Source organism: Oncorhynchus mykiss, chromosome 8 (genome assembly GCF_057628025.1).
Source record: "Oncorhynchus mykiss isolate SJ-2025 chromosome 8, ASM5762802v1, whole genome shotgun sequence".
NCBI lineage: Eukaryota > Metazoa > Chordata > Actinopteri > Salmoniformes > Salmonidae > Oncorhynchus > Oncorhynchus mykiss.
The window spans coordinates 54462103-54724402 of NC_143029.1; the positions used below are offsets into that span (position 1 = coordinate 54462103).

Below are 262300 nucleotides of genomic sequence, written 5' to 3' on the forward strand. Positions count from 1 at the left end.
CACCATCAATGTGTAGTAGAGCCCGCCTGGGTGATGCATGCCAACATGTCTACATTTAGGTTGGTGTGGTGGCTTTACCGAGACACATCGACTTGTAAGAGGGCCTCTGGTCCAATTGGGGTGGCCATGATTCAGTGTATGGAGAGCAATTCAGTTCCTCAAAGTTGAGTCATTCTGCTTTTTAGTTTGTCCTCTCCCGCGCTTTGCCCTGGCCTGCTCCTATCAGTATGCAATTGTGTGTCATGGTTCTTTGCCAGGCTCATGTTCAGTCAACACCACTATCACAGGCAAAACACATAACAGAGAATCAGATTCAAATCCCAACAGAATACATTTCAGCGTGTTATTCATATTGGAACCTTGATCCCTAGCAATTTGACTGGTCAACTCCTACATTTATGTGGCTCATATTCAGTAATATACATAGTTGACCATATTCACTGACTAAATTATGTTTCTGTTCTGAAGAAGATATCGCAGCTTGTTATTGATGTTAATCTGGTGTGATTTGTGTGGTCTTCCAGGTACATTTCAGGCAGTGAGGACACTGACGGTAGTGGGCATAGTCCTGGGTGTTATTGGGGCGATGATAGCCCTGTTCTCGCTCAAGTGCTATAAAATGGGCAGCATGTAGGATTCCTCCAAAGCCAAGATGACCCTTACTGCAGGGGTCACGTTCATCATTGCAGGTAGGGGGACAAGAAAGGTTTATTTATCAATGCATGTTGCTTGGAGAACAGCAATTCAATTAGTTATTTCTATCTCTCTCTGAATTTCTTTGGCGATTTATGTGTAACCACCCAAGTCCTCACTACATCAATTGTTAAAATAAATGTACAATTCCAATTTTAGCAGCGTGCCTTTGTTAAACACGCCTATTGCCACTGATCGGATGAATTCTCCTCTCAGGTATTTGTGCCATTGCTGGAGCGTCCATCTATGCCAACCCGATAGTGGCCAGTTTCATGATGACCGCCTACAACCCCAACTACGGAGGAGGGATTGGAAAGGGGATGGGAGGGAATATGATGCAGAGGTAAGAGTGGATGTCGTGTATCTGTATTTCCATATTTAGTCAGGGTTTTGGTATAGACAGGTGAGTCAGGGTATCGCTATAGACAGGCGAGTTAATTCCTGACTGTGCTTCTTCTCTGTGCCACATTTGGCCCCGCCCTCTTTGTTGCCTGGACAGGTGAAGCTTTCTGTTATTGGGTGGGATTCCGAAGTGTATGGCCTTCAGAGGACTGCAACCAGACAAGTCAACGTTAGCTCTAAATCTTTCCTAATTTTCTAGGTTTTCATTTTGTGAAGACTTACAAAGCCCCCCCCCACACCCCCACAACAGGCCAGTCAATAATCACCACCATGCAGAGGCTGGGAAAAGAGACAACCAAAAATGTATAAATCTTGTTATATTCTGCATTAAGGATAGGGGTAGGTCTTTAAATGTTGCTCAAATATAGTGCTAGATTCAATAGAAGAGTTTTCATACATGTTATTTAAAAATGTGTTCTGTTGTGGTTGAAAGTGGGCTCCATTTTTATACTGGCAATAACCATTCGTTTCAAGCTTGGTTTATTGATGAAGCTTTCATTTGTACAATGTAATGAACCAAATCAATCTTTAAAACCCTCTGTATCAAAAGCGTATTTTCTGCATTTCAAATGGCCTACCATAACATTGAGTTAAACTGAGTAGTAGATTGTACTCATACCGTACCTGGAAATTATCAACATGTGATACTATTTTCTTCCACTAGATGGCAGGAATGTTACACCTTTTGGCAAATCAAAGCTACCCTCCCATGTCAGACATATGCCTTTCTTTCCTTTTTGGTTTTCGTGAGTGTCAGACTACCAGAAATATGCAACACAGCACAATTAAATGCAGCGTGTGCTCGAACAGATGACACAACCCGTAAAAAAAAATAACATGGAGACATTTTATTCATTGCAGTGTTTTTCCCTCCCCAATTCTAAATCACACACTGGGGAATCCAGTCTCTCTCCACTGCAAGATGCCCAGAGTGACACACAGGGACATCGGGTCTCACATCCCAAAATGTGGTTTGCTGTGAGGCCTTCACTAATGTGTTCCTCCCCGAAACATCTGCATGAAGCGAACGACTTGGACCCCACCCAAAGATCCCACAAGTAATATTTTTTTTTAAACCACAGAGACAACTGACAGATTGGAGAACAAAAAAGGTAACAAGCAGTGTACATCTTTAGTCTTTCTTTGGCTACTTCATTCCAATAATTTTGACGTTAATGCCAGGTATTTTGCAGGTAAGTTCAGGTACTTTACAAATCTATAAAACAGCCGTTTAACATCCTGGCACATAATGTCAGTTCACAAAATCTACGGACGAAGTTCATGATTTTCAGGTACTACAAAAAAAATAAAATAATACAATAGTGCAGTACCTTTAAACAATAAAATCCAAAAACAGTGCACAAAAGAAAATGGTGATGAGTACTACAAATCGGTATTATATACTTCCAACTTCTCGCTCAGGAATTCTTCCACACTATCCGTGTTCCACTTGAGGATGCTGAGTTCTTCAGCAATGTTCCCGTTATCGTCCAGCAGCTTTAGTATAGGGTCTGCGCCTCTCACATACTGAAAAAAAAACCCCACAAAAAACACAGGACTATCAGGACTACAGCCAAACAAAGTAGCCATTGTAATGCCTATAAGATAATAAAAACTCCCAATATGGTGTAATATTGAAACATCATGGTGTGGCATAGGGTTCATTCCATTATGACAGGAGATTATGTTCAAGACAATGTGGTTATTTTCATTCCAAAGTTGTATAAAAAGCCGCCGGAGAAACAACCACTTCTTTATTGTATTTAACTCAACTAATGAATTGTACGCAACAGGCAAGAGTATCTACAATTCTTGTTGTACCTTAATTTGAAGACCCTTGAACATCTTCGGCTTGTCAGACCTGACAAAAGCTGTGGACACAAGGTCAACAATATCAAAAGGTCTAATGAATTAATCAATTGATGGACAGTTCTATTTTTTTTATTTTATTTTGCACAAAGCTTGTAAACAGAAACCGCTGGGAAAACATTATTTGGGTAATCAAGTTAAAAGGGACCACAGGTGTGAACGCGAGCGTACAGCTGTCCGAGGCACAAACGGTGCCGTAAGGCAGAGAGCTCCGAGGCTCTACCCCACACAAAGGCAGGCTACAATAACAGACCCTTCACAGCAAACGGACACCAAGATGACAACGGACACCAATAAGCGTTACAAGATGGGTGGTCCCGCGACAACATGTTGACACAACTCACCTTGGACTTGAGGGAACCTCCCCAATTTTCATCCACACACTTCCAGGATGGCCCCAGGGTAGAGCTGTGGAGGGGAAAGCACTGTGTTAAGTCCTGTAGCGTGCGGTTGGTCAGGGTGCGGCTCAGGATGTCCATGTTGTTCTACTGGAGGAGGACTAAGACCTGGGAGCTCAGCTCACATCAATAAAAAAAAGAAAGAAGAAACTTGACTAATATATCAGCTCATCACTAAAACCAGCATAATGACCCCAGACGTCAAGGGCCACAAGCTAGTTCTCCTCCTTGCCTTTTTAAACATGCTTGATTACGGCGTGGTAACTAGAAATCACTGGTCAGTCAACGATATTAATTCATTCACTAATTGCCAGGGAGAAATGAAGAACAAAGAAAAAAACAGCAGGACTACGGCCCTCGAGAATTGGAGCACCTTTGTCCTAAACCAATGTTGAGATTTATCTTCACAATCCTTTGGCCAATAAACAATCCAACTACCTTTCTGACTTTTCATTTTTATATACACTGATGCCCACCCACAGTGAAGCTCCTGGCGGTGAGTTGGGATAATGTGATTCTGGGCAGTCTGATTCATAAACGTGGTAGACAGGCTCTTCATCAGGGTCATTAAACTGTGAGCCTCTGCGTATGGAAGGGTTCTGACGGATGGCAGCTTTGTGGCCCGCTGGTAATCAAAGCTCCACACCAAAACACAATAACTTAGCGGAAATTGGAGTGTCACAGCAGTATTTCACAGGCACGCTGTTACTGGGAACACAAATTAAATTACACCAGCAAGCTTCCTTTTCCTTAAGCCAGGACAGCAAAATGTATTCTCACAACACACTGCATGGGAGGAAGTCACAGTTTTGTTGATTATGGGTGCATATCGACAAAGGCTTGGACACAGACAGGGCTCTAAATTAACATTTTCCATTGGTAGAACTGGTGCTCACAACTTTAAAAAGTTAGGAGCACAAAAATGTTTAGGAGCACCAGAAAATAGGATTTCTAAATTGATTGAGATTTGGCCTATATACATTTTTAGCTACATTTGAAATCACATGTGCCCTGTAAACTAATATTTAACCCTGTAAAGACATGTTTGTTACAAAAAGCAAAAATGATTTAAAAAAAAAGTTTGTCATTAGGGTTCGACATACTACCTATTGAGATGCATTACATTGAACATTTTACACTTTAAGAGCGTCAAGTTTATAAGTGACGACATACAAGAGATCAGTCCTTCAAGACAAGTCGGAACTCAGACAAACATTTCAGAATTGGAAACTTGTTGTAGAAAGACGAGGGCTGAGTTTCCCACTTGGAAAGTATTAGTAAATCATAAAAAATAAAAAAAGTTTGCTCAAATTTGACACTAAAGAAAGATTATTCTATTTAAAAAGCACGGCATTGAGTTACAGGCATACTATGCTTTGATTGTAAGGGGTGAAAACAAAATGATCTACATCAGATTTTTTTTGTATAGCATTTTCACCATAAAACACAAACATCCCTAACATACAGCTATTAAAAAGGTGCAATATGCAGAAATCCCTCTGCCATTTCCTGGCAGCGAAATTTCGAATAATTTCAAATAGCAATGTATAGTGTAGAGAATCATTGTACCACCTAAACTACTGTTAAATATATTTTCAGTAACCAAGAATTGTATTTTCAGCTGTTTGAAGCTTGTGTACAAAACCGTAAGTAAAAGACGCAAAAACTAAACTTAAGGACACTAAGCACAGATCTACCGCTTCTTAGACTTGCTTTCAATGAGAATGACAGATCTGTAACACATTTCTATGTGAATTGGGTCAGGTCGCCCAAAAAGTTACATATTGCAGCTTTAAAATGTCCCCCAATGTTTAAGTAGGCCTAGTCCCTATCAATGTTCTTAAAGGTGTGTGCACGCGTTGAAACGTCATCAGTACTTAAAGCTTCAGGCATTCTAAATGTGACTATAGGGAAAATAAACAAATAAAAATAAACATAACTTGCCCAACAATGTTATGAACACACTAACCTTCTGTACTGTTCAAATAACTTTACAAACATAGGCCTACACACTCTCCCTCCCACACCCTTGCTCTCTCTTACTCCCTCTCTCACACACACACACACACACACACACACACACACACACACACGCAGCCTACCTTTGAAGCAGGTAGGTAGCTCTTTGAGTAGCCTATTCCTTTTCCAGTTCCTGTACCATCCAAAATGTGTACCTAGCTAGCTACCACTGACTAGGCTGGGTAACATGACCAGCTAAAAATGTAATTTGTTATCTTTCCAAAAAAAATAGCGGCTTAGCTGCCCACGGCCCTTAAAGTTGATGTGGTTGTTCCTGACAAGAAGAGCATGGCTGAGCTCTTTAATCACCACTTCATTAAGTCAGGATTCCTATGTGACTCAGCCATGCCTCCTTGCCCGCCCAACATTTCCTCATCTCCCACACCTTCTTATGCGACTAGCCCCGATGCTCCTCCCTTTTCTTCCCATGCCCCGATACGAAGTTTCTCCCTGCAGGCGGTCACTGAGTCCAAGGTGGTGCTAAAGGAGCTCCTTAAACTTGACCTCAAAAAATAACATTTGGGTCAGATGGTTTCTGCCCAGATCGTCAACAAGCTTATCTCTGACCTTTTTAACCGGTCTTTCCTCTCTGGGGAGGTTCCCATTGCTTGGAAGGCAGCCATGGTTCGTCCTTTATTTAAAAGGGGGAGATCAAGCTGATCCTAACTGTTATAGGCCTATTTCTATTTTGTCCTGTTTATTGACAAGTTTTTCCAACACTTTTGATAATTAACTGACTGGCTTTCTTGATGTCTACAGTATTATCTCTGGTAAGTGCTAACTAATTTCATTTCCTACCTTAGTGTGACTTTTGGCATTGGGTGGAGGCAAGTCGTTTTTCATAGTCAGGGCTGTAGCAGCTTGTTGCAGGTCTCCTGCAGGCTACAAGGTGGTCATCAGTCATAGTAGATCTGGACTTGGACTTTATCTTCATATGAGAAAATGGAGACTCACAGAGGTAGGTTGAGAGCACATCTTATGTTGGGATACTTGTCCTCTAGCAGTAGCTCCCAGAACTCTTCCTTCATCTCAGTGGTTACCCTGGATTTCAGCTGAATGTCATTTTGAAGGGTGAGAATTTCAGTTTCTGCTATAGCTGTGTCCAACTGAAAAAGTGATCCCATTTGAGGCAATGACTTCCACACTTATGTCTGTGCCAAACGGCAAGCACATTTTAAGTGGCAATAGACTCACGTGACGCAAAGTCAGTGAAACAACTGTCAAACTCAGATGAGATGCTCTGGGACTTCCAGTTAACGTGCACTGTCAAGCTGCATCCTTGCCCTGACGCTCAAGTTCTGCATGCATGTGTTGAAAGTGCAGGTCCTTACGTTGCAGCTTTCTTGTGAGCAGTTGTAGTTCGCATTTAAAAGTGTTTCACAGAGCTGATCATGTTGATTAGACGTTTGCCTTTTCCTTGCAGCTCTACGTTCAATTCATTAAAGCATGCAAGTTAGGTCAGCGAGAAAAGCTAAACCCAGAAGCCACCGTGTGTCCTCTAGCTGTGCATATTCTGCATTGGAGAACTTGAGAAACTCATCGATTTCAGGCAACAACTCACTGAATCCCCCTAAAAATGTACCTCGGCTCAGCCACCGCACACATCCATGTGCAGCAGCAGGCCTGTGTGCTCCGCTTCAGTCTCTTCGGAAGTGAGCGCGGAATTAGCCTCCGCTGGAGGCCTTTTGCTCGAATAAAACAATCTTCATCGCTACATCCATCACCTCGTTCATGTTTAACATCTTCCCGCACAAAGCTTGCTGATGGATTACGCAGGGAAAACTAAGAAAGTCCGGGAAAGAATCATCTCGTTTGCACAATGCAACGAACCAACCTACCATAGTGGGTGCCCCATCGGTAGTGATGGAGACAAGCTGACAAAAGGGCAGTTGGAATTTGTTAACAAACTCCAGAAAAGCTTGAAAAAGATCTTCGCCCCTTGTATGTCCTTTCAGTGGCAAAATAGCGAGTAGTTCCTCCCTTTGTTCTCATGTTGTCAAATAACATTCTGATAAAAATGCATAACTGTGCCACATCTACCATATCCATGGACTAATCAAACTGGGGGGAATAACACTCGCAGTTGTCAATATCCTTCTTCAGTTGATCCTTGAGGTTCTTCGCTATTCCCCCATCTTCTTGTCACCGTATTTCTGGACAATTGAATGTCATTGATGGCGGCCGTAATTTCAGTCTTATTCTTAAAATCCCCAAACAGCGAGTCTGTAGCCTCAATAACTGCTTCCTTGATCATCTCCCCATCTTTGAACAATTTTTTATGCTTAGAAAGAACCCGACAAGATGCTATGGTTGCCTCCTTCCCTTTGGTCACAGGACTTGTGAAAACGGACTTCTGCGCTGCCAGTTGATTGTTTTGTTCTTGTACCTTTCTTAATCGTAATTCAGTCTTTGCTGGAAAATCACTTTCCTGGGCTTTTGTGTGTGGTTTTAAAATGTTGTTCTGTTACCTTTCTTTGGGATAGCGATGCTATTATGGCAGATGAGGCACACACATTTTGAGTTTGACATAAAAAAAATTATCCTCCACTCATTCCTTGTGGAACGATAAGTTTTCAGTTTTTTTGTATCCTTCCCTTCACTCATTATTGCTTCTTTTGACCACACAACTTAAGAACACATCTGGATACAAAGTTAGCTAGCTACCTGCCTGGCATCACCGTGACCTCAACTTGGAGTTGGGAGGGGGCACTTGACACACGCTAACTCTGCATACGTCAATAAGTGGGCAGAGAATGGTCATATTTTATGTAAATCACCTGACTTTTCAGACATTGCTGTGAATGGAGGACTGTCAAACATTAAAACAGAAAGACTATAGGCATTGATTTGTGTGGCTGAATTTGAGTAAATGTATAATCATCTCGTGATCGACTGGTTGGGCACCCCTGCGGTAGACCATTCGATTCTTGTGGCCAGGCTACGGAGTATTGGTGTCTCTCTGAGGGGTCTTTGGTCTGGTTTGCTAACTACCTCTCTCAAAGAGGGCAGCGTATAAAGACAGAACATCTGCTGTCTCAGCCACTGCCTGTCACCAAGGGAGTACCCCAAGGCTCGATCCTAGGCCCCACACCTCTCAATTTACATCAACAACATAGCTCAGGCAGGAGGAGGCTCTCATCCATTTATATGAAGATACAGTCTTCTACTCAGCTGGCCCCTCCCCAGATTTTGGGTTAAATGCTCTACAACAGAACTTTCTTAGTGTCCAATAAACTTTCTCTGCCCTTAACTTTGTTCTGAACACCTCCAAAAAAAAAGGTAATGTGGTCTGGTAAGAAGAATACCTCTCTCCCCACAGGTGTGATTACTACCTCTGAGGGCTTAGAGCTTGAGGTAGTCACCTCCTACAAGTACTTGGCAGTATGGCTAGATAGTACACTGTCCTCTCAGCACATATCAAAGCTGCAGGCTAAAGTTAAATCTAGACTTGGTTTCCTCTATCGTAATCGTCCTTTTTCACCCCAGCTGCCAAACTAACCCTGATTCAGATGACCATCCTACCCATGCTAAATTATGGAGACGTAACTTATAGATCGGCAGGTAAGGGTGCTCTCGAGCAGCTAGATGTTCTTTACCATTCAGCCATCAAATTTGCCACCAATGCTCCTTATAAGACACATCACTGCACTTTATACTCCTCTGTAAACTCGGCATCTCTGTATAACCGTCGCAAGACCCACTGGTTGAAGCTTATTTATAAAACCCTCTTAGGCCTCACTGCCCCTTATCTGAGATACGTACTGCAGCTCTCATCCTCCACACGCTCTGCCAGTCACATTCTGTTAAAGGTCCCCAAAGCACACACATCCCCGGGTGGCTCGTCTTTTCAGTTTGCTGCAGCTAGCGACTGGAATGAGCTGCAAACAATATACAAACTGGACAGTTTTATCTCAATCGTTTCATTCAAAGACTCAATCATGGACACTCTTACTGACAATTGTCGCTGCTTTGCGTGATGTGCTGTTGTCTATCTTCTTGCCCTTTGTGCTGATGCCTGTGCCCAATAATGTTTGTACCATGTCTTGTGCTGCTACCATGTTGTGTTGCTACCATGTTGTCATCATGTTGTGTTGCTACCATGTTGTCATCATGTTGTGTTGCTACCATACTGTGTTGTCATGTGTTCCTGCCATGCTATGCTTTGTCATCTTAGGTTTCTATGTAGTGTTGTGTTGGCTCTCTTATCGTGATGTGCGTTTTGTCCTATATATTTATTTGATTTTTTATCCCAGCCCCCGTCCCCGCAGGAGGCCTTTTGGTAGGCCATAATTGTAAATAAGAATTTGTTCTTAACTTCACTAGGGTAGGGGGCAGCATTCGGGAATTTTGGATGAAAAGCATGCCCAAATTAAACTGTCTGCTACTCAGTCCCAGAATATAGGATATGCATATAATTAGTAGATTTGGATAGAAAACACTAAAGTTTCCAAAACTGTTAAATTAATGTCTGTGAGTATGACAGAACTGATATGGCAGGCGATATTTTTGATGTGGGTACTTTTCTATTGAATGCCTATACAGTATAGGCATTCAATAGAAATAAACTATATAGGACCCAGTTCATGAGCTCTGTGCCTTCCTCTACATGCGGCCAGTCTCTAGGCATTGTTTCAGGCTTTTACTCTGAAAAATGAGGGCGATACAGCACTTTCAATCAGTGACCAGTGAAAATTTCCATTCATCAGCCATGCGCCCTGATCGTGAACGCGCCTTTCCTGTTTCTCCTTTCCTATTGACAAAGCTTTTGTCCGGTTGAAATATTATAAATTATTTATGACAAAAACAACTGGAGGATTGATTTTAAACATCGTTTGGCATGTTTCTAGTAACTTTTATCGTACTTTAAAAACGTTGTCCTGGAATTAGTGCACGCGCCGTCTGCATTCAGATTACGGACAAAACGTGCGCACAAAAAGGAGGTTTTTGCTCATAAAGAGGGACATTATCGAACAAAACAAACATTTATCGTCTAACATGGAGACCTGGGAGTGCCACCGGATGAAGATCAAAGGTATGTGATTAATTGTAATGCCATTTCTGACTTTTGTGACAATCCTTGGCTGGAAAGTGGCTGTATGCGTTTCTGTGGCTAGCTAACATAATCACAAAGTGTGCTTTCGCCGTAAAGCGTTTTTGAAATCTGACACAGCGGTTGCATTAAGGAGAAGTTTATCTATATTTCCATGAAAACACTTGTATAGTTTATCAATGTTTATGATGAGCATTTCTGTCATTTTATGTGGCTCTCTGCACTTTCACCGGATGTTTGAGACGATGCATTTCTGACCACAACGCGCCAATGTAAACTCAGATTTTTGGATATAAATATGAACTTTACCGAACAAAACATACATGTATTGTGTAACATGAAGTCCTATGAGTGTCATCTGATGAAGATCAAAGGTTAGTGATTAATTTTATCTACATTTCTGCTTTTTGTGAATCCTCTCTTTGGCTGGAAAAAAATGTCTGTTATTCTGTGAATAGGCACTCACCTAACAATCGTTTGGTTTGCTTTCGTAGTAAAGCCTTTTTGAAATCGGACACTGTGGCTGGATTTACAACAAGTGTATCTTTAAAATGGTGTAAAATAGATGTATGTTTGAGGAATTTTAATTATGGGATTTCTGTTTTGAATTTGGCGCTCTGCAGTTTCACTGGCTGTTGACGAGGTTGGACGCTACCGTCCCACGTACCCTAGAGAGGTTAACTGACTTGTCTAGTTCAATAAAAAAATAAAAAGTTACAAAAATGGTCCACGACATGCGCACGAATCCACGGCAGAAAGAAAAAACAGTTCCGTAATATTGGGCATAACCTTTAAATTATTTTATCTAGAGGTACACGGTCTTGAGCGATGTAAAGGCGCGAGGATTGAATGTAGCTGTGTTCCGTTCTGCGCTTACAAGGGTCCGTGAGGAAATAGGTTATCTGGTGCTTCCCTCTTCAACACAATTTTAAGTTGGCTCTCATTCAACTGACTCACTTACGAGGCAGGTTAGCGTGAGAGCGCATGATGCAACGACTAGAGGGAGCGGCTCCCTCTGCAGGCCAAAACAAGCACAACACCCCTTGACTATAAATACTGTAAATTACAAACTGCCCAAAAATTTGGTCTCTCCCTCCCCCCACAGGAAACCCAAACATGAGCAAAAACAGTACTATTAATACAGAAATTACTACCCCTTTTTCACAGCAACTATTGCCCTTTTTCTTTGATGTTACAGACAAACTAGGACCAACAACAGTAGCCTGCCTCTGACTTCATCAGAAATGTGCCCATACTATTATATAAATTAATCAATACAATACCAACCCTTTTGACCTGGGGGGGGGGGGGGGGGTGTATTTATTTAATGCATTATACTGCTATTGTGCTTTGGTAACGCACAATTAATAAAAGATGGTACCATATGATAATTATTGGTACCATTTTTCAGAATTGTGCATTACCATGGCAGAATGTATAATGCAGGTTAAAACCCATGGAATTTCCATGATCCACAACTACCATGTTATAAATTAAGCAATAACATTATTATTATTGTGCATGGCAGTACCACCATACTTCAAGGCTAAAACCATGGTACATTTTCATGAGTCAGACTATACCATGGTATAAGTGGAAGTACCATAGTAGTAGTACCATATTGAAATAACCATGCCCATCCCTAATGTCATGCCCATTTTTTGGGGCATTTTCTAAAACGCTTTGAGTAAAAACTCATTAGAATGGGCCAAAACCCAAAAGGCCATTGCTGGCTTGCTCCACTAATGGAACTGGAGCGACAGTAATATTAGCCGGCAGAGAGGCAGCAGGGCCGTAGGTGCAACTGAAGGATATTTTCTGGGCAAACAGAGAGATTTGATTGACAAAATGTCCTCTATGCTCGCCGAGGCTCATTAAAACAATACAAAGTCCGTTCGCAAATATTAATAATGCAGCAGAATGTAGTAGTGCCATCTCCCAGGTCTCCTACGGATTAAGAAGAGGGGCAGAAATGTGATGTTTTTAGCTCAACATGGAAAATGGCAACCACAGCCTTACAGTACATGTTGTCCTTTGTGGCACAGTTGACAAGAGGGTGGCGCTCTTGAAGGTTCCCATACAGGGTATAAACATATGCACTTACTGTAAGTCACTTTAGGAAAAGTGTTTGCCAAGTGGCATATAATTATACATCACAGGACTGGGGTAATAATCAAGAAGTGACGTGAGGTGTGCTGCTGCCTCACACTGCTCTCTGTAGGCTTGCTCTCCTAAGTAGTGTTGCTAGGATACCACAGCACGTGGGCATAGTTTAATCAAGCAGAAATGACAGTTGTTTTGTACTCCACCACCTGAATCAGCTTTTGGTCTATTTGAGTAGTCGAAGGCTTGTTAAGAATAGAGTGGCACCGTTGGTAGTGTGGTGATACTGCTTTAACTGCAACATTTGACCAAGTTTCAAACACTGGGGCACGTAAGCTGCAGTGGCGGTCTTTGCCGTTTAAGATGAGGGAGTAGGGCTGTTCAAAAGTGACCGTATTACTGCCACACCGGCGGTCACGAGTCATGATGGCAGTCAAATTCAACGTGTCCGTTTAGTCACGGTAATTAGGCTTCTGCAAGCTCTGATGCGGATGGTCATTAGTAGCCTACCAAACCTGCTACTCATCACTATTGTCTCTCTAATCACTCTGACATCAAAGCAAATGTCATGTAAAAGAGAGTCCACGAGGTCATGTTGCACAACAATTCTATAGGCTATGCAATTGCGTGAGAAAACCGAGTTAAATGGCCTCTATTAGAAAGAGGATCCCATCAGCTTTCTATAAGCTATGCCTACTATATTTATTTCTCAACTGTCCTAATATTAAGCACATTGCTTATCTTTACAACATGAGTATAGCCTACCTGGCTGACACGAAAATGAACCACACACACCCACAGTACACATCTACTCATTCAAGGGTTTCTTTATTTTGACTATTTTATACATTGTCGAAAAACAGTGAAGACATCAAAACTATGAAATTATACATATAAAACCATGTAGTAACAAAAAAAAAGTGTTAAACAAATCTAAATATATTTGAGAATTGAGATTCTTCACCCTTTGCCTTGATGACAGCTTTGTACACTCTTCGCATTCTTTCAACCTGCTTCACCTGGAATGCTTTTCCAACAGTCTTGAAGGAGTTCCCACATATGCTGAACACTTGTTCGCTGCTTTTCCTTCACTCTGCGGTCCAACTCATGCCAAACCATCTCAATTGGGTTGAGGTCGGGTGATTGAGGAGGCCAGGTCATCTGATTCAGCACTCCATCCTTTGGTCAAATAGCCCTTACACAGCCGAGAGGTGTGTTGGGTCATTGTCCCGTTGAAAAACAAATGATAGCCATACTAAGCTCAAACCAGATGGGAGTATCGCTGCAGAATGCTGTGGTAGCCATGCTGGTTAAGTGTGCCTTGAATTCTGAATAAATCACTGACAATGTCAATAGCAAAGCACCCCCACACCATCACACCTCCTCCGTGCTTCATGGTGGGAACCACACATGCGGAGATCATCCGTTCACCTACTCTGCATCTCACAAAGACATGGATGTTGGAACAAAAAATTTCAAATTTGGACTCATCAGACCATAAGGACCGATTTCCATCGGTCTAATGCCCATTGCTCGTGTTTCTTGGCCAAAGCAAGTCTCTTCTTATTGGTGTCTTTTAGTAGGGGTTTCTTTGAAGCAATTCGACCATGAAGGCCTGATTCACACAGTCTCCTCTGAACAGTTGATGTTGAGATGTGTCTTTTACTTGAACATTTAATTGGTCTGCAATTTCTGGAGGCTGGTAACTCTAATGAACTTACCCTCTGCAGCAGAGGTAACTCTGGGTCTTCCTTTCCTGTGGCGGTCCTCATGAGAGCCAGTTTCATCATAGCACTTGATGGTTTTTGCGACTGCACTTGAAGAAACTTTCAATGTTCTGGTCTTTCAAATCTTCATGACTTAAAGTAATGATGGACTGTCATTTCTCTTTGCTTATTTGAGCTGATCTTGCCATAATATGGACTTGGTCTTTTACCAAATAGGGCTCTCTTCTGTATACCACCCCTACCTTGTCACAACACAACCGTGTTCCCATTGATGATGATAGTCGGCGAATATGGTGATTTGAGACTCGTAGTATGATGGGATAGTTTGAAGCGTATGGGACGGTTTCTTTGTCGGGGCGTTGCTACTTACTTATGTACAGTTTATAGGAGATAGGAATGTGATTTTAGGAGGTATAATAGATTCAATCTTAACAAAAATACTTTCATCATTTTCATATCATATGCACAACGTATTGGATGGAAACTTGACAGATAAAGGGGATATACTTTCCAAGATAAAGTATTTTGTTCATACAGTTAAGGACAAAACAAAATGAAAACCAATATTACATTTGTTTTCCATAGCTCCATAGTTTTCCAATGATTGTTCCATTATTCACGGTTTACCATGTTAGAGTTTCGGCGGGAAAAGTCTTAACAAAGAACATTCCTTGGGTTAAATACTGAAGCGGGAAAGAAAGTCTTCTTCTACTTAAATTTACAACAGGGCGTGAGGTGTCAAAACTCCCAACAGCTCCCTCCTCCCCTCTTCTGTGGGTGAGAAGGTCCGGTTATTGTCAACCTTTGCCAAGCTGATCTGACCCATTGTGATCCTCACAGGACAGTCATGACACAACATCGATTGAGAGAATTTTGAGTAATCAAAGTGACAGTGACACATTTAATACACCTTGCACTCTCGCCTGCATCTAGCTGATCTAGGGTGTAATCATTCGTCCAACAGTTGCAAATGAGAGTTTCAATTCGAAAAATGTTTATCCCGGTTTCGTTTGCTTCCGTTCAAGCAAAGTTTTTGAACAAAATCGGCAGAATGAATTCACCCGATCACACGCAAAACACAGTTCACTTTCATAGCAGCCACATAAAAACACCAAGATCACTTTGCTCGTTGTATATAATGCCTTCTCACAACTATCTACGCATCCTCCTCTTCTCACCTTTTGCTGTCACTTGTGGACATCAGTGCACAGCACATCAGCTTTCTGTGACCAGACAACACCAACTTTCCAAGCCAAACCTGTATATCATAACCGCTAACTGCTACACACAGCCTACATTGTTGTCATGTCATAGTCAACATACTAGAAGACGTTAGTAAACCCGCTACAGCATTTTAAACCCGCGGGCAACGGTGGCAATATATTTATAAAACCAAAAGCTTCCCTTGACTAGCATCCCTCTGTCTGATTCTGGTGTTTGAGTAGGCAAAACTAGCTAGCTGCATTCACTAGCAAAAAGTATATATATATATATATATATATATATATTTTTTTTTTTTTCTAATCTCTAAATGAATTTGTTCAAAACTTTCCAACTATAGTCTCTCTTGCTTTCTGAGTCAACTACTCACTACATTTTATGCAGTGCTAACTAGCTGTAGCTTATGCTTTCAACACTAGATTAATTCTCTGATCCTTTGATTGGGTGGACAACATGTCAGTTCATGCTGCAAGAGCTCTGAGGTTGGAGGATGTCCTCCGGAAGTTGTCATAATTACTGTGCAAGTCTATGGAAGGGGGTGAGAACCATGATTGATCCTCCTAGGTTTTGTATTAGAGTCAATATACCCGAAGGAGAACAGAAGCTAGCTGTCCTCCGGCTACACCACGGTGATACCCTACAGAGTGCCGCGGAGGTTACTGTAGACTAGAGGTCAACCGATAATGGGTTTTCAATGACGATACCGATTATTGGAGGACCATAAAAAAGCCGATGCCGATTAATCTGACAAAAATATTTTTTTTGTAACAATGACAATTACAACGATACTGAATGAACACTTATTTTAACTTAATAAAATCAATTTAGCCTCAAATAAATAATGAAACATGTTCAATTTGGTTTAAATAATGCAAAAACAACGTGTTAGAGAAGAAAGTAAAAGTGCAAAATGTTCTATGTAAGAAAGTTAACGTTTCAGTTCCTTGCTCAGAACATGGGAACATGAAAGCTGGTGGTTCCTTTTAACATGAGTCTTCAATATTCCCAGGTAAGAAGTTTTAGGTTGTAGTTATTATAGTGATTATAGGACTATTTCCCTCTATACCATTTGTATTTCATATACCTTTAACTATTGGATGTTCTTATAGGCACTTTAGTATTGCCAGTGTAACAGTTTAGCTTCCGCCCCTCTCCTCGCTCCTACCTGGGCTCGAACGAGGAACACATCGACAACAGCCACCCTCGAAGCAGCGTTACCCATGCAGAGCAAGGGGAACAACTACTCCAAGTCTCAGAGCGAGTGACATTTGAAACGCTATTAGCACGCACCCCGTTAACTAATCTCGGGAGTTGATAGGCTTGAAGTCATAAACAGCAGAGCTGCTGGCAAAACACACAAAAGTGCTGTTTGAATGAATACTTAAGAGCCTGCTGGTGCCTACCATCGCTCAGTCAGACTGCTCTATCAAATCATAGACTTAATTATAACATAATAACACACAGAAATACGAGCCTTAGGTCATTAATATGGTCGATTCCAGAAACTATCATCTCATAAGTCTAAATAGTCCTGTTACATTGCACAACCTTCAATGTTATGTCATAATTACGTAAAATTCTGGCAAATTAGTTTGCAACGAGCCAGGCGGCCCAAACGGTTGCATATACCCTGACTCTGCGTGCAATGAACGCAAGAGAAGTGACACAATTTTACCTGGTTAATATTGCCTGTTAACCTGGATTTCTTTTAGCTAAATATGCAGGTTTAAAAATATATACTTCTGTGTATTGATTTTAAGAAAGGCATGGATGTTTATGGTAAGGTACAACGATTGTGCTTTTTTCGCAAATGCGCTTTTGTTAAATCATCCCCCGTTTGGCGAAGTTGGCTGTCTTTGTTAGGAAGAAATAGTCTTCACACAGTTCGCAAAGAGCCAGGCGGCCCAAACTGCTGCATATACCCCGACTCTGTTGCAAGAGAAGTGACAAAGAAATTCATGTTAGCAGAAAATATTAACTAAATATGCAGGTTTAAAAACATATATATATATATATATATATATATATACACTTGTGTATGATTAAGAAAGGCATTGATGTTTAGGTACCTTTTTTACGAATGCGCACCGCATCGATTATATGCAACGCAGGACACGCTAAATAAACTAGTAATATCATCAACCATGTGTAGTTAACTAGTGATTATGATTCTTTTTATAAGATAAGTTTAATGCTAGCTAGCAACTTACCTTGGCTTCTTACTGCATTCGGGTAATAGGCAGGCTCCTCGTGGAGTGCAAAGAGAGGCAGAGCGCTGGACTAGTTAACCTCTCTAGGGTAGGGGGCAGCATTCGGAATTTTGGATGAAAAGCATGCCCAAATTAAAACGGCCTGCTACTCGGGCCCAGAAGATATGATATGCATATTACTGGTAGATTTGGATAGAAAACACTAAAGTTTCCAAAACGGTTAAAATAGTGTCTGTGAGTATTACAGAACTGATTTAGCAGGCAAAAACCAGAGAAAAATCCATTCAGGAAGTGTTTTATTTTTCTATTCAATGCCATTAAAGTATCCATTGACTTAGGACTCCATTTGCAGTTCCTATGCCTTCATCTAGATATCAACAGTCTTTAGAAATCATTTCAGGCTTGTATTCTTATAAATGAGGGAGTAAGACCAGTCTGAACGAGTGGACCCTACCGTGTCGCAGAGCTTTTTCATGCGCATGTGCATTTCCTGTTTACCTTTTATGTTAACGACGTTATTGTCCGGTTGAAATATTATAGATCATTTAGGCTAAAAAACAACCTGAGGATTGAATATAAACATAATTTGACATGTTTCTATGAACTTTACAAATACAATTTGGATTTTTTTGTCTGATTGTTTTGACTGCGTTTGAGCCTGTGGATTACTGAAGAAAACGCGCTAAGGTTTTTGGATATAAAGATACTTCATCGAACAAAAGGAACATTTATTGAGTAAATTAATATCTTCTGATTGCCACCATATGAAGATCATCAAAGGTAATTGATTAATTTTATCTGTATTTCTGAGTTTTGTAACGCTTCTGCTTGGCCGGTTACTGTTTGTAATAATTTGTCAACTGGGCTATGTATGTTCTGGGCTAGGTATGCTTTCGCCGAAAAGCATTTTATAAATATGACACTGTGGTTGGTTTAACAAGAAGTTAGGTTTAAAGATTATGTAAAATATGTTTTGCTTTCTGAATTTTTATAATGAGCATTTCTGTAATTGAATTTGGCTCTGCAATCTCACTGGATGTTGGCCAGATGGGACACTAGCGCCCCACATACCCTAGAGAGGTTAACCGTAAGGTTGCAAGATTGAATCCCCGAGCTGACAAGGTAAAAATCACCGTTCCTAGGCCATCATTGAAAATAAGAATTAGATCTTAACTGACTTGCCCAGTTAAATAAACGGTGTGTAAAATATTAAATTAAATATATATATTTAAAATCGGCTATACCTGTGTCCAAAAATACCGATTTCCGATTATTGAAACTTGAAAATCGGCCCGAATTAATCAGCCATTCCGATTAAATCGGTCTACCTCTAGTAGACCATTGCAAAAAAAGTGTGTTTTAATCAATTATTTGGTGTAGTGAATATATTTGGTATAGTTTTATCTAAAAAGGATGACTTTAAATGTTTTCACAATTGTTAGGAAATTCCTCTGAGAAGCCTCCGCTGGTCAGCTGATAATGGTGAAAAGACCCAAAGATTATCTTCCCAGCAATCACAGACTACAGCGAACTAATAATAAAAAGGGTTGAGCAATATGGACAAAAATCCATATAACTGAATCTCTTGGTGGTACTATACTTTCCGAATAGACTGTAGATCACAAATTAAAAGATAAAACCCACACACAGTAGCAATGAATGAATCTAACAGTACATTTGCTATCCAACTAAGAGCTGGGAAATTAAAAGTAAACCTACAGAAAGCTGAGAGCATCCTCTTTCCAGCTGTGACAAGAGGATAGCTGCGTTTCCCCAGCAATTGGATTATAAAATGTTACTCAATCATAACACTTAAGGAGCATTTGTCTCTCTGGGAAATGAGAGAGTGTGACTCTCTCGACACAGCAGCAGGCTCCGGCGAAACAGGTACATGGGCAGGCAGACACTTTCATTACAGGAATCATGACGATAAAGTAGTTTACTGTTTCACTAAATCATGGTTTTAGCCTCAGGGAAAAAAAATAGGCCGTTTTTAGTGAGGTGAATGTACAGCAAACACAAATGCAACCAATTAATTGGTTGTCAAAAGGTCGCAAAACGGGACTAAAGGGTTGTAGTCTGGAGCCCTGCCTTGTAGGCTTTTCACTATACGCATACTCTAACTTTTGTTTCACTTCAATGAAAACGGGCTCCATCTTTGCAATCAACACTAGCCTAGGCAAAGGCTCCTCTCTCGCTTTCGCTCTCTCCTCAGCAGCAGAGCAGCCCCAGACAATTTATTTTATTGGCCAAAAGCCAACAATTACCTGCTAACGGAAACTCTATGCCCCAGTGGCTTTCCATAGCACCCCTACACACATCGTGGGGCGCTCTGTCCATTGTGCTGACGGCACAAATTCTGTATTCTCGTCGCCAACCTGTCACTCAATCATTGAAACTTTTTTTCTAAAGGGACCTGAGGGGGCACAAGTTTCAACTGAGGGAGCTACGCCCCCTTTTGCCCCATCGTGGAGCCAGGTATGTGCTGATATACAGTGAATTCAGAAAGTATTCACACCTTGACTATTTCAAAATGTTGTGTTACTGCCTGAATTTAAAATGAATTAAAATGTAGTTTTTTTGGTCACTGGCCTACACATATACACAATACCCCATAATGTCAATGTAGAATTACGTATTTCAACATTTTTACAATTAATAAAGAAAATCTTAAATGTTTTGAGTCATTAAGTATTTAACCCCTTTTGTTATGGAAAGCCTAAATAAGTTCAGGAGTAAATATTTGCTTACAAGTCACATAATAAGTTGCATGGACTCACTATGTTCAATAGTGTTTACAATGATTGAATGACCTCATCTCTATACCCCACACATACAGATAATTGTAAGGTCCCTCAATTGAGCAGTACATATCAAAGACAGATTCAATCACAGACATCAGGGAGGTTTCCAATGTCTTGCAAAGAAAAGTAGACATTTAATATCCCTTTGAGCATGGTGAAGTTCTTACACTGTATATGGTGTACCTATACACCCAGTCACTACAAAGACCTTCCTAACACAATTGCCGGAGAGGAAGGAAACCACTCAGGGATTTCACCATGACGCAAATGGGGACTTCAAAACAGTTACAGAGTTTAATGGTTGTGATATGAGAAAACTGAGAATGGAGCAACAACATTGTAGTTACTACACAATACTAACCTAATTGACAGAGTGAAAAGGAAGCCTGTACAGAAGACAAATATTCCAAAACATGCATCCTGATTACAACAAAAAGCTAACGTAACACTGCAAACATTTAAAAACAAATCCGGAATACAAAGTGTTATGTTTGGGGCAAATCTAATACATTACTGAGTACCACTCTATATATTTTCAAGCATAATGGTGGCTGCATCATGTTATTGGTATGCAATCGTTAAGGACTGGGGAGTTTTTCAGGATAGAAATAAATAAATAAAATGGAATGAAGCTAAGCACAGGCAAAACCCTGGTTCAGTCGGCTTTCCACCAGACACTGGGAGATGATTTCAATGCTATTCATTGACTACAGCTCAGCGTTCAACACCATAGTGCCCTCAAAGCTCATCAATAAGATAAGGACCCTGGGACTAAACACCTCCCTCTGCAACTGGATCCTAGACTTCCTGACGGGTCGCCCCCAGGTGGTAAGGGTAGGTAACAACACATCCGCCACGCTGATCCTCAACACAGGGGCCCCTCAGGGGTGCGTGCTCAGCCCCCTACTGTACTCCCTGTTCACTCATGACTGCACGGCCAGGCACAACTCCAAAACCATCATTACATTTGCCGATAACAACAGTGGTAGGCCTGATCACTGACAACAACAAGACAGTCTATAGGGAGGAAGTCAGAGACCTGGCCATGTGGTGCCAGGACAATAACCTCTCCCTCAACGTGATCCAAAGGAGACAAAAAAGAGAACCGAGCACACCCCCATTCTCATCGACGGGGCTGCAGTGGAGCATGTTGAGACGTTCAAGTTCTTTGGTGTCCACATCAACAACAAACTAGAATGGTCCAAGCACACCATGACAGTCGTGAAGCGGGCAGGACAACTGCGTGGCCTCCTACCAAAAGGCACAACAGAGGGTAGTGCGTACGGCCCAGTACATCACTGGGGCCAAGCTTCCTGCCATCCAAGACCTCAATAACAGGTGGTGTCAGAGGAAGGCCCTAAAAATTCTCAAAGACTCCAGCCACCCTAGTCATAGACTGTTCTCTCTGCTACCGCACGGCAAGAGGTACCGGAGCGCTAAGTCTAGGTCCAAAAGGTTTCTTAACAGCTTCTACCCCCAAACCTTAAGACTCCTGAACATCTAATCAAATGCACCCCCACATTATTTTCCACCACTGCTACTCTCTGTTATCTATGCACACTCACTTTAATAACTCTTCCTTCATGTACATATTACCTCAATTAACTAGTCTAACAGGTGCCCCCGCACATTGACTCTGTACTGGTACCCCCTGTGTAGTCTCGCTATTGTTATTTTACTGCTGCTCTTTAACTACTTGTAACTTTTATTTCTTATTCTTATTTTGTAAACTGCATTGTTGATTAGGGGCTTGTAAGTAAGCATTTCACTGTAAGGTCATCTGTTGTATTCGGTGCATGTGACTAACACAATTTGATTTTGACCTTTCAGCAGGTCAATAACCTAAAACACAAGGGCAAATCTACACTGGAGTTGCTTACCAAGAAGACAGTGAATGTTCCTGAGTGTCCGAGTTAACGTTTTGACTTAAATCTGCTTGAAAATCTATAGCAAGACTTGAAAATGGTTGTCTAGCAATGATCAACAACCAATTCGACAGAGCTTGAAAAAAAAATAGAAACGAGTAAATGGGCAAATGCTGCACAATCCAGGTGTGGAAAGCTCTTAGAGCCTTAACCAGACTTAGTCACAGCTGCCAAAGGTGATTCTAACATGTATTGACTCAGGGGGTTGAATACAAGATAGTTATTTATCTTTTTTTTTTTTAAATGCTCGAATTGTTCTTCAACTTTGACAGAGTATTTTGTGTAGATCATTGACAAAAAAAACAACTAAGTCCATCTTAATCCCACTTTGTAACAACTAAATGCCCCCTCCAAAAAAATCAAGGACTGACCGGGTGAAACTCAGGCTATTGATGAGCTTCCAGCACATTATTTTCACCTGAAAATGATTTTCCAATAAGTGCAGATGAATGGACAGAAACAACAACAATTGACATACCCATAGATAGTCTAAATGCAGCCTAATGTCTTACCTTCCTGGACTCCATATGGACCTCCTGCTGGCAGCACTGTTTGCAGACAGGCTGGATCGAGCTCAGGCTGAACTCCCCCAGCAGGTCACAGGAGCTGCACAGGAGGTTGCTGGAAAAGCCCAGCTCTCTGCATGACTCTGAGGACAAGTTGGCTCCATATGCCGACAGCTGAGCAGGAGACAATGGGAAACATTGGATTGGTTGTCACATCACTTATTCCTAAGTACATCTCCAGTTAGCCACAACATTGTCACAAGATCGAGTATGGGTTGGCATACCAATCAGTAATGTGGAGGAATCTCACATGTATTTTTTATTTATTTAACTAGGTAAGTCAGTTAAGAACAAATTCTTATTTACAATGGATAGGCCTACCAAAAGGCCTCCTGCGGTGATGGGGGCTGGGATAAAAATAAAAAAAACTAATAAATAATGGACAAAACACACATCACGACAAGCGAGACAACAACATAAAGAGAGAGGCAGCAACACAACATGGTAGCAGCACAAAACAGGGTACAAACATTGTTGGGCACAGACAACAGCACAAAGGGCAAGAAGGTAGAGACAACAATACATCACGCAAAGCAGCCACAGCTGTCAGTAAGAGTGTCCATGATTGAGTCTTTGAATGAAGAGATTGAGATAACTGTCCAGTTTGAGTGTTTGTTGCAGCTCGTTCCAGTCGCTAGCTGCAGCGAACTGAAAAGACGAGCAACCCAGGGATGTGTGTGCTTTGGGGACCTTCAACAGAATGTGACTGGCAGACTAGGTGTTATAAGTGGAGGATGAGGGCTGCAGTAGATATCTCAGATAGGGGGGAGTGAGGCCTAAGAGTGTTTAGAAATAAGCAACAACTAGTGGGTCTTGCAACAGGTATACAGAGATGACCAGTTTACCTCCGTAATCTAGCATGGTCATCTGAATCAGGGTTAGTTGGTCAGTTGAGTTGAAAGAGGAGCAATTATGACAGAGGAAACAAAGTCTAGATTTAACTTAAGCCTGCAGCTTGATATGTACTGAGAGAAGGACAGTGTACTATCTAGCCATACTCCAAGTACTTGTAGGAGTTGATTACCTTGAGCTCAGAACCCTCAGAGGTAATAATCACACCTGCAGGGAGAGAGGTATTCTTCTTACCAGACCACATTACCTTTGTTTTGGAGGTGTTCAGAACAAGGTTAAGGGCAGAAAAGGCATGTTGGACACTAAGAAAGCTTTGTTGTAGAGAGTTTATCCCAAAGTCTGGGGAGGGGCCAGCTGAGTATAAGACTGCATCATCTGCATATAAATGGATGAGAGAGCGTCCTACTGCCTGAGCTATGTTGTTGATGTAAATTGAGAAGAGTGTGGGGCCTAGGATTGAGCCTTGGGGTACTCCCTTGGTGATAGGCAGTGGCTGAGACAGCAGATGTTCTGACTTTATACACTGCACTCTTTGAAAGAGGTAGTTAGAAAACCAGACCAAAGACCCCTCAGAGAGACACCAATACTCCTTAGCCGGCCCACAAGAATGGAATGGTCTACTGTATCACAAGCTTTGGCCAAGTCAATAAAAATAGCAGCACAACATTTCTTAGAATCAAAGGACAATGGTGACATCATTGAGGACCTAGAAGATTGCACTAACACATCCATAACCTGAGTGGAAACCAGTTTGCATAACAGAGAGAATACTATAGACATCAAGAAAGCCAGTCAGTTTACTATTTTTAAGTTTTTCCAACGCTTTTGATAAACAGGGCAAAATAGAAATAGGCCGATAACAGTTAGGATCAGCTTGATCTCCCCCTTTAAATAAATGACAAACTGTGGCTGCCTTCCAAGCAATGGGAACCTCCCCAGAGAGGAGACAAGTTAAAAAGGTCTGAGATAGGCTTGGCGATGATAGAGACAGCAACATTAACCTCTCTTGGGTAGGTGGCAGTATTTTGAATTTTGGATGAATGAGGTGCACAATGTAAACTGCCTGTTACTCAGGCCCAGAAGCTAGGATATGCATATGCATGGTAGTATTGGATAGAAAACACTCTAAGGTTTCCAAAACGGTTAAAATAATGTCTGTGAGTATAACAGAACTGATATGGCAAGTGAAAACCTGAGGAAAATCCATCCAGGAAGTGGGATATTTTTGATGTGGGTACTTTACTATTAAATTCAGTATGTATTTGGATTGGACCCAAATTGCAGTTCCTATGGATAGATATCAACAGTATTTAGACATTGTTTCAGGCTTGTATTCTGAATAATGAGGAAGAATGAGACCATTCTTTCAGTGGAATCTAGATTGAACCAGAGCCGTTTTGAGCGCGTGACCCGATTGCGTGCCGTTCGTTGTTTTTCCTTTCTATTGAAGACGCTATTGTCTGGTTGAAATATTATCGATTACTTAGACAATAGACAACCCGAGGATTAATACCTTTACTTGGTTTTAAAATGTTTCTATGCTTTTGTAAGCGGAGCACTGTCCTCAGATAATCGCATGGTATGCTTTCGCCGTAAAGCCTTTTTGAAATCTGACACAGCGGCTGGATTAACAAGAAGTTCATCTTTAAATTGATGTATAACACTTGTATTTTTATGAATGTTTAATTGGATTATTTCTGTATTTTGAATACCTGCCCATAAGAGGTTTTAAAGAAGAAAGGGTCTAAACCATGTGACCCAGATGTTGTTTTGGGGTCAAGTTTCAGGAGCTCCTTCAGCACCTTGGACTCAGTGAACACCTGCAGGGAGAAACTTTGTAGAGGGGCAGGGGAAATAGAGGGAGGAGCACCGTGGCTAGTCACATTAGAAGGGGTGGGAGATGAGGAAATGTTGGACGGGCAAGAAGGCATGGCTGAGTCAAATAGGAATCCTGACTTAATGAAGTGGTGATTAAAGAGCTCAGCCATGTGCGTCGTGTCAGTAACAACCACATCAACTTTAAGGGACATGGGCAACTGAGGAGGGTTTATTCTCCAGGTCTTTAATATTTATCCAGAACTTCTTGGGGTTAGACCCAGAGAGAGAACTGCTCCTTAAAGTAACTAACTTTGGCCTTCCGGACAGCCTGAGTGCACTTATTTCTCATTTGCCTAAACGAGAGCCAGTCAGCCTGAGTATGTGTGTGCTGAGCCTTTCACCAAATGCAATTCTTGAGGTGGAGTAACTCTGCAAGATCACGGTCGAACCAGGTGCTTAACCTGTTTTTAATTCTCATTTTCTTTATGGGGGCGTGTTTGTTAACAATACCACTGAAAATTTCAAAAAAGGTCCAAGTGTCTTCGACAGAGGGGATCAAGCTGATTCTATACCATTTTACAGAGACCAGTTCATGAAGGAAGGCTTGCTCAAGTTCTTTTAGCAAGCTTCTACGACAAATCAGGACAGTTCCTTTCATTGAGCATCCATTACTAACACAAAGTAGTGTTGTGGAAATTCCGTACATAAACATTAATTTATATACACATCATTGGGTCGTGTGCATGTAACCCGTTTAAATTATCGCGTTCATCTTCACAGAAGTACAACAATGAGGTTAGCTAGGTAGAATGTTTGCATAATCTCAGCTGCTGACGGTCTCGCCGTGGTTGGCTCTTCCCTTTGTCACTTCAGTCTTTCATCGATCACAACTCGCGTTAAATCGGGTTTGCGTTAAAGTGCAGTATGTAAGGGTTAACGTTTGAGATGTCTTGTCATTTGTAGCTAACGTTAGCTGGTGAACGAATCAACTTTAGTAAACCGGTGCGATTTTGATAAGCCACGTCATTCATTTCAAGATAACTACACTGTCGCGGCAAAGCAGTGGGTATAAATCGAGTGTAACAAAAGAAAATCTGCCATCCGATAAACGCTGTGCTATGTATACGTGTGGATATTTTTATTGATAAACCTACCGTTTGTATGAGAGAAAGAAGCCACAGGAGATACACCTCCCCAGACATTTTGGAGATTGCTTTGTTAGGGAAGGAAATTGAGGACCCATTAAATGTAGGAAGTAGTACTGCCAACTGCCTGATGTCCTGTAAATTGCAATATACACGCTTTTTGGGTTCTCTTTACATTCAACACACTGTGATTTTATATTCGCAATAATAAGATCTGATTGTTTATCATTATCTGTCTAAAATTTGTAATTTGTAATTTGTCTTCCTCTTTTCATATGGCTAACAGAAAGGCACCTTTGACTTTTCTTCTTTGATCAGACACAGTTACATTCCATTCGCACGTGGACACCGCCCCCTGTAGCCAAATTCAAGAACTGTTTAAAATGTGTCCAATCCCGTTACAACAGACTTGACTGTTGACCAATGAAAAGCCTATCCAGTTTAGTGGACTGTTGGTTCCACCAATAGGGATTTTGTAACTAATATAAATCATCTGACGAAGATAGGCGTGCAGAGTGAACTGAACGGGACACAGCTCTAGAGAGGAAGAATCGCAGACACCGAGGAACACAAGGCCGTTTCTGTTGACACCCTTGTGAGAGGGGGGGCATCACAACGTCAAGACGATATTGAGGTTTCATGCAGTTCTCTTTTATGAGAGTACATTATCATATGAAACAAATAATTTGGATCTGAGTGTGTTCCCTACTGAACAACCAGGGATGTAAACACTGGACAAGAACAATTCAAATGCACAGGGCCATACACAGACACAAATTCGCGCTGTGATTGACAACGTTCCACTTCCTTGTATGTTGTATTTTCTAAACAAGGAATGACCTGTTCTCACTGGATTGTTTGATGGGGCTTCTAAGGATCATGATGCCGCCAAAGTTTCAGCTTCTGGCGCTTTTGGCATTCGCAGTGGCCATGTTCTTCTTGGAGAACCAAATCCAGAAGCTGGAGGAGTCTCGGGTGAAGCTAGGTAAGACTGCGTTCTAACTATCCACGTTAATCATGCTGCACGCAGCCGGTAATACAACAAGGAAAATTAGTCTGACTTCCAATAGGGCTTGAATCATTGCTAAGCGTTTGTCAGCATGGTTGTCAATTTAGGGTTATCTTGTGACAATTCTGCCTGTGAGGTGACAAACTGGCATTTTGAGGGCAAACCCAGGTGTGAGTGTATCTATTTACATATCCAATTTACAGTCGGATTGTGTTTTTGCCAGAAGATACCGACCATACACTTACGCTGTTTACACTAAACTGCACTGATGTCCGGAGGCAGTCATGGTTACATTTAGCCCAATATTGGACTAAAGGAGCCTAAGGTTACTCAGTCCAAGGACCTTCCTTACATATTCTGTTTAAAGTGTGAATTGGCTCTGTGAGCCAAAACACATTTCAAATGGAGTATTTGGCCGAACTGCTTCTCAATTGCTGTACGGTTCTGGAAACATATAGCCCTCTACTTTTAATATCACATCAAAATCATTAAACACATTTAAAATACACACTTACTGTACACTGTTAACAGTTGCAGCTGACAGTATTTTTCAGTGACAATGCATTTGTGATGTCTGTCTAGTTAACATACAGGTAATTAGCACAGGTAGTCCATTCGGTCTTCCATCTGTTTGTCACGTAAACAAGCGCTGTAACATGGAAATATGGTCGTTTGGCAACCCTAACCCTTTAAAGTTGTGTATCTATTAAACCTTTGATTTGAAAATGATTTCTAGCTGATATGAAAGATAAGGTCCTTATGCTTCCAAAACCGTACCACAAGTGATGCGTGTTTGTTCATACCATGCGTCGCAGCTCTTAAACTACAGAAGGCGCCTTCGTCCAATGACTCGTATATGTCATGGAAGTTAGTCACGATCAAGGGCTAGGTTACATTGACATCGTGAAGCCTTGCGATACGTAACTCAATGATGATGGTGTGTGTGTATATACAGTTGAAGCCGGAAGTTTACATACACCTTCAACAAAACATTTAAACTCAGTTTTTCACAACTCCTGATACTTAATCCTAGTAAAAATTCATTTGTTGTAGGTCAGTTAGGATCACAACTTTTATTTTAACAATGTGACATGTCAGAATAATAATTTTTATTTCAGTTTTTATTTCTTTCATCACATTCCCAGTGGGTCAGAAGATTACATGCACTCAAATAGTATTTGGTAGCATTGGCTTTAAATTGTTTAACTTGGGTCAAACGTTTCAGGTAGCCTTCCCCAAGCTTCCCACAATAAGTTGGGTGAATTTTGTCCCATTCCTCCTGACAGAGCTGGTGTAACTGAGTCAGGTTTGTATGCCTCCTTGCTCGCACATGCTTTTTTAGTTCTGCCCACAAACGTTCTATAGGATTGAGGTCAGGGCTCTGTGATTGGCCACTCCAATACCTTGACTTTGTTGTCCTTAAGCCATTTTGCCACAACTTTGGAAGTATGCTTGGGGTCATTGTCCATTTGGAAGACCCATTTGCGACCAAGCTTTGTCTTGAGATGTTGCTTCAATATATCCACATAATTTTCCTCATGATGCCATCTATTTTGTGGAGTGCACCAGCAAATCACCCCTACAACATGATGCTGCCACTACCGTGCTTCACGGTTGGGATGATGTTCTTTGGCTTGCAAGCCTCCACCTTTTTCCTCTAAACGTAACAATGGTCATTATGGCCAAACCATTCTCTGGTCTGATGAAATAAAAATAGGACATTTCTCCAAAAAGTACGGTCTTTGTCCCCATGTGCAGTTGCAAACCATAGTCTGGCTTTTTTATGGAGGTTTTGGAGCAATGGCTTCCTTGTTGAGCGGCCTTTCGGGTTATGTCGATACTTTTGTACCTGTTTCCTCCAGCATCTTCACATGGACCTTTGTTGTTGTTCTGGGATTGATTTGCACTTTTTCACCAAAGTACATTAATCTCTAGGAGACAGAATGCGTCTCCTTCCTGAGCGGTATGATGGCTGAGTGGTCCCATGGTGTTTATACTTGCGTACTATTGTTTGTACAGATGAACGTAGTACCTTCAGGCATTTGGAAATTGCTCCCAAGGATGAACCAGCCTTGTGGAAGTCTACAATTTGTTTTCTAAGATCTTGGCTGATTTCTTTTTTTTCCCATGATGTCAAGCAAAGAGGCACTGAGTTTGAAGGTAGGCCTTGAAATGCATCCACAGGTACACCTCCAATTGACTCAAATGATGTCAATTAGCTTATCGGAAGCTTCTAAAGCCATGACATTATTTTCTGGAATTTCCCAAGTTGTTTTAAAGGCACTGTCAACTTGGCTTATGCAAACGTCTGACCCACTGGAATTGTGATAGTGAAATCTGTCTGTAAACAATTGTTGGAAAAATGACTAATGCACGAAGTAGAAGTCCTTACCGACTTGCCAAAACTATAGTTGGTAACAAGAAATTTGCGGAGTGGTTGAAAAACGAGTTTAATGACTACAACACATAGTTAGGAACTTCCGACTTAAACTGTCTATATCCTAGCTTCACTTTGGCGGGCAAAGACTCAATTTCAAAAGTCAAAAGAACAGACAACGGCTCTTCTGTTTCCCCGCTCTCGCCACTCTTTCTGCGTCGCATCACATACACTGGGAATCTTTCAGTTCAACTGGTCAAGTTTTATATTTACTGCTACCCCAGTTATCACCCCTTTCATTGGCACCCTTTTCTTGATAGTGAAACAATTCACTTGTCTTGCCCCCATTTTGTTTTACTCCGAGCGCCTTCTCCCTCTGACCAGCAGAAACATTAACAATTATCACGACCCATTCTGGTTACCTTCACCGATTCCACAGTACCCAACTTATTTTTAAATCAATTTGAAAAAAGACTCCCACCGTGAAACCACAAATGGCTCAGGCAAGAGTCCACTTTTTCCATAAACTTCACTCCTACTGTCAGACTCATCTTTATCCTGACCCTCGGTGCAAGACTCGGTCTCCGATTAACTTCACCACACCTACCACCTCCGATACTTCACCCTCATTCACTTCCATTTCTCCTCCTGTCTTCAGCACCCTCTGCTTACACTTTCTTCCTTTCTTTAACAAACCATCTCCCTTTTTTCCACCATTCTTACCTGACTCAAGCTCACCCTCCTCTCTCTCTTAGACCTTCTCACCCTCTCCTTTTTCCAAGTACACGTCTCCTCATAATACTGCACTATTCCTAACCACCCTCTTGTTTCCGACATCTCCAGGAACTCCATTTCTGTTCCCCCGAGTCCGAGCCTCTCGTCTCATTGATTAACGACAGGCACTTCATTGCTCAAACCCTACTGTTGACCAATCGCTGACGAGGGGGCTTCGGCTACCGACTTCGGCTTGCCTCGAGGGAAAAATTGTGTGTCCCCCCCAAACAGCCTAAACCCAAACGGCCTATGTCCAAAACCAAACAAACGTCACAATGTAGTCATAATATACAGTGCTTTCGGAAAGAATTCAGACCCCTTGACTTTTTCCACATTTTGTTACGTTACAACCTTATTCTATAATGGATTAACTAAATAAAAATCATCAATCTACAGACAATACCCCATAATGACAAAGTGAAAACAGGTTTTTAGAAATTACATATTTACATAAGTATTCAGACCCTTTGCTATGAGACTTGAAATTAAGCTCAGGTGCATCCTGTTTCCATTGATCATCCTTGAGATGTTTCTACAACTTGATTGGAGTCCACCTGTGGTAAATTCAATTGATAGGTTAGGATTTTATATTTTATCTCAGCTCGCTGGTCACCATAGCATCTCCCACCTGTAGCACACGCTCCAGCAGGTATATCTCTCTAGTCACCCCCAAAACCAATTCTTTCTTTGGCCGTCTCTCTTTCCAGTTCTCTGCTGCCAATGACTGGAACGAACTACAAAAATCTCTGAAACTGGAAACACATCTCCCTCACTAGCTTTAAGCACCAACTGTCAGAGCAGCTCACAGATTACTGCACCTGTACATAGCCCACCTATAATTTAGCCCTATCAACTACCTCTTTCCCAACTGTATTTAATTTATTTATTTATTTTGCTCCTTTGCACCCCATTATTTTTTATTTCTACTTTGCACATTCTTCCATTGCAAAACTACCATTCCAGTGTTTTACTTGCTATATTGTATTTACCTTGCCACCAAGGCCTTTTTTGCCTTTACCTCCCTTCTCACCTCATTTGCTCACATTGTATATAGACTTGTTTATACTTTTATTATTGACTGTATGTTTGTTTTACTCCATGTGTAACTCTGTGTTGTTGTATCTGTCGAACTGCTTTGCGTTATCTTGGCCAGGTCGCAATTGTAAATGAGAACTTGTTCTCAACTTGCCTACCTGGTTAAATAAAGGTAAAATAAATAAAATAAATAAAAATTTGGCAAGGCACGCGTCTGTCTATATAAGGTCCCACAGTTGACAGTGCATGTCAGAGCTAAAACAAAGCATGACGTCAACGCAATTGTCAGTAGAGCTCCAAGACAGGATTGTGTCGAGGCACAGATCTGGGGAAGGATACCAAAGAATTTCTGCTACGTTGAAGGTCTCCATCATTCTTAAATGGGAGAAGTTTGGAACCATCAACTCTTCCTAGAGCTGGCCGCCAGACCAAACTGAGCAATCGGAGGAGAAGGGCCTTGGTCAGGGAGGTGACAAAGAACACCTACTCATTCAAGGGTTTTCGTTATTTTTACTATTTTCTACATGTAGAATAATAAGGGAGACATCAAAACTATGACATAACACATGGAATCATGTAGTTACCAAAAGTGTGAAACAAATCAAATTAAATTTGAGATTCTTCAAATGGCCACCCTTTTGTCTTGACAGCTTTGCACACATCAACAGTGACAAGGCGAGTCTGGGATGCTGTCCTTCTAGGCAGAGTTGCAAAGAAAAAGCCATATCTCAGACTGGCCAATTTAAAAAGAAGGGATTAAGATGCGCAAAAGAACACAGACACTGAACAGAGGAACTCTGCCTAGTAGGCCAGCGTTACGGCGCACTCCAATAATTTGTTGACTTGGCAATACGTCTGTTCCGTCCACAGATCAAACGTCTCTACACTGGAGCACTGCACTATGTGTTGCATAGTCAAATGGTTTGAGGCATGATGGACACCCCTGGCTGTCTAACCAGGTTCTGATGCATTTCTTCTGTCTACATTGAGAAAGCAAGTTTTGTATATTTATATGGCCCATTTTTATTGCACACTCAAATATGACCCATTCACAACTTATTTTCTGATCTGCTTTTTGCTCCCTGTGTCATTCAAATCTTGTTACTTTACTCAGAGGTTGAATCACTTTTCCTATTATTTAGATTGTCTTCCAGGCATATTGTTAGTGGCTTGGTAGCGCTGCCTTTAACGATCTGTGTATCCTGTGGCTAGCGTCATCGGTGTTATCAGGTAACATATTCTTAGCGTCCTCTTATGCCAGGTAAGGTTGGCACCGATATTTTGTAGAAACGTAAAGTGCATTAGCACGTGGGGGGGGGGGGGCTGACTGGATGCTTTCCCCAATGGCCGTAACTCTAGAGGGGAGTCATGCTATGCTTGCTGAGAGCCTCATAAATAGAAACGCTGTTTATAAACCTGTCACCTCATGTCCCATGTCACTAACTAGGCTCTGTATCGAAGTTTAACTCCTACACCCGTCTCCACTATGGTCCCCATATGTTCCCTGAGGAGCAATGAGCTAAGTTGGTCACCAAGTAATGTAATAGCCAGTGAGTGTGGTTGGTTGGCCAGAGCTTGATTGAATTGTTTTTATCACATTGTGACTGAAGTGAGGTTGCATAACACAAACTGTTACTCTAACACAACTCGTTCATTGGCGTCAACAGTCAATTACACACAGGTATCAAGAGTCCGAAAATATAGCCTTTTTGTATAGTCTAGGCCAGAGCTGTGTATGCAAATGTATGGCTCTGGTCGAGGCCTGGTTGGATCATTTAATTTAGCCTCGTTAGTAGGTTAATTGAGGAGTGGCAAACTTGACTCCTCTCTCCAAGTTCAACTCTGTGCTTGCTCGCTCTCTTTATCGCCATTATCCAGCGCACTCCGACTCCTTTTGACACCATGGAGCCGTTTTTAGCCTCCCGGGGTTATAAAAAGGCCTGAGTCATGTTAATTGGCTGGCAGTCACTACAGAGTGGCTACTGTACATCTCTAAGTGTCTCACCCTCACCAGTCTAAACATGCCACTTGAGTGCCTAATGGATTGGATCCGATTTGTGGAAATGCAGGTGTCAGGAATGGATTTGTTGTAGGCAGAGTGCTAATTGCCCTAGTCTCGAGCAGTTAGGGCCCTGATTGGTGTATTTATGGACATTGGCTTCAACATTAAAGAAGAATGTCTTCCCGTGAAGTTCTGCGCTACATTTTGTGCACAGTTGCGACCCGATGACTGACAGGCTAATCACGGTGCTGTGAACTGTTTCGCAACCCGGAGTGTAGTTGAGACCGCTCTCCTCGCGCGCATGTTGTTCCCTTGTCGGTTTCCAAGGGGATTGACGAGCGACGCGGGGCCGGTGTGGTTAAGCATGAGGGGGGGGAGCAGGTGTCGTTTATTCGAGGCGGGTGACTGTCCCTTTTTATAACACTGCTCAACATCTCTATGAGAGACCCAGCTGAAACTACAGTTTCTGTAGACCGGCACTGTCATAACGGTTTAATCGTATTACTTTTCAGCGGAGACCTTCCTTTGCTAGTCAATAACCATAAATGGCCTTTTTTTTTTTCTTTTTTTTCTGGAGTCTGGGATACTACCGCAGTGCAAGATTATAATCCCCTGTGGCCAAACAGCCTTTGGATAGGTCTCTCCCAATTTCAGACTTCTATCTCCCGCTTCAGAGTTTATATCAAAAGGGGGGATTACATTTTCATCTCAACACAAAAATAGTTAAACCCCTGGTAGCACTCATCGTAAGCCTTAACAAAAGGAGGGGAGAGACACATGTCTGCAGCGTTTTACAACCAATTTTATCAGCGAATAGCAGGATAAGGCAGTCTGGCAGAACTGTTCCACTGCTTTCCTCCTGCCTTGCATTTAATTTCCACCTTCTATACAGCAACTGAATCCCACTCAGCTCTAGGGCGAACTGAGTTTCTCTACTGCTCTGGCAGACTTTCTCCTCAGAATTGCAGTGTACTGTGAGTGCTGCCAGTCTGGTACATTGTCACGAAACTGCCTAGGGACAGCCTCTTACCACAGAAGTGGTGTGTCATAGAAAGGCCAGTTGGAACACTCTAGATGTTCCTGAATGATCTCTGTCAATTCATTAGCTGCTGCTGCTGTTCATGTAACCTGGTTAAACCAGACTAAATGGGATGCTTGTCATTGAACACTGCACACTATTGTGAAGTGAAACAGTCTGGTTTAACCAAAACCACCATGCTTGACGATTGGTATGAGGTTCTTACTGTGGAATGCAGTGTTTTTGTTTTTTTGCCAGACATAATGGGAACCACGTCGTCCAAAAAGTTTCTCTTTGACTCATCTGTCTATAGAACATTCTTCCAGGAGTCTTTACGATAATCCAGGTGCCCCTAGGCACTTTTCGGCAGACTTGAATCAATTTTTTTTGGACGACATGAATCACGGTGAAAAACCAAACACTGAATTCCACAGTAAGAATGACAGTCAAGCATTGTGGTGGTAATAAGGATGTGCATTTGACATTTTGACTGTTTGAGTACTCGCATTCATTTTTTTTGTTGCCCATACCCAAAAGGGATAAACATTTTTATAATTTAGAACACGAGGCCTGTGCTGGGAAAAATTGTGTGCGTTTATCCAGACTGAACTTGTATATTTCTCTCTCGCGCAACTTGCAACAATTTCTAAGATTTTACTGAGTTACAGTTCATATAAGGAAATCAGTCAATTTTTAAATCCATGCATTAGGCCCTAATCTATGGATTTCACATATGCATCTGGTCACAGATACCTTTCAAAAAAGTTAGGGCATGGATCAGAGAAACGGTCAGTAACTGGTATAACCACCATTTGCTTCATGCCGCACAAAACATCTCTTTCGCATAGCGTTGATATGGCAATTGATAGTGACCTATGGAATGTTGTTCCACTCTTCAATGGTTGCGGGAACTGGAGCATTCTGTCTTACATGATGATCCAGAGCATCCCAAACATGCTCAATTGGTGACATGTCTGAGTATGCAGGCCATAGAAGAACTGGACAGCTTCCAGGAATTGTGTACAGATCCTTGTGACATGGGGCCATACATTAACATGCTGAAACATGAGGTGATGATGGCGGTTGAATGACACAACTCCACCACGGGGCACTCTGTTGACAATGTCGACATCAGCATGTATGGCGTTGTGCGGGTTTGCTGTCTGCCATCTGCCCGGTACAGTTGAAACCGGGATTCATCCATGAAGAGCACACTTCTCCACTGTGCCAGTGGTGATCTAAGGTGAGCATTTTCCCACTGAAGTCGGTTACGACGCTGAGCTGTAGTCCTGTCAAGACCCTGGTGAGGATGACGAGCACACATGAGCTTCCCTGAGACCGTTTGTGCAGAAATTCTTCAGTTGTGCAAACCCACAGTTTCCTCAGCTGTCTGGATGGCTAGTCTTTGACCATCCCGTAGGATGTGGAGCTCCTGGGCTGGTGTGGTCTGTGGTTGTGAGGCCGGTTGGATGTGCTGTCAAATTCTCTAAAATGACATTGGAGACACTTTCTCTGCAATAAACAAACATTACATTCTCTGGCAACCACTCTGGTGAACATTCCTGCAGTCAGCATGCCAATTGCACGCTCCCTCAACTTGAGACATCTGTGGCATTGTTGTGTGACAACTGCACATCTTAGAGTGGCACTGTGGTCCCCAGCACAAGGTGCACCTGTGTAATGACCATGCTGTTTAATCAACTCCTTTATATGCCACACCTGAAGGTGGATGGATTATCTTGGCAAATGAGAAATGCTCACTAACAGGGATGTAAAAATAATTGTGCACAACTTTGCGAGAAATAAACTGTGCATATGAAGAAAGTCTGGGGTCTTTCAGCTCCGCTACACTTCATGTGTTTATTTTTAACTAGGCAAGAGATCGCAACAATGTCTAATTTATCATAACTATTACAGATAACAAATCCTAATTGCTAAATTGCCCCATGTATAGTATATTCAGTGAATTAAAAAAAGCAAGTGCCATTTTTAAGATTAATTTATTGAAACCGTTATATTATATGGTGGAACACGATCTTCAAAAAGGCAGTAACCTCAGCCGTTGCGCTTTCTTGTAGAAGCCTATGTCTGTGCAATGGCATAGTTTTGTTAATTTAGCAGACGAGCCCTTCTCACAGTCAAGACACCTATTTTATAGTAATAAAAAAGAAAACATAACAGAATATTTTTTTACAAATGAAAAAAGTTGCCAGTGCGATGTGATGCACAACACGTGCCTGGAACAGTTATTCTCAGAGATAATTTTGAGACGTGGCTCAGTTTGGCGAGTTGTAAGACCATGTTTTTCAGGGTTACAAACCAAAACCTTTTTATTTTCAATATACAAACATTTAGTGTATTCTTCCTGTTTTGGAGTTTATTATTATTTTTTTTTAATGGATGAACAATTCCACATTGAACACTGCATGTTGATGAATTACAGCCACGACATCTGGTGGGTAGGCATATGCTTCTGATGAAAATACACTTAGTTAAAAAAATAATCTTCTTGCATATGTTCAGTGTGGAACCGGTCTGCACTAGCAGTTTGCAAAGTAGCTTAAGAGGAAAAATAGACTTGTGTGGAGGGAGTGGTAGGAATGCAATTGAGTGAACGAGACACTGAGGGGAAAGGGAATTTGGGGAGAACGGTTTGGTGCTCAGCTTGGTTGTGCCCGGCAAATGTACACATGGGAGAATAGAGTCAAAGCAAATGAACATCGTCTTCAAGACAATTTCACTTGCCCGTTCAGAGCCACAAAGCACAGTCCACCAAATAGTTTTACAGTTTTATAAAAAATAAATCATATATAAGCGGCAAACGGCAGTAGAAACGATAGCAACGCTGCCTCCCTAGTTCAGTAAAACTGAGGGATGGGGCTGGAGAGGACCCTCTCAAATTCATAGACCGAGCCATGGATGCAAGGACTGACCATCCATAATATCAAAATACGTTTTAGCCATGTTTTGAGGCTATAAAGTATTTGTTTACAAACATGGAGTGAAACCAAGCTTATATTTTGGGTTCTGTTTGTGTACGACAGTTGAACTAAGCTTGAGGCATTTAAAAGTTATGTACCCATAGATTATTCCCCCCCAAGCAAACACATCGATGGCTCTGAACAAACTTTATTTGACTCTTTGCAAACTGGAATCGATATATCCTGAGGCTGCATTCATTGTAGCTGGGGATTTTAACAAGGCTAATCTGAAAACAAGACTCCCTAAATTGTATCAGCATATCGATTGCGCAACCAGGGCTGGAAAAACCTTGGATTTCTAACTTCCGCGACGCATATAAGGCCCTGCCCCTCTCTCCTTTCGGAAAAGCTGACCACGACTCCATTTTGTTGATCCCTGCCTACAGACAAACTAAAACAAGAATCTCCCGCACTGAGGTCTGTCCAACGCTGGTCCGACCAATCTGATTCCACACTCCAAGACTGCTTCCATCACGTGGACTGGGATATGTTTCATATTGCATCAAACAACATTGACGAATACGGTGATTCGGTGAGCGAGTTCATTAGAACGTGTGTTGAAGATGTCGTTCCCATAGCAACGATTAAAACATTCCCAAACCAGAAACCGTGGATTGATGGCAGCATTCGCGTGAAACTGAAAGTGCGAACCACTGCTTTTAATCAGGGCAAGGTGACTGGAAACATGACCGAATACAAACAGTGTAGCTATTTCCTCCGCAAGGCAATCAAACAAGCTAAGCGTCAGTATAGAGACAAAGTAGAATCTCAATTCAACGGCTCAGACACAAGGTATGTGGCAGGGTCTACAGTCAATCACGGATTACAAAAAGAAAACCAGCCCCGTCATGGACCAGGATGTCTTGCTCCCAGGCAGACTAAATTACTTTTTTGCCCGCTTTGAGGACAATACAGTGCCACTGACACGGCCCGCAACCAAAACATGCGGACTCTCCTTCACTGCAGCCGACGTGAGTAAAACATTTAAACGTGTTAACCCTCGCAAGGCTGCAGGCCCAGACGGCATCCCCAGCCGCGTCCTCAGAGCATGCGCAGACCAGCTGGCCGGTGTGTTTACGGACATATTCAATCAATCCCTATCCCAGTCTGTTGTTCCCACATGCTTCAAGAGGGCCACCATTGTTCCTGTTCCCAAGAAAGCTAAGGTAAGTGAGCTAAACGACTAGTAGCACTCACTTCCGTCATCATGAAGTGCTTTGTGAGACTAGTCAAGGACCATATCACCTCCCCCCTACCTGACACCCTAGACCCACTCCAATTTGCTTACTGCCCAAATAGGTCCACAGACGATGCAATCTCAACCACACTGCCCTAACCCATCTGGACAAGAGGAATACCTATGTGAGAATGCTGTTCATCGACTACAGCACGGCATTTAACACCATAGTGCCCTCCAAGCTCGTCATCAAGCTCGAGACCCTGGGTCTCGACCCCGCCCTGTGCAACTGGGTACTGGACTTCCTGACGGGCCCCCCCCCCCCCCCAGGTGGTGAGGGTAGGCAACACCCGCTGATCCTCAACACTGGGGCCCCACAAGGGTGCGTTCTGAGCCCTCTCCTGTACTCCCTGTTCACCCACGACTGCGTGGCCACGCACGCCTCCAACTCAATCTTCAAGTTTGCGGACGACACAACAGTGGTAGGCTTGATTACCAACAACGACGAGACGGCCTACAGGGAGGAGGTGAGGGCCCTCGGAGTGTGGTGTCAGGAAAATAACCTCACACGCAACGTCAACAAAAGTAAGGAGATGATTGTGGACTTCAGGAAACAGCAGAGGGAACACCCCCCTATCCACATCGATGGAACAGTGGAGAGGGTAGTAAGTTTTAAGTTCCTCGGCGTACACATCACAGACAGCATCGTGAAGAAGGCGCAGCAGCGCCTCTTCAACCTCAGGAGGCTGAAGAAATTTGGCTTGTCACCAAAAGCACTCACAAACTTCTACAGATGCACATCGAGAGCATCCTGTCGGGCTGTATCACCGCCTGGTACGGCAACCGCTCCGCCCACAACCGTAAGGCTCTCCAGAGAGTAGTGAGGTCTGCACAAACGCATCACCGGGGGCAAACTACCTGCCCTCCAGGACACCTACACCGCCCGATGTCACAGGAAGGCCATAAAGATCATCAAGGACAACAACCACCCGAGCCACTGCCTGTTCACCCCGCTATCATCCAGAAGGCGGGGTCAGTACAGGTGCATCAAAACTGGGACCGAGAGACTGAAAAACAGCTTCTATCTCAAGGCCATCAGACTGTTAAACAGCCACCACTAACATTGAGTGGCTGCTGCCAACACACTGACTCAACTCCAGCCACTTTAATAATGGGAATTGATGGGAAATGATGTAAAATATATCACTAGCCACTTTAAACAATGCTACCTAATATAACATTTACATACCCTACATTATTCATCTCATATGTATACGTATATACTGTACTCTATATCATCTACTGCATCTTTATGTAATACATGTATCACTAGCCACTTTAACTATGCCACTTTGTTTACATACTCATCTCATATGTATATACTGCACTCAATACCATCTACTGTATCTTGCCTATGCCGCTCTGTACCATCACTCATTCATATATCTTTATGTACATATTCTTTATCCCCTTACACTTGTGTCTATAAGGTAGTAGTTTTGGAATTGTTAGCTAGATTACTTGTTGGTTATTACTGCATTGTCGGAACTAGAAGCACAAGCATTTCGCTACACTCGCATTAACATCTGCTAACCATGTGTATGTGACAAATAAAATTTGATTTGACATACGTTTTTTGGCTTAGGAATTAAAGTTATGTAGCAACTGATTGCTCCTTTTTATATTTTAAAAATTAAGTTTTGATGTTGGTTTTGAGTACTCTCACTCATGACCATCCCTAGGTGTGACGGTTTGGGGATGCTTTCCTGCCTTAGGATCTGGATGACTTGCCATCATTGACGGATCCCTGAATTCTGCTCTGTATGCAGATCATTCTAATAAGAATGTCGGGTCATCCGTTTGTGAGCTGAAGTCCAGCCGAGTATTGCAGCAAGACAATGATCCAAAACACACAAGCAAGTTTGTCAGAATGGCTGAAAAGCAACCATTAAAAAAAATTGGAATGGCCTAGTCAAAGTCCAGACCTAAACTAAGATGTTGTGGCAGGACTTGAAACAAGCAGTTGATGCTTGAAAATCCACAAGTGTTGTTGAGTTAAAGAATTTCTTTATGGCACAGTGGGCCAATGGAATTGTCTGTAGATCTCCGAGACAGGATTGTGTCTGCACAGCTCTGAGGAAGGGTGCGAAGAACAGTTTCCTCCATTCTTAAATGGAAGAAGTATGGAACCACTGAGACTCTTCCTAGAGCTGGCTGCCCAGCCAAACTGAGCAATTGGAGGTGAAGGGCCTTGGTCAGGGAGGTGACCAAGAGCTCCTCTGTGGAGATGGGAGAACCTTTCAGAAGGACAACCATCTCTGCAGCACTCCACCAATCAGGCCTTTATGGAAGAGTGGCCAGACGGAAACCATTCTTCTGTAAAAGGCACATGACAGCCCGCTTGAAGTTTGCCAAAATTCCCCTAAAGACTCTCGGACCATGAGAAACAAGCTTCTCTGGTCTGAAACAAAGATTGAACTTTTTGGCCTGAATGCCAAGCGTCACATCTGGAGGAAACCTGGCACCGTCCCTACGGCGAAGCATGGTGGCAGCATTGTGCTGGAGGGGGGGGGGATGTCTTTCAGCTGCAGGGACTGGGAGGCTAGTCAGGATTGAAGGAAAGATGAACGGAGCAAAGTACAGAGATCCTTGATGAAACCCTGCTGTAGAGCACTCAGGACCTCAGACTGGGGAGAAGGTTCACCTTCCAGTAGGATGACTCTAGGCGCACAGCCAAGACAACGCAGGAGTGGCTTCAGGACAAGTCTCTGAATGTCTGAGTGGCCCAGCCAGAGCCCGGACTTAAACCCGATCGAACATCTCTGGAGAGACCTGAAAATAGCAATGCAATGACGCTCCCCATTAAACCTGACAGAGCTTTAGAGGATCTTCAGAGAAGAATGAGAGGAACTCTCCAAATACAGCTGTGCCAAACTGATATCATCATACCCAAAAAGACTCCAGGCTGTAAACGATGCCAAAGGTGCTCTAAAGTACTGAGTAAAGATTCTGAGTACCTATGTAAATGTCACATTTTAGTTTATTTCTATAAATTATCAAGTTTCCAAAAACCATTTTTTTTTGCTTTGTCATTATGGGGTATCGTGTGGAGATTGCACACTTAAAAAAATAAAAAAATAAAATCCATTTCAGAATAAGGCTTTACCATAACAAAATGTGGAAAAAGTCAAGGGGTCTGAATACTTTCCGAAGGCCGACATACAGTGCATAAGGTTGACTAAGTGTCAGGATATATGATAGAACCCTGCTTTGCATCTATGCGCACTACTCTCAAGCTCTTAATGGTTGCTAGGCAACGTAGGTTTAAAAATACATCCTAGGATAGTTACTATCTTCAACTTGGCTACTACATGCACTGTGTTCTTAACCACAACTGGATGGATCCATAAAGAATGACTGTGTGACTAAATATCACTGATTGACAAATATTATGATAAAGTAGGCTAATGCAATTGAAGGCATCATTGTTGCTTGCTGAAACTTGTTATAATACATTTGACTTAATAGCTTAGCGTGTGGTCAACTATTTCAGCACCTTTTTCGCGCTGCTTTGAGGCAAGCGTGGGGACTCGTCTAGGAAAAATCGATATATATCCAAATGGAGACGGGTTAGGCTACAATTAGGCTGTGGAAGTGTTCGACAAGGTGAGTGCTGCGCATGATCATTTTGTCTCGTTGGCTCATTTGTTAGCACTGATCATAACTTGCTGGCAAAAATGTTCTGATAGTAGGCCTAGGCTGGGCCTACTAAACGCCTGGTGAGTGAAGAGAAATGATCCACTACTCCTGACACGCTTGTGTGACTCGTCTTACACAATCAGTGTGATTTTTTTTGATTCACTGAATCTCCAGCTGTATGTCTGGTTAATTCTCTATCTGGGCAAGTAAGTGGCGTTTGTACATTTGCTCATCTATCACTGATCAGATATGTCTTAACATGCTTTAATGTAGCCTAAATCAAGTGCGGGTCTTCGTTTTGCTCAGGTGTGTATAGCAGGGGTGTCAAATTCATTCCATGGAGGCCTAGTGTCTGCAGGTTTTGTTTTTTCCTTTCAGTTAAGCCCTAGACAACAAGGTGTGGGGAGTTCCTTACTAATTAGTGACCTTAATTCTTCAAGTACAAGGGAAGAGCAAAGACTTGCAGACATTCAAGCCTCCTTGGAATGTGTTTGACACGTATCAAACTCTCAAAAGCCTGTGTAGGTTGTGTAGTATGAACACGGGACATGCATGCTTTTGAAAATAGACATTGAAAATAGCAATCGGTATCATGAAGATGCTCTCAATGTAAGACCCTGCGCTATCTCCCTAACAAAGCGGCGTGAGGGCAAGACAAACTGTTTTTTTTATTTTTTATTATTATTTTTAAAAATCTCACATTTATATGACGGCGGTTCCACACGTTGCCTGAAACGCAAGTTGTGTTGGAAAATGTTTATTTTGTATTTTCTGTTATTTCATATGGCCTACTAGAAAATTATACAGTATGTGTGTTGACTGATCAGGATAGGCTAAATGTGTCGTCTGTTTTTATGAACAAAACAACTATTGAGTTCATGTGTATGGCACAGCCATGTACCCTATAAGCTGCACAAACCAAAAATTCATCTCAATATGCCATTCGATTCTTTTGAAAAAATTAATTTTTATTCGTCTTTAATATTTCTTAGGACCTGCCTATAACAAATGTAATAACGGATTTCATTGTGATGTATATTCAATGGATTTATTAAAATAGACAGACTTACTGCCACTCCTAAACTTGCCGCCATGGGCACGGGAGATCTAAAAGGCTTATCCCGGCAAGAAGGTGGTTAAATGGCTTGGGGATAGAAGCTGTTCAGGAGCCTGATACCGCTTGCCGTGCGGATTAGAGAGAACAGACTATGGCTTTTCCGGGCCTTCCTTTCAAACCGTTCAATGTAGAGGGCCTGGATTGCAGGGAGCTTGGCCCCAGTGATGTACTGGGCTGTGCTCACCACCCTCTGTAGCGCCATGCGATTTGAGGGCAGTACTGTTGCCATACCAAGCAGCCAATCAAGATGCTCTCAATGGTGCAACTTTTTAAGGAATTGTGGACCTTTGCCAGAACTTTTCAACTTCCTGAGGGGGACGAGGTGCTGTCGCGCCTTCACGACTGAGTGTACCGTTTTTTGTTATTTGTTTTTAACGTTTTTGTTTTTAAAGTCCTTAGTGATTTGGAAACAGAGGAACTTATAGCTCACAACCCGCTTCACTGCAGCCCCGTGGACGGGGGTGTACTCGCCCCCCGTTTCCTGTAGTCCACAATTGGCTCCATGGTCTGACTTTGAGGGGGAGATTGTTGTCCCGGCACTGACCTCCCCTGTAGGCTGTCTCATCAACTACAGGAAGTGTTTGGTTACAGACATTGGAGCTAAAGGTGGCACAACCAGTTGAGTGTAAGGGACAATTTACTTTTCGCACAGACTTTGGGTGTTGCCTGACCTCTTATTAATGTTGATAAATAATTATGTTAATGTTCACTCTGGTTCCATTTATCTAATATTAGGTTTTGGTTTAAGATCTGATAACATTCAGTGTTCAAAAACGTTTTTTATTTTGTATTTTATTTTTTATGTATAAATAGAGAATCAGAAAGGGTGCAAATATTTTTCCATGGCACTGTACAGCTGCATTTGTTATAAACTGTTTTTTTTCTTCTTCTGGGGTTTAAAAAACCTATTTGGACAGCGGACACTAGTGTGGTTTCCCACATGATCAGTTTGCCTTACCATCTCTTAAGCGGTGGTGGCCATGGACAAATCTCTGCTGTTATTGAGAAGATATTCCCCTGCTTAGTTAATGACGAGTCCTGCCAAGAGATCCAGTCAAATCAATTGTCCACTCCACAGAGCAACCATTAAGGCGTTGAATTGGCCTGCTGTCTGTGGCCTGCCGTCTGTGTAAATTGCTCTATATTCTTGTGTAACTGACAGTTTTTTTTGGGTGGGTTGATGTGATGGAAGCTTTTTTTTATTTTCTCCCCCCCCCCCCCCCCCCCTAAACTGACAAGGTAAGCTCATACTGTCAACTATGATTTGTACCCTTAGAAGTGTCTGTTAAGCTTGCAGTGATACAGTAGCCTGGTACCATACTTTTATGTACTGTAGACTCTAGACATGCTTGCATGCTATGGTACTTCCTTTTTTTTCTTTTTTTTGAGGATCGCTTAAATTAAAACTAGCACTTAAGAACGGATGAAATCCTTGTCTGCTACGCTAACCATCTGAGGGACTAGTATCCTAGAGACCAGTGTTGGGCCACAGCCTAACCAGTGGTTAAGAAACACAATGAACTTGTTTATCATTCTCAATTATTATTTTTTCTTCTTTGTACTAGGGACTGGCAAGCTCTTGAGTCAAGTGCTGGCAGCAAGCGGTCTTTTTTTTGTTGTTCTTCCTTGGTGGGCTGCTTACTCTATGTAGACTAGAGCTGACTAAATTAGCAGAACCATCTCAGGGATGTGATCTGCAGCATCCCACGGACCGGAGGTTGAGAAACACTGAACTAGATGGAAGACTTAGGCCTAACACAAAGAGGAGTTGGCTAAAGAACAGACTGCTAGTGATGCTCATCTTAAGATCTCCATCTTTTCTAACAGATTTTAAGGCCAGCTAGGTTGAACGATCTCCATTGTGAATACCCGTAATGATACTGTAAGTTGGCCGGGGAATTGCCAGGGACCTCACAATACGATATTGTCATGATACAGTTGATGTCGGAAGTTTACATACTTAGGTTGGTGTCATTAAAAGGCTTTTTTTTTCAACCACTCCACAAATTTCTTGTTAACAAACTATAGTTTTGGCAAGTCTGTTAGGACATCTACTTTATGCATGACACAAGTACATTTTTCCAACAATTCTTTACAGACAGATTATTTCAATTATAATTCACTGTATCACAAATCCAGTGGGTCAGAAGTTGACTGTGCCTTTAAACAGCTTGGCAAATACCAGAAAATGATGTCATGGCTTTAAAGCTTCTGATAAGCTAATTGACATAATTTGAGTCAATTGGAGGTGTACCTGTGGATGTATTTCAAGGCCTACCTTCAAACTTAGTGAATGCTTGACATCATGGGAAAATCAAAAGAAATCAGCCAAGACCTCAAAATAATTGTAGACCTCCACAAGTCTGGTTCATCCTTGGGAGCAATTTCCAAACGCCTGAAGGTACCACGTTCATCTGTACAAACAATAGTACGTAAGTATAAATGGGACCACGCTGCTGTCATCCTGCTCAGGAAGGAGACGTGTTCTTTCTCCTAGAGATGCACTTTTTCACCAAAATACATTCGACTGAATCCCAGAACAGAGAAGGTCCTTGTAAAGATGCTGGAGGAAACGGGTACAAAAGTATCTATATCCACAGTAAAACAAGTCCTATATCGTCATACCCTGAAAGGCTGCTCAGCAAAGAAGAAGCCACTGCTCCAAAACCGCCTATGGTTTGCAACTGCACATCGTACTTTTTGGAGAAATGTCCTCTGGTCTGATGAAACAAAAATGGAACTGTTTGGCCATAATGACCATGGGAAAAATGGGAAAAAAAGATGGAAGCTTGCAAGCCGTAGAACACCATCCCAACCGTGAAGCGTGGGAGTGGCAGTATCATATTGTGGGGGTGCTTTGCTGCATGAGGGACTGGTACGCTTCACAAAATATATGGCATCATGAGAAGGAAAATGATGTGGATATATTGAAGCAACATCTCAAGACATCAGTTAAAGCTTGGTCGCAAATTGGTCTTCCAAATGGACCATGACCCCAAGCTACTTCCAAAGTTGTGGCAAAATGGCTTAAGGACAACAACGTCAAGGTAGGGGGGTGGATATCACAAAGTCCTGACCTCAATCCTCTAGAAAATTTGTGGGCAGACCTGAAAAAGCATGTGTGAGCAAGAATGCCTGAACCGGACTCAGTTACACAAGCTCTGTCAGGAGAAATAAGTGAAAATTCACCCAACCTATTGTAGGAAGCTTGTGGAAGGCTACCCAAAATGTTTCACCCAAGTGAAACAATTTTAAAGGCAATACACACAATTAGTGTTTGGTAGCATGTAAACTTCTGACCCACTGGGAATGTGATGAAAGAAATAAGAGTTTAAATAATTCTCTCCTATTTTTCTGACATTTCACATTTTTAAAATGGTGATGATCCTAACTGACCTAAGACGGGGAATTTTTACTAGGATTTAAATGTCAGGAATTGTGAAACTTAGTTTAAATGTATTTGGCCAAGGTGTATGTGAACTTCTGACTTCAACTGTACGTAGGTGCGATACAATATGTATTGCAAATCTGTTTTTTTGTTTGTTTGTTTTAAACATGAAGGCATGACGATATTGCGATTCGATGTTCTATACATGTATTGCTCACTGCATGTCTGCAGCAGAGGGATGAGAGCCATGAGAAAATAAGCTTTGAACATTCATGGAAATAAAAGTGCTGACAACAGATTGTCTTACCATTTTAAAAAGAAGATGGAGAACAAGCTGTAGGATGAAAAATACTGGAATTTTGCTGCTGGCACAGCCAACTGGCGCAAAAATATTGCGACATAGTCAAAAATAATATCCCGACATGTAATGTAACCTTTTTAAAAACCAAATCGTTTTACCCCGTCATAAGGCTAGAATCATACCATCACAATACCTTTTTTTTTCCCCCAAACAACAACCTCCCTCAACTGCCTGAAAAGGGGTTGCCTTCTGCCCTTCTCTAACTGAAAAGGGCATGGTTTTGTCTGCTGACAACAGATTGTTTGTTTTGTCTCGCTTCACTGACAGTAGAGGCTTGTGTGAACTCCCATAAGGAAACTAGGCTGCTTAACAAGATACCTTTCCACCAAGAAATAGGCTACTTCCACATACCAGATTTGTATTGGCATGTGGAAATGGGGCATCTGAGCGCTTGGTTACACGGTTGCCACCTCAACTCTGACACCAGAGAAATATCTGCACTTGCTTGGGCTCGGCTGTACAAGCCAGCCGATTTTTGTAGTTTCTCGTTTACTGCCTTGACTCTCTCAGATGTCTAGACCTCCACTGCCAGGCTAGACGTGAATGAGAGCTTTCATGGGCCATCAAAGCTGCAGTTGTCTCCAAGCCAGGAAAATCCCCCCCAGCTACGGTAATCTGGCTAAAAAAGAGCACTTACAATTTAATTGCTTTAACTCATTCACTTACTGTCATTTCTTCACAAACGCTGCAAGATTCTGATGTTTTTATTGGTCTGTGTTTTGTCGTGCATTTGTTTGAAACGGGAGTTCTCTACAGTCATTTGAAACATTTAGTTGATCAGGCTCCTGTAAATTTCTAGTTGCTGTGTAAAGAAAGCACACGGGTCCCTCATACAATATGCTTGACATTTCATGAATAATGTCTATGCAGGTCTTTAATAGAAACTGAGTGTTTCTCTCATCTTGCGCCTCAACTAATCACACACTTTTATTCACTCCTGGCTGTATATGTACTACGGGTAAACAAATAATGCATGTGCAGCGTGAGCGAGAATTTGTGTCACACTCCTAATTATCCACCAGGAAACACAGGGCAAAGCTAATGTTGGTGGGGACATTTTTTTTAACAGCTGCAACCTAGATCGCCTCCTTGTCATACTCCATTGATTTTGCAATCCAGCGCTATTGAAGCAGAACAATACAAGGCATCTACCTCTCAGGCTGGCGATAGCCAATCTCTATTACCCCTTTGCTTAGACTTTGGCTCGGGGGGCTAACAAGGATGAATAGCCGTGGAGTATGATGGATGTATGAGCTGCCTGGAGAAACGCTAATCGTCCCTGTTTTTTAATATATGACAAACTATCATATTTGCGGATTTCCCGCCGAGTATGACTGATTTGAAAATTCAAATTAAGCTTGAAATTGTAGTAAATAGCCTATTGCGTTCTCAGCCGGTGTTTTAGAATGTGTTCAGAATAATAGGTATTGGTTTAGTGTTTTTAAGACTGTGTTGCCGCCATAGGTCATTAATTAGCTGGAATTATATGGAGACGAGGGGGAACCAACTGGAAATGGGAACTGAATGGAAGCGCACTGTGTGGCCAGAGTGATTATTCTTTTAAGAGCGGGCCTTTGTCCAGTAATTAAATTACCTCAGAGTCGACCATTAGCTAAAGTGTCTGGCGCCCTCTGCTCCGATACAGTGGGTTTCTACCCAAAGCTTGTTCAACACCATGGACTACAACAAGGCTGTAACTCATGCTTTGTTGTTGATACTGAACACCATGCCCTTTTGGTTTGAGGCCTGTTTTTTAAGTTCGGCTCATGATGCTTTAGTGCTAGGGAGAGCTGATCTTGATTCAGTTGTTAGAGGGTGAGTAGTCTCCAATATTAGGACATGCCATGGGAATCGTCTCAGGCCTGTGGTAGGTAACTAGATTTAGATTCAGCCGGTGGACCATTTTTATTCAGAGCGGCGGGTGAGCCGAACATAATTTGAAAAATGTGCACACTGCAAATTGATCACAACTAAGCCCAAAAATAAATTGTGTTTTGAAAATAACAATCATTTCATGCTTTTGATTACATTGTGACACGATCACATACAGTGCCGTCAGAGAGTGTTCGCACCCCTTGGCTTTTGCCACATTTTTGTTGTGTTACAGCGTGATTAAAATGAGGTTGCCACTGGCCTACACACAATACCCATAATGTCAAAGTGTAATTATGTTTTTACAATTTTTCTCCAATTATACTGAACAAGAATATAAACGCAACATGTGAAGTGTTTGGTTTCAAGAGCTGAAATAGAAGATCCCAGAAATGTACCACACGCACAAATCTTATTTCTCTCATTTTGTGCACAAATTTGTTTTATATCCCTGTTATTGAGCATTTCTCCCGTGCCAAGATAATCCATCCCCCTGACTGGTGTGGCATATCAAGAAGCTGATTAAACAGCATGAGCATTACACAGGTGCAACTTGTGCTGGGCACAATAAAAAGCCACTAAAATGTGCGATTTTGTCACGAAACACAATGCCACAGATGTTTTGAGGGAGCGTGCAGTTGGCATGCTGACTGCAAGAATGCCCACCAGAGTTGTTGCCAGAGAATTTAATGTTAGTTTATTGTAGAGAAATTGTCTCCAATGTCGTTTTTAGAGAATTTGACAGTACGTCCAACCAGCCTCACAACCAAAGACCACGTGTAACCATGCCAGCCCAGGACATCCACATACGGCTTCTTCACCTGCGGGATCAGGAGACCAGCCACCCGGACGGACAGCTGATGAAACTGAAGAGTGTTTGTCTGTAATAAAGCCCTTTTGTTTGGAAAAACTAATTCTGGCTCCCCAATGGGTGGGCTTAAGCCCAGTCATGTAAAATCCATAGATTAGGGCCTAATGACTTAATTTCAATTGACTGATTTCCTTTTTATATGAACTGTAACTGTCAGTAAAATCATTGAAATGGTTGCTTTTTGTTTTTGTACAGTATAATTACAAATGAACAGTATCTTCAGTCAAATATTCAACCCCTTTGTTATGGTAAGCCTATATAAGTTTGGGAGTAAAAATGTGTCATAAGTTGCATGGACTCACGCAATAATAGTGATTTTTAACAACAAAAAATTGAATAACAACCTCTGTACCCCACACATACATATCCCTGAGTTGAGCAGTACATTTCAAACAGATTCAACCACAAAGAACAGAGTTTTTTTTCAATGCCTCACAAAGAAGGGCACCTATTGGTAAAAAATGTGACATTGACTATCCCTTTGAGCATGGTGGAGTTAATAATTACACTTTGAATGGTGTATCAATACTCCCAGTCACTACAAAGATAGGAAGGATGACTAACTTCACTGCCAGAGAGGAAGGAAACCACTCTGGGATTTCACCACGAGGTCAATGGTGACTTTACAACCGTTACAGAAAACTGAGGATGTATCAACCACATTGTAGTTACTCCATAAAACAAACAGAGTTGACAGAGCAAAAAGAAGGCAGCCTGTACAGTATTGTTTAAAAATACCCAAACATGCATCCTGTTTGCAATAATGCACTAAAGTAAAACTCCAAGAAATGAGCTTCATGACCTGAATACAAAGCATTATGTTTGGAGCAAATCCAACACATCACTGAGTACTACTCTTTTGTATTTTCAAGCATGGTGGTGGCTGCGTCATGTTATGGGTATGCTTGTCATCGGCAAGGACTTGGGAGTTTTTCAGGATACAAAAATTAACAGAATGGAGCTAAGCACAGGCAAAATCCTAGAGCGAAACCTGGTTCAGTCTGCTTTCCAACAGACACTGGGAGATGAATTGACTTTTCAGCAGGACAATAACCTTAAACACAAGGCCAAATATGCACTGGAGTTGCTTACCAAGACAACATTGAATGTTCCTCAGTCGCCTAGTTAAATTTTGACTTAAATCGTCTTGAAAATATATGGTAAGGCTTGAAAATGGCTGTCTAGCAAGGATCAACAACCAACTTCACAGCACTTAAATAATTGACAAATTATAATGTGCAAATATTGCACAATCCAGGTGTGCAAAGCTCTTACCCAGAAAGACAGCTGTAATTGCTACCCAAGGTGACTCTAACATGAATTGACTGGTGGGAATACTTATATATTTCTGCATTTTCAATAAAATTGCAAAAATGTCTAAACCATGTTTTCACGTTGTCATTATGGGGTATTGTGTACAGGTGGGTGAGAAAATCAAATACATTTTGAATTTAGGCTGTAACACACAATGTGGAATAAGTCAAGGGGTATGAATAGTTTCTGAAGGCACTGTCATTTTATTTTTCGGTTGGGGTTGAATTCCTGATAATTCCTGTGCTTTTACCCCTCCCCAAAAAATTATAAAATAAATTGACAACTTTGGAGGTCCCAAAAATGTCACACTGGATGGTTTTGGCCCGCGGGCTGCTTTTTGTTGACCCCTGTTCTAGGCCTAGAGCTCTGGGTTCAAATCCGCACACATAGCATCTCCGAGTGAGAGTGCTGATCTAGGATCAGCTACCCAACTGTCCATATAATCACATACATTTTGATACACAAGGCTAAACTGATCTTAGATCAGCACTCCTATTGTGGATACGGGCCCTGATTTATGAAATTGTAACGGTCCGATAACAGCTCTTTTATGGCTATGTGCTTTAGGTGGGGGGGTGTGTGTGTCACTTAGCTATTTTGGGTGTTACTCATGACCATGTTTATCGATGGTCATGATGACAGACGACCATAGACAGCCACCTGTCACAGCCCAGTATCGTGGCTAGCACCAGTTGTTAGCGCGGTTGGTTAGCGCTAGCTTTGATCAGTGGGATATAAGCAGATGCCTGGGAAGGGGGGGTGTATGTGGGAATGGCAGCGGGGGAAGCAGAGTGATCACAGATTACATCTTAATTTCCCCTCTACCAGGTGCCAGCGTGTCTACATGGATAGGCATGACCTGGGCTCGACTTGGCTCTGCGTTCCCACGAGTATTAGGTGCTGGAGTGTTTTTTTTGTGTTCCAGTACAGATCTGAGCCATTGTCACCACCAGTCAATCTGAGACTGATTTGACACAGAAGCCTATTTTTGTTTTAGTCACACAATTGTTTTTATAGTAGGTGCTGAAGTCCCTTTTTAAAGGGATAGTTTACCTAAATAGAAAGTGTATTTATATATATATATATATATATATATATATATATATATATATATATATATATACACACATATATATATACACACACACACAGTGCCTTGCGAAAGTATTCGGCCCCCTTGAACTTTGCAACCTTTTGCCACATTTCAGGCTTCAAACATAAACATATAAAACTGTATTTTTTTGTGAAGAATCAACAACAAGTGGGACACAATCATGAAGTGGAACAACATTTATTGGATATTTCAAACTTTTTTAACAAATCAAAAACTGAAAAATTGGGCGTGCAAAATTATTCAGCCCCTTTACTTTCAGTGCAGCAAACTCTCTCCAGAAGTTCAGTGAGGATCTCTGAATGATCCAATGTTGACCTAAATGACTAATGATGATAAATACAATCCACCTGTGTGTAATCAAGTCTCCGTATAAATGCACCTGCACTGTGATAGTCTCAGAGGTCCGTTAAAAGCGCAGAGAGCATCATGAAGAACAAGGAACACGCCAGGCAGGTCCGAGATACTGTTGTGAAGAAGTTTAAAGCCGGATTTGGATACAAAAAGATTTCCCAAGCTTTAAACATCCCAAGGAGCACTGTGCAAGCAATAATATTGAAATGGAAGGAGTATCAGACCACTGCAAATCTACCAAGACCTGGCCGTCCCTCTAAACTTTCAGCTCATACAAGGAGAAGACTGATCAGAGATGCAGCCAAGAGGCCCATGATCACTCTGGATGAACTGCAGAGATCTACAGCTGAGGTGGGAGACTCTGTCCATAGGACAACAATCAGTCGTATATTGCACAAATCTGGCCTTTATGGAAGAGTGGCAAGAAGAAAGCCATTTCTTAAAGATATCCATAAAAAGTGTTGTTTAAAGTTTGCCACAAGCCACCTGGGAGACACTCCAAACATGTGGAAGAAGGTGCTCTGGTCAGATGAAACCAAAATTGAACTTTTTGGCAACAATGCAAAGCGTTATGTTTGGCATAAAAGCAACACAGCTGAACACACCATCCCCACTGTCAAACATGGTGGTGGCAGCATCATGGTTTGGGCCTGCTTTTCTTCAGCAGGGACAGGGAAGATGGTTAAAATTGATGGGAAGATGGATGGAGCCAAATACAGGACCATTCTGGAAGAAAACCTGATGGAGTCTGCAAAAGACCTGAGACTGGGACGGAGATTTGTCTTCCAACAAGACAATGATCCAAAACATAAAGCAAAATCTACAATGGAATGGTTCAAAAATAAACATATCCAGGTGTTAGAATGGCCAAGTCAAAGTCCAGACCTGAATCCAATCGAGAATCTGTGGAAAGAACTGAAAACTGCTGTTCACAAATGCTCTCCATCCAACCTCACTGAGCTCGAGCTGTTTTGCAAGGAGGAATGGGAAAAAATGTCAGTCTCTCGATGTGCAAAACTGATAGACATACCCCAAGCGACTTACAGCTGTAATCGCAGCAAAAGGTGGCGCTACAAAGTTTTAACTTAAGGGGGCTGAATAATTTTGCACGCCCAATTTTTCAGTTTTTGATTTGTTAAAAAAGTTTGAAATATCCAATAAATGTCGTTCCACTTCATGATTGTGTCCCACTTGTTGTTGATTCTTCACAAAAAAATACAGTTTTATATCTTTATGTTTGAAGCCTGAAATGTGGCAAAAGGTCGCAAAGTTCAAGGGGGCCGAATACTTTCGCAAGGCACTGTGTATATATATATATATATATTTTGCTACTGGTCATTTCCTTGTGAAATGACCCATGGGCACCAACGTGACGTTTTATAGGAGCATATACAATTGGGTGTTAAATGAAATCGAAGAGTCTACATTTTTTTTAAGTAAAAAAATAGTCTATAATATGGGGGACTAACCCTTTAACTCCTCTTCTTCTGGGCAGAGCGGGCCATCGCCAGGCACGAAGTGCACGAGATCGAGGAGAGGCACACGCAGGAAGGCCTGCGGGAGCGGGAGGCCCCCTCGGCGGCCGGCAGTGAGGACGTGGTGGTCATCTACAACCGCGTGCCCAAGACGGCCAGCACCTCCTTCACCAACATCGCCTACGACCTGTGTGGCAAGAACCGTTACCACGTGCTGCACATCAACACCACCAAGAACAACCCGGTCATGTCCATGCAGGACCAGGTGAGCGAGTGAGGTCAGAAGGGTCAAGGGTTTAACGTCCCTCTATATGTAGCTGATTGGAGGAAAATATTACATAGTGGATGCTGATGGAGGGAGAGCTCAGAGGAGTAGCTCTTTGTAATGGCTGGAATGGAATGAATATAAAGGCTCCACACACATGGTTTCTTCCATGATCCATTCCAACCGTTGCAATGAGGCCATACGCCGATTTTTTTCTATTTAAAGTGACACCAGCTGCCACTCGTCGCCCACTGTTTACATGCTGCCAGAATTTGAATGTAGCAATGCTTTGACCTCTGTGGAAGAGTGAGAGAGAGAGCTATAGAGTGACTCTATACCTCTCTCACTCTTCCAGAGATCAAAACATTGCTACATTATAATTCTGGCAGCATGTAAACAGTGGGCGACGAGTGGCAGCTGGTGTCACTTTAAAAAATCGGCAAGAGTGAATGCGAGGGGAGAGTGGAAGCGAGGGAGGGAGAGATTGAGGAGGGGGATAGGCACATAGGCACATGTCATGTATTAATTGCCGTTGTCCACCTGCTCAGGTGCGGTTTGTGAAGAACGTGACAGAGTGGGGGGAGATGAAGCCGGCGTTCTACCACGGCCACGTCTCCTTCTTGGACTTCACAAAGTGAGAACCCCTCACACTACAGCACACATCCTACCAGATAGACTTTTGATGCAGTCTCCCCCTTGTGGCCTTATAGAATACCACATCACTATTGCGCAACATTCAGACCGTCACAGATAAGAGTTGGGTTCTATCGAAGGGATGCGGCTTTAAATCATACGAAAAGGGCTGTCGTAATGGCAAATTGAAGGCAACACTGTCCTATTGAACAGGGCCTAGATTTTGCAACTTGTGACGTGTTCATAGGTCATTTTAGACATGCAATTTCTAGCATCTCTATGCTCGACGGAAGTCCTTATACATGACAACACCATCTCTTATTGAACAGGCCCGCGATATTAAGACATTGTCTGTTCATAGGTCATCTTAGACAATATATGTGTAATATTCGGGTCGGACATCACGATACAATTGTATTCTAACACGAGCTCTCTGTTTTGACGCAGGTTTGGAGTAAAGAAGAAGCCCGTCTACATCAATGTGATCCGCGACCCCATCGAGCGCCTGGTGTCCTACTACTACTTCCTGCGTTTTGGGGACGACTACCGGCCCGGCCTGCGGCGCCGGAAACAGGGGGATAAGAAGGTCAGTCCCACAGTACATCTTTGCGTGCGCGGGAGAACAGCGGAATATCTACTGCCATTGTTTTTTTGCCCCCCTGCCTACTGCTCGATGCACCTCCCCTCCACTTCGTCCACAAAACAAAAACGATAACAAAGGTGCTGGGGCGGACAGTAGGACTGTTTCCGCCTAATGCGGATTCCGTCTTTAAGGTTCCACTTAGAATTATTTTATTTATTAGCAGTAATATATACAATGTATTTGAACTGTAAAACACGCTTCCATAGGTAATGGTACATTACATTTTTCGTTGATGTGATTCAGACCTTTGATGAGTGCGTGTCGGCGGGTGGCTCCGACTGCGCCCCGGAAAAGCTGTGGCTGCAGATCCCCTTTTTCTGTGGTCACTACTCCGAATGCTGGTATGTACCCCTCCTTACGTGACATCCATACCCTGCATTCTTAACCTATAACACATTTCTTTAATGGGCTGGGATATGGACAGTTGAACCCCTTTAACCTCCATTATACCTGCCAGGGTGGCCTAGTGGTTAGAGTGTTGGACTAGTAACCGGAAGGTTGCAAGTTCAAACCCCCGAGCTGACATGGTACAAATGTGTCATTCTGCCCCTGAACAGGCAGTTAACCCACTGTTCCTAGGCCGTCATTGAAAATAAGAATTTGTTCTTAACTGACTTGCCTAGTTAAGTAAAGGTAAAATAAATAAATACATACTATTGCACGCTTTTCCTCTCTTGTGATCTGTATCATTTACCCCCCTCTCTTTCTGCCCCATGTCGAGAATGCGAGACTAGCCCATTTGCTTGATTGTAAACGCAGTTTATTGATGTTTTGTATTTGTTTTCCCATACTCGTGCTGTGTACTGCAATTCAGCTCGGAGCTGCCAATGTATCCAACGTGAAATCATCCTATACGTAAATCTGAACATCTCAGGTACAGCCGGTGCTAAAAAGGGCTGTCTAAATACATTTTATAGACAGTCAATCAATCTTTCCCCCCCCATAGGAACGTGGGCAGCCACTGGGCCTTGGAGCAGGCCAAGTATAACCTGGTCAATGAGTACCTGCTGGTGGGGGTTACTGAGGAGCTGGAGGACTTTGTGATGATGCTTGAGGCGGCGCTGCCGCGCTTCTTCAGGGGCGCCACCGAGCTCTACAAAACGGGTACGCTACCAATGCCTACTTCCTACTGAGAGGACGTTTTAGAATAGGACTTTATTCAGGACTAATAATCGCAAAAGTGAGATTGATTTAAGACTATTTCCAGCTTTTAAAAAAAAATGTTGACGTACCTGCTTTTGAAGCACGTACAGTAGATGTACCTTTTTGTCACAGGAGAGGTGATTTTAAGTGTATAAACAAAACCACATTTTCACTTGTTGCTGCTCTGTGAGAGACCAATTCTCACTTTTTTCACAGCTCTAACAGCTCATTATATTAGACAATTTCTACATACCATCTTTAACTAAAAACGATATGCCCCTTACCCAACAGGGAAGAAATCCCACCTGAGGAAGACAAGTGAAAAGAAGCCGCCCACCAAGGAATCCAGCGCCAAGCTGCAGCAGTCCGCCATCTGGAAGATGGAAAACGAGTTCTACGAGTTTGCCCTGGAGCAGTTCCAGTTTGTCCGGGCTCACGCCGTCCGGGAGAAGGACGGGGAACTCTACCTGCTGGCTCAGAACTTCTTCTACGAGAAGATCTACCCCAAAAACTAACTAGTGCACATGAAAGATGGACCATTCCTCGAGGCTTCATGCCGTAGTCACACACACTGGGGAGAGGACAGAGGAGAGGAGGAAAACCTAAGATCATCAGTGGATCTGTGGAACTGTCTGTGTTAGACGTTGTTAGCAGTTTCTGAATGTCGCCCGCTTCACTGACTCCTCCGCCTCCATAGTAGCCGACAGAACCAGGAAGCTGCCTCTTCCTGGTGCGAGAGTGCCAATAGGGCATGTTCCCACCAGCATCTAAGTTCCAGGACTACCTTTCTCCTTCCAGGTGAAAGTTCACAGGAGTGATTTGCTTGACAGACACATGGCAGGAGATGAGTCTACTTGGCAGCTGGCCATGTCCGTTTACTTCTGGTCACATGATTTGTATTTTCCGTCCAGAGGGCAGGTTTTTATTGGCTTGTTCTGTTTGTTTGCATTTTATTTGTATTTTCATTCTACTTTACTGTCATCGTCTATGGGAACATTGTCGTCCCACTTTGTACGTGTTCAAATGATGTAACCGTCTAAAATTAAAAGTCGACTACAATGTTATCTTGGAGTTTATCTATATGAATTGAAGACGTTTTTACAAAATCAAAATTCTGTGGCCTCCATAGACTTGGGTGACTGATACACCCTGTTCACGACTGTGGTACTACTATTCAGTGTTTTATACTGTACTTATTTACTTGTTTTCAGACTCTTTGACCCAGTTGGATTATTGCTAGGTGGAATGTGAAGTGTTTACACATGATGTAATTAAACTATGGAAGAAGACAATTCAGCTGCTGTACATATTACTAATTTCAATACATCTAGCTCAAACGGTTATTTTATTTTAAGAGGACTTCAGATTTGGTTAATGAGCGAGCCATTTGTACATTTTTCTCTCAGCTTTTGTTATTTTCTCTAGATTGGCAAGAGACCATTTCATTTGAGTGCTTTTATTGTCAATATATCATATGTTTTCTATCATTGGGCCACTATTGAACCCAAAGTGCCCCCAAATCCATTGTTTTGCTGCTGTAAACTCATTGACTTGTTGCATTTCTCCAAACAAAGGGTGACATTGACTATTTTTTATTTTATGACAGATTTTTTTTATTTTTAATCACAGATTATTTTCATTTTTTATTTTATATTCCCCTTAGGATCATAGATTGCAATCCATTGTCATTTATGTTTCTATGGTTATCATGTAAGACTAACTTTACCTAACCCATGCGTACACTGCTAACTGCTGGTGCTGCTAATGCCAGTTCCTGTTCTTCTATTGATGGCCTACTAATAAAGACACTGATCAGATCATCTCTGTAACTCAGCCCAGCCACAGTGACTGCAGTGCCGGAGCACTAGAACAGCCGTTAATTAATCAAGCCTTAGCCCAGACTTTGAGACAGCAGAAGTACAAAAAATAAAAGTTTTTTTTTTTCCCACAGTGGATTATAAAAGAGAGATTGAATCTCCTGAGGTAAATTGTGATGTTGGGATGGTAGGCAGGCAGTACAAAACTAAACATAGCTTGTGTTCTCACGTTATTAAAGGGGCACTTCACCATGTGACATCATCAGGAGTCATTCTCTGTCATCTTTTTGTAGAAACATGCTGATTTCACAGACACTGGTGTGGTGAATAAGAACTCTGGATAAAAGCATCAGCTAAATGGCATACAGTTGAAGTCGGAAGTTTACATACACTTAGGTTGGAGTCATTAAAATGTGTTTTTCAACCACTCCACAAATTTCTTGTTAACAAACTATAGTTTTGGCAAGTTGGTTAGGACATCTACTTTGTGCATGACACAAGTAATTCTCCAACAATTGTTTACAGATTATTTCACTTATAATTCACTGTATCACAATTCCAGTGGATCAGAAGTTTACATACGCTAAGTTGACTGTGCTTTTAAACAGCTTGGAAAATTTCTGAAAATTATGTCATGGCTTTAGAAGCTTCTAATAGGCTAATTGACATCATCTGAGGCAATTGGAGGTGTACCTGTGGATTTATTTCAAGGCCTACCTTCAAACTCAGTGCCTCTTTGCTTGACATCATTTGAAAATCAAAAGAAATCAGCCAAGGCCTTAGAAAAGAAATTGTAGACCTCCACAAGTCTGGTTCATCCTTGGGAGAAATTTCCAAACGTCTGAAGCTACCAAATTCATCTGTACAAACAGTAGTACGCAAGTATAAACACCAGTACGCAAGTATAAACACCATGGGACAACGCAGCCGTCATATCGCTCAGGAAGGAGACGCATTCTGTCTCCTAGAGATGAACATACTTTGGTGCGAAAAGTGCAAATCAATCCCAGAACAACAGCAAAGGACCTTGTGAAGATGCTTGAGTAAACCGGTACAAAAGTATCTAAATCCACAGTAAAACGAGTCCTATATCGACATAACCTGAAAGGCCCCTCAGCAAGGAAGAAGCCACTGCTCCAAAACCGTCATAAAAAAGCCAGATTATGGTTTGCAACTGCACATGGGGACAAAGATCATACTTTTTTGGAGAAATGTCCTCTGGTCTGATGAAACAGAAATGTAACTGTTTGCCCATAATGACCATTGTTACGTTTGGAGGAAAAAGGGGGAGGCTTGTAAGCCGAAGAACACCATCCCAACAATGAAGCACGGGGGTGGCGGCATCATGTTGTGGGGTACTTTGCTGCAGGAGGGACTGGTGCACTTCACAAAATAGATGGCATCATGAGGTAGGAAAATGATGTGGATATATTGAAGCAACATCTTAAGACATCAGTCTGGAAGTTTAAAGCTTGGTTGCAAATGGGTCTTCCAAATGGACAATGACCCCAAGCATTCTTCCAAAGTTGTGGCAAAATGGCTTAAGGGCAACAAAGTCGAGGTATTGGAGTGGGCATCAAAAAAGCCCTGACCTCAATCCTATAGAAAATGTGTGGGCAGAACTGAAAAAGCATGTGCGAGCAAGGAGTCCTACCAACCTGACTCAGTTACACCAGCTCTGTCAGGAGGAATGGGCCAAAATTCACCCAACTTATTGTGGCAAGCTTGTGGAAGGATGACCAAAACGTTTGACCCAAGTTAAACAATTTAACGGCAATGCTACGAAATACTAATTGAGTGTATGTAAACTTCTGACCCACTGGGAATTTGATGAAAGAAATAAAAGCTGAAATAAATAATTCTCTACTATTATTCTGACATTTCAGTCTTAAAATAAAGTGGTGATCCTAACTGACCTAAGACAGGGAATTTTGAAAAGTCAAGTCAGGAATTGTGTAAAACTGAGTTTAAATGTATTTGGCTAAGGTGTATGTAATCTTCCGACTTCAACTGTATATACTGTATAATGAATGTGAGGTTCAAGTGGTGAAGTGCCCCTTTAAGGTCTATGTTATACAGAGGCTACTCCTCTAGTTTTGGTCACTCAGCCTATTTTCCCTTCCTCCCTAACCAACCCAAATCACTGCAAAGACAGGTTCTCTCTCTCTGTGTAGTACCTGTTGGATTGTTAACCTCACCATGTTTTTGTTATCATTTTGTCATTCCCATGTTCTTGTTGTCGTCTAAAAAAAAAATGAATTGCCCATTACTGCATGCTTTTTATGTAATTATTTGTTAGTACATTGATCGACACTGAAATTGTTGGCTGCTGTTCTCTCTGTACTATAGAGGGAGCTCATTGGCTAATTTGTGTCTTCACCCGCCTGGAGTGGAGACATCTATGGGTGACATTATCCAGTCCGTGGTGATGTGTGTGTGTGTGTGTGTGTGTGTGTGTGTGTGTCATGGAGCAGCCAATTAAAAGACATGGATCAGGCTAGGTGAAACCTCTTCCTGAAAAAGCAGATTGAGACCAAATGACATGAGGGGTTTCCAAACTGAGGAAAAGAATGGCAACAAGTACACATCAACTTCTCTGTTCGAAGAAAAGGGTAAGTCACAGTCCCAGGGCTGCCTGGTGCACACTGTTGAATCGGTGTCTCACCAAGCTTTACCCAGCCAGGCCTAGGGAATCTCATGCTCGTCATCAGTTACTGAACCAATCTCCTATTAATCCTGTCATTAGATAGCTAGCCTACAACAACGTCCTGGACTTGTCACTGTGACCCTATAAAAAGGGTTTCCCTGGCCCTCTGTCCAAGCCCTCCCAGACTGATCTGAGACCTACTTCATGAGATTGGATCTCTTAATCTGTAAAATGACCAAACTGATCCAGGACCTGTAATGAAGGCTATATAGTGTAACAACTTTCTTATGCACTGGTGACGGTACAGAAGCAGGAAACCAAAAGTGTTGGGGAAGCTACTCTTAAAATATAGTTTACCGAGCTACCAATTACATTACACTGGAAGAAGTTAAGCTACACTAACTGCTACCCTTAATATATATATAGTTTACGTAAATAAAGTTACTTTGAAAGAGTAGTTCACTACATCCAAACTACTTTGTGAAAAATGAAATCTGAAATCTCACAGACTACAAATTGCAAGACAGATCACTCTGGGGTCAAATGTTAACAGTGAATTTAGCCTGTTAAACACAAAAACAATGTTTCAAGTGAGAATTACGGAGGTGTGAAGCCGGAAATAAATCATTATTGCCTACTTCACCCATATTTTATTTTACTTTTGCAAAAAAAGTTGCCTAATGTGTAGTTCCAGTAGTTAGCTACACCGCTACATGGCAAAACAAGTAATTAACTACTGAAAACACTACCAAGATTTGATGTAGTTAAATTACTCAAAATATATGTAAACTCAGCAAGAAAATAAACATCCCCTCACTATCAACTGTGTTTATTTTCACCAAACTTAACGTGTAATTATTTGTATTAACATAAGATTCAACAACTGAGACATGAACTGAACAAGTTCCACAGACATGTGACTAACAGAAATTGAATAATATGTCCCTGAACAAAGGGGGGATCAAAATCAAAAGTAACAGTCGGTATCTGGTGTGGCCACCAGCTGCATTAAGTACTGCAGTGCATCTCCTCCTCATGGACTGCACCAGATTTGCCAGTTCTTGCTGGGAGATGTTACCCCACTCTCCCTACAAAGCACCTGCAAGTTCCCAGACATTTCTGGGGGGAAATGCCCTCACCCGCCGATCCAACGTGCTCAATGGGATTGAGATGCGGGCTCTTCGCTGACCATGGCAGAACACTGACATTCCTGCCTTGCAGAAAATTACACACAGAACGAGCAGTATAGCTGGTGGCATTGTCATGCTGGAGGGTCATGTCAGGATGAGCCTGCAGGAAGGGTACCATATGAGGGAGGAGGATGTCTTCCCTGTAAAGCACAGCGTTGAGTTTGCCTGCATTGATAACAAACTCAGTCCGATGATGCTGTGACACACCGCCCCAGACCATGACGGACCTTCCACCTCCAAATCGATCCCACTCTAGAGTACAGGCCTCGGTGTAATGCTCATTCCTTCGAAGATAAACGTGAATCCGACCATCACCCCTGGTGAGACAAAACCACGACTCGTTAGTGAAGAGCACATTTTGCCAGTCCTGTCTGGTCCAACGACGGTGGGTCTGGTGAGGACTTGCCTTACAACAGGTCTACAAGCCCTCAGTCCAGCCTCTCTCAGCCTATTGCGGACAGTCTGAGCACTGATGGAGGGACTGTGCGTTCCTGGTGTAACTCAGGCAGTTGTTGTTGCCATCCTCTACCTGTCCCACAAGTGTGATGTTCGGATGTACCGATCCTGTGCAGGTGTTGTTACACGTGGTCTGCCACTGCGAGGAGGATCAGCTGTCCATCCTGCCTCCCTGTAACACTGTCTTAGGCGTCTCACAGTACAGCCATTGCAATGTATTGCCCTGGCCACATCTGCAGTCCTCATGCCTCCTTGCAGCATGCCTAAGTCACATTCACGCAGATGAGCAGGGACCCTGGGCATCTTTCTTGTGGTGTTTTTCAGAGTCCGTAGAAAGGCCTCTTTAGTGTCCTAAGTTTTCATAACTGTTACCTTAATTGCCTACCGTCTGTAAGCTGTTAGTGTCTTAACGACCATTCCACAGCTGCATGTTAATTAATTGTTTATGGTTCATTGAACAAGCATGGGAAACAGTGTTTAAACTCTTTACAATGAAGATCTGTGAAGTTATTTGAATTTTTAGGAATTATCTTTGAAAGACAGGGTCCTGAAAAAGGGACGTTTCTTTTTTTGCTGAGTTTAGTTACTACCCAACACTTGAAACCAACCTATTACCACACCAAACCAATTAACTACTGTAGTATTGTTGGATTGAAGAAGCTTAGGGCTGTGTTCAGAAAAGTTTATTTTGGGTAATGGGCACACACTATGGAACACTCTCCCACATTCCATTGACGTCTATGCATGACGTCTCACCTAAGTGATAGGTAGAGTTCAGCACAGCCTTATATAATACACTGGGGCCAGACCAACATCCCAGTGTCTCACAGGTTGTGACGGATATTATTGAACAGGGCGCACATGTCCAGAACTTAACACACAGACATCTATTGTATAATGGACATGACTTGATTCTTTATCTTGTTGGGGCCATATCTGTGGAAGGCCTGCCTGCACATGGACAGCGTGGTGCCATTGGTATCAAGTGCAGTCAGTTGACAGCTATTTTAGATTGGCGGCAGCAACTGGACAGATTTGGTTACAATCATGATAGTTATTCTCTGCCACTACTACTACTGTACTATTACAATGTATTACGCCAGTGATTCCCAAACTGCATGGGATCGGGGTGGGGTGGGGGGGGGGGTGGGTGGGGGGGGGGGGGGGGGGGTCTCCACCCCCACAAAAAAATTGATATCAATTTTTTAAAGGAACTCATTCCGGCTTTATACTTACTCGTAAAAGCTGTAATAGTAGAATGCATAAGGTGCCATTTCGAAATTGGGTAGAGCATCATCAGTTAATCTTGTCATGTTGGTTACCTGTCAGAAATATTCAGATCAGCTAACGCTTTCATGTAGTTTTTTTTTAGCCCATAGATATTGTTGTCATTTTTTTGTCACTCAAATATCACATGAATACACATTAGACATGGCAAAATGTATAGGATTGCAAGAACATTTTATTTAAAACTGCTACATTTTCTTTGGGCCCCATGACAAAATGTGTAGAATTGCAGGAAATAAACTTTAAACCTGCAAAATGATCTCCACCAACAAGAGGGGTGTGAACAGCTTGTATCACGAACAGTGCTTGTGCCAATAGAAATAGGGGGGCCCTGAGTTAAAAAGTTTGTGAACCCCTGTAGGCTATCACTACACTACTGCCGCTTTTTATATTTGGTATCCTATAATAAATTAGGAAGATGATGTCATTGAAGTTTCCTTCACTATTTTCAGCTACTATACATAGTATAACCTCCTGCTCATAATCTTAATCGTTTTAACCTAGTGCTAGAATTGTCAAACTATTCCGTAAAAAAATTGCGGGGTTCGTCTGTATGTGAAATGTATGATCACGTGAGAGAGTGTGACTATAATCTGGCCGCGAGAGTGGGCTATGGGTTGAGTGAGTGCATAGCTCCTATGGGCGGACGCTGATGTATTTCCACACAAACCACCGCTGCTCTCTCCCAAAGCAGTGGGACAGATTTATGGTGCTGCTTCACTTATGTGGACTATAGAACAACTTTTCGTGCCTTGGCCTAAGCGAAAAAAGACACAAGGATTCAAAGAAAGGCATGGAAAGTCAAGTATTTCCAAGATGACGGATGGTTTGGTCACCGAATAAGTTATTTTTGTCGCACGAGAGGGAAACTCAAAACAAGGCTGTTTTTGGAGTTCCACCTCCCCTCTCTCCGTAGAGTTTGATTCAAAAGTCGAAAGCCAAGATGGCCGCCGATTCCGTGCAGGTAGGAAAAGTTGACAACTGTTACAATAAAGGCGTAAAGTTGTAATGCGCGGTTTCCAATTTAGTAGACTAACTTTATTCTATCGAACATTCGCAGTAGGTTCAAATCTTGAGTTTGATACATTTCTGAGGGATTTATCCACCCTTTCCCGAAGGACTGGGAATTATGGATTGAGGCCTGGAAAACAATTAGAAGGGGAAAAAAAATCCAGTTTTGCATTATTGTGCACTTGAACACGCAACATCTGAACTACTGAATTCATCTGCTGTAGATTATTGAAATGTCCTAAAATAAATTTTAAATATATTATGATAGTAAAATGTTTGTTTTTTTACATTTTGGTAAACAAAATTGTTTAGAACGAATTGGGAGAACATTTTCCATTTCATATCCCATTTTAAACCGAGACGGTAAAAGTAATGTTCCATTTTAAACTCTTTTGTAAACAGTGACACTTGAGTCAATTGGGCGCGTGGTAAAGCTCAAAGGTGTCTATTAAAAGAAACATGTTTTACTTGGTTGGAGCCTAGATTTAACGTCGTTGAAAATAATGTTTCAAGTATAGGCATGCAAATCCTCAATGTTAGCTAATCATTCCCTTAAACATGCTTGAATTTGTAGCTAATCATACAATGCAACAGTTAGAAACCTCACAGGTGGCTGACTGAAAATCATTTATGTTTCATGTTTCAATCTATTTTTCGCCTCTGAACTGTAACAAATTAGTCAGAAGAAAGGTTGTGGTCACCACTGCTGTCACTGGGGTGACGTCACCTGTCATCTGCCAATTTGTATCGAAAAAAATGTATACTTGTCCATCAAACAACAATGTAGCCTTGAACAATAATGATGTTATCTGACCATGCAATTTAGTAGCTTTGTATGGTACCAAACATAACTTAACTCTCTCCTAAACATTTACATTTGAGGACATTAACCTGTGAAAATGTTGTCTTTGTTTGCGGTTTCTATAATTAGATTGAAGCTGGTACACTGTTTGGAACCTTATTTGTACCCGCCCAGCAGCACCCATGAATGCAGACTAATCTTTGCAGACATGATTTCACAAGACTCGTATTCTTAAATGGGTGACGGCTGAGATTGTTTGGACAGTGAGTGGAAGGCTCTTGGGTTTCTCAAGTTAATTATGCTGCTATCGGCCACTAAACAAAATAGTCTATTCGGAAAGGTATTCAGACCCCTTGACTTTTTCCACATTTTGTCGTTACAGCCTTATTCAAAAAAAAAATATATATAATGAAAAATATATAATAATCAATCTACACAAAATACCCCATAATGACAAAGCAATTTATTTTATATAAATATTCCTTTATTTACATAAATATTCAGATGCTTTGCTATAATACTCTAAATTGAGCTCAGGTCCATCCTGTTTCCTTTGATCATCCTTGAAATGTTTCTACAACTTGATTGGAGTCCACCTGTGAACCACCTGTAAATTCAATTGATTGGGCATGATTTGGAAGGCACACCTGTCTATATAGGGTCCCATAGTTGACAGTGCATGTCAGAGCAGAAACCAATCCATGAAGTCAAAGGAATTGTCCATAGAGCTCTGGGACAGGATTGTGTCGAGGCACAGATCTGGGGAGGGGTACCCCCCAAAAAATTGCAGCGTTGAATCTGTCATGAATAAAACATGTTCAACATCACCCTTGGTTTGGAGAAATGCAACAAGTTAATGAGTTACAGCAGCAAAACAATGGATTTGGGGGCACTTTGGGTTCAATAGTGGCCCAATGATAGCAAACATATGACATTGACAATAAAAGCACTCAAATGAAATGGTCTCTCGCCAATCCAGAGAAAATAACAAAAGCTGAGAGAAAAATGTACAAATGGCTCATTAACACTCTACCAAAAGGCACCTAAAGGACTCTCAGACCATGAGAAACAATATTCTCTGGTCTGATGAAACCAAGATTGAACTCTGGCCTGAATGCCAAGTATCACGTTTGGAGGAAACCTGGCGCCATCCCTACGGTGAAGCATGGTGGCAGCATCGTGCTGTGGGGATGTTTTTCAGCGGCAGGTACTGGGAGACTAGTCGAAGGCGAAGATGAACGGAACAATGTACAGAGAGATCCTTGATGAAAACCTGCTCCAGAGCGCTCAGGACCTCAGACTGGGGCGAAGATTCACCTTCCAACAGGACAACAACCCTAAGCACACAGCCAAGACAAAACAGGAGTGGCTTCGGGACAAGTCCTTGAGTGGCCCGGCCAGAGCCCGGACTTGAACCCAATCGAAGAGACCTGAAAATAGCTGTGCTGCAATGCTCCCAATCCAACCTGACAGAGCTTGAGGATCTATGGGAGAAATATTCCCAAATACAGGTGTGCCAAGCTTGTAGCGTCATAGCCTCGAATCTTCTTGGATGTAATCACTGCCAAAGGTTCTTCAATAAAGTACTGAGTAAAGGGTCTGAATACTTATGTAAATGTGATATTTCATTTATTTTTTATACATTTGCAAAAATTTCAAAAACAGTTTTTGCTTTGTCATTATGGGTTATTGTATGATGAGGGTGAACCCCCCCCCCCCCATTGAATCAATTTTAGAATAAGGCTGTAACGTAACAAAATGTGGAAAAAGTCAAGGGGTCTGAATACTTTCCGAATGCACTGTAACTAGTGCATGTGTAGGAGTGACGAAGTTGTGTTATTGCCAATAAACTATGGCCCACAACCTCTTGCTCATCAGTAGTTTGTGTCTTGTCGTAATCCTGCCAAGAGAGACAGGCAAACCATGCACTGTTCCCAGGTATCACTGCAGAATTTGGCTTGTGATGTAAAAGCAACACATCCAGTTAGACATGTACCGGAACCTTGATGACAAGTACCTATTTTTTAAACCTCCTGCTTTGGGCTTAATGTGTCAGTGTGTAGTTCATATGTACAGTGCCTTGCGAAAGTATTCGGCCCCCTTGAACTTTGCGACCTTTTGCCACATTTCAGGCTTCAAACATATAGATATAAAACTGTATTTTTTTGTGAAGAATCAACAACAAGTGGGACACAATCATGAAGTGGAACAACATTTATTGGATATTTCAAACTTTTTTAACAAATCAAAAACTGAAAAATTGGGCGTGCAAAATTATTCAGCCCCTTCACTTTCAGTGCAGCAAACTCTCTCCAGAAGTTCAGTGAGGATCTCTGAATGATCCAATGTTGACCTAAATGACTAATGATGATAAATACAATCCACCTGTGTGTAATCAAGTCTCCGTATAAATGCACCTGCACTGTGATAGTCTCAGAGGTCCGTTAAAAGCGCAGAGAGCATCATGAAGAACAAGGAACACACCAGGCAGGTCCGAGATACTGTTGTGAAGAAGTTTAAAGCCGGATTTGGATACAAAAAGATTTCCCAAGCTTTAAACATCCCAAGGAGCACTGTGCAAGCGATAATATTGAAATGGAAGGAGTATCAGACCACTGCAAATCTACCAAGACCTGGCCGTCCCTCTAAACTTTCAGCTCATACAAGGAGAAGACTGATCAGAGATGCAGCCAAGAGGCCCATGATCACTCTGGATGAACTGCAGAGATCTACAGCTGAGGTGGGAGACTCTGTCCATAGGACAACAATCAGTCGTATATTGCACAAATCTGGCCTTTATGGAAGAGTGGCAAGAAGAAAGCCATTTCTTAAAGATATCCATAAAAAGTGTCATTTAAAGTTTGCCACAAGCCACCTGGGAGACACACCAAACATGTGGAAGAAGGTGCTCTGGTCAGATGAAACCAAAATTGAACTTTTTGGCAACAATGCAAAACGTTATGTTTGGCGTAAAAGCAACACAGCTCATCACCCTGAACACACCATCCCCACTGTCAAACATGGTGGTGGCAGCATCATGGTTTGGGCTTACTTTTCTTCAGCAGGGACAGGGAAGATGGTTAAAATTGATGGGAAGATGGATGGAGCCAAATACAGGACCATTCTGGAAGAAAACCTGATGGAGTCTGCAAAAGACCTGAGACTGGGACGGAGATTTGTCTTCCAACAAGACAATGATCCAAAACATAAAGCAAAATCTACAATGGAATGGTTCAAAAATAAACATATCCAGGTGTTAGTATGGCCAAGTCAAAGTCCAGACCTGAATCCAATCGAGAATCTGTGGAAAGAACTGAAAACTGCTGTTCACAAATGCTCTCCATCCAACCTCACTGAGCTCGAGCTGTTTTGCAAGGAGGAATGGGAAAAAAATGTCAGTCTCTCGATGTGCAAAACTGATAGAGACATACCCCAAGCGACTTACAGCTGTAATCGCAGCAAAAGGTGGCGCTACAAAGTATTAACTTAAGGGGGCTGAATAATTTTGCACGCCCAATTTTTCCGTTTTTGATTTGTTAAAAAAGTTTGAAATATCCAATAAATGTCGTTCCACTTCATGATTGTGTCCCACTTGTTGTTCATTCTTCACAAAAAATACAGTTTTATATCTTTATGTTTGAAGCCTGAAATGTGGCAAAAGGTCGCAAAGTTCAAGGGGGCCGAATACTTTCGCAAGGCACTGTATATAGTCAATAAGCAGAATTGCTGTCTTACCTCAATTCGCCATGAATTCCCTAGTTGGAAAGCAGATGTTTTCTAGAAGCTGTGCGGTGCCATTTTCCCAAAATGTTCCCCCACTTGAGCCAGCCCCCAAGCAATTAGAGTTTCAGGCAATGAGCCTCAGCCCCTCGCCATTTGAGTGACAGCTAGCAAGATGCGCACACAGCAGAGAGAGAGCAATGACGTGGTGTGCATATCTGCACATACAGTACCAGTCAAAAGTTTGGACACACCTACTCATTCAAGGGTTTTTCTTTTTTTTTAAACTATTTTCTACATTGTAGAATAATAGTAAAGACATCAAAACTATGGAATCATGTAGTAACCAAAAAAGTGTCAAACAAATCAAAATATATTTTAGATTCTTCAAAGTAGCCAGCTTTTTCCTTGATGACAGGTTTGCACATTCTTGGCAGTCTCTCAACCAGCTTCATAGTGCCCTCAAAGCTCATTACTAAGCTAAGGACCCTGGGACTAAACACCTCCCTCTGCAACTGGATCCTGGATTTTCTGACGGGCCGCCCCCAGGTGGTAAGGGTAGGTAACAGCACATCTGCCACGCTGATCCTCAACACGGGGCCCCTCAGGGGTGCGTGCTCAGTCCCGTCCTGTACTCCCTGTTCACTCATGACTGCACGGCCAGGCACGACTCCAACACCATCATTAAGTTAGCAGATGACACAACAGTGTTAGGCCTGATCACCGACAACGACGAGACAGCCGATAGGGAGGAGGTCAGAGACCTGGCCATGTGGTGCCAGGACTACATCCTCTTCCCTCACCATGATCAAGACAAAGGAGATGATTGTGGACTACAGAAAAAGGAGGATCGAGCAAGCCCCCATTCTCATCGACGGGGCTGTAGTAGAGCAGGTTGAGAGCTTCAAGATCCTTGGTGTCCACATCACCAACAAACTAACATGGTCCAAGCACACCAAGACAGTCGTGAAGAGGGCACGTCAACACCTATTCTCTCTCAGGAGACTGAAAAGATTTGGTATTGGTCCTCAGATCCTCAAAAGGTTCTACAGCCGCACCATCGAGAGCATCCTGTGACTGGTTGAATCACTGCCTGGTATGGCAACTGCAAGGCCAAAGGACCGCAAGGCACGACAGAGGGTAGTGCGTACGGCCGAGTACATAACTGGGGCCAAGCTTCCTGCCATCCAGGCTTCTTAACAGGTTCTACCCCCAAGCCTTAAGACTCCTGAACATCTAATCAAATTGATTTCCAGACTATTTGTCCCCCCTTTACACTGCTGCTACTCTGTTATTATCTATGCATAGTCATTTTAATAACTGTACCTACATGTACATATTACCTCGACTAACCAGTAACCCCCCCACATTGACTGTGTACTGGTACCCCTGTATACAGTTGAAGTCTGAAATTGACATACACTTAGGTTGGAGTCATTAAAACTCATTTTTCAACCACTCCACACATTTCTTGTTAACAAACTCTAGTTTTGGCAAGTCGGTTAGGACATCTACTTTGTGCATGACACAAGTAATTTTTCCAACAATTGTTTACAGACAGATTATTTCACTTAAAATTCACTGTATCACAATTCCAGTGGGTCAGAAGTTTACATACACTAAGTTGACTGTGCCTTTAAACAGCTTAGAAAATTCCAGAAAATTATGTCATGGCTTTAGAAGCTTCTGATAGGCTAATTGACATAATTTGAGTCAATTGGAGGTATACCTTCAAACTCAGTGCCTCTTTGCTTGACATCATGGGAAGATCAAAAGAAATCATCCAAGACCTCAGAAAATAAATTGTAGACCTCCACAAGTCTGGTTCATCCTTTGGAGCAATTTCCAAATGCCTGAAGGTACCACATTCATCTGTACAAACAAACAGTATAAACACCATGGGACTAGGCAGCCGTCATACCGCTCAGGAAGGAGACGCGTTCTGTCTCCTAGAGATGAACGTACTTTGGTGCGAAATGTACAAATCAATCCCAGAACAACAACAGAGGACCTTGTGAAGATTCTGGAGGAAATGGGTACGAAAGTATCTATATCCACAGTAAAACGAGTCCTATATCGACATAACCTGCAAGGCCGCTCAGCAAGGAAGAAGCCACTGCTCCAAAACCACCATAAACAAGCCAGACTACAGTTTGCAACTGCACACGGGGGACAAAGATCGTACTTTGAGGAGAAATGTCCTCTGGTCTGATGAAACAAAAATAAAATTGTTAGGCCATAATGACCATTGTTATGTTTGGAGGAAAAAGGGGGAGGCTTGTAAGCCGAAGAACACCATCCCAACAATGAAGCACGGGGGTGGCGGCATCATGTTGTGGGGTACTTTGCTGCAGTAGGGACTGGTGCACTTCACAAAATAGATGGCATCATGAGAAGGAAAATGATGTGGATATATTGAATTAACATCTCAAGACATCAGTTAAAGCTTGGTTGCAAATGGGTCTTCCAAATGGACAATGACCCCAAGCATACATCCAAAGTTGTGACAAAATGGCTTAAGGACAACAAAGTCAAGGTATTGGAGTGGCCATCACAAAGCCCTGACCTCAATCCTATAGAAAATGTGTGCGAGCAAAGAGTCCTACAAACCTGACTCAGTTACACAAGCTCTGTCAGGAGGAATGGGTGAAAATTCACCCAACTTATTCTGTGAAGCTTGTGGAAGGCTAACTGAAACATTTGACCCAAGTTAAACGATTTTAAAGGCAATGCTATCGAATACCAATTGAGTGTATGTAAACTTCTGACCCACTGGGAATGTGATGAAAGGAATAAAAGCTGAAATAAATAATTCTCTACTATTATTCTGACATTTCACATTCTTAAAATGAAGTGGTGATCCTATCTGACCGAAGACAGGGAATTTTTACTAGGATTAAGTGTCAGGAATTGTGGAAAACTGAGTTTAAATGTATTTGGCTAAGTTGTATGTAAACTTCCAACTTCAACTGTATGTCCTCGCTATTGTTATTTTACTGCTGCTCTTGAATTATTTGTTACTTTTATTTCTTTGAAAGTTTTTTTCTCCCTTAACTGCATTGTTGGCTATGGGCTTGTAAGTAAGCATTTCACTGTAAGGTCTACACATTTCGTATTCGACGCATGTGACAAATACAATTTGATTTGATTTCAATTAACAGTCCATCATTACTTTAAGACATGAAGGTCAGTCAATGCAGTGGCAAAAACCATCAAGCGCTATGGTGAAACCGACTCTCAGGACCGGCACAGGAAAGGAAGACCCAGAGTTACCTCTGCTGCAGATGATAAGTTCGTTAGAGTTAACTGACCCTCAGATTTCAGCCCAAATAAATGCTTAAAGTAACAGACACATCTCAACATCAACTCTTCAGAGGAGACTGTGTGAATCAGGCCTTCATGGTCGAATTGCTGCAAAGCAACCATTACTAAAGGACACCAATAAGAAGAGGAGACTTGCTTGGGCAATGGACATTAGACCGGGGGAAATCTGTCCTTTTGTCTGATGAGTCCAACTTTTTTGGATTTTTGGTTCCAACCGCCGTGCCTTTGTGAGACGCAGAGTAGGTGAACGGATGACCTCCGCATGTGTGGTTCCCACCGTGAAGCATGGAGGAGGAGGTGGGATGGTGTGGGGGTGCTTTGCTGGTGACACTATCAGTGATTTATTTAGAATTCAAGGCACACTTAACCAGCATGGCTTCCACAGCATTCTGCAGTGATACACCGTCCCACTAAGTGAGAACCAGATGGGATGACTATTTGTTTTTCATCAGGGCAATGACCTAACACACCTCCAGGCTGTGTAAGGACTATTTGACCAAGAAGGAGAGGGATGGAGGGCTGCATCAGATGACCTGGCCTCCACAATCAACCAACCTCAACCCAATTGAGATGGTTTGGGATGAGTTGGACCGCAGAGTGAAGGAAAAGCAGCCATCAAGTGCTCAGCATATGTGGGAACTCCTTCAAGACTGTTGGAAAATAATTCCATGTGAAGCTGGTTGAGAGAAAGCCAAGCATGTGCAAAGCTGTCAAGCCAAAATGGTGACTTCTTTGAAGAATGAAAAATATATTTGGGTTTGTTTAACACTTTTTGTGGTTGTGTTATTTCATAGTTTTGATTTCTTCACTATTATTCTACAATTTAGAAAATAGTCCAAATTAAGAAAAACCCTTTAATGAGTAGGTGTATCCTAACTTTTAACTGGTACTGTGATGACATATGTATTTATCAGGGACCACTTTTGGCTACTTTCAGAACTACTGGCTAAAAATTAATATACAAAAGTACCAGAGAATCTCTCTAAACTGACCAGGGTTGTAATTACATCTGTCATCGATGTATTTGTGATGGACCGTCATTTCCAAGCACTGCAGTCTTTTAAATGCTTTAGTCTGGCCTGGAGGTGAGGTTGTTGACCTGATGTGCCATTTCTGTTTTAAAGGCAGCTACCAAACCAAATGTGTTGGAGCTGGTTTCGGGTAATAATTTGTGTAAAGGTTGAATGGTGTTCAAGGTTAGTCAGGATTTAAAAAAATATATATATATATATAAACAGGTACCATAATCCCAATAGTCTTGGTTTCTTAAGTCAGACTTGGCATAAATGAATGTCTGCCTGACCAACTTTTCCATTGTCCCTCAAATTTAATTGAGCTTTTGTTGGCATTTGAGCTGAAGACTATTTAGCCTGCTTATAGTGGAAATTCATACTTTTTATGTTAGCTTTGGTTTCGCTGCATGTTTTAAGGTGACATTGTTTTAGGTGCATGAGAAATAGGCTAATCTATCATATTAAGGAATAAGGACACAATATTGTATCATTTGCGATGTTTAAAAACTCCTATGCAAGCCTGTCCAATTTCAGTGTTCTCCTCGGTCAGTTAGATTTTCTTAGCTATTTTGTTGCTTAGAGGGAAGAATAAGGCTGGTCTGTGTCTTTGTATTGTGTTCAGGGGTAGCCTAGTCAAACAGAGTTACAGAAAAACCAATTGGGTTGAGCTGTCTTTTTACCTCTTCCAGGAGTTGAGTTGTTTACCTATGAGTCATACAAGGAGGCGGAGCCTGTCTCCCTCTGGACTGGAATGTACTATAGGCCTAGGCATTGCATATTTCCTCTGTAAAGCACCTTTATGGGAGGAGAGGGTGGCGTTAAAGATAGAGAAGTTTTAGCCACTAGCCAGCCAAAACAGGGAACTACCGTGCACTCTGTCAAACACACACTAAGCCTATTTTTCTTTTACTCTAACTGGGTCAATCAGAGCATATCAATTAGGCAAAATAAATGTTGGCTAATTTGACACAAATACAATAGCTCTATGTTATTCCATTGGCTCTTGGTTGAAACACGGTGCTTGCTTGCACCACCAAAGTAGTGGATTAGATTCTTTCATTAGCCATATACTGAACAATTAACAGTACTTAAAGCTGTAGACGGCGTTGGGGAAACGACCTTGGCAAAAAATTACGTTACGAACTCTTTCCCAGGCTCCCAATCTTAACCTTACAAGAAGCCATTTACATGTAGCTGTACACAACTGCAAAGCCACCTCCTACTCCCTCACACGTCGCTCCATGGGGGAGGCCATTGGACCGCTGGCGTTTTTTTTTTTACCAATGTTTATTTTAAGATTCAACTCTCTCCCCGGAGTGAGATTAGGTCCCATTCTCGTCTCCTGTGACCTCACAGAGCGCGAGGCTAAGCAGGATTTTGTTCCCTCAGACGGTTTGTGTGTGTGTGTCTGTCTGTCTGTGAGAGTGGGAAGGGTTGGACAGAGAGAGTATGCGTCCAACTGACTTTTGCTTTTGAGTCACCCAGGCATGTTGCTGTTGTAGAGGATAACTGTTTTAGAAAAGAGAGAACTTTACCTATGTTATTGTGATGAGAGGAAGAACAAAGCAGAACTTCAAAACATGCATGGACGGTCTTCTGTTGCAGATGTAATGGAGACAAGGTTGATGGAAATTGATGATGTGATGGTAAGGAACATAGATTTGTGTTGGAATAGTCAAATATAGGGATGGGCATTTGAAATGATTTCAGTATTCAAATAATATTTTTAGGGATATCCAGATAGTTGAAAGATATTTGTTTTTTTAAATACGTTTTTTATTTTTGTACAACCAAATCTTTCCTTTTTAATTTAAATGGCATGTTATAGAAGATTCCAGACACCTTTTTTGTGATTTCACATTTTAGAGAAACGTACAGCAAACATCTTCCTCATCCTTGTTTTGTAGTATGGGGGCCCCCCCAACATATTTTTTTTAGCAAAGGCTCCAAAAACACCCTAACACATCCTTTTGGAAATGGTAAAGCTCTCAGTATAGTGATGCAAGTCTTTAGCTGTTGTATATATGAAATTATGTCATTCCGAACTGCAACGTTATATTCCATTTTGTTGCGACTAGCTAGCTAAAGTAGCAATGCTAATTGAGGCTATTTTCCTGCGCTCCCCTTCCAGTGTCTACAACAGCTCCATTCATATGAAACAACAGCTTAATTCCATAATGTTAATTACATTTTGCTAGTGTTGCACGGTATACCGGTACCACGGTAATATCATGTTACCAAAACGTCATGATACTTATGATACCAACATTTTAGAATAACGTAGTACCGTTTCATATGATACTACTGACTTTCAGCCCTACCGATATAAAGGACCTACTGGCTTCTATTATAAAATGTGTGGGCCAAAATCCCTGCTGCAGTGTGTGCAAACCTGGTCAAGAACTACAGGAAACGTATGATCTCTGTAATTGCAAAATTACAAAATATTAAGTTCTGCTTTTCTGATGTATCAAATACTTATGTCATGCAATAAAATGCAAATTAATTACTTAAAAATCATACAATGTGATTTTCTGGATTTTTGAATTTTCTGAATTTTCTGAATAAAAATTACAGACCTCTCTACATGCTTTGTAAGTAGGAAAACCTGCAAAATCGGCAGTGTATCAAATACTTGTTCCTCCCACTGTAGGTCTAAAATATGCTGAACAAACATAAAGTGTAAAGTGTTGGTCCTATTTTTCATGAGCTGAAATAAAAGATCCCAGAAATGTACCATACGCACAAAAAGTGTATTTCTCTAAAGTTTTGAGCACAAATTTGCGTACATCCCGGTTACTGAGCATTTCTCCTTTGCCAAGATAATCCATCCACCTGACAGCATGATCATTACACAGGTGCACCTTTTGTTGGGGACAATAAAAAGTACTAAGGAGTATTTATGTCTGAAATAACGTCCTTTTGTGGGGAAAAACTCATTCTGATTGGCTGGGCATGGCTCCCCAGTGGGTGGACCTGGCTCCCAATTGGGTGGGTCTATGTTGCTGGAGGGACCTCCTGACTCCATATACAGTGCATTCGGAAGTATTCAGACCCCCTGGCTTTTTCCAAATGTTGTTACGTTACAGCCTTATTCTAAAATGTATTAAATAAAACATTTTCCTCATCAATCTGTCTATATAAGGTCCTGTCACTCTGACAGAGCTCCAGAGTTCCTCTGGAGATGGGAGAACCTTCCAGAAGGACAACTATCTCTGCAGAACCCCACCAATCAGGCCTTTATGGTAGAGTGGCTATACGGAAGCCACTTCTCAGTGAAAGGCACATGACAGTCGCTTGGGGTTTGCCAAAACGCACCTAAAGGAGAGGAAGCTCTTTGGCCTGAATGCCAAGCGTCAAGTCTGGAGGAAACCTGGCACCATCCCTATGGTGAAGCATGGTGGTGGCAGCACCATGCTGTGGGGATGGTTTTTTAGCAGCAGGAACTGGGAGACTAGTCAGGCTTGAGGGAAAGATGAACAGAGTAAAGTATTGAGAGATCCTTGATGAAAACCTGCTCAGGACATTTGCCCTAAGCATAAAGCCAAGACAACGAAGGAATGGCTTCGGGACAAGCCTCTGAATGTCTTTGAGTGGCCCAGCCAGAGCCCAGACTTGAAACTGATCGAACATCTCTGGAGAGACCTGAAATAACTGTGCAGTGACTCTCACCATCCAACCTGACAGTGTTTGAGAGGATCTACAGAAAAGAATGGGAGAAACTTTCCAAATAAAGGTGTACCAAGCTTGTGGCGTCATAACCAAGAATACTCGAGGCTGTAATCGCTGTCATAGTATTGAGTAAAGGGTCTGAATACTCATGTAAATGTGATATCTGTTTTTTTATTTGTTATACATTTTCAACAAATTTTGAAAACCCTGTTTTTTCTTTGTCGTTATGGGGTATTTTGTGTAGGTTGATGGGGGGGGGGGGGGATCAATTTAATACATTTAGAAGAAGGCTGTAATATAACAAAATGTGGAAAAGGTGAAGGGGTCTGAATACTTTCCGAATGCACTTGTAGATTGACCTTTCATTGTAATTCCATTCAAGAAGACTCACAGAGCTCTAATCCTTCCCCAGTTAAGACTGATGCAGGTCAAGGCCCATACTAATGCCCGATTCCAAAACAACTCCATGCTACTAACCCCTAGTCACTTATGTAGATCTGAAAGGATTGGGTAGGTATGGGGCCCAGATGTTTTTCCACAGCCTTTAATTTGGGCTCACAATAGCCTAATTTCCCTAGTCGGATCATGTGGTCAAGAAAAAGTCCTGGCCAGCAATGGTGAACATTTCACCTAGCCTGGTCACAGAGCTATGACAATATTGCAATGTAATCATCCTATCCAGTCCTTTCATATCACCACGTGTGATTAAGTGGCAAAGGTTGCCCAATGACCTGTGTTCCATCTTTTAGTTCTTGTTAAAATATAATAGATCCTAGCCATTGACTCAGCTGACCAAAAAACTGTCAGAGGTTTGGTGGGAGTGAGACTGCTCCTAACCACAGATCTAGGGTCAGATTACCCTACCGAAAGGCCAAGGTGGGATGAAAAAATATCTGACCCCTTATCAGTGGTTAGGGGCTTACAACCTGACCACTACTTCAAGATGAAGTTCGGCTTCAGGTGGTACTAACTAGAAATTTAGTCTTGATCTCTTGAGAACAGTCGAGAGACTACATAAATGCAGTCTCAGTCTAGGGCTCCGGTCTTGACTACGTCTATACTACCATTCTCCTTCCAGTGCATCCATTCTAACCCCCACCTCTCTTCTATGTTGTCCCCCAGGGTGATGCCAGAGGCCAGCTGGTGTCGGAGCGGCTGGGCCTGGGCCACAATCTGGACCTGTCGGACACCATGGTGCAGCAGAAGCTGGACGAGATCAAGGAGCAGATCCGCCGCGAGATTCGCAAGGAGCTGAAAATCAAGGAGGGCGCGGAGAACTTGCGCAAGGTCACCACAGACAAGAAGAGCCTGGCCTACGTGGACAACATGCTGAAGAAGTCCAACAAGAAGGTGGAGGAGCTCCACCAGGAGCTCCAGGAGCTCAATGCCCACATCGTGGTCAAGGACCCCGATGAACTGCTAGGTATGGCTCTTGTTCACTGGGCATGGGAGGAATTAAGGTTGCAAAACTCTGGAAGCTTTTCCAGGTTGATCAGAAATCCCAATTAGAGTATACCTAGTTAAAGGATTTCCTCCCTGCTTATTTTCTCCAGATTCCAGGAATCCTTCAACAGAAATTTCTGAAAAACCGGAGAATTTTGAATGCGAAACGTATTTTTTTGATATGAGGTGTATGCACTGATTTAAATGCCCCCCCCTCTTCCCTCCACAGTCCTGTTTCAGTTCACATTGTGGTTAATGACCCTAACAAACTGCTAGGGACTGTATGGTCCACTGATTCATGGTGAGAAGTGAATTGAGTGGAAAACAGTACCCAAATGTACTTTTAGTTTAGGGCTGGGCGGTATACTGTATTTTGCTACAGTGTATAGAGGTATTTCAATGTTTGATTTGTTAAATGTGACACGCTACTCCGCCGTGTGTAGCGCCCGTTTTTATAGTTTACTCCGCTATTTGAGTTGTCTATATCCTCTCGCTCTCTCTCTCCACGAGGCTTTCCACACAGACCAAGCCCCGCGCCAATCAATCAAGGAGCTCAGTTAGTGTTTCTCGACCAGGAGACCGCTTGTTCAGTCTGCATGGTCAATGCAGTACATGCAGCATGATGGAAATGATGCAGACAATTACATTGATGGAAACTACAATCTATCTGCAACATTACATCTGATCTACCCCCGATAAAATAAAAAACATTGAATAAAAAAGGTAAATTGTTTTTAGCCGCTAATGCTAATCGCTTGTTAGTGGGCTAGCACTCTAATATATGTCAGAGAATCGCAGCTAGTTAATAAAGCCTGATGCTAGTGATGGTGGAGGCCTAAATCGGCATGTTTTCTGTGCAACATTATATTCCAAATCAAAGAGGAATAGAGGAAGCATGAATATGGTAGCTACATGAAGTTGCTAAGACAACATTGAATGTAGCCAAAGGTTAAAAGGTCCCCTAGGAAACGATGACCAACACTTTGGTTCTTAATAACACCTCCCTGGCTTTTTCATTTGTTTTCATGTCAAACAACACTGTATTCAAAGTGGCCGTTATTATATTCTAACTATAGAATTATAATAATCATTATATTTCCATGATCCCTACAGTTCACCCAATTGTTTTGCTCTAAATCGCAAGTCAAATTGCAATTGCGATATTTGGTTAAAAATAAGGCCTCAATTTCTTTTTTTTGCCCATATTGTGCAGCCCTACGTGGCAGTGTGGAAATGATCTCAAATGAGTGCAGAAATTGAAAATGCTGGGGGGGGGGATGTGGGTTGAAGTTTGATTGAAAAGTATAAAACAATCAGAATGCCCCGTTTGAAAACACTTAGAATGTACTGAATGTGTTGCCACCCTAGGCTCATGCACTACTTCTAAAGCAAATTTAGCAAAACATAATACCAGCATAATGTCAAATATTTTTTAATGTCTAAAAAATATAGTGATATGATATTTTGGCAGTATCGCCCAGCCCTACTTCAGCTGTGGTATTTCTTGGTACAAGGACACTCAATACGTGATACAGAACATAATTACTCATTTGACAGCACCAACACAAGTCCACACAATGCATGACAAATGCACAGAATGCACAAATAGGACCTACACACAATGAATGCACTCTATTGTGGTGAGTCATCTTCTAGGAGCTGACACTGATACATCCCAAATTCCTTATTGTGTTATTGCCTCCATTAGTTACTTTCGAGGCTGTTGGAACCTGCTGCTGTGAATTTGTGCGCGACAATGTTTGTTTTTTACCGTGTTACTGGAACTGGGGAAATGCATTATTGTGTTGCTACAGTGGATGTGCAGGGAATAGTTTCTCAAATTGATAATGGGTAAGGAGAGAAGGAATGGGTTTCTCTGCTGCTATTGCATATTCTACTAGATATTCAAAATGGGGGGGGGGGTTCTCTATGTAATATTAGTCTTAAGTGGGAACAAATTTAGCCTGACTCATTGAACCCTTATCTGATGAGAAAGGGCTTTTGTTAGCTGACTCATGGCCAATGGAATGTCACAAGGCGTCTTGGAACTATCTCCTCAGCAGCCAAGTTCTGGTTAATGTCTGCTCTTGATAACTGATGTCAGATCAGCTCCGCCTTCACTCCCAACATAACCAGCAGAATTATAAAACCATTACACAGGTCTTGGGTCAGTTGTTAAATGGCACGATGTCACTGTATACATTACATGACCAAAAGTATGTGGACACCTGCTCGTTGTTACATCTCCATTCAAAATCATGGTCATTAATATGGAGTTGGTCCCCCCTTCTATAACAGCCTCCACTCTTCTGGGAATGCTTTCTGCTAGATGTTGGTACATTGCTGCAGGGACCTGCTTCCATTCAGCCACAAGGGCATTATTGAGGCCACGCACTGATGTTGGGCGATAAAGGCCTGGCTCGCAGTTGGCGTTCCAATTCATCCCTACGGTGTTCGATGGGGTTGAGGTCAGGGCTCTGTGCAGACCAGTCAAGTTCTTCCACACCGATCTCGACAAACCATTTCTGTATGGACCTTGCTTTGTGCACGGGGGCATTGTCATGTTGAAACAGGAAAGGACCTTCCACAAAGTTGGAGGCACAGAATCGTCTAGAATGTTATTTTATGCTGTAGCGTTAAGGTTTCCCTTCACTAGAACTAAGGGGCCTACCCCGAACCATGAAAAACATTATACCTCCTCCACCAAACTTGCACTATGCATTGGGGCAGGTAGTGCTCCCCTGCCATCCGCCAAACCCAGATTTGTCCGTCAGACTGCCAGATAGTGAAGCGTGATTCATCACTCAAGAGAACGTGTTTCCACTGCTCCAGAGTCCAATGGAGGCGAGCTTTACACCACTCCAGCCGACGCTTGGCATTGCGCATGGTGATATTAGGCTTGTGTGCGGCTGCTCGGCCATGGAAACACATTTCATGAAGCTCCCGACGAACAGTTCTTGTGCTGACTTTGATTCCAGAGGCAGTTTGGAACTCGATAGTGAGTGTTGTAACCGAGGACAGATCATTTTTACGCAATACGCGTTTCAGCACTCGGCGGTCCCATTCTGTAAGCTTGTGTGGCCTACCACTTCGTGGTTGAGCCATTGTTGCTCCTTAACGTTCCCACTTCACAATACCAGCACTTACAGTTGACCGTGGCAACTCTAGCAGGGCAGAAATTTGACAAACTGATTTGTTGGAAAGGCACCAATGACGGTGCCACGTTGAAAGTCACTGAGCTCTTCAGTAAGGCCATTCTACTGTCAGTCTTTGTCTATGGAGATTGCATGGCTGTGTGCTCAATTTTATACACCTGTCAGCAACAGGTGTGGCTGAAATAGCCGAATCCACTAATTTGAAGGGGTGTCCACATACTTTTGTGTATATATAGTGTATGTCGAGGGCTCCCCTATCTGTGGCTGACCTGGGATCAGGCATTTGTCTTGGGGAGTGTTCCCCTGTCAGCGCTCCAGGAGTGACATCACCCTGCTTGCTATTCAGTGACTCAGCACTTGTCGGCCGGCCCAGCGTGGGCTGTGGAGAGGAGGAGGCCGTTGACTGGTCCTGACCCTCGACCAAACCCCTCTCCTCTGGAGGGAAGCCCTGGTTCACAGGCACACGCGTGGATACACACTCAGATGCACACGAGATGCGCGCACACACAGATGATCAAATGTCAGTCTGGACTGCTTTAGTGACTGCAATTCACACACTGATGATCAAATGTCAGTTGGGACTGCAATGGTGACTGCAATACATTCTATACACACACACACAACATGGCTGAGTATCCACCATCTACATTTGCATCTGCTGACATTCCGTCTATCTGATGTTGAACACAGTTCAGTCATATTTTCTGAGGAACCTTGCGGACCCGTAATCATTCTCATTAGCATCAGACTTTATGACTGGTGTTGCCTAGAGCAACCTGACGTACTCTTCTTTCATCTCCCCTATTTAAAGCAACCACGGAGATTCGCTGCCAGCTTAATGGATGATTAAATGAATCATTAGGCTGTGTTTGAATGAATCTGTGACACCTGAGGTGTTTTAAAGATTCTGCAGAGACCCCAATGTTTAACAGGATGCACTTCTCATTAAGGTGTTGTGTGATAATTGAATGCTAACTGGTTAGTGCTGTTGATTGGTATAGGCTTAGAGCTTGTCAGCTGTGGTGCCATTTCAATGTAGCGTTGCAGGGGGGGATGTGATGCTATGGGGTCAAGTCAATTCCACTTTCTAAGCTTTTGTTTGGACCTGTTATTGCTCATTTTTAATTTTACCAGAAATATTAAATTTAGCCCTCAAACTGTCACGAGCCAACAGTAAGAGCCAGGAAAAGCCAGTCAGGCAGGTTTTACCCCACGTGTGTGATGAAGCGAGTGTTCCCTCGGCTCTCTTTGGGGTATAGAGGAGGTGTTCCGCTCAGCAGCCATTCGAGCCCAGGCACGAAAAATCAGTGAGCTCATGCCTCAGCACCGCAGCTTGACTGAAATTATACACTTTTGTTTTTGTGAGTGAGTGGGTTGCACACTCAGCTGGAGACCCAACAGCTCATTGGGCAGGAGGAGAGTATGGAGCTCCTGGGTGGTGTTCATTTGGGTTCACCGTAGCAAAACACTGACAAAAAACACGGAGGGACGACCTGAAGTCGTCCAGCACAAAACGCTTCATTTTCCGTAGCAATTTTCTTCTGTTTTGTGCCTGATGAATAAGACCCCGACTTTAACTGCTCTCACAACTGTGACGAAACACCATGAGCGACATCGGAGGCATTGAGCAAAAAGGGCCTCTCAGTCATACCATAAACAGGCATGTCGTATTTGCATTTACAGTACCGTCACATGTAGTTTTCAGCAAGTTCATGCTTGTTTTACTCCGGAGACTGCCACGGCGGGTTCCCCTAACTTCTGTAGTTCAAAACAAATCCCAATGCTTTAAGGCATTTTGTCACTTCCTCATATTAGGGGTGGGCAACTCCAGTCGTTGGGGGCCGAAGTGGTGTCACTTTTTCCCCCCATCCTTAGAAAACGCAGCTGATTAAACTAATTGATTTTTAGTTGATTATTAGAGTCCTGTTTGTTAGCTGGGGCAAAAGTAAAACCAATTAGGCCCATCACCTGAAAGTGTAAAAACAAGAATTCATCTCCAATAGTTTTCATACCGACAGGCCTTCTGTTTTTACACAAATTGAAATCCCTAGCTTGAAAGCGACTGTTTTTCCTGGAAACTGTGCAGTGCAATTTTCAATGAGCTTCACCCCCCTCACCATTTGAGTGACAGCTAGCAAGATTCACACACAGCAGAGCAAACTGTATAAATGATGGGTTAAGAAAAAAACAAATTGCACCAGAAAAGCGTGAAGCTGCAGCTGCGCGTTTAGAATGGTTTGAACTTCTCAACACGAGGTGGAGACAAACTCACCTCACTGGAACGGCTGATTAGCTATCTTCTAAATCAGATTTAAGTAGGACCATCCTGTTACTCTGCTCAAACCATCGTATTACGCTACTCTCATCAACCCATTAGGGAACCATCGATACGGCTGTCTAGCCTATCTTCAAAGAAGCATCTTCAAGAGCGAATGGAAAGAAAATCAACTCTGTTCAGGATTACAAGACAAGTCACTGTATACCGGACAACTACAAAGAAGGACAAAAGTAGAAGAGTTGTTAGAACCATTTCAGACAATCAGATCCTTACAAGCGTGCCTCAAAAAGGCCCAGCCCCCTTTCCAAGGCTGCTCCGGTCACCGAGAGATCACTGGCGAACAAAAGCATTTCACATAAATACATTCATGATATCTTGCTCAAAGCGGGCGGTGGTTCGTGTGCAAAGTATATGGTTATTGTAGGTGAAAGTAGTTTCTGAATGTGGCAATGTTAAGTGTCTCGTGTCCCTCTCTCACCCTCTCCATCTCTTCTTTAACAAGCATCCATGCTGTTGTCATTCCGCTAGGGACCTGTTTTCAGCATATTACGTCTCCAGTCAATAACCGGTGCAGCGTGTATGTTTATCCTGTGTACCCATTTTAATTAGCTAGTAAATAAATAATTCAACTAATTTGTGTAGTATTTGTGTAGTAATCATAAGTAAGGCTCAGGTTTTTGCAGATGCAAGGTTACGACTGTTCAGAATGATGATATGATATGAGGTTGTGATTAATAAGTTGACAGTTTATAGATGTGATAGGTAAAGACCTTTTTTTAGAGTTTAATTTGGGAGATGGTAACTCTGTGGTGCCCTAGATCCTAATGAGTTAATTGTTACATGATTCATTTAATAGGGTAACAACTAAGTCAACAACTAGTTAATTAGAAAAATAACAGACTTCAGATTAATGTTAAAGTCAAGTCACGCCATTTTCGGGGCCCACTTAAGTCTCGTGACCACTACTTTCAGAATTACTGGCTAAAAGTAGTGATCACCGATATGGCATTTTTGGCCGCTACCAATATCCAATATTTTCCTTGTCAAAAAAACAGATACCGATAACTGATATTTTAAAAAATGTAGTACCCTTTTAAGCATTCTAGTACAGTTAAATAGTTAACACACACACAGACGCAGCGGTCTAAGGCACTGCATCTCAGTGCAAGAGGCGTCACTGCCATCTTGGGTTCGAATCCAGGCTGTATCACATCCGCCCGTGATTGGGAGTCCCATAGGGCAGTGCACAATTGGCCCAGCGTCATCCGGGTTTGGCTGGGGTAGGCCATGATTGTAAATTAGAATTTGTTCTTAACAGACTTGCCTAGTTAAATAAAGGTTACACACACACACACCATACTGACCAAAAAGTTATTTTGTTGGCATTTAAGTATGTCCCCATTACCAGTAAAGCATAATCAAAACCTATTTATTTCAGTTATTTGCTGTGCTGTTTTGTTGTTCATTTGTTCAGTTGTTTCATTCTTAACCATGATTTCTATGAAACTCCGTTTGGGTCTTTGACACTATTTGACGTGTCAAATAAGCTTGTTGACCAATCAGGACCTGAATATGACTGCACATTCCATAATACATTAATGCGTTAATACATTTTTTACATAGTTATTACACATTGATTACACTATCACTTGTATTTCATATGTCATAACAATTCATCGATATGTATGCTATGATGCTGGTAAGTTGTCTCGCGCACCTACAGTGCTGGTCATTAAAAAAAAGCTAGATAGCTCATGGATGCAATCAATGTTCTGCCCCAAAAACATAGCAAAACGACATAGTCCATTTCAGTAGCTATCGTTAGCTAGCTAACTATATAGCTTGGTGTCATCATCTAAAATAACCCTAATTTATTAGACAGTTCTTATTTGATTAATGGTGGTCGGACCATCTATGTGAAGCTAGCCACAATAAGGATTAGCCACATAAGTGGACTTTGGTTAGCCTTCAAAATAAAAGTATGTAATTGACAGTGATGCAAATGAATACAAATAGTATAATTATGACATAATTGAATAGATCATACTAAATGAGGTTGGAATGTTGTCATATAAAATCGACAAAAGATAATAATTTGACAAATCTGTTGAATTCACACTGGATGTATTAGACTTTAGAATTGCATTGGGGGCATCCTTATTTCACTGTACAGCCTTATCTATGGATTGCGTATCAATGACATGGGGTATCGGTCTACTCCGTGACACCCAGAGAACATTTGCATCATAGCTCTTATTGTGGGACTCTGAAACAACTGTGAATTGAGCCACATTTATTGTCAACCTATGTGTATTGAACACTATTCCAGAGGGAAAACAATACTGCGTGGATGTCTTGGAGTCTGATAACTCTGAGGAGGACGTTGGGAAAAATATATTGGGTATTGAGTAGACTGTTATCCCATTTCATTGATTCCCAATCCTTAGGTAAAGCTGTACAGTGCAATATGAATGTCAATACCAACAATCGGCTAACTGGGGAGGTGATTTTACAGAGTCACAGTCTCGCGATAAGAGCTACAACGCTAATATTTGCGTAAACTCTTCAGTTGTGTTCTGTGGGTGTCACAGAGTAGACTGATGCCCCATTTAATTTCTTCAGATTCCAACCTTGTTTAACATTATCTAGTCTAAATATGGTATGATTCCAACAATTGTAACATTCTGCATCACTTTCAAAGAGGTACTTTTATTTTGAAGGCAAACCGCAAATTCCACTATTGTGCCTAATCCTTATTGTGGCTAACTTCACAACACATAACCCAGTGCGGTCGAGCCTCACTAGTCAGATGATGTTAGCTGGCTACTTATAACTTTAGCTTTGGGCAACAGGGTTAAGTAGTTGACTAGCTATTTATTTTCATGAACTGAAGCGCAATTTCAATAGGCGAACAACAAGTGGCTACCTAGCTAATACTTACTCACAAGGATTCCTAAATCATTGCTAAGAATAGTGAAAATTACTGCAGTTTCTACTGGTTATTGTTTTCAGGATGGTTATATTGGTGCTAGCTAGGGACCAAGCTAAAGCTAGCTAGCTAGCTAGCTACCCCAGAAGTTGCAGTCAAACAAATAATGCTTTATTACCAACGTGGTATTGTAAACACATCGTTCATGGCTGGTGTTTGCTTGTTTGCAGACTTTTTTGTACAGCTTTGACAGTGCTACTGATAGTAGTGGTGGCACATCGCTTGCAGGTGCAAATTCAGAACACACAACATTCTAATAGAACTGTGTTATTTGACATGTAAAATTAAAAGCTTATTTAACATGTCAAATAGTGTTATTTGACTTGTATCTTTTTTGACACGCAAAGACCCAAACGGCGTTCGGTGACGCTAATAGCAGTGACGCTATTACTGTGTAACTCTGGTAGGGCAACATCTGAACGATAGCGCACTTGGTAACGTTAGTGTGTACCGGTGCTCGACCAGTCGCGAAAATCAACATCACTCACGACAGAGAACAGTTGATTGTCAAGGGCAATGAATCCCATTATCTCAAAGTTTTTTACTCTTTCAAATGACTGCTCGACTTGTTGACTGCTCAATCCACACAGCAGACATTGTGTGCTAGGTTAGGAATGCTGTGTTGCACGTGTAGCGCAAAATTTTACGTGGCATCATTACTTCATGTACCTACGTTATATACAGTGGGGCAAAAAAGTACAGTGGGGCAAAAAAGTATTTAGTCAGCCACCAATTGTGCAAGTTCTCCCACATAAAAAGATGAGAGAGGCCTGTAATTTTCATCATATGTACACTTCAACCATGACAGACAAAATGAAAAAAAAAATCCTGAAAATCACGTTGTAGGATTTTTAATGAATTTATTTGCAAATTATGGTGGAAAATAAGTATTTGGTCAATAATACCCTTTGTTGGCAATGACAGAGGTCAAACGTTTTCTGTAAGTCTTCACAAGGTTTTCACACACTGTTTCTGGTATTTTGGCCCATTCCTCCATGCAGATCTCCTCTAGAGCAGTGATGTTTTGGGGCTGTTGCTGGGCAACACAGACTTTCAACTCCCTCCAAAGATTTTCTATGGGGTTGAGATCTGGAGACTGGCTAGGCCACTCCAGGGCCTTGAAATGCTTCTTACGAAGCCACTCCTTCGTTGCCCGAGCGGTGTGTTTGGGATCATTGTCATGCTGAAAGACCCAGCCACGTTTCATCTTCAATGCCCTTGCTGATGGAAGGAGGTTTTCATTCAATCTCACGATATATGGCCCCATTCATTCTTTCCTTTACACGGATCAGTCATCCTGGTCCCTTTGCAGAAAAACAGCCAAAAAGCATGATGTTTCCACCCCCATGCTTCACAGCAGGTATGGTGTTCTTTGGATGCAACTCAGCATTCTTTGTCCTCCAAACACGACGAGTTGAGTTTTTACCAAAAAGTTATATTTTGGTTTCATCTGACCATATGACGTTCTCCCAATCTTCTTCTGGATCATCCAAATGCTCTCTAGCAAACTTCAGACGGGCCTGGACATGTACTGGCTTAAGCAGGGGGACACGTCTGGCACTGCAGGATTTGAGTCCCTGGCGGCGTAGTGTGTTACTGATGGTAGGCTTTGTTACTTTGGTCCCAGCTCTCTGCAGGTCATTCACTAGGTCCCCCCCGTGTGGTTCTGGGATTTTTGCTCACCGTTCTTGTGATCATTTTGACCCCACTGGGTGAGATCTTGCGTGGAGCCCCAGATCGAGGGAGATTATCAATGGGTCTTGTATGTCTTCCATTTCCTAATAATTGCCCCCACAGTTGATTTCTTCAAACCAAGCTGCTTACCTATTGCAGATTCAGTCTTCCCAGCCTGGTGCAGGTCTACAATTTTGTTTCTGGTGTCCTTTGGCAGCTCTTTCATCTTGGCCATAGTGGAGTTTGGAGTGTGTCTGTTTGAGGTTGTGGACAGGTGTCTTTTATACTGATAACAAGTTCAAACAGGTGCCATTAATACAGGTAATGAGTGGAGGACAGAGGAGCCTCTTAAAGAAGAAGTTACAGGTCTGTGAGAGCCAGAAATATTGCTTGTTTGTAGTTGACCAAAAACGTATTTTCCACCATAATTTGCAAATAAATTCATAAAAAATCTTACAATGGGATTTTTTTTTTTTTTCTCTCATTTTGTCTGTCATAGTTGAAGTGTACCTATGATGAAAATTACAGGCCTCTCTAATCTTTTTAAGTGGGAGAACTTGCACAATTGGTGACTGACTAAATACTTTTTTGCCCCACTGTATTTAGTCAGCCACCAATTGTGCAAGAAAACAAAGCATGTAGAGGTCTGTAATTGTTATCATAGGTACATTTCATCTGTGAGAGACGGAACTTAAAAATCCAGAAAATCACATTGTATGATTTTTAAGTAATCAATTTGCATTTTATTGCACAACATAAGTATTTGATCACCTACCAACCAGTAAGAATTGCTCAAGCCAGCGCATGTCCAGGCCCGTCTGAAGTTTGCCAATGACCATCTGGATGATCCAGAGGAGGAATGGGAGAAGATCATGTGGTCTGATGAGACAAAAATAGAGCTTTTTGGTCTAAACTCCACTCGCCGTGTTTGGAGGAAGAAGAAGGATGAGTACAACCCCAAGAACACCATCCCAACCGTGAAGCATGGAGGTGGAAACATCATTCTTTGGGGATGCTTTTCTGCAAAGGGGACAGGACGACTGCACCGTATTGAGGGGAGGATGGATGGGGCCGTGTATCGCGAGATCTTGGCCAACAGCCTCCTTCCCTCCATAAGAGTATTGAAGATGGGTCATGGCTGGGTCTTCCAGCATGAAATTGACCCGAAACACACAGCAGGGCAACTAAGGAGTGGATCCGTAAGAAGCATCTCAAGGTCCTGGAGTGGCCTAGCAAGTCTTCAGACCTGAACCCAATAGAAAATCTTTGGAGGGAGCTGAAAGTCTGTATTGCCCTGCGACAGCCCTGAAACCTGAAGGATCTGAAGAAGGTCTGTATGGAGGAGTGGGCCAAAATCCCTGCTGCAGTGTGTGCAGACCTGGTCAAGAACTACAGGAAACATAGGATCTCTGTAATTGCAAACAAAGGTTTCTGTACCAAATATTAAGTTCTGCTTTTCTGATGTATCAAATACTTATGTCATGCAATCAAATGCAAATTAATTACTTAAAAATCATACAATGTGATTTTCTGGATTTTCGTTTTAGATTCCGTCTCTCACAGTTGAAGTGTACCTATGATAAAAAATGACAGACCTCTACATGCTTTGTAAGTAGGAAAACCTGCAAAATTGGCAGTGTATCAAATACTTGTTGTCCCCACTGTAGGTATGCACTTTGACATTGGTTTTTCACATCGGCATTAAACGAGACATCGGGCCAATACCGATGTTGGCATTTTTAGCTAATATCGTCTGATTCCAATATGTTCACCGATATGTCGTGCATCCCTTGCTAAAAGTATACAAAAGTATCAGAGAATCACTTTTTAAAGTTTTAATAGCCCAGCTTCAAATCTTCCCTTCTGATCTTCTACCTTGTTTTTAGATTGCCCTTTGACCCCGGACACCCCGGCCAGCGAGATAAGGATGTGCACCAGCAGCAGCCGCCTGGCCGCCCTGAAGAAGCAGAACGACATTGAGCTAAAGGTCAAGCAGGGGGCGGAGAACATGATCCAGATGTACTCCAATGGCTCCTCTAAGGTACGCCCTCTAACCTTTTGACTTTCACAAAGCCATTTTCAGTAGTGAACTCAGGGGACATGTTAATTTGGGCTCTCAACTTTCTTTCTTTTTTTAAATGAGTGTCTTATTGGTCAAGTGCAGGTAGTCCCTCCCTGCAGTCTCTTGTTCACTTGACAATTCTTGTAAATAATCAGGTAGTGTTTTTCCAAAGCTTAAGAGACCACAAAAGCCATTCAAAATATTTGAGCTCAGTTGCCACCATTTTAAATATGCAGGAATGCAAACTCGTCACTTTTCAGCGACGTTAGCTATTTTGATCCCAAAATAGGCCATTGTGTAGATCTGTAAACAAAAAACTTTTGGGTGTGGAGGTCTGACGAAGAGTGTATCCCCCATTGAGCTATAAAAGAGAGGCGCGAACAGATTGTTTCCCTGTGTAATCACTACTTCCTCTCTTGAAATGAATGACTGAGCACAGAATGCGTCCTACAAATAGAATATCAGAGTTCAGAGTGTAATTCCAGATACAGTGCCTTTAGAATGTATTCACACCCCTTGACTTTTTCCACATTTTGTTATGTTACAAAGTGGGATTTAACTGTCATTTTTTTTGTCAACAATGTACACCAAATACTCTGTCAAAGTGGAAGAAATTATATATTTTTTGTATTAATGGAAAATATAACACTATCTTTATTTAGATAAGTATTCAACCCCCCTGAGTCAATATATGTTAGAATCACCTTTGGCAGCGACTACAGCTTCCTGGGTAAGACTCTTTGCACACCTGGATTGTACAATATTTGCCCAATTATCCTCAAATTGTCAATTTCTGTCTAGTTGATTGTTGATCATTGCTAGACATTCTTTTTCAAATCTTGCCATAGATTTTCAAGCCAATTTTAGTCAAAACTGTAACTAGGCCACCCAGGAATGTGTTTTAGGTTATTCTCTTGCTGAAAGGCGAATTCGTATCCCAGTGTCTGTTGAAATGCAGACTGCCCGTGCTTAGCTCTATATGGTTTCTTTTTAACCTAAAAAGAAAAACATAACATGATGCAGCCACCAACATTCTTAAAAATATAGTGGTGACGTGTTGTGTTTGCCCCAAACATAACGCTTTGTATACTCTCTCTCTCTCTCTCTCTCTCACATATATTTATTTATGTAGCCAACCCTTATGCTGAGGTAGACTACCTAGTTAGTTGCCACCAACCCTGCACAAACCCGTGGCTAACTCTGCTGCTGTACTTTGACTTTCTGGTTGTTCTGATCTCTCTACCTCATTCACTGCTGCCCAAACCTTCTTTTTTTTGCCACTGTTTTGGGAGTAGTTCAGAATATCCAGACTCTGGCTGAGTGACAAGCGTTTTGCTGAGTGATGACAGTGACATCTAACCGGTGCTGTAGGGGTGGGAAAAGGGGTCAAGGGACTTGAGTGGTCCACTGCGTTGGGATATCTCGACCAGTCACAACAGGCACTACGTCACTCCAGGGGCTTCTTGCAGTGCCTACTGCCTAGCGCAGTATATATATATATATATATATATATATATATATATATATATATTTTTTTTTTTTATCATTAAAATGTCAGTATATATTTTTATACTGCAAAGCGCAAGTGGTGTGTGGTTATGGAAACTCATATTAGACCTGGAAGCCCAGGTCTAATGATGCCACTGGGCCCGCGGGCCACCCCCTTTTGTAGGCCCGGCGATCAATTTCCCCCCAAAACATTGCATAAAAAAATAAGTTCTCAGTCCGAGCCTCAACTTACAGTTGAGAGATTTAGAATAATACAATACACAATGCATCAGCAGTTTCTCTGGTTATGCATCACTGACAGTCACTGACAGTCACTCAGTTGGCCCATGTCAGCTAAAACATTTTTGATCGCTAAGTTAGTCTAGCCAGCTATCTAACCTATGTCAGAATTACAGGAAATGAGTTATACAATTGCAAAATCCTCTCTCCGCCACGTGGAAAAATGTGTAGAATTGCAGCAAACTTGCTTTAAAACAACAACATTTTCTCTATGTCCATGGCAAAATGTGTAGAATTGAGGCAAACTTGCTTTAAAACAACAACATTTTCTCTATGTCCATGGCAAAATGTGTAGAATTGCAGGAAATTAACTTTAAACACTTTACTTTCAATTAGAGCCCTCAAAAAGCTAGGGCCAGCTCTGACTGCATGTGTGGGTATGGATGAGGGTACGCAGACCCGCGAGCCACTGCGGCCCCCCTCATGATGATTTGAGATGTTTTTGTTGTGGCCCTCACCCCCATCAAAGTTCCCCATCCCTAAAGTTTAGAATTTTGGCGACCCCAGTGCTAAAATCAGCCATAGCTGACCCTGTGTGAGCTAACCTCTGTATAATAAGGTGTGGAATGTATGTTGGCGACCCCCGGTCAGTGGTCCCCTGCCAGAGCGCTTGTAGAGATTGGCACCATCCTGTGGGAAATAGCAGTGCCTGATGTCAGCCAGGAAATGCCTGTCAGACGGAAGCCTTTCCTGCCCGCTACACCGGCATAGCATGCGCCGCCGCCAGAGGAATTCTGGGTGGAGTTGACTAGTTTACTCCACGGACCAGTGTGTGCATGCTTCGAAGGTCACTGATAACACAATGACATTCTACTATAATCTGTAGTGAATAACTTTTTCCATCCGCACGGTGAAAAATGTTGCTCCAATTAAAGTTGTGATTTGAAGAGAAATAGGCTACTTTTGTAGATGTGGAATTTAGGTCAAGTGTGTTGTTATTTTATCCATGTTTTCCCATAAAGCTGTTAGTTACCCTATATGCTAGATGCGGACAGTTAGCCAGTATACTAGATGCGGACAGTTAGCCTGTATGCTAGATGTGGACAGTTAGCCTGTATGCTAGATGTGGACAGTTAGCCTGTATGCTAGATGTGGACAGTTAGCCTGTATGCTAGATGTGGACAGTTAGCCTGTATGCTAGATGTGTATACCTATTAGTGATAGTGTGTGTTTAAATTTTTCTAACAGGACCGGAAATTGTTAGCGACCGCTCAACAGATGCTCCAGGACAGCAAAACAAAGATCGAGTTCATCAGGATGCAGATCCTCAAAGGCAGCCAGGCCAGCGAGTTGAGCTTTGACAACAACGACGTCATGGGTGAGAGAGACACACACACACACACCTGCCTGTGACTCATTGAGTCCTTGGCCTCTCCTGTCCTGTGTAATCCCCTTTGACGCATATGGACACACAGTGTTTATTTGAGAACGACTACATTGCAGTCGAACTACGCAGAATTGCTGATCTACAAATGACCTTCCTTCCGAAATAACTATTCATTATGTGATCAAGATGAGCGATTCTGCTGAAATTGAACGCCGAAAATGTGCTGATAGACTGAACGTCCTCTTTCTCCAGCCAAGCCCATCATCAGCCCGTTGGACCTACGGGTGGAGGAGCTGTGTCACCACGCCAGGATAGAGTCAGCCGTGGCCGAGGGTGCCAAGAATGTCATGAAGCTCCTGGGCTCTGGCAAGGTCACAGAGAAGAGGGCACACTCAGAGGTACAGACCAAAGCCATACATGAGTAAGAGTGCTGATCTAGGATCCCCCCCCCCCCCGTCTATATAATTATGATCTTAAAGGCTCAACTGATCCTAGGTCAACACTCCTACCCTGGCCCCAAGAACAATTAGACCAAAAACGGTATTCTGAAGCTATTGCTAAACAACTCACTGCTCAACAAACTTATACCCAAAATGGGAGCAAACACTTTCAAAATGGCTGGGATGAACTCAAGGATTAAAAATACCTTTTCTGTTTGTTAACGTGTTTTTCCTGGATCATGCTCTGTAAAAACAAGTATGGGGAGCACCGTTTCAGAGCTTTCACCCGTTTTGTGCCTACTGAAGATTTTCCTGTTTTGACCTTTGACCTTGCTGTTCTCCCCAGGCCCAGGCCCGCTTCAACGAGTCCAGTCAGAAGCTGGACCTGCTTAAGTACTCCCTGGAGGAGAGGCTGAGCGAGCTACCCAAAAACCACCCTCGCAGCAGCAGCATAGTGGAGGAGCTGTCCCTCATGGCCTCGCCCACCCTCAGCCCGCGCTCCAGCATCATCTCCACCCAGAACCAGTACAGTACCGTGGCCAAACCCGCCGCGCTCACAGGTAACGGGCCGATAACCCACAGCAGTGGTCACTATTTTCATGCTGTAAACCTCTCTGAATTTAGGTTTGAATGTTAACTTGGGATATGCGTGCTTAATGTTACGATACTGTTAATCATGTATTAATGTCAATGGAAGATTTGTGCAAAAAACTTTAGTTGTTCACACGGAGTTCAAGTTCTAGCGTTTTACATACTGGCATCTGGATTTCAGTCTTTTAAAAAAGTATGCCGTTACCAATATATCAAGACAGCAGACCTGCCAACCTGCACGCATTTTGCGTACCATGCACGCAATTTCAAGGTCAAAGCACGCTGGTACGAAAAACAACCCTAAAATAGGCTTCTAGTTGGCACATTGTGGTTTTGAAGTTGGCGCTGATCCAATCAGAGGACTTGACTTGACAAAATCTCTAACTCTCCACTCCGGACCAACCCCTGTAGTTGTTGTCCTATCAAAGATGGTGGATAAATTAAGAGAGATCATTGTTTATTGTTGGGGGAAAAAAATATGTGCCTGTTTACTTAAGGGGGTGGCTCTCCCATAGACATTAATGCAATGGCAGCTGGGTCTGGTCAAGTTAGTTCATTCCTCATCTGTCTCTGGAACTATTTTCCTCCCTTGAGCTGGTTGGCAGCTCTCTACCTCATCCGTTGATACCACTGATGTGTGAGGAAAAAGGGGTAGGGAAAGTGGAGAACAAACTGTTTGCCAAATACATTTTCCAAAGTTGTATGCGAGTGTCGCGCACATAACCACTATTATTTCATAGTTCGCTCCTTAGCTAAGGCGTCATTACAATGAAGGTAGTTAGCTATTGCGTTGTTTAGTCAACTAAGCAAGAGCACTTTCTTGCCCGCACATCCTTTGATCGTCGCAACGGTAGTAGGCGCGAGCGCCTTGACGAGCAAGGGAACGGCGCGATGGTGAGGTAGTTCAGTGCGTATTGCTGCGTGGATGAAACCGACATGGCAGAGAGAGCTGTTCCACTACTACCATCCTTCACAGAAAGTTATGTTAGACTGTTTAAAGATTAGTAGCCTATGTTAATTCATCCATTCTTAAATCTATTCTTAATCTGTCCTCTTGATGTGGTTGTATGTCAACAGTAGGCTGCTAACGATGTGATAGTAGTCAGTGATGATGACGAGGCATGTTGAATGAATGGCAGCCTAGTAGTCAGACCTAACTTGATGGATGAGGTCAGAGATTGACCTCATATAGGCCTATTTCAGTTGTTTCATATTCCAAATAGCCTACTGTAAACTAGACTACTACATTGCATCTGGTAATTGAATTATTTAGAATTTTCTCCCCAAACACAATTTCAGCAGCCAATTTACATTTTCACTAGACTATCCACATAAAGACACCTATTCATTAGAATAATCGTTACCCTGAAATGTAACCCCATTGATGCCACCTCAATTCAATTTAGGCTCAAACACGAGACTTCTGTGTCGGCTAAATTGTTTGATATAATTTAAGGGTTGACTATCCCCCTCCGGACCTTTCCCCTACCTAACCTTAGGCCTACATCAGCACCACCTTGTTATAAAATGTTTGTCCATTTTTAAACGTATTTCTAGTTAGCTACTGAAAATCAGCCAATTACCAGGTACCCTGTCTGTCTAATAGTCTACCATTTCTACAGAGGCAGTCTGCTAACATCATTATCAGGTAAAAAAAATGTGTGTTTGCCTATGATTTGAGCAGTGTGGGTGTCGCACGCACGCCGTCATGGGTGCCGCTGCCTCGCTGAAGTGGTACTCATAAAAATGGTTCTAAGTTGGTAGATCTTGAACAGTATTTCTGTACTACTGTGCTTTGCCCATCTCCTCAAAATATCTTGTCTTCCCCAGGCACATTAGACGTCAGGCTCATGGGCTGCCAGGACCTGCTTGAGAACGTTCCAGGTCGTTCAAAAGCCGGTTCCGTGCCACTGCCTGGCTGGAGCCCCAGCGAGACCCGCTCCTCCTTCATGAGCCGGGGGAACCGCAACCGAGGCGCCAGTGCACGGAACCTCTCCAAGAGTGAAGATCTCTCTTGTGAGTCTCCTAACACCAGCAGTCTCTCCTACTATCGTTCACTTGACTGCAGTTTGTCAACGTAACCAACTTTAGTGGGCAAATGCTCACCTTTGATGGCCACCTGGAGAAGTGTGCTCTGAATGGATGAATCCCGGTTTTAACTCTACCGGGTAGATGGCATGTATGGCGTTGAGTGGGTGAGTGGTTTGCTGATGTCAACGTTGTGAACAGAGTGCCCCATGGTGGCGGTGGTGTTATGGTATAGGCAGGCATAAGCTGTGGACAACAAAAACAATTGCACTTTATCGATGGCAATTTCAACGCAAAGAGATACCGTGACGAGATCCTGAGGCCCATTGTCGCGCCATTTATCTCATGTTTCAGCATGATAATGCAGAGCCCCATACACAATTCCTGGAAGCTGAAAATGTCCCAGTTCTTCCATGGCCTGCATACTCACCAGACATGTCACCCATTGAGCATGTTTGGGATGTTCTGGATCGACGTGTACGATCGAGCGTGTTCCTGTTCCCGCCATTATTCAGAAACTTCCCAGAGCCGTTGAAGAGGAGTGGGACAACATTCCACAGGGCACAATCAACAGCCTGATCAACTCTATATGAAGGAGACGCGACACTGCATGAGGCAAATAGTCACACCAGATACTGACTGGTTTTCTGATCCACGCCCCTACTTTTTTATTTATTTTTTATGGTATATTTGACCAACAGATGCATATCTGTATTCCCAGTCATGTGAAATCCATAGATTAGGGACTAATACATGTATTTAAATGGACTGATTTCCCTATATAAACTAACTCAGTAGTTTTTGAAATTGTTGTATGTTTTTAGTCAGTGTTGTTGCTTCTGAAATGGCAAACTATTCCATATATAGTGCACTATTTCTGACCAGGGCCCATTACTGACGCAGCTATATGCATACTTGACAACAACAAAAAACACATTAGAGAAACCTGAAACCTGTCCAGTGACTGATTTTCCCCTGCCATCATCCCCTCGGCTTAAAGAGTATGGATTGTAGCAAAACTATAAATAGACAGAGCCACAGCACTCTTATGTAGTTTATCCTAAAGAAAGAACACCATGTTCATTTAATTGGAATGTCATTTGAACAATGTATGTATGAACAATACTGTAACGTGTCGATTTTTGACTGGAAATGATATTTCATCTTTGTGTTCCTCTCCAGATGAGATCAGTGCTGTGCTGAAGTTGGACAACACAGTGGTGGGACAGACCAGCTGGAGACCTGTCAGTAACCAGTCATGGGATCAGAAGTTTACACTGGAGCTAGACAGGGTATGACACACAGACAGACGTACTTTTTCTGTTCTTTTGATTAGTGAATGATGGTATACTTTTGCCTTTTTTAAATACCCTAGTTGTGTGCATTTCTTTTCACTTATTGTGCTTGCTAACTACTATGGGTACATTTTCTTGATGGAAAAGAGCGCAGATCTGGGTGAAAGAAATATAGCAAAACCTCATCTGGCAGCACAATTTCAATTTGGGTATTTTCAACAACAATGTGTTTTACGGAGACTACTATTTATGCATTGCTCAGCTCACCCGACGAGTTAACTAATCGCCTTCTACTAATGCACATTGTTGAAGAAAGGTTTAAATTCAATCACGCTGCCACATTCTAATGAGGTCGATGGTATTTGTCTGCACAGATCTATTTGCACCATGAAAATGTCACATGGGTTTTAACCCTGCTTGCATATGCGTGTGCTTAACCTTGTGCGCGTTGTTTGACCTGCAGTCTCGTGAGCTGGAGATCTCGGTGTACTGGAGAGACTGGCGCTCGCTTTGTGCCGTCAAGTTCCTGCGACTTGAGGACTTCCTGGACAACCAGCGTCACGGCATGTGTCTCTACCTCGAGCCCCAGGGAACCCTGTTTGCAGAGGTAGCCCGCTTTAACACTACACCAGGGTTGTGTTCAGAGCAGACTGAAACAGGGAGGGACTACCTCTGGACCTGTACAATTAAGAAATGTTCCGTCTTTGTTTTCGGTGCTAGCGGTTTAAAATCTGTTCCATTGCTCGCCCTAATGAACATGACCCAGTTATCGATACCCTCCTATGATGAAGACTGTTTACTTGGTAGGCCTAACTATTGCTTTTTGTTCAGGTCACATTTTTCAACCCTGTCATTGAGAGGCGACCCAAACTGCAGAGACAAAAAAAGATATTCTCAAAGCAGCAAGGTAAATCATTGTTTTCTGAAGAAGAAATATATATATCATAGGGCCCAAAGTAGATTACATTTTGTTTGATATTCAACAGGAAGCATTCGTTTTTATTATATTAGTTTTTATTTCTATTAGTTTTTTTAATTTTCTTTAAAATTCTGTGTTAATTTCAGTTTTCAGACCTGATTTGCTTGTTTCTATTTAGTTAAAGTTGTATAAAAAATGTGTTTATATTTAGTTTTTATGTTATTTAGTGTTAGGGACAGAGAGCATGCCTGGGAGGCGAGGGAGAATTTGTATTGTATAGTGTTTTGTTTTTTTGGGAAGTCACTTCTTCCAACTAGGGGGCAGTAATACAATGTGCAAGTGACGTCTTCATACTTCCGGTTCCTGTCAACTAATCTTTTGAATGGGCTTGATGATTATATCATCATTTGTGAAAACGCGGTCATTTTAAGATGTACAGTGCCTTCGGAAAGTATTCAGACCACTTGACTTTTTCCACATTTTATTACGTTACAGCTTTCTTCTAACATTTATTAAATTCAACAATTTCCTCAACAATCTACACACAATAGCCCATAATGACAAAGCAAAAACAGATTTTAGAAATGTTAGCAAATATAAGTATTCAGACCCTTTCGCCTCCCGAGTGGCGCATCGTCGCAGTGCTAGAGGTGTCACTACAGATCCTGCTTCAATCCCAGGCTGTGTCGCAGCCGGCCGTGGCCGGGAGACCCATGAGGTAGCGCACAATATGCCCAGCGTCGTCCTGTTTAGGGGAGGGTTTGGCCAGCCGGGATGTCCTTTTCCCGTCACGCTCTCTCGAGCGACTCCTTGTGGCAGGCTGGGCGCATGCACGCTGACTTTGGTCGCCAGTTGTACGGTGTGTCAAGAAGCAGCGTGGCTTGGCAGTGTTGTGTTTCGGAGGACGCATGGCTCTCAACCTTCGCTTCTCCCGAGTCCGTACGGGAGTTGCAGCGATGGGACGAGAGTGTAATTACCAATTGGATATCACGAAAAGGGGGTAAAAAATACACAAAACAAACAAGTATTCAGAACCTTTACTATGAGACTTTAAATTGAGCTCAGGTGCATCCCGTTTCCATTGATCATCCTTGAGATGTTTCCTCAATTGATTGGACATGATTTGGAAAGTCACACACCTGTCTGTATAAGGTCCCCCATTTAACCAAGCATGTCAGAACAAAAACCAAGCCATGAGGTCAAAGGAATTGTCCGTAGAGTGCCAAGACAAGATTTTGTCGAGGCACGATCTGGGGAAGGGTACCAAAAAACATTCTGCAGCATTGAAGACAGGAAGACAGTGGCCTCCATCAATGTTAAATGGAAGATGTTTGGAACCACCGAGACTCTTGTTAGAGCTGGCCGCCCAGCCAAACTGAGCAATCAGGGGAGAAGGGCCTTGGTCAGGGAAGTGACCAAGAACCCGATGCTCACTCTGACAGATCTTCAGAGTTCCTCTGTGGAGATGGGAGAAACTTCCAGAAGGACAACCATCTCTGCAGCACTCCACCAATCAGGCCTTTATGGTAGAGTGGCCAGACAGAAGCCACTGCTCATTTAAAGGCACATGGCAGCCCGCTTTGAGTTTGCCAAAAGGCACCTAAAGACTCTCAGGACATGAGAAACAAGATTCTCTGATCTGATGAAACCAAGATTGAACCCTTTGGCCTGAATGCCAAGCGTCACGTTTGGAGGAAACCTGGCACCATCCCTACGGTGAAGCGTGGTGGTGGCAGCATCATGCTGTGGGGATATTTTTCAGCTGAGACTAGTCAGGATCGAGGCAAAAATGAACGGAACAAAGTACAGAGAGATCCTTGATGAAAACCTGCTCCAGGGGCAGTATTTCATTTTTTTTTATACATTTGCAAAAAATCTAAAAAACAGTTTTTGCTTTGTCATTATGGGTTATTGTGTGTAGATTGGTGGGGGGGGGGGGGACTATGTAATCAATTTTAGAATAAAGCTGTAACATAACAAAATGTGGAAAAAGTCAACAGCTCTGAATACTTTCCGAATGCACTGTATATCAAATTATTTTCATGTTTGTGGATGAATTCTCTTCTGCCAAGATGCCTTTTAATAACGGCCCAAGTGCAGTCAAAAACATGATTTTCTCGTGTGTTTAAAACATATATATATTTACACACTCTGCAATTGGAATAATGTGCGACAATGTGGGCAATTCTTGAGAAATTGCCTTATTGTCCTTACCCAGAAATGATTTGATATTGAGATTAAAATGGCTGCGTTTTTTTGCGCTTTTTGAAAACTATTCAAAAAGCATACAAAAGTTCAAAAACTACAAGGCTACTTCCTGGTAAATTACGCCACTTTTGTAGGGTATACACAAGGGGTGCGCTCAGCAGAACGCAACGTTTTGGAACGTTCAGATAGAAACAGCCTATGTAGAACAAACCTGTCTCTTTGACATGTAGAATAAGGAATCACATCAGCTTTATTCATGGCATTTCAATCTGCAATGTTTGAGAATGTTTGGCATCTGAACGTAGCCACGGTCAGGTGAGGTTGAAATGATAAATTCAATCTCAATGTGACTTGGATTTAAAAGGATTAACACAGGGACTGGTGCAAAATGTGGAGGAAGGAAGCTTTCTCTTGCCCATGTTTACACCAATGAGGTATGGGGGTTTACACCAATGAGGTATGGGGCTTTACACCAATGAGGTATGGGGGTTTACACCAATCCAATGCTTTTTAACTTTAGTAGTACATGTAAGAAGAATCAAGTTAGCTACCCAGCAGATTTTTTTCCCCCTTGATAGCTAGTGATAGTGAAACATCACCATCTCCTGGAAGCATTTACCTGCCAGATTCATTAGCTTGTGAAACCCCTTTAGAATTTTTTGCCAAAGCCGAGGGGGAAAAAAACATAACATAATTCATAATGGTTTTTATTTTTGTTCGTTTTGGAGTCGAAGGTAATAGTTTTCAGTGTAGTTTTAGTTTTTCAGACAGGTTTGTTAATAATTTTATATTAGATTACTAAATCATTTTTTCCATGACTACTTTTAGTTTACTAGAATAACCTTGGCCCAAACAGAGAGAAACGTTATATGTTTTTATGGAACACATACATCCATTTCACTCTACTCTGAGAAATCATACAGTTGTCTTCAGTTTTCGTTGTCCACTTTGGATGGTTTAATTAGGTCTTTTACACTAAATATAGGTAATCAAATAGTGTTGAGGTGATTATCTCCATGGTCACCCGGGGTCATAAGGTCATGCATGCCCTGTAGGGGTGTTGTGAGGATTAGTGTTCCCCGTCCGGCTTTGTGACGGGTCTTGAGGTTAGTGTGTCACTTACCTGTCCTGCGTTCCCTCCTCAGGGAAGACGTTCCTGCGTGCTCCTCAGATGAACATCAACATCGCCACCTGGGGCCGCCTGGTCAGAAGGGCCATACCTACAGTCAGCACTAACTCCTACAGCCCACAGGTGCCTGAGATCGGGCCCAGCAGTCTTCCGGATTCTCCAACACCCACCAGGTATATATAGAACAGGCGTGAACGATCACACACATAGACACAAACACGCACATAGGTCCAACAGACTACGCTTGGCAACCTGGGCCACACACACACTGTCACATGCCTTCTTAAAGTCTTTATCCCACATGCAAACAGTGTGGAATGCAGACATATACAGTGCCTTGCAAAAGTATTCAGACCCCTTGGATTTCTTCACATTTTGTTACAAAAGTGGGATTAAAATGCATTTAATTGTCTTTTCTTTTTGTCTACAATCTACACAAAATACTTTGTCAAAGTGGAATATATTTATTTATTTAAATCATATCTTAAATATAGTCGTTGCATAAGTATTCATCTCCTTAGTTTAGGCAAGCCAGAATTGGCTCAGGAGTAAAATGTGGCTTAAACAAATCACATAATGAGATACATGGACTCACTCTGTGTGAAATAATGGCAGTTGACTCGTGTGGCTCAGTCGGCAGAGCATGGTGTTTGCAACGCCAGGGTTGTGGGTTCGATTCCCACGGGGGACCAGTATGAAAATGTATTAACTCACCACTCACTGTAAGTCGTTCTGGATAAGAGCGTCTGGTAAATGACTACAATGTAAAAAGTATTTTAATCTTTCAAGCAAAGATTAAACCACAAAGACCAGGGAGCTTTTCGAGAAGCCTCATAAAGAAGGGCAGTGATGGGTAACAATAACAAATCTGACATTTTAATATCTCTTTAAGCAAGTTAATCATTTTGCAGTGGATGATGTATTACACCACCCAGAAACATCAAAGATACAGTCGTCCTTCTGAACTGAGCCGCAGGACAGGAATGAAACTGCTCAGGGATGTTACCATGAGGCCATTGGTGATTTTAAAACAGATACAGAGTTAAATGGCTGTGACGGAAGAAAATGTAGGATCAACAACATTGTAGTGACTCCACAATAATGATCTAAATGAGAGAGTAAAAAGAAGAATACAAATATACAGAATTAAAAATATTCCAAAACATGTATTGTATGCAATAAGCCGCTAAAATAATACTGCAACAAAAACACAGCAAAGGAATACACTTTTTGGCTTAAATGCAAAGCCTTATTTATGGGCAAACACATCACTGAGTAACTGCTATTTTCAAGCATCGGTGGTGCCTGCATCATGGTTTGGGTATGCTTGACATTGGCAAATACTGGGGACTTTTTCAGGATGAAAAGAAACGGGATGTAGCTAAGCACAGGCAAAAACCTTGTTCAGTCTGCTTTATTCCAGAGACTGGGGGAGGAATTCATCTTTCAGCAGGACAATAACCTACAACACAAGGCCAAATCTACACTGGTTGCTTTCCAAGAAGACCGTGAATGTTCCCGAGTGGACAAGTTACAGTTTTGACTTACATCTGCCTGAAAATCTATTTTGATAAGAATTATGCACAAATATGCTCTTTATAGACTTACCCAAGAAGACTCGCAGCTGTAATCAATGTTAAATGTGGATCTAACATGTATTGGCTCAGGGAGCCAAATACTTATGCAATGACTATTTAACATTTCTTCCAATTTTACATTCAAGTATTTTGTGTTATTTGTTGACAAAAAAATGAGAAATACATTTGAATCCCACTATGTGAAGGGGTCTGAATAATTTTGCAAGTCACTGTATTCCTCTGTAATTAAGATGTGGCACCTTCCCTTCCAGTGACATTAGTGACCCGTTGGTGACCAAGCTGGACTTTGACAAAGAGCCCACCTCGGGACCCAAGCACTACCCTTTACCCGCGGGCACCAGAGAACCACTGGCACAGGACAACAAACTGCCCGACAAGGAGGAAGTACAGGTACGGACATGGGGTTACCACGGAGATGCCCGATTTAGAGGAAGTAGTGACACATAGTCATATTTGGTAATGGTCATCCCAGTTCAAGTGAATTAAAACTTGAAACAACTGTCAATGGAAACTTGAATCGTGTTCAGTAAAATAACAATACAAATGCTAAACGGGGGATGTACTGAACCTGAACATTTTCCATTGCAAAGCGTTTTGCTACAGTTTGCCATACTGAACACAACCCCACTGCCCCATCCTCCTAAGAAGTGAGTTCTACCTTTGCAGGATGCACTGGCATCGTTTGACTTCCTGAACAAGAGGAACAGCATAGCGGTGAAGTCGTTGGACCTAGACAGACGAGACAATGTAGTAGAGCCGGAGATCCAGCCTCCAGACCTGGAGCTCACAGCCATACAGAATGACACAGAGATAAGGTAGGGCTCACTTAACAACGTGCATGTTTGGGAGAACGACTACGTTGCAACGACTACGTTGGACTGCGCAGAATCACTCATCTACAAATCACCTTGCGTCCCAAATAACTAGTCCGTATGTGATCAAGATCAGCGATTCTGTGCCTCTCTTAAAACTGGTCCTCTCAAATAGGCTGAATATCTGCGACTCCAATGCTGTTTGGGGAGAAACTCAGATGCATGCATGACTTGCTTTTAATCGATTTTTGATTGGTTACAGTCAATGTATTGGGGCAGTGTGTTTCGCCCAGCTTACACGAGAATGTGTATGATTTCCTTGGGGGCTTATTGAAAGCAATAGTTTGTATTTTTCCATGTAATATGATATCTACCTCCCATTTCCAGGGAAGAAGAACAATTTCAGTTTAGTCTCAAAGACTTCAAATGTGTTGCAGTCCTTGGTCGTGGTCATTTCGGAAAGGTACATAGTACACACCCAACCCATTTCTCGATCCTTTTTTTTACAGCCCTTCTAGAGAAATAAGCTTTTTCTGAAAAAGGAAAAAAAACCTAGCTTTCCTAAAATGTCTCCTCTCTTTCCCCACTCCACACAGGTATTGTTAGCCGAGTATAAAAGCACGGGAGAGATGTTTGCCATCAAAGCCCTGAAGAAAGGAGACATTGTGGCTCGTGACGAGGTGGACAGGTAAGGGGCTCAACCTGAGCACTTAAACCAATTAGGCCTGATACTGATGCCTTTTTAACTGTTTGCTGAGCGTAACAGGTTTAGCTTTGTTCAACCCTGTTATTCAGTTCAGAGTTGACTACGGCTTTCGGGTTTTGGACATCACCTTCAAACAGCCGGAAATACTCTGACATACTCTGACAGTATGATTAGTAGTAATATAGTAGTATTTTTGTGTTCTTTTTAAAAACATTTTTTATGGATAGTCAGTTTCCTTGTGTTACATACAGAACCCTCGTGTATTTTCTAATAGCTTTCAACGAATGTCAGAAATTCAATGTGTCCTCTCAAATATGTTCCTGGAAAAATCCATCAAATGTTTCTAGAGACTGAGTTGGAAGACATTTTCTCTGATGCAAACGGACAGATTTTATTTTTAGGCCCGGTTGGGGTTAGTAACAGAAATGTACTGCTGTAGTAAGTTGTACATCAGCTTCAAACAGCCGTACGATATTTTTGGTTATTAAAATTATATAATGATTCTTTGCTTGTTTTGTCACCTAAACTGAAATTAGGCGAACATTTTAGAATTTTAGCAATCATGTAATGGCAGAGTGATTTCTATTTATTGCTCCTATAACAGTTTGACGGTTTCCACCTGGCCAATAAGGTATTAGCTTAGCTTTCTGACCAAGAGTTTGGGCTGATTTATTTTCTGGTCCTCTGTAAGCTCAGTTGGTAGAGCATGGCTCTTTCAACGCCAGGATAGTGCGTTCGATTCCATGTGGCACCTATACGTATCAAATGTGTGCACGCATGACTGTGGGTCACGTTAGGATAAAAGCGTCTGGGTAAATGACTTATTGTATATTATGCATTTTCATTTCAGGAATTGATTTACACAGGGGATTTGAGTAGCATTGAATTCCTTTTGTAATCTAAGAAGAGCCTTGCTCAGGTATCAGGGGCTTACGTCTTTGTTTCTCTGACTTCCTCCCCTAGTCTGATGTGTGAGAAACGTATCTTTGAAACGGTGAACAGCGTGCGCCATCCGTTCCTGGTCAACCTCTTCGCCTGCTTCCAGACGCAGGAGCACGTGTGCTTCGTCATGGAGTACGCTGCCGGGGGAGACCTGATGATGCACATCCACGCTGACGTCTTCTCCGAGCCCAGGGCCATGTGAGTGACACCAGGGTCCTGTTCATTTACATTTCAGTCATTTAGCAGATGCTCTTTTTCAGAGTGACTTAGGGTTCAGTGCCTTGCTCAAGGGCACATTGTCAGATTGTTTACCTCTTTTTTTTTTTTTTTTTTTTACCTTTTGGTTACTGGCCCGACGCTCATAACCACTTGGCTACCTGCCGCCCTGTTCATTAGGCAGACAACTTTTTGATGCAGAGCGACACGGAGGAGCTACCTGGATTTTGTCCAATAAGAACACTGATTTTCATTTTCCTTTTGTAAAAGTTTTTGCTACAGTGCGCCTTACTCAATATACAAATATTATGCAAAGCAACCCATAAAATCATGACTTGCATTTGTAAAATGACTTGACTTGCACTTTTGTTTGGAGGCTCACTTTCTTTGTGAACGTTGAAGTTTTGCTGCTGCACCGAGATTATCTTCAGTCGCCCCCCACCAATAATGCTGTTGGCTTTGAACTAGTGTCTTAAGTGCTCACCCACATATCCAGTGTCTTGTATTCTTCATCATATTATAAAAGTTTATATATTACAAAGTGGATTCTCTCCTGATTTCTCTGATTCTTTGCTGACTCCAACTGTTTTATTTTTTTCTTGTCTTTGGTAGATTTTATGCAGCTTGTGTCGTATTGGGATTACAGTTTTTACATGAACATGAGATTGTGTACAGGTAAGAATATTTCCTTTCACTGGGTGAATATTTGCTCTGATGTAACATATATCGATGGTGATTCTCATGATTCTGTTTCACTTTCAGAGATCTGAAGCTTGACAATCTGCTATTGGACACTGAGGGCTATGTAAAAATTGCTGACTTTGGCCTTTGCAAAGAGGGTAAGTGGGACAAACACAACCTCAACTTAATGTCACTTTTCCATCACCATTGAATGTCAATGTCAATGGTGACTCAGTCAAAACCTTAACTCTAACTAAGGCCTCTGCTGATCGGAACCGAATATTGGTGTCAAACGTACATGCCTGGTGGCTCCCGACTGGTGCAGCAGTCTAAGGCACTGCATCGCAACGCTAGAGGCCTCACTACAGATCCGGGTTCAATCGGGAGACCCATGAGGCGGCACACAATTGGCCCAGCGCTGTCCGGGTTAGGGGAGGGTTTTGCCGGCCGGGATGTCCTTGTCCCATTGCGCTCTAGCAACTCCTTGTGGCTGCCGGGCGCATGCACGCTGACTTCAGTTGCCAGTGTTTCCTCCAAAACACCGTACAGGTGCGGCTGCCTTCCGGGTTAAGCGATTAGTGTGTCAAGAAGCAGTGCAGCTTGGCGGAGTCGTGTTTTGGAGGACACATGGCTCTCGACCTTCGCCTCTTCCGTGTCCGTACGGGAGTTGCTGCGATGGGACAAGAATGTAACTATATGATGAAATTGGGTAGAAATGGGGGTAAAAAAAAGTACCCCAAAAAAACTATATATATATATATCATTTACATGTCTGGGTGTAAAGTTTCTGTACTAAACATGTTATGGTTATGTGTATTCTGGCAGGAATGGGGTTCAGGGACCGCACCAGTACGTTCTGTGGCACGCCAGAGTTCCTGGCCCCCGAGGTTCTGACGGAGACGTCGTACACGCGTGCTGTGGACTGGTGGGGTCTGGGGGTCCTCATCTTTGAGATGCTGGTTGGAGAGGTAAGTGGGTCTCACCTTCACACCTGTCACATGGATACCTACTCAGTGTTGACTGGTCAATACTTTGTCAGCTCTGAGAACAGAACATTTTAGAATCTTGGCATTGAATTGAGAAGATTATAAAAAAAATGTTTTTGCCTTCATCACAATTGTCATTACCTTTCTAACATTATATACATAGCTGGTCTGGTCAGTACATTCCATGTAAAAATATATATATATATATTATATGTCATTGACTGTATGTGGGGAAAAAAAACTTTTTTTCCTGCCCCAGTCTCCATTCCCTGGAGATGATGAAGAGGAGGTGTTTGACAGCATCGTCAACGATGAAGTCCGCTACCCAAGGTTCCTCTCAACGGAGGCTATCTCCGTCATGAGAAGGGTGGGTTCCGGATCCCTTCGAATTGATCCTAATGAAACACAACACCTCAAACTACTGCTATCAGAAATCGGAAAGTGTGAAATGAGAAGAAACAAAAGACCGTTGCGTCATTGAATTACAGCGTCAAAGTTTATTCTACTTTCTAATGCTCTTTTTGTTTGTAGCTTTTGAGGAGGAGTCCAGAAAGACGTCTGGGGGCAGGAGAGCGAGACGCAGAGGAAGTCAAAAAACATCTGTTCTTCAGAGTAAGTAAAGAATGTTCTACTTTCTCATATTTAATGTCTTTCAACATTCTAAACACAGACACAATTTTAGGCAATGTGGATACCACAAAATGACATATGAAGTTTCCTGTTCATGAGACTTGCCTAATCTTGGTTATTGTCGCTAACAGTTTTCCTCATGAGGTAGATGATACAGTACAAGTCTATCCTGAGAGTTGACATAAATTCACTATTTCCTCACCCATTCCCCCCCCCCAGAATATGGATTGGAACGGACTACTGGCCAAGAAGGTTAAGCCTCCATTTGTCCCGACCATCCAGGACTCCAACGACGTCAGCAACTTCGATGACGAATTTACCTCAGAAGCGCCCATCCTGACCCCACCCAGAGAACCTAGGGCGCTCAGCGGGGACGAGCAGGACATGTTCTCTGACTTTGACTACATCGCAGACTGGTGTTAGCCCCCCCTCTCCCCTCTTCTCCCTCCTCCAAATGTGTTGAACAAACACACACTGTGAAACAACCAACACAGCGCTGACTGACTGTAGCTCACCATTTTTAAAACACCTCTTTTCCAAACCAGCATCGCAAGACGGGAACAAACGGCGCACTGCCAATTAAAGACCCCCCCCGCTCCCACAACTGAACCCCCGAGGTTATTCTTTAACAGGAAGAGAACAACATTTTTCTTCTCTTTAGAAACTTCAAGGGGAAAAAGAGGAGTGAGGCCTCCAGCGCATGTCATGTCTATTGTCTGACCACTGAGAATGTTGTCAAGTGAACTCTGTCAAAGGAAATGCCGGCAATATAGCCGTGATATTGAATAACATGATTGTTACGTTTTTTTTAAAAATCATGTACAGAATAGTATTCCTCTGTATTTTTAACAAGTCCTTTCGCAAGCCCACTGCCATAACTAAATGACATATCTCTCTGTAAGGGTTAACACGTGTGCCATGTTGTATATCGGAATTATGAGCGCTTTGAGCATTTTATCACTGAACCGTCACTTAAGGTTAAAGACAACAAACATCTTGACTACTACTGCCTCGTCACTTGAAACCCAAGGAAGGTCTCCTTTTTGGTTTATCCTGGTCTCTCTCTCCCCCAGCTGTTTTTTTTTTTTTTTACATTTCTTATTTAAAGATGCCTTTAATCTTCCTGTTTTTCTACCCAAGCTTAGAGCTACGTCTAAGAATAGAGCCCAGGAAACCTTTCTTTTTAAACGGATGATCGTGACACAAAAGCAGTGCGTCCAGTGTTAGTCCTCGTGGTATTACAGAAACTCGTGTACCTCGTGTACTGTGCCCATGCCAGTTTTACATGAGCGTTAAAACTGTACCGTTTTTAAGGGTTTCTTTCTGTAGTGCTGTATGGTTGTTGAAATACACTTATCATTATTGCGGCGGAACCGTTCTAGACTACACAGCATACCACAAATCAAAGGAAACTCCACCGTTTTAAACGTGGTCGTTTGTAAGGAGCACACACACACTACGGAGACCTATCCTGACATGGCTCCTTCTGGTGGATTCCTAGCACCCCAAAAAAACAGTGGCCATATGTATCAAGCGTCTCGGAGTAAAGTGCCGATTTAGGATCAGTTTTGCCTTTAGGATTCCAAATCACTTTATATGGGACCTGATCCAGAATCAGCACTCCTACTCTGAGACCCTTGATATGTACAGCCCCCTAGATCTAATTCTTGAGGGGTAACAATGCGTTCAGCTAGCAATGTTGTACTCTTGAGGGCAGAATCGATTCCGCTAGCATTTCTTACAGAGTTTGTCAGTTCCATTCCAATCGAAGCCGAGAGTGAATTTAGTATTTCTGTTGACTTTCCATTCACTCCCCGAATTGACCGAGTTGAAATGGAATTGATCCCAACCTCGATACTGCAATCATTCTCTTAACTGAAGGAGATACAAGAGCAAGGAGATCTCGCAGCCTGCAATGATTGGACATGGTCAAATGGTGGATCTGAAGTGACTGATACAGTACAGCTGATTACCAAAACCCATCCCTCCAGTCCTGACAGTGGGACTATGGAAAACCGTGATGGGTGAAGTTGCCTCTTGGTTAAAGTTAGGATTGGGTAAAGGGGACCTAATCCTAGGGGAAACTTTACTCTGGAGTGTAAACTAAGCTCGGAGCCAGTTTGTGCAGACAATATGTAAATTAATCACTACAAGGGAGGGCAGGGTATATTTTATATATGTGTACACACAATTAAGCTGAACGTACTAATTTTATCAAGATATTTTTTAATTATCTATGTTTAGCGTAATTATGAAAAAAGATTGTACAGTTTTTTTTTTGGGGGGGGGGGGGGCTGTTTGGGCTGTTTGAGCATGTTACAGACATACAAACCTTTTTTTTAATGGTACACCACATTGAAGTTACACAAGACTGTTGAACCTGGTGTATAGAAGCATTTTGCAGTCGTCGTTTGTCGCCATATCATGAATGCACAAATTAAACCGCCGTTAGAGTGGTGCTACTTCCTTTGCATGTCGTATTCCATTGGTGTCAGCACATCACTCACACAACTCTGCTGTCTTCGCTTTAAGAATCTCCTGTAGAAACTGGCCATCAACATACTATGGCAATCCACTGTCCATCCATGTCCCAGAGAGTATATATATCTTACTGAACTCAGACCATAGAGGACTCATCTGTGCCATTTTATAGCGTATGTGACAGCATAAGGCAGCGCCTTTCAGGCTACAACCCATAACCATAGGAGCTCCCACACAGTTGACTATGTTAAAATGGCGCTGTCCGTGCATAAACAGCCTTTTGGCCACTAGAGGCCTCTACCATTCTCTATAGCCTCTTTTATACCTGGTTCTAACATGCATCCTTTGTCTTGTCCTCCATTCTGATTGTGCCCACATTTTCAGATGGGGGTGTAGATGATTAAAAGACACATTTTGATCAGATTGTGATGTTCCTTGCCACCCCCAGAGGTAGTCAGGCATGTATTGTGCCTTGATATCTTACAAGTGTAGATGGTGAAAACATTTAAATAATTATTCCGTCTTCTAAAAACATTGACAGGATGCACCATCGACTTATGGCGTCAATATCTCTTTAAACAAATATTATTTTGAAAGAATAGCTGTTAAATCATTTGCATACAGGGATGAACCAGGAACTTGTCAGCGGACGAATATGAGACACATTTTAATAGGCTTCAACCATGTGAAAATATGGGCACAATGAGAATGTGGACAAGATCAGGACAAAGGATACATATTAGCGCCAGGTATAAACGAGGATTACAACTCAGACCAAGCTGGGTCTGGCTTTTGAGAAATAGCATGGAATTATACTGAACAAAAATATAAATGCAATATCCAACAATTTCAAAGATATTACTGAGTTACAATTCATAAGGAAATCAGTAAATTGAAATAAATTAATTAGGCCCTAATCTATGGATTTCACGACTGGGCAGGGGTGCAGGCATGGGTGGGCCTGGGAGAGCATAGGGGAGCCAGGCCCAGCCAATCAGAATTTGTTTTTTCCCAACAAAGGGGCTTTATTAGACAGAAATACTCCTCAGCACCCTTTTATTGCCACCAGCACAAGGTGCACCTGTGTAATGATCATGCTGTTTAATCAGCTTCTTGATATGCCACCCCTGTTAGGTGGATGGATTATCTTGGCAAAATGAGAAATGCTCACTAACAGGGATATAAACATTTGTGCACAAAATTTGAGAGAAATAATGGAACATTTCTGGAATTTTTTATTTCAGCTCATGGGATCAACACTTTACATGTTGCATTTATATTTTTGTTCAGTGCATGATCCTTTGAAGTCAAGGTAAGTGGATAACTAAAATGTGATCTGTCTTATAAGTATCTACACCTCTGGCAGAAAAGTAGTTGGCACTAATTTATCTTCATTAATCCAGGAGAAGCATTGAAAGCAAGTTCCCCTTATTAAGCTACAATGTAACCTTCAGTCATGTTCAACTTTGCAAATACGTGATGTAATGAAAGCCAGATGACCTTTGACTCCCTTAAAATATGTTTTTTTTTTAAAGATGCAATGGTGTGTTGAACGCTTGCTTTATTTGCTATGCTAGGCCCACAACTGTACACCAGGCAGTGGGAACGAGACTAGCTGAAACTAAATGAACTTGGGCTGTCCTCGAAGTCCAGAGAGGTACTGATCAATGTACTCAATGTACTGGAACTTCAGCTTAGTAATACAGAAAAGTTTCTTAACACTCCAAATGGTACATAAGCAGTATTAAGAGTCAGCACACAGAAAAAATCTCAATTCTGTAAACAAAGTTTAATGTTAATCAATGCATGAGGTTTTCAACACGCTTTTCAGAAAAGCATTTGATTTACTTAATACAAGCTAACAAAATAGAACCTGCATTTCCTACAAAAGAAAATGTATATAGTATGAAACCAGCCTAATATTGCAAGCACCAATTACATTTTCCCACTTGGACATATATACAGTATATATACACTCAAATGAAATACTGTAAGTACAGTTTGCAATCTCTTTTTTTTTTAAGTATTGGAATGTGTGTCCTGTACTTGTCTGTATTCCTGCAAAAAGTGCCTTCACAATGGCCTGAAGTCTTAAGTTAATTAACAAAGGGGAAAAAAATTGCTAATAGATTAAAAACTAGAAAAATAACCTTTAAAGTGTCATCGGGGCGAGTGGGTCTTCACAGCTGGGGCAGTTTGTCCACAGGGGTGTCGAATTTGAAGTCCGGGGGGAAGAGGTCAGCTGCACGGGGGTAGATGAGTCGGTACGACTGTCTGATTGTGACGTCTGCCACACCGGCGATGTCTCCAATCTCTGTCCAAAAAGGAAGAGGATTTGCAGAAATGACTACTGGTGCTTTAAGTCTTCAGACCATTGGTGATAATTGTGTTCTCAGAAATATGAGTTCCCCAACATTCAGAAACAGTTTGTGTGAGCTCTCAAGTCAGAAATACACGTGTGGACCACAAACGGCACACTGTTGTGCTGTTCTTCGTGCCTGAAATGTACTGAACCGTGTTTTAAAGTTTATAGACAAACACAAATAGTTCAGATTCAGCCCATCAAGAAGACCTTAAAAAGACAACCACCACCACTATCTCCACCATCCTCCCACCCACAACCTCACCTTTCTGGGTCTTCTTCTCAGCGGAGGCCTGGGAGGCCATGTAGATGGCGGCGGCGGCCACAGAGATGGGGCTCCTGCCGGGCACCAGGTCCTGCTCCACGGCCTTCCGGGCGATGTAGGTGGCCGCCATCTGCACCTGCTTCGGCAGGCCCAGGTTGGAGCAGAAGCGGGACATGAAGTCTCCGGTGGTGATGAGGTCCACGCTGGTCTCCAGGGCCTTGAGGATCAGCTTGAAGCAGCGGCCGATCTCCTTCTTGGAGATGCGGGACACGGCGCAGATCTCTGCGGGGCATGGATGACAACAAGGGAGTCATTAGTGAAACCTTCCGGGACGTTTTAATAAGACATGCAAGAGAGAACATTTGAAAACGAAAATAGAAATCCCTGTTTCAGTCAGTTTTCCTCTGTTTGGTGCCTAATGAACACGATTCCAGGTATATTTCATAACCGTGAAGTCTTGATTTAAGATTTGTAGCAACCGAAACAACCAGCACAAGCACTCACTCTAAGACGTTGCTTGGAACATGCTAATATGATCTTAAAACCATAGATGATATAGATGATTCAATATGTAATTCCATGCTCTAAACATCCTCTTTAGAGGAGCTCACCTTTAAACGTCCGAGGCACGCCCTCTTGTCTGCAGGCGATGTAAAGGCAGGCTGATGCGATGGCGTCGTTGGCCCGCCCCTTCAGGCTCTTCTGTTCGTACACTTGCTTAAATAAGTTATTTGTTCGGTCCTGTGGGTCAAAGACAACATTTACCCTCAGTTTGCTGTGAACAATCATATAGTTTAGTTCAGAGAAAACCTGCTAAAGAACTTGAGTTTTGGAAATAGATGAATCAGTTAGCTAGCTAGCTACTAGGTTCCACAAAAGCTAAACAACTGAAAGTAGAAGAGAGAACGGGACTCACTATGATATTCCTTGGTAGGTTGATCCGGTCGGCCATGGTGGTAATCTCTTTGAAGGCGTTTAGCATGGCACGGTCTGAACTGCTCATGGTCCGCCGGTTCTGGTACTTGGAGTTGCCGAACTCGTCAAAACTAGCCGCCCCTGTTCCCTATGGTGACAACAGAATTGTTGGAACCATTAGTGATATAGACTTACTACCTGGTAAATCTTACGACAATTAAGTATCTTATGGAAACCTATGGAACCTGGTGAAGGCCATATCACACAAAAAAAGAGGAGCAGATATTTTATTTTCATTGAATTTCTTTGTCTGGCGCCACTAAGACCACGAACATAAAAATTGTTTTAAGCATCTTTCTCTGTAAGTGGTGACTATAGCTAGGTGGCAGGGCCTCTGTGCCAGTTGTGGCGCCAAGTAGGATGGCCAATGTGTGTACTTACCTTGCTGATCATGGTGGTCAAGTCTCCCCCGTTGAGGAGTGGGTTCTGGGCGTCGCCCACTCTAGACGGGTCTTTGGTGGCTTTCTCATTGGTGAAGGTCCTCCACTCTGAGCCGACGTCAATCACCCTGTCACCTGGGAAACCACACACATTACTGGGCTCCCGAGTGGCGCAGCGGTCTAAGTGCTAGAGGCGTCACTACAGACGCTGGTTCGATTCCAGGCTGTATCCCAACCGGCCGTGATTGGGAGTCCCATAGGGCGGCGCACAATTGGCCCAGCGTCGTCCTTGTTAGGGTTTGGCCGGGGTTATGCCGTCATTGTAAATAAGAATTTGTTCTTAACCGACTTGCCTAGTTTAAAAAAAAAAGGTTAAATAAAAATCTACATGGGGCTAAGCTCAAATACGTTTAAACAACTTCCTTTCCACATTTACCTTACTTTATCTCCTTGAGCACTTACATGAAAACATAAAGGAGGTAAAAGCGATAAACATCAAGCACCCACTGTATTGATTTCACCATCATAGCATAATAGCGTGATGTATTGTTGTCCCTACTTTCCTGCCCTTTGTGCTGTTGTCTGTGCAAAATAATGTTTGTACCATGTGTTGGGCCATGTTGTATTGCTACCATGTTGTGTTGCTACCATGCTGTGTTTTCATGTGCTGCTGCCATGCTATGTTGTTGTCTTAGGTCTCTCTTTTTGTAGTGTTGTGGTGTCTCTCTTGTCGTGATGTGTGTTTTGTACTGTATTTTTATTTTATTTTTAATCCCACCCCTGTCCCCCCGCAGGACACCTTTTTCCTTCTGGTAGGCCGTTTGTTCTTAACTGACTTGCCTTGTTAAATAAAATAACTTGGTGGAAGCATTATTTTGTTTATTTAAGTCTTTCCTTTTGTGACAAAAAGAGAAGAGGATATTCACTATTAGGAAGGGAAGCGGTATTCAGTGACACTGGGACCAGGGCCAACACTTAATAAATGTAAATAAGAAGAGTAACTACAGTTGAAATCGGAAGTTTACATACACTTAGGTTGGAGTCATTAAAACTCATTTTTCAACCACTCCACAAATTTCTTGTAAACAAACTATAGTTTTGGCAAGTCGGTTAGGACATGTACTTTGTGCATGACAAAAGTAATTTGTCCAAAAAGTAATTTGTCCAACAATTGTTTACAGACAGATAATTTCACTTATAATTCAGAGTGTAGATTAGGATATGTTTTTATTTGATACATTTTGGAATACGTCTGAAACGTAACAAAATGTGGCAAAGGGGAAGGGGTCTGAATACTTTCCCGAATGCACCATCTGTTCGGGATAAAGAAAATGCAAAACATCACTGAATTCAAGCGATCTGTTTACAGGTCCGCAACAATTTCCAATTGTTTTTGTCTTTCAGGAACGGTCAGAAAGGATACAACAAATGTCACTTCAAAAGGAAACATTCTGCCGACACCTCCCAAAGACATTTGATCAAGTTCGCCATTGCTATTTCCTTTAGACACTATGTCGTCCTAATACCAAAGTATACAGCAAATAAGGGCGTTATTGTCACCATAACAGGTAAATGATGGGCGATTTTCCGGCAGAGTTATAACGCTCGTTCACGTGCGCACTGTTTTACGTCACTTTAATAATGTTTACATACTATTTGACCCACTTCAAATGTATATACTGTATTCTAGTCAATGATCATCCTATATAATTACTGCTGTAACACAACTTTTCCATTCATATACTGTCCATAATATCTATACACACACCATAATATCTATACACACACCATAATATACATACAGTTGAAGTCGGAAGTTTACATACACTTAGGTTGGAGTCATTAAAACGTGTATTTCAGCCACTCCACAAATTTCTTTTTAACAAACTGTAGTTTTGGCAAGTCGGTTAGGACATCTACTTTGTGCATGACACAAGTCATTTTTCCAGCAATTGTTTATAGACAGATTATTTCACTTATAATTCACTGTATCACAATTCCAGTGGGTCAGAAGTTTACATACACTAAGTTGACTGTGCCTTTAAACAGCTTTGAAAAGTCCAGAAAATGATGTCATGGCTTTAGAAGTTTCTGATAGGCTAATTGACATAATTTGAGCCAGTTGGAGGTGAACCTGTGGATGTATTTCAAGGCCTACCTTCAAACTCAGTGCCTCTTTTCTTGATATCATGGGAAGATCAAAAGAAATCAGCCAAGACCTCAGAAAAAAATGGTACATCAGACTCAGGTACATCCTGTTTCCATGGATCATCCTTGAGATGTTTCTACAACTTGGAGTCCACCTGTGGACATGACATGGAAAGGCACACACCGCACAGTTGACAGTGCATGTCAGAGCAAAAACCAAGCCATGAGGTCGAAGGAATTGTCCGTAGAGCTCCGAGACAGGATTGCGTTGAGGCACAGATCTGGGGAAGAGTACCAAAACATTCTGCAGCATTGAAGGTCCCAAAGAACACAGTGATATCCAAAATTCTTAAATGAAAGAAGTTTGGAACCACCAACACTCTTCTTAGAGCTGGCAGCCCAGCCAAACCAAGCAATCGGTGGAGAAGGGCCTTGGTCAGGGAGGTGACCAAGAACACAATGGTCACTCTTACAGAGCTCTAGGCTTCCTCTGTGGAGATGGGAGAACCTTCCAGAAGGACATCCATCTCGGCAGCACTCCACCAATCAGGCCTTTATGGTAGAGTGGCCAGACGGAAGACACTCCTCAGTAAAAGGCACAAGAATTTTCCAAAAGGCACCTAAAGGATTCTCAGACCATGAGAAACAAGATTCTCTGGTCTGATGAAACCAAGATTGAACTCGTTAGCCTGAATGCCAAGCGTCACTTCTGGAGGAAACCTGGCACCATCCCTACGATGAAGCATGGCTGTGGCAGCGTCATGCTGCCGGGATGTTTTTCAGGGGCAAGTACTGAGAGTCTAGTCAGGATCGAGGGAAAGATGAAAGGACCAAAGTACAGAGAGATCCTTGATGAAAACCCAAGCTCCCGAGTGGTGCAGCGGTCTAAGCCACTGCATCTCAGTGCTAGAGGCGTCAGTACAGACCCTTGTTTGATCCTGGGCTGTATCACAACCGGCCATGATCGGGAATCCCATAGGGTGGTGCACAATTGGCCCAGCGTCATCCGGGTTAGGGGAGGGTTTGGCAGTCATTGTAAAATAAGAATTTGTTCTTAACTGACTTGCCAAGTTAAATAAAGGTTAACGACCCTAAGCACACAGCCAAGACAACGCAGGAGTGGCTTCGGGACAAGTCTGAATGTCCTTGAGTCGCCCAGCCAAAGCCAGGAACTTGATCCTGGTCGAACATCTCTGGAGAGACCTGAAAATAGCTGTGCAGTGATGCTCCCCATCAAACCTGACAGAGTGTCAGAGAAGAATGGGAGAAACTCCCCAAATACAGGTATGCCAAGCTTGTAGCGTCATACCCAAGAAGACTCTGTAGGCTGTAATCGCTGCCAAAGGTGCTTCAACAAAGTACTGAGTAAAGGGTCTGAATACTTATGTAACTGTAATATTTCCATTTTTTTTTAATACATTTGCAAAAAATCTAAAAACATGTCTTTGCTTTGTCATTATGGGGTATTGTGTTGATGAGAGTGGGGGGAACAATTTAATCCATTTGAGAAAAAAGGCTATAACGGGGTATGAATACTTTCCGAATGGGACTCAAAATGGGAGTCCCATAGGACTGTTACGTTCAGATAGAGCCCTGTAATGCAATCTGTTGCTCTAACTAGGGTGGCTTTTCCAAGGCCGTCTAAGGGAGGCGTGGACAGATTTGATTCTATTGCATCTTTGACATGATGTTATGTTTCTATCATTTCCTGGTATTATGCACTCTAGCTATGTGACAGGTCTTTAGTCCCCCTCTGCTCCCAATTTCTTTTTTTTTACCCTTTCTTGTGTGTACTTTACTGTATTTATACTTGGGATATATCTTTTCAACATGAACAATTCAAAAATCGCTGGAGGACATCTGTAAGGGCCCTGCTGCTCAAGTCACATCACAAACAACAGTACAAACACATCATTCCCCTGAACTAGAGGTTAGGACTGTGTCTGTAGAAGTGTAGGCCCAGAAGTTTCGAGTTTTAATGTCACGGGCACAAGTACAGTGAAATGCCTTTCTAAACCCAACAATCCAGCGATCAATATCAATGTAGTACTAACAAATAACACGAGGAAGAACAAAAACACACAAGAAATAAAGAAAATAAATAAGACAACGAGAAAGTAAGCGCTATATACAAGGTCAGTTCCAATACCATGTAGAACAAACAACGTGTAGGAATACTGGAGTGATAGAGGTAGATACAGTGGGGCAAAAAAGTATTTAGTCAGCCACCAATTGTGCAAGTTGTCCCACTTAAAAAGATGAGAGGCCTGTAATTTTCATTATAGGTACACTTCAACTATGACAGACAAAATGAGAAGAAAAAAAATCAAGAAAATCACATTGTAGGATTTTTAATGAATTTATTTGCAAATTATGGTGGAAAATAAGTATTTGGTCACCTACAAACAAGCAAGATTTCTGGCTCTCACAGACCTGTAACTTCTTCTTTAAGAGGCTCCTCTGTCCTCCACTCGTTACCTGTATTAATGGCACCTGTTTGAACTTGTTATCAGTATGACGTTGAAGGAGAGTTTGTTGTCCCGGCACCACACTGCCAGGTCACTGACCACCTCCCGCCACCAGTGATCAGGCCTACCACCGTCGTGTCATCAGCAAACTTGATGTCGGAGTCGCAGTCGTGGGTGAACAGGGGGTGTTGAGGGTCACCGTGGGGTCAGTGTGGCAGCCGTGATGTTGCCTACCCTCACTATCTGGAGTCGGCCCGTCAGGAAGTCCAGGATCCAGTTGCAGAGGGAGGTGTTCAGTCCCAGGGTCCTAAGCTTGGTGACGAGCTTGGAGGGGACAATAGCGTTGAATGCTGAGCTGTAGTCAATGAACAGCATTCTCAAGTAGGTATTCCTCTTATTTAGGTAGGTGAGGGCAGTGTGGAGTGCAATTGAGATTGCGTCGTCTATGGATATGTTTGGGCGGTATGCAAATTGGAGAGGGTCTATGGTGTCTGGGATGATCGAGTTATTGTGTGCCATTACCAGCCTTTCAAAGCAATTCATGATTACAGATGTGAGTGCTACAGAGCGGTAGTCATTGTGGCATGAAGCCTTAGAGTTCTTGGGAACAGGAATGATGGTGGCCATCTTAAAACATGTGGGGATTACAGACTGGGACAAGGAGAGGTTGAAAATTACTGTGAATATGTCTGCCAGTTGATCTGCATATGCTCTGAGAAAGCACCCTAGAATACCATCCGGCCCCACAGCCTTGCGAGTGTTGACTTGATTAAAGACCTTACGTCGGCCTCAGAGAGTGAGATCACCCAGTCCTCTGGTTCGGTGGGGACTCTCACGCACGGTATGGTGTTGTTATTGTCGAAGCATGCATAAAATGCGTTGAGCTTGTCTAGTAGAGAGGCATCGTTGGGCAGATCACGTCTGGGTCTTCCTTTGTAATCCGTAACGGTCTGTAGCCCCTGCCACATGCGACGGAGCCTGTGTAATCTGATTCCACTTTATTCCTATATTGTCCTTTTGATCGTTTGACGACTCTACGGAGGTCGTAGGGGACTTCTTGCACTTGTTCCTGTCCTCAGCCGTAGCATCAGGGTTGTCTGCGATGGCTCTATGTGCAGTAGCCCTGTCCTTTAGTTTAACGCCAACCTCTGTGTTACTCCAGGGACTTTTGATTGGGGAAGCAGCGACCCTTCACTGTTGGGATGTCGCCAATGCATTTCCTTATGAAGCCAGTGACACAGGTGGTTAGCTCATCGATGTTATAGGCGGAGTATCGGAACATATTCCAATCAGCGCTTGCAAAGCAATCCTGTAGCATAATCTCTGATTCTGATGACCATTTCTCAATGGAACGAGTCATGGGTATTGTTTGAGCTTCTGCTTGCAAAAAGGAAGCAGGAGTCATGATCTGACTTGCCCGAATCGCGAACGAGGGAGGGCTTTGTATGCTTGCTTGTGGGTAGAGTAACAGTGGTCTAGGACTATCGCCCCTAGTGGCAAAGGAGACATGTTGATGGAAGTTGGGCATCACATGTCTTAATGACGCGGAATTAGCAAGGCAGCCAGGTTCCGGATGTAAGTTTTCTTGCTTGTTTACAGCCTCATACAGTTGGTTAAGTGCCAGCTTGTTAGATTTCATGTCCTGAGGTGGAATTTATACAACAGTCACGATAACAGCTGAAAACTCCCTCGGGAGGTAGAAGGTGGGCATTTGACAATCAGGTATTCCAAGACTTGTGAACAATGGGTCGAGACTACCACTGAGCTCGAGTCAGAACACTATTTGTTGTTGATTAAGAGGCTCATCTCTCCCCTCTCGATTTCCCTGACTCTACTGTCCTGTCCGCTCGGTTAATCGAGAATCCATCGAATTGGATAGCCATGGGGGGTCTTGTCCGAAAGCAATGTTTTAAAAAAGCAGAAAATATTGCAGGTTCGAGGGAAAAAAGCTGAGAATATTGCAGGTTCGAGAGTCCCGTTGGTAACAGAGCCGTGATCAGAGGTCATCCATCTTATTATCAATTGGCCAATAGAATGAAGGGAAGAGGTAGCCGGTTTTCCTTTCACCTTAATCTCGCCAGGATTTCCCCTAACATGCATCTAACACTGGCAATTTCTCTTGGGTTCCCCCTGAAAATTGGGTCAGAATTACAGAAAGAGCCCAGGGCAGATGAGTCACAGTTGAAGCCGGAATTGGGGTAAGTAACTGCTGATCCGATGTTCAAAAGTCCTTGTTGGTTATAAGAAAGCAAATTAGAGAAAATAAAGCACCTAAGGCCTCTGTGTATGTTATGTTACGCTATTTACCTACTGCAAAGACCTCATCCATACAGATAAGGCTTTGTGACAGTCTGTTGACAGATGTGTGTGCGTGCGTGCGTGCATACGTGTATTACTATCCTCATGGGTACCGGAAATCTCCAACAGTCCCCACAAGGATAGTAAAACAAGGATAATTCTCTCTCATGGGGTCATTTCCCACATCCCAATGGCGACAAAGGCTATTTTAAGCTTATGGGTTAGGTTTAGGTTTACAATAAGGGTTAGGGATTTTGAATGGAAATACATTTTAGGTCCCCGCAAGGATAGTAAAACATATGCTATGTGTGTGCAGCCTATCACTCACCCACTACAAGGCCACACTCGGGGCAGATCATATCCCCTGCTCTGTAGTCTTCCACCAGCATGGCGTCTGGGTGGTTGGGGCACTGCACCTTAGGAAGGGCCAGGCCGTCTCCACTGCAAGTAAAGAATAGATCCCAGAGGTCAGCCAACAAGTGACCTCTTACCTTTGACCCTGCCTCGTGAGAGATAACCCAGCACTGGGTGTGATTGTACTTATCTCCATAATGCTGGTTTACTGCCAAGGACATGGTACTACTTAACTCTATACACTTCAGTGAACACTGCACAGTTGATAAAGCCGATTGACACTGCTCAAGGTGAGGAAGTATGTTGTTTAGTTTGTTGGCAAATTATGATAATGATAGGGAAATCTTATAGGCCGTTTAAAATTGTACACAAATTGTGAAGCATGCCAGACTGTCTTTCCTTTAATCTGAGAAATATGAGGATCATATTTACCTTTAATAATATAAAAACAAAAGGCACTTCTGAAAATGACATACAATGTTGCAAAAGCAATTATGGCTGCCTGGTTTACAACAGTAACTGTTCACAAGCATCAACACCAGTCATTATGTTACTTGTTTATTGATCGAATATGTATATGCATAGCAAGATAAATGGACTGGGGAGTAGGCATACTACAAGACTAATACAGAAAGCCACTGCAGCGATTGTGTCAACATAATGTAAATGAGTTTCCAAACTAAATTATGATTCTGTGGTGATGTGGCCAAAAAACGTTGGACAATGGGACCCAAAAAATGGGCTTCCAGCGTTTCCGAAAATCATCCTCGACACCAATTCGGTTCTACAATACCAAAACATAACATTTAGATAACGGACTTGGTGGCAACCTTTGGCTAGTGAAAAGTGAAAACAAGATATTTTGAGACAGCCAGTGAAATAAATTGCTGGTTAAACAACCCAATCAACTTGCCGTGTCCTTGTGACAATTTTCTATTCAATGGCTGAATGACTTCTCATGATTAAATCACTGTCTAGGTGTCCGTTGACACTCGGCTACTGTAAATACATTAATGTAGCTAGCAAATTGGATTTAGCCAGCTGAGCTGGCCAGACAACATCACCTTGCGAAGTTGCGACATCACCCATCCCTAAAAGCATTGCTTATTGACACTCGCGTTTGCATCATGATTTGGAAGTTAGATACCATGTTGCGCTACCTAACGTTATAACGGATGTTTACAAACAATATGATCAAGTTGACATGATATACGATCGAGACAATGTGTAAAATTGTGTTTTGATAACGTTAGTGTTTTTGGTAGGCTAGCGAAGGTTAGCTAAAAGTCAGTAATGGACATTCCGGCGGCTATGATGGAAAACACTTAGAAACAAGCGTCTCTCCGTGTTAATCGCCATCACCACCCATTGATCAATAACTTTCACTTTCCCATATGAAAAGACACTGATGCAAAACACAGAAAACAGCTTGGGATACATATTGTACACACCGGCTTGTTGATGCCATGTTCGCTAGCTACTTCTTTATAACGCGAACAATGGCTTCTTCTACCTTTTATATATGTATTTTTTTCGGCCCACGTGGTTAAATGATGACGGAAGGGCAAAAGGTTCAAACTTAAAAAAGCGATTAAAATATGAGGACCGGAAATAGACTACTTGCAAAAGTATAATATACTGTCACAGATCAATGCTTTTGACACTTCAAAATTGATCAAATTTACTCCCTGAGCATAACATGGAAGTGAATAAAGATAATCAAGTGTAACCAAAAGGCGAAACCATTTAAACAAACTTGTGGATTTTTGTGTGTTTGTGTCTCTCAAACTTTATAAAGAAAAAGTAATCTTATTATGCTGGGTTATTTTTGCAATGAATACTAGCCAACACCTCTTCAAGCTGGGCAGCTGGAACAAATCCCCCAGCCCTGTTTCCATCAGAGATTAATATTTTCACTTGCCAGCCACTAAAGAAAAAAAGCACTTCCATGCTGGGTTATGTGTACCGTGTTGCCTACATGGGAAAACGTGCTCAAACAGCAATGGTAGTGACATAACCTTACTTAACCCCATTCAACAAACTGACTCAACTCTGAACAGCCAATACAGCAGTCTCACTTTGTAGGAGCCGTAGCAGACAGGCCTGTCTATGAAGCTGTCAGAGGCGGCATTGTCTCTGTGTGCCAGCCTGTGTCCCTATCCTCGTGCTAGTCTCGGACTGTATTGCCTTGATTCTCTCTCACCGACACAACCCCTGTACTATTGACCTCAAAATCTCTGGTTGGACGACAGAGAATTTAAAGAGAAATCAAATGTTTCACAAATCATTTATGACTGTATTACAATGACTGTGGCATGCACCTTGAGCTGTTTGGATTACATTGATTAATGGATTACATTGCCATAAATAAACAAGCCTTGTCAGCAGCACATATTTTATTCAATTGCACGATGTCCAATGACATTGAAGACTAGTAGGAGGTGAATATAATTATTCTCCTTTCACCTGTAAGACAACAGCAGGTGGAGCTAAATCCAGAAATGTCAGATACGGCCATTATTAAAGGCTCTTTCAGGCTTTCAAATGCTAAATACTAAATCACATCATTATTGTACTCAAGTCTCATGATGAATTAACGTACAGAATGAATCTATATCAATTATGTAAAGATTCATTCCTCTGAATATCTGAGATTCTCAAAGGAAAGGCAAGATCTGCCAGATCTTACAACACCAGGACGCCTGGATACGTATTTTACGTGTCAGCTGACCACATCACATTGTTCACGTGCTTGTCACGATCAACCACGTGGCATATGTTATAGCAATCTGTCAGTCGATGACACAGTCAATGACGTGGCACGCAACCATTGGTTGATGCAAGCAACACACTAGTGACACATTAGTGACACACTAGTGATGATGTCACACTAATGGTGATGCGTCATCCTGGTGAGCAATCTCATCCAACTGTGGGTAATGCTGCCAGCACTGTGTGGTGTGAGTCCCTGAGTCCCATCTGAGCACAATGGTTATTATCTCATCTGCACTGATGAACACAAACAACACTCTCAATGAGTCCCACAGAACACCATACAGCTAGACAGTACATGGCAAGTGGTACCGGAGCGCCAAGTCTAGGTCCAAGAGGCTTCTTAACCGCTTCTACCCACAAGAGATAAGACTCCTGAACAGCTAATCAAATGGCTACCCAGACTATTTGCATTCCAGCCATTATTGCATTCCAGCCATTATTATGTGCCGTCCTCCCCTCAGCAGCCTCCATTGGTTCTTACATCAGCCTACATCAACTGACTGTTCCCCACCTGAGCCACCCCAGGCTGTTGACATTCTTTATCAGCCATGATTACTGATTCAGACGTGAAAATGCACAGACATATCAGTAACCCGTGAATATAAGGCTGTAGCTGTAGTCACTTGGAATTATTACTTATAATATTACAATCTGGTATACTGGGATTGGGGACATGTCGTGCTTACTAGTCATCAATTGTCATGGAAAGAGGTGTGTCTGAGATTATGTTTTCATCTGGGAAGTTCATGCAAATTCAGGAGGGACTAGGCTACTAATTAGGTAGTTATGATGTATGCACTTTCCAGACAGCACATAAAATCATTAACTGTTATGATTGCCTCAGGTGTTCCTCAAGGGCTGATGGGTGAAGGGTGTTGTAATATGAGATTTTCTTTGGTAAGGGAAGGAGGGATCTCAAGCTTTTGAGTAATTTACTATGTGTTCAGCTCTTTGTCAACACATGACCTGGTTGCTAAGAACATGTGGTGGGTACGTCCGTACGTCTGCTGCTGTCCCTGGGGGCCGGTCCTCATTACACAACAGCTCCACCGATTCTCCATTGTTGTGACCATGACCACAACCCTGTATGCAAAATGTCCTTTTGTAAGAAAGCCAGAGGCAAAGTCATTATTATTCATGAGTTGCATTGGGTGATTGGTTGAGCCTTTTTGGGTGAATGAGGTCACACAGATGCGCTGCAGAGCCATCTGATTGGGCGCATCTTTGCCCAACCACATCATATGTTATAGCAATCTGTCAGTTAATGACGGACGATGACGTGGCACGCAACCATTGGTTAATGCATGCAACGTCTGAGCAGGGGAATGCAACCTTTAGCTTGCTTGCTGGCATGAGCAGTGAACACTCTCCATGTACTTTTAAGGGCCAGCGTGCTGCCCTGTTCTGAGCCAACTGCAATTTTCCCAAGTCCCTCTTTGTGGCACCTGACCACAATATCGAACAGTAGTCTAGGTGCAACAAAACTAGGGCCTGTAGGACCTGCCTTGTTGACAGTGATGTTAAGAAAGCAGAGCAGCACTTTATTATGGACAGACTTCTCCCCATCTTAACTGATGTTGTATCAATATTTTTGACCATGACACCTCAACTTGCTCAATTTCCACATTATTCATTACGAGATGTAGTTGATGTTTAGGGTTTAGTGAATTATTTGTCCAAAGTACAATGCTTTTAATTTTGGAAATATTTAGGACTGTCACGTTCTGACCTTTGTTTCCTTTGTTGTGTATTTATTTAGTATGGTCAGGGCGTGAGTTGGGTGGGCAGTCTATGTTTGTTTTTCTATGATTTGGGTATTTCTATGTTTCGGCCCAGTATGGTTCTCAATCAGAGGCAGGTGTCATTAGTTGTCTCTGATTGAGAATCATACTTAGGTAGCCTGGGTTGCACTGTTTGTTTGTGGGTGATCAGTACTTTCTTGATTAAAGATTTACCATGGACACTTACCACGCCGCATATTGGTCCTCTGATCCTTTTCACCTCTCCTCTTCAGATGAAGAGGAGGACGACCGTGACAAGGACGAACTTATTCCTTGCTACCCATTCCGAAACTAACTACAGCTCTTTGTTAAGTGTTGCAGTCATTTCAGTCACTGTAGTAGCTAACGGGTATAGTGTTGAGTCATCCATATACACAGACACAATGGCTTTACTTATGTCGTTAGTGAAGATTGAAAAAAGCAAGGGGCATAAACAGCTACCCTGGGGAATTCCTGATTCTACATGGTTTATGTTTGAGAGACTTCCATTAAAGGACACCCTCTATGTTTCTGTTAGACAAGTAACTTTTTATCCACATTATAGCAGGGGGTGTAAATCCATTACACAAGTTTTTCCAGCAGCAGACTATGCTCGATAATGTCGAAAGTTGCACTGAAGTCTAGCAAGAGAGCCCCCCACATTAACTTGATCATTTTCTCTCAGCCAATCATCAGTCATTTGTGTAAGTGCTGTGCTTGTTGAGTGTCCTTCCCTATAAGCATGCTGAAAGTCTGTTGTCTATTTGTCTACTGTAAAATAGCATTGTATCTGGTCAAACACCCTTTTTCCCAGAAGTTTACAAAGGGTTGGTAACAGGCTGATTAGTCAGCTATATGAGCTAGTAAAGGGGGCTTCACCATTTTTGGGTAGAGGAATGACTTTAACTTCCCTCCAAGAGCCGAGTTGGCTTTTTCCCAAAAATGTAATTTAAAGTAGTCCAAAGCTTTTTACTACCATTATTTATATCATTTATCTTTGATTCATAGTATAGTTTATTTTAATTTTGTTTAGTCACATGATTTCTTAATTTGCAGTACATTTGCCAATCAGTTGGGGTGCCAGACATATATGCCATGCCTTTTTCCTCATCCCTCTCAACCATACAGTTTTTCAATCCAAGGGTCCAAGTTTCCATTCATCCCCCTCCTCTCCCCTATAACTATTCCCCAGGTCGTTGCTGTAAAAGAACGTGTTCTCAGTCAACTTACCTGATAAAATAACGGATAAATAAAAATACATTGAAAAAGGGGATTTAACAGTTTTTACAGTCATTTTCTTAACGGGTACTTGCTTATTAATAACTGGAATAAGCAATTTCATAAATGTGTCAAGTGCAACGTCTGGTTGCTCCTCATTACAAGCTACAGCTCATGTAACCCAACATTGCATGCTCTGATATTGCTAAAATTGAAATACAAGTAGTCAGCTATTGGGTTCAAGTCCGGGCTCTGGCTGGGCCACTCAAGGCCATTCAGTGACTTGTCCTGAAGCCACTCCTGCGTTGTCTTTGCTGTGTGCTTAGGGTTGTTTTCCTGTTGGAAGGTGAACCTTCACCCCCGCTCTGGTTCTCCCATCTCCACAGAGAAACTCTAGAGGTCATCGGGTTCTTGGTCACCTCCCTGATCAAGGCCTTTCTCCCCTGATTGCTCAGTTTGGCTGGGCGGCCAGCATCTTGACGGTTCCAAACCTCTTCCATTTAAGAATGATGGAGGCCACTGTGTTCTTGGGGACCTTCAATGATGCAGAAATGTTTTGGTACCCTTCCCCAGATCTGTGCCTCGATACAATCCTGTCTCAGGGGGCTCTACGGACTATTCCTTCAACCTCATGGCTTGGTTTTTGCACTGACATGCACTGTCAACTGTGGGACCATATATAGACAGGTGTGTGCCTTTCCAAATCATGTCCAATCAATTGAAATTACCGCAGGTGGACTCCAATCAAGTTGTGGAAACGTCTCAAGAATGATCAATGGAAAAGGATGCACCTGAGTTCAAGACTGTAAGCTTACATTTTTTGGTAGACAGCCTTTCAAGTCAAAATGATCTCTCATTCAGTGCTGTACGGCTGTGCCTGACAAATACATACAGTTACACAAGTGGTCTGAGACAGTCAAAGGTTTCTCTGTGGATGTAATATGTTCAGCCTCTTGCAATTACATCAGCCCCCCACAGATTTGATTCCAAATCCATTATGGCATCCCAAATCCAATATGGTTTCCTGTATATTTAAATGAGAGACATCTTTTAGATGTGTGTACCGTACTTGTGTACTTCATACTATTTTTGTGTAATTCAACTATGTTAGGAATCCAATAGGCCTACCATAATTACACTCACACACCATTGTCTAGATATACTGTAGAAAAGGCAGCAGATTGCTTGGCAACACCATGCATTCCAAGTCACGAGCCTTTGAGGATCAAGGAAAGAGAACTCTGGACACACTACCTAGCACTGCAACTTGCAGTACCACCAACTGTGGTATAACTTGTGCCTCCAGGATTGGGCTCTTAAAGTAACCTCATTATTTAGAAGTAAGCTTTGATTCACTGCTAGTCCAGTACGGCTGCCTGAATTCAACATTACCTTCCTCTGGCTCACTGCATTTGTAATGCGCATTGCGATGTTCCGGTGCACTCTTAAGCTGTTTGCGTTGAGTAGGCACATTTTTAAAAATGACAAAATAATAATTCCACGATCCTGACTGTCTGTCCTGGAGTTGTTGACTTGGTGACCTATTGGTATAGGTTGGACGCAACTACACATGATGACAAGCGCATAAGGCAGGTGTTCACTACAATAAACCAACACAACCTGACAGTCATTGATGAGCAAAAGGCCCCTGAGGATGGTCAAACATAAACAAAGCTGCTGTATGTGATCGTGTATGGTGGGGATTGACTGTGATGAGTGGTCTTTGTGCACCATGCTCGATCGGTTCCGCCACCTCCTCTGCAATCCCTTTACTTTCCATCGATTCCCAGGGATCATCTTCAAATGTATATGTGTGGAGCTGTGCCACGTCTCTCATAATCATGGTCTATGACCTACACTCTAAGTAACCTCTAGGTCACCCTCACAGGTTCTGTCATTCTCCTTATCTCCTGCTGGGCCTGCCCCAGACAGTAATCACAGCCAGCTAGCTACCCACCGTAAATATCGCCCAACTAATCATCCTACCTGACTTAAAAATTATTATACAGGAATATGTAGCACGTGAACACCACAACTTTTTACCACATTCAGCATTAAAAAAACACAGGTCCATTAGGTGTTGGAAAGATCCAAGGGCAGGTCTGTTTGTGACAGCCCTTTCACATTCTCTCCTTCACAACCAGACAACCAACCATTCCACTACTGGTGTATCCAGTGCATAATTCAGGCTAAGATAACATTCCACTTAGTAAATGGGTCTCGTTGGCATGCAAGCTGCACCTGCTGAGTGCCTGCACTCAACTGTTGTAGAAATGGAAACTGATCACCACACAGCCCTGAATACCCCGTCAGTCATACAGGAAGGATACTGCCCTTGTTCGCTGCAGCTTGCCCAGAATGACCAGTTAACTGTGCAACCTGGTAAGGCACCTGAACTACAACCACTACTGGCTACTGTGTCTCCTCGGACCTGTTAGGACACACTCATGTCTTGCTCACCTCAAAGACTTAGAATTCACCTGGCACACTTAGTGGGGAAAAGAGGGGAGATGTTAGAGCTGTACATTCTGTATACGCTACTAGAGTGGCTGACTGTTGTATTACAGGTTGCTTTCCTGTAACTTGGTTACTCTGCTATTCGCTTGTATCCTAAAAAAAAACATGAACACACATTGAACAACTAGTTGGCTTCAGCTATTCAAACCCAACAGTGGCATGGCGGTACCACTCATAGTCCAAGTTAAACCAAGAGCCGTTTGAAACATTTTGAAAGACAGAATAACACAATACTAAATTAACCGGGGCAATTTATATGCTGGCACGGGTGTTTGAGTGTAATTATGTTGGCCATAATGGATTCAGAATAAAAATGTATTTACACCAAAACAGTTTTTATGGGCATGATTAAAAATGCTTCTCATCTACAAAAATTCATATTTACATGTGATTTGACCTCCATCAAATGGTAGTATGACAGCCATATTGGTCCATATGCTAAAACAGGTTATATCCACGATGAGTCTTCTATCTCTTTGACAACGTGCACAGTCGTCCACTTTATGTCAGTTCATTTGTAAACAACCTAACCATTACACAATTTCTATTCTCGCTCAAATAAGCCTCAAGTTGAAAATGAGCAATTCATTGTTTTGTCGCCCAAATTTAACGCTCTCTTTCACCCCCCCCCCCCCCCCCGATTACAATAGTCACTGTATTTTTTGTCAGGCAGGACCATACAACACTGAATAAGAGCACATTTGACTTGGAAAGCTGTCAGTAAATCAGCTACTAAAATGTTAAGCCTACACAATTATTAATAGTTGCTATTTCCACCTATTGAATCTCTGTGTTTACAGGTCTATATTTCCAAGAAGCAGTAAGGTATCCTAATGCTGTTTGTTTGTGTATGTGGGACAGACAACTGTCTATATCAGAGCTTGCAATATCGGGTTTCATGAGTTTCTGGCCCATCCCCCCCTTAAGCCGCAAATTATTCTGCACTTCTAGAGGTAAGGGGTGTATCACAATATCGATCAACTTAACCACTTTTGCAAATCCATTTTGTAAATGGGAGACATTAGAGATGTGAACAAATATGTTTGTTTTGTTCTACCTTGGGTAGGGGTATCTCAAAAATGTATAGGCTTTGCCACTAGCTTATAGTGTAAAATGTATCTTCTGTGTGTCTGCCACTATATACAGTTCTGGCATCAGATCTCTGCTGTTTGTTAATCACAATCCATCTCAGGTCACTGTAGAATTCTCTCTTTGTTATGTTATAACAGTATCCCCCACATTCTGAAATTGCATTTTTGTCCCCCCCAGTTTTATCATTGGAATGTGATACAAAACGAGGCACCAGTGTGCTTTAGGACCATGCGGACGCCTCCGAGCATCGGGTAGGCTGTTTTTATCCGACAATTTTTTTGTTTTGTTATGTCCCCCCACTTCTAAAACCAAAGTTGTGCCCCTGTAATAAACAATAACAATACAAATGTAAGAAAAAGTTTAAGGGACACAATTTTTTATATGCAGATTTTTTGTTGTCGTTACAATTTCTCTGTCATAATAATATATTTGAGTATGTCTGATCATTGGGCAATGGCTGCCCCTCCCCACCTACCAAGAATGGCTGGCCCAGTTTTCTGATAGGCTGAGCTAAGGTGGTGCAAAAATTCACATTCAAATTCAAACGTGCATCAGCAGAGAGACCAGCTCTGACTCCCACTTTTGTAACCCACTTTTTTTCTTTTTTTTCTGGTTCTGCTGGTCCAAGAACCTTGTCTGCGCTGAGAAATTATCTAGGTTTAGCACCGACAGACCAGCTGCTGCTGCAGAAGACAGTCGAGGTAGGGAGAAAACAGAAAAAAAGAGACACACTGACACAGACTTAGCCTACTGCTGCCAGTTAATATTGTGGCTGTATATCGTGTGAAACAGTAGGCTAATTAACACTTAATTGTTAATTAACGCTCAATTCAGGGAAGGCGGGATTCAGGGAAATGCATATGACAGGCACTAACTAGCAATAGTCTAAAAAGTCATTAGATTGGATTTTATAACACATACGCCAATAGCCATCTATTAGACATTAAATACAGTGCTACTGCTTTTTATCAAATACAAGTCATTATGTATTACAATGAAACACTGAATTAATGCATAATATTTGCTAAATAATCTCTGTTAAAGGTCAATTCAGGGACTGTGTATTTTAAATGTTTATTTTCTTCTGAATATCAGTTTCTTCAGCCAGCGAGTGGGTCTTATGAGCTGTAGTAATGACTGACCCTGGTGTCAAATTACATTACATAGCCACTGCAGGCTGGAAAGCCCTGCCTATATCCTGTCTATTTCATTTGCTGAAAGGCCTGTCACGCAGCACTGTCAAACAAAGCACAACGCTGGAAATCTATCTTCATAAACTAGTCCTGGCATCATTCTATGACAAACACAGAAGGAGAGAGAGTGACTCAGCCAGGGGACCAGGAACCACCAGCCTGAGAAGGGAGACATGAAAGGAAGGTAAGATAGTCACTGGGGAGCTGTAATCTATACTTCATCTTGTTGACCCTCCGGAGAACCTTGAACAGCCCCACAAACCGGGGGCTCAGCTTCTTGCAGGGCAGGCAGAGTGGGAGGTTCCTGGTGGAGAGCCAGACACGATCACCAAGATGGAACAAGGGAGTCTTACTGCGGTGGCAATCCGTCTGCTCCTTCTGACAGTGGACGGCGCACTGGAGTCTCACGTGGTCATCGCTTCACACTTCTGCGCGCCTGAACCACACGTCACAGACCACAAGGGCTATGACCCGAGAGGGAGAAATTATGGGTGCATTCAGGACCCCCTCCTGAATCGTAGAGATGGGACAGGGCATTAGCTTTGGGTCAGTGTGATGTCAAATCTAGTAAAGAAAAGGGCCCACCTTGCTTGGCACGGGTTCAGCCGCCTCGCTGTCCGTATGTACTCCAGGTTCTGATGGTCGGTGAGTATGACGAATGGGTCCTTGGCACCCTCCAACCTGTGTCTACACTCCTCTAATGCCAACTTCACTGCCAGGAGCTCTCGATCGCCAACGTCATAATTTCTCTACAGGGGATTATTTCTTAGAGTAATATGTACAAAAATAAAATTTCTGTGGATTACCTTGTCACTGAGAAAGGACAGCCCCCACACCCACCTCTGAAGCGTCCACCTCCACCACAAAGGGTAGCGTCGGATCAGGGTGTTTGAGCAATGGGGCGGAGGTGAAACGCCCCTTCAGTAGGCGGAAGGCCTTGTCAGTTGCTGGACTCCACACCAACCTATGGGGACCACCCTTGAGGAGAGAGATGAGAGGAGAGGCGATGGAGCTAAAGTTCCTGATGAAATGGTGGTAGAAGTTGGCAAACCCCAAAAACCGCTGTAACCCCTTTATGGCGGTTGGGACTGGCCATGACCTGACCAGATCTACCTTCTTAACGTCCATCATCACTCCTTGCAGCCTGATCTGGTAGCCTAGAAAGGAAACAGCTTCCTGATGAAATTGGCACCACTGCCTTGACATATAGTTGGTTGGCCAGGAGGCATTCCAGAACTACTCGGACGTGAGCGATGTGATCCTCCAAGGTAGCAGAGTAGGCCAGGATGTTGTCGATATACACGACCACCTGGCATCCGAGCATGTCCTGGAACACCTCGTTAACGAATGCTTGGAACACAGAGAGCATTGGCTTAGCCAAAAGGCATCACCAAGTACTCATAGTGACCAGATATCATGCTGAAAGCTGTCTTCCATTCATCCCCCTCCCGGATGCGGATGAGATTGTATGCACTCTGCAGCTCTGTAATCAATAGATGGGCGTAATCCTCCATCCTTCTTTGACACGAAAAAGAAGCCTGCAGATGCAGGAGAGGTGGACGTGCGGATGAATCCCTGTTGGAGCGCCTCATGGATGTACTCCTCCATGGCCTTGGTTTCAGCCACCGACAGAGGGTAGATGTGTCTGCGCGAGGGCGCAAAGCCTGCAAGCAGGTCGGTTGCATATTACCTCCCGCAGGTCCTGGTATACCTCCGGGATGTTGGGCTGAGGAGCAACCACAGGACTCTCAACCGACATAGAACCACCGGGGATGGGAAAGTAGGTCCTCCGGTATTCGGGTGCCCAGTCTGTGATTTTCATCCTCAACCATGAGATGGTAGGGTTATGGCATTGGAGCCATGGGAGGCCGAGGATGATCTTGTGAGCTGGTGCACTAAGGATGAAGAAGGGAATGTTCTCTTGACTCCACGGTGAGGTTGAGTGGTGTGGTGATGTGTCTGATGGTCCCGGAGCCTGGTGGCAGATTTATCAAGGAAACGGAGAGGAGAGCGGGTATGAGGTGATGTTATGAGAGGAGGCAAGTGTTTGGTTAATAAAGTAGGCATTTGTTTTCTTCTTTGTCTAATAGTACCGGATGGGTAACAAGGTAGTTCAAAGGTCCATAATAAACCATTTAACAGGGCATTTATAAATTGTGTGTTCACTTTTTGCAGTCCTTAATCTAAAGTAAGTGCTCTTTATAATGTAGAAATACTTAATAAATGTGACCAGTAATAATTTCTTACAAAAAGATTGACATGCCATGCCATTGGTAGACATTCCTGCAGTACCTGCAGTGGTGAACCGTCATTCAGGACAGGTGGGGCATTTTTTGGGGGTGGGGTTGCATATTATTTTGGCATTAATACGTGTCACATATCAGTTTGCAAACAATGTAGAAACAAATATTTGTGTTAATAAAGCTGCATGCAAACATGGTCTCTTTTTTGCTTTCTTGAGTAATGTAGCTCCAAAATGCAGCTGTTTCAGCCTAGCTAGTGCTTTCTGTGGTGTTGGTGGGGCAGCCAGCGGAAAATACGGAGCGTAGGGGTTGGTAATGTTCTCTAGTTGCGCCATGATTGGCTCAATGTTCTGTCACTCATGGGGACACTACATCACCTGCAAAACCGCAAAAAAATGGTGAGAGCTCGAAAATTCAAGCCCCTTGGGTGCTGCCATATATTTAAAATTAGAAGTGCTCATTCAAGAAGGCTCAAGGTCACGGGCCACAGACAAAATGACGTCAAATCACATTATATCTACCGTAACTTTGATTGGACTGATCATGTCAACATCATACTTTCAAAATCTTAGCTAGCAAGCAGTCATCATCATGAATCAAGTCGACAATCTACTGGCAAATCCTTTTCATTCCTTGTCATATGAAGAGAAATTATAGCGAAAACATATCGGTGCTCATCGGCCATTGGACATAAACATTACACAACAAGTTGGAAATCGCAAATTCAACAACGATATGTGGGTAGGAATCAGTGGCTAACTGCAAGCTTTGCAAAGCAATCGTTAGCCTGTTATTCAAATCAAATCAAATCAAATTTTATTTGTCACATACACATGGTTAGCAGATGTTAATGCGAGTGTAGCGAAATGCTTGTGCTTCTAGTTCCGACAATGCAGTAATAACCAACAAGTAATCTAACTAACAATTCCAAAACTACTGTCTTATACACAGTGTAAGGGGATAAAGAATATGTACATAAAGATATATGGATGAGTGATGGTACAGAGCGGCATAGGCAAGATACAGTAGATGGTATTGAGTACAGCATACACACATGAGATGAGCATGTAAACAAAGTGGCACAGTTAAAGTGGCCAGTGATACATGTATTACACAAGGATGCAGTAGATGATGTAGAGTACAGTACATACGTATACATATGAGATTAATAATGTAGGGTATGTAAACATTATATTAGGTAGCATTGTTTAAAGTGGCTAGTGATATATTTTACATCATTTCCCATCAATTCCCATTATTAAAGTGGCTGGAGTTGAGTCAGTGTGTTGGCAGCAGCCACTCAATGTTAGTGGTGGCTGTTTAACAGTCTGATGGCCTTGAGATAGAAGCTGTTTTTCAGTCTCTCGGTCCCAGCTTTGATGCACCTGTACTGACCTCGCCTTCTGGATGATAGCGGGGTGAACAGGCAGTGGCTCGGGTGGTTGTTGTCCTTGGTGATCTTTATGGCCTTCCTGTAACATCGGGTGGTGTAGGTGTCCTGGAGGGCAGGTAGTTTGCCCCCGGTGATGCGTTGTGCAGACCTCACTACCCTCTGGAGAGCCTTACGGTTGTGGGCGGAGCGGTTGCCGTACCAGGCGGTGATACAGCCCGCCAGGATGCTCTCGATTGTGCATCTGTAGAAGTTTGTGAGTGCTTTTGGTGACAAGCCGAATTTCTTCAGCCTCCTGAGGTTGAAGAGGCGCTGCTGCGCCTTCTTCGCGATGCTGTCTGTGTGAGTGGACCAATTCAGTTTGTCTGTGATGTGTATGCCGAGGAACTTAAAACTTACTACCCTCTCCACTACTGTTCCATCGATGTGGATAGGGGGGTGTTCCCTCTGCTGTTTCCTGAAGTCCACAATCATCTCCTTAGTTTTGTTGATGTTGAGTGTGAGGTTATTTTCCTGACACCACACTCCGAGGGCCCTCACCTCCTCCCTGTAGGCCGTCTCGTCGTTGTTGGTAATCAAGCCTACCACTGTTGTGTCGTCCGCAAACTTGATGATTGAGTTGGAGGCGTGCGTGGCCACGCAGTCGTGGGTGAACAGGGAGTACAGGAGAGGGCTCAGAACGCACCCTTGTGGGGCCCCAGTGTTGAGGATCAGCGGGGTGGAGATGTTGTTGCCTACCCTCACCACCTGGGGGCGGCCCGTCAGGAAGTCCAGTACCCAGTTGCAAAGGGCGGGGTCGAGACCCAGGGTCTCGAGCTTGATGACGAGCTTGGAGGGTACTATGGTGTTGAATGCCGAGCTGTAGTCGATGAACAGCATTCTCACATAGGTATTCCTCTTGTCCAGATGGGTTAGGGCATTGTGCAGTGTGGTTGAGATTGCATCGTCTGTGGACCTATTTGGGCGGTAAGCAAATTGGAGTGGGTCTAGGGTGTCAGGTAGGGTGGAGGTGATATGGTCCTTGACTAGTCTCTCAAAGCACTTCATGATGACAGAAGTGAGTGCTACGGGGCGGTAGTCGTTTAGCTCAGTTACCTTAGCTTTCTTGGGAACAGGAACAATGGTGGCCCTCTTGAAGCATGTGGGAACAGCAGACTGGTATAGGGATTGATTGAAATTGTCCGTAAACACACCGGCCAGCTGGTCTGCGCATGCTCTGAGGGCGCGGCTGGGGATGCCGTCTGGGCCTGCAGCCTTGCGAGGGTTAACACGTTTAAATGTTTTACTCACCTCGGCTGCAGTGAAGGAGAGTCCGCATGTTTTCGTTGCAGGCCGTGTCAGTGGCACTGTATTGTCCTCAAAGCGGGCAAAAAAGTTATTTAGTCTGCCTGGGAGCAAGACATCCTGGTCCGTGACTGGGCTGGTTTTCTTCTTGTAGTCAGTGGAGAGGGTGTGTGGTTTAAGGTTATCTTTTCCAAGCATAAAAGGATAAAAATGAACTCGCAACACACCATAGGCCAGAAAAGGTTGAATACATTGGCCATGCTGTCAATCCAGCATGACTTCTGCCTCGTTCTATACAACTGGGAACTCGGGAAAAAACTAGCTCTGACTGGGAAAATACGTTTTGAACTGACATTCAATTCGGAATTCCAAGTCGGGAACCCGGGCCTCTTTCTAGAGCTACGACCTCAAGATCACTGACATCATGATTCATCAAAGTGTTCTTGAAAGCACCATAAATCCAGAGAATGCCAGACTTTGATGACAAAGTTTGATGACAAAATTTGCCCACAAGAAGGACCACTTTCCTGCACCACTTTCCTGTTCAAGTGAGCACAGCACCACAAGGTGAGTCCAAAAATGTATTTTATGCTGCTGCATAAATTATGTTATGCCAGGGAGATATGTACACTGTAGCTAAGAAAGTAATACTAAATGTATGTTGTGTAGTAAGCTGTTCGTAGCCCATGTGCCTCACCCTAATAATTTGGTCATAATTTGGTCTCATAATTTAGCCTACTGTTCTGACTTGGTGGTGCACATATAGCCTATAGCCTGTTTTAGAGAAATGTAATCATTGAACATTGTAAGAGATTTCATTGTCTGCATGTATTTTAATTTGATTTTATTTAACCTTTATTTCACTAGGCATAACATGCCCCCTTCATTTATCCTATGGTTCTGACGTGGTGTACAGGGAGAATACTGTAAGAATGGCCCATGTTCTGAATTCTGTTGCAGTACATTTCAAGAGTTCTGATTGAATCCCCGAATTGACAAGGTAAAAATCTGTCGTTCTGGCCCTGAACAAGGCAGTTAACACACTGTTCCCTGGTAGGCCATAATTGTAAACAAGAATTTGTTCTTAACTGACTTGACTAGTTAAATAAAGGTTGAAAATATATATATATATCCTAAGGGTTAATTACTGTTGAATATATAATATTGAGCCAAAATATTACAACTGGAAGTACATCTGTGCGCTGCCTCCCTGTTTTTTTCCTACATGACCTGAGCTGCTTACTATTTTTTTAACAGGTACTCAGTGGCAATTTTAGTAAATCCTGGTGGGGCAAACTCAAAAAACTGTTTTTAGATGCATGCCAGCAAAGCTACTACACATAAAAACAGTTAACAATACATAAATTGCATTATAATGGTGACAAACGGTGCCCACAAACTGTTATGACCTACATAAAGCTGCCCCAAAAGCAGAGCTTTCTTTTCAGCACCATGGAGTGAATCCTTACCACAGCTACACCTGGCTATCAGCAGAGCCTTGTCTGGCAGTGAAACAGTTCATTCAGCTTTAAAAAACATAGCTGATATGGCTGACTTGCTTAAACAAATGTGGTTTCTACTGTCAATTGACAGATAAGAGGCAATCCGTAATTTCGATTAAGACATTAATGAGTGAGCTAGGACAATATTTAAAATGTCAATTTAACCTTTATTTAACTAGGCAGGTCAGTTAAGAACAAAATCTAATTTACAATGACTGGTGATGCTGGGCCAATTGTGCACTGCCCTATGGGACTCCCAATCACAGCTGGATGTGAACCAGGGACTACAGTGATGCCTCTTGCACTGAGAGGCAGTGCCTTAGACCATCGTGCAACTCGGGAGCCCCATAAGGATAGGGGGGACATATATGAAATCCAGGAATTTATCTTTCAATATAAGTAGTTAGGCTTTTAAAAGGTATATTGAGCCAAATGTAATCTATCACTAAACAGAAAGATACAGTTCCTTAATATGTTGGCTCTATATGTAATATCAAATAACACTTTGGAGTTGTATCTCCAGTGATGTTTTTACATGTTGTATGTATTTTAAACATGAGCTGGTCAAAAAAGGAGTAGGACTATGTTTCACCGGTGACTGGTAAAATAAAAGTTGTAAGGTGATGTGGGCTGGTGTGGCTAAAATGCCAGGATTGAATTTTTGTCCCAGTCCGCCCCTGCCTGGCACTCCATGGACTTGTTTTTATTCACTTCCTCTGAGAGTACAAGGGTTGAGAGGAGGGTAGCCCACTCTTTTTACATGATCTAGCCTGGACCGGTTGGAACCTGTACCATACTCAAGAGACACTTCCTCAACCGTGTGCAGTGCACCGGTGCAAGCAAGCAACCAAATCCAGACATAGCTGGAAATCCAGCATGACTTCAGTCGATAGCGAGTTACACCAAAAGGGTTCTAGATTCCTAACGTCTTCATATTTCACAATTAGGCTGGCTATCTAGCCTAACTACAGACAGACAGGACGAGAGCTCGCAAGGATTGTTACTGGGGCAGCAGATATGATGTGCCGGATACAATGTATTCATTTACAGACTGAAAAGTAGTAATTGCTACATAGTTACTGAACAGATGGTTACAGTTCAAAGTTTCCGGATGAGTTATATTGTAACAGAATGTTCACGCGGGAGAAACATTCGATCAAGTCGTAGTAGAGTAGGTGGTGCCCTAGTTTTCATTATTAGGCCTTTCTCGAATTTGGTGGCATCTGAGAGAAGCACGTTGTGTCTTTAGGACGTTGATCTGTGGCATCCACCATCTCATAAACGCCGGTAATAGCACTTTAATGTTAAAGTTGGACTATCCTTTACTTTGAATTACATGCGTACGGAGGCAGACGTTCTGCGCATATTATTCACGTAGCTAGTGTTTATCAGGTAGCCAATGCAGAACCGCGGGTATTGAGAATGGTGCTGACATTCGCACTGTCACGAACATAATATTCTTGGTCACAAGCGTTATTCCATAGATGATGGTTTAATTATTTGATCTGAACCGTCGGAAGGAACTGTCTTGACCATAAAAGTGGAATGTAGTGCCGGAAATCAAATTGATAAGAGATAACGTCAAACAAGATAGTAAGTATGATATTTCTTTCTCGCATTTACCACGCTGTAAAAACTGTAAAATCCTAATTTATATTTGTTTGATGTTGATTGTCATACTGTGCGGTTATCCCAGGGTAGTTTATTTAGGCTATTGCAAGTGGCAAGATAATATAAATTGTTAAGGAACGCACTGTAAATGTTTAACTCTGGGCACATGCTGCAGTTGAGTTACAGTTTAAGTTTACCCCACGTTACAGCAAGTCACCTGACCTCAGAGTCAGACAGCAACAGGAAAATGAATGCGCAAGATCTCTAGAAGAATCTCAAGAGTTTAACATGTGTCTAATGGTTTATATTTCCCAAATGAAATGATATGTTCGATCAGTAGCCTAGGTGTATTCCACAACTGGTCTCTCTGCTCTTCTCTTTTTTTTAGACCAGGGCTGTCTCTACGGTCAACCACACGCTCTCACCTACAGATCTTCTGCTTTTATGAAATGCAAAACGTCTTTAATGATGGCTTCCTCTTACTGGGATGTCACCTTAAAGTATTTTTGATTCATATTATACTGTAGCTATAAATAAAGCCTATAGGCTACTAGCCTTATAACATCAAAATATGTATTGATATTACTGTCATTCTTTAGTTCAACTATGAAAGGAAATTATGAATGAAACCAAATATCATCACGTTTAATTGGTTGGTAAAGCTACCATATTTGTTTTAGAATACTGGTAAGGAAAAGTGTATGCCATAAAATAACTCTTAATAGTGTTGTAACAGTTATAAATATTAAGAGTAGTGATCATTATCTAGGCTACCTAGTTTGGGCAATGTATATTCACTGTCATAAAACAATTTTAAACATTTTTATTTTTTTTACCGTGGGGGAAAAGGCTCAGAGAAGGAAGTGCTCCCACATGTTGAATCTGGGCACAATTACCATTGCTTCTTAAAAGGGCACACCAGTATTATAATCTTCTCAATGACTTGCAATAGTCTGTAGACTAACATTAGAGGAACCTTTGTCATTCCAGTTTCCACATGTCATAACTAGTCTGGCCCAGATGTAGACTCTAAGCTTTGTCATCAGATGTTTTCAAATTCTCTATAGAGATGCATGAGAGAGAGTAATATGCCAATGTCATTACTCATGCCGTTTTGTGTTTTATATGCCATTTTCTCATGGAGAGCCATTCAATTTAGTTCTAAAACATAATGCTGTCAACCTTTATTACCTTTTTAACCTTTATAACCATACCAAGTACAAACATTTACCAACAAAAATCGATTTGATTCCAAACAAAAACACACATTTGAAGTGCTTGTTTTATTTATTTCTAATTAGATTGGTTGAGAAAGAAGTGCTTTCCATACTAGCTAAATACCCGGTCTTCTTCCATTGCAGGAATGTTTACCATCACTGAGTTAGCATCGCTGAATGACACCCAGCCGACCTACCGCATCCTAAAACCATGGTGGGACGTCTTCATGGACTACCTGGGGGTGGTCATGCTCATGTTGTCCATCTTCGCCATGACGATGCAGATCACAAAGGACCAGGTGGCGTGCCTTCCCTGCCTGGAAGAAGCGGAGGAGGCGGCGGCAGGGCCAAACTCTTGCACAACCCAATGTCAGCAAGAAACCACCTCATCAGCAGTTAGTATGACAACATTGCTTGCTACACCAATGCCCACTAAAGATCTACCAGACAGTGCAGTACATGAGATCCACAACACCCAGCCCATCGTTGTGAAGCAAGAGAGCAAAATGCAGCAACCTGAGCCCACAGGGATCCGAACCAACTTAGATTATCAGCAGTACATCTTTGTCAACCAAATGTGTTACCATGTTGCCTTGCCCTGGTACTCAAAGTACTTCCCGTACCTCACCCTCATCCACACCCTTGTGCTTATGGTCAGTAGTAACTTCTGGTTCAAATACCCCAAGACAAGCTCAAAGATTGAACACTTTGTGTCCATTCTCGGACGGTGCTTTGAGTCTCCATGGACTACAAAGGCTTTGTCCGAGACAGCCTGTGAGGATTCTGAGGAGAACAAGCAGAGACTGACTGGCACCACTTCCGCACCGAGAGAGTTATCACAGGAAAATAAAGACGAAAATGCTGCCAACACATCTACTCCTATGCTTGGGAATGCAGGAGTCAAGTTCTCAGCAGATACGCATGTTGCTGAGGCACCAAGTATGACTATCCTGGACAAGAAGGATGGAGAGCAGGCCAAGGCTCTTTTTGAGAAGGTGAGAAAATTCCGTGCCCATGTGGAGGACAGCGATTTCATCTACAAGCTCTACGTAGCTCAGACCGTGGTCAAAACGGTCAAGTTCATTTTGATTCTGTCATATACGTCAACCTTTATGGCTGCCATCAACTTTCGCCACAAATGTGAGCCCGACATCAAACACTTAACTGGGTATAAGCAGTTCTTTTGTACCCACAACATGGCGTTCATGCTGAGAAAGCTCCTCCTCAGCTACATGGCCCTCATATTGATCTATGGGATGGTCTGCTTGTATTCCCTCCACTGGCTTTTCAGGCGCCCCCTTAAAGAGTACTCATTTGAGAAAGTCAGAGAGGAGAGTAGCTTCAGTGACATTCCTGACGTGAAGAACGATTTTGCGTTCCTCCTACACATGGTCGATCAGTACGACCAGCTGTATTCCAAACGGTTTGGTGTCTTCCTCTCAGAGGTCAGCGAGAACAAGCTGAGGGAGATCAGTCTGAACCACGAGTGGACATTTGAGAAGCTCAGACAGCTTGTGACCCGAAATGCCCAAGACCAGCAGGAGCTCCACCTCTTCATGCTCTCTGGTCTCCCCAATGCAGTGTTTGATCTCACCGACCTGGAAATACTTAAACTAGAACTAATTCCTGAGGTCAGGTTTTCGGCAAAGATTTCCCAAATGACCAGTATGCATGAGCTGCACCTCTGCCACTGCCCTGCCAAAGTTGAGCAGACAGCCTTTGTCTTTCTCCGTGACCACCTCCGCTGCCTTCATGTCAAGTTCACAGATGTCGCTGAGATCCCCACTTGGGTTTATTTGTTGAGAAGTTTGAGGGAGCTTAACTTGGTAGGGAATTTAAGCTCAGAACACAACAAAATGATAGGACTAGAGTCCATGCGAGATTTAAAACATCTCAAGACATTGTACCTGAAGAGCAACCTCACCAAGATGCCTTCAAGTCTAACTGAGCTGTCCCCACACCTGATCAAACTGGTAGTGCACAATGATGGTACTAAACTACTGGTACTGAACAGCCTCAAGAAGATGACTAACCTTGCCGATCTGGAGTTGCACAACTGTGAGCTGGAGAGGATCCCCCATGCTATTTTCAGCTTAACCAACCTTCAAGAGCTGGATCTCAAATCCAACAACATTCGCACCATTGAGGAGATCATCAGCTTTCAGCACCTCAAGAGGTTGACCTGCCTCAAACTGTGGCACAACAAAATCATCACCATTCCAGCCTCCATAGGCCAAGTCAAGTGTTTGGAGTCACTTCACCTTTCGCACAACAAACTGGAGATACTCCCGCCGGCGCTGTTCCACCTCCCCAAGCTGAGGTACCTGGACGTCAGTCAGAACTCCATCACAGTGATCCCGCCGGACGTGGGTCTCCTGCAGAACCTCCAGCACTTCGCCATTAATGCAAACAAGGTGGAGGTGCTGCCCAAGCAGCTGTTCAGGTGCACCAAGCTGAAGGTCCTGTGTCTGAGCAACAATGGCCTCATCACCCTGCCTGAGACAGTGGGTCAGTTGGTGCAGCTCGCTCAGCTGGAGCTGAGGGGAAACAGTCTGGACCGCCTTCCCTCGCTACTGGGGAACTGTCGCCTTCTACGTAAAAACTGCCTCATTGTCGAGGACCACCTTTTTGACACTTTACCCATAGAAGTAAAGGAGAGCATCAGTCGGGAGACCAATGTGTCCTTTGCGAGTGGTTTATAGCTTATAATCTCTGATATTTCAAACCCTTACAGTACAGTGACTAACTGAAATGTATATTATAACTCACTGAAGCAATACGCCATGAAATTAAGATATTGTTCACCAGGAAGTAGCAGTTTTTGAACTTTTGGGCAAAAACCTGGCACAATGGTCTTCAAGCCAAATATTTCATAAAAGGCATCTGGCAGAAGTGAATTCATCCATAACATGAATATGATTTGATGTATTTCTTAAAGGACCCTGTTTTCACGAATTTGATTATATAACTTCAAGCCCATTGAAAAGATATGGGGACATGACCCGGAAGTAAAGCGGAAGTGGTGGTTACTTTCACAGGGTATTGAACCACGTTTTATTGATTATACATTTCACAATATGGCTTGTTCCTTGACCCTTTTAACTTAATAAAGTGAGAGAGAATGCAGACTGCAGAGCACTATAATCACATAATGACTTTTTGCATTTATCGTTTCAAAGTAGTATTTTTGTTCAAATATTTAAGAATGTTCAGGATTTTAAAAACGCTTTCAGTTGCTTCCTAGGGTATTATTGCATAATATTGTTAACGGGAATTGAATTTCTGACTTATTAATATATATTGTATTAGCTACTCAGGTATAATGTTAACCATGGGCAATAGCTTTTCAACCTTAACTGCTGCTATTTCTCAGTGAGGGCTTTAATAAGAAAGGCCCAAACAGCATGTTTGCCTAAACATTCACTGTCATTATTCACATCACCATTCAATGAGAGAACAAATGCTCTCCTTTCAGTAGTAATTCACTTTTGTTTAAATAACGTTTCATTCATTTGCTTCGATGACGTCCTGCAGCCGAGACATTGGTCTGTCAGCGGAGTGACAGTTGTCGTGTGTTGATAAGAGGGGGGGGATCCTCAGTCTACTGGGAACTGTTTAGAACTTCTTCGGCACAGTCTTGCCTATGTGATCATACTAAGTTCACTGGGGGAATAAAAGATAGAGTCTGAACTTTTACCTCCTCTTGGGGATTACGCTTGAAATTGGGAGTACTTTGCATAAACAATATTTGCTTTTCTCATAGATTGTTGAATGTTTTCTATGGATTACACTCGCCTATCACAGACCATACAAAACCTACTTTTTGTTTTGTTTTGTTTTAAGATGTGTGATTGAAAAGGGATGAGGTTTGACAAAAGGGAGAGAACAATGGGACAAAGATTGTTATTGCTTTTTGTCTATGTATTTCTGTACTGTACATGAACTGTTCACATTTGCCACCATACCAAATTACTGATCATACGCTCAAAGTCCGTTAATTTATGGCACAATAAAACTAGATTTTAGATAAAATTTTCCAGTTCTTGTCACTCTCTGTTTCAACGCATTTCTCAATGGTAATTGGACATTATTTATGGCACCCAGGTCTCACAGCCCACCAACACAACCAACTTGAGAAGAGCCAACGATGTGCAACCTGGCCTTGCAGTCCCTGGAGTCCTTTGCACAGAAGCTTGCAAAATCCCAGGATGACAACAAATGTCTGCCTCAGATGAGAGCCCATGTCAGTGGCAGATCTACCCGATTCATCTCGGACTGACAGATTCTACAACAGCCCTATGCCTTACTTTGTGAGACTGCTTAATGCTGCTTTACTGTGATATTGTACACCACTTCTAATATATATATATATATATATATATATATATATATATATATATATATATATATATATATATATATATATATATATATATATATATATATATATATATTACATTAACTGAATTTCCTTGATCAAGCAAAGGTACAATGTACACAACATCTTTAAGGATGATGTCATGCCAAAACAATAAGGAAATTTGAATTAAAAAAGCATCTTTTGAAATACAATCTCAAAGTTATTGCCTGTAACTCTGACAACAGGGCAGATGAGATCAATTCAGGCTTTGCTGAGAACACTATCTTGCCAGTACTTTGGTAATTCAATATCATAGTCAAGTTGAGTTTTGTGTGTGACTTTCTTCATCTCCTTTCAAGGAGGATGGCAAAAAACTCCAGCACTTTGTTGGACATTTGCTTGCTGCTGCACCCGGTTACACTTTATTGTAGCTAATAATGGCATTAAAAGCAAGCCACAGATATGCTGCTCCCATCCACCCATAGAGAATGATAGAGGCCTCTAGTGGCCATAAGGCCGTTGTAACATGTATAGTACTATTGAGGGCTTCCATCATTTTAATGTAGTCAGCTGGGTGGGACTTACAACTTCACTGGCTGATCCCTCCTGGTGACCCTGTTGGAGTCATGTCCAATTAGGTCATCGGGAGGGATCAGCCAATCGTGAAAAAGAAAATGGACTACTTTAAAATGGAGAAAATGCCTCAATTCACACGACATGTCACTTCCGGCTAAATGAAAATGAGGACCAGGGTGGGAAACAGAGGCCGGAAACCTAGGCAACATAGTCAAAAGTCATACTGCTGTGTCCCTGGATGTAACTCCTACAAAAGGAGGAAGTCATGCAGAGAATTAACTTTTCACAGTTTCCCCAAAGACTGTGCAAAACCCGACGCCAATGAGTGGTGAAAATAAAGCGAGTTGTCAGGCCACATTATAAGGTAAGTTAAGATTTTTGAATTTAATGTTGCTAGTTAGCTTAGCTAGTTAGCTAGATATCTACTGTCCAGCCAGGCTAACAACACAGCCACCAGTTAGTTGAGAAATTCTAACATTGGTACTTAGTACCTATTTTTGCATCTCTAACCAATATAGCAAGTTATAATGCTTGATAACTAAACTGGATCAATATTTCCCTACAGAGTTAATTGACAACAACCAAAGTGTGTTCAAAACACTGTTGTGGACTCCTTTTTAAAGACCATAAGTGGGAAACGGATGCTAAAGGTGCAGGTTGTGCCGACTCTGTGTTCACCTGGATGTCCACCCCAAAACCTGGCAGGAAGACCATCATCAGAAAAGCTGCAAGGTAGGCCTATCTAGCGTAGCTTACCCCTAAACTAGCTAACTACTAGTTTATTAAACAACTTGTCAGGGAGAGTCAATAATCAACTGTAATGTATTTTTCTGTGTTACAGTGAGGCTGCCCGTCATGGAAAGGATGCACCCGCTGAGGAGCCAGATGAGCTAAGGTAGTTGTTTATTATTACATATGTCTTTTCTGTCATTTTCAATAGTTCATAGCAGGTACAGTATATGTAACCGAATCTTGTATCTACAGTGACTCTCTGGATCAGGACCCTCAAGCTGAGAATATGGCTTGCCAAATCATGTTCAGATATAGACTTGCGATCTGAACTTCAATCACTTTAGTGTTTTTTGTGAGTTTACAATATTTGGTTTAGCCTCGGTCACTAGCTCCCATTTACAATCATTCACAATAAATGCATCAGTATCTGCCCGTCTGCTCTACATAAAGGCCATGCAAGTTCATTTTGAGTTGATTTTCTGTAAGCCTTCTACCAACAGAAAAGGAACATGTATTAATTTGCATGGCCTGTGTTTGGAATAGAACCATGTAGAGTTGGCAGTATTCATTTTGAGAGCATGTGGTTGGGCTTTTAAAGCAGCTTGAAGAGGCACGCAAGTCGAGGAAATTGTGAAGCTTCGGGCAAACCAGTTCCTCCTTCAATGCTTCCTGTGTGACAAGAAGAACAACATGTTTTACAACACTGGATTTAGGGACTACAGTACTCTAAAAGGTGTTTTTCTGACATTACAGCCAACAGCAGAGACCATGGTTAGATGGAGTCTGGTACAGTGCTTAAACAAAACAGATGAACACACACTTAGAGTTGGCTTTAAAGGAATGAGAAGCTTCCGTATTTTCCCCTGCCAGTGCTTTCACAGATGTTATAAATGGCACAGATATAAAAATGTGTTCTCTGTCTGTCTCTATGCTGCTTAGACCTCTGGTCCACACTCCAGTCCTGTTGGTGGCGGTAATGCACTTTAAAGTTGGTTGCCAGCGGCCTTAAAAAATACACAGAAGAAGAAAAATGATCTCTATTCTGCCACCTCCTTGCTCCTGCAGGGAGAAATTGAAAGTGGTGTTGTCCAATGTAGTTTATTTGTAGCACGAGGAAAGCTTGCTAGGCTTTTAGCCACCTGCAGCCACGTAAACGAGACAGTAATGGAATAGAAATATGAATATCCGTAATGCTTTGGACCGCGACTAGGATGTTGAAGGGACATTGGGCACATAATATGTTGTTAACTAGTTAATCAAAAATTCTTAATAGCCATGTAGTTGATAAAGATGTTGATTGTTTTTTGTTTTGTTTTTTAAATGCAAATATGCCAGAAAAAATAATTAATGCAATAACATTAACTGTTAGCTAGCTAGTTATTGAATGGCCAGTTAGCTAACGTAAACTATAATCAGCACCGGCCTGTACCTGAGCTAAGCTCTCTCCTGGCCCCTTAAACTAAATCTGAATTTGTCCTGCTAGGTGACCTAAGCTGGGACATGCTTAAACCACCTTAACAAGTCCTAAAGCAATGGGACTTAATCAATCTTTCTCAGATTATTACCAATCCCACAAGGTATGATTCCAAAACCCCAGAAAAGGCTACTCTCCTCAATGTTATCCTCACAAATAATCCTGATAGATCTGGTGTTTTCTGTAATGACCTTAGTGATCACTGCTTTACAGCCTGTGTTCGTAATGACTCCTCAGTGAAATGACCTGTCCTGAATTGTCATAGACGCTTGCTAAAAGACTTTCAAGAGCAAGCCTTTCTTCATGACCTGGCTTCTGTAAATTGGTATAGAATCAGCTTGATCCTCTGTCGAGGAGGCTTGGACCTTCTTTTTTGATATTTTCAGTGATACTGTTAACAAACACACCCCCATAAAGAAAATGAGAATTAAAAACAGGTTCAGTCCCAGGTTCGACCGTGGTCTTGCAGAGTTACTCCACCTCAAGAATTGCATTTGGCGAAAGGCTCAGCACACACATACTCAGGCAGACTGGCTCTTGTTCAGACAAATGACAAATAAGTGCACTCGGGCTATCCGGAAGGCCAAAGTTAGTTACTTTAAGGAGCAGTTCTCTCTCTGTGGGTCTAACCCCAAGAAGTTCTGGAAAACGGTTAAAAACCTGGAGAATAAACCCTCCTCCTCACAGCTGCCCATGTCCCTTAAAGTTGATGATGTGGTTGTTACTGACAAGAAGCACATGACTGAGCTTTATAATCACCACTTCATAAAGTCAGGATTCCTATTTGACTCAACCATGCTTCCTTGCCCATCCAACGTTTCCTCACCTCCCACCCCTTCTAATGCGACTATCCCCGATGCTCCTCTCTCTTTTTCCCCCACTACAAAGTTTCTCCCTGCAGGCGGTCATTGAGTCCGAGGTGCTAAAGGAGCTCCTTAAACTTGACAACAACAAAAAACATCTGAATCAGATGGTTTAGACCCTTTCTTCTTTAAGGATGCTGACCCTCTAATCGACAAGTCTATCTCTGACCTTTTTAACCTGTCTCTCCTCTCTGGGGAGGTTCCCATTGCTTGGAAGGCAGCCATGGTGCATCCTTTATTTAAAGGGGGAGATCAAGATTAATCCCAACTGTTATAGGCCTATTTCTATTTTGCCCTGTTTATCAAAAGTGTTGGAAAAACTGAATTAACTGACTGGCTTTCTTGATGTCTCCAGTATTCTCTCTGGTATACTATCTGGTTTCCGCTCAGTTTATGGATGTGTCACTGCAACCTTAAAGTTCCTAAATGATGTCACCATAGCCCTTGATTCTAAGCAATGTTGTGCTGCTATTTTTATGGACTTGGCCAAAGCTTTTGATACGGTAGACCATTCCATTCTTGTGTGTATTGGTGTCTCTGAGGGGTCTTTGGCCTGGTTTACTAACTACCTTTCTCAAAGAGTGATGTGTATAAAATCAGAACATCTGCTTTCTCAGCCACTACCTGTCACCAAGGGTGTACCCCATGGCTCGATCCTAGGCCCCACGCTCTTCTCAATTTACATCAACAACATGGATCAGGTAATAGAAGGCTCTCTCATCCATTTATATGCAGAGGATACAGTCTTATACTCAGCTGGCCCCTCTCCGGATTTTGTGTAAAATGCTCTACAACAAAGCTTTCGTAGTGTCCAACAAACTTTCTCTGCCCATAATCTTGTTCTGAAGACCTCCAAAACAAATGTCATGTGGTTTGGTAAGAAGAATTCCCCTCTCCCCACAGGTGTGATTACTACTTCTGAGGGTTTAGAGCTTGAGGTAGTCACCTCATACAAGTACTTGGGATTATGGCTAGACGGTCCTTCTGTCAGCACATATCAAAGCTGCAGGCTAAAGTTAAATCTAGACTTGGTTTCCTCTATCGTAATCACTCCTTTTTCACCCCAGCTGCCAAACTAACCCTGATTCAGATGACCATCCTTCCCATGCTAGATTACGGAGAAGTAATTCATAGATCGGCAGGTAAGGTTCCACTCGAGCGGCTAAATGTTCTTTACCATTCGGCCATCAGATTTGCCACCAATGCTCCTTATAGGACATCACTGCACTCTATACTCGTCTGTAAACTGGTCATCTCTGTATAACCATCGCAAGACCCACTGATTGATGCTTATTTATAAAAACCCTTTTAGGCCTCACTTCCCCCTATCTGACATATCTACTGCAGCCCTCATCCTCCACATACAACATCAGTTCTGCCAGTCACATTCTGTAAAAGGTCCCAAAAGCACACGCATCCCTGGGTCACTACTCTTTTCAGTTCGCTGCAGCTAGCGACTGCAGCAAGGACCCATCATTTGAATAATAGTGAAGACATCAAAACTATGAAATAACACATATGGAAGCATGTAGTAATCCAAAAAGTGTTAAACAAATCAAAATATATTTTAACAGTCTTTAAGGAGTTCCCACATATGTTGAGCACTTGTTGGCTGCTTTTCCTTTACTCTGTGGTCCAACTCATCCCAAACCATCTCAATTGGGTTGAGGTCGGGTGATTGTGGAGGCCAGGTCATCTGATGCATCACTCTCCTTCTTGGTCAAATAGCTCTTACACAGCTTGGAGGTGTGTTGGGTCATTGTCCTGTTGAAAAACAAATGATAGCCCCACTAAGCACAAACCACATGGGATGGCGTATCGCTGTAGTAGCCATGCTGGTTAAGTGTGCCTTGAATTCTAAATAAAACCGACAGTTTCACCAGCAAAGTACCCCCACACCATCACACCTCCTCCTCCATGCTTCACAGGGGGAAACACACATGCGGAGATCATCCATTCACCTACTCTGCGTCTCACAAAGACACAGCGGTTGGAACCAAAAATCTCAAATTTGGACTCATCAGACCCAAGGACAAGTTTCCATTGGTCTAATGTCCATTGCTCGTGTTTCTTGGCCCAAGCTAGTCTCTCATTATTATTGGTGCCCTTTAGTAGTGGTTTCTTTGCAGCAATTTGACCATGAAGGACTGATTCACGCAGTCTCCTCTGAACAGTTGATGTTGAGATGTGTCTGTTACTTGAGCTCTGTGAAGCATTTATTTGGACTGCAGACTGAGGTGCAGTTAATTGCTGATTTCTGAGGCTGGTAACTCGAATGAACTTATCCTCTGCAGCAGAGGTAACTCTGGGTCTTCCTTTCCTGTGGCGGTACTCATGAGAGCCAGTTTCATCATAGCGCTCAATGGTTTTTGCAACTCCACTTGAAGAAACTTTCAAAGTTCTTGACATTTTCTGGATTGACTGACCTTCATGTCTTAATGTAATGATGGACTGCCATTTCTCTTTGCTTATTTGAGCTGTTCTTGCCAGAATATGGACTTGGTCTTTTACCAAATAGGGCTATCTTCTGTATACCAACCCTACCCTACCTAACTACAAAGCCTGAAAAGCCTCGCTTCTAGTCCTTAGGAAACTTTGCAGTGTTTAGTTTTTCTCTGTATTGTTTCTTACATTGTTAGCCCTGAAAATCTGAAGTGTTATTACTTACAGCCGGGAAGAACTATTGGATATCAGAGCGATGTCAACTTACCAGCACTACGACCAGGAATACGACTTTCCCGAAGCGGATCCTTTGTCTGAACTACCCAGGGCATTTTAACTGATTCCAGAGGTTGACCCAAAACAACGCCGCTGGAAAAGAGAAAGACAGAGGCACGCACACCACCCACCGCTTCCGAGTATATTACTCGCTAATGTCCAGTCTCTAGAGAACAAGGTCGACGAAATCAGGGCAAGGGTTGCTTTCCAGAGAGACATCAGGGATTTGTAACATACTCTGTTTCACAGAAACATGGCTCTCTCAGGATATGCTGTCATAGTCGATACAGCCACCGGGATTCTTATTGCGTCGTGCCGACAGGAATAAACATATCTCCGGGAAGAAGAAGGGCGGAGGTGTATGTTTCATGATTAACAACACATGGTGTAATTGTAACAACATACAGGAACTCAAGTCCTTTTTCTCAGCTGACCTAGAATTCCTCACAATCAAATGCCGGCCATATTATCTCCCAAGGGAATTCTCTTGGGTTATTGTCACAGCCGTGTATATCCCCCCTCAAGCCGATACCATGATGGCCCTCAAGGAACTTCATTGGACTTTATGCAAACTGGAAACCATATATCCTGAGGCTGCATTTATTGTAGCTGTGGATTTTACAAATCAAATTTGAGGACAAGGCTACCTAAATTCTATCAGCATATTGACTGTAGCACTCGTGTTGGAAAAACACTGGATCACTGCTACTCTAACTTTCGCGATGCATACAAGGCCCTCCCCCGCCCTCCTTTCGGAAAATCTGACCATGACTCCATTTTGCTCCTCCTGTCCTATAGGCAGAAACTCAAACAGGAAGTACCCGTGCTCAGGACTATTCAACGCTGGTCTGACCAATCGAAATCCACGCTTCAAGATTGTTTTGATCACACGGACCGGGATATGTTCCGGGTAGTCTCAGAGAATAATGTTGACGTATACGCTGATTCTGTGAGTGAGTTTATAAGGAAGTGTATAGGGGATGTTGTACCCACTGTGACTATTAAAACCTTCCCTAACCAGAAACTGTGGATAGATGGCGGCATTCGCACAAAATTGAAAGCGTGAACCACCGCATTTAACCATGGAAAGGTGACTGGGAATATGGCTGAATACAAACAGTGTAGTTATTCCCTCTGCAAGGCAATGAAACAAGCAAAATGTTCGTATGGAGACAAAGTGGCGTCGTAATTCAACGACTCAGACACGAGATGTGTGTATGTGTATGTGGCAGTGTATACACACAATCACGGACTACTAAAGGAAAACCAGCCACGTCACGGACACCGACGTCTTGCTTGCTTTTCAATCTCTCCCTATCCCAGTCAGCTGTCCCCACATGCTTCAAGATGGCCACCATTGTTCCTGTACCCAAGAATGCAAAGGTAACTAAACTAAATGTCTATCGCCCCGTAACACTCACTTCTGTCATTATAAAGTGCTTTGTGAGACTAGTCAAGGATCACATCACCTCCACCTTACCTGTCATTCTAGACTCACTAGAGTGACACTCTAGACCCACTTCAATTTGTTTACCTCCCCAATAGGTCCACAGACAATGCAATCACCATCACACTGCCCTATCCCATCTGGACAGGAGGAATACCTATGTAAGAATGCTGTTCATTGACTATAGCTCAGCATTCAACACCATCATACCCTCCAAGCTTATCATTAAGCTTAATAAGGCCCTGGTCTCAACCCAGCCCTGTGCAATTGGGTCCTGGACTCCCTGACGGGCCTCCCCCAGGTGGTGATGGTAGGAAACAACATCTCCGCTTTGCTTATCCTAAACTAATACAGAATACCTGTTTTACTTGAGTGTGAAAGATCCATTAGATATCAAGTAGTTGGGACTTGTAGTCATTTTGTTTTATGTGGAACATTTCATGCAAGAACACCCATCTTTAACTGTGGACTTTTTTTTCTTCAGTTGGAAATTATTTCAATATATTATTTAATGCAGAGTAGCGCAAATCTTCAGCGCTACGGATTGAATCAAGCCCCTAGTTAATGAATGACAGCAATCTTTCCATCAATGGCTGCGTTTACACAGGCAGCCTAATAACGATCATTTTGCCGATAATTCAGGGTTTCCCTAACTCGGTCCTTGGTTTTTGCCCTAGCACTACACAGCTGATTCAAATAATCAACTAATCATCAAAATTGGATCATTTCAATCAGCTGTGTAGTGTTAAGGCTAAAACCAAAACGTGTGCACCTTAGGGTCCTGAGGACCGAGTTTGAGAAATGCTGCACTAATTGGTATTTTGACCAATCAGATACTTATCCAATAATTGGGCAAAAGAATAGGGCTGCCTGTGTTAAATGTAGACAGCGAAATTGCCACGACTAGCATCGCAGCTATACTTAAGTACCAAAAGTAAAAGTATAAATCATTTCACATTCTTTATATTAAGCAAACCAGACGGCACGTATAGCCAGAGGCACACTCCCAATTTACAAACGAAGCATTTGTGTTTAGTGAGTCTGCTTAAGTAGTACTTTTTAAAGTAGTTTATACTTAAGCACTTTACACCACTGGTGTATGGAACACTTCTGGGATCTTTTATTCAGCTCATGAAACATGGGACCAACACGCGCTTATATTTTTGTCCAGTACAACAGTTGGCAACTGCTAAAGAAAACACCAACAGGTCAATCCAGATGACAAAACCATTGTTTTATTTAGAACATCAAAAAATTGTTTCAGCATAATATCGGTATGATATACATTTAAACAAATTATTTCAAAACATTAAATACAGGTGAGTTACTCATGGAAGGCAGCAACAATCCACACTGTGACTGCATTATCGAGAACACAAACTGTGACTGATAAACCCTATTAATTTAGGAGTTTGAGTTAATATGCTGATAACTGCTGTTTGTGACTCTCACCCCCCCAAAAAAAAATTAATCCATGTTTTGAACCTTATGTTCTGTGATTAACTCACACGCCATACTTACCGATATTGATAGGAAATCTGCCTGAGGATTAGTTGATGACTATCCATTTTTTTTTACCCAGAACCCCCTCCACGCATAAACAAATGGTAGCAATATGATTTGAATACAGAAGAGGATTGTATTCGTCCCATTTTCGTGTGTAGCATAAATGTCAATATATTATTATACAGAGAAAGGGTGCTCCCAAACTGGACCAAATGGACAGAGAATTCAGTAATCTGAGGTAAGAGTTGTCTCTATTGGAAATGGCTTCCCCACTACATTACTGCATAAACAAAGAAAACAGTCAGCCCACATGGAATCATATTCCTAACATGGGACATTTAAAATGCTGATAAAATGTAACAATATACCAAAAAATAAAAATGTGTTTTAAGAGATTAGGTAGTCAAACTCCTGAAATTGTGTGCTGTAATAGTGGCCATTTTTTTCTTCAATTGTATAAAACTGAAGGAACATCCAATGTTCAAACACATACACTCAGCTGAACCAAAATATATACTTTTTAAAAACCTTGGCTTAGGAGGCAGTGTGAGTTGCCAGTGACGGGGTCTGTCTGTCAGAGGTGGGGTAGGACGGGTTCCTAGGCAGTGAGGTGACCTCCCTCATGCCTGCTCCTGTGTGGGGGACACTGGCGTTCATAATGTGCCTTTGTAGATGCTTTATCCAGTCCTCCTGGACCGACAAGGGGCCCTGGAAGACCAGGTCACAGAATCTGCAGAGGATCCAAACATAGTAAGACCCCCTCATTCAGAAGTGGGCATCAAAGACAGTAGAAGCTTCAACCAACTCTTTGAAATCAAATATCTTTGGTCAGCTTAACATTCCTTTTAAAGCATCACAACAAATAATGCATTGAATAGAGCTTCGCCCCAACTTAAAATCTGAGTAGTAAAAATGTAAATTAATAATACAATTTCCACCAATGGCATACAGTATGTGGTCAAACTTTGTGGCATATAAGATGAGGTACAGAGTACCTGCAGGTTAGCCTATACATCTCCTCTGGTGCGTGTGGCAGAGTGGGGGACATCTTCTTCTTGGAACCAGGCCTTGATCTCTGCCTCCTTTGTTTACAGTCATACGCTGAAACATTAAGAACAGGGCAAGAGCAATAGGCTCAGGTAAGTTCAGTCTTGACCGGTGACCATGTGTGCACTTACGCAGGGAGTCTGTGTGAGGCAGTGACATTAAGGAAATCATTGTGTTCACTGTACAGTAGTAAGGCTGTAAGAAATGTGCAGTAGTGATGTAACTTTGTGAACATGTGCCGCTGATGATGCGAAGGCACTTACTTGTTCCCTCCAGCAAGGCAGTGCTCTTTCGTTTTGCGTATGCCCGCAAGTGATTGGACAGACTAACACCGCTATGGAAGGTTGCCTTGCAATGGACACACACCTTCCTGTTGAATTCACCTTTCTCTGTGAAACAATATTGAATGAAAATCGGTCACATTTTTGACCACATCGGGAATGGTTTTGCACGCAAACGTAATCCATTTGGCATTCACATCTTTCATGCTAACATTTTGTCTTTGGTTAACAGCCCTTTATTCCAAACTTTACATTTAGCCTTGGTCTCACCCGATGTAGAGTTTGAGAGTGTTGAGTTGACTTGTGCTCCTCTACCGTACTCGCTGGTGGAGGAAACTGCCAGGGCGCTTCTTGCCGTTTGAGATGAAGTCCTCAACTTTGAGTCCTCCTGACACTTCCTCTTCTTCAGAATTCCTATCAAGGCACTCGAGAGTGAACCCTTTACCTCCAACTTAGTCTCTGCCTGTTTATCCAATGTTTCCCCTGATAGAGTATACATGGGCACCAGTGGTTTGGCATTGTTGTAGAGGTTCTGAATGGGATTCCGTTTAGAGGGTGTCAGGTGATTAGAGGTGACCTGCTTTGAGGGGATTCTGGAATGGGAGGGGATCCGTTTCTTGCCCAGAATCTGCAGAGCTCTCTGGAACTCTCTCTTGTCACGCATCAGCTCCCGGAGCAACAACATTGGGGACTTGGACTTCGTGGCAATGGATTTTCCAAGCCGTTTCAGATGGCCCCGAACATGGTTAGATAGCCCTGTCTTATTATCAAAAGAGTCCCCACATAGTGGACAGGAGTGCCATCGGACAGGAGCGCCCTCAGACCCAAACTTGGGTGCTGAAAACATAGCAACACAACATAAATAATTGGTCAAAACATTCTTTGTATGCCAAGGAAATGAGTTCCCATCCCAATTCAAAATTAAAAAACAAATTATTGAGTAATGTTTTCCACAAGTACATAGAGTAGCTAGCCAAATGTGATAAGTAACCAGCCAGGTTCCCTGTGCCGGGAGGCGAGGAGTTTTTGCCGGAGGAGCTCTATTTTGGTGGCCTCTGGTACATTCTAATGTCTTGATTCCATCCAAAATACACAGCAAAATTAATTTATTTGTTCAGTGTAGTGTAGGGTGTCCAATCAAAAACGCATCTTTTGAACAATGGTTCAAATAACATGTGAATTGTGTAGATAATCCTCTAAGAAAACAAATGGTCCAAACCTCATGTCTCTTATCATAATCCATTAAAAACTTATTGGAGTTTTTACCCTTATAGAAGGGTCAAAATTAGGGTGCTTAAATCAATGGAAAACAGAGAAAAAAAAGTGGTCATATATCAGGAAAATAGCATGGCATCAGCTAGGCTGGATGCTGTGTGAGAATTAAGGCTACAGACAGGTTCACCGTTGAACTCGTCATCTTTCTTCTCAAATCCGGAGGACATAAAACAATATATAAAAAGGTAAGCTAGATGATGATTTTGAAACAAGACGTGGTATTTTCATATTTTAGTATACACCGTTCATATTAATGCAATGTTCCTGTTATTTTTCAAAGACATCTCACAAAAACAAGTGTATCTCTGTGAAATGTTAACAACATGTGTACCCCACGCTTTTTATTTTCAATGCCTTTTACATTTAATTCAGCTTGTGTCATGCTAAATTTGCTATATGCGACCCGCGGAAACAACTTGGAAGACACAACCACAAAATGTAAAATCCTCAAAAAATCTCTTTAAATTCACTTATTTACAGTTTTACTGCAATATATGCATTGCCACAATGTTTGTTCTTCAAATTATGTATTTTATTAAAAATGAAAAAATAAGAAAATAGCCCACATTATCTTGAAAAATGTATTAAAGGTTCAAATGAACAAATAAAAGGGTTATATCAGTCTTAAGTATTATATCTTTCTGATTTAACATAGCCTAACTGTATTTAAAATTATTATTAGGTAGGGCCCTATAAAATCTTATTTATTTTTTGTCCGATTCCATTTCTTGTTTTTACAGGTTTCTGTTTTCCCATTTTTTCAGGTTTTCGCTCTCAAAATCACACTTTACTAGAAAAACAACAAAATTGGAGTCCACTTTCGAGGGCTGCAAAAAATCGTAGAAATGTATTTTTGGGTGTAGTTACCCTTTAATTCAAGCATGCAATGAACAAGAGACTGTTTTTAAGCTGTGTTTTTATAGTGCACATGTGATGGTAGAGTTTGAAAAACAAATAGCCACTAGATTGATGAAAATAATCCTGATATAAATCTGCCAGGTAAACATAGGCTAAGGTTTTTGGGAAAGCCTATCAATCTACCAGAAGACTGTCTTCATTAGCATCATCGCTAATGGCTATACAAAGTGTTAGACATGCGTACTGCGCGCGCGCACACACACACACACACACACACACAGGAGCATACTCGTTGCCTCTTCAGAAAGTTGCAGGAAATACGAATCACTCATGCATTCTGTTCATGTCCTATGATAAACTTGGGCAAAATAATACATTTAGCGGTGTTGGGGAAGCTACTCTGAAAATAAACTCAGCAAAAAAAGAAACTTCCCTTTTTCAGGACCCTGTCTTTCAAAGATAATTCGTAAAAATCCAAATAACTTCAGATCTTCATTGTAAAGCATTTAAACACTGTTTCCCATGCTTGTTCAATGAACCATTAATAATTAATGAACATGCACCTAGGGAACAGTCGTTAAGACACTAACAGCTGACAGACGGTAGGCAATTAAGGTCACACTTATGAAAACCTAGGACACTAGAGGCCTTTCTACTGACTCTCAAAAACACCAAAAGAAAGATGCCCAGGGTCCCTGCTCATCTGCATGAACGTGCCTTAGGCATGCTGCAAGGAGGCATGAGGACTGCAGATGTGGCCAGGGCAATAAATTGCAATGTCCCTACTGTGAGACGCCTAAGACAGAGCTACAGGGAGACAGGACGGACAGCTGATCGTCCACACAGTGGCAGACCACGTGTAACACCTGCACAGGATCGGTACATCCGAACATCACACCTGCGGGACAGGTACAGGATGGCAACAACTGCCCGAGTTACACCAGGAATGCACAATCCCTCCATCAGTGCTCAGACTGTCCGCAATAGGCTGAGAGAGGCTGGACTGAGGGCTTGTTGGCCTGATTTAAGGCAGGTCCTCACCAGACATCACTGGCAACAACGTTGCCTATGGGCAAATCTGGTGCAGTCCATGAGGATGAGATGCACTGCAGTACTTAATGCAGCTGGCTGCACCAGATACTGACTGTTACTTTTGATTTTGACCCCCCTTTGTTCAGGGACACATTCTATTTCTGTAAGTCACGTCTGTGGAACTTGTTCAGTGTATGTCTCAGTTGTTGAATCTTGTTGTGTTCATACAAATATTTACACAGGTTAAGTTTGCTTAAAATAAACACAGTTGACAGTGAGAGGACGTTTCTTTTTTTGCTGAGTTTATTTGTGTCCAGGTTAAACGTGGGACGTCCCTCATTATAAACAGTCGGTTAAATTCATGGTTATTGCATCATTTTCAGATCTATTAGAAGTGATTAATAGAACAATGTAATTTTATCAATTGACTGGCCAGAGATCAGGGCATTCATCAGCAAAGACGCAGTGCAAGCTGATAGTATTTTGGACAACCAAATTGAAGTAAAATGTTATTGATGAAATCGAAGTGTGTCAGCTGTACGTTGATTTGCGATTCATAACTTACATTTTACCGGTACTACCAGTAGTAGTAGGCCAACCGATAACACCACGACGGAATGCGTTTGAAGTGATGATGCGCCACCAAGAACAGCTAGCATGTCCAGCAAAGTACATTGCCAGTGGCACGTACACACTTCGTGCAGATCAGCAGGTGGGGGCTTTTCGTGGCACCCGAGACGAGACAATCGAAGGAGGATGCGGTGAGCAAAGTTACTGGGCTCGAATTTAGTCACGCTTGATCTATATAGATTGATGCTTCTAATTGTGCATGTTATAAACCACTTTTTTTTTGATGATGATATGTTATTCTCTATGGCTGGATTTATGGATTTTTTTCCCCAATGCTACATTTATTTAGATCTAGAAAAATAAAGGAAAAAGATAATGGAAAATAGTACCTTTTTTCAGTCGTATTGCACCCATCTTTCGACGGATGCGAGGTTTCCTGTCTTGAGAAGCCACCTGCTCTCGTGATACCACATGGCGTGCATTGTAATTCAGTCCAACTCTATGCAGATGCCCTCTCACGTGATTGGATAATCCCACACCCGACTCGAACTCTGCAGGACAGTAAGGACAGGTCTTCCGCTCCCCACCCCCTTCCAAATCAGCATCTAAAAAGGGTTCACTTACTGGCCCTGAGTTGGGCGCAAGGTTCTCTCCAAAAACCTGTGTTTCTATGCACTCTTCCTTGACAACAGGCTTCTGCCGATAATTCCTGTCTTGACCTTTATCAGACAGGTCTTCAGAGGTTCCAAGGACTCCTTTCATAGACATTCCTCTGCTAAAGGAATTACCAATGTACGGTTTCTCTTGCTTGATTTCACTTTTAGCGAGAATTTTATTGTTGGCATCTGTGCCATCACTATACTGGAAGACATCATTATTATCACCGTCTTCCATCACCTCCACCATATTTTGCATTTTCTGGCTTTGCAAATGTTTTGGTAAAATTAAGTAAGAGTCCTGGTCAACGGTATTGCGATAAGGGGTGGACATTTTTCTTTTGGAAGGAGATTTTTTCCTAACTGGCATTTCTACGACAAGTTTAGAGACATGCTTGCGGTTGAGGTCTGCACTATTACCTTCCCTTAAACTGGAATCACAGCCAGAATTTAAGATATTATTCTCCAACTTAGATGCCAATAAATGTTTGTGGCCATTTGAAGAAGAATTTGGATTTTCTGAAATCCCTGACAATGTTCGTCCTAAATCATGATCACCATTTGTGCCCTCGACAAAAAAAAAACCTGTGGTGACATTTTTTTCATTCCTCTGCTTGTCACGTCTTTGTCGAGACAATAGATGATTTATTGACTTGTCAAGTTTTGACTCTGTGGTTTGAGACTTGAAGCCTCTTTGCGCTCTGTGAACTACCTTATCCTTTTTGAAAAGATCAGAAATGTCATTTGAATCACAAGGCAAATCTGTTCTTTTTCTGAAAGCCAGTTTTTTCACAGATAATTTTGATGTCAGCTCTGAAGCAAATGAATTTACTACTGTGGGTTTCCTAATGGGGAAGTGCTTCTCAGAAGGTGATTGTGCATCCTCATTTCTTTCTCTACTCTGGAAAACGTCATTCTCCTCGTATGTCTGATTATGACGAATCTCAAGATGATTTTTGAAGATGTTTTTGCTTGATGTGCCATAAGAACAATGGTTACAGGAGTAGGAATGAGGTGTTTTATCTTCCTTTGACCTAAACACTCTGGGTTTATCTGGCTCGTCGAGGTTTTTACAGAGACTGTGTTCTTTGTTCATGTGTCTCTCAAGTTCCAACACAGTCACAGCCATATAGTTACAATTCTTACAGTCGTAGTACCTCTTGTCCTTCTCATGAGTCTTGGCATGTTGAACAAATGTATTTGGACAATTTGTTCCAAAAGTGCACTGGGGGCACTGTAGCCTTGCATCTGTGCCCTCATCCTTCAATTCATTCATGCCCTTGATCTCCTCCATGAGTCTCTCTCTTCTCTCCTGGTGAATGGTCATGTGACGAAGGAGAGAATTACGAAAGCGGAACGACTGTCCACACTCTCTGCATATAAAAGGCTTTGGAATGTTGATCAGACTGGGCGGATCTGTGTGAGTCCTCATGTGCCGGTGCAAATGGTTCTTCTCCTTGAAATTGATGTTGCACTTTGTGCAAGGAAAAAACAATGGCTCCTCCTCTGAACAAGAGTCAGTGAGCGGTTTCCCTTTCAGCGTTTTAAGCCTGTGAGCCACGCTTGTCTCATGTGGATTTCTTGCAGGCGCGTTGAAGATAAGTTGCTTGATGGCCTCTACAGTTCCATTGGGATACGGTGCTTTCTTCCTTGTCAGTGATTGAGGTTTGCAGCGTTGGACCTTGTTGATGGGAACAGGGTCTTCTAGATCCTCATCAAATATGTCCTTTGTTGACTTGAGGCTCAAATCAGAGAACAGCTCCTCTGAGGGATCTACCATGACCACCATGTCCATTTTGCGTTTCCTCCTCCTTTGGCTGTTTGGGGGAGGATCTGCCGTTGGTGGCTCCTCCACAGGAGAATCATCGTGGTCGTCCCACAGAAACTGCATGAATTCTCTCTGAGGGTCCCAGCACAGGGGATCCTCATAATTATCCATTGAGTTCTCTGAAGATTCTACATCGAAACCCCATATCCCTGTAGTGTCAATGTCCTGCACAGTCTTCAACTGAGTAATACTCTTTTCCTCCTCCTTTTCTGTTGACAAGCTGTTGAGTTCATCTGATTCGAAGGCCTGGTGTGAAGAAGGTCCATTCACAGACAACACATTTGTGTTTGAGAGAACATCAAGGACACTATTTTCTCTCAGAGGAGAAGTCGGAGGTCTGTCCAACGTTTCTATAAACAAGGGCGTCCGATTTGTCATTAGATCTTGAAAGAGATCTAAAGGGTCAATCACATCTTTCTCTTCTTCATCAATACCGGTCAGATCAGACATTTCTGCAGCTGAACTCTAGGAAAGAAAAAAAAGAAAAAAACAGAGCAGAAAGTTGTTTACTTTGCCCATCAATCATCTAGCTGGCTACACTTGCCAAATATGGTACCTCTCCTTTAAGAACTCTCTACCACCACCAGTGGTGCCTGCTATTGGTGCACAGCAACAAAAAAAAACATTACTTCTGAGAGCTGCTGCAAAATATGATCAATTGTATTTATGTACAGTACCAGTCAACATTTTGGACACACCAACTCATTCAAGGGATGTTCTTTATTTGTACTATTTTCTACATTGTAGAATGATAGTGAAGACATCAAAACTATGAAATAACACATATGGAATCATGTAGTAACCAAAAACAGTATTAAACAATCAAAATATATTTAAGATTCTTCAAAGTAGCCACCCTTTGCATTGATGACAGCGTTGCACACTTTGCATTCTCTCAACCAGCTTCTTCCCTATATACATCACTGGCTACTTTAATAATGGAACACTATTCACTTTAATAGTGTTTACATATGTGCTTTACTCATCTATGTATATACTATATTCTATTCTACTGTATGTTAGTCTATGCCACTCGACATTGCTCATCCTAATATTTATATATTCCTTAATTCCATTGTTTTACTTTTAGGTTTGTGTGTATTGTTGTGAATTGTTAGATATTACTGCACATTTGGAGATAGAAACACAAGCATTTCGGTTCACCTACAATAACATCTACTAAACGTGTATGTGACCAATACAATTTGATTTGATGAGGAAGTCACCTGGAATGCATTTCAATTAACAGGTGTGCCATGTTAAAAGTTAATTTGTGGAATTTCTTTCCTTCTTAATGCGTTTGAACCAATCAGTTGTGTTGTGACAAGGTAGTGGTGGTATACAGAAGATAGCCCTATTTTGTAAAAGACCAAGTCCATATTATGGCAAGAACAGCTCAAATAAGCAAAGAGAAATTACAGTCCGTCATTACTTTAAGACATTGTCAGTCAATCCAGCAAATTTTGCAAAAACCAACAAGTGCTATGATGAAACTGGCTCTCATGAGGAACACCACAGGAAAGGGAGACCCAGAGATCACTCTGCTGCATAGGATAAGTTCATTAGAGTTAACTGCACCTCATAGGCTGACCAAACCGCCTGCGTCGCGTGGGCGAGCGTTGCAAAATACATTTAGAAATCTGTTATTCAATTATTGCACCCACACTGCTCGCGAGAGTCTGCGTTGCCAAGGGCTAAAATATAAATCAGTTCTATTTTCTGACCTTGATCACGCTGCAAGTCCTGCCTCTCCCATCTCCTCATTGGTTTATAGAAGCAGGTACCCACGTGCCATCTCCTCATTGGTTATACCCACGTGGGTGACTGAAAGATGAACGAGGTCGGTGGCGGTAACGCACCTAATTTATGAAAGTTGCCAATCGCAATAAAGTCAAGAGAAGAAAAAGCTTGGAAGGAAGAGAGATGACTAGAGACGATTCGGTTGACCGTTTTATGTGTGGATTCATTGGCGGAGTAGAGGACCTTGTGCAGTGCATTTCAGGTACAATAACTCAATGTTTATATCCCAGGACAAATTAGCTAGCAACTGCAAGCTAGCTAAATAGGACAAATTAGCTAGCAAGTGCAAGCTAACTAGCTAAATTGCCATAAATGTTTAATGCATTTCAACCTGTCCCCAAATTAATATAATTGGTTCAGAGTTTTTATATTTTAACCTGTGTGTCGTGATCGCGTTTAGTGTGGGGGGGGCAAAATTGATTTATGCACGATGGCGCACGCGCGCAGCTGGTTTGGGTTCCGTGTCAGATTGCAGCCCCAATAAATGCTTCGGAGTTCAAATAACAGACACATCAAAATCAACTGTTCAGAGGAGACTGTGTGAATCAGGCTTTCATCAAATCAAATTGTCACATGCACTGAAAACAACAGGTGAAAACATTACAGTGAACTGCTTACTTAAAATTTCTTTGGGATAGGGGGCAGCATTTTCACTTTTGGATGAATAGCGTTCCCAGAGTAAACTGCCTCCTACCCAGTCCCAGATGCTAATATATGCATATTATTATTAGTATTGGATAGAAAACTCTCTGAAGTTCTAAAACTGTTTGAATGATGTCTGTGAGTATAACAGAACTCATATGGCAGGCAAACACCTGAGAAAAAATCCAAACATGAAGTGGGAAATCTGAGGTTTGTAGTTTTTGAACTCACCCCTATCAAATACACAGTGGGATATGGGTTATTTTGGCTTCCACTAGATGTCAACCTTCTTTAGAACTATGGTTCAGGCTGCTCCTGTGAAGGGGGGCCGGATGGGAGCTGTTTGACTAAGGGGCCTGCCTGCAGCCGCGTTCTCAGTCACGCGCTTTCACATGAGAGGCATCTCTCGTTACATTGCTTTTCTACAGACAACGGATTTCTCCGGTTGGAACATTATTGGACATTTATGATAAAACATCCTAAAGATTGATTCTATACTTAGTTTGTCAAGTTTCTTCGACCTGTAGTATAACTTTTTGAACTTTTCGTCCAACTGGACCTGAACGCGATTTTGGATTTGTTTACCAAACGCCCTAACAAAAGAAGCTATTGGACATAAATGGACATAAATGATGGACATTATCGAACAAAACAAGCATTTATTGTGGAACTGCGATTCCTGGGAGTGCATTCTGTGCACATTGTGCTTTTTTCGTAAAGTTTTTTTGAAATCTGACACAGCGGTTGCATTAAGGAGAAGTTTATCTAAAGTTCCATGCATAACACTTGAATTTATCAACATTTATAATGAGTATTTCTGTGAATTCATGTGGCTCTCTGCAATATCACTGCATGTTTTGGAATTACTGAACGTAACACGCCAATGTAAAATAAGATTTTTGGATAGAAATATGAACTTTACCGAACAAAACATACATGTATTGTGTAACATGAAGTCCTATGAGTGTCATCTGATGAAGATCATCAAAGGTTAGTGATGAATTTTCTCTCTATTTGTGCTTTTTGTGACTCCTCTCTTTGGCTGGAAATATGGCTGGGTTTTTCTGTGAGTTGGTGGTCACCTAACAATCGTTTGTGGAGCTTTCGCTGTAAAGCATTTTTTAAATCAGACACTGTGGCTGGATTAACGAGAATTGTATCTTTAAAATGGTGTCTAATACTTGCATGTTTGAGAAATTTGATTGATGAGATTTCTGTTGATTTGTATTTGGCGCCCTGCAATTTCATTGGCTGTTTGCGAGGGGTTCCGCTAGTGGAACAGGGTTCTAGACAGGTCAACTGCATTGTTGGTTAACGGCTTGTAAGAAAAATACCCCAAAAAGATAAGAAATTAAACAAATAATTAAAGAGCAGCAGTAAAATAACAAGTGAGGCTATATACAGGGGGTACCGGTACAAAGTCAATTAGCGGGGGCAGCGGTTAGTCGAGGTAATTGAGGTAATATGTACATGTAGGTAGGGTTAAAGTGACTATAAATAGATAATAAACAGAGAGGCAGCAGCGTAAAATAGGGGGTGGGGGGCAACGCAAATAGTCTGGGTAGCCATTTGATTAGATGTTCAAGAGTCTTATGGCTTGGGGGTAGAAGCTGTTTAAAAGCCTCTTAGACCTAGACTTGGCATGGTCGAATTGCTGCAAAGAAGCCACTACTAAAGGACACCGTGGGGCATGAGGTGGTGGTGTGATGGTGCTTTGCTGGTGACACTGTCTGTGATTTATTTAGAATTCATGGCACACTTAACCAGCATGGCTACCACATCATTCTACAGCAATAAGCCATCCCAACTGGTTTGCACAATCATTTATTTTTCAACAGGAAAATGACCCAATACACACCTCCAGGCAGTGTAAGGGCTATTTGACCAAGAAGGAGAGTTATGGAGTGCTGTATCAAATGACCTGGCCTCCACAATCACCCAGCCTCAACCCAATTGAGATGGTTTGGGATGAATTGGACCGCAGAGTGAAGGGAAAGCAGCCAACAAGTGCTCAGCATATGTGGGAACTCCTTCAAGACTGTTGGAAAAGCATTCCTCATGAAGCTGGTTGAGAGACCAGCTTCATTGAGAGAGTGTGCAAAGCTATCATCAAGACAAAGGGTGGCAACTTTGAAGAATCTAAAATATATTTTGATTTGTTTAACACTTTTTTGGTTACTACATGATTTCATGTGTTATTTCATAGTTGAGGTCTTCATTATTCGTAGAAAATTTTAGAAAATTGTAATAACGAAAAACCTTTGAATTAGTAGGTGTCCCCAAACGTTTGACTTTTGACAGAAGTATAAAATGTAACATGTAAACTATTGGTCCCGTGTTTAATGAGCTGAAATAAAATATCCCAGAAATGTTCCATATACACAAACAGCTTATTTCTCTAAAATGTTTACATCCCTGTTAGTGAGCAATTTTCCTTTGCCAAAATTATCCATCCACCTGACAAGTGTGGCATATCAAGAAAATTATTAAACAGCATGATCATTACATAGGTGCACCTTGTGCTTGGGACAATTAAAGGCCACAAAACACAATGCCACGTATGTCTCAAGCTTTAAAGGAGTGTGGAATTGGCATGTAGATTGCAGGAATGTCCACCAGAGCTGTTGCCAGAGAATTGAATGTTAATTTCTCTACCATAAGCCACCTCCAATGTCGTGTTAGAAAATTTGGCAGTACGTCCAACCGGCCTCACAACCGCAGACCAAGTGTATGGCGTCAGGTAGGCGAGCCGTTTGCTGATGTCAGAGTGCCCCATGGTGGCAGTGGGGTTACGGTATGGGCAGGCATAAGCTAATGACAACAAACACAATTGCATTTTATCTATGGCAATTTAAATGCACAGATGCCGTGACAAGATCACGAGGCCCATTGTCGTGCCATTCATCCGCCTCATGTTTCAGCATGGCCCCATGTCGCAAGGATCTGTACACAATTCCTAGAAGCTGAAAATGTCCCAGTTCTTCCATGGCCTGTATACTCACCAGACATGTCACCCATTGAGCAAATTTGGGATGCTCTGGATCAACGTGTACAACAGCGTGTTCCAGTTCCTGCCAATATCCAGCAACTTCGAACAGCCATTGAAGAGGAGTGGGACAACATTCCACAGGCCACAATCAACAGCCTGATCAACTCTGTGAAGGAGATGGGTCGTGCTGCATGAGGTAAATGGTGGTCAACCCAGATACTGACTGGTTCTGATCCACGCAACTACCTTTAAAAAAAAAAAAGGTATCTTTGACCAACAGATCCATATCTGTATTCCCAGTCATGTGAAATCCATAGATTAGGGCCTAATGAATTTATTTCAATTGGCTGACTTCCTTATATGTTGCATGTTGAGTTTATATTTTTGTAGGTAAGGCTCACTTTTGCATTTGTAAACACTTTCACAATGGAGAAGAAATATACTGTTATTTAGCCTAGCTGTAAATAAAATAACTGATTTACAGAAATGTTTGATATTTTGTTGGATTACATTTCATATATAGTGCCTTCTGAAAGTATTCTCAACCTCGACTTTTTCAACATTTTGTTGTGTTACAGCGTGAATTTAAAAAAATGTATTAAATGCACTTCGTCGTCACTGGCCTACACACAATACCACATGATGTTAAAGTGGAATTATGTTTTTCTAAACTTTTACAAATTAATTAAATAAAAAATTTAAATCTGAAATGTCTTTAGTGACCAAGTATTCAACCCCTTTGTTATGGCAAGCCTAAATAAATTCAGGAGTAAACATATGCTTAACAACTCTCATAATACACTAAATGACCAAATGTATGTGGACACCTGCTCATCACACATCTCATAACAAAATCAGGGGCATTAATATGGAGTTGGTCCCCTCTTTGCTGCTATAACAGCCTCCACTCTTCTGGGAAGGTTTTCAACCAGATGTTGGAACTTTGCTTGATCCGTTCAGCCACAAGAGCATTAGTGAGGTCGGGCACTGATGTTGGACGATTAAGCCTGGCTAGCAATCAGCGTTCCAATTCATCCCAAAGGTATTCAATGGGGATGAGGTCAGGGCTCTGTGCTGGCCAGTCAAGTTCTTCCACACCTATAGACAAACCATTTCTGTATGGACCTCGCTTTCTGCACAGGGGCATTGTTATGCTGAAACAGGAAATGGCCTTCCCCAAACTGTTGCCAGAAAGCTGGAAGCACAGAACCGTCTAGAATGTCATTGTATGCTGTAGCGTTAAAATTTCCCTTTACTGGAGCTAAGGGGCCCAGCACGAACCATGAAAAACAGACCCAGACCATTATTCCTCCTCCGCCAAACTTTACAGTTGGCACTATGCATTGGGGCAGGTAGCATTCTCCTGGCATCTGCCAAACCCAGATTCTTCCACTGGACTGCCACATCGTGAAGCATGATACAGCATTCCAGAGAAAGTTTTTCCACTGATCCAGAGTCCAACGGTGGCAAGCTTTTGTTTGGTACGTTTACATCGCTAGGTTCTTCTTTTTGTCATGCTTTTTGTCATCCCTGGTCCCTACGATTGCATACTGCAGGGTAGATTGAAAAATTCACTAACTGGATGTTTTAGATAGCCTTCTCGCTCATCTACCTGCTGATAGGCGAGACGAGTTGGTCGGTCTGATTCTGAGTTTTCCAGTTTTGTTTTCTGATACGCTGACACGTACAAACTTGATGGAACACGATATTGGCATTGGGGATGCTGACCTCATCCGTCAGCGGTTCTATAGAGTTTCTTCAGAGAAACAGTGTTGTCTGGATGCTGAGATCAGGTACATGCTGGAGAGTGATATTGCAGAGCCTTCCTTCTCCAGCTGGGCTTCTCCCTGTATCTTGGTCAGTAAACCGGATGGGACAAACAGATTTTGTACGGACTACCGTAAGGTAAATAGTGTCACTAAGCAAAATTAATTTCCTCTTCCTCGGATGGAGGACTGCGTTGATCAGGTCGGAGTAGCAAAGTTTGTGAGCAGGTGCCACTGACGCGTAAGGCACACAAAATCTCTACCTTTATTACACCCTTCGGTCTGTACTCGTATTTGGTTATGAGTTTCGGCCTGCGGAACGCACCTGCCACTTTACAGCGCCTTATGAATAGGGTTGTCTCCGGTCTGGTTGGGGGCACTGTTTATCTGGACAATGTATTGGTTTATGCAGATACTTTAGGAGCATCTGTCCCGTATTCAAGCCTTGTTCGACCGCCTGGCTGTGGGTCGCCTCACTATCAACTTGGCAAAGTGGGAGTTTGCTCAGTTACGTTCCTTGGTAAGGTGATTGGACAGGGTGAGGTGCGTCCTGTTCGGGCTAAAGTGGTAGCTATTGATACTTTTCCACCGCCAACCTCTACAACTGATGCGTTTCTTGGGAATGATTGGTTATTATCATAGTTTCAGTAGGAACTTTTCTACCATAGTCGCTCCCCTGACAGATTTGCTGAAAGCTAAGTGGGTTTAAGTATGGTCTCCTCTCTGTCGCAGGCTTTTGATGACGCAGAGGTTGCTTACCCCAACTCCAGTGCTAGTTACTCCTCGCATGGATTTCTCATTCCTCTGCAAATCACATGTCCTGCTGCAAGCAGATTTGTCCGGTGTTAAGAGGCCAGTTTGAAAATAAACTAAGAAGTTTAACTGTTATCAGTTGAACTACTCCGTGGTGGAAAAAGAAGTGCTAGCACTCATATGGGCGCTACAACACTTTGAGGTGTACATCAGGTCGGGTGTTGTACCTAATGTGGTCTACGCCGACCATAACCTTCTCACCTTGAGGTCTATGATGTGTCCTAACCAGAGGTAATGAGATGGTGTTTGTTTTTACAGGAATTCCATCTCGATGTGTGGCACAGCAGGGGGTCTGATAATGCCGTTGCTGACGCTCTCTCTCGTGCACCCTGTTCCTGAACGCGTCTGGTCCTATTGATCAGTGGACATGCATTTTCTTTTGCGTGTGGTCCCAGAGTTGTGACGTATGCGTGTAATTTACGTGACCAGCTACTGCTTATTTTGTGTCGTCCTCGTTTCCCCTCCCCCTCTTTTAGGTTGCTTCCTGTGCACAAAGGTTGCTGAGGTCTGGGGACGACAAGGTTAACTAGAGCAGTATTTTGTTGGTGTTATATATATTTGTTGTTGAATATTTACATTTATAGTTTTTTGATTGGTGTGGTGTTCCAGTGTCATTGGTGGTCCCCGGTTTTATGAGGAGTGATGAATTCTTTCTCTCTGGTCATTTTTCTTAATAGGATGTCGGTGTGCGGAGCTGGGAGGGTCATCAGCGAAATGGTACACCTCTGGGCTCGGGTGTGTCCCAGGGATAAATACACCTTTCCCCCCATACACCGAGGAGACACGCTTATTTTTGGTTGCAGCATTTTAGGGCTTCTTCGTGTTAGTTTGTTTTGGCACTCCTCATTATCACCATCGTTGCACGCATCTACTCACTTACACTACCGACTACACACACACACACACCGTTACTTGTATATAGTTTTACCTCCGCATTGTCTCCCTCCATGTTAAGGGTTACGAGCCGGTTGGCAACAGTAGTAATTCATACATTTGCAAGATTTCTTTAAACTGACAATGCTGTGAACTGTCTTGTGCAAGTTTGACACAATACCTGTTTAGCAAAGGTTTCAGCGAGAAATGATTCAGCTAGGAGCTTGCAGGGATCTGTAGTCTTGCATGATGTCTTCTTTGATGCTAATGAGCATTTCGAATCTGAGAGTAAATAGACCCAAATATATTGATAAGTCACCTTGTCCATGAGAGATTTAGATGGTTATCAAAACATCACGCCAGTGTAAGCCTACACGAAACACAGACCTTATTTTAAGTGTTTCTAAAATCCCCCATGAATGGTGGAAAAACAATTTCCCTCTTTGCCCGCTAGGTTTTCTGGGTATTATGACACCTGCACTGTGGGGCTCTATACACCCCTGGTAAGCATCCCATGAGGGTTTGAATCCCCACAACAATCTATACAGATACATTTTCAATAGAAAAAAATATAATTTTTCATGTACATAACGACAGCAAGGTGAGCGATGAGTGGGCTAAATATGCCTATCTAAGGACACCTGTCAAGTAAGCCATAAATGCATGAATGTCAAAATACATATCTTATAAAATGCTAATCGATCACCCCTTACTCAAGACCGATGGGTAACGTTGTTGATGAGCAGTTGACAGTTATGCATTCTATAGTAAACTTTCTAGCTATGCGTTGCAGAACTGTAGCCCAGCTATGCCAAAGCAAAGCGCAACCTTTACACTCGAGCACCAACATAGCGAACTAATCGTGGTCTTCCTCGAGCCCCATAAAGATCCAAATGTGCTTTACTTCTCTTTAAATCTTCCTGTTGTTGGACGCTTGTTATACCCTAACCTTACCCAGTCCATAATGTCCATACCAAAACAAAAACCTCCACCAAAACCACACAAAAAACGCCGGACATTTTTGAGCAATACCGAGAGGTGACAATATTGTTAGAGAAGACTTGAAACGTTACCTTTGAACGGTGTAAATGCAAACGATATGCACTTTAATCGTTGCATTGAATTATTGCTCACTTTCGTCTTCCATCCATTTCACAGTCGCCATTTTCCTTGGTCTACGTAGGTTAAACCATTTTTTTGAGAGGGAATACAAGAACGACACAAATGCATTAATGAGTGCACCTTTTAATTGCACAACATTTTTCCAGTGTAGAACTAGGGATATAATATAACATTCACAATGTAAGTAATCATTTCATTATACTTCCGTGATCTTTCATAAACCTTTTGTCACCGTGATAAGCTTCCCCCGCAAGTGAAAGTGGTTTGTCCCAGATAGGCGGCATGAAAAATCCCGAGTTGATGATCATCTACCTAGTTTATTATAGGTAGAAGATTGGGTGGACGCTACTGATAGCCGGTTTGAAATGGTTATTTTATTAAAATCGAATACATTGACATGTTAGATGGTAATTTCCATTCAATGTGTATATTTTTTTCTCTGTCTGGATCACATTTGGGTTTGTGAACACCTTGCGGATACAGTTATAGCTAGCTACTCAACAGTCATAGTAGCACAAGATGACTGGCAATCAAGACAAATTACACAGCCTCTTTATCCTCGCTGTGTAGTAACGTGTCAGCTAGGCTACGGTTGTGAGCTCTTACCTGTTAAACGTTGTAATATTTCCACTAATTCTACCCCCCCTCCCTCACTCATCGTCATATAGGATATTCAAATAACGCATAAAATCTTCATGTACCTTTGTATAGCCAACACTCAATGCATGTTGTTTTGAAACCTGCCAGTCGTTTTGGTGTCAGGAGGCAGCCGCAACGCGCGGCACACCAATCGATCAGCAGACCTATGGCTTAGATATTTAGCTAGTTGTCAAATACATAAACGAACGGTCTATCGAGCAGCTTGATTCGAAATACATTTTTACAATACATTATTTTTGTGTTAAAACGAAAAAATGCTAATAATGTTTTAAGTTGCCGATCAATCTGAGCTGGCAAACCTATCTCCACAGATATAACAATAAGACAGATATTTCACCGGATGTATAAATGTGAAGCGTCCGCTTGGCGTTTCCACTCTTTACCAAATATGGTAGTGAGAGGAAGCCCATTTTGGCCGACATTCTGCACATTTTCTCATCGATGAAACATTTTATCTCAATACAGTTTTCTGTTCCCAAAACAAGAATATGTTATGAACAAGGTGGATTACGTTTTTAAAAATCGCGCTGTTTATAAGGGGTGCAAAGGCGAGGTGAATTATTGCACACGCGCACTTCACAGAGGAAGAGTCCCTAACGGAAATATGCAGATGAGCTAGAACGCGCCAATAGGATCTCGCTAGCTCGTGCTTTGCTCTGCCCACCTCGTTTCTTGTTCTGCCCACAATCACTCATTAGTTCCCGTTGGAAACGACAGGCTGTGGTCTATCTTGGTTTAGTTATAGAAATAATTGCTCTCCCTCGAGCGGGTATCATCAGCGTCTAGGCTCGAGACTAGTTAGTTATAGTAGTACCCCCACCGAAACAGGTAGGCTAAAAATGATTTTACTTACTTGAATTATCTATTTACACGCCACCCGTCAGTTTGAAATATAATACGAATTAACAGGCTGTCATTCTTATGGTCATATAATACACATGTATATTTTGTCATATAAGTCGCTTAACGACATGAAAGTGAGCCAACTTGCCTGCCTAGTTAGCTAACGTTAGCTTGCTAGGGGGTTTCCATTAGTTACCACAGCCACAAAGTACAAATAAAGTAAAAATTAATGAAAACAAAAATTTGCTTTTTGGTCTTATATCCTTATAAGGGATAAGCAAACGCAGTGTGGTTAGGTTTAAAGTCTAATTTTAAGAAGATAAATTGTAGAAATAGGCGGGGTTTATGACTTTGTGGCTGTGGTAACTAGTAACGATATTTGCTAGTCCTGACCAAGAGACTGCCATCTTGCGTTGATCTGGGGTAGGGGTTTCAACACCTTAGGCCTTTGCACAAAAAACATTTAGGCTTTACAGTATGTTTACAATTAAGATATTTTATGAGGTCTAGTCAGGCTACTGGCATTTTTTTTTTAACCTTTCTTACAATCTCTCCCAGTTGCTGCAAACCTAGGCAGTACCTATAAAGACTTTCCTGTTGTGGCAACATTGTCTGTCTCCTTGGTGCCCTGAAATGCCTGCCGGTGTCTGCTGCATACAGCGCGTTCAGAAAGTGTTCAGACCCCTTGACTTTTCCCACATTTTGTTCCATCACAGCCTTATTCTAAAACAGATTAAATACCCCATAATGCCAAAGCGAAAACAGCAGAAATACCTTATTTCCATAAATATTCAGACCTTTTGCTCTGAATACTTTCCGATTGCACTGTATACCATGATTATGTCTAACTTTGTAATTCTACAGATGACTGTTGCATAGGCCTACATGACCTAATGAGATGTTGGACTCAGAAGACTGCACTTTGTCCCTGGATAACCTCTTCTTTGAGAGGCCAGTTGTCCACAAAGTGTGAGTCGTCAGAAACAACCTGCATCCCACAGTAATTCCCCACTAGATTTTCTATTTAGCGAGAGCAAAGTTCCTAGCCATGTTAAGCTTTGCTTAACCCTTTTCCTGCCCTCCTCCCATCTCCAGAAAGCCACTTTGTCAAGAGCAGAGTTCTTGGCAGTTGGAACCCCCTCTGTCCCTCTCCCAGATCCCAGCCACTCAGGACATCCAGAAAGAGGCAGAGGGTCTTTCATCATTCAGTAAGTGGCATTTGAAGTGATTAAATCATTTGAGTAAATTCAGTCAATACTGTAAGCGCCAGTTTCCCGGACCCGGACTAAGCCGAGTCCTGGACTAAAATGCACTTTCAATGAAAATGATATTTTGAAAAGGAATTTTAGTTCAAGACTAGGCTTAAACTGGGTCTTGTTTTAAGTCATGTCCCTTCCTGTCAATCATTGCATTATCATGTCGTCTATCAAATCCCTTTCTGACCATCTCCAATGCAGGTTTCTCTCAGAAGTCCAACAAATTCCTTCCCCCTTTGAAAAGAGCAGCTGACGGTGATGGTTTCACTCCCAAGAATAACAAATTAAATCAGAATACCAGTGATGGAAGAAAAGAACCTGAGGCACAGGGCGGGTGTGTCCTTTGGTCTCGGGAAGACTTCATGAATAAATCCCAGGATACCACAAAGGTTAGAGGTCGAACTAAAACCCCACATGAGTCTGGTCATGCACTGGAGCAGAAACATTTCCCTCTGGAGTTCAGCCAAAGCCCACCTCTACGGAGAAGGTAAGCCGTTCAAGTGAAACTAATGAGGGTGCATACTGTGCATTCAGAATACATAGTAAATGTCAGTGTCCCCCATCATGTGTCTTTATCAGATACTATTGTTTTGAAATGTAATGGCGTCCGTCAGAGCCCTTCTGAAATGGCACCTTCTTTATCAAATACATGGCTGTACTAGTTACATCATGATATGTGGGATATCACTGTAAGCACTTATGATCTCTCTACCTATAAATTAAATAATCTCTTTGTTGTTACAGTTTGTTCAAACCTCCCAGTGGTCAGGTGTTGAACAGCAGTGCAAACTCAATCAGAGGCCTCAACCAGGCACGACCCAGAGTGCAGCAAACCTTCGACCAGGTTTCTATGGCGACAGAGCCTCGGCTGGCAAAGCAGTCGGCAGCAGGCTCCGGCCCCCTCACCGATCTGGGACCGCCTACAGCCCGGGGACCACCACAGAAGACACAGGACAAGGGCACCAAGAGGGCTCATGTTCTCCCCATGACACCCCAACCCCTTCACATACAAAGTAGTACCGCACAGACTGAACCCAACACCATGTCTGTGTTTATATATATATAAATCATATACATATTGCTATGATGAGGTGTTGTAGCTGAAGAATGTACTCAGATGTAATGGTCATGGCTGCAGCCTGTCACTGTTCGTTAGAGCTTGATGAGGTGAAACTAGGTGAGCGCTACCCAATGCCCTCTTTGCTGTAATGACAGAAAAATACCACTAGGGGGTGGACAATATCTGCCATTTTGACTGGGGTTGGGTTACCACTGTCAGTGCGAATATAAAATGAGATGTCTATGGATTTGTTTGCATATTAGGTACTTCTGGGCCTGGGATACTCCGACCAATCTCTGAAATCCGTATCCTTTCGCATCTGTTTTATCATCAGTAATAACACAAGGAATGAAAAGTTAATGAATACTTGATTGATGCATGCTTGATGATGACTACATGAAATCTAAGGAACAATTGTGGGCTGTTTGTTGGGTGTCCTTAATCAAATGAACACAGCTGCTAAATTTAGATCGGTCTTCAAAGAGTTCCCTTACTTCAACTACGTTCAATCAAAAGCCCTAGATGACGTAAGCATTCAGAATTGTCATCCAATTAAGAACAGCAAAACAGTATCCTTGAGACATTTTTATGAGCCATGTATGTTTTGTAGGTTCTATACACGGGTAAGAACTTTGTGGCTTGTGCTCCTACGGGCTCTGGTAAGACTGTGCTTTTCGAGTTGGCCATCATCCGCCTACTGATGGAGACCACAGAGCCCTGGAGAAACGTCAAAGCTGTGTACAGTAAGGCCCTCCAATTACAGTACTTAGTATCCTTCTCAAAAGCACTAGGTAAAAAGCACATTAAGACATTAAGAGCTGATTCATGCTACAGCCTGTATGCAGTCTTGATATCTGGTTTGTTGCTGACATGTAAGTAATTTATGACCTGACTACACCAATACATTCTACGTGTTAAAAATGTAAATTGATAACATTTTATAAAATGAAAACTGTATGATGAGCTGCATTGATTGAGAATGCTTCTGTTGTCTTCAGTGGCCCCCATCAAAGCTCTATGCAGCCAGCGCTTTGAGGACTGGAAGAACAAATTTGGGCCTCTGGGCCTGAGCTGCAAGGAGCTGACTGGAGACACAGAGATCGACGACTTCTTTGAGATTCAAGACGCCAATATCATCATGACCACACCTGTGAGTGACACCGTATCCCAGTGTACAGTATATTGTATGTAGTATAGCCTGTCACCGCGGACATTTTTATTTGTGTGTAATATGTAGCGCAATGAAGTGGCTGATCCTATGACCATAGCAGATGTGATTTCCATGTCGCAATAGGGGTTTGTTAGTGATGTGAGGATGGATAAATTCAGTTGTATCGAGACAATTCACGACCTGCAGTCAAATTACCTAGTGGCCTCATGGGTGGATTCTTATTAATATTTTTCATAATTAGTAAAAAAAAAAAAAAAAGACACAAATCTGGTGTTTCTATGTCAAATTGTTTTGTTATATTTCAGTCTTCTGTGATGTATATTTAAATTGTAATATTGGGATGGGAGCTCAAAATGGAATACATTTCAACTCAATATCTGACATGGTACAGGTGTTTGTTTGTTTAAGCCCACAACCATGTGTGATGTGTATACTTTTGTTTCAAAGTAGATTTGTAGATTTGTTTAAGGCTACCAATAAACACTCTGTGACCTAGATTTAACCCACTGCAGGAAAAGGTTAACACTTTATTAACCAGTTCAAAATAAAGCACAGACACATTTCTGTTTCTCGCAGGAAAAATGGGACAGCATGACGAGGAAGTGGAGGGATAACTGCCTGCTGCAGTTGGTCCGGCTTTTCCTTATTGATGAGGTCAAGTAGATACGTTTTTAGTATTTGATGTTCGGTTCAAAATTCCCTCCGGTAGGACTACAACTATTTTCAGTACTTGGCCAAATAACACTCTGAAACAGCTTGGATAGAGTGAAACATTCTTTATTAACAGATTGTGATCTATAGAGGGCTTGCAGATGCGTCATGTTGGGAAGACCAAAGTCAGTCTGATGGAAGTCCTCCAATCGTCCACATGGCTGGCTGCGTTTTGCTACCACCGGAAACTTTGGGAATATTGCCCATTATTTAGTTTGTCTAAGGACCCAGAAAACGGAGGCAGTGGGAGAACCTATTCAAGTAAGTAAATCTATTTTGAAAATGATCGAAAACGATGTATTATTAGCTAGCTTGCACCAGAAACATAGTGTGCAGGGTCACTCAAATGAGCTGCTAACGTAATGTTTGCTAGTTAGAAAAGTTTACATACTGTATAGCTAGCTAAGTAAAATTAAATGTCACCAGCTTGCTAACTTCATATTATCTAGTTAGCTAGCTATTGTGATGTATTTATTGTTGGAACTCTAAATGTATTTGTAGCGAGGTAACTAGCCAACAGCCATGGAATAGGATTAGCTATCTGTCGCTGCTGTCAGAGAATGGAGAGTAGGCTACTCTGGATAGGGCAGGTACCTTTGTGGGAGGACATTTTTGAACATATTCTCCAGTTCCAGTCCCCAGCTTTAAAAAAAAAACTAAGTATAGAGAGATATATCTACATAATATTCAGTGCTGTCTAATTTGAGGATAATGCGCCCTGTTACTTTGTAATGTTTTCTGTCCTCAGGTACAAAGAGCTGTGAAACCCTGTCTGCAGATGGTCCCAAGAGAATAAGGGGCCATTCTTGTATACCATGGATTATATGTGTACCTATGTTCGCAAATTTAGTGAACAAAAATACAGTATTTGTCACACAATGTATAAACCTATTACAACTGGAGCAGGCCAACCCTGCTGGGTGTGCAGGCTTTTGTTTCAGCCCAACACTGACACACCTGATTCAAATCCAATTTTATTTGTCACATACACATGGTTAGCAGATGTTAACAATTCTCCAACAAGTACCTAATACACACAAATCTAAAAGGGTGAATGAGAATATGTACATGTAAGTATATGGATGAGCGGTGGCCTAGCGGCATAGGCAAGGTGCAATAGACGGTATAAAATACAGTATATACACTACCGTTCAAAAGTTTGGGGTCACGTAGAAATATCCTTGTTTTTAAAGAAAAGCACATTTGTCTGTTAAAATTGATCAGAAATAGTGTAGACATTGTTAATGTTGTAAATGACTATTGTAGCTGGAAACGGCTAATTTTTGATTAAAGAATAAATAAAACTGGCCTTCTCTAATACTACTTGAGTATCTGGAGCATCAGCATTTGTGGGTTCGATTACAGGCTCAAAATGGCTAGACACAAATAACTTTCTTCTGTTTTGACATGAACAATGTCTACACTGTATTTCTGATCAATTTGATGTTATTTTAAAGGACAAAAAATTAGCTTTTCTTTCAAAAACAAGGACATTTCTAAGTGACCCCAAACTTTTGAACGGTAGTGTACATGTGATATGAGTAATGTAAGATATGCAAACATTATTAAAGTGGCATTGTATGAAGTGACTAGTGATCCATTTATTAAAGTGGTCAGTGATGTAGACAGCAGCCTCTCTGAGGTAGTGATTGCTGTTTACCAGTCTGATGGCCTTGAGATAGAACCTGTTTTTCAATCTCTCGGTCCCAGCTTTGATGCACCTGTACTGACCTCGCCTTCCGGAGGGTAGCAGTGTGAACAGGCAGTGGCTCGGGTGGTTGTTTTCCTTGATGATCTTTTTGGCCTTCCTATAGGAGTCATGGAGGGCGGGTAGTTTGCCCCCGGTGATGCGTTATGCAGATCGCACCACCCTCTGGACAGCCTTGCGGTTGAGGGCAGTGCAGTTGTGATACAGCCCGACAGGATGCTCTCAATTGTGCATCTGTCAAAGTTTGTCAGGGTTTTGGGTGACAAGCCAAATTTATTCAGCCTCCTGAGGTTGAAGAAGCGTTTTTGCGCCTTCTTCACCACACTGTCTGTGTGGGTGGACCATCTCAGATTGTGATGTATATGCCGAGGAACTTAACTTTCCACCTTCACTGCTGTCCCTTCGATGTGGATCGGGGGGTCCTCCCTCTGCTGTTTCCTGAAGTCCACGATCATCTCCTTTTGTTTTGTTGACGTTGAGTGAGAGGTTGTTTTCCTGACACCACACTCCGAGTGCCTTCACCTCCTCCCTGTAGCCTGTCTCGTTGTTGGTGATCAAGCCCACTACTGTTGTGTCGTCTGCAAACTTGATGATTGAGTTGGAGGCGTGCATGTCCACGCAGTTGTGGTTGAACAAGGAGTACAGGAGGGGGCTGAGCACGCACCCTTGTGAGGCCCCAGTGTTGAGGGTCAGCAAAGTGGAGATGTTGTTTCCTACTTTCCCCACTTGGGGGCGGCCCCTCAGAACGTCCAGGATCCAATTCACAGGGCGGTGTTGAGACCCAGGGCCTCCAGCGTGATAATGAGCTTGGAGGGTACTATGGTGTTGAATGTTGAGCTGTTGTCGATGAACAGCATTCTTACATAGCTATTCCTTTTGTCCAGATGGGATAGGGCAGTGTGTGGACGTCTGTGGACCTGTTGGGGCGGTATGCAAACTGAAGTGGGTCTAGTGTGACAGGTAAGGTGGAGGTGATATGATCCTTGACTAGTCTCTCAAAACACTTCATGATGATAGAAGTGAGTGCTACGGGGGAGTAGTCATTTAGTTCAGTTATCTTTGCCTTTGGTACAGGGACAATGGTAGCCATCTTGACGCATAGTAGTCATTTAGTTCAGTTATCTTTGCCTTTGGTACAGGGACAATGGTAGCCATCTTGACGCATATGGGGACAACAGCCTGGGATAGAGAGCGATAAACACAGCATCAATGTATCGAACATAATTAGTTAAAAATCAAGTGTGCTATTGCTGGCCTGGAACAAGTCTGTTCACCCAGTAAATCAGGGGTCAGTTGAGCGAGGTTAGCCACTTCTGGTATTGACTTTTTTTTTGTTCCCTTGAAATTATGCTTTAATAGCAATAGCCTGCTTGTTACTAAAATGTCAAACCTTTACATATGAGTTAGCTTACTTGTACACTTTGAAATTATATGAAATAGTATTGATTCTTTGAAGTGTTTAAAGTTTTAATTGTTAAGTTAACTATTATTCAAGAATAACTAGTGTCGATGTTGATTAATCACAGTTCCCAATCCTGCAATAAAGAGGGGACTATGTCTCTAATTTGTGTTGTTTGTGTTGTATTCTCAAATTAACAGTACCTTTTTGTTCAGTCATAAGCTCTCCAATTAGTTTTAAATTTTTAAGTTCTCAATTTAAAAACAATACCAGTAGACAAAGAATGAAGCTAATCAGTTATACTAAATTTTGTACTTGCCTTGTGCTGTGCAAATCCAACCATTGTGCAAATCCAACCCTTGTAATCTCGGTGGAAGCAGGTAATGGGATCCTTCACTTCAAACACACACAACTACTACCACCAAGTTCAATACCAGATACTTTTCTCCCAGAAGGTCTGAGTGGCTACACAGCAATTGCATTGTCTCTGCTAAATGTGTTTAAATTGTAAAAGAAAGAAAATAGTTGGGCTATAAGAAATATTTTTAATTCAATGGGGCTAGTCAAAGCATAGATGACAACACTTTTAATTTCACCCATACAACAATACAGCCTATTATTAAAGTACAGTATGTTTACAATATCATAAACAATAGTATTTTACACGCTCCAAAGGACATTTTATATATCCACATGGTCTAAGGAGGCACTTTTGTCATGAAGACAAGGAGAAGGCGCTCTACTCAAATGACACAACAGGATTAATTGAAATTGTCCAAAGCACAGCATATGGCAACCATCTCGTATAACTGAGCGATGTTTCCTAAAGTAGTAGACGCTGATGCTGCTCTTGATAAGAGGTCAGCTGGTGAACCTACAGTAGTACATAAACCAATTAAAAGCACCCCTGATGTTAGAATAGCACCTATTTAGGTCAACTATACCACCAAGGCTCTTAATTGTTCGATTGTGTTTAATTCATTCAGGTGTTTTAGTGTCACATAAAGATTAAATCTATTGTTGGGATGGAACAACGAATAGTCAACAAGGCAGGTTGTCCTATCCCATTGAGACCTCTGTCCTATGATGTAATGTCCACACATTTTCCCTCTTATGAATAAAGTTCTCAACAAAATATCATTGGTTTATCATATTAATATTTTGGAGTTATTTTGGTCAATAATTGTCCTCCAAGCTATATGGACGTCATGTGTTACAATTTGCATCTCCCCTTTTCATGGTCATGGCTAGAAGGGATCAAGCTTTTGTCAAATTAGTGTCATATTCTAGATTACATGGTTGCATTCGAGACAAGGTCGTTTTTCTTGATCTGTTGTCAGTAGAGTAGGCCATCGTATCAAATACTATTCTGCTAATGTCTCCAGTCCTATAAAGTGTAGAAGAATTGCATCAAATGTATATCAAAGGCCACATTTTTTCCCGGTGCTAAGCGTTTATTTATAGCCTAAATTATCACTATCCAATCTACTCATCACATTAGGAATAGAATACTTACAATAGTCTGCAAATGCAATGATAGAGGCATGCAATCCCTTGTTATAAAGCTGCCTTTCTATGGTGAAAAATTGCTTCCCCAAAATGTGAAACTCACTACACATGCTAATAGCTAGACTACAAGCTATCTAGTTAGCTACTTTTGGGTAACTTAGTGTTGTTAACACCTGGATAGCATAACAGCTAAACTAAATTCGAAATTGGTCAGACTTGATTTACCAGTGATGAAATGATCGTAGCAGACCCTGTACTGAGAGCTGTCTGGATTCAGGTATTGACGGGCAAAAAGGTTTCTTCGCATTTCTGACAGCTCTCGAGTCTTATCTCATTGGCGTAACCAATTGTGTTGCATGATTGCGGGGAACATATTTTTCCCCCGTTGTCTTTCCTGCCTTGTTAGAGCAGCCAACGAATCCACAGAAAATGACCGTGGTGATGAATCAACTAGTTTTAGGCACTGTTATCGTGCAGATTGAGGTAGCAACTCGTCTGTTGACGGAATTAATTCGGTGGTCTTCCAATAATGGCCGCCAGGAGGCATCGTATGTCAACTGCAAGCCCTCTAATATCTGTCTATTATTGTGTCATACATGTGTTAGATTGACAACTAAATATAATCCATCTTGGCTCTGTGTTTCCAGGTGCACGTGGTGAAGGACCCTATGCGCGGAGCCACACTAGAGGTGGTGGTGAGCAGGATGAAGGCGGTCCATGCCTACCGTGCAGCAGAGAACCCTCAGGAGGATGTATCCATGAGATTTGTGGCCGTCTCCGCCACCATCCCCAATACCAAAGATGTAAGTGGCTGAGGGTCAAAGAGGGGTGATGTCACACTTTGGCCATATGCAAATACTCTAAAGAGACTTCCTTCACTATAGTCATTCTTTCCCTTTCTGTTCATCATTTGCCATTCTGACACATGCATCTCCGTGTCTTGTTATGTTGTTATTATGTCCGCAGTCCTGTCTCCTTCAGACAGAGTAAGGAAATAGGAAAGGCAGGAGCTCAATAGTATTGCTAGTTACTGATTATCATTAAACGGAGCATTTATTTGAAGAAATTACTTCTCCTTACTGGTTCAATGGTTTGGCATGGCAGATAGCAGACTGGCTGTGTGACGACAGAGACCCTGCTACTTGTCTGGAGATGGATGAGAGTCACAGACCGGTGAAATTGAGGAAAGTAGTGCTGGGTTTCCCCTGCAACAGCAACCAGACTGAGTTCAAGTTCGACCTGTCACTCAACTACAAGATGGCCAACATCATCCAGACCTACTCGGACCAGAAACCAACACTTGTTGTGAGGAACTCTCTTTGGGTCTCTGAAATGTAGACTTGACCAGTACCATATTTATACGTTTCAGTAAGTATTGTCATTGTTAATATTTCACACATAGGATTTTTTTTAATATATTTTTTTAACAGTTTTGTTCAACAAGGAAAGGAGTCCAGCAGTCGGCCACTGTTCTGGCCAAGGATGCCAGGTTCATCATGAGTATTGAGCACAAACAAAGGTTGAGCTACTTCCCTTTTCATTATTTAGAGATCTACAGGTATTCAATACACATGTCCTGCTGTTTAGTTTGATCTGATTGAATTGATGGAATCCTCTGTTTGCAGGTTGGTGAATTATGCAAACTCTCTCCTGGACTCAAAACTCAGAGGTCGGTGGAGAGTTTATAATCATTTATATTCCTTCTCTTCTGTACCATGTAGGCAAACATTGCTCATTGATTTGAATATAGCTATTTTGCGTTAGAAATGTGAAATTACTAGCCCAGTGTTTTCTCTTTTCCAGACTTGGTGTCGTTTGGAGTTGGTTTCCACCACGCCGGAGTTGACGTGTCAGACAGGAAGCGAATCGAGGAGGCCTTCAACATGGGAGACCTGCCTGTGCTGTGTGAGTATCTGCGTCGTTCCATGAGTAGAGTACACGCTAAAACAGTTACAGAGTTGAATTGCTGTTCGCCAGACATTGGGAGATTCATTCACCTTTCAGCAGGACAATAACCTACAACACAAGGCCAAATATACAGTGGAGTTGCTTAACAAGAAGACAGTGAATGTTCCTGAGTGGCCGAGTCAGATTTTCAAGCAGATTTATGTAAAAACTGTATGTCAAGACTTGAAAATGGTTGTCTAGGAATTATCAACAACCAATTTGAAGAATTTTTGGGGAAAAAATATTGCCAAATATTGTACAATCCATGTGTGCAAAGCTCTTATTAGAGACTTATCCAGAATGAGTCACAGGTGAGTCACTCAGCGCTGTAAATAATTATGTAAATTAGATATTTATGTATGTAATTTTCTAAACATTTGCATACATTTCAAAAACGTTTTACTTTCTCATTATGGGGTATTGTGTGTAGATGGGTGAGGAAAAAACATATATTTAATCCATTTTGAATTCAGGCTTTAACACAGGAAAATGTGGAATAAGTCAAAGCTGGTTCTCCTCTTTTTGGCAATTTTCTGGGGTTTTGTGGTGGAAATCTGAGAATAAGAGAATAACACTTCCCATAGGCTAGAAATGTTTAAAAATGAAATATTTTTCTTTTTTTTAAGCTGTTACACACAACAAGCTTCACAAGGGGATTATGGCTGGTTGAAGATGAAAACTGTAACCCTGTTTACGGTCAACCCAGTTAGTTTCATGGCACTTACTGAAGTCCTTTAATTTAACCCCTTGAGACGGGAAAGCATGTTTTTTATGAAGTTGAACATCTGCTATTTATGAGAGAATGTTAAAATGAGATTAAATGAATAGTTGTGTTTTTTTTTGTATGAAGTTACAGTACTTAAAATGTACTCTATTCGTGGAACGACCCTTCTATCCTCCATTACAGGCCAGCCATATGTGTTACCAGTCACAGTCATGCCAGTAGAGAGGGTTTAATAAAGATTAGTGTCAAAATATACTGTGGATGTGGCTAAATATAGAAAAGCTTTTCATTATCTCAGCCTATATTTAGTGCATCCTTCACCGGCAATCTTCCTCCATACTTCAGGATCAGAAACATTATTGACCTTAACATTGTCATGGCACATGTTTATGTAATATGAAATACCAAATAAATATTGTGTGAAGTTATTGGGGAAATGTCTCAGTTACAACTAGTACTCTGGCGATGGGGGTGAACCTGCCAGCCCATCTGGTGGTAATCAAGTCCACCACGCACTACATCGGGGGCGCCTGTGAGGAGTACAGCGAGGCCGACATGCTGCAGATGATTGGCCGAGCAGGCCGGCCACAGGTACGGAGCACAGACAAACCCTCAAGTAGCCCCAGACTCCCAGCATGCTTAGCTCGTCAGTGTACTGTACAAGTGCCCAGTCTTAAAACAGCCCTTTTTGCATCTTTTCAGTTGCTTTGTGAACTGTTTGTCTACCGCTCACAAAAAGCATAACCTCTATCTCCAGCTTTGCCTTCGATGTCTCCTCTCTAGTTTGATACATCAGCGACCGCAGTGATCATGACCAAGACTCAAACCAAAGACAAGTACATGCAGTTCATGAATGGAGCGGAAATCATCGAAAGCAGGTATGGGGACATTACTTTTTACAGACCACCAAAACCTAATTCGACTTAATTTTGTGTTAAATGAATTTACAGGTGAAGTCGAAAGTTTACACACACTTAGGTTGGAGTCATTAAACCTCGTTTTCAACCACTGCACAAATTTCTTGTTAACAAACTATAGTTTTGGCAAGTCGGTTAGCACATCTACTTTGTGCATGACAAAAGTCATTTTTCCAACAATTGTTTACAGACAGATTATTTCACTTATGATTCACTGTATCACAATTCCAGTGGATCAGAGGTTTGCATATACTAAGTTGAAGGTGCCTTTAAACAGCTTGGAAAATTCCGGGAAATGATGTCATGGCTTTAGAAACTTCTGATAGGCTAATTGACATTATTTGAGTCAATTGGAGGTTTACCTGTGGATGTATTTCAAGGCCTGCCTTCAAACTCAGTGCCTCTTTGCTTAACTTCATGGGAAAATCAAAAGAAATCGGCCAAGATGTCATGCCTTGACCATAGAGAGCCCTCGGGGTTCTCTATGGTGTTTTAGGTCAAGGGGGTTTCTAGGTATTATATTTCTATGTTGGTGTGTGTATGGTTCCCAATTAGAGGCAGCTGTCCTTTTTCACACCTGCTATGTGGGATATTGTTTTGTATGATTGCCTATGTGCGCTACGTATTTCACGATCGTTATATCTTTGATGTTTTGGAAGTTTCACTATCTTTAAAATGTGGAACTCTACTCATGCTTCACCTTGGTCCAATTATTCATACGACGATTGTGACAGAATATCCAACCTAAACAAGACCAAGCAGCTTGCCCAGAAGGTGAAGGAGAGTTGGTCATGGGAAGAGATATTAGGTGGATGCGAGACTCTTCCTTGGCGGGAGTCGCCGAGGAGTAAAGGAGGACAGCGACGACGCCGGGGTCCGCAGCCATAAACAACCCAAGGGCAACCCCAAGATTTGTTTTGGTGTCCAGTCCCGCTCCATGGCCGGATCCGCGGTCTGAGCGGGTGCTACGTCCCGCACCGGAGCCGCCACCGACGCTAGTTGCCCACCCTAACCCTCCCCATCTAGTTTCAGGTTTTGTGGTCAAAGTCCGCACCTTTGGGAGAGCCCTCTGGGTTCTCTATGGTGTTTTAGGTCAGGGCGTGACTAGGTATTCTATTTCTATGTTGGTGTGTGTGTGTGTATGGTTCCCAATTAGAGGCAGCTGAATATCGTTACCTCTAATTGGGGATCATACTTGGTGTGTCCTTTTTCCCACCTGCTATGTGGGATATTGTTTTGTATGATCGTTATATCTTTGTTGTTTTGGAAATTTCACTATCATTAAAATGTGGAACTCTACGCACGCTGCGCCTTGGTCCAATTATTCATATGACGGTCGTGACACAAGACCTCAGAAAAAAAATTGTAGACCTCCACAAGTCTGGTTCATCCTTGGGAGCAATTTCCAAACGCCTGAAGGTACCACCTTCATCTGTACAAACAATTGTATGCAAGTATAAACACCATGGACCACGCAGCCATCATACCGCTCAGGAAGGAGACGCGTTCTCCTAGAGATTAATGTACTTTGGTGTGAAAAGTGCAAATCAATCCCAGAACAACAGCAAAGGACCTTGTGAAGATGTTGGAGGAAACGGGTTAAAAAATATCTATATCCACAGTAAAACGAGTCCTATATCGACATAACTAGAAAGGCTACTCAGCAAGGAAGAAGCCACTGTTCCAAAACCGCCATAAAAGAGCCAGACTAGGGTTTGCAACTGCACATGGGGACAAAGATCATACTTTTTGGAGAAATGTCCTCTGGTCTGATGAAACAAAAATAGAACTGTTTGACCATAATGACCATCGTTATGTTTGGAATGTATTTGGCTAAAGTGTATCTAAACTTCCGACTTCAACTGTATATGATACTTGTGTAGAGGATGGTGATGGTGATGTCCTTTTGTTTGACCACTCAGCCTGCATACCCACCTGGTGGAGCACCTGAACGCTGAGATTGTCCTCCACACCATTTCAGACGTCAACATGGCCCTGGACTGGATCCGCTCCAGCTTCCTCTACATCCGAGCTCTGAAGAACCCCAGACACTATGGTCAGGGAAAAGGAGAGACACTGGACAGACCCCGGTCTCTATTAGTATTAGTCAGCAAATGTACAGCATGGATACAGCATTATCATGGGTGCTAGTCTATTACATTACAGTTATTAGCCTGTGCTTACATCTCACAACATAGTGTCAAACAGTTGCTCAAAAGACCTGAGGACATACAGTACCAGTCAAAAGTTTGGACACACCTACTCATTCAAGGGTTTTTCTTTATTTTTACTATTTTCTACATTGTAGAATAATAGTGAAGACATCAACACTATGAAATAACACAAATGGAATCATGTAGTAACCAAAAAATGTGTTAAACAAATGAAAATATTTTTTATATTTGTGATTCTTAAGTAGCCACCCTTTGCTTTGATGACAGCTTTTCACACTCTTGACTGGTACTGTACATGAGGAGAAAACAACTTACTGTCCGTGCGTTTTTATGCAGGCTTTTCCACTGACTTGGACCGATGTGGAATCGAAGCCAAATTGCAAGGTGTGGCATTGCTGTTTTTGTCTTTGTTGTATGGACTTCTTATCTGAGAAGACAGAATATCTCCATCACGATAGCATTTGTGTGACTGAAGAATCTCTCTCCCCATCCTGCTTCAGAGCTCTGTCTGAAGAACTTGAATTCCCTGGCCTCCATTGGTCTGATCTCCATGGATGAGGATGTTAACATCAAAGCTACAGGTTGAGAGCGGCTGACCATTTTGGTTCAAGAGGCTACAATGGCCATTTACTGTTTGTTACATTGTTTATCGTCAGAAGTGTAAAACAACGTGCAAACCCTGTACATGTTTGGTGTTATTCAATGATACAGATAGATGTCTCCTTAATCTTGGCATATTTCGGATTTCATCAGGGGAAGGGGACATTTGACCCATAGACTTGCATGTGCTTTCCAGCATCCCAAAGCCGTTAACTGAAATCTGTTATATCCTTGACATGTAATTGTGTTCATCCCGTACAGAGGCAGGCAGGCTGATGGCAAGGTACTGTGTTGCGTTTGACACCATGAAGCAGTTCAGCAAGGTGACAGGCACTGAGACCTTACCTGAGCTGGTAGGTATACAGTAACACTGTAGCGTCTCTCATTATGCACATACACTGTTTATATTGAGTGTCTGTATTGTGTTGTTTGTGGCGTTTGTGTTGTTTGTTACACAGGAAATTTGAATAGATGAGTTGAGTAGATTCTGTATTCCACTCAAATGGAAGCTGGGTCTTCTTCACACAGATAGAATTGATGGTGAAGGGCAGAGAGTTCACTGACGTGCAGCTGAGAGTGAACGAGAAGAGAACCCTGAACACGTTGAACAAGGACAAGAACAGGATCACTATCAGGTTTTAGTGGAATTCAATACATGATATTCCAATCAAATGCCCTGAAGATGGTGTAAATGCTGATATCTGGGCTTTTGTTTATCCAGGTATCCCATGGAGGGAAAGATCAAAAACAAAGAGATGAAGGTGAACTGGTAGGTCAAGCAGAGACCCCTACAGTGTACCAGCATGAGAAAATGGAGGGTGACATTGGAGAAGGCCATGTATTCTCTTTGGGTGAATCTCAAAAGTCTTTCCTTGAACCTTGGGTCTTTTCCTCCCTTACGTCTTGAGGCGGAGACGAGGAATTAGGCACATGAGGAATCAAGGAAAGACCTTTGAGATTCATCCCTTCTGTCTCTCTACCGGTCTTCCCCCTCAGTTTGATTCAAGCCCAGTTTGGCTCCATTCCAATCCAAGAGTTTGGACTTGCACAGGACACAGGGAGAATCTTCAGAAATGGAGTCCGAATCAGCAGATGTAAGTAATCAATCACTTCACATTAACAATAGATGATTAGCATTGAGCCTCATTTGATAGACAACCTTGATAGACAACGCTTGAAAAACACTCTTCAGTAAGATAATGTCTGTGTTTTGAACTACATTAGGCTTGGCAGAGTTCCTGAACCAGCGCTCCAAGACAGGCTTCTCTGCTCTACTCAACTCCCTGATACTGGCCAAGTGCTTCAGGGCCAAGCTGTGGGAGGACTCTCCTTACGTCTCAAAGCAGCTGGAGAAAATAGGTAAGGAGACATAGTACTGTCAATGCTTGTAGAACAGTAGTAGGTTATCCTACTGTTGCTACGAGACCACAGGAGGTTGGTGACACCTTAATTGGGGAGGACGGGCTCGTGGTAATGGCTGGACGCGAAATAATGGAATGGTATCAAATACAGCAAACGCACGGTTTCCACGTGTGTGATGCCAGTCCTTTCGCTCCGCTCCAGACATTGAGTTTTCCTCCCCTCACCAGCCTCCACTGTCAGACACCCCTTTTACAAATGGAGTGGCTGCAGTTCCGACATTTTTTTTTTCCTCCTGCACATTTATATATTCTCTACTTCACGCACAGAGAACAGGCTACTCAGGCGAATGGGGCTTGTTTAGTCAAGCTAGATCAAAGCCGAATCAATGTCTGCAAGGTCACATAAAGATAGTATTCTACATAACAGAACCCAACATAATAGCATAGTGTAACATTACTGGAAGACTGGAAGCATTTCACTGTAAGCATTTTCTCTCATGTGGCCAATACTGAACAGCGCGCCAATACTAGGAAAATACACAGGTCGGCTAAGCTACAGTTTGTTAACGCCATCTGCTCCGGAATTCGCTCACTGTACATCATTCGCAACAACACTGTAGGCTACTTCGAAGCAACACGGTGTATCTCAAGAAGATCTAAATGCGTATCGCCATCAAACTGATTGAGATCAAATGGTCGGTATGCAGATGCCACATCCGCAGCCTTTTAAAAACCCATTGACCAACTGATTTTGTTCCCAGACAAATCAAAGTCATGAAAATTGCTGTAACCATAGACATATGACACTGAGATTGAGTTGCTAAAAACTGAGATTTTATTTATAATATCATTTTATATATATATGGCTGTAACAACACAGATAACACAGATATCTGATCCAGGGTTGTCTCTGTCGACGGCCATGGTGAACGCTGGGCTCACCACCTTCAACAAGATAGAGCAGACCAACGCCAGGGAACTGGAGCTGGTGAGAATAGCATCAACTGAGAATGACTGTAACTAGAAAAGTCATTAAACAACACTTTTTGTCTCGATATCTCCAAATGGTTTATTGACATTGAGACCAACATGCAGTGTCACGGCTTTCGATCAAATCAGTCAGTTAAAAGACCTTTTTACATCGACAGTTGTCACAATGTGCTTTCACGTACAATAAAAGCAAATATTTGTTGTCCGTTTATGTTTTCTAGATTGTCAACAGACATCCTCCGTTTGGAAACCAAATCAGAGACGCTGTCATGAATCTACCCAAGTATGAAGTTAGTTTGGAGCAGGTAAAAATGTTTGCTTTGGTGGAATTGTAGTTTGAACGGAAATGGTCATCAAGGTGAATCGTTGTAGAAATATTTGGTAGCAGGACGTAGCAGAATATTTTCCATACTTGTATCATTTAACATCAATGAATACATCTCCCCCACAAGCTTTAATTTCGTTTTTATTTTTCACGTTTTAGCTTCCAAGATACAACATCGCCACCGCAGAGATTGTCGTGACTGTGAATGTGAAAAACCACGAACAGCTACTGTCAAAGAGAACCACTCATGACCACCACTATGTCACAATGATCATCGGGGACTGTGACAACAACGTGGTCTTCCTGCAAAAACTCACGTAAAGATTAGGACTGGCATTTCCAGAAATGTCGTCACACACAGACACGACCTGATACACACATGCATAGAGGCACACTTTACCTAAAGCTTGTAGGTGGAGACAGAACATATTAAACGTGTATTATAAAACATTTTAAAGGGTCATACATGCTTATAACAAGTTATAAAGCATTGTACCTGCAGGCTTTAAGTAAAATGTTACTGTCATACACTTATAGAAGGAAAACAGTAAAGGAAAGAGAGCAGAAGAGAGGGAGAACATGAAAGGGAAAGAAATATGTAAGGGAGAGCGACTGTATTGTGTGTTCATCCAGAGACTTGATGCTGTTGAAGTCGGGAAACTGGTCAAAGAAGATCGAAGTGGCGAAAGCCTTCAAAGGAGAGGAGATCAGCGTGAATCTAATCAGCTCAGAATACGGTCAGGCAGTTAACTGTCAGGATTTTACGTTTGTCATTGTTCAAAATACACTTGTACAAACTACATAAAACTTCTAAAAGGCAGTTTAAGTCTAATTAAATTGTTTCAGTGATAATTGTAAAAAGTAAGAATATACACCTCCTTCTATTAACTACTCTGAGATCTTCCTCTCTGCAGTGGGGTTGGACATTCAGCAGAAGTTTAGTGCCTTCTACTCTGGACCAAAGAGGTACGGAGGTGAATCATTCACACCTGAGCAACATGACACTATGCACATAGCACAGGCTGACGCTCAGAGATCACAGGGTGCAACACAGAGAACACAGCCAACAGGTCAGCAAACACAGGCTACGGCACAGAAGAGAAACTCCACATCCACAGAAAAGGGTAGGCTGATTTTACACCAAACATTAGAATGCTTTGAGCTATTACTAAGTTGTACTTGCAGACTCACAGGACTGTTTTTGTTTTTGTTTTGAAACAAAATGTGCAATATCTTTTTTTTCCCGCTGAAATTCCGGTTCCTCACAACCAGTTCCAGGCAAAAGACAATGTAACCACTTCTGCAAAAACAAGGATCAGTGTGGCCACGACTGCTGTGAGTCAAGTTTTTAGTCCTCAAAAACTGTCCATTCCATTTCTCAATTGACACTTAGAATAATTAAAATGTTTGATTAATGTATTATAGTGTACAGTGCATTCAGAAAGTATTCATACCCCATGACTTTTTCCACATTTTGTTGTTTTACAGCCTGAATTCAAAATTGATTACATTCAATTTTTTTAAACACTTTTCTCATCGATTTACACACACTACCCCATAATGACAGTGAAAATATGTTTTTAGACATCTTTGCAAATTTATTTAAAGTTAAATACAGAAGTGTTCACACCGCTGAGTTAATACTTTGTAGAAGCACATTTGGTGGAAATTACAGCTGTGGGTCTTTCTGGGTGTGTTCTAAGAGCTTTTCACACCTGGACTGTGCAACATTTACCCATGTATTATTTTCAAAATTCTTCAAGCTCTGTCAAATTGACATAGATTTTCAACTCGCCCACTAAGGAACATTCACTGTCTTCTTGGTAAGCAGCTCCAGTGTAGATTTGGCCTTGTGTGGTAGGTTATTGTCCTGCTGAAAGGTAAATTCATCTCCCAGTGTCTAGTGGAATGCAGACTGAACCAGGTTTTCCTCTAGGATTTTGCCTGTGCTTAGTCCTTAACGATTACAAGCATACCCATAACATGATGCAGCCACCACTGTGCTTGAAAATGTGGAGAGAGGTACTCCCTAATGTGTTGTATTGGATTTGCCCCAAACATAACACTTTGTATTCTGGACAATAACTTAATTGCTTTGCCATAAACAGAATGCATGTTTTGGAATATTTGTATTCTGTACAGGCTTACTTCTTTTCACTCTGTCAATTATGTTAGTATTGTAGAGAAACTACAACATTGTTGATCCATCCTCAGTTCTCTCTTATCACTGCCATTAAACTCTGTAACTGTTTAAAAGTCACCATTGCCCTCATGGTGAAATCCCTGAGCGGTTTCCTTCCTCTCTGGCAACTGAGTTAGGAAGGATGCCTGTATCTTTGTAGTGACTGGGTGTATTGATACACCATCCAAAGTGTAATTAATAACTTCACCATGTTTAAAGGGATATTCAATGTCTGCTTTTTTTCCATTTTTACCCATCTACCAATAGGTGCCCTTCTTTGTGAGGCATTGGAAAACATTCCTGGTCTTTGTGGTTGAATCTGTTTTTTAAATTCACTGCTCTACTGAGGGACCTTACACATAATTGTATGTGTGGGGTACAGAGATGAGGTAGTCATTCAGCAGTCATGTTAAACACGTACTGCACACAGAGTGAGTCCATGCAACTTATTATGTGACTTGTTAAGCACATTTTTACACCTGAACTTGTTTAGGCTTGCCATAACAAAAGGGTTTAATACTTATTGACATATTGAGTAAACTTTTCTAAAAACACACAGTTATTCCACTTTGATATAACGGGCTATTATGTGTAGGCCAGTGACAAAGAATGTAAAATGAATACATTTTTTATTCATGCTGTAACACAACACAATGTAGAAAAGGTCAAGGGGTCAACTTCCTGAAGGCGCTGTATTTTCATATCCTAATTATGTTTCCCAGGTCAAAATGGAGTGCCGGTGGTTCTGAAGAGACCTATGAATCAGCATTCGAGTTTCTCCTCCTACCTCCAAGACCTGAAGACCAGGAGTGATACACTGACGGAGACTCCAGTCAAACGCCTCAAAGTGAGAGAATACCTGACAAGAACTGCAGCAGTCCTTTAAAATATAACCCCTTTGGGCTGAATTCTAACTTAAGAGACTCACACAAGACTCATTCATACTTTGGCATAAATCATGCATTGAAATCTAAGGCGTGACATGTTTTAGCTTTTTTAAATGTTTTATGTGTCAACTGAATTTGTGTTTTGTCTGCCTGTTGCTTGTTCCTTTAGATGAGAATGAGTGGTAGGACTGGGGCTACGAACATTCAGCACTTTTCTTATACGCCTGCTGCTTGTAGGTACATACACTCTTTTTCCACATCCAAAACATACAGTTCATCAGGTTGGAGTTTTTTAAATTTTTTAAGTGTTTACCTTATTTAACTAGGCAAGTCAGTTGAGAACAAATTCTTATTTTCAATGACAGCCTAGGAACAGTGGGTTAACTGCCTTGTTCAGGGGCAGAACAACAGATTTGTACCTTGTCAGCTTGGGGATTTGAACTTGCAACCAACGCTCTAACCACTAGGCTACCCTGCCGCCCAGAGTTAATTGATTACCAATGCAAACTGTATCTGACACTTTCCTCATCTTTTCTTAAAATGTTTTGAAGGTTTGTAGGTAATCATTACGGCGCTTCAACAATACAACAGAGTGTGGAATCAGCTGAGGACTTTGCAACGCCCCAAGAGATGGCATATCTTGAGAACTATGACCATGGTAGGTTTAGTATCAGAATCCCTCTAGAGAAGAGATGGGCAACTTTGATGGGGTGGGGGCCACAAAAAATCTGAACTCATCATAAGGGGCCGCAGTGGCTCGTGTGTCTGCGTACCCTCATCCATACCCACACATGCAGTCAGAGCTGGCCCTAGCTTTTTAGTGGCCCCCCAACTCGACAGTGAGATAAAAAAATATATGTTTTACAGTTCATTTCCTGCAATCCTACACATTTTGCCATGGGCGTAGAGAAATATTTGGAGTTTTTAATACGATATCTGAGTGAAAGTAACTAGCAACATCAATGGGGGTGTCCCAGTGTGTAATTTGACCATGATTACTACAAGTTTAGATAGCTCTCCACTAACTTACCAATCTATACTGAACAAAAAATATAAACACAACCTGCAACAATTTCAACGATTTTAGTGAGTTACAGTTCACATAAGGAAATCAGTCAATTGAAATAAATTCATTAGGCCCTAATCTATGGATTTCACATGATTGGGCAGGGGCGCAGCCATGCCCACCCACTAGGGAGCCAGGACCAGTCGGTCAGAATAATTTTTTCCCCACAAAAGGGCTTTATTACAGACAGAAATACTCCTCAGTTTCATCAGCTGTCCGGGTGACTGGTCTCATACGATCCAGCAGGTGAAGAAGCCGGATGTGGAGGTCCTGGGCTGGCGTGGTTACAGGTGGTCTGCGGTTGTGAGGCCAGTTGGACGTACTGCCAAATTCTGTAAAACAACATTTAAGGTGGCTTATGGTAGAGAAATTAACATTCAATTCTCTACCAACAGCTCTGGTGGACATTCCTGCAGTCAGCATGCCAATTGCACACTCCCTCAAAACTTGAGACATCTGTGGCATTGTGTTGTGACAAAACTGCACATTTTAGTGGCCTTTTATTGTCCCCAGCACAAGTTGCACCTGTGTAATGATCATGCTGTTTAATCTGCTTGTTGATATGCCACAAGTGTCAGGTGGATGGATTATCTTGGCAAAGGAGAAATGCTCACTAACAGGGATGTTTTAAAAAATGTGCACACAAAATGTGAGAAACATTTCTGGGATCTTTTATTTCAGCTCACGAAAAATGCAACTAACAATTTACATGTTGTGTTTATATTTTTGTTCAGTATACATTTTCTTTGCTTTCAGTGACTGACATAACAAGAGAAAAGATGCTGATGCACAACCAAATTTCGAAAATTGCACCTTGTGTATTCTACTATTGTAACTCTTTACTATTTATATTTGACTACTTTTACTTCACTACATACCTAATGAAAATAATGTACTTTTTACTACGTACAATTTCCCTGACACCCAAAAGTACTCAGCCATTACATTATGAATGCTTAGCTGGACAGGAAAATGGTCCAATTCACACACTTATCAAGAGAACATCCCTGGTCATCACTACTGCCTCTGATCTGGTCGACTCACTAAACTTTGTTTGTAATTTATGTCTGCGTGTTGTATTGTGCCCCTGGCTATCTGTACAATTAAACAATTTGATAATGGTGCCAGCTGGCTTGCTTAATATAAGCAATTTGAAATGATTTATACTTTTACTTTTGATACTTAAGTATATTTTTGCAATTACATTAACTTTTGATACTTACGTACATGTATATGTAAAACCAAATACTTTTAGACTTTTACTCAAGTAGTATTTTACTGGGTAACTTTCACTTTTAATTTAGTCATTTTCTTTTAAGATCTACTCTCAACATATTTCTATTAATTATTCATTTTGGGGGGGGGGGGGGGGGGGAATTGATCGACAAAAAAGGGGCCATGCGGGCTGCCAGTATACAGCAGTGTGGAAAAGTAATGGTGGTTAATGGACGCTTGAGAGGAGTAACTCAAAGGATATCTCTCTACAGAGTATAATGACTACCTGGAAGACATATATCAGACAATGGGAGAAGAGGAACCACCCCTACAAACCCCTACAGAGTCACAAAGTAGGACTTCTCAGTTAATAAAACTATGTCATACTATATTTTTATTTTTTTACAATCATCCCATGATTCCAAGTCGTACTCCCTTGTAGATTCAATACTGTATGCACATCATATTATTTTCCAGTAGACTACTTACTTCAAACACTGCAAACAGACATACATTTTACATCAACATCTCTCAACATTAATCAACATCTGTGTTTTCAGGCACTTCAATGTGGAGGAAACCCAGTGCATACAACGGAGGGTCACTCAGCCACAGCACCCCCCAAAGCCAGGGCATGGGTTACTCCCAAAGCCACAGCACTACTCAAAGCCAGAGCACGGGTTACCCACAGAGCCACAGCACCCACCAAACCCATAGCATGGGTTACCCCCAAAGTCATTTCCCCCTTCAAAACCAGAGTAGGGAGGAAACCCAGAGTCACAATACCCCCCAAAGCCAGACTAGCGGTTACAGCACTCCCCAAAGCCAGAGCAGGAGTTACTCTCCGAGTCCCATCGTAGACTTGACCGATGACAGTGGCTTCCTCTCGTCGTCACACACCCCCAGCGTGACCTTTGACCTGGGAGACGAATGGGATGATTTTGACGATGACAACTTAGTTCACGCCAGTGAGACATCATGCACCACTGTAGCTAACACTCAGGGGATTGACCGTGACAAGCTGAAAGGTATTCTACTACAGAACATCCAGGGTTTGAGTCAATTTAATTAAAATGCTGTCAATTCAGGAAGTAAACATTCATTCCAATTCTTCCTCATTGAAAAGAATTAAGAAAAATTGGAATTGAAATCAGAATTTCACTTTACTTCCTGAACTAACTGAATTGAAATAGAATTGACCCCAACCCTTTGTTCATCAATTACAGTTTGATTGGTAATTTTAATCTGATCTTCAATTAATTATGAAATGATGGACATGTGTTTTCAGGTCACTCAACGCCACTACCATCCACTTATGTACAACCCAAACCCCGCTTCACTGTGTCCTGTGCCCCACTCAGGTAAGTTCTACTTGTACCAAACTTCACTGTGTCACAAGATGTCAAACCACTGTCATTACACTGAATTAAATCGATATCAAATTAAGATCCTATATCTGTAAATACTTGACAAATGTGTCCTAAACTAAATGATTATCAATGTAAAATGTCATGTTTTATTTGTGTGTCCAAGGTCAACCTCCCCAGTTATTCCTCAGATAGCAGTTACTAGTCTCTCAGTCAGACCACATAACCTCCAGGCTTCTGCTCCCTGGAGCCACTCTGACAACAAGGCCACAGTGAGTTACTAACTACCCCTAGCAACTCAGTTGACTTCATCTCAATGCTGAATCTGACATCAAAATTAAACTGACGACAAAGCCAAGGCTTCTGTTATGATATTGAATGAAAAGGTTTTTACACAAACCACATTATTTTAAATGTTTTAGCCCATTTGTTTCCAAACACATTTGAAAAGTAATATTTTCCATCTGCAGAGGACATTCAGTGAACCCTCTGTGAAAGCACCCTCCTTCACAAAACAGACTGATACAAGCATGGCTCCGCTGGGAGGACAGTTTGATTTCTTCTCAAAGACGACTACCCCAAACAATGGCAATGCGACTGGCAAAAGGTAAGGAGGAACTATAGCGAAAGAATAGTTCATTTCCTTTACTTTTTATCAATACAACTTGTAAGCAGATTATGCATTAACTTTATATCATTGATAGATAGCATGATTCCTCATCATTGCAGGCTCCAGGGAGAGGACAACAGCAAGGAAGTGGATGCATTCATGGGTATATTTGATGGACTATTTTAGAAGTGTTTATAGTTGTATGGACAGGTTCCATGACAATGTTTCATGTTACTGTGTATGTTATACTTTATTTATACTGTTTGCTGTTTGAGATGAACTGTTAGATTTACTGTTGATCCTATTTGAAAATGTTTCTATCATTCAGGAGTAGGAACATTCAATCATCATTAGCAGGTGGTCAAAAAAGTATTATATATCTATGTACTTAATTGAATAAACACAATATTTATTCAGAGGAAGTCTGAGGGGATTATATCTAAATATTATAATTTTTATATTGACATCTAGGAAAGTATCAAACCTTAAAAACGCGTGTGCGTGGACAATCCTATGAGTGGAGTGTTTCCACATGATATGGGTAAAGTTTAATGTGGTAGGGGGGCTGGCGAGTGGTATTTCGTTTTTTGGGGGGGTAGAAGTTAGTAAGGAATTATTTGGTTTTGAATGTTATTTTCATGGTTGTATAGAATTGGGCAGATCATGATTGTTCGTACACAGTGGCGATTTTAGCATACAAGTCTTGGTGGGGAAAACTCAAATGTTATTTTTTGTTGTTATTGTTGATGCATGCCAGCAAAGCCACTACACAACACTAAACAATACATTAATTGCACTATGACGGTGACACACGGTGCCCACAAACTGTTAAGGCCTACATAAACCTGTCCCAACAGCAGAGCTTTCTTTCCAGCACAATGGAGTGAATCCTTACCACTGCTACACCTGGTCATCAGCGGAGCCTTGTCTGGCAGCGAAACAGTTAATTCATTCTCATTTACTGCCTTTTTTTAAAACATAGCTGATATGGCTGACTTGCAACAAGTGTGGTTTCTACGGACAATTGAGATGTACAAACTATGGCATAAGGGAACGATAAGAGGCTATACGTAATTTCAATTAAGACTTTAATGAGCAAGCTAAGACGGATGTTGTCAATAGAACTATTCTTTCAGCACTTTTGAAATATACAGTGACAAAATTCAGAACATGGGGCGTTCTTACAGAATTATCACTGTACACCAAGTCAGAACCGTAGGATAAGTAAAGGGGGCATATAAGAAGACAGTATAGAAGACAGTATCTTACAATATTCGATGATGACATTTCTCTAAAACAGGCTATATGATACATGTGCACCACCAAGTCAGAACAGTAGGCTAAGTTGTGAGGGGGAAAGGGACCAAATTATTAGGGTGAGGCACATGGGCTACTAACAGCTTACTACACAACATATACTTAGTATTACTTTCTTAAACACAGTATACATATCCCCTTCACATATTACATAATTTCTGCAGCAGCATATAAGACATTTTTGGACTTTGTTGTGCAGTGCCCACTTGAACAGGACAGTGGCGCGGCAGTTATTCTTGTGGTCAAATTTTGTAATCAAAGTCCGGCATTCTCTGGATTTATGGTGCTTTCAAGACAACTGGGAACCCGGGAAAAGGTTGCTCTAAAAAGAAGCCCAATATCCCTTGGAATTCCGAGTTGGATGACTGTTCAAAACTTATTTTCCCAGTCAGAGCTTGTTTTTTCCGGGTTCCCAGTTGTCTTGAACTCACTGAAGTCTGAGATTTTCCTGTTCCTATTTTTTCAGTTGTTTTGAACATGGCAGAAGTCATGCAGGATTGACAGCATGGCAAATGTATTTAACATTTTCTGGCCCATGGTGTTGCATGTGAATGTTTATCCTTTTAAGCTTGGAAAAGAGACTCTTAAACCCAGACTTCACTGAATAGCAGGCTAGTGATTGCTTTGCAACGCTTACAGTTATCCACTGATTCCTTCCAAACCACTCATTGTTGAATTTCTGATTTCCAATGGCCAATGAGCACCGATACGGGGCGCAGGTAGCCAAGTGGTTAGAGTGTTGGGCCAGTAACTGAAAGGTTGCTAGATCAAATCCGCAAGCTGACAAAGTAAAAATATGTCGTTCTGCCCCTGAACAAGGCGGTTCACCCACTGTTCCTAGGCTGTCATTGTAAATAGGATTTTGTTCTTAACTGACTTCCCTAGTACAATAAAGGTACAAAAGAAAAAACAAATATATGATTTCTCTTGATATGAAAAGGATTTGCCAGTAGATTGTCGACTTGGTTCATGATGATGACTGCTTGTCTAGCTCTCTAGCTAGGATTTTGAAAGTATGATGTTGACATTTTATCTGTGGCCAATGACCTTGAGCCTTCTTGGATGGGCACTTGTAATGTAAATCTATGGCAGCACCCAAGGGGCATGAATTTTCGAGCTCTACCCGTAGATTTTGCAGTGACGTAGTGTCCCCATGAGTGACAGAACACTGAGCCAATCGCGGTGCAACTAGAGAACATTACCAACCCCTACGCTCCGTATTGTCTGCTGGCTGCCCCACCACAAAACGCACTGAGCTAGGCTGAAACACCTGCATTTTGGAGCTCTATCACTAAAGAAAGCAACAAAGAAACCATGTGTGTATATGACTTTATTAACAAATTATTACATTTTTTTAAAACATCGTTTGCAAACTTATATGTGACACGTATTCATGTCAAAATAACATGCAAATATATATATATATTTTTTTTTAGCTAAACAGGTGGGGCTCAAAACATCTGAGTGAAAATCAATGGGGGTCCCCTGTACATAATTACAAGTTTAGGTAGCTGGCCGCTAACTTACCAATCTATACTGAACAAAAGTATAAGCTCATCATGCAACAATTTCAACTATTTTACTGAGTTACAGTTCATATAAGGAAATCAGTCAATTTAAATAAATTCATTAGGCCCTAATCTATGGATTTCACATGAATGGGCAGTGGTGCGGCCATGGTGGGCCTGAGAGGGCATAGGCCCAGCCACATGGGAGCAAGGCCCACCCGATCAAATTGAGTATTTCCCCACAACAAGCTTTGTTACAGACAGATATACTCCTCAGTTTGATCAGCTGTCCGGGTGGCTGGTCTCTTACGATCCCAAGCGTTTCTCCATTGCCAAGATAATCCATCCACCTGACAGGTGTGGCATATCCAGAAGCTGATTAAACAGCACAATCATTACACAGGTGCACCTTGTGCTGGGGACAATAAAAAGGCCACTCTAAAATGTGCCGTTTTGTCACACAAAGCCACAAATGTCTCAACTTGAGGGAGCATGCAATTGGCATGCTGACTGCAGGAATATCCAACAGAACTGTTGCCAGAGAATTAAATGTTAATTTCTTTACTATAAGCCACCTCCAACATAATTTTTGAGATTTTGTCAGTATGTCCAACCGACGTCACAACCGCAGACCATGTGTAACCACGCCAGCCCAGGACCTCCACATCCGGCTTCTTCACCTGCGGGATCGTCTGAGGGGGGGGGGGGTTATTCCTTTTCTGGCTCCCAAGTGGGTGGACCACCCAGTCATGTGAAATCCATAGATTAGGGCCTAATGAATTTATTTCAATAGACTGATTTCCTTCTATGAACTGTTGTTCAGTAAAATATTTGAAATTGTTCCATGTTGCGTTTATAGTTTCTACACTTAAGAGTAAAAATATAGAGCAAAATATTTTGAGAAACTTTTTTTTTTATAGACAACTACAAACTTCAAGAGTTGGTTTGATGGGTTTATTCCAGTTGTCATCGTCCTGCTTAAATTGTATTTATTTCAAACAAATCTGACATTTTTCACATTTTACAATCATAAATAGTTAACATAAATACAATTCAACTTTCACATCAATACGTTTGAGTTCGTAATTACATAACATGATTTAATAGTGGAAGGTTTGAGTCCAGCTTATTTTTAGTTCCATTTTGACAAAAAGTTGTTTTTATAGTCATAATGCATCTTGTTTCCCAAAGTATACTGTTCACAATATTATCCACCATAGTTATTTAGTAAAGTCAATGCATATTATTGTCCACAATAATTATTTAGCTATGTCATCCATGTGAATCTAAGAAACAGTGAAAGACAGACTTGTGATTTATACATACACTGCCTTCAGAGAATATTTATATTCAAATTTGTACAAGTTAATTAGTACTGAAAAGCTGAAATGTCTCGAGTCTAATTATTCAACCCCTTTGTTATGGAAAGCTTAAGTTCAGGAGTAAAAAGTTACATGGACTCACTCTGTGTGCAATAAGTGTTTAACATGATTTTTGAATGACTCTCACATCTCTGTACCCCACACACAGAATTACCTGTAAAGTCCCTTAGTTGAGCAGTTCATTTTAAAACAGATTCAACCACAAAGACTAGGGAGATTTCAATGCCTCGACAAGAAAGGGCACTTATTGGTAGATGGGTAAAACATTTAAAAAGCAGACATGGAATATCCCTTTGAACATGGTGAACTTACTAATTACACTTTTGATGGCGTATCAACACACCCTGTCACTACAAAGATAAAGGCGTCCCTTCTAGCTCAGTTGCCGGAGAGGAAGGAAACCGCTCAGGGATCTCACCATGAGGCCAATGGTGACTCTAAAACAGTTAGAGTTTAATGGCGGTGATTGAAAGCTGAAGATGAAGCAACATTGCTAACCTAGCTGACAGAGTGAAAAGAAGGAAGCCTGTACAGAATAAAAATATTCCAGAATATGCATCCTGTTTGCAATAAGGCACTAAATACGGCCAAAAATGTGGCAAAGAACTGAATTTGGTCCTGAATACAAAGCGTTATGTTTGGGACAAATCCAACAACATATCACTGAGTACCGCTTCCTATTTTCAAGCATGGTGATTGCTTCATCATGTTATGAGTCATCGGCAAGGACTAGGGAGTTTTTTAGGATAACAAGGAAAGGGAGCTAAGCACAGAGGAAAACCTGGTTCAGTCTGCTTTCCAACCGACACTGCGAGACAAATTCACCTTTTAGTAGACAATAACCTAAAACACAAGGCCATAAATACAGTTGAAGTCAGAAGTATACACCTCAGCCAAATACATTTAAACTAAGTTTTTCACAATTCCTGACATTTAATGCTAGTAAAAATTCCCTGTATTAGATCAGTTAGGATCACCACTTTATTTTAAGAATGTGAAATGTCAGAATAATATAAGAGAGAATTATTTATTTCAGCATTTATTTATTTCATCACATTCCCAGTGGGTCAGCAGTTTACATACACTCAATTAGTATTTGGTAGCATTGCCTTTCAATTGTTTCACTTGGGTCAAACGTTTCAGGTAGCCTTCCACAAGCTTCCCACAATAAGTTGGGTGAATTTTGGCCCATTCCTTCTGACAGAGCTGGTGTAACTGAGACAGGTTTGTAGGCCTCCTTGCTTGCACACGCCTTTTCAGTTCTGCCCACAAATGTTCTATAGGATTGAGGTCAGGGCTTTGTGATGGCCACTCCAATACCTTGACTTTGTTGTCCTTAAGCCATTTTGTCACAACTTTGGAAGTATGCTTGGGGTCATTGTCCATTTTGAAGACTCATTTGCGACCAAGCTTGAACTTCCTGTCTGATGTCTTGAGATGTTGCTTCAATATATCCACATAAATTTCCTGCCTCATGATGCCATCTATTTTGTGAAGTGCACCAGGATCTCCTGCAGCAAAGCACCCCCACAACATGATGCTGCCACCCCCGTGCTTCACGGTTGGGATGGTGTTCTTCGGCTTGCAAGCCTCACCCTTTTTACTCCAAACATAACAATGGTCATTATGGCCAAACAGTTCTATTTTTGTTTCATCAGACCAGAGGACATTTCTCCAAAAAGTATGATCTTTGTCCCCATGTGCAGTTGCAAACCGTGGTCTGGCTTTTTTATGGCGGTTTTGGAGCAGTGGCTTCTTCCTTGCTGAGCAGCCTTTCAGGTTATGTCGATATAGGACTTGTTTTACTGGGGATATAGATACTTTTGTACCCGTTTCATCCAGCATCTTCACAAGGTCCTTCGCTGTTGTTCTGCGATTGAGTTGTAGTTTTCACACCAAAGTACATTAATCTCTAGGAGATAGAACGCGTCTCTGTCCTCAGCTCATCCTCTTTGACCGTGGGCGTCCTGTTGGTAATACCGGCCTGCCGGCTCGGCCCGGCCTCCCGTAAAGGGTCTGAAGAAGACCAGGAGGGCCGACCAGCAGCTGCACGGGCCGAACATGTCGTCTTCCTCCTGTTCCTTGGTCTGGGGCACAGGCAGCCTGGCCACCTGGCCCAGCAGGGTGGCGAGAGCCACGCCCACCGAGGAGGCCTTCCGGGCTGCCCAGCTGAAACAATGAAGAGGGGGAGGGTGAAAAGGTGGGGACAGTAAGAGAGAGGGGTCAGGGTGGGGAATGGGTGGGAGAGAGTGATGGAGTAGATAGGGAAGTGTGAAGAGGGGCAAAGGGTAGGACGGTTGGTCAGAGAGGAGAGGACGTGAGGAGGAAGGTATTATAGCTGCAGTAGGAAAGAGGTAAGAAAGTGGGTAGGGTAAGGGATGTGTGGATTAAAAAGTGGTAGGAAATAAGGTATGGGAGAGGATCATCAAGAATATCAAACAACATGGAGGATGTTCCATTCAGACAATCCATCCCGTTCCTCACCTTTCTGTAGTGGGCTGCAGCAGGAGGAAGACTTGTCTCGGCGACGGAGTCAGGGTCTTCTCCACCTGCTCAAGCAAGCCAACCAGCAGCTCATTGGGACTGCAAACCTGACCAATCACAGACAATAATGAAGCAGTTATTCAAATCTTAAGCCATGTATCCCAGATCTGTTTGTACTGTCTTGCCAACTCCTATGGTGGGAATACATCACAAATACAGTAGATCTGGGGCCAGGCTCGCAAACATTTACATTTTATATCCTAAAAAACAATATTAGACCAGTGTTTGGAGTAATAACTTATAATGGTTATAACATGTAGACAGACTTCCAGTAGGTGTGTGATGGCGGCGAGACGGTGATTAAGATTGTCCTCTTTCTTCAACAAAATCTTAAAACAGAGGACCCAGCAGGTTCCAGCCAATACCATAATTGTGGCCCAGAGTTTTCCCTGGTCAAATCATGTGGTCAGGAAAACCTCAGGGCCCAAACTATAAGATTTTCCACAACCAGAGAAGCGGCACAATACATCCAAATAAATACACCTGGTATTGATGTCTGGTTCAATCTTCAGCTCACCTTATTTTCCTAATCTATGACAATACGCAAAACCTGGAAAACAGAAAGGAAAACGCTGCACACTGCTTCTCATGCTCCCAGGTGATATTTATTTATAACAACGTTTTGACCCTTAGGTCTTCATCAGGCATCCTTTTTCGTAATCCTCAATCGTATAGTTGTCATGCTGGATGGCTTGCTATGGCAGATGGATAGGGAAAGAGAGAGAGAGAGAGGGTAAAAATAGAAAAAAAGCGATGGCAAGGGGGTTAGGTTGGTTTGTCCTTTACTAACGTCTTCCCCAAGCTATTGCACAGAGCACATAGGCAATACAGAGAATCCGTGCCTGGGGAGGAAGTCTGGCGCGTGAGACAAGTCATTTTACACAACGCTCGACTGGAACTAATTTGCCTGAGCGGGGACTCAAGAGTCATGATTTACACATCTCTGGACAACATCGCTAAACACTCATGTGAGGGGGAAAGATGCCTCTTGCACTGAGTTACAGTGTCTTAGATCCTAAATTAACAAGGAAGGAATGGTAAAATCCCTCAATTATTGTAATGCTTCATAATGCTACAAAGGATCTACAGGCTTATTTCCATGGTAAAGTATTACTCGATTTAATGAATTTGGGGAATTGTTCCTTACATTTCAATAATCTGAGACTGAATAAATCGCATGTGTTTTTGCTGCGTTGACTCTGATGCTTGCTGTCGGTTTATTGTAAAAATTAGCACAAAACCAAATATTTGTATAACTAAACCAAGATAGACCACAGCTTGTCGATTCCAACGGGAACAAATGAGTCATAGTGGGCATACTAGAACAAGCAAGGAGGAGGGCAGAGCCAAGCACGCTCTAGCGATATCCAATCGGCATGTTTTAGTGACAGCTGCATATTTCCGTTAGGGAACGCCTACTCTGAAGTGCGCGTGTGCAATAACTCACTTCGCCTTTGCACTCCTAAACAGCGCGATTTAATAAAAAACACTTTTGCAAAGGGTGAAGTCTACAAAACGTAGTCCGTTCTGTTCATAACAGATTTTAGTTTTGGGAACCGAAAACTGTATTGACACCAAATGTTTAGTTGATGAGAAGATTTGCAGAATGCCGGCCAAAATCCATCTCGTTCTATCGTCTCCCACTGCCCACCAGTGGACTTCCACTCACTACCATATTTGGTAGTTAGTGGAAACGCCAACCGGATGCTTCACATTAATACATCCAGAGAAATATCTGTCTCATTGTTCTATCTGTGACAAAACATTTTACCAGCATGGAGAACGAGCCACGAAAAAGAGTCGCTCGCTCTTCAAAACCAGGCAAAAGGGGTTTGTTTTTATAAGATATCATCAGACCGGTATTAACACTGTTTAGATATTGTTGGGTCTCTGTGGGTCCTCAAAAAGTGATGGAAACGAAGCTATCGTTCTTTCAACTAACGTTTCGGTTGTGTTTACGTAGCTCTAGCTAATTTAGCTAGCAAGCTGCAAATGCAACCATAGCACAACGTTAACTGGCTAACGTTACTTTTATGGGTAAATTACAGTATACAGCCAACTTCCTTATATGAGCACTGACACCTAATTTCACTTATTTGACAGATGGGAAGAGTGTCAAAGAAGCACAGGCCGCTGCAGAGGAAGCAAGAAGGTATTTAACGTGAGCCTGGGTACCAGTCTCTTATGCTAGTTACAGTGCCTTCAGAAAGTATTCATACCCCTTGACTTATTCCACATTTTGTTGTGTTACAGCCTAAATTTAAAATGGATTAAATATGTTTTTCTTATCAATCATCTACACACTACTGCATAATGACAAAGTCAAAACATGTTTGTTTTTTTACATTTTGTCAATTGTTTGAAAATAAAATACAGAAATATCTGTATATAAGTATTCCCACCCCCGAGTCAATACACATTAGAATCACCTTTGGCAACAATTACAGCTGTGAGTCTTTCTGGGTAAGTCTCTAAGAGCTTTGCACACCTGGATTGTACGATATTTGCACATTATTCTTAAAAAAATTGTTCAAGCTCTGTCAAGTTGGTTGTTGATAATTGCTAAACAACCATTTTCAAGCAGATTTATGTAAACTGTAACTAGGCCACTGAAGGACATTCAATGTCATCTTGGTAAGTGTTCCAGTGTGTATTTGACGTTGTGTTTTAGGTTAAAGTCCTGCTGGAAGGTGAATTTGTTCCCAGTGTCTGCTAGAAAGTAGACTGAACCAGGTTTTCCTTTAGGATTTTGCCTGTGCTTAGCACTATTGCAATTCCCCTTCTTGATTTTATTTTTGTACTTTTTACCCCTTTTTCTCCCCAATTTTCGTGATATCCAATTGGTAGATACAGTCTTGTCCCATCGCTGCAACTCCTCTATGGACTCGGGAGATGCGAAGGTCGAGAGCCATGCGTCCTCCGCAACTGCTTCTTGACACACTAATCACTTAACCCAGAAGACCAATGTGCACCAATGTGTTGGAGGAAACACCGTCCAGCTGGTGACCGAAGTCAGCTTGCAGGTGCCCGGCCGGTCTTAGACCGCTGCGCCACTCAGGAGGCAGTTTGTCCTTATTTTGAATTGAAGCTATACAGAGTTGGTTAGAATTCCAATTTTATACTCCCAGAAGAGGCAGCATCTGTATTAGAGGTCGACCAATTATGATTTTTCAACGGCGATAGCGATTTATTGGAGGACCAAAAAAAAGCAGATACCGATTAATTTACAACAATACAATTACAACAATACTGAATGAACACTTATTTTAACTTAATATAATACATCAATAAAATCAATTTAGCCTCCAATAAATAATGAAACATTTTCAATTTGGTTTAAATAATGCAAAAACAAAGTGTTGGAGAATAAAGTAAAAGTGCAATATGTGCCATGTAAGAAAGCTAACATTTAAGTTCCTTGAGTCTTCAATATTCCCAGGTAAGAAGTTTTAGGTTGTAGTTATTATAGGAATTATAGGACTATTTCTCTCTCCACGATTTGTATTTCATATATCTTTGACTATTGGATGTTCTTATAGGCACTTTAGTATTGCCAGTGTAACAGTATAGCTTCCATCCCTCTCCTCGCCTGGGCTCGAACCAGAAACACATCGACAACAGCCACCCTCGAAGCAGCATTTCCCATGCAGAGCAAGGGGAACAACTACTCCAAGTCTCAGAGTGAGTGACGTTTGAAACGCTATTAGCGCGCACCCCGCCATTTCACATCAGTTACACCAGCCTAATCTTGGGAGTTGATAGGCTTGAAGTCATAAACAGCTCAATGCGTGAAGAATTGCGAAAAGCTGCTGGCAAAACGCACGAAAGTGCTGTTTGAATGAATGCTTACGAGCCTGCTGGTGCCTACCATCGCTCAGTCAGACTGCTCTATCAAATCATAGACTTAATTATAACATAATAACACACAGAAATGCAAGCCTTGGGTCATTAATATGGTCGAATCCGGAAACTATAATTTCGAAAACAAAACGTTTATTCTTTCAGTGAAATACGGAACCGTTACGTATTTTATCTAACGGATGGCATCCCTAAGTCTAAATATTGCTATTACATTGCACAACCTTCAATGTTATGTCATAATTACGTAAAATTCTGGCAAATTAGTTCGCAATGAGCTAGGCGGCCCAAACTGTTGCACATACCCTGACTCTGCGTGCAATGAACGCAAGAAAAGTGACACAATTTCACCTGGTTAATATTAGAGGTCGACCGATTAATCGGAATGGCCGATTAATTAGGGCCGATTTCAAGTTTTCATAACATTCCAAAATCGGTATTTTTGGGCGCCGATTTTATTTATTTAAAAATAAAAAAATTATACCTTTATTTAACTAGGCAAGTCAGTTAAGAACACATTATTATTTTCAATGACGGCCTAGGAACGGTGGGTTAACTGCCTCGTTCAGGGACAGAACGACAGATTTTCACCTTGTCAGCTCGGGGGATCCAATCTTGTAACCTTACAGTTAACTACTCCAACGCAATAACGAACTGCCTCTCTCTCATTGCACTCCACAAGGAGACTGCCTGTTACGCGAATGCAGTAAGCCAAGGTAAGTTGCTAGCTAGCATTAAACTTATCTTATAAAAAACAATCAATCATAATCAATAGTTAACTACACATGGTTGTTGATATTACTAGATATTATCTAGCGTGTCCTGCGTTGCATATAATCTGACTGAGCATTCAAGCATACAAGTATCTAAGTATCTGACTGAGCTGTGGTAGGCAGAAGCAGGCGAGTAAACATTCATTCAAACAGCACTTTCATGCATTTTGCCAGCAGCTCTTCGTTGTGCGTCAAGCATTGCTCTGTTTATGACTTCAAGCCTATTAACTCCCGAGATGAGGCTGGTGTAACCGAAGTGAAATGGCTAGCTAGTTAGCGCGTGCTAATAGTGTTTTAAACGTCACTCGCTCTGAGCCTTCTAGTAGTTGTTCCCCTTGCTCTGCATGGGTAACACTGCTTCGATGATGGCTGTTGTCGTTGTGTTGCTCGTTCGAGCCCAGGGAGGAGCGAGGAGAGGGACGGAAGCTATACTGTTACACTGGCAATACTAAAGTGCCTATAAGAACATCTAATAGTCAAAGGTATATGAAATACAAATGGTATAGAGGGAAATAGTCCTATAATCACTATAATTACTACAACCTAAAACTTCTTACCTGGGAATATTGAAGACTCATGTTAAAAGGAACCACCAGCTTTCATATGTTCTCATGTTCTGAGCAAGGAACTGAAACGTTAGCTTTCTTACATAGAACATTTTGCACTTTTACTTTCTTCTCCAACACTTTGTTTTTGCATTATTTAAACCAAATTGAACATGTTTCATTATTTACTTGAGGCTAAATTGATTTTATTGATGTATTATATTAAGTTAAAATAAGTGTTCATTCAGTGTTGTTGTAATTGTCATTATTACATATACATTTTTTTAATCGGCCGATTAATCGGCATCAGCTTTTTTGGTCCTCCAATAATCGGAATCGGTATCGGCTTTTTTGGCCCTCCAATAATCGGTATCGGTATCGGCGTTGAAAAATCATAATCGGTCGACCTCTGGTTATTATTGCCTGATTTCCGATTGTTATGAAAACTTGAAATCGGACCTAATTAATCGGCCATTCCGATTAATCGGTCTAACTCTAATCTGTATTACAGCAAATAATATGGCTAAACTCCGATGTACTGATAAAGGATAAACCAATTGTCTTGGAGAGAATGTATAAAAAAGGTATCATGTTTATGAATGACATTGTAAACAACTAGGGTAGAATTATGTCATGCAACCAATTCATTCAGGTGTATGGAAATGTATGCTCAATTCAAAATTATAACCAACTCATTGCTGTCACAAAAATGGAAAAGGCAATTACTTAGAAAAAGGAATTAATTAGTTTGTCTGCAACCAATATTTCTTTAAATAAATGGCTTAAAATGACTAATATAAATCGTAAAATGTATCAGTTTCACTTACGGTCTAGAGGGTTAACAACTATGCCACATAAAATTCAAGATAGTTGCCCCAATACCATGGCATCGGGTTTATGAACTGATATACAAAGCAACAACCGATGAATCAATTCACTCTTTTCATTTTAAGCTATTATATGACATTTTCACTACAAAAATAATGCTCAGTATATGGGGTGTTCAACAGTCAGACCGGTGCAGAGTCTGCCTTGTGGAACCAGAATCAATAGAGCATCTCTTTTGGTACTGTCCATCGCTGGCTTGTTTTTGGAGTCAGGTCCAGGAATGGTTGTTATGCCATAATATCAGGGTGTGGTTGGACCTGCAAACTGTATTGCTGGGGGAGTTGAACGACCACAGTCAGTCAACAAGAGATATTGTGCTCTTGGGTAAAAAAAAATATAGATTTTTGGGGCAATTTCGGGCAGACATGTTGCAGATGGGGAGGTTCTAGTCCCTAATGAGACACCGTGATATAATGGAGGGATGTATTGCAGAAGGAAATGGTAGAATGATGATTTACTGGGAAAGATGGGTTGATCTGTGGCTGTCTGACGGGTGGAATTGATATACACGTGTAAAAAATGTTGAGGTCCTCCAATCAGGGGTGAGCATGAGATTGTTGTATGTTTTGCTTTTCGTTATTTACAGTGCATTCAGAAAGTATTCAGACCCCTTGACTTTTTCCACATTTTGTTACGTTACAGCCTTAATCTAAAATGTATGAAATTGTTTTTTTTCCCTCGTCAATCTACACACAATACCCCATAATGGTTAAACAGGTTTTTAGAAATGTTTGCACATCTGAAATATCACATTCACATACATACATTTTCAGACCCTTTACTCAGTACTTTGTTGAGGCACTTTTGGCAGTGATTACAGCCTCAAGTCTTCTTGGGTATGATGCTACAAGCTTGGCACACCCGTATTTGGAGAGTTTCTCATATTCTTCTCTGCAGATCCTCTCAAGGTCTGTCACTGCACAGCTATTTTCAGGTCTCCAGAGATGTTCGATCGGGTTCAAGTCCGGGCTCTGGCTGGGCCACTCAAGGACTTTCAGAGACTTGTCCCGAAGTCACTCCTGCGTTGTCTTTGCTGTGTGCTTAGGGTCGTTGTCCTGTTGGAAGTTGAACCTTCTTCCCAGTCTGAAGTCCTGTACGCTCTGGATCAGGTTTTCATCAAGGATCTCTCTGTACATTGCTGCGTTAATCTTTCTCTCGATACTGACTAGTCTCACAGTCCCTGAAAAACATCCCCACGGCATAATGCTTCCACCAACATGCTTCACCGTAGGGATGGTGCCAGGTTTCCTCCAGACGTGAGGCTTGGCTTTCAGGCCAAAGAGTTCAATCTTGGTTTCATCAGACCAGTGAGTCTTGTTTCACATGGTCTGAGAGTCCTTTAGGTGCCTTTTGGCAAACTCCAAGTGAGCTGTCATGTGCCTTTTACTGAGGAGTGGCTTCTGTCTGGCCACTTTACCATACATGTCTGATTGGTGGGGTGCTGCAGAGATGGTTGTCCTTCTGGAAGGTTCTCCCATCTCCACAGAGGATCTCTGGAGCTCTGTCAGAGTGGCCATCGGGTTCTTGGTCACCTCCCTGACCAAGGCCCTTCTCCCCGATTGCTCAGTTTGACTGGGCTGACAGCTCTAGGAAGAGTCTTGGTGCTTCCAAACTTCTTCCATTTAAGAATGATGGAGGCCACTGTGTTCTTGGGGACCTTCAATGATGCAGACATGTTTTGGTATCATTCCCTAGATCCAGCAATGTCCCTAGTCCTTGCCGATGACAAGCATACCGATAACATGATGCATCCACCACTATGCTTGAAAATATGAAGTGGTACTCTGTAATGTGTTGTATTGGATTTGCCCCAAACATAACACTTTGTATTCAGGACAAGAACTTAATTGCTTTGTCACATTTTTTGCAGTATTACTTTAGTGCCTTGTTGCAAACAGGTTGCATGTTTTGGAATATTTTTATTCTGTACAGGCTTCCTTTTCACTCTGTCAATTAGGTTAATATTGTGAAGTAACTACAATGTTGTTAATCCGTTCTCTCCTCTCACAGCCATTAAACTCTGTAACTGTTTTAAAGTCACCATTGGCCTCATGGTGAAATCCCTGAGCGGTTTCCTTCCTCTCAGGCAACTGAGTTAAGAAGGACGCCTGTATCTTTGTAGTGACTGTGTATTGATACACCATCCAAAGTGTAATTAATAACTTCACCGTGTTCAAAGAGATATTTAATGTCTGCTTTTAAATTTTTTTAACCATTAACCAGTAGGTGCCTTTTTTGTGGATGCATTGGAAAACCTCCCTGGTCTTTGTGGTTGAATCTGTGTTTGAAATGAACTGCTCTAATGAGGGACCTTACAGGTTATTGTATGTTTGGGGTACTGAGATGAGGTAGTCATTCAAAAAGCATGTTAAACACTATTATTGCACAGTTAGTCCATCTAATTTATTATGCAAATGTTTACTCCTGAACTTATTTAGGCTTGTGATAACAAAGGGGTGGAATACTTATTGACTCAAGACATTTTCATCTTTTAATTTGTAAACATTTCTAAAAACATATTTTCACTTTGACAGGACACAATCACAATTGTACTTATTTTACGTTTAGGCTGTAACACAACAAAACATGGGGGGGGGGGGAGCGTGTGAGTACTTTCTGAAGACACTGAACAAACCACGCCTTGTCATGCCAAACAATTTGTCAATATGACACGAGTACAAGGAGTGGAATGTTAGCGCAAAACGGGTCTGGATTTCAGGCCAATGTGACAGTGGTTCCCAAACATATGAAGGTTGCTGTTGTCTTCATATTTTGGGGGGTTGAATACCATTACCAGTGTTGCTGGACTCCCATTTGTGAGCAGTGTTTGTCTCTGATATGGTCATACCCCCCCCCAATGCGTCTCTCTGACTGTGGCGCTGACCGCGTAGAACCACTGTCTCCCTAAACCCAGGAGAGAGGCAGTGAGGGAGACCCTGAGAGAGAAGCTGGATCTGGAGAAGAGGGCTCTGCAGGTGGTGGAGCGTCTCTTGGAGGACAGCGTAGCAGACGACTTCCTGGTTGACTGTGTGAGTACCATGGAGGTCAATACGCTGTCTACCTCCTATGGTCAATGCTGCAGGGCGAGCCGTGGGTAAGACGGTGACCGCGAATGAATGAAGCACGCAGAGTTGGAGCGGTTCCAGTCTTGTAAATTAGAAGAGGATCTGTGACCTCGTGGAAAGATTCAGTCACTGTCCATAGATATCAGTTGGTGGAGGAGCACGGCATTGTTATTTTGAGGTGGTGTGGGGCATCTGCCATGTGTTCATGATGTTCCTTTCAATGTCTGATTTGCAGGCAAGGTTGATCACTACTGCCAATTACAAAGACACAGTTGAGGAGAGGTCCATTGTGAAGCTGTGCGGTTATCCTGTCTGTTCAAACAAACTGGGCAAGGTAAGGATTTGTGTATTTCTAAAGGGCTTTACTTTTTTACTTGCCTTCCAGTTCATGATTGGTCAAAAGGTATAATTTTTTTTTTTTTTTTTTACTAGGTCTCCACTCAACAGTTCAAAATTTCCACCAAAACCAATAAAGTCTATGACATCACGGAACGCAAGGTAAGTGCTCAGTCAGACACAGAGTCAGATACTTTGCTGTGTTGTGCCCAGCACTGCGAAAGAACGTGACTGACGTAAGACCGAAACGCGGCCCTTTCCCTCTCTGACCTAGAGCTTCTGCAGTAACTTCTGCTACAAAGCCTCCAAGTCCTTTGAGCTGCAGATATCAAAGAGCCCTCTGTGGCTGAGGCAGCACGAGAGGTAAGCCTGCACTGTTTTACTTCAGCACTGATATATATATATATGCTGAGGTAGGCAGCCATTTTTCTTTAGGTCCAAATTTGACCTAAATGTTAACTCCTCTCGTCATTTTCAGCCCCCCAGATGTGAAATTAATGAAGAAAGGAGATGGGTAAGTACACAACTTTTTCCCACAATGTCATTCAGTCTGGATGAATTGATACGATGTGGAGCTGTCATTCAACTGATTTAGAAGGTTTGGATGGATGGATAGGTATCGATCTATTTATCAAATCCATTCCTCAATCATTTACGGCATAAAAATGTAGTAATTCGCAGACTGTGAACATCCTTTTTTTTTTTAACTACGGAACCATTGATATATCGATTGAGTGATTTGCTTGACTGACTGACTTCCCCTGGATTCCCTCCCCCTCTGTTTAGCGGTAGCACCGGAGAGGAGGTGAGGCTGGCTGAGAGGCGTCTCAGAGAGGTCGATGTGGAGAACCCCCTTCCCTTGGACTCCGTGTCCCCAGAGGACCCCAGGCGCTCCCCTACAGCCGGCCACAGCGACGACAGCGACGCAGAACACGACTTTGTCTCAAGCGTGGTCTCCCAGCGACGGGGACCCAGGGTGCACTGGGGCGATCTGCCCAAGCGCACCGCCGAAGGGGAGGGTAGGGAACCTGGAGAGGGGGAGGACAGGGAGAGAAGGTCGGGAGGGAAGGACACAACGGTGCCCAAGCAAATACAAACAAACGAGGCGGAAGACAAGGAGGAGAATACAGAAGAATCACAGAAAGCACAAAGGAAGCCAAGCAATGGGACAGATGGACGCCAACAGCACACCACAGATACGAACCACCAGAGTGAGCAGCAATCTTTCCTGGGAGAGAGAGGGTCGCCAGAGGGCCAGTCTATGGAGGAAGCTGCAGAGCTATTGAGCCAAGTTACAATACAGGATCGAGACCCAGCCACAGCTACGTCTTCTGCACTAACAGCCTACAGTGTACAGAATCAAGAACCAGCTCCAAACCCCAGTCCACAGGGGGACCCAGCACAGCCCACCCAGCCTGGCATCAACATCACACAGGTGGGCATGAGCAGAAGGGGAGCCCAGGGGCTCCGGGGGCTCCTCAAGGGCCACGAAGCCGGGACTAAACCTGTCTCGGTCCGGCTGAACCTTCTAGAAGGCCTAAGGAGGACCTTCACTGAATGGATGACTGAGGAGACTATGAAGTTCCTATATGGCCCAGACCACTTTAGTAAAACACTGATAGAAACAAAGAAGGAGGAGGAAGAAGAGCTAGATGAAGATGACTTGGAGGACATTGTGAAGGATGGTGGGGAGGGACGTGAGACTGACTCCCAAGGGGGTCCAGGAAGGCCCTTGGCCCCGGCCCCAGACTACGACACCCTACGCAGGGAGACAGAGGAGATGGGGCTGAGGGTGAGGGAGTTCTACGAAGGGACGAAGGAAGTCCAGCGGGTGTCAGGGAAACAACATGCCAGAGGCGGCGACTCAGAGGTGAGTGGGGCAGGAGTGTATTGTAGCAACTGCCAGTGTCCAGATGAGGGAACTCTGTATAAGCATTGGAGAGATGTGACATGAAACTCCTGTCTGTCGTCCTGTCTATCGTCCTGTCTCTCTCCCTGTCTCTCTCCCTGTCTCTGTGTGTCTGTCTGTCTCACTCACTCATTGTATTCCTGTCCTCCTCTCCAGAACCAGGGTGGGGCACTCCCGTTGGTTGACTCCCATGCCCAGCACCTCATCCAGAAACGGATTACAGTGGAGAAGCTCACTAAAGGGTGTGTGTGTGTGTGTGTGTGTGTATAAAAACACTGCAACGGTTTTCAAAGTACAAAGAACTGGGTTTCTGCGATGAATATATGGTCACCCGATGTGCTGACAATTGACAAACAGCAATATTACAGAAGCATTGAAGAGGACTAGCTCAGTCTTTAAACTTGGTGAATTTAACTTAGCGTCTTCTCATATGAAGAAAGTAAACAAAGTTGTTCTGTCTGTTTCTCTTTGCGGTCCGAAGCCTGAGAGACATCGTGGGTCCTCTGCGTCTCACCATGACTGACGTCTCCAGTGACCTCAACAGGCTGGTCAGAACCTTCAGGTCAGCGCCAGTGTGACCTTTTTAACACACCTTCTACAACGTCCCCAGACTGCGTCTGGGAGACTGGAACGTTGTACAGTCAGTATTTTACCTGGGCATGTATTCATAAACCGTAACAAAGTAAAAGTGCTGATCTAGGATCAGTTTTGCTCTTTTAGATCATAATGAATAAGATGATGTGACAGGTGGGGGGGGGGGGGGGGGGGGGGGGGGGGGGGGGCTGTTCCTAGATCAGCACTCCTACTATGAGACACTGTAAGTACGGTATTTATGGAGAAGTAATGTGGTATCAAGGCTTCCACGAACTGCGTGGACTTTCTGGGGAGCTCCAAACGGGCCAGAAATGAACTCCGCTCCTGTCGTGGGCACTAACTAGGGTCGGATTGGCTGATTTTTAGGTGCAGTCAACAGGAAGCAGTGATTGGCAGAGTGCTATTGACTTCCTCTAGCTCAGAGGTTTTTGTCTTTTTGAATAGCATACCACTTGTCACACCTTTAGTAAGATGCCTGTTTCCAGGAATTCACCACTAGCTCCTGAGTCCTGCAGGCCCCCTGAGCTCCAACAACAAACTGTCATATCGAACAACTATAATTGTTTTGTCTGTATGATTTTGTCTCTGACATATGGTTGGACTGGTGATTTGGACTGCCAAGTTGAAGGAAAGGCCAGATATTTCTCGACTTTGTTTTTATTTTATTTAATGGAGAATCATAGTGTTGTCAGGCCTAATGGCAGTACTCATTTCTTTCAGCTTCTCAAAACCTGTGCTGTTTTATAGATTATTTATTTTACTATATTGTCTCTTTTATTTCCATGGCAGGTTTACAAACACCAACATCATCCACAAAGGCCCAGAGTGGACCCTGATTGCAGTGGTGCTCCTCCATTTGTAAGTGCTTCTTCCCGTGTTTGTCCTGTTGCAGGAACAGCTGGAGAGCCTAGGATCAGTACAGAGGAAACCAGGGAGGGAGAGAGAAATCCCTGAAGGAACACCCTCTCAACAAACTCTACCTAGAGGGATTTATCTCTGTGTGTGTGTGCCCGGGGTGCACTGCAGAGAAGTGTGTGTGTGTGTGTGTGTGTGTTATTTTGGATGTCCTCTTTGATAGATCGCAAACAAACTGGAAGTCAACCTGTTAAACTATGATTTCATTTATCAACATATGCAGAGAATGTGTACATTATTCTGAAAAACGCATACACAGGCCCTCATAGATGCAGCAAAGCAAAGGTTTACGTGTGTGTGCGCCTGCATGTTTATGGTGGTCTTTGATATTTACACACACAGTGCGGTATACAGTATATGGTTTGTGTGTGTGGCATCTCCAATCTACAGTGTTTGCGTTCCCTTGCGTTGTGTGCCCTGTGCCAGATGGCGTGTGTGTGTGTGTGTGCGCCACTTCCCCGGGCAGGGCGTTAGCAGGCGCTGTGTGGGACAGTTCCATGCTGCTCCCGTTTGTGTACACACAGACACCTCTCTGCCTTACCTCATCCACCTGATTTCCCCCCCAGCCAGGGACCACACACACAGGCAGGCCCTGGGAAACATTCCACCCCATCCCTAGCAGACCCACTGTGTGCACCCCCCCAGAGATGAGAGATTTTATAGCCTTGATTTTATAGAGGTCAAAATAAATGGGGGGGGGGACTGCCGTCTCTATCTAATATTACCTGATCTACTAAAGTGGTCTTGATCCAGTCCTGTAGTCGCTGACTAGTAAAGCAACACGCTCTATCGAGTAAGATGCTGACGAAACTGACGGCTCTCACAACGATTTGAAAGTGGCGCTGCTCTCAGGCGCAGTTTGGTTGACTGACTCACAATCTCTGTTACTTAGCCCTGAGCATTCAGACGCGGTCGTAATAAGACGCCTACGAGAGAGACTCTTATGAACACGTCTTGCGTTGCGCTATAAGCTCACCGTAAAGCATTATACCTGTTCACAAGGCAATGCGGTGGATTTCCAGTCGCTCCCAAATCCTGGTCAATGTGCCCTTAAACTTTGAAAAACGTGCATTTCGCTGTTGATGAGATTTCTGAAATGGTCAAGTTAGCCGTTACTGCCATCTAGAATTATTGTACTTATTACTTCTTTACTACAGAGGCCTTCGTTTTTTTTCCCTGACCGTGTTGTTTGTTTTGCAGGTTATCAGAGGTATCCCCAGTGGTGCGGGAGGCCCTGGAGAGGCCAGCCTCAGTCGATTACCTCTCTACTCTGATGCAGGAGCTCCCACTGCTGGACCGGGACCTGCAGAGCCTGGTCCAGCTACTCAGAACCGCAGAGCTCTGTCCACACGAGCACACAGAGAAACGGCAGACAAATCACTGAAAGTCTATTCTTCTTCTGGACAACATTGTCCCCTATTATAAGAACTGTGGGGGAAGGGGAGTCAGTCCGGTTATCCTTTATATTTATTTTGGTTGCTTTTTCGGTTTTCTATTTGTTGGTTGATTGTGTTCTGTTATTGAAAATTAAGAGTCAAATAATGACTCGTCTTCTCTCGGGCAATGTACATACAGTGCTTGATGTTGTAGTTCCCTAAAATGAAGACTGTGTAGGCATACCGTATCACTGACAAGACTTGTTTTCAAACATAAATTCTTACACTAGTGCATAGTTGAGTGAATCTTTTGATACAGTGAATCTGATGCTGTAAATGTCTAAATCAAATATTTAAAGTTTACACGCCTCCAATGTTTAACCCTGTGCAACCAAATAAAATCACACTCAGGTTTTACACTTTGTCTAAAAACGTCATGTGTTGTCGACTATGTTGCCTAACTGTAAGAGGATGGTGCAATAAAAGTGATGCTGTTTCTCCCAACTTCCTTAACATGAAGTTTATGGCAGTGTAATGTCATTTGTTCCAAGTGTGTTAAAGCGTGTGTCTGATAATATTTGGTTTGGACCAGGTAGCCGCACGAATGGGAAATGAGCGTGACTAATTGTATTTGATTCAAACATTTTAGGATCATACAGATAAAGCCTAGTAGTTCTGAAGCATTTTGCTTGTAGGCCTTGAGTAAAAATGTTAATTTTGTGGGTGTGAGTATATTCATTTTTTTTCCCTTGCTCATTTCAAGAACGTGTTGATACAGAAGGTTTAAACAATTGACAATTCCACTGCACCACCTTCATTCAACTCACTGACAGGCCTACTATTCATTAAGAATATATTTTAGCATGTTTGGTTTAGATTCCTGCACTTTAGAACTTAAGCCTTTATCTTTACAAAAGATAAGGGGCCATTAAAAATGTATATTGGATTTTGTTAAATTATAACTGTCACACTATTTTTAATGTAAGCTGGAATAGAATGGGAATTGATTAATATGACATTTTCACAAATAGCCTACTAAGCATGAAATTGCTGAGTAGTATTGCATTTAATCGTTTTCTTCTGACAGGGAAAAATACAAAAGATTAAGCACAAATATAAATATGCCTGGTTGGGCATCACAACCAACACTTCTAAATCATGTATTTTGTGTAAAATGTTAAAGACAATTTGGCCTATAACAAAACTAGTATTGCATAAATGTATTTTGAAATTGACATAATTGCATATACTATTCAAATTAATTCGTTAATCCTTCCTCTGAAATTTGACATATTTACTTCCATATTAGCCTATTTTCTTCTCAATCCTCCAGCACAATTTTTGCTGTTCGCGGTTTTTCATTTAAATCCATGTTGTGTGTCTTTGTGCCTCCTCAGATCCACTTTCCGTTGGAATCCCTTGACGCAGAGGTCGCAGCAGAACGGTTTATAGCCCGTGTGCTTGCGGCTGTGCGTGATGAGGTTGGAGCTCTGACTGAAGGCCTTCCCGCATACCTGGCACTTGTGCGGTTTCTCACCTGATAATGTAAACAAACAAGTTTCATTATGAAAGTGTCCATTTGAGCTCTCCATATTGATGTGCTGTTATTCTTCTCGTAATTGTCTGACTTAGAAACTTTTGAATAATTGGCTAATACAAAACCGTGTATATCATTTTTTTAAATAATGAACGTGGGAGCGTAATCTCTCACCTGTATGGATGAAGGTGTGTTTCTTCATGTCCGACTTCTGATGGAATCTCTTACCGCAGTACTGACAGGGGTAGGGGCGCGTGTCCGAGTGGATGAGCAGGTGCGTGGACAGCGTGGACGATCGCTTGAAGCTTTTGCAACAGATTTTGCAGTCGAAGCTCCTCTCCTGAGAATCGGGTCAAATGTGAGAAAGTCAAGTATATGTGAGTGCGACTTGTTGCCATCTACAATTTAGGTTTCGTTTACGTTGTTTTTTTTTTTTTAGCAAATACGGAGGCATTTGAGCCCGAATTACCTGTGAGTGAACGGCTTTATGTTGTTCCAAGCTCACTGCGTGCCCAAATGTTTTCCAACACATTCCACAGGTGAAGGGTCGTGCTCCGCTGTGCGACCGACGGACGTGAACTTCCAACCCGTGCGGTGTCGAGAAGACCTTTTGGAGAAGATGAAAGCGATCATAGTTAATAGCCTACCATATTGATGCCGAATGTGTTTATTAGTGGAAACCATCTCATTCAAATCGAACAATTTACCTTAGTATGCATTATGGTGGAGGAGTATGGATAGTCTTACCTTGCAACACTTAATGCATTTGTACGATCTGCTTGGCTCTATACGGGAACAGATGAGATCGGATTCAGACTTGATCTTAGAGACCTTGAGGTCCGAGTATAATTGGTCGGAGTCCCACATTTTATAGGTAGGGAACACCGTAGACCCAAAGTCCCGGTAAAATGCTGTGTGCGGGCCCCGCTGTGCGTAAATGGGGGAGTTGGAGGCACCATCCTCGGATCCATCGATACCCATCTGTGTGTCAGGCTCCAGAGTTGTGGAGAGATTCTGTTGGTATGTTCGCTGCACAAGGTGCCTGAGCTTGGAACCAGAGTAGGTAGTCCATGCATAAGGACGGAATGGAATGGCGAAAGGTTGAGCGTTGTCTACTGACGGAGTGAAACATGGTTCCGAATCTGGAAAACATTTGGACTATATGAGTCGTCACGTTTCCATATACTGTTTACAAAAAAATAGCCAATAATGACTCAATAATACACCCTTTTAATGTGCAGGTAAAACCCATTGGGGCAGGATGAAAAGTGATAAATATTAAAAGCTGAAAGACATTCTCAGATAACCATGTTTGGAGATGCATTGCGCATATGCGTAATGGTGACCAAGGACAGAGCAAAGATAGACATCACAGCAAACTGTAAATACAGACCTTGTGATGCAGATGGAGGGCGCCAGTAGTAGTCATAGTCCGGGAAGCGGTCGCACACGTTGCCCTCGTGGCTCAGCGGGGAGGTGGATAACAGGTCAGCCGTGCGCACTAGATAGGACTCGGGGGAGCGCTTGCCATGGTTATGAGCATCCTGCGCGTCACAGCTCCCCTCAACCTGCAGTTTGCGCTCTACAGTCTCAGAGAAAGCAAAGATGAGCACTTAATTCAAGCTCATAATATCCGTCTCAGATTTATATTGTAGTTGTGAATTCTAAAGTGAAACATAATACATTCCACGCGAATTTAGCGAAATGAGAAACGTATCATTACAGGTAGGTTTTTTATAACAAACGTAGGCTAATTATTCCTTGTGTGCGTAAAGGCTCATGGATAACAATTACGCATGACATTTATTCAAAGCACTGCAACATCATAAATGGACGCACCTGCGCATATAAGGGATACATTAGTATCCAGTTGTATGTACTCATCATCCAGGTATCGGGGTTGGTGGTAGCTATGTGCCCGTTTACTCTTCACCAAAAATGACCTCGGCATGGTTACTATTCGCTGCGTGACTCTCAAGGTCCCTGGTCACTTGTGATGACATCCTCTCCGTCCACATCGCCTATTTTATCTCCGGAAAGAGTTGAACACCATTGGTTGAAAAGGCACATGCGCGTTTACAAGGTTTTGTGAGCATGTGAGGCAGGTGGCCAAAGGGACCACTGCCCCCCACGGTCTCCGTTTGTGATTGTAAACCACAATGTATTATATTTTCTAAAATATCATTTAGAGAACACATAGTTATTTCCTTTAATGGCAGGTGACATTTGCGTTAGTTCAGAATCAGATGACATGATCGTATTTGGTTTATATTTTACCGTGGTTGACGGGTTAAAATGGGTATAAACTTACTGGAACTTTCCCTTGACTAGGCTATAATGTGGAATATTTAGACTATTTGTGACTTTTAAGCCCCAACCCTCCCTTCATCATGGCCCATGCAACAAGGCTCATGTCGACGTAAACGGATCCTGTGGTACCTCCTCCAATCAGAGCTCACCGGCGATGATATCCCGTTAATGACGCACTCCATGTAGCAGCCTGTAGATTCGGACATGAGGTATCCCTTACAAGAGCCTTCGTCAGTTAACGTGCTGGCTCATTCATCCAGATTGATCCAATAACTTCGTCCAAATGTATCATATCGAAAGCTTGGAAATATAAGGTTCTATCTGCAAAAAGATGACTCAGATTGACTTTAAAGTTCCCGAAACCTCATTGCTTTGAATAGTGTGAGCTATTATTTTTAATCTTGTATTATTTTTTAACTTAACATTAAATTGGCGTATTTAGAGTACTATATAGGTAGAGAACATTGAACAGAACAGGGCTAAGTCAATAACTAAATGTCCTCTCAAGCTCTTAATATTCAAATGCCAATGTATGGCAAGGCCCAAATATGATTTCAGTAGGATCTCCCTGATTAAACAAAAGTCGGAGTGAACTGAGATGTTGTTATTTTGCCTATTTCAGACATCAGAACGCTTCAAATGAAACCATTGCGAGGAATTTCGTGTTCAAGATTGCCTGAAAGCAAAGTGATATCGATTTCTCGGCCATGAAATAACGTTGTTGGTTGTACCTGTAGAACAACTTGAGAAAGGTAAAGTTGGAACATATGCTCGATACCCAACAGCCGAAATTGCTTAACCGCTCTTAGATTATTATATTTCTTTTGACAGGGCAATTTGAGTTACAACTAACATCTCCCACAGTGTAACGGGTTTCTTCCTGGGAAGGAGAGGAGGACCAAAACGCAGCGTGGTTGAAGTTCATGGTTCTTTAATAAGAGACACTTAACATGAACAAACTACAAAACGTGGCAAAACCGAAACAGCCCTATCTGGTGCATAAAAGACAGGGAACAACCACCCACAAAACAGGCTACCTAAATATGGTTCCCAATCAGAGACAATAACTAACACGTGCCTCTGATTGAGAACCATATCAGGCCAAACATAGAAATAGACAAACATAGAATGCCCACCCAGCTCACGTCCTGACCAATACTAAAACAAGGAAAACACAAAAGAACTATGGTCAGAACGTGACATTTTCACAAATAGCCTACTAAGCATGAAATTGCTGAGTAGTATTGCATTTAATCGTTTTCTTCTGCCAGGGAAAAAAACAAAAGATTAAGCACAAATATAAATATGCCTAGTTGGGCATCACAACCAACACTTCTAAATCATGTATTTTGTGTAAAATGTTAAAGACAATTTGGCCTATAACAAAACTAGTATTGCATAAATGTATTTTGAAATTGACATAATTGCATATACTATTCAAATTAATTCGTTAATCCTTCCTCTGAAATTTGACATATTTACTTCCATATTAGCCTATTTTCTTCTCAATCCTCCAGCACAATTTTTGCTGTTCGCGGTTTTTCATTTAAATCCATGTTGTGTGTCTTTGTGCCTCCTCAGATCCACTTTCCGTTGGAATCCCTTGACGCAGAGGTCGCAGCAGAAGGGTTTATAGCCCGTGTGCTTGCGGCTGTGCGTGATGAGGTTGGAGCTCTGACTGAAGGCCTTCCCGCATACCTGGCACTTGTGCGGTTTCTCACCTGATAATGTAAACAAACAAGTTTCATTATGAAAGTGTCCATTTGAGCTCTCCATATTGATGTGCTGTTAATTCTTCTCGTAATTGTCTGACTTAGAAACTTTTGAATAATTGGCTAATACAAAACCGTGTATATCATTTTTTTAAATAATGAACGTGGGAGCGTAATCTCTCACCTGTATGGATGAAGGTGTGTTTCTTCATGTCCGACTTCTGATGGAATCTCTTACCGCAGTACTGACAGGGGTAGGGGCGCGTGTCCGAGTGGATGAGCAGGTGCGTGGACAGCGTGGACGATCGCTTGAAGCTTTTGCAACAGATTTTGCAGTCGAAGCTCCTCTCCTGAGAATCGGGTCAAATGTGAGAAAGTCAAGTATATGTGAGTGCGACTTGTTTCCATCTACAATTTAGGTTTCGTTTACGTTTTTTTTTTTTTAGCAAATACGGAGGCATTTAAGCCCTAATTACCTGTGAGTGAACGGCTTTATGTTGTTCCAAGCTCACTGCGTGCCCAAATGTTTTCCAACACATTCCACAGGTGAAGGGTCGTGCTCCGCTGTGCGACCGACGGACGTGAACTTCCAACCCGTGCGGTGTCGAGAAGACCTTTTGGAGAAGATGAAAGCGATCATAGTTAATAGCCTACCATATTGATGCCGAATGTGTTTATTAGTGGAAACCATCTCATTCAAATCGAACAATTTACCTTAGTATGCATTATGGTGGAGGAGTATGGATAGTCTTACCTTGCAACACTTAATGCATTTGTACGATCTGCTTGGCTCTATACGGGAACAGATGAGATCGGATTCAGACTTGATCTTAGAGACCTTGAGGTCCGAGTATAATTGGTCGGAGTCCCACATTTTATAGGTAGGGAACACCGTAGACCCAAAGTCCCGGTAAAATCCTGTGTGCGGGCCCCGCTGTGCGTAAATGGGGGAGTTGGAGGCACCATCCTCGGATCCATCGATACCCATCTGTGTGTCAGGCTCCAGAGTTGTGGAGAGATTCTGTTGGTATGTTCGCTGCACAAGGTGCCTGAGCTTGGAACCAGAGTAGGTAGTCCATACATAAGGACGGAATGGAATGGCGAAAGGTTGAGCGTTGTCTACTGACGGAGTGAAACATGGTTCCGAATCTGGAAAACATTTGGACTATATGAGTCGTCACGTTTCCATATACTGTTTACAAAAAATAGCCAATAATGACTCAATAATACACCCTTTTAATGTGCAGGTAAAACCCATTGGGGCAGGATGAAAAGTGATAAATATTAAAAGCTGAGGGACATTCTCAGATAACCATGTTTGGAGATGCATTGCGCATATGCGTAATGGTGACCAAGGACAGAGCAAAGATAGACATCACAACAAACTGTAAATACAGACCTTGTGATGCAGATGGAGGGCGCCAGTAGTAGTCATAGTCCGGGAAGCGGTCGCACACGTTGCCCTCGTGGCTCAGCGGGGAGGTGGATAACAGGTCAGCCGTGCGCATTAGATAGGACTCGGGGGAGCGCTTGCCATGGTTATGAGCATCCTGCGCGTCACAGCTCCCCTCAACCTGCAGTTTGCGCTCTACAGTCTCAGAGAAAGCAAAGATTAGCACTTAATTCAAGCTCATAATATCCGTCTCAGATTTATATTGTAGTTGTGAATTCTAAAGTGAAACATAATACATTCCACGCGAATTTAGCGAAATGAGAAACGTATCATTACAGGTAGGTTTTTTATAACAAACGTAGGCTAATTATTCCTTGTGTGCGTAAAGGCTCATGGATAACAATTACGCATGACATTTATTCAAAGCACTGCAACATCATAAATGGACGCACCTGCGCATATAAGGGATACATTAGTATCCAGTTGTATGTACTCATCATCCAGGTATCGGGGTTGGTGGTAGCTATGTGCCCGTTTACTCTTCACCAAAAATGACCTCGGCATGGTTACTATTCGCTGCGTGACTCTCAAGGTCCCTGGTCACTTGTGATGACATCCTCTCCGTCCACATCGCCTATTTTATCTCCGGAAAGATTTGAACACCATTGGTTGAAAAGGCACATGCGCGTTTACAAGGTTTTGTGAGCATGTGAGGCAGGTGGCCAAAGGGACCACTGCCCCCCACGGTCTCCGTTTGTGATTGTAAACCACAATTTATTATATTTTCTAAAACATCATTTAGAGAGCACATAGTTATTTCCTTTAATGGCAGGTGACATTTGCGTTAGTTCAGAATCAGATGACATGATCGTATTTGGTTTATATTTTACCGTGGTTGACGGGTTAAAATGGGTATAAACTTACTGGAACTTTCCCTTGACTAGGCTATAATGTGGAATATTTAGACTATTTGTGACTTTTAAGCCCCAACCCTCCCTTCATCATGGCCCATGCAACAAGGCTCATGTCGACGTAAACGGATCCTGTGGTACCTCCTCCAATCAGAGCTCACCGGCGATGATATCCCGTTAATGACGCACTCCATGTAGCAGCCTGTAGATTCGGACATGAGGTATCCCTTACAAGAGCCTTCGTCAGTTAACGTGCTGGCTCATTCATCCAGATTGATCCAATAACTTCGTCCAAATGTATCATATCGAAAGCTTGGAAATATAAGGTTCTATCTGCAAAAATATGACTCAGATTGACTTTAAAGTTCCCGAAACCTCATTGGTTTGAATAGTGTGAGCTATTTTTTTTAATCTTGTATTATTTTTTAACTTAACATTAAATTGGCGTATTTAGAGTACTATATAGGTAGAGAACATTGAACAGAACAGGGCTAAGTCAATAACTAAATGTCCTCTCAAGCTCTTAATATTCAAATGCCAATGTATGGCAAGGCCCAAATATGATTTCAGTAGGATCTCCCTGATTAAACAAAAGTCGGAGTGAACTGAGATGTTGTTATTTTGCCTATTTCAGACATCAGAACGCTTCAAATGAAACCATTGCGAGGAATTTCGTGTTCAAGATTGCCTGAAAGCAAAGTGATATCGATTTCTCGGCCATGAAATAACGTTGTTGGTTGTACCTGTAGAACAACTTGAGAAAGGTAAAGTTGGAACATATGCTCGATACCCAACAGCCGAAATTGCTTAACCGCTCTTAGATTATTATATTTCTTTTGACAGGGCAATTTGAGTTACAACTAACATCTCCCACAGTGTAACGGGTTTCTTCCTGGGAAGGAGAGGAGGACCAAAACGCAGCGTGGTTGAAGTTCATGATTCTTTAATAAGAGACACAACATGAACAAACTACAAAACAATAAACATGGCAAAACCGAAAGAGCCCTATCTGGTGCATAAAACACAAAGACAGGGAACAACCACCCACAAAACCCAACAGAAAACAGGCTACCTAAATATGGTTCCCAATCAGAGACAATGACTAACACCTGCCTCTGATTGAGAACCATATCAGGCCAAACATAGAAATAGACAAACTAGACACACAACATAGAATGCCCACCCAGCTCACGTCCTGACCAACACTAAAACAAGCAAAACACAAAATAACTATGGTCAGAACGTGACAGTAGCCCCCCCCCCCCCCCCCCCCCCCCCCCCCCAAGGTGCGGACTCCGACCGCACAACCTAAACCTATAGGGGAGGGTCTGGGTGGGCATCTGTCCGCGGTGGCGGCTCTGGCGCTGGACGTGGACCCCACTCCATCATAGTCTTTGTCCACCTCATTGTCCGCCTCCTAAACACGGCGACCCTGCTAAATTGCCCCACTGGACTGAGGGGCAGCTCCGGACTGAGGGGCAGCTCCGGACTGAGGGGCAGCTCCGGACAGGGGCAGCTCCGGACTGAGGGGCAGCTCTGGACTGAAGGGCAGCTCTGGACTGAAGGGCAGCTCCGGACTGGCTGACGACTCTGGCGGATCCTTGCTGAATGGCGGCTCTGGCGGATCGTGGCTGACTGGCGGCTCTGGCGGATCGTGGCTGACTGGCGGCTCTGGCGGATCCTGGCTGACTGGCGGCTCTGGCGGATCCTGGCTGACTGGCGGCTCTGGCGGATCCTGGCTGGCTGGCGGCTCTGGCGGATCCTGGCTGGCTGGCGGCTCTGGCGGATCCTGGCTGACTGGTGGTTCTGGCGGATCCTGGCGGCTCTGGAAGATCCTGGTGGCTCTGGAAGATCCTGGCTGACTGGCGGCTCTGGAAGATCCTGGCTGACTGGCAGCTCTGGAAGATCCTGGCAGACTGGCGGCTCTGGCGGCTCCCTGCAGACTGGCGGCTCTGGCGGCTCCCTGCAGACTGGCGGGAGACTCTAGCAGCTCTGGACAGGCGGGAGACTCTAGCAGCTCTGGACAGGCGAGGCGCACTGTAGGCCTGGTGCGTGGTGCCGGCACTGGTGGTACTGGGACGAGGACATGCACCTCAGGGCGAGTGTGGGGAGCTGCCACCGCAGGGCTGATATGTGGAGGTGGTACTGGATAGACTGGACCGTGCAGGCGCACTGGAGCTCTTGAGCACCGAGCCTGCCCAACCTTATCTGGTTGAATGCTCCCGGTTGCCCTGCCAGTGCGGCGAGGTGGAATATTGATTTGACTCTGTTTGTCTGGGCTGTGCAGGCGAACCGGGGACACCATGCGCAAGGCTGGTGCCATGTACGCCGGCCCAAGGAGACGCACTGGAGACCAGATGCGTAGAGCCGGCTTCATGGCACCTGGCTCGATGCCCACTCTAGCCCGGCCGATCCGAGGAGCTGGCATGTACCGCACCGGGCTATGCACCCGCACTGGGGACACCGTGCGCTCCACAGCATAACACCGTGCCTGCCCGGTCTCTCTCGCCCTCCGGTAAGCACAGGAAGTTGGCGCAGGTCTCCTACCTGGCTTCGCCACACTTCCTGTGTGCCCCCCCCCAAGACATTTTTGGGGATGACTCTCGGGCTTCCATCCACGCCGCCGTGCTGCCTCCTCATACCAGCGCCTCTCCGCCTTCGCTGCCTCCAGCTCTTCTTTAGGGTGGCGATATTCTCTTGGCTGTGCCCAGGGTCCTTTCCCTTTCAATTGGCCTACCTTGTTTGAAAATCAAGTCATATAAAATGGCTTTAACCAATTTGATTTAGCGCTATAGCAAGGTTATAAATCCTCTTTCATTACCAACAACTCCCAATGAATCATAATTTAAAAATTCCCACAGAGAAACCATGCTCCAAGTCATATCCCAATTTGACTCTGTTTGTCTATTTACAGCTCAAGGTGGGGCTGTGCGTTTGTAATTATGTTTCCAATATTAGACCTAGCCTGGCTAGACTCGTCCTTAGCCGTGACAGTGCCACTGCCCACACAGAAGCTGTGTCATTTCAGACAGGTCCTACACATTCCTTTAAATGGATCTCATATCCATTCATTATCTGTACTATTTGTGTACTTAATTGACCAGGCATCTTGACTGAAATGAATAGCCCATTGTTGTCTTCTCTCCTGTTTTTCACTCTTCCTACAGGTGGCAGTTCACGGGCATGAGGGCTTCCACTGTTAGAGCCAGAAGGACTGTCACTGGTTCCACCCATGCCTACTCTTACACACAGAGCAGGGCAATTGTGGCCTTCATTGTTTCCCTTCATGGATTTGATATCAGACCTAGGTTCAAATCATTTAGTTGGCTTGATTGAGCTTGCCTGGTGAAATGGAACCAACGGAATAGACCCGGGTGCAAACCTCGCCCATCTGGCGCTCCAGACAGACTTAATCAAACACTCAAAAGACTTGAAAGAAAACATATCAACTACTATTTGAACCCGGGTCTGTGAAATCTGTTTAATCTAAAGAGTTTTTTTTGTTTTTGCGCAGACTTAACATGGTGTGTCTGCATTGCACAAAAATACACAAGATCAGAGCATCAAATACACTAAGCCCCACACTCTGTCTAGTCTATAATAACAACCATGTCAGCCATATAAAAAATGAAATGGGCACAATTTCGCAAATCTCTTTCTGTCCTTATTTACAGTCAATATGAATCACACTACATTGACGAAAACACAGAGTAGACTGACAGAAAGTGCAGAGTGATACACTACCTAAGGTATGTGGACAGCCCATCAAATTAGTGGATTCGGCTATTTCAGCCACACTCGTTGCTGACAGGTGTAGGAAATCGAACACACAGCCATGCAATCTCCATAGACAAATATTGGCAGTAAAGTGGCCCATACTGAAGAGCTCAGTGACTTTCAACATGGCACCGTCATTCCAGCTTTCCAACAACTCAGTTCGTCAAATTTCTGCCCTGCTAGAGCTGTCACGGTCAACTGTAAGGGCTGTTATTGTGAAGTGGAAACGTCTAGGAGTAACAACGGCTCAGCCACAAAGTGGTAGGCCACACAGGACCTACTAGTGCTGAAGTGTGTAAAAATGGTCTGTCCTCGGTTCCAACACTCACTACCGAATTCAGCAAAATAACTGTTCGTCGGGAGCTTCATGAAATGGGTTTCCATTTCACAAGACTAAGATCACCATATGCGCAACGCCAAGCGTTGGCTGGAGTGGGGTAAAACTCGCTGCCATTGGAGTCTGGAACAGTGAAAATGTGTTCTTTGGAGTGATGAATCATGCTTCACCATCTGGCAGTTTGACGGACTAATCTGGGTTTGGCGGATGCCAGTAGAACGCTTCCTGCCCGAATGCATAGTGCCAACTGTAAAGTTTGGTGGAGGAGGAATAATGGTCTGGGGCTGATTTTCATGGTTCGGGCTAGACCCCTTAGTTCCAGTGAAGGATCATCTTAACGCTACAGCATACAATGACATTGTAGACGATTCTGTGCTTCCAACTTTGTGGCAACAGTTTGGGGAAGGCACTTTCCTGTTTCAGCTTGACAATGGGCCGGTGAACAAAGCAAGGTCCATACAGAAATGGTTTGTCGAGAAGAACTGGACTGGCCAGCACAGGGCCCTAACCTCAACCCCATCGAACATCTTTGGGATGAATTGGAACGGCGACTGCGAGCCAGGCCTAATCGCTCAACATCGGTTACCAACCTCATGAATGATTTTGTGGCTGAATGGAAGCAGGTCCCGCAGCAATGTTCCAATATCTAGTGGAAAGCCTTCCCAGACGAGTGGAGGCTGTTATAGCAGCAATGGGGGGACCAACTCCACATTAATGGCCATGATTTTGGAATTAGATGTTCGACGAGCAGGTGTCCACATACTTTTGATGATGTAGTGTATCTATCCGTGGAATTGGAGAGTGTAAACTCTCTTGAGACAGAACAGGAAACCAGCAACAGTGCCGAGCAAGCGCCGTCAGTGCTGCTGTGGCAGGTCAGCCAAGCTCTTTTGTATTTCATTTTTTTCACCATACAGAGATCTTGACGGTATACGCTACAGTCTCTTAGCAAAACACGTGATTGAAATAGCTGCAAAGAATCGCTGTGATAACAGCTTGTGTTTTTTTTTTCCTTTCAACTTTCTCAAACATGCTATAGAAATAAACGTAGGCTTTGGCTTGCGTCTCTGAAACACCAGTCTATTTCTGCTGCTCAAGCTAAAGTTCTTCAACCCATATGTGCATAGTGAGAAAGTATGTGACTGCTGTTCCTTTATATTAATATAGTATTTTTCGTGCGCAAGGCTGTCGCTTCAACACCACATATGCCCTACATGTGAATCTTCAAGAAGACAGTGTTTCAGTTCAAAAGAGCCTATTCAAAAAAACTTTACTGTTCAATATGTTAGTTATTTGATGGTTCGGTTTCTCAGACGCAGATTAAGCCTGCTACTCCTAGACTAAAAAGCAAGCTAAATGGAGATTATCCATTGAAAGTGCTGTTAAATCCAGGACTAGGCTTAATCTTGGCTGGGAATCCGGCATTGAAAGTTTTCAAGAGAATCTTCTTGACTGTGAGCCCCCACAGTCCATTTTGAATCTCATGCAACTTAACTTAACTTAAGCAAGTTTGGATTCTTGTCCAATTTACTATAGAATATTTAGCTATATTCAGTATATCAAAATAGTCTCCCTAAATCAAGCAGACAAAGGTAGATCAGGGGGGTTGGAATCCTCCAGTGAGCGGAGCCTGTTGTGAAGCCTCCACAGTGTTGAGACATCTCTATAAAAACAACATGGCACTATCACAAGTTCCTCCTCTGGCCCACTCACACAAACCACACAAATGTGAATGGCTAAAGAAACACACACACACACACACACACAAATGTGAATGGCTAAAGACACACACACACACACACACACACACACACACACACACAACATCTGATCTTACTTTAACTTCACCCACAGGCTCCCCTCGTTCAACCACAGCCCAATGGAAACGGCAAGCCAAATCTGACCGAACCCCCAAAATGCCAGCACAATGCATGACTTACTGTGTTCCAGTCAAAACAAAACAGCAAGACAGTTCTTCTTTCAGGGTTAACATCTTGTTTTTCTTTCACATTTTGTCATCAAAACTATTAACTGAGTGGCTATGAGGAAAACAAAATACCCTTACAGGCCCCTTCTGTCCACACCGTGTCTAGTTTCTTCTCCGACTGTCATTTCTTTGAATCAGTGTGTATCTTTACAGTTTCTCTATCAACAACTCACCCTTCTTCTTTTGTTGAGGTTTCCCCATATTCACTGTTAAAAGACTACGAAGCAAGACCGATTAAGTCAAGAAAGTGGTCAAATGTGGCTTTCAAAATAAAATAACTTGTGTATATTTTCCTTAGGCTGTACAGGTATAAAGCTACAGTAGTCCTATTTGTCAATTTTACGGCAACATTTTTAGTGTTTGAGTCCTTGACAACACAAAAATGCTCTCTCCTGGACTTGTTGAATGCCATAAACAATTTACAAATCTCCACCTCAGAAAAGGAGACCCTCATCGATCTTACTGATCAACAAGACCCCTCTTTAGCAAGACGCCAGGACAGCTTCTGGGTGTAAATGATCCAAAATGGGCAAGTACTAGGAATCATGGAAGCAGACGTGTGGAAATCTACTCAGAATTTCCTAGTTATTGTGCCCCTGTTTAGGAGCATGCTGGATTTTGTTGCTTAGAGGTCAGGGTTCAACCACACTCTCAGCTTGGTTTTCTGATGCACTTGGCTGTCCTCTTGGTATTGACAATGTTAGAGGTGGTCTCCATCATTAAAAGCATTCTCAACAGGACATCAGGACCTTTTGCTTGTTGTTGACATTGATGAGATCTTTTACTTGTTTGGATAGCAATAACAAACTTTTTTCTTTACCATACAAAAACATGGACATACAAGGACATGCACGAATACACTAATAGGAATACATTCACTGATGCACTCAAATCTTTGTTTTGGCAAAGAGGTTTGCTCTGAGAATAAATTATGTCTCTCCGCTCGTCTTTCTGCAAGTAGGTGTAAAAAGTCTGGTCAATGTGTCACAAAGATCTAGGTTTTGCTTGATCGCGACACCGTCTCAGCTATTTCCGATGTATTTGGCAAGTCCTATTTTTTTTTCAAATGTACTTATATTTGTACAGCCATTTATTGTACTTAGGCCCACATAAAACCATTCTGTTGCAGCACCAGCTGACCATGGACTGCTTGTAACTCAACTACCAATAGGCCTATTACAGCCACTATTAGATGACTGGACTGTACCACTCCCATGGCTGCACTCTCTTGCGAAATCAGTTCTGCAGAACAGAGCTTCGGAACAGAGGCTGATGTTCAGTTACCCAATGTAACTGAACAACAGCAGTGATGTTCTCACTGAGAGTGAGAGAGAACAATCTTGTCTGTCATTTTAGCCAGAAAAGGAGAAGACCCTGGTTCCTTTTTGGGGTTACGTGATCTATAAATAGGGATTATTTGAACAAACTCATAGCGCGATGAAGAAATCGGGAATGTTTTTATCTTTCTATTGTGAGACAAGGGTTTGAGTAAACCCGGCCAGGCGGTTGTTGGTTATGTACCTTGAATAGACTTATCAAACTCTGGAAAATGTTACTTAATAGTTGATCCTTCATTGATGTGGCACATGTTTTGTTGTTTTGGCTCTTTGGGTGCAACTCAATATTAGGAAGGTGTTTCTAATGTTTGGTGTACTCAGTGTATACCATTACAAATGAGAAACACTGTAATGCTTGCCTTTATTGTGCCAAGAGAACATCATTTGGCTAATCAAGGTTTCAGGCAGAACAGTTGAAACTGGAGCAGCAGCACGACCAGGTGGACTGGGGACAGCAAGGAGTCGTCAGGCCAGGTAGTCCTGAGGCATGGTCCTAGGGCTCAGGTCCTCAGAGAGAAAGAAAGAAAGAGAAAAAGAAAGAGAGAAAAAGAGAGAGAGAATTAGAGAGAGCATAATTCAATTCACACAGGACACCGGATAAGACAGGAGAAATACTCCAGATATAACAGACTAACCTTAGCCCCCCGACACAAAAACTACTGCAGCATAAATACTGAAGGCTGAGACAGGAGGGGTCGGGAGACAAATGAAATCCAATCAATTTTATTTATATAGCCCTTCGTACATCAGCTGATATCTCAAAGTGCTGTACAGAAACCCAGCCTAAAACCCCAAACAGCAAGCAATGCAGGTGTAGAAGCACGGTGACACTGTGGCCCCCTCTGACGATACCCCAGACAAGGTCAAACAGGCAGGATATAACCCCCTCCACTTTACCAAAGCACAGCCCCCACACCACTAAAGGGATATCTTCAACCACCAATTTACCATCCTGAGACAAGGCCGAGTATAGCCCACGAAGATCTCCCTCACGGCACAACCTAAGGGGTGGCGCCAACTCGGACAGAAAGATCACGTCAGTGACTCAGCCCACTCAAGTGACGCACCCCTCCTAGGGACGGTATGGAAAAGCACCAGTAAGCCAGTGACTCAGCCCCTGTAATAGGGTTAGAGGCAGAGAATCCTAGTGGAGAGAGGGGAACAAGCCAGGCAGAGACAGCAAGGGCGGTTTGTTGCTCCAGTGCCTTTCCATTCACCTTCACACTCCTGGGCCAGACTACACTCAATCATAGGACCTACTGAAGAGATGAGTCTTCAATAAAGACTTAAAGGTTGAGACAGAGTCTGCATCTCTCACATGGATAGGCAGACCATACCATAAAAATGACCTCTATAGGAGAAAGCCCTGCCTCCAGCTGTTTGCTTAGAAATTCTAGGGACAGTAAGAAGTCCTGTGTCTTGTGACCGTAGCGTATGTGTAGGTATGTACTGCAGGACCAAATCGGAAAGATAGGTAGGAGCAAGCCCATGTAATGCTTTGTAGGTTAGCAGTAAAGCCTTGAAATCAGCCCTTGCCTTAACAGGAAGCCAGTATAGAGAGGCTAGCACTGGAGTAATATGATAAAATTGTTGGTTCTAGTCAAGATTCTGCAGCCGTGTTTAGCACTAACTGTAGTACATTTAGTGTTTTATCCGGGTATCCGGAAAGTAGAGCATTGCAGTAGTCTAACCTAGAAGTGACAAAAACATGGATACATTTTTCTGCATCATTTGTGGACAGAAAGTTTCTGATTTTTGCAATGTTACGTAGATGGAAAAAAGCTGTCCTTGAAACAGTCTTGATATGTTCGTCAAAAGAGAGATCAGGGTCCAGAGTAACGCTGAGGTCCTTCACAGTTTTATTTGAGACGACTGCACAACCATCAAGATTTGTCACGATCATTATAATGATTGGACCAAGGCACAGCGTGCGTAGAGTTCCACATATTTTAATTAATCGAAACTCACCAAAACAAGCACAAACAAAACGTGAAGCTACTGGTGCACACAGGAAACCATCCGTAGACAAGATCCCACAAAGCACAATGAGGAAATGGCTACCTAAATATGATCCCCAATCAGAGACAACGATAAACAGCTGCCTCTAATTGGGAACCTTATTAGACCACCATAGAAATACAATTCACCTAGATGACCCACTCTAGTCACTATCACGCCCCAACCAACATAGAGAATAAACAGCTTTCTATGGTCAGGGTGTGACAGTACTCCCCCCCCCCAAAGGTGCGGACTCTGACCGCAAAACCTGACTCAATAGGAGAGGGTCCGGGTGGGCATCCGTCGGGGGAAGTACCCACTCCGCTCGCAGATACGTCTTTATCCATGGCGGCTCTGGTGCGGGGATTGTTGCAGGAAGCTCCGGACTGTGGGTCGTCGGCTGAAGGTCCGGACCGTGGGTCGTCGCCGAAGGCACCAGACCGTAGATTGTCGCAGGAGGCTCTGGACTGAGAACCCCTGCTGAAGGCTCCGGACCGCCGACCGTCGCTGGAGGCTCCGGACCACAGACCGTCGCTGGATGCTTCGGACCGCAGAACGTCAGGATCCCAGGCCGTCGCTGAAGGCTCCAGACCGTAGACCATCTCAGGAGGTTCTGGACCGTAGACCGTCTGAGGAGGTTCCGGACTGTAGACCGTCGTTGGAGGTTCCTGACTGTGAAACGTCGCCGGAAGCTCTGGACTGGAAACTGTCACCGGAAGCTCTGGACTGGAAACTGTCGCCGGAAGCGGAAATGGCTACCTAAATATGATCCCCAATCAGAGACAACGATAAACAGCTGCCTCTGATTGGGAACCATATCAGACCACCATAGAAATACAATTCACCTAGATGACCCTCCCTAGTCACTATCACGCCCCAACCAACATAGAGAATAAACAGCTTTCTATGGTCAGGGCGTGACAAGATTAATTGTCAGATTCAACAGAAGATCTCTTTGTTTCTTGGGATCTAGAACAAGCATCTCTGTTTTGACCGAGTTTAAAAGTAGACATTTTGCCGCCATCCATTTCCTCATGTCTGACACACAGGCTTCCAGGGAGGGCAATTTTGGGGCTTCACCATTTTTCATCTAAATGTGCAGCTGGGTGTCGTCCGCATAGCAGTGAAAGTTAACATTATGTTTCCGAATGACATCACCAAGAGGTAAAATATATAGTGAAAACAATAGTGGTCCTAAAACAGAGCCTTGAGGAACACCGAAATGTACAGTTGATTTGTCAGAGGCCAAACCATCCACAGAGACAAACTGATATCTCTCCGACAGATAAGATCTAAACCAGGGTTTCCAATCCCTCCAAAAGAATGTGGTGATTGGTGATATCAAAAGCAGCACTAAGGTCTGGGAGCACGAGGACAGATGCAGAGCCTCGGTCTGACGCAATTAAAAGGTAATTTACCACCTTCACAAGTGCAGTGCTATGATGGGGTTGAAAAACCAGACTAAGCGTTTCGTATACATTGTTTGTCTTCAGGAAGGCAGTGAGTTGCTGCGCAACAGCTTTTTCTAAAATGTTAGAGAAATTTTTACGAAATCCTTAATGTTCCAAAATGTTTTGAATGTTCTTCAACTGAACTGTTGACCTTTTGCATCTTATCTCAAAAGCCTTTTCACATACATGACAAGGAGGTGGAAAATGTTTACTTATTGTGGATGGCCGGGTAATGGGATTTGAATATAAAGAAAACTTCAATACGTCTGGTAATTTTTTTGTTTTTATTATCAAATAGATATCAATATTAGGTAGACCAGGGCCTGCGCCAGAACAAATCAGTTGGATGGGCCTTTGATATCCATAGGCAGGGACGTTTTTTCACTTGGACCGCCTATGAACGCACATAACTCAAATATAGCCTATAGGCCAATGCAACAGCAGGCATATAACTTCCATCGTCAACTAAGTAAAATACATAAAGCCGACAATTAAAACAGTTGAGAATATCCTGATGAAAATTCCAGTTCTTTCAATCTAATTAATCTCTCCACTCTCTCCACTCTGCCTGCCAATCTCTCCACTCTGCCTGTCTCTTTCTATCTTTCTTGACTTGAGTTATTGCTAGTGAAGTGCAACATTGTATCAAATCATCAGCTGGATCCAGCTCCAAACTGTCTCTAGCGAACTTCCAACATTGTATCAACTAGCCTGTTCCGGACCCTCATTTTCTTTTGCCAGTAAGCTTGGGACAGACAGCTGTTTTTTTATGTTTCCACTGGATATATGGGATCATTAGATTATAATAGTTTGCTCTTTCATACTGAGGCTTGGTGATTATTGAGGCCCCGAGTGTTTGAACGTTTTTTTTTTTTAAATACTGAGGAACTATCATTTGCAATGGATGTTAAAAAAACAGACTTCGTTAGCAATGTGTGAGGTGAAGAAAAAATGACTGGGAAGCTCACTTTATTAGTGGTGGACGTGGTGAGTTACGACAATCAGACATTTCCAAATGGTCACTTTCTCACATTTGCATGCGAGAAAGTTTGCATGTAGGTCTACTTCTATGCATGCTCAGACCGCTTGCTCCCTCAATGTTATCAGGACAGAGAAACCAGAAGCATGCTCATTGATCATGGAGCACTCCAAATAAAAGACATCGAAAAGATTGACAAAACTCTTAATGGTTATGAAATGAACTAAAACCTGTTTCTCACGCGTGTAGCAGGTTGTGAACTCTGCAAACAACGTTTCCACTATGAGATTGAGAATGGTATATGACTGTAAATAATACATTCATTAACACACATGTATGTAACCAAATAAAAACATTATTAAATGGTACATTTACTAGGCCTACTGGTGACATATATAATAGGGAATTGATACAAAAGAAACCATCAAAGGGCAAACAATTCACACAATGAAACAATGAATGGGCAAGAATTGGCGGGAGACAGCTGAGCGCATTTTGGAGAGCTGGGTGCGTGCATTCTTGAGAGAGACACAATTTCTTCGCCACACAGCCCTCCCCTTCTTATTGCTACATTTTTAATTACGCTCAAGACACATTATCTTCACTCATATTTTAGATGCTTTTCACTCACAGCCGCAACTCAATCAGCTAGACAAATTGCCACGCGCGCTGTCCTATTCACAAATAGGCATATGCATACGCATGTAATTTGAAAGAAACCACAGCAATTAAAAAATAAATAAACCAATGATCCTCTGTGGCTAAGTCATGCTCTCTGGTGAAGTACTTTGAATGTTTTTATTTAGACAAGAGTAAATATAATTTTGGCAAAAACATCCATTTACTTCAGGGCAAGCAAGCATCCTCCAACTTCCTTTCCAATTCGCAAGAGGCTGACACCAGAGATCAGATTTAGCTGAGAGTGAACCCTCTCACTTCGCCTCTTGCTCTCTGCTGAAACAACTGTATGTCACCATGAGAAAGCATCCGAGTGAGCAAAACAGCGCCTCTATAGTTAGCCCATGTATCTGATGCTGTCTGGTCAGAAATACTATGACATGCCATGCTCTTTTGGTCCAGACAGCATTAGATACATGGTCTACACATACAGAAACAGAGGGGCGCTGTTTCGCTCTCTCGGAAGCTTTATCTGAGATTGATGCAACTTTCTTTGGGCGTGCGTCTCGATCAAATAAATGATCAATATTTTAATATTTCATTTGGAGGGTAAGGCCGGCCCTGAGGTACACACACAGTAATGACTTCTTTTAAATCAACGTTTCAAGCACCTCGTCCTATAGTTGACCCCTGTGACCCGTGGAGTAAGGCCTCCTGGAGGCTTGACTGCAGCATGATTAATCACAGTAGAGTGCTCATTGGGTGAGTCTTCACATATAGGTCAATGATCTCTACTCATCACCAACTGGCCCTGCCAGGGAGGAGCAGGATCAGCAGAGTGGACACTTCACTGGGCATAGCTGCTTCAATGACAAGGGAGTCATTGACTCTGACCCAAGAAATTCACACTAGCATGAATGTGTTCTAAATGTTATACTTAGTAAGGGTATTGGAACGTGGATGTTTTTTTTATTTTAAGAACCCGATTCCAATAGTGAACACGTTTTGGCAAAACAAATTTCTTATGTTAGGTTCTAAAAAATATAGTCACTCTAGCTGAACTGGGTGTGGCTGTCCCTGCCATCACTGCAGGACTTTGAAGCCACAGAGTAGCAGATATACATGGGCAACCAAGTGGAACAATGGTTCAGTAGCCAGGGTGTGTACATCCAGCAGGGTGTGTACGTCCAGCAGGGTGTGTACGTCCAGCAGGGTGTGTACGTCCAGCAGGGTGTGTACATCCAAGACATGTTATATTGACACAACCTCTTATGATGACGCAGCTCAATATATTCACAATGGCTCACACTCTGATCAGTGGAAATAGACTCATATGTTGACTCAGACCTGTGGGCAGAAGTTACTTTTAAATTCACTCATAATAGGTGGCTGCTGCTGTAAAAAAAAAAAAAAAAGGTCAAATAGAGTTCACAGATTTGTTGGAAATTCTGTCTCCATCCACCAATGAGGAACTGACTGATTATTTGGACATTAAGCGTTCTTAAATTCAACTCAACATTCTCATGAGTCTGAAGATATTTCACAATGCAGTTTGTGAGATGGTGATTTCTTTAAAAAAAAAAAACATATATATAAAGTACCAGTCAAAAGTTTGGACACACCTAATAATTCAAGGGTATTTCTTTATTTTTACTATTTTCTACATTGTAGAATAATAGTGAAGACATCAAAACAATAAAATGGCACATATGGAATCATGTAGTAACCAAAAAAGTGTTAAACAAATCTAAAGATATTTTGGATTTTAGATTCTTCAAAGTAGCCACCATTTCCTTGATGACAACTTTGCACACTCTTGGCATTCTCTCAACCAGCTTCGCGAGGAATGCTTTTCAAACAGTCTTGATGCTGAGAACTTGTTGGCTGCTTCTCCTTCTCTCTGCAGTCCAACTCATTCCAAACCATCTCAATTGGGTTGAGGTCCGGGGATTGTGGAAGCCAGGTCATCTGATGTAGCACTCCATCACTCTGCTTCTTGGTCAAATAGCCCTTACACAGTCTGGAGGTGTGTTGGGTCATTGTCCTGTTGAAAAACAAATGATAGTCCCACTAAGTGCAAACCAGATGGGATGGTGTATCGCTGCAGAATGCAGTGGTAGCCATGCTGGTTAAGTGTGCCTTGAATTCTAAATAAATCACAGACAGTGTCACCAGCAAACCCACACCATCACACCCCCTCCTCCATGCTTCACGGTGGGAACCACACATGCTGAGATCATCCGTTCACCTACTTTGTGTCTCAGAAAGACACGATGGTTGGAGCCTAAAATCGCAAATTTTGACTTATCAGACCAAAGGACAGATTTCCACCAGTCTAATGTCCATTGCTCGTGTTTCTTGGCCCAATCAAGTCTCTTTTTCTTATTGGTGTCCTTTAGTAGTGGTAACTTTGCAGCAATTGGACTATGAAGGCCTGATTCACACAGTCTCCTCTGAACAGTTGATGTTGATATGTGTCCGTTATTTGAACTCTGTGAAGCATTTATTTGGGCTGCAATTTCTGAGGCTGGAAACTCTAATAAATGTATCCTCTGCAGCAGAGGTAACTCTGGGTCTTCCATTCCTGTGGCGTTCCTCATGAGAGCCAGTTTCGTCATAGCTTTTGATGGTTTTTGCGACTGCACTTGAAGAAACGTTCAAAGTTCTTGAAATGTTCCGAATTGACTGACATTCATGTCTTAAAGTAATGATGGACTGTCATTTCTCTTTGCTTATTTGAGGTGTTCTTCACATAATATGGACTTGGTCTTTTACCAAATAAGGCTATCTTCTGTATACCCCCCCCCCCCCCCCCCCACCACCTTGTCACAACACAACTGATTGTCTCAAACGCATTAAGGAAAGAAATTCCACAAATAAACATTTAAGAAGGCACGCCTGTGCACCTCATGAGCTGGTTGAGAGAATGCCAAGTGTGTGCAATGCTGTCATCAAGGCAAAGGGTGGCTATTTGAAAAATCTCAAATCTCAAATATATTTTGATTTGTTTAACACTTTTTTGGTTAGTGCATGATTCCATATGTGTTATTTCATAGTTTTGATGTCTTCACAATTACTCTAGAATGTAGAAAATGGTAAAAAAAAATAAAGAAAAAGCCTTGAATGAGTAGATGTTCTAAAACGTTTGACTGGTAGGGTATATACCAAGTCTGGAGTCAATCTGGATTATGGTTAACATTTTTTATAATTATACATTAGCATATGTGCTAATGTGCACTTATAGGTACAGTGTGGACATTTTTGAATGCAGCTACTTTTTTCTCAAAACCATTAAAGACTGATGTAATGTCTAAACACAATATCTGGAGTGAATCTCATGTAGGGTTAATGAGGTGAAGATGATTGCAGATGATTTTGAGCACCAGTGTTACATTAGCATGTGTGCTAATATGCATCTACTGGTATCGTGTGGCCATCTTTCAATGCATCAACGTTATTTTCTCAAACTCTTTAAGGACTATTGTGATGAGTCTAAAGACCAAATTTGGAGTGAATCTGACTTTTAGTCTATGAGAAGAAGATATTTTATGGATTATTTTAAGCATTAGCGTTACATAGTAACATTACATGGTCAAAAAAAGTGAATTGTGAATTTAAGATATCAATGCCAAACTTAACAAGGTTCATTGTGGTAATGTCTGTGACTACCCTAAACTTTTCAAGTTGATAGGCCATTGTGGAGTGGATTTACAAAGGATTTAAATTATTTCCTGATTTATCAATAATTCAGCCATCTCTTAACCAACCTTAGTTTTTCTAAAACTTAATTAACACCGAAGTTGGTGTCATTTGGACTCATTGCTCATGAGCGGAAACGTTTTCCAAAATTTCCAAGGTGGAGGAAAATCTATGCTGATGGACCTTATGGGTCCTTGAGGGACATTTTTTCACCATGAGGAAAACCACCTACATACAAAGTTTCAGGTCTCTAGATTAAAACGGGGTGACGGATATGTGGGTTTAAGTGAGACTGCTTATAACAGAACCCCCTACTGGCCAATTAGTGCCATTCTTTTTGACCAAGTTACTCATGGCCAGTTTCTGTATGTCGAAATTAGAAAAAGTTACCAATCTATGCTTGAGTTATTTGACCGTGTAAAGACAAAACATGTAATAATTAAGGTAATATACAGCTTAGCTGTCATGACTTCCTCCGAAGTCGGTCCCCCTCCTTGTTCGGGCGACGTACGGCAGTCAACGTCACCGGTCTTATAGCCATCGCTGATCCACCTTTCATTTTCCATTTGTTTTGTCTTGTCTTCCCACACACCTGGTTTCAATCCCATCAATTACATGTTGTGTATTTAACCCTCTGTTCCCCCCATGTCCTTGTTTGGTATTGTTTATTGTAAGTGCTTGTGCACATTATGGCTGGTGTGGGTCGGGTTATGTTCCCATTTCTTGATTGTTTTGTTTTCCAGTGTATTTTAAATGATTAAACTGAGCCGTTGGAAACACAGTTTTTGCTCTAATGCATCTGACTTCTCTGCCGCCAGTACGCACCCCTTACAGAATACTGGACCAAATTTATAGAGGTAGCATGAGCAGGTACCCCGGGTATAGGGTTGGAGGAGCGCGCCCAGGAGCACGCAGCAATGCTCCACCATCTTGGCACCTCCATGGACCGCGTTGTCCAGACAATGGACCGCTGGGAGAGACTGGGAGTTCTCCCAGCACCTCCACCAGCACAGCCGGGGTCTCCACTACGCGCCCCTCCTTCTCCTGGTCCCAGTGGGATTCGTCTCTCCCTACCCCAGGAATACAATGGGACAGCTGCAAACTGCCACGGGTTCCTCTTGCAGCTGGACCTCGTCTCGTGCCTCACCGGGAAAGCCCTGGAGTGGGCCAACGCTGTGTGGAGAGAGGGAGTTGCGGCGTTGGACCAGTTTGAGGACCACCTGCCCGAGGGTAGAGCAGCGGGTGAACGCCTATTCCATCTGAGGCAGGGGACGAGGAGCGCCCAGGAGTTCTGGACCCTGGCTGCCGGGCGCTGGATGGAACGACTGGGCCCTAATTGACCATTATCGCTGTAGTCTGCGAGAGGACATCCAACGGGAGTTGGCCTGCAGAGACACCACACTCACGTTTGACCAGGTGGTGGACCTGTCCATCCGGCTGGATAACCTGCTGGCTGCCTACGGACGTTCAGATCGGGGTCTGTTGGTTCCATCCCCCCGCACCCCCTCTCCGATACCCATGGAGCTGGGAGGGGCGGTGCGCAGGGAGACCGGAGGGGGTTCCAACTCGTGCACCATCTGTGGCCGCAGAGGTCACACTGCCGGTCGGTGCAGGGTTGGTTCCTCTGGGCATCGAGGCATCGGGCAAGGCGCTCTGGCGTCACCCCAGGTGAGCCGGCACCATTCTCACCCAGAGCCCTCTGTCGCACATATGTTTGTGTATGTAACTTTTTTCCCCCGCATTCCCAGCATAAGGCGCTCATAGATTCAGGCGTGGCTGGGAATTTTATAGATAGATAATTCGCCCATAGTTTAGGGATCCCCATTGTTCCCGTGGCTGTGCCTTTCCCCGTTCACGCCTTAGATAGTCGACCATTAGGGTCAGGGTTGATCAGGGAGGCCACCGCTCCTCTGGGCATGGTGACGCAGGGGGGTCACAAGGAGAGAATTGGTCTCTTCTTTATTGACTCTCCTGTGTATCCAGTGGTAGGCCTACCCTGGTTAGTTTGTCATGACCCCACTGTTTCTTGGCCACAGAGGGCTCTCACGGGGTGGTCGCGAGAGTGCACAGGGAGGTGTTTAGGGGTTTCCGTTGGTGCCACTACAGTGGAGAGTCCAGACCAGGTCTCCACTGTGCGCATTCCCCCTGAATATGCCGATTTGGCTCTCGCCTTCTCCAAAAAGAAGGCGACTCAATTATCACCTCATCGACGGGGCGATTGCGCGATAAATCTCCTGGTAGACGCTGCACTTCCCAGGAGTCACATGTATCCCCTCTCACAGGCGGAGACAGAGGCTATGGAAACATATGTCTCCGAATCACTGCGTCAGGGGTACATTCGGTCATCCACTTCACACGCCTCCTCAAATTATTTTTTTGTGAAGGAGAAGGAGGGAGATCTGCGCCTGTGTATTGACTATCTGGGTCTGAACCAGATCACTGTGAGTTATAGTTACCCGCTACCACTCATAGCCACAGAGATTGAGTCAATGCACAGGGCGCGCTTCTTCACCAAACTAGATCTCAGGAGCGCTTACAACCTGGGAGGGAGACGACATTGAGCAGGCGTTATGTGCAGAGCCCTCTCCCGTCCAGTGTCCTGCTGTTCGTGACCGGTTGATCTATTGGTCCCACACTTCACCCTTGTCTGGTCATCCTGGGATCGGTCGGACAGTGCGCTGTTTGAGCGGGAGGTACTGGTGGCCTACCTTGGCTAAGGACGTGAGGGTTTAAGTTTCCGCCTGCCCAGTGTGTGCCCAGTGTAAGGCTCCTAGGCACCTGCCCAGAGGGAAGCTACACCCCTTACCCGTTTCACAACGGCCTTGGTCGCACCTGTCGGTGGATTTTCTAACCAATCTCCCTCCCTCACATGGTAACACCGTGATCCTGGTCATTGTGGATAGGTTCTCAAAGTCCTGTCTTCTCCTCCCTCTGCCCCTGCCCGGTCTCCCTACGGCCCTACAGACTGCAGAGGCCTTGTTTACGCACGTCTTCCTGCACTACGGGGTGCCTGAGGATATAGTGTTTGATAGAGGTCCCCAATTCATGTCTAGGGTCTGGAAAGCATTCATGGAACATCTGGGGGTCTCGATCAGCCTTACTTCAGGGTTTCACCCCGAGAGTAATGGGTAGGTGGAGAGAGTAAACCAGGATGTGGGAGTGGGGACCGGCAGGGGGAGTGGGCGGTGTTCGTGCCCTGGGCCGAGATGGCACAGAACTCGCTTTGCCACTCCTCCACTAATGTCTCTCCCTTCCAGCACGGGAAGCTGTCCATGTTCATCTTCAGCGGGCCGTGCTGTGCCAAAAAGAGAACATGGACCGCCACCGCAGTGAGGCCCGGGTCTGGCTCTCGACCCGAAACCTGCCCCTTTGCCTGCCCTGCCGGAAGCTGGGTCCACGGTTTGTGGGGCCATTTAAAGTCCTGAGGAGTGACTGAGGTTTGTTATAGGTTACAGCCTCCCCCCGATTAGCGTATTAACCCCTTGATCCATGTGTCTCTCCTCAGGCCGGTGGTGGCTGGTCCACTCCAGGAGTGAGGTGCGAGAGGTTCCTCCGCCCCCTCTGGAGATGAGAGGGCCCCGGTGTACTCCGTTCGGTGTAATCCGCTCCATACTGGATTCGAGGCGTCGCCTTCAGTATCTCGTGGAGTGGGAGGGGTACGGTCCGGAGGAGAGGTGCTGGGTTCTGGTTGAGGACGTGTTGGACCCTTTAATGCTGCAGGAGTTCCACCGTCTTCGTCCGGATCGCCCTGCGCCTCGCCCTCCGGGTCGTCCCGAGGTCCTCCGGGTCGTCCCCCCGGCTGGAGCCACGCGTCAAGGGGGGGGGGGGGTACTGTCACGACTGCCTAGTTCACTATGTATGTACTATGTACATGTTTAGCATGTAGCCTAGGGAGTGGCTCAAATGCCTTATTCTAAGATCAAAAACTGTAGGGCTACTTACTGTACATTGAAATGGGTTGCTGCTGCTCTCTGCTGGTGTCTTGGTAAATGTAAGCCGGTACAATTACATTTACCAAGACATATAATGGTACCACTTTACTTGACACATGATACAGCAGTGGTGGTTAAACGTACATAATTGTCATACTTGAGTGAAAGAAAAGATACTCTATGATAGAATGCCCAATCATGTTCATATAAGATATAAGACATAAATTACTGCAGTTTAAGACCATAGAATGTACCATATGCCAGTGAAACCAGTGAAATCCTGCACTCAGACATTGTGTTATTCTGCTGGAAGTGTAAAACACAAAAGCGGACATATTTGTATGTTATGATCTTGTGAAGGCTGGCTGAATTCTGGAAAAGAGTATGTTTTATCTCAGCATGTCTACAGATTCACCCTTCTCCCTGTTTTTGTTTGCTTGGAAATGTTGATACTGGAGACTGTTATTAGAAGAAACTGTGTAACGTAGTATTTATAGCAGCTAAGAAATGCTTTGCCATTTACTGGAAGGTTGGTTATCCTCCCACAATGGACTGCATAAATGTCAAGGGGGAAAGGGGAATGGGGGATAACTAGTCAGTTGTACAACTGAATTCATTCAACTGAAATGTGTCTTCTGCATTCAATCCAACTCCTCTGAATCAGAGAAGTGCGGAGGGCTGCCTTTATCGACATCCACGTCTTCGGCGCCCGGGGAACAGTGGGTTAACTGCCTTGCTCAGGGGCAGAATGACAGATTTTTACCTTGTCAGCTCGGGAATTCGATCCAGCAACCTTTCGGTTACTGGCACAATGCTCCTACCCGCCAAGTTATGTATCGCTAGATTTGATTACCTATTTAGGCAATCCCTACCTGCTGGGCTGCTCAGTCCTGGCCCTGGGGGTCTGCCGTACTGTTGGTTGTCACTCTGGCCTTGGCCTAACACACCAATATCCTAAAGTTGAGTGGGGTGTGTTGGGTTGGGGCGCTGCAGGGCCGTAGACCCCTAGGGGCAGGACGGGGTGACCCAGCTACATTGTTTGTAAGTAAAAAGAGCTCTACAGCACTATATGATATTAATTATATGGAGAATGTACTGTTTTTGTGTGTTTTTATTAAACTTCTGTTTTTCAAACCTTTCTCTTGAGACATAAAAAAAACAATGGGAAGGACATTTTTGGGGACAGAGTTGAGTTTTTGACTAGACTGGTGGGGGTCGGGCGTGCAAGCAGGTCTGGCTGGCTGGGCGGTGTGGCTAAAATTTGATATAAAGGATGTCTTAATAAAGATAATCAACACATAGGTCTTTGTACCTTATTTGTAAGAGTTGTTCGTTTGTAAGGCTATTGGTTAAAGGTACAACACCAATGTTGATTATTGAATTATCATTGATCTAGTTCAGTCTTATCAATCACTTAAACATACTGAATAATGGTCTCTTACCTAGCTTGATGACAGTGGCCATTTTTGCTTACTTTTTGTTCTAAATAGAGATGGCTAGAAACGCAGGGAATGAGCTTTAGTTGCTCCCCCCAAAAACTATCCCCCCTCCCAAAAAAACCAACATTCCATTACACCGTAGTCTACTTGTCAACAGTATTTTTAAGTTATATAACATTTTCTGAAATGTACCATATTAAATAGTCATTGTAATTGCGCACACGTTATGTCAGACATGCACCTACACCAATTCTCTGTTGCTGATGACTGGGATGAATACAGGAGCAGATTTCAGGAGCAGGACAAGACACCCTCTTTTTGACGGATGACTGACATAAGGGCATGTACGTGATAGGCCTATCTGGCTTATACGATTATGATGGTCATAATGCTTCATGACAGTGTCATAAAGTGTAAAAACATGACTTTAAAGAATTCATTACAACAACGAAGGATTTAAGAAACAAACTTTCGAAAGAAAGGAAACTTCTTGGTAGGGAAAAAATACATTTGAATAAATGTGGGTTTTGACACTTTTTTTTGCGGGTGTCATATTCTGCCATAAAATAACACAATATATGTCTCAACAGGTGTAAATATATGGGTCATGACAGTGGTGTGACCATATTCTGACAGGTTATGACAAATTATGTTAGCTGGAATGACATGGTTAAGTCAAGTGTTACTGATATAATATACTAAAAGCACATATCACAGCATACAGGCAGGCGGTCTGTGGAGATTCTAACTGTGAGAAGGTGAATTCCTGTGACTTTTTTAAAAAGGACAAAATGAAGGAATGAGCCCAATAACATATTGGTCCATATTATCAGGCAGGTGTAATATTTAACAATAAGCATTATCACTTGTTGCAGCTCAACTGAAGCAGCATAGTGGCTATACTTACATACACTGAACACAATATAAACGCAACGTAAAGTGTTGGTCTCGTGTTTCATCAGCTGAATTTAAAAAATCCCAGAAATGTTCCATAAACTCAAAAATAGTATTTCTCTCAAATGTTGTGCACACATTTGTTTACATCCCTGTCAGTGAGCGTTTCTCCTTTTCCAAGATAATCCATCCCCCTGACAGGTGTGGCATATAAAGAAGCTGATTAAACAGTTTGATCATTACTATGGTACACCTTGGGCCGGGGACAATACAAGGCCACTCTAAAATGTGCAATTTTGTCACACAACACAATGCATCACGTTTCAAGTTGAGGGAGTGTGCAATTAGCATGCTGACTGTAGGAATGTGCACCAGAGCTGTTGCCAGAGAATTTTAGAGAATTTGGCAGTACGTCAAACCAGCCTCACAACCGCAGGCCACGTGTAACCACACCAGCCCAGGACCTCCACATCCGGCTTCTTCACCTATGGGATCATTTGAGACCAGCCACCAGGGCAGCTGATGAAACTGTGGGTTTGCACAACTGAAGAATTTCTGCACAAACTGTCAGAAACACTCAGGGAAGCTCATCTGCCAGCTCGTTGTCCTCACCAGGGACCTGACTGCAGTTCAGCGCAGTAACTGACCTCAATGGAAAAATGTTCACCTTGGATCGCCACTGGCACCTGGAGAAGTGTGCTCTTCCCGGATTAATCTCGGTTTCAATTGTACCTGGCAGATGGCAGACAGTGTGTATGGTGTCGTGTGGGCGAGCGGTTGGCTGATGTCAACGTTGTGAACAGAGTGCCCCATGGTGGCAGTGGGGTTATGGTATGGGCAGGTTTAAGCTATGGACAACGAACACAATTGCATTTTATAGATGGAAATTTGAATGCACAGAGATACTGTGATGAGATCTTGAGGCCCATTGTCATGCCATTCATCCGCCGCCATCACCTCATGTTTCAGCATGATAATGCACGGCCCCATGTAGCAAGGATTTGTACACAATTCCTGGTAGCTGAAAATGTCCCAGTTCTTCCATGGCTTGCATACTCACCAGACATGTCAGCCATTAAGCATGTTTGGGATGCTCTGGATTGACGTGTACGACAGTGTGTTCCAGTGCCGGCCAATATCCAGCAACTTCGCACAGCCTGATCAACTCTATGCAAAGAAGTGTCGCGCTGCCTGACAAATGGTGGTCACACGAGATACAGACTATTTTTCTGATCCACACCCCTACCTTTAGTTTTTTAAAGGTATCTGTGACCAACAGATGCATATCTGTATTCCCAGTCAGCACTCAGCCAAGGATCATGTAGCGTGAATATTATGTAGGCCTACCTGGTACATTCAGCCCCGGTCTCCACTACGCATTCAACGCCATTGGCACCATTGATGCTGCTGCTATAAACTCTGGTTCTATACAGTTTACTACCCATACAGTAGGTGGCGGAATGCACATTCAATGTTTGTGAACGCCATTATACCAGAGAAAACACTGATTCTAAAATGGTGCAGTTTGCATATTTTGGGGATTTGAGAAATAAGTGTAGTAACACTAAATAGCTCTGTAATCCTCCTCTTTTCAGAGGTGTGTTTTCCCGCAACTGCATTAAGAATGTTGTACAATGACTGGGCATGAATTCTGTTCTGTGCGGCACTCGCAATTTGAGTGCTCTTTGAGAGGATATTATTTTCGCTCATAGAATGCGACTGTCACGTTCCAACCATAGTTCTTTTGTGTTTTCTTTGTTTTAGTGTTGGTCAGGACGTGAGCTGAGTGGGCATTCTATGTTGTGTGTCTAGTTTTCCCATTTCTTTGCCAGTCTGCAAGGAGCCGCCAGTCTGCAAGGAGCCACCAGAGCCGCCAGTCTGCCAGGAGCCGCCAGAGCCGCCAGAGCCGCCAGTCAGCCAGGAGCCACCAGTCAGCTAGGAGCCGCCAGTCAGCCAGGAGCCGCCAGAGCCGCCAGTCTGCAAGGAGCCGCCAGTCTGCAAGGAGCCGCCAGAGCCGCCAGTCTGCCAGGAGCCGCCAGAGCCGCCAGAGCCGCCAGTCAGCCAGGAGCCACCAGTCAGCCAGGATCCGCCAGTCAGCCAGGAGCCGCCAGAGCCGCCAGTCAGCCAGAGCCGCCAGTCAGCCAGGATCCGCCAGAGCCGCCAGTCAGCCAGGATCCGCCAGAGCCGCCAGTCAGCCAGGATCTGCCAGAGCCGCCAGTCAGCCAGGATCCGCCAGAGCCGCCATTCAGCCAGGATCCGCTGACTGTCCAGAGCTGCTAGAGTCTCCCACCTGTCCAGAGCTGCTAGAGTCTCCCGCCTGTCCAGAGCTGCAAGTGTCTCCCGCCTGTCCAGAGCTGCTAGAGTCTCCCGCCTGTCCAGAGCTGCTAGAGTCTCCCGCCTGTCCAGAGCTGCAAGTGTCTCCCGCCTGTCCAGAGCTGCTAGAGTCTCCCGCCTGTCCAGAGCTGCTAGAGACTCCCGTCTGGCTAGAGTCTCCATCCTGGCTGACTGGCGGCTCCTGGCTGACTGGCGCCTCTGGCGGCTCCTGGCTGACTGGCGGTAGTCAGCCAGAGCCGTCAGTCAGCCAGAAGCTGCCAGAGCCGTCAACCAGCCTGAGCTACCTCTCTGTCCTGAGCTACCTCTCGGTCCTGAGCTACCCCTCGGTCCTGAGCTACCCCTCGGTCCTGAGCTGCCCCTCGGCCCTGAGCTGCCCCTCGGTCCTGAGCTACCCCTCGGTCCTGAGCTGCTCCTCGGTCCTGAGCTGCCCCTCAGTCCGGAGGAGTTTGTTTAGTCCAGTGGGGCCCTTTAGTAGGGTTGCCAATCCTAGGTCGGCAGCGAGGGTCGCCGTTCCTAGGAGGAGACTAAAGCGGACAAAGACTATGGTGGAGTGGGGTCCACGTCCTGCACCAGAGCCGCCACCGCGGACAGATGCCCAACCAGACCCTCCCCTATAGGTTCGGGTTTTGCGGCCGGAGTCCGCACCTCGTGCTTCTACACCTGCATTGCTTGCTGTTTGGGGTTTTAGGCTGGGTTTCTGTACAGCACTTTGAGATATCAGCTGATGTACGAAGGGCTATATAAATACATTTGATTTGGGTACTGTCACGTTCTGATCATAGTTCTTTTGTGTTTTCTTTGTTTTAGTGTTGGTCAGGACGTGAGCTGAGTGGGCATTCTATGTTGTGTGTCTAGTTTTCCCATTTCTATGTTTGGCCTGATATGGTTCTCAATCAGAGGCAGGTGTTAGTCATTGTCTCTGATTGGGAACCATATTTAGGTAGCCTGTTTTGTGTTGGGTTTTGTGGGTGGTTGTCTTCTGTCTTTGTGTCTATGCACCAGATAGGACTGTTTCGGTTTTTCACATTTGTTGTTTTGGTATTTTGTAGTGTTCACGTTTATGGTCTTTATTAAACATGTTGAACTCTAACCACACTGCGCTTTGGTCCGATCCTTCGTCCACAGAAGAAAACCATTACAGCGACGAGCTGACATATTGAATAGATAAACAATTATACTATGGGATTGTCGGATTTTGCTGTTGCTTTCTCGTGATGTTGACTGAAGAAAATTAAATGTGGGCAACAATGTTTCATCAGATAATAAAAAAATTGCATAACCAAAGATACTGGGTCTCAGCTCTGCCTGGCTCTTATTTGGATCATAGGTACCAGGACCCGGCCCACTTTATAAATTATCAATAAATCAAATGTATTCATAAAGCAGCAGTTGTCACAAAGTGCTTATACAGAAACTGAGCCTAAAACCCCAGATGTAGAGGCACATTGGGTAGAAAAAGCCAGGTGGAGATTATAACAGTACATGGCCATAAAGGCCAGATCGTTCTTCAAGATGTTCAAACGTTTATAGATGACCAGCAGAGTCAAATAATAATCACAGTGGTTGTAAAGGGTGCAAGAGGTCAGCACCTCGGGAGTTAATGTCAGTTGGCTTTACATAGCGTTTAGAGGTCGAGACAGCATGTGCGGGGTGGGAGGGTCCGGTGAACAGGTCAGGGTTCCATGGCACAGGCAGAACAGCAGAAACTGGGTCAGCAGCACAACCAGCTGGACTAGGGCCAGCCAGTTGTTGTCAGGCCAGGTAGTCTTGAGGCATGGTCCTAGGGCTCTGGTCCTCCGAGAAGGGGGGGGGGGGGGGCGAGAGAGAGAGAGAATTTAAGGGAGCATGTCTAAGATCAGAGGACACCAGATAAGACAGGAGAATTACACCAGATATAACAGACTAACCCTAGCCCCCATCCCATAGACTATTGCAGCAAAGTTACCCCCGGACAGGGACAACCAGGCAGGATATAACCCCACTCACTTTGGCAAAGCACAGCCCCCGCACCACTAAAGGGATATCAACAGGCCACTAACTTAATACCGAGACAAGGCCGAGTATATCCCACGAAGATCTCCCCACCGGACAAGCCCGAGGACAGGAAGGATGGAAGAGCACAAGCAGGCCAGTGACTTACCCTCCATGATTATCACCCATACTAAGTACAGCCAGTGGTGTTAGTCAGGGTTGGGTAAAGGTAATCCGTTACAGTTAGTAGTTGTCCAAAGTTGTCCAAAACTGTCCAAAATTGTAATCAGTAATTTGGATAAAAAAACAACTCTGTAGCGTAATCTGATTACTTTCAGTTACTTTTATATTATGTTCACGTTAAGGAGCATTAGAAGACAAAAAAGGATCCATCAAATGCATTTAGTTTGCCATCAGTTCTCTCTGACTTGTGTTCAGACTTGTTCAAGTGGAAAAACTTAAACGTGCTCCTTTTTTTCAATGCTAAATTGAATGTCATTGAGAAAACAGAAAGGTGTCCTTGTATTTTTTCACAAACATCCTTTCTGAATTTAAAAGTAGGCCTAATCCAAGAAGTAATCATCTAGTTTTTCAAAAGTAGATGTAATCTGATTACAATAGTTTTGCTGGTAATGTAACCGATTACATTAAAAAATGTTTTTAAACTGATTACATGTAACCAGTTACTCACCAACACTCAAATTGTCATCAACGTGTGTATAGGTGGCAGGGAAATCAGGCGTAGGAGAATCGAACTTAGTATAATGGAGTAGTTTAATAACTTAAAAACACAGCTCCAAAACCTTAATACATAATCAAAGCAAAGCAAAACAAAGTGGGTATGAGGACCCAACGCGTACCAATACAAACAAACAATCTCTGACAAGGACATGAGGGGAAACAGAGGGTTAAATACACAACAGGATAATGAATGGGATTGGAACCAGGTGTGTAGGAAGACAAGACAAAACCAATGGAAAATTAAAAAATGGATCAATGATGGCTTGAAGACCAGTGACGTTGACCGCTGAGCACCGCCCGAACAAGGAGAGGCCTCGACTTTGGAAGAAGTCATAACACAAATAAAATACAATTGTATTTGTTACATCCTTCGTAAACAACAGGTGTAGACTAACAGTGAAATGCTTACTTACGGGCCCTTCACAACAATGCAGAAAGTGACTAGGCAACAGGATAGATAATAAACAGTAGCAGCAGTGTATGTGATAAGTCAAGAGAGTTTGTGCAAAAATGGCCAATGCAGATAGTCTGGGTAGCTATTTGGTTAACTATTTATCAGTCTTATGGCTTGAGGGTTCATGGTCCTGTTGGTTCCAATCTACGGTACATCTTGCCATGTGGTAGCAGAGAGAACAGTCCATGACTTGGGTGGCTGGAGTCTTTGACAACATGTTCTGAGTACACACCTGGTAATCAGTCTGGTCCCGTGGCCTTGTGAGTGTTAACCTTTTTAAAGGTCTTACTCACACCGGCTATGGAGAGCGAGATCACACAGTTGTCTGCAACAGCTGGTGCTCTCATGCATGGTTCAGTGTTGCTTGCCTAATTTGCAGCATAGAAAGCATTCAGTTTGTCTGGTAGGCTTGCGTCACTGGGCAGTTTGTTTCCCTTTGTAACCCGTGATAGTTTGCAAGCCCTGCCACATACGACGAGCGTCAGAGCCGACATAGTAGGATTCAATCTTATTCCTCTATTGACGCTTTGCCTGTTTGATGACTTGTTGTAGGTCGATGCAAGATTTCTTATAAGCATCCGGATTAGTGTCCCGCTCCTTGAAGGCGGCAGCTCTAGCCTTTAGCTCAGTGCGGATATTGCCTGGCTTCTGGTTGGGATATATACGTATGGTTACTGTGGGGATGACTTCGTCGATGCACTTATTAATGACGCCGGTGACTGATATGATAAAATCTTCAATACCATTGGAATAATCCCGGAACATATTCTAATCCATGTCCTTGTTTGTCTACGACTTCAAGAAACATAGAATATTCTCGTTGATAGCATAGTCTCGTTGATAGTATAGTCTCGAACGGAGCTCGTCCAGTTTGTTCTCTTGTGACTGTATGTTCGGCAACAGAATGGAGGGTAGAGGTAGTTTATTTACTCGCTAACGTAGTGCTCATCTGCCTCTCTTGCGCCATCGCTTCCTCTTTCGAGTCCCGGGGATTAGTGCCTGGTCTGAGTAAGCAGAACGTCTATAGCTGCCAACTCGTTGAAGTAGAAATGGGGAAGAGTCATAGGAAAGAATGGCAGAGATTATGTAAAACAGAAAGGAAAACGCTGCACACTGCTTCTCATGATCCCAGGTGATTTTATTATAACAAGTGTGCAGAGTTTTCCTTTTTATTTTTCAGTTTCTCTTAAGTCCTGTTAGTTTGGCTACTCAGCCTACCTAAGTTATCCCTAACCCATCATAGACCTGCCATTCCCAACCAATCAGAGCGCTTGGAAATGTGCATCTGGACACTGCACCCTCCCACTCAGGTCCGAGTGTTATCATCATCATCCAAAGGGAGAAGACACAAGTTTCTGAGGACATTTTATTGTCGGCAGTAACACGAATGTCTGAATGTTGCGCGTGCAACATTGTTTTTTTTTACATGCTGTGTAATAATAGGCAGTTACCACCAATGACTTATTGTTACTTTGATAGCTTTCAGACATATGTTCTACTGTATGGCTGTTACTATTCTTCAATGTTAGAGTTGCCAATACTGATTTGCCTATTGTTTATTGCATGTAGTATTATTCCATACTGCCATAAGTGTTATTGCATTGGTTGCACAAGGAGTTTTGCCGAAAGGGTTTAATTATTGTACTGGTAAACATAGTATTTTGCATGCACACGCTAACACAGTGGCCTTTAGTGGCCTTTATTAAGGTGTTTTATTGCGCTGTCATGGGGAGCTTCAGAGTCATCCCAGACAGTTCTTGGAGCTTGCTCATGCGCAGGGTAATTTACAACCTGGTGGCACCAAGGCAGATCTGATAAGGTCTCAGCCCAGGCAGATTCTCACACAAAGCTGGAGAGAAAGGTTGACAAAGGGTCAGGATTTATGGCACCCTAAGTAATTGTCTGTCTTCTCTTTCTCTCTAAGAGGTGACTGTTTCAGTTTATATTGGTGCTATGTTTATAGCCCTTTATAGACATGTTATAAGTGTAATGCCATTTGTCATTTATTCATGTACATATATGTATATTGCGTAGTTACAACCCTTAACTAATACTGTTTACATGTGTTCATATCGTTGTCTTATAGAGCCACAACAAAAAGATTCCAAGTCATTCGGATGACCAAAATCATATAAACATCTTCAAATGGAAACTGCAGACAAAATCATATAAACATCTTCAAATGGGAAACAGCTGTGTCTGCGAGTGTGCGGTGGTGACTACCAAGAGTACAGTGATGGGCCTCAACACCATGTACTAACAGGACAACACTATAGAGGACAGAACCAAACCAATCAGTTATAAGTATAGAGCGGGTGAGGGCGTATCAGACAACCGTTTTTACGTGGTCCTTCTAGCCGGATTTAGAGAAGATGGTCCGTCATGGTCCGTCCTTTCTCCGGGTTTAGAGACCAACAGTTTTTCACATGGTCTGTCCTTTCTCAGGGTTTAGAGACCAACAGTTTTTCACATGGTCTGTCCTTTCTCAGGGTTTAGAGACCAACAGTTTTTCACATGGTCTGTCCTTTCTCAGGGTTTAGAGACCAACAGTTTTTCACATGGTCTGTCCTTTCTCAGGGTTTAGAGACCAACAGTTTTTCACATGGTCTGTCCTTTCTCAGGGTTTAGAGACCAACAGTTTTTCACATGGTCTGTCCTTTCTCAGGGTTTAGAGACCAACAGTTTTTCACATGGTCTGTCCTTTCTCAGGGTTTAGAGACCAACAGTTTTTCACATGGTCTGTCCTTTCTCAGGGTTTAGAGACCAACAGTTTTTCACATGGTCTGTCCTTTCTCAGGGTTTAGAGACCAACAGTTTTTCACATGGTCTGTCCTTTCTCAGGGTTTAGAGACCAACAGTTTTTCACATGGTCTGTCCTTTCTCAGGGTTTAGAGACCAACAGTTTTTCACATGGTCCGTCCTTTCTCCGGGTTTAGCGACCAATAGTTTTTACAACTCCAACCCCTGTATGCTCTTCAGCTTTTTATTTTTTTTATTTGACTAGCCAAACCAGTTAAGAACACAATCTTATTTACAATGACACAATGGAGACATAATGTAAAAAACAAAAACAAAAAAAAAACGTTACTATCAGCATAAAAAAAAGCACAAAATGGCAGAACTGGTCAGGAGCCTGTAAAATGGCTGCTATCCACTGCAGTGCCATCTGGTGCGAGGGTACACAAATAAAGAGCTGGTTTCACCAGACACTGTTTGAAATGTTCATGTAGAAGTACAAGGATGCTTTGCTTACTGTGAATTTGCTTTGACTGTAGTTTAAAAGGGTGGTCGTTTTATTTCCTGTGTTGTATGTATTGTGGCTTTGCCTTCATTATGGTGAAGTTAATAATTGAGAGACCAAAATAGGTTATTCTTGCAAAAGACTCACTTTTTGCAACCTTGCTTGCACAGGTAGGAGAGACATCAGAGACTGTAATATTCTACCCTCTGCCCAGGCTTTTATCTGGGGGCCGAGGCTAGTAGTCTCCCTAGTCCCCAGGCAGATAGGTTGCCTCCCACATGAACAATGTTCTGTTGCCCTATACAAGCTGCGTTTAGACAAAGAATATATATTATACTGACAAGATAGCCAAGTGACTGCTCTAATGGAAATACATGCTCTCAATGATTGAAGGCTAGCCAATGAGAGGGCAGATAAACGTGTGAACAACAGGCACAATTAAGTTGTTTTTCTAAAAGTTGCAGGAATGCCCCGAGCATCATCCACCTGTATAAGTACATTTGTAACAGCCTAAGCATTACGAAACGTGTATTCGATC

The 262300-nt window shown here is 42.6% G+C and overlaps 11 protein-coding genes and 2 long non-coding RNA genes across 36 annotated transcripts; 6 read left to right on the plus strand and 7 right to left on the minus strand.

The window, feature by feature from the left end:
* The first annotated feature begins 524 nt into the window (after positions 1-524).
* On the plus strand, positions 525-2184 carry LOC149982024 (uncharacterized). The gene is made up of 2 exons (XR_016482440.1): positions 525-689; positions 910-2184. It is a non-coding gene; the product is annotated as an uncharacterized LOC149982024 (long non-coding RNA).
* On the minus strand, positions 1929-26870 carry selenof (selenoprotein F). The gene is made up of 5 exons (NM_001124454.5): positions 26812-26870; positions 22934-23101; positions 3309-3372; positions 2917-2966; positions 1929-2622 (listed from the first exon to the last, which is right to left on the minus strand). The coding sequence occupies exons 1-5, from the start codon at positions 26857-26859 to the stop codon at positions 2479-2481; spliced, it is 474 nt and encodes a 157-aa protein (NP_001117926.2). The 5' UTR covers positions 26860-26870; the 3' UTR covers positions 1929-2478.
* A 257-nt stretch (positions 26871-27127) lies between these two features.
* LOC110530088 (heparan sulfate 2-O-sulfotransferase 1) lies at positions 27128-59500 on the plus strand. Its single transcript, XM_021612889.3, has 7 exons — positions 27128-27787; positions 54758-55002; positions 55551-55636; positions 56083-56221; positions 56522-56619; positions 57225-57382; positions 57713-59500. The coding sequence occupies exons 1-7, from the start codon at positions 27664-27666 to the stop codon at positions 57934-57936; spliced, it is 1074 nt and encodes a 357-aa protein (XP_021468564.2). The 5' UTR covers positions 27128-27663; the 3' UTR covers positions 57937-59500.
* Positions 59501-65392: 5892 nt separating this feature from the next.
* LOC110530089 (serine/threonine-protein kinase N2) lies at positions 65393-112723 on the plus strand. Of its 3 annotated transcripts, none has more exons than XM_021612891.3 (22): positions 65393-65782; positions 79483-79783; positions 91786-91940; positions 94938-95067; positions 95329-95474; positions 95863-96076; positions 97938-98123; positions 99318-99427; positions 99894-100037; positions 100262-100337; positions 103703-103859; positions 105536-105674; positions 105951-106099; positions 106484-106559; positions 106693-106784; positions 107766-107942; positions 108573-108635; positions 108723-108799; positions 109467-109609; positions 109887-109994; positions 110159-110239; positions 110477-112723. In XM_021612891.3, exons 1-22 carry the CDS (start codon positions 65762-65764, stop codon positions 110678-110680), a joined length of 2949 nt encoding a protein of 982 aa, XP_021468566.1. In that variant the 5' UTR covers positions 65393-65761; the 3' UTR covers positions 110681-112723. The 3 variants fall into 3 exon arrangements, with proteins under 3 accessions (XP_021468566.1, XP_021468565.1, XP_090038090.1); XM_021612890.3 differs by lacking the exon at positions 65393-65782 and adding an exon at positions 76007-76334; XM_090181964.1 differs by lacking the exons at positions 65393-65782; positions 109887-109994 and adding an exon at positions 76007-76334.
* A 1785-nt stretch (positions 112724-114508) lies between these two features.
* LOC110530090 (transcription initiation factor IIB) lies at positions 114509-125554 on the minus strand. Its single transcript, XM_021612892.3, has 7 exons — positions 125440-125554; positions 123963-124075; positions 116722-116855; positions 116282-116428; positions 115977-116106; positions 115366-115647; positions 114509-115052 (listed from the first exon to the last, which is right to left on the minus strand). Exons 1-7 carry the CDS (start codon positions 125454-125456, stop codon positions 114919-114921), a joined length of 957 nt encoding a protein of 318 aa, XP_021468567.1. The 5' UTR covers positions 125457-125554; the 3' UTR covers positions 114509-114918.
* Positions 125555-141648: 16094 nt separating this feature from the next.
* LOC110530091 (volume-regulated anion channel subunit LRRC8D) lies at positions 141649-147822 on the plus strand. Of its 2 annotated transcripts, none has more exons than XM_036985648.2 (2): positions 141649-142249; positions 143935-147822. In XM_036985648.2, exon 2 carries the CDS (start codon positions 143937-143939, stop codon positions 146490-146492), a length of 2556 nt encoding a protein of 851 aa, XP_036841543.1. In that variant the 5' UTR covers positions 141649-142249; positions 143935-143936; the 3' UTR covers positions 146493-147822. The 2 variants fall into 2 exon arrangements, with proteins under 2 accessions (XP_036841543.1, XP_021468568.2); XM_021612893.3 differs by having other exon boundaries at positions 141654-142555.
* A 9351-nt stretch (positions 147823-157173) lies between these two features.
* LOC110530094 (zinc finger protein 644) lies at positions 157174-176026 on the minus strand. 3 transcript variants are annotated; one of them, XM_090181971.1, is made up of 9 exons: positions 175720-175973; positions 174970-175071; positions 174078-174178; positions 170458-170690; positions 162919-165478; positions 159065-159631; positions 158777-158902; positions 158462-158567; positions 157174-158196 (listed from the first exon to the last, which is right to left on the minus strand). In XM_090181971.1, exons 5-9 carry the CDS (start codon positions 165461-165463, stop codon positions 158001-158003), a joined length of 3540 nt encoding a protein of 1179 aa, XP_090038097.1. In that variant the 5' UTR covers positions 165464-165478; positions 170458-170690; positions 174078-174178; positions 174970-175071; positions 175720-175973; the 3' UTR covers positions 157174-158000. The 3 variants fall into 3 exon arrangements, with proteins under 3 accessions (XP_090038097.1, XP_021468573.2, XP_021468574.2); XM_021612898.3 differs by lacking the exon at positions 170458-170690 and having other exon boundaries at positions 175720-176026; XM_021612899.3 differs by lacking the exons at positions 170458-170690; positions 174078-174178 and having other exon boundaries at positions 175720-176020.
* Positions 176027-176357: 331 nt separating this feature from the next.
* On the plus strand, positions 176358-202118 carry hfm1 (helicase for meiosis 1). 12 transcript variants are annotated; one of them, XM_090181966.1, is made up of 40 exons: positions 176358-176506; positions 177401-177490; positions 177617-177729; positions 177979-178264; positions 178522-178954; positions 179101-179142; positions 179294-179364; positions 179448-179580; positions 179836-179987; positions 180585-180662; positions 185983-186138; positions 186440-186640; positions 186766-186854; positions 186961-187004; positions 187139-187240; positions 188452-188597; positions 188790-188884; positions 190846-190979; positions 191434-191481; positions 191598-191678; positions 191959-192050; positions 192226-192332; positions 192419-192466; positions 192694-192791; positions 192922-193056; positions 193961-194046; positions 194270-194353; positions 194533-194690; positions 195007-195110; positions 195288-195497; positions 195646-195708; positions 197278-197402; positions 197612-197679; positions 197994-198100; positions 199996-200076; positions 200284-200751; positions 201012-201084; positions 201257-201362; positions 201561-201697; positions 201820-202118. In XM_090181966.1, the coding sequence occupies exons 5-40, from the start codon at positions 178885-178887 to the stop codon at positions 201884-201886; spliced, it is 4059 nt and encodes a 1352-aa protein (XP_090038092.1). In that variant the 5' UTR covers positions 176358-176506; positions 177401-177490; positions 177617-177729; positions 177979-178264; positions 178522-178884; the 3' UTR covers positions 201887-202118. The 12 variants fall into 12 exon arrangements, 9 of the variants coding, with proteins under 9 accessions (XP_090038092.1, XP_021468570.2, XP_090038091.1 ...); XM_021612895.3 differs by having other exon boundaries at positions 176364-176506; positions 178522-178790; XM_021612894.3 differs by having other exon boundaries at positions 176384-176506; positions 177386-177490; positions 178522-178790.
* On the minus strand, positions 181681-185866 carry LOC149982025 (uncharacterized). The gene is made up of 2 exons (XR_016482448.1): positions 185561-185866; positions 181681-183606 (listed from the first exon to the last, which is right to left on the minus strand). It is a non-coding gene; the product is annotated as an uncharacterized LOC149982025 (long non-coding RNA).
* A 3347-nt stretch (positions 202119-205465) lies between the features above and the next one.
* On the minus strand, positions 205466-208819 carry LOC110530097 (glomulin-like). The gene is made up of 3 exons (XM_090183056.1): positions 208718-208819; positions 208392-208498; positions 205466-208076 (listed from the first exon to the last, which is right to left on the minus strand). Exons 1-3 carry the CDS (start codon positions 208817-208819, stop codon positions 207851-207853), a joined length of 435 nt encoding a protein of 144 aa, XP_090039182.1. The 3' UTR covers positions 205466-207850.
* Positions 208820-209105: 286 nt separating this feature from the next.
* rpap2 (RNA polymerase II associated protein 2) lies at positions 209106-223229 on the plus strand. 8 transcript variants are annotated; one of them, XM_021612905.3, is made up of 12 exons: positions 209106-209553; positions 210555-210603; positions 217430-217544; positions 217816-217914; positions 218013-218078; positions 218191-218279; positions 218395-218430; positions 218703-219786; positions 219982-220067; positions 220307-220387; positions 221209-221277; positions 222535-223229. In XM_021612905.3, exons 1-12 carry the CDS (start codon positions 209511-209513, stop codon positions 222716-222718), a joined length of 2001 nt encoding a protein of 666 aa, XP_021468580.2. In that variant the 5' UTR covers positions 209106-209510; the 3' UTR covers positions 222719-223229. The 8 variants fall into 8 exon arrangements, with proteins under 8 accessions (XP_021468580.2, XP_090038100.1, XP_090038102.1 ...); XM_090181974.1 differs by having other exon boundaries at positions 209284-209553; positions 217407-217544; XM_021612904.3 differs by having other exon boundaries at positions 209322-209553; positions 210555-210612.
* Positions 223230-223757: 528 nt separating this feature from the next.
* LOC110530096 (zinc finger protein Gfi-1) lies at positions 223758-226257 on the minus strand. The gene is made up of 6 exons (XM_021612908.3): positions 226087-226257; positions 225641-225829; positions 224995-225389; positions 224717-224854; positions 224422-224587; positions 223758-224247 (listed from the first exon to the last, which is right to left on the minus strand). Exons 1-6 carry the CDS (start codon positions 226196-226198, stop codon positions 224069-224071), a joined length of 1179 nt encoding a protein of 392 aa, XP_021468583.1. The 5' UTR covers positions 226199-226257; the 3' UTR covers positions 223758-224068.
* A 1214-nt stretch (positions 226258-227471) lies between these two features.
* LOC110529119 (zinc finger protein Gfi-1) lies at positions 227472-230314 on the minus strand. Its single transcript, XM_021611261.3, has 6 exons — positions 230115-230314; positions 229669-229857; positions 229024-229418; positions 228746-228883; positions 228454-228619; positions 227472-228278 (listed from the first exon to the last, which is right to left on the minus strand). Exons 1-6 carry the CDS (start codon positions 230224-230226, stop codon positions 228100-228102), a joined length of 1179 nt encoding a protein of 392 aa, XP_021466936.2. The 5' UTR covers positions 230227-230314; the 3' UTR covers positions 227472-228099.
* Positions 230315-262300: the final 31986 nt, after the last annotated feature.

Excerpts from the sequence above, each read along its gene's own strand:
- LOC110530088 (XM_021612889.3), top strand. The coding sequence starts at position 27,664 with ATGGGGCTTCTAAGGATCATGATGCCGCCAAAGTTTCAGCTTCTGGCG. Across the intron at positions 27,788-54,757 it reads GGAGTCTCGGGTGAAGCTAG|AGCGGGCCATCGCCAGGCAC; the intron begins GTAAGACTGCGT and ends TCTTCTGGGCAG. Across the intron at positions 55,003-55,550 it reads TCATGTCCATGCAGGACCAG|GTGCGGTTTGTGAAGAACGT; the intron begins GTGAGCGAGTGA and ends CCACCTGCTCAG.
- rpap2 (XM_021612902.3), top strand. The coding sequence starts at position 210,227 with ATGGAGAACGAGCCACGAAAAAGAGTCGCTCGCTCTTCAAAACCAGGC. Across the intron at positions 210,613-217,429 it reads GAAGCAAGAAGGTATTTAAC|GAGAGAGGCAGTGAGGGAGA; the intron begins GTGAGCCTGGGT and ends CCCTAAACCCAG. Across the intron at positions 217,545-217,815 it reads ACGACTTCCTGGTTGACTGT|GCAAGGTTGATCACTACTGC; the intron begins GTGAGTACCATG and ends TCTGATTTGCAG.
- LOC110530096 (XM_021612908.3), bottom strand. The coding sequence starts at position 226,198 with ATGCCGAGGTCATTTTTGGTGAAGAGTAAACGGGCACATAGCTACCAC. Across the intron at positions 224,588-224,716 it reads ATAAAGCCGTTCACTCACAG|GAGAGGAGCTTCGACTGCAA; the intron begins GTAATTCGGGCT and ends CCCGATTCTCAG. Across the intron at positions 224,248-224,421 it reads ACACACCTTCATCCATACAG|GTGAGAAACCGCACAAGTGC; the intron begins GTGAGAGATTAC and ends TTACATTATCAG.
- LOC110530091 (XM_036985648.2), top strand. The coding sequence starts at position 143,937 with ATGTTTACCATCACTGAGTTAGCATCGCTGAATGACACCCAGCCGACC.
- LOC110530089 (XM_021612890.3), top strand. The coding sequence starts at position 76,269 with ATGCATGGACGGTCTTCTGTTGCAGATGTAATGGAGACAAGGTTGATG. Across the intron at positions 95,068-95,328 it reads TGACAACAACGACGTCATGG|CCAAGCCCATCATCAGCCCG; the intron begins GTGAGAGAGACA and ends CTCTTTCTCCAG. Across the intron at positions 108,636-108,722 it reads GAACATGAGATTGTGTACAG|AGATCTGAAGCTTGACAATC; the intron begins GTAAGAATATTT and ends TTTCACTTTCAG.
- LOC110530097 (XM_090183056.1), bottom strand. The coding sequence starts at position 208,819 with ATGGTATTGGCTGGAACCTGCTGGGTCCTCTGTTTTAAGATTTTGTTG. Across the intron at positions 208,499-208,717 it reads CCATCACACACCTACTGGAA|GTTTGCAGTCCCAATGAGCT; the intron begins GTCTGTCTACAT and ends GTGATTGGTCAG. Across the intron at positions 208,077-208,391 it reads CTGCAGCCCACTACAGAAAG|CTGGGCAGCCCGGAAGGCCT; the intron begins GTGAGGAACGGG and ends TCATTGTTTCAG.
- LOC110529119 (XM_021611261.3), bottom strand. The coding sequence starts at position 230,226 with ATGCCGAGGTCATTTTTGGTGAAGAGTAAACGGGCACATAGCTACCAC. Across the intron at positions 229,858-230,114 it reads TGTATCCCTTATATGCGCAG|AGCGCAAACTGCAGGTTGAG; the intron begins GTGCGTCCATTT and ends CTGAGACTGTAG. Across the intron at positions 229,419-229,668 it reads CCCTCCATCTGCATCACAAG|ATTCGGAACCATGTTTCACT; the intron begins GTCTGTATTTAC and ends AATGTTTTCCAG.
- LOC110530090 (XM_021612892.3), bottom strand. Across the intron at positions 116,856-123,962 it reads CGAGTGTGGCCTTGTAGTGG|GTGACAGGGTGATTGACGTC; the intron begins GTGAGTGATAGG and ends GTGGTTTCCCAG. Across the intron at positions 115,648-115,976 it reads CGTGCCTCGGACGTTTAAAG|AGATCTGCGCCGTGTCCCGC; the intron begins GTGAGCTCCTCT and ends CATGCCCCGCAG.
- hfm1 (XM_021612895.3), top strand. The coding sequence starts at position 177,420 with ATGTTGGACTCAGAAGACTGCACTTTGTCCCTGGATAACCTCTTCTTT. Across the intron at positions 186,641-186,765 it reads ACCAGAAACCAACACTTGTT|TTTTGTTCAACAAGGAAAGG; the intron begins GTGAGGAACTCT and ends TTTTTTTAACAG. Across the intron at positions 193,057-193,960 it reads AAAGCAGCTGGAGAAAATAG|GGTTGTCTCTGTCGACGGCC; the intron begins GTAAGGAGACAT and ends TATCTGATCCAG.
- LOC110530094 (XM_021612898.3), bottom strand. The coding sequence starts at position 175,015 with ATGCAACGATTAAAGTGCATATCGTTTGCATTTACACCGTTCAAAG. Across the intron at positions 174,179-174,969 it reads TGCATTTACACCGTTCAAAG|ATTCGAAATGCTCATTAGCA; the intron begins GTAACGTTTCAA and ends ATTTACTCTCAG. Across the intron at positions 159,632-162,918 it reads TGCAATACGACTGAAAAAAG|CACCCAAGTTTGGGTCTGAG; the intron begins GTACTATTTTCC and ends CTATGTTTTCAG.